The 236,238-nt window shown below is 52.5% G+C and overlaps 56 protein-coding genes across 56 annotated transcripts; 22 read left to right on the plus strand and 34 right to left on the minus strand.

Annotated features, from left to right (window-relative positions):
- Positions 1-2,235: 2,235 nt before the first annotated feature.
- MYCGRDRAFT_109711 (uncharacterized protein) lies at positions 2,236-6,569 on the plus strand (the record flags this gene model as incomplete). The annotated part of the gene is made up of 8 exons (XM_003851295.1): positions 2,236-2,305; positions 2,366-2,551; positions 2,706-2,876; positions 3,214-3,761; positions 3,821-3,941; positions 4,574-4,741; positions 4,799-4,875; positions 4,941-6,569. 8 exons carry the CDS (start codon positions 2,236-2,238, stop codon positions 6,567-6,569), a joined length of 2,970 nt encoding a protein of 989 aa, XP_003851343.1.
- Positions 6,570-7,353: 784 nt separating this feature from the next.
- MYCGRDRAFT_93641 (uncharacterized protein) lies at positions 7,354-8,946 on the minus strand (the record flags this gene model as incomplete). Its single annotated transcript, XM_003851939.1, has 4 exons — positions 7,354-7,824; positions 7,875-8,132; positions 8,187-8,552; positions 8,602-8,946. The coding sequence occupies 4 exons, from the start codon at positions 8,944-8,946 to the stop codon at positions 7,354-7,356; spliced, it is 1,440 nt and encodes a 479-aa protein (XP_003851987.1).
- A 5,365-nt stretch (positions 8,947-14,311) lies between these two features.
- Positions 14,312-15,823, minus strand: MYCGRDRAFT_72728 (amino oxidase; the record flags this gene model as incomplete). Its single annotated transcript, XM_003851938.1, has 2 exons — positions 14,312-15,553; positions 15,620-15,823. 2 exons carry the CDS (start codon positions 15,821-15,823, stop codon positions 14,312-14,314), a joined length of 1,446 nt encoding a protein of 481 aa, XP_003851986.1.
- A 650-nt stretch (positions 15,824-16,473) lies between these two features.
- Positions 16,474-17,681, minus strand: MYCGRDRAFT_72733 (uncharacterized protein; the record flags this gene model as incomplete). The annotated part of the gene is made up of 3 exons (XM_003851937.1): positions 16,474-17,159; positions 17,214-17,437; positions 17,498-17,681. The coding sequence occupies 3 exons, from the start codon at positions 17,611-17,613 to the stop codon at positions 16,474-16,476; spliced, it is 1,026 nt and encodes a 341-aa protein (XP_003851985.1).
- Positions 17,682-19,342: 1,661 nt separating this feature from the next.
- On the minus strand, positions 19,343-21,559 carry MYCGRDRAFT_104715 (uncharacterized protein; the record flags this gene model as incomplete). The annotated part of the gene is made up of 5 exons (XM_003851936.1): positions 19,343-19,740; positions 19,800-20,839; positions 20,895-20,906; positions 21,037-21,049; positions 21,109-21,559. The coding sequence occupies 5 exons, from the start codon at positions 21,529-21,531 to the stop codon at positions 19,366-19,368; spliced, it is 1,863 nt and encodes a 620-aa protein (XP_003851984.1).
- Positions 21,560-23,203: 1,644 nt separating this feature from the next.
- MYCGRDRAFT_109714 (uncharacterized protein) lies at positions 23,204-25,463 on the minus strand (the record flags this gene model as incomplete). Its single annotated transcript, XM_003851935.1, has 3 exons — positions 23,204-23,963; positions 24,014-24,487; positions 24,547-25,463. The coding sequence occupies 3 exons, from the start codon at positions 25,461-25,463 to the stop codon at positions 23,204-23,206; spliced, it is 2,151 nt and encodes a 716-aa protein (XP_003851983.1).
- Positions 25,464-27,719: 2,256 nt separating this feature from the next.
- MgGUS2 (putative beta-glucuronidase glycoside hydrolase family 2) lies at positions 27,720-30,173 on the minus strand (the record flags this gene model as incomplete). The annotated part of the gene is made up of 2 exons (XM_003851934.1): positions 27,720-28,123; positions 28,280-30,173. The coding sequence occupies 2 exons, from the start codon at positions 30,171-30,173 to the stop codon at positions 27,720-27,722; spliced, it is 2,298 nt and encodes a 765-aa protein (XP_003851982.1).
- Positions 30,174-32,746: 2,573 nt separating this feature from the next.
- Positions 32,747-33,714, minus strand: MYCGRDRAFT_93647 (uncharacterized protein; the record flags this gene model as incomplete). The annotated part of the gene is made up of 3 exons (XM_003851933.1): positions 32,747-32,965; positions 33,218-33,341; positions 33,401-33,714. 3 exons carry the CDS (start codon positions 33,712-33,714, stop codon positions 32,747-32,749), a joined length of 657 nt encoding a protein of 218 aa, XP_003851981.1.
- A 1,358-nt stretch (positions 33,715-35,072) lies between these two features.
- On the minus strand, positions 35,073-36,756 carry CPA (CPA zinc carboxipeptidase A; the record flags this gene model as incomplete). The annotated part of the gene is made up of 4 exons (XM_003851932.1): positions 35,073-35,741; positions 35,837-36,081; positions 36,137-36,589; positions 36,640-36,756. The coding sequence occupies 4 exons, from the start codon at positions 36,727-36,729 to the stop codon at positions 35,249-35,251; spliced, it is 1,281 nt and encodes a 426-aa protein (XP_003851980.1).
- An 827-nt stretch (positions 36,757-37,583) lies between these two features.
- On the minus strand, positions 37,584-38,496 carry MYCGRDRAFT_109716 (uncharacterized protein; the record flags this gene model as incomplete). Its single annotated transcript, XM_003851931.1, has 2 exons — positions 37,584-37,711; positions 37,765-38,496. 2 exons carry the CDS (start codon positions 38,426-38,428, stop codon positions 37,584-37,586), a joined length of 792 nt encoding a protein of 263 aa, XP_003851979.1.
- Positions 38,497-38,741: 245 nt separating this feature from the next.
- Positions 38,742-41,425, minus strand: MYCGRDRAFT_59611 (uncharacterized protein; the record flags this gene model as incomplete). The annotated part of the gene is made up of 1 exon (XM_003851930.1): positions 38,742-41,425. The coding sequence occupies one exon, from the start codon at positions 41,365-41,367 to the stop codon at positions 38,959-38,961; it is 2,409 nt and encodes an 802-aa protein (XP_003851978.1).
- A 2,602-nt stretch (positions 41,426-44,027) lies between these two features.
- On the plus strand, positions 44,028-49,844 carry MYCGRDRAFT_86354 (SWI/SNF chromatin remodeling complex protein; the record flags this gene model as incomplete). The annotated part of the gene is made up of 4 exons (XM_003851296.1): positions 44,028-45,735; positions 45,915-46,398; positions 47,966-47,968; positions 49,784-49,844. The coding sequence occupies 4 exons, from the start codon at positions 44,028-44,030 to the stop codon at positions 49,842-49,844; spliced, it is 2,256 nt and encodes a 751-aa protein (XP_003851344.1).
- Positions 49,845-51,257: 1,413 nt separating this feature from the next.
- Positions 51,258-53,031, minus strand: MYCGRDRAFT_104721 (peptidase M24; the record flags this gene model as incomplete). The annotated part of the gene is made up of 5 exons (XM_003851929.1): positions 51,258-51,728; positions 51,781-52,698; positions 52,753-52,811; positions 52,866-52,890; positions 52,953-53,031. The coding sequence occupies 5 exons, from the start codon at positions 52,978-52,980 to the stop codon at positions 51,487-51,489; spliced, it is 1,272 nt and encodes a 423-aa protein (XP_003851977.1).
- A 1,292-nt stretch (positions 53,032-54,323) lies between these two features.
- On the plus strand, positions 54,324-57,427 carry MYCGRDRAFT_109721 (trehalose-phosphatase; the record flags this gene model as incomplete). Its single annotated transcript, XM_003851297.1, has 4 exons — positions 54,324-54,707; positions 54,762-56,982; positions 57,049-57,210; positions 57,375-57,427. 4 exons carry the CDS (start codon positions 54,324-54,326, stop codon positions 57,425-57,427), a joined length of 2,820 nt encoding a protein of 939 aa, XP_003851345.1.
- A 1,279-nt stretch (positions 57,428-58,706) lies between these two features.
- MYCGRDRAFT_104723 (uncharacterized protein) lies at positions 58,707-59,353 on the plus strand (the record flags this gene model as incomplete). Its single annotated transcript, XM_003851298.1, has 1 exon — positions 58,707-59,353. The coding sequence occupies one exon, from the start codon at positions 58,808-58,810 to the stop codon at positions 58,991-58,993; it is 186 nt and encodes a 61-aa protein (XP_003851346.1).
- Positions 59,354-63,488: 4,135 nt separating this feature from the next.
- Positions 63,489-64,192, plus strand: MYCGRDRAFT_104725 (uncharacterized protein; the record flags this gene model as incomplete). Its single annotated transcript, XM_003851299.1, has 3 exons — positions 63,489-63,629; positions 63,682-63,750; positions 63,814-64,192. Coding segments are annotated over 3 exons (333 nt in total), but the record flags the coding sequence as incomplete, so codon positions are not given.
- A 1,446-nt stretch (positions 64,193-65,638) lies between these two features.
- MYCGRDRAFT_72759 (uncharacterized protein) lies at positions 65,639-66,350 on the minus strand (the record flags this gene model as incomplete). The annotated part of the gene is made up of 2 exons (XM_003851928.1): positions 65,639-66,015; positions 66,085-66,350. Coding segments are annotated over 2 exons (513 nt in total), but the record flags the coding sequence as incomplete, so codon positions are not given.
- Positions 66,351-70,404: 4,054 nt separating this feature from the next.
- MYCGRDRAFT_43578 (uncharacterized protein) lies at positions 70,405-70,983 on the plus strand (the record flags this gene model as incomplete). The annotated part of the gene is made up of 1 exon (XM_003851300.1): positions 70,405-70,983. The coding sequence occupies one exon, from the start codon at positions 70,405-70,407 to the stop codon at positions 70,981-70,983; it is 579 nt and encodes a 192-aa protein (XP_003851348.1).
- Positions 70,984-71,384: 401 nt separating this feature from the next.
- On the minus strand, positions 71,385-72,474 carry MYCGRDRAFT_93658 (uncharacterized protein; the record flags this gene model as incomplete). The annotated part of the gene is made up of 2 exons (XM_003851927.1): positions 71,385-71,495; positions 71,587-72,474. 2 exons carry the CDS (start codon positions 72,472-72,474, stop codon positions 71,385-71,387), a joined length of 999 nt encoding a protein of 332 aa, XP_003851975.1.
- Positions 72,475-73,816: 1,342 nt separating this feature from the next.
- MYCGRDRAFT_44453 (uncharacterized protein) lies at positions 73,817-75,252 on the minus strand (the record flags this gene model as incomplete). The annotated part of the gene is made up of 4 exons (XM_003851926.1): positions 73,817-74,235; positions 74,294-74,696; positions 74,752-74,847; positions 74,899-75,252. Coding segments are annotated over 4 exons (1,272 nt in total), but the record flags the coding sequence as incomplete, so codon positions are not given.
- A 1,756-nt stretch (positions 75,253-77,008) lies between these two features.
- Positions 77,009-78,019, plus strand: MYCGRDRAFT_44262 (uncharacterized protein; the record flags this gene model as incomplete). Its single annotated transcript, XM_003851301.1, has 2 exons — positions 77,009-77,615; positions 77,670-78,019. 2 exons carry the CDS (start codon positions 77,009-77,011, stop codon positions 78,017-78,019), a joined length of 957 nt encoding a protein of 318 aa, XP_003851349.1.
- Positions 78,020-78,214: 195 nt separating this feature from the next.
- MYCGRDRAFT_43113 (uncharacterized protein) lies at positions 78,215-79,621 on the minus strand (the record flags this gene model as incomplete). The annotated part of the gene is made up of 2 exons (XM_003851925.1): positions 78,215-79,256; positions 79,314-79,621. The coding sequence occupies 2 exons, from the start codon at positions 79,619-79,621 to the stop codon at positions 78,215-78,217; spliced, it is 1,350 nt and encodes a 449-aa protein (XP_003851973.1).
- Positions 79,622-80,004: 383 nt separating this feature from the next.
- MYCGRDRAFT_109725 (uncharacterized protein) lies at positions 80,005-80,791 on the minus strand (the record flags this gene model as incomplete). The annotated part of the gene is made up of 2 exons (XM_003851924.1): positions 80,005-80,641; positions 80,702-80,791. 2 exons carry the CDS (start codon positions 80,746-80,748, stop codon positions 80,005-80,007), a joined length of 684 nt encoding a protein of 227 aa, XP_003851972.1.
- A 1,143-nt stretch (positions 80,792-81,934) lies between these two features.
- MYCGRDRAFT_93663 (uncharacterized protein) lies at positions 81,935-83,341 on the plus strand (the record flags this gene model as incomplete). The annotated part of the gene is made up of 4 exons (XM_003851302.1): positions 81,935-81,940; positions 82,226-82,292; positions 82,528-83,060; positions 83,228-83,341. 4 exons carry the CDS (start codon positions 81,935-81,937, stop codon positions 83,339-83,341), a joined length of 720 nt encoding a protein of 239 aa, XP_003851350.1.
- A 1,878-nt stretch (positions 83,342-85,219) lies between these two features.
- On the plus strand, positions 85,220-87,143 carry MYCGRDRAFT_86361 (uncharacterized protein; the record flags this gene model as incomplete). The annotated part of the gene is made up of 3 exons (XM_003851303.1): positions 85,220-85,479; positions 85,575-86,879; positions 87,014-87,143. The coding sequence occupies 3 exons, from the start codon at positions 85,220-85,222 to the stop codon at positions 87,141-87,143; spliced, it is 1,695 nt and encodes a 564-aa protein (XP_003851351.1).
- Positions 87,144-88,410: 1,267 nt separating this feature from the next.
- MYCGRDRAFT_29667 (uncharacterized protein) lies at positions 88,411-88,566 on the plus strand (the record flags this gene model as incomplete). The annotated part of the gene is made up of 1 exon (XM_003851304.1): positions 88,411-88,566. A coding segment is annotated over one exon (156 nt), but the record flags the coding sequence as incomplete, so codon positions are not given.
- Positions 88,567-92,052: 3,486 nt separating this feature from the next.
- On the plus strand, positions 92,053-92,861 carry MYCGRDRAFT_43786 (uncharacterized protein; the record flags this gene model as incomplete). The annotated part of the gene is made up of 2 exons (XM_003851305.1): positions 92,053-92,520; positions 92,565-92,861. Coding segments are annotated over 2 exons (765 nt in total), but the record flags the coding sequence as incomplete, so codon positions are not given.
- A 300-nt stretch (positions 92,862-93,161) lies between these two features.
- MYCGRDRAFT_44154 (uncharacterized protein) lies at positions 93,162-93,947 on the minus strand (the record flags this gene model as incomplete). Its single annotated transcript, XM_003851923.1, has 1 exon — positions 93,162-93,947. The coding sequence occupies one exon, from the start codon at positions 93,945-93,947 to the stop codon at positions 93,162-93,164; it is 786 nt and encodes a 261-aa protein (XP_003851971.1).
- A 1,051-nt stretch (positions 93,948-94,998) lies between these two features.
- Positions 94,999-97,375, plus strand: MYCGRDRAFT_86363 (uncharacterized protein; the record flags this gene model as incomplete). The annotated part of the gene is made up of 7 exons (XM_003851306.1): positions 94,999-95,310; positions 95,376-95,735; positions 95,801-96,338; positions 96,393-96,495; positions 96,649-96,739; positions 96,794-96,974; positions 97,041-97,375. The coding sequence occupies 7 exons, from the start codon at positions 94,999-95,001 to the stop codon at positions 97,373-97,375; spliced, it is 1,920 nt and encodes a 639-aa protein (XP_003851354.1).
- A 65-nt stretch (positions 97,376-97,440) lies between these two features.
- On the minus strand, positions 97,441-98,719 carry MYCGRDRAFT_43729 (uncharacterized protein; the record flags this gene model as incomplete). The annotated part of the gene is made up of 3 exons (XM_003851922.1): positions 97,441-98,319; positions 98,381-98,548; positions 98,609-98,719. The coding sequence occupies 3 exons, from the start codon at positions 98,717-98,719 to the stop codon at positions 97,441-97,443; spliced, it is 1,158 nt and encodes a 385-aa protein (XP_003851970.1).
- A 689-nt stretch (positions 98,720-99,408) lies between these two features.
- On the plus strand, positions 99,409-100,470 carry MYCGRDRAFT_43805 (uncharacterized protein; the record flags this gene model as incomplete). The annotated part of the gene is made up of 2 exons (XM_003851307.1): positions 99,409-100,179; positions 100,234-100,470. Coding segments are annotated over 2 exons (1,008 nt in total), but the record flags the coding sequence as incomplete, so codon positions are not given.
- A 95-nt stretch (positions 100,471-100,565) lies between these two features.
- On the minus strand, positions 100,566-102,461 carry MYCGRDRAFT_11027 (uncharacterized protein; the record flags this gene model as incomplete). Its single annotated transcript, XM_003851921.1, has 1 exon — positions 100,566-102,461. A coding segment is annotated over one exon (1,896 nt), but the record flags the coding sequence as incomplete, so codon positions are not given.
- Positions 102,462-103,548: 1,087 nt separating this feature from the next.
- Positions 103,549-105,200, plus strand: MYCGRDRAFT_219780 (putative major facilitator superfamily transporter; the record flags this gene model as incomplete). Its single annotated transcript, XM_003851308.1, has 4 exons — positions 103,549-104,044; positions 104,106-104,188; positions 104,236-104,889; positions 104,949-105,200. 4 exons carry the CDS (start codon positions 103,549-103,551, stop codon positions 105,198-105,200), a joined length of 1,485 nt encoding a protein of 494 aa, XP_003851356.1.
- A 206-nt stretch (positions 105,201-105,406) lies between these two features.
- On the minus strand, positions 105,407-117,809 carry MYCGRDRAFT_72768 (uncharacterized protein; the record flags this gene model as incomplete). The annotated part of the gene is made up of 1 exon (XM_003851920.1): positions 105,407-117,809. The coding sequence occupies one exon, from the start codon at positions 117,807-117,809 to the stop codon at positions 105,507-105,509; it is 12,303 nt and encodes a 4,100-aa protein (XP_003851968.1).
- A 1,290-nt stretch (positions 117,810-119,099) lies between these two features.
- Positions 119,100-119,952, minus strand: MYCGRDRAFT_43304 (uncharacterized protein; the record flags this gene model as incomplete). Its single annotated transcript, XM_003851919.1, has 2 exons — positions 119,100-119,602; positions 119,673-119,952. 2 exons carry the CDS (start codon positions 119,950-119,952, stop codon positions 119,100-119,102), a joined length of 783 nt encoding a protein of 260 aa, XP_003851967.1.
- A 677-nt stretch (positions 119,953-120,629) lies between these two features.
- On the plus strand, positions 120,630-122,081 carry MYCGRDRAFT_12048 (uncharacterized protein; the record flags this gene model as incomplete). The annotated part of the gene is made up of 2 exons (XM_003851309.1): positions 120,630-120,722; positions 120,798-122,081. Coding segments are annotated over 2 exons (1,377 nt in total), but the record flags the coding sequence as incomplete, so codon positions are not given.
- A 782-nt stretch (positions 122,082-122,863) lies between these two features.
- Positions 122,864-123,338, plus strand: MYCGRDRAFT_43977 (uncharacterized protein; the record flags this gene model as incomplete). The annotated part of the gene is made up of 2 exons (XM_003851310.1): positions 122,864-123,030; positions 123,092-123,338. 2 exons carry the CDS (start codon positions 122,864-122,866, stop codon positions 123,336-123,338), a joined length of 414 nt encoding a protein of 137 aa, XP_003851358.1.
- Positions 123,339-126,883: 3,545 nt separating this feature from the next.
- Positions 126,884-128,500, minus strand: MYCGRDRAFT_12465 (uncharacterized protein; the record flags this gene model as incomplete). Its single annotated transcript, XM_003851918.1, has 1 exon — positions 126,884-128,500. A coding segment is annotated over one exon (1,617 nt), but the record flags the coding sequence as incomplete, so codon positions are not given.
- Positions 128,501-128,843: 343 nt separating this feature from the next.
- Positions 128,844-131,671, minus strand: MYCGRDRAFT_72776 (uncharacterized protein; the record flags this gene model as incomplete). Its single annotated transcript, XM_003851917.1, has 1 exon — positions 128,844-131,671. One exon carries the CDS (start codon positions 131,652-131,654, stop codon positions 128,844-128,846), a length of 2,811 nt encoding a protein of 936 aa, XP_003851965.1.
- A 478-nt stretch (positions 131,672-132,149) lies between these two features.
- On the minus strand, positions 132,150-134,777 carry MYCGRDRAFT_86368 (uncharacterized protein; the record flags this gene model as incomplete). Its single annotated transcript, XM_003851916.1, has 3 exons — positions 132,150-132,731; positions 132,784-134,430; positions 134,487-134,777. 3 exons carry the CDS (start codon positions 134,775-134,777, stop codon positions 132,150-132,152), a joined length of 2,520 nt encoding a protein of 839 aa, XP_003851964.1.
- A 1,963-nt stretch (positions 134,778-136,740) lies between these two features.
- Positions 136,741-138,969, minus strand: MYCGRDRAFT_93675 (uncharacterized protein; the record flags this gene model as incomplete). Its single annotated transcript, XM_003851915.1, has 3 exons — positions 136,741-137,024; positions 137,503-138,510; positions 138,633-138,969. 3 exons carry the CDS (start codon positions 138,967-138,969, stop codon positions 136,741-136,743), a joined length of 1,629 nt encoding a protein of 542 aa, XP_003851963.1.
- Positions 138,970-144,588: 5,619 nt separating this feature from the next.
- MYCGRDRAFT_43323 (uncharacterized protein) lies at positions 144,589-144,927 on the plus strand (the record flags this gene model as incomplete). Its single annotated transcript, XM_003851311.1, has 1 exon — positions 144,589-144,927. A coding segment is annotated over one exon (339 nt), but the record flags the coding sequence as incomplete, so codon positions are not given.
- A 2,300-nt stretch (positions 144,928-147,227) lies between these two features.
- Positions 147,228-148,464, minus strand: MYCGRDRAFT_104730 (uncharacterized protein; the record flags this gene model as incomplete). The annotated part of the gene is made up of 2 exons (XM_003851914.1): positions 147,228-147,923; positions 148,014-148,464. The coding sequence occupies 2 exons, from the start codon at positions 148,352-148,354 to the stop codon at positions 147,644-147,646; spliced, it is 621 nt and encodes a 206-aa protein (XP_003851962.1).
- Positions 148,465-152,801: 4,337 nt separating this feature from the next.
- MYCGRDRAFT_109731 (uncharacterized protein) lies at positions 152,802-154,904 on the plus strand (the record flags this gene model as incomplete). Its single annotated transcript, XM_003851312.1, has 4 exons — positions 152,802-152,838; positions 152,890-153,131; positions 153,307-154,350; positions 154,433-154,904. 4 exons carry the CDS (start codon positions 152,802-152,804, stop codon positions 154,784-154,786), a joined length of 1,677 nt encoding a protein of 558 aa, XP_003851360.1.
- A 7-nt stretch (positions 154,905-154,911) lies between these two features.
- MYCGRDRAFT_93679 (uncharacterized protein) lies at positions 154,912-155,388 on the minus strand (the record flags this gene model as incomplete). Its single annotated transcript, XM_003851913.1, has 1 exon — positions 154,912-155,388. One exon carries the CDS (start codon positions 155,386-155,388, stop codon positions 154,912-154,914), a length of 477 nt encoding a protein of 158 aa, XP_003851961.1.
- Positions 155,389-155,620: 232 nt separating this feature from the next.
- On the plus strand, positions 155,621-157,734 carry MYCGRDRAFT_43643 (uncharacterized protein; the record flags this gene model as incomplete). Its single annotated transcript, XM_003851313.1, has 2 exons — positions 155,621-157,288; positions 157,348-157,734. 2 exons carry the CDS (start codon positions 155,621-155,623, stop codon positions 157,732-157,734), a joined length of 2,055 nt encoding a protein of 684 aa, XP_003851361.1.
- A 609-nt stretch (positions 157,735-158,343) lies between these two features.
- MYCGRDRAFT_100409 (uncharacterized protein) lies at positions 158,344-159,823 on the plus strand (the record flags this gene model as incomplete). Its single annotated transcript, XM_003851314.1, has 4 exons — positions 158,344-158,462; positions 158,515-158,602; positions 158,696-159,157; positions 159,212-159,823. 4 exons carry the CDS (start codon positions 158,350-158,352, stop codon positions 159,821-159,823), a joined length of 1,275 nt encoding a protein of 424 aa, XP_003851362.1.
- Positions 159,824-160,033: 210 nt separating this feature from the next.
- Positions 160,034-160,742, minus strand: MYCGRDRAFT_44318 (uncharacterized protein; the record flags this gene model as incomplete). The annotated part of the gene is made up of 2 exons (XM_003851912.1): positions 160,034-160,586; positions 160,642-160,742. The coding sequence occupies 2 exons, from the start codon at positions 160,740-160,742 to the stop codon at positions 160,034-160,036; spliced, it is 654 nt and encodes a 217-aa protein (XP_003851960.1).
- A 1,633-nt stretch (positions 160,743-162,375) lies between these two features.
- MYCGRDRAFT_109733 (uncharacterized protein) lies at positions 162,376-166,471 on the minus strand (the record flags this gene model as incomplete). The annotated part of the gene is made up of 2 exons (XM_003851911.1): positions 162,376-163,277; positions 163,327-166,471. 2 exons carry the CDS (start codon positions 166,469-166,471, stop codon positions 162,376-162,378), a joined length of 4,047 nt encoding a protein of 1,348 aa, XP_003851959.1.
- A 2,141-nt stretch (positions 166,472-168,612) lies between these two features.
- Positions 168,613-170,018, plus strand: MYCGRDRAFT_72790 (uncharacterized protein; the record flags this gene model as incomplete). The annotated part of the gene is made up of 2 exons (XM_003851315.1): positions 168,613-169,213; positions 169,330-170,018. 2 exons carry the CDS (start codon positions 168,730-168,732, stop codon positions 170,016-170,018), a joined length of 1,173 nt encoding a protein of 390 aa, XP_003851363.1.
- Positions 170,019-170,183: 165 nt separating this feature from the next.
- On the minus strand, positions 170,184-172,004 carry MYCGRDRAFT_109735 (uncharacterized protein; the record flags this gene model as incomplete). The annotated part of the gene is made up of 2 exons (XM_003851910.1): positions 170,184-171,356; positions 171,729-172,004. 2 exons carry the CDS (start codon positions 172,002-172,004, stop codon positions 170,184-170,186), a joined length of 1,449 nt encoding a protein of 482 aa, XP_003851958.1.
- Positions 172,005-172,429: 425 nt separating this feature from the next.
- MYCGRDRAFT_72796 (uncharacterized protein) lies at positions 172,430-174,675 on the plus strand (the record flags this gene model as incomplete). Its single annotated transcript, XM_003851316.1, has 3 exons — positions 172,430-172,527; positions 172,928-174,342; positions 174,391-174,675. The coding sequence occupies 3 exons, from the start codon at positions 172,503-172,505 to the stop codon at positions 174,673-174,675; spliced, it is 1,725 nt and encodes a 574-aa protein (XP_003851364.1).
- A 374-nt stretch (positions 174,676-175,049) lies between these two features.
- On the minus strand, positions 175,050-177,860 carry MYCGRDRAFT_72798 (uncharacterized protein; the record flags this gene model as incomplete). Its single annotated transcript, XM_003851909.1, has 1 exon — positions 175,050-177,860. One exon carries the CDS (start codon positions 177,858-177,860, stop codon positions 175,050-175,052), a length of 2,811 nt encoding a protein of 936 aa, XP_003851957.1.
- A 1,028-nt stretch (positions 177,861-178,888) lies between these two features.
- On the minus strand, positions 178,889-179,687 carry MYCGRDRAFT_17624 (uncharacterized protein; the record flags this gene model as incomplete). The annotated part of the gene is made up of 2 exons (XM_003851908.2): positions 178,889-179,305; positions 179,358-179,687. Coding segments are annotated over 2 exons (747 nt in total), but the record flags the coding sequence as incomplete, so codon positions are not given.
- A 489-nt stretch (positions 179,688-180,176) lies between these two features.
- On the minus strand, positions 180,177-181,517 carry MYCGRDRAFT_43124 (uncharacterized protein; the record flags this gene model as incomplete). The annotated part of the gene is made up of 2 exons (XM_003851907.1): positions 180,177-180,392; positions 180,549-181,517. The coding sequence occupies 2 exons, from the start codon at positions 181,515-181,517 to the stop codon at positions 180,177-180,179; spliced, it is 1,185 nt and encodes a 394-aa protein (XP_003851955.1).
- A 246-nt stretch (positions 181,518-181,763) lies between these two features.
- MYCGRDRAFT_104735 (uncharacterized protein) lies at positions 181,764-183,386 on the minus strand (the record flags this gene model as incomplete). Its single annotated transcript, XM_003851906.1, has 5 exons — positions 181,764-182,100; positions 182,154-182,494; positions 182,610-182,938; positions 183,008-183,204; positions 183,244-183,386. 5 exons carry the CDS (start codon positions 183,246-183,248, stop codon positions 181,914-181,916), a joined length of 1,059 nt encoding a protein of 352 aa, XP_003851954.1.
- Positions 183,387-236,238: the final 52,852 nt, after the last annotated feature.

Consider the following 236,238-nt stretch of genomic DNA (forward strand, 5'->3'; position numbering starts at 1 on the left):
GTCCTCTGCATCCATCTCACTTGCGGGTAGAGCTAGGGACATTGCCTTGCGTGCTTTTACTAGACCCCAAAAAAATCAGATCGTTGATAGCCGAGAGATCCTTTTCATTGCCGTGCAGTATCGGTGTGGTTGCTCGTAGTCTCGCCATGGTTTGAGACTGGGTGTTTTTGGACTGAAAGTCTTGCGCCGAAGCTTGGGCGAGGTGAATGCTTCGCATGCTGGAGCTTTGTCTTTACCAAGAATAGCAGTGAAAATGTGCGAAGGTCCATGTATCGCGCGACTGTTGCGTGCGGCCACAGAATGGACAAGCAGTGCAGCCAAAGGCAGAATCCGACCAGCCAAGACTGAGATTTATAATGAACCAAATTTGCTGAGCTGCAGCCAATCAGCTATTAGAAGCCAAGCTTCTGAATACTCTCAATAGCTCAGGTATGCAGCCACGTCGCTTGCTTCGCACAATTCCACTCTAACACCAATTTCCAGCTGGAAGAGCGCCAGACTGTAATGGAACAACCCCCAATTGTCATCTGGATGTCCGCGGTTCGATGTAAGTTGTACACATATGATTCCTGCTTTGAGGGGAGTACTAACCAGTCTATCAGCCCGCGTTGGGAGACATCTCTTTTTGGCCATTTCGGCCTACTTCTTTTGCTTCAACTTCTTGCTCGCTTTTACCGGAATTTTACACCGCATGATGGAATCACGCGCTAGCCAAATTTGGACGCGCTAATGCTCCCGCGAGCCTGTCAACTTCAGCACAGCACAGTGACGACGAACAATGACTTGTTCATCCAAACTTGCATCACAAGTGTATACAGAGAAGGCGCCGCATCGCCGGAGACCCTGCAATGTGACAGACTGCTCGTTGGGCTGATGTCATTTGCCGGAGTGTGCTGTTGCACGACACAATCAGTTGCTAGAGCTCTTTGCAGAGGCTGGCGGTCAATGAGATCTGTACGACCCCCACGGGAACACACCACGTTGTCCGCATGTTTCGACTTGTGCTTTGGAGCGGTCAGAACGTGGCAGATACGGCTGCGAGCGTACCCCGGGGCTCCGCTCAAATCGTACCACGTAACTTGGACTCCGTTGGCCTGCAGGGAGCACCAAAAGTGGATGGTCGCTGCTCTGGTTCCGCATGGAAACAGACCTCCTTGGATGAGACCTCTCGATACTCCAAGCCACTGGAGCTCGACACATGAGATGTCGATTGAGTGAGACCACGGAGGTACAAGCACACTATACACGTCAGATCTGCGTGTCTGGCTGCAAGACTCCAGCCGATGTCACACGACTTGGAAGCTCGGTAGCCTTTCACGTCTTGTCTCAATTTGACAAAAATATCGCAGCGATGAACCAAGGGCTCCGGAATAAAGCGACAGAGCGAGCTTCCGGCGTATTGGAGGCATTAGCTGGACGTGGTACCTCCGTATGAGCACGAAATGCGTCAAATGACCCGACTGGTCGGCTTCGTTACACGAATCAGGTTGGTGTGCAATTGATCTGTCCTCGAGCACAGACACCGACATACGCCCGACGCTCGTGGTCCGCAGAGGAGTGCCTGCAGGATACGGCACAAGATCCGAAATGGTGTGTCGCACACAGTCCACTCTTTCGGCGAGTAACTCTCGGTGGCGGCTTTCATATAAATCCACCTCTTGTCTCGCCAGATGAGCTACTGCGACCTTCCGCGCGACTTCCGGTCTTTCCACTTTCTTGGCCAGACTCTGTGCGAGGCATTTGATCTTTCGCTGCAGGACAATGGGTCAATGCCAGTGCCCGTCTCGTATATTCGTCGCAATGCTGGGTCAATGCTGGATCTTGCACCAGAAGGAAGCAGCTGCTTTTCAATATTTCGATGCAGGACTGTGGACTCATGCCGCCGTCCGTCTCGTCGACCGTCCGAACACGATCAATGTGGCTCCAATGAAAGGCGCTGCGCTTCCCGAAGCAGACCGCAGGCTCTCCTTACGATGCTCGAGACCCACCATTGATGGGATGAGGACAATGAATGTGTTCCCATTCGATGAAATGCGCATGTTAGACGTGAAGGAAGGCGGTGAGGTCGGAGTACTCTTCCACAGCCCTGTCTTGCATATCGGTGGATGGACTTTCCTCCTATACCTGTCTGGACTCTCCACTCGACACTCGCTCGTCGAAATTTCTTCTCGAGCACACTGAACATTGCACACTTCTTTCTTCCCTACTTCATCTCCTACATCCGCGTTACCAACCATGGGGCCAAAGAGGCGCAGCATCGGCCAACCGGCTAGTCTGGGCGAGAGATTGAACAGATGGTCAGAGAGTATGAATACACGCTCCTCAGCTGGAGTTGAAATGTGATTGCTAACTTCAATAGACCCAGATCAGGACCCAGAACTGTCCGCCGCCGCCAAGGACGCATTCGAGAAGTCCCGGGACTCATACAAATTCGACTTCGCCGCTCCCGGAACTCAGAAACGCCGCCAGCAAAACTTGGAAGAATTCACCGCGTACATCGTTGGGATGGCGAAGATGGCTGGCCAGGAGATAAGCGATGAGAAGCTCTGGGGTGAGTCTATCTGTGGTCGTGTACTTCCTCCACCTCCAAGCTCTCGACAGAAGCTGCCCACAGCGGCCAACGTCGTGGAAAGACAGCAAGCACAACGGGAGGCCCTGGTTGATTACCTTGTGGTTGCAATCGCTGACACCTTTATCTTCATCAGGCAGTGATGTGGTCGAGGCCAACCTTCGCGCGTATATCCGAATGTGCGCCAAAGAGATTGCCCCTCGCTCTTACAAGTCCGCCTCCATCAAGTTCAGCACTCTCATCCAGCGTCGACAGTCCATGATTTTTTGGATCAACAAGAAGTGCGCCGACGACGTTTCGCGCAAAGGTGAGTTGATTACACCATCCACCTCCGTTTCGCAACCATCTCGCACGATCACTCTGCATCCAAGCCGCTTCGCGCGAACATCGTCCTACATCGTGCTGCTACCTTTCGAGATTGCCTTCTTCGAAGGGGCTTGTGGTCGTGAGGAGTCATATCACCTGACTGGAGTTCACCTCCATCTCTGCCTTCGCGGCTCTGCCTCTTTCTATACCGTTCCTCCATCTCAGACAACCACTCTCCCTCCATGCCGCTGTCCTCCAAGTCAACATTCCACGTAACTTCGATTCCATCGAGATCGCCTTCGTCTTCTGTGCTCGAGGCGTGAGCTAACATCACGCAGACCTCTGGAACGCATCGCAAGAGGCTCTCCACCACGCCTATCGGGCCGAAAACATGGCCATGGTGACGGAAGAGAAGATCTACCTCACCAAGCTCGACATGATCAATCTCCTCGAGCATGACCAGTACACATCGTACAACGCGGAGAATGCGCAACAACAGCATATCGCGTGGCTACTCGCCTACGTCTGTGGCGTTCGTCCGGGCACGATCGGAGCGGCCAAATTCTACGGCAACCAGTGCCTTACGTGGGGTGATGTTCATGTGAAGCGAGTTGGTCCTAACAACTTCTCAGCGAAGGTCTTGTTCAAGTACTTGAAGGGCTATCGCAACGAGAACCTCAAGCCTCTCCGCTTCACCTGTGCTGGTCCTCGATTCGCTGAGGATGTCGCGTACTCTCTTGGCCACCGCTTGTTGGCACTGGCGTTGCGACGCGGTCTTCTTCAAGACTACAACACGGTGGAAGAACTTTGCAACGATGACAAAGTCAACATCACTTTCAAGCCCGAAGCTCGCGACTTGCCGATCGTGTTTGCAAGCTCGCCCAAGGTAAGTTCGTCACCCTTGCTGCATCCACATCGAAAGCTAACGATAGCGGCGTGAAACAGGGCCTCGAGCTGCAAAAGCGTCCAGCAGCGTCCAATGCTATCTCCAATTACATGCAGCGCGCTTGCCTCTCGTTCGGACTCCCTGCTGGTATTACGCTGTATGCCTGGCGTCGCTCTGCAGGTGAGTCTTCTCCACTTCCCGTTCACTCAAACTTCCTTTCCACCGCTTCCTACAAAACTGCACCATTCCCTTCCACCACAGACCTTCAGAAACACCGTCGACGTGCGAGTGCACATCGCACCCCATCTCTGCCGCTGCATGAAAAACCACGCTGTTCCATCCCACCACAGACCTTCAGAAACACAGTCGACGTGCGAGAGCACATCGCACCCCATCTCTGCCGCTGCATGAAAAACCACGCTGTTCCATCCCACCACAGACCTTCAGAAACACAGTCGACGTGCGAGAGCACATCGCACCCCATCTCTGCCGCTGCATGCACAACCACGCTGTTCCATCCCACTACAGACCTTCACAAACACCGTCGACGTGCGAGAGCACATCGCATCCCATCCCCACCGCTGCATGCCAAACCATACCATTGCCTCGCACCACAGACTCTCGAAGTCAATGGCGTCATGCGAGACCTTTTTCCATGATCTGCTTCTGTCCGTTGATGCAGCGCGCTTCTCACCTTTCTTTCATCGTCTGGCTCAAGATCTCCTCGGCGATTCTCATTTCTATCTATCCCTGCCGCCTCACATTCGCATTGACGCTTTCACAAGCTTTCGAGATGTACTGATACCGAATAGGAACGAATTTCAAAGACGCCATCAATGCCGACGCAGCGAGAGGCCTTCTAGGCCATGAAATGCAATCTCGCACGTTCGAGACATCGTACGATCAAGCCTCTGTTGCTGTCGACGTGACCAGCATTGCAATGGGCAGGGATCGAGCAACGGTCGAGGAACTGATCGACAGTACGTTCGCTGCGCATTGAACGTGGATCTGTATCGCCCTTGACTGACGAATTCCAGGTGTTTGCATCAATCGTATCGAGCGTGCCACGAGAAACAAGGATGTGTGGATCAAGCGGTACATTCAAGATGACGAGGTGAGTTTTCTTCGACGAACGCTTCCGTTCCTTTCACGCTTGAACGTTCCACTGACTTGTTCCAGGCATATCAGCAAGCCAGCAAAGACGAACAACGCGCAAGCCTTGCCGCCGCAGGATCTCCGGACAATGAGACTCTGCAAGAAACCGCCAATACCGCTGCCCGCAATCTTCACAACATCCGTCGGAGCCTGCGAATTCAGGGCGCACTTGCCTTTCAGAAGGTTGAGCTCGACACGGTCGCCAAGAACTTGACATTCGAAGAGATCGAGCGCCGTACTCGGGATGCGAAGGAGCCTGGCCGTCTGCAAAAATTGCTCACCGAGGTCGCCGACGAAGCCCGAGCGAACGCGGCTATTCGAGGTGAGGCGCTTCGCACGGCTGCTGCCGCAGCTCGCAAGGAGAACTCGAATACGGACGCCGAAGTCTTGCAGGACGATTACGAGGTGTCCGATCTGGCAGATATCCGAGCCAATGCCCGAGCCGCTGCCGAAGGAGAGCTTCTCGACGAAGAAGACGCCAGCTCGATCGAAGTGCCAGGATTCCAGTCCAGGCCAGCGGAGGATTCCGAGGAGAAGGCACCTGATCATGAAGTAGTAGCTATCTCGGCTGCCGGTAAGGCACTTCTGGATCTCATGTGCAACCAGGAGGATCTCTTCACTGGTACCATGACCTGTCGTTTGTGCGAGGCCGACGAGACCGTTCCTGAATTGGAGTCGATGGATGATGATGATGATGATGATGATGGCGCAGGCGGTGATGGTGATGTCGGCGACGGCGATGGCGATGGCGCCGATGCCAACGAGTCTCAAGCAGCTACTGGAGCATCGACAGCCACAACGGCCAAGTCCAAGGGCAAAGGCAAGGGAAAGGCCAAGGCCGAGGAACCCAAGAAGGCCAAGAAGGTGTCTCCTGCAAACTACAAGGGAAAATTGTGGAAGGCCGGGAAGCTGAAACAGCACCTTGGCCAGGAATTCCACACTCCGAGGAACAAGTTCCTGCGCATGTACAGGGACTCCAACACCAAGTGCCCGTTCGAAGAGAGTTGCGAGTATGTCGGCACGGGATCGGCTCTCTTGAAGCATGCCCACGAGAAGGTCACGCAGTCGGACGAGCATCTCCTCGGCGCCGCTCGCGCTGGTCTCTTCAGCCGCGAATTCGATCCGAAGCTCGAGCGCACCAGTGCCGTCAAGACAACCAAGAAGAAGGACACTGGAGACATCGGATACGTCGCACCCGTCGACCCGGAATCTGTGCCAGACAGCGATCTCATCCATCCGCGAAACCTGACAGCTACGGGCGATCTGGAAGTCACCGAAACCTCGAAAGACAAGTCCAAGGCGATCCTCCGTCTGCCAACCAACGACAAATTGACCCACACTGCTCTGTGGAAGCAACACGAAGAAGGCATCCATGGCGCTGTTGCAGACATTCTCCAGCAACAGAGAGCTTTCATCGCCGGCGCCGCCGATGCGGCTCTACGCCAGCACAATGTGATGCCCGACGAGACAGGTGGTACTTCTGGGAAGGCATACGTGAGCAAGTCGAGGCTCAGAACGATTGCGGTCCTGCGTCAGCGCCTCGAGGATCTCAACTTCCAGTGGGCTGACAGCATCGACGACGCTGTCAACGCGGCTGATGATGCGGTGGACGATGAGAATGAGACTGGTGGGGCTGAGGTTGGAGCGGAGTGAGGGGTTGATGTGGTGCCGGACAAGAACTGGTCTTGGAGACGAGTGGGCATGGGTGCGCTGACGGCTGTTTAACGATTTCGTTTGTGTTTCATTGGACTGGATAGACTCTTACACACATCTCGAATGAAATTTTGACGACACTTGATAGGGCAATGCCGCCAATCGAAGTCATGTCGTGGCTCAAGTAGTACATCCATCCCTCCGCTCAAAGTGCAACACTCCAAACCCGACTAATCAGGCCCACCTCGTGCGGTGCATATCACACGACGGCGTAGAGACACATTGCCGACAGGACCGTGAGAGCAACGATGTCAATGTACATCACACGACAGCGTAGAGACACATTGCCGACAGGACCATGAGAGCAACGATCCTAATGCACGTCTCCCCAATACTCCTCGCAACTTTCACCGTACAGGTATCGCTCGGTTGGCTTGGGTGGTGCAGTTACGGCGGAAGCACGGAGGTATATAGCTCCATCAAGAACATCGTTGATCTCTGGCCCGCCTTTCGCGCGGAGCTCCATGGTGAAGAGAAGGTGCATCGGATACAAAGATCTCTTGCATTGCAGGACGAACTTTCAAAACATGAACGTGCACCAGATTGGGGAACACCTCTTTAGTATTCATGATGCGATATTCTACATGCCAGATGTTGCTACCCGTCTGCCATTTCCGCCATTTCCAGCTCCATTTTCAGTAAACATGATCTCATGAGTGCTACTCCCGTCAACGACATCTTCCGTCCATATCAAGCCCCGCCGTGTGAAGCATGGCAAAAGGCCTCACTCAGACGTCTTCTGCCTGCTGGTGTCGTGCTCCTCCTCCTCGTCCTCGTCATCACTGACGACACGGCGGCGCTTGCTACGACGCGAACCCTCGTTGAGAGAAGATGGAACGGCAGGGGCGGACTGGTTGCCACCGCGAGCTCCACCACGCCCACCACGGCTGCCACGCCCACCACGACTGCCACGCCCACCACGGCTGCCACGCCCGCCACGGCTACCAGGCCCACCACGACCACGACCACGACCAAGCCCGCCGCGAGAGCCAGAGCCAACACTAGCCGGAGCGACGGCGGCATCGATGCTACCCTCCAAGGACACGTCGTCATCAAGACTCTGAGTCGTGGAGGCAACACTGCCAGCGACAGAACCACGAGCGTTGGCACGCTCGACCACAGCTTGCTGCTTGCAAAGAGTCACGAAGAGGCGAGGGAACTGATCCTCGGTGAACTGTTGGATCTCGGTATCGAACTGTTTCTTTTGTCAGCAAAGACCTCCAACGTAAAGGAACATATACGAACCTGCTTAGCTTGACCCTCGTCGTTGTGGTACGACTTCGACCCATCCCAGCTCAGCACGAAGTCGATGAAGACTTGAGCCTCGTCGACAATGTTGGCGGTAGTACGCTTGCGGAGCTTGTTGCCAGCATTCTCGAATGCATCGAGAAGAGGTAAGTACACACTCTGAGCGCCCGAATCGGCTGCAAGATCGGTGATGGCTTCGCTCTGATCGCCCAGCAAGGTGTTGCCGGTGACGTTCTTGGCTTTCTTGACCTCAACCTACCGTGGATGTCAGCGAATGAGTCAAATACATCGGCGCACAAACGAACTTACCTTCATGGTCTCAAAGACGACGTCCGCGAGGATGCCATACTGCGCCTGCTGGCAGTTGCTGACTTCGTTGGGCAGGACACCGGCGGATGGCCACATATCCCAGTCACGGGTGAGGCGGAATGTCTTCGGCACCGTCCAAGCGGATGGGATGGGATGAATGTCGGTGTTGTCAGTGTTCGGCTCGAGATCGGGCTGGTCGTCGATGTCCATCAGAGAGTCGCCATCGTCCCCAGCAGGAGAGCCAGTCCCAGCAGGAGAGCCGATCGGAGTCGAGGCTTGCGAGCCAGCGTCAGAATCATCCTGGTTGGCGGGATGCTTCTTGTTGAAGGTCGCGTGAGCCTTGGCAGCCTTCTTGTTTGAGAGATACTGAAGTACGGTAAGCATTTCGCTAGGCTCGAGGGGTAAAGCGACTTACCATCAATCGCGTGAAGGCCGTGTCAGCCACACAATCGGCTTGTTGGTCAGCTGCGTGAACGACGACGCCAGAAGTCTCCGCATCCTCCTTGTCGGGCCAGAAGGCGGCCTGCGAGATGCGATAACCAGCCTCACACTCCTCCGGCTTCGGCACATTGAACTGCTGCCACTTGTTCGCGAACTCATCCCACAAATCAGAGGTCATGAGGGCGACGTAGAGGTTCTTCACCTCGATGCCGTAGAAGTTGCCTTTCATCGAGTTGTTGGGATCGGCTTTCTCCTTGCAGACCGGGAAAGGCTTGTCGGGGTTGTGCTTCGAGAGGGCTCGAAGAGCGTTGTTGGCCATGGTGGTAGTATCACCGCTGGTGATCTTGAACGACGACATGATTGGAGTAGCTCTCGAGTGCAGGTAGGCAAGACGATGGGATGGTACGATTTTGACGAGCGTGGTGGGAACGTGTGGTAGTGAGAGCGATTGTTTGAAATCTGGAAGGATCTCGAGTGCAGGTAGGCAAGACGATGGGATGGTACGATTTTGATGAGCGTGGTGGGAACGTATGGTAGTGAGAGCGATTTTTTTTTGGAATCTGGAAGGTATTGGGGATTGGAGAATTGGGGGAAGAGCTTGGGAAAAGATTCAGAGAAGGTCAGATGGGAGCAAGAGGAGCCCACAGAAGCACGACCTCCTGATGTTTTCAACGGACATCAGCCTGCAGCTGTCAGTAGCCAATGCATCGCGATGTGGATTCCACAAACAGACGGTAAGCCAGTCGAAAGGCACATTGGAGGCCACATCATCCATTGCCCTGGTCTTGCAGGAAGCCGACATGCACATTGAGGCCAAACGACGAGAACAGTGCAGCGGGCAGCCCTGGTAAACGGAATGCGATTGATGTGAGCAATGTACCACGGCACCCTGCTCTTTCAAATATCCGTCGGGCAGAGCCGAACGAGCGATTGCACAGGACCGATTTGAGTGTCCATCCCAGAGGAGGACAAGGCACAAGCCCTGACTGAGATGAATTCTGCCAATGACAGAGTATGAAGGCTACGACCATGTAGACAGGCACAAGAAGTATGGCGCAAAGCATGGCCTGGTGACCCAATCTTTCCACAACTGCAGCACAGCTTGACTCAACGATAGCGTCCCGTTCCCGGCGTACGACCGAGATGAGAAGGAGGTGGAGTGCACGCTGATGACGGGACATCGAACCATGCAGCATCGGGCTGAAGGTGAGAAGCCGTTGATCGCGTTTGTCGACTGCCAAACGAATCGATTGAGAGACGACCAATCTCTACGTAATTCGATGGTACGCAATTGTCCGCTAGGAAGCAATCGCCATCTCGATGCGAACAATATGGCCGTACTCCAGCTGAGATCAAGGGCCACGATGTTGCTGCTTGTTCGAGACGAAGGCCGTTTCTACTGAGCGTTTGGCGATCGAAAGTTCTGGGTCACGTGTGCCAACGCAACGTCAGATCTGCACGGCGGTTGTGACACCTGACAAGCACACTGCCGGGAATGGCGTTTGCAGAAGCAGGCCGCGCGAACTTGCACAATCGCTGACAAAACCAATGGTCCGATGCATCCAAACGATGTGCTTGACTGAGCAAGAAGCTGTTCTTGCTTGCAAGGTCGCATCAAGTGCCACGTCGTGCTGCCTGAAGATCGCCGAGGAGAACGTCAGCCATGAAGGGACATTGCTGGGATTGCCGCTTAGCCTGCTTTCGTCGTTTGCAACGGACGGGCCGCCACCGAAGCGAGAGTCAGCCTCAAAAGAACGGCAGTATCGCACTGCCGGGATGCGGGTGACACCGGAGATGAATCCGTGACTCAATTTCTGATACGTCGATAGCATAGGCAGGGTAGCAATGCGAGCGTTTCCAGGGCAGAATCACAGCATATGCCGATGTTTCCGGAGATCCGAGCTTCGTGATATGAGCGAATGTTCATCAATGTGCGCAAGCGCAACGCACTCCTGATGCATTGCTTATCCGTAGTCTTCGCCGGGCATTCGCTTTGGCCTGAATCCGCATTCGGAGGTAGTGCACTTCCACAGCATTAGAGATTTGTTGCAACCATGTGGTATCTTGCTCTTTGATCGTGAAACAGTGCCCCGTCTAGCGCTGCTTGCCGTTCTGTAGTGCACTTTCGCGGTCCATCCCACTCTCCTCGTCAGGAGCTCGGAGCACTGGGATCCAGAAGCAGGAAGGATGCCATCGCGAACGTGATACAGTCAGATAAGAGGGTTCGCAGTGACTCGGTCGTGGGTGGGCGGCCGTCGGTATCTCCACCAACGAGCTCTGCTACTCCTGCGGCCGAACGTCGAAGTCATGTCTCTCCAGAGTCCTCGCCAGCTCCCGCCTCCTTCTCTCAAGCATCCAAGGTCTGTCTCGTCGTAATGTTCGCCCGCCAGCAGTGCTTCACCTCTTGGTCAGATCCTTGCTTCTGCGTAGTCTCCACCACCCAGCACTGAAAAGACCAGCCAATTGGGGACGGCGGCCGCTACAACGGCAGGAAGCACTCTCAGCAATGTGCCAAATCTCGCCCTCACCCAGCACGTTGTTCCCGTCGGTGGGTGACAGCGGGAAGCGTTCTCTGCAATGCGCCAAATCTTGCCCTCACCCTCACCCAGCACCTCGTCCTCCGTGGCGACAACAACGGGAAGCACCCTCTGCAATGTGCCAGATCTCGCCTCCGCCCTCACCCAGCACGTCGTCCTGCGCGGTGACCACGGCGACGTCAGGAAGCTCCATCGACAACATGCTACATCTCATCGTGTCCAGAAGCGCGGTAGCAATGAGTCACTTTTCGTCCGTGTGAAGCCCGAAAAATCTCCTGTGCAATCTGCCATGTCTCACTCTCGCCCAGCCAGTGAAGACCGGCGCCAGCAGGTGTGCCATATCTCGTCTTCACCGAGAGCATTGTTTCCAATGGTGGGGGCGTCGGCATCGGCAATGGTAGCCAGCACCGGAAGACGGCAGGTTATGTCTCCTTCTACCACCTAGATGTCGAGGATGTGCCATGCATCGCCCTCGGCCACAGCAGGTTTTGCGACGGCGAGACCTCCTTCTCTGATAGGCCATGTCTCGTTGCTACACAGCCAGCCAGCCAGACTAGATGAGCTTGCCGGGCAACATGCATATAGCCTGAATAGACCGGCATGCCAAGTGACATGTACGGCCATTTAAGCTGGCATGTCAGCGTACCTGTACGCCTGTGTGAGCTGGCGTGCCGACGAACTGTCCACGTGAACAAGCTGGCATACCACCGTAGCTGTCCGTCCAGATAAGCGGGCATGTCAATTGACCTGTACGCCCGAAAGGGCTGGCATGATGCCAACATAGCTGTCCGCGGAAATAAGCTGGCAGACCGACGTCCATGTATCCGTACGTGTACGGCTGGCAGCGCAAGTGACTCGATTTCCGCTCTCCGGAATGGCAACAAGGAAGACACTACCAGTTATCGGAGTGGCGGCTCAGTCGCTGGACCGTTCCGAGAGAGCGTGGGTATAGTCGTCCGGTATGCCTAGATCTCCCCCTCAATCGGAGCATGGTTCGTCGGCGGTGATGGTTGCAAAGGAATCGCCAGCAAGCTGACATATCTCACCCAGGACATCTTCTGCGGCGTCCGTATCTCGCCTCCATCCAGCCAGGAGGAGCCGTCGGCGTTGTGTGGTATCTTGTCCTCAGGGGGAGCATCATCTCCACTCCAGCGGCGGCGGGCAACACGCCTTGTCTCACCCTCACCCAGCACCGCCAGCGACACGCTGTATCTCGTCTTCACCCGGCACGTCTTGCGATGTGCCATATCTCGTCTTCACCCGGCACGTCTTGCAATGTGCCATATCTCCCCTGCACCCGGCACGTCTTGCAATGTGCCATATCTCCCCTTCACCCGGCACTTGCAGCGACACGGTGTATCTCACCCTCACCCAGTATTTCCAGCGACACGACGCACGTCGCCCTCACCCAGCACCTCCCACATGCCATATCTCCCCTTCACCCAGCACCTCTTGCAATGTGCCATATCTCGCCTTCACCCAGCAGACACCGTCTCTTTCTGCGACATCCCGCCTTGGTCCAACTAATCGAGGTGCATTTGACAACGCGCTGTGGGAGTGGCGGAGAGTGAGCTCGGGTCACAGCATTCTTCGGAGGTGGCTGTCGGCGTTCTTTCGATCTGGAAGTCGGTCGAGGCATGACTGCGAAGTCGGTCGAGGCATGATTTTGAAGCCAGCGCGTTCGGATGCATGACTTTGAAGCCAGCGCGTTCGCATGTGCGCATTCGCATGTCGCTTCTCGTCTCGTCGTTGTTGCCATGATTGTGTTCGTATGCAGAAGGGCGTCGCATTCGTGGGGATCCGGTCACGCATTACGGGGAGGCACCTTGCCGTCGGGAAAACTGCTGGTCATTGCTTTTGCTTTGCACTCACCAAATTCGACGCGTTGCGCGACACGCGACGAGGACTTTGCCCACGCATCTCTCGGTGGACCATCACCAACATGATGAGCGATTGCCTTGACATATACCAGACATACATCCCATGTCGAGTGTACTGCAAGTCAAAGGATCCAGATGTTAGTGAAGGAATTCGCCTGGCAGCGGGCCTTTTGCCTCCGGCGGCCACTGCGTGGAGCTTTTCTTTTGCGCCTGCGGCGGGCTTTGTATGAGTGTGAAAGTGAACATATCGCCTGGCAGCGGGCCTTTAATGCCTCCGGCGGCCACTGCGTGGTGCTTTTTTGTTGCGCCTGCGGCGGGCGTAGAGTGTTAAGAGTGTTTTGGTGTGCTGACGCTAAGAAATCCACTAATCCGAAAACGGGATCTGCACCAATCTCTACCCCTCTATGCGAACCATTCTTGTGAAATGGTCCGACGTAGTACGAACTTTCCGGGTGTTGCATTCGACGCGGCGTCGACTGATAGTATGTTGCATGACTGTTTGGCATCCAAATAACGTCAGAAAACCGACAAAGCCCGGCTGCGCCGTGCTTTGCCGGTTTCCTGGCTGAATGTCCGCGGTTCGATCCCGCGTTGGGAGACTCTTTTTGCCCTCGTGGAGCATCTTTTGGCTTCTTAGGATCATGTTTTGTGCCCTCTGAATCCAATTTTATGGTCCTGGATCGATTTTGGGCGGACCCCTTTCGAAGGGCGATGACGATGTTGAAACGGATTTTCGCGCCGTGTCTCCCGGACAGCACGAAGGCCTGACCTCGATCCCCCTTTTGTACGTGGTCGCATTCGAGTTCAACGACAATAGTACAAGTTGTGATTAAAAACCCGCAATTCGTCAGCAACTTCCTATTTAGGGAATTTCCCGCCGAGCCCCACTTCAAGGAATAAGTTTGCCGTCTCAGACTTACGCACTCGTGACAGTGTCTGCGCAGAGATATCTGACGAGGCGCACAAACGTGAGACCACGTTTGCTGCAACATATGTTATCGTTGCACATCGCAGTACAAACTGTGTAAAATGTCTTTCGTTGCCATCCAGATCCAACTCGATGGCGGATCAATCAAAACTCTGCTTCTGCGTCGATATCACTGATTGTGCTGAAATATTTGACCGCATTCAAATTGAAACGCTTCGACCTAGTCTACAGAGTACAAACGGAAAACCTATAATACATGCGTGAAATACCCGCCTCTCCTTGAGACATAACATGCCCCCGCAAGAACAGACGGAGTTCCTGACACTTCGCCTTCTTTTCTCAAGACCCTGCCTCAAGATCAGCCACCAAGCGAGGCAAAAGCCACTGATCATTGAACCCCCACAACGTCGTCGAATACTGTCCTCCCCAAGCACGACCCGTGAACCAGGTACTCCTCCCACCCTGAAGCGCCGTCAGATTTCCATAGAATCCGTCTCGGACCTTATCCTCGGGAACGTGAAAGGACGTCGTTCGGTGGGCGGAAAAGGCTTTGATATCCAAATGGTCCACAGGTCCATCTCCACGCACATCCTCGGTGATTTCCTCATACGTGTCAACAATAAGCTGTCTGGCCAAGTCCTCGGTGTACGTCTCCGTTCCGGTAGCCAAGACCCGAAAATTGTTGTCCCCAGAATATTGGAACCGGACCACGAACGGCGGCGTGGGAAATACGGTGTAGTTCTCCGGCACGGCTCCGGAAGCAATGTTGACGAGGGATCCGTTGACGGGGAGCGCAGGACCGGAGACGATACCGCAGTATATATTGTCAGGAGCCCATGTGCTGAAGATTTCTTCTTCGTTGGGAGAGAGATCGAGGAGTGGGAGGTTGTCGTCGGTGAGTGCGATGGAGACCAGAAGTTTCCGTGCGCGGATCAATGTTTGTTCGCCGTGTGCGTCGGAAACCAAGACTTGGACTCCATCGTCTGATCGACGAGTCGAGATGATTGTCGCGTCGTACAAGACGTCGGAGGACAAGAGAGCGCCGATGCGGTCGTACAGTTCCTGATTACTCCCGCTTTCTGGAACCCAGCTCGCGAGTTCTCCCAAGAAAGCTCTGGTCAGAACGGCGGGCAACTCCTGTAGGATGTCCAGCAGTGGAGCTGTGCTTATATCGCCCAATCCCCAGCCGGTACCTTCGAAAATGAGCGGCAATGCAGCTTCCAGCTTGTAGGTCTCCGCTATGGTCTTGAAGGGAAGCAAAAGCTCCGCGGGGATATCAGGAGGCGAGGGAAAGTTCACAAAGGAGGGAAATGTGATGTTCTCGTACTTTTCCGCGAGGGTGAGGTAGCTTTTCAGTGCTGCTACGAAGGCAGGCGGCTGGGGATCATGGTACAGTGGGAGGGGATCGCCAGTGAGGAAGTCGATGTAGGTTGTGTTGATAGGGTGATACATTGTCTTGACCAGAGTGATGTTGAATCGTGCAAAGAAACCTTTGGCGCCGCCATATTCCGTGTAGGACTCGACGCCGTAATCAAAGGGTTTGCCAGAGATGGAGTCGATGTATGTCTCGACGTGACCGCCCTGTGCGGATCTGGCATTAGCATGTTGTTGTTGAGAGACCAATGCAACTATGGGAGAGAGACATACCAAGTTACACTGCTTCTCGATCACAACAACAGTTTTGTTGTAATCCTCCCGAAGCCGCACAGCAGCTTGAGCGCCCGATCCGCCTCCTCCGAATATGACTACATCTTTGTCGATGACGTGAGAACAGTTCTCGGTCCATCCATTGTCGGCGGATACCGCAGTAACGAGGCTCGATAGAAGAATGGAGAAGATGGCGCCGACCATTGCAAGGCTCCGTTTGATGTCCATCGCGTGCATGCAGTGCGCGCAATTGTCATTGGGATGCAGATGTCAGCGGAGTGGCACGAGAAGGTAGATGTTGTGATGAGGTCGACGGTCGCTTATCACATCATTAGCAGGCCCTTGGATCCTCGCACGGATTTTCGGTGTTTGCGCAACCGTCCCATCCCCTGTAAACCAAAGTTACCAAACACGAGGCTTCCCCGGGAACAAGGGTTGACGACAAGTGCCTTCCAGTGGGATTATTAGAAGCCATGCTTCTGAGCATCGATTAATTGCTGCAATTTCCGGCGCGAGTATCGCTCGCACCGGGTAGAAGCAGAGCAAGGAAACCGTTTCTTCCCTGTACGATATTCATTTGCTCGTCACTGCCCGCCGCCTCATCCGACGACATTCGAGCATCACCGGGACGAAAGCTCGGAGTTTCTGGCTTCATTTTGCGACAGCCTCAACCCGACCGATATTTCGCTTCGATTACCCTGTACCAGATGCCGATGATGCCAATCTTACCTCGTTGAATGAGACTGAACCAGAGGAAGGAGAGCTCAGTCGAAATCCAAGAGGATGAGTGCCTAAAGAAGATAAGTCCTTGACCAAATTTTCGACACTACCGCGTGATATTGAGCCTCCGACGTTCAACCACTGACGCCCTCGGTATCGCTGATCTTGTAGATATACTTGACCGCACTGGCAGTACCATCCTTGAGCCGCTCCAGCCCAGTCTGCACGCCTCCCAGGCCGCCGGGAATCACTTCCTGAGGCTGAGCCTTGAACCACCCCTCTTGCAGTCCGCGCGTGATCAGCCTGGAGTACACATACGCCAGATCCTTCTGCTGGTCGTGAGATTGTCCAACATTCGTCTGGCTCTGCTGTACACTCTTAGGAATGTCCGAATAATCCGCACCTGGCAGAACCAGTGTGATCTTGCCATTCGGCTCCAACACCTTGCAGATGTTTTGGAAACTGCCCTTTTCGCTGACGGCGTCGTAAGCGTAGTTCAGCTTGCTTCCTTTGAGTGCCGATTTTATGCCTTCCACCACGGCCTCGTCTCCTTTTCGATAGTCGATGATCGTGTCTCCCTTTGAACGATCGATGAGCTTCTCGACGTGATCCTGCGCTCGGCCGGAAATGCAGATCAGTGGGTGGATGTTGGCCTTTGCGGCGAATTGGAGGACGTAACTCCCGACAGCGCTGCTGGCTCCGTAGACGACCAGTGGGATAGGCTCAGTTGCAGGTGTGAAGACGTTTGGTAGGGCGAGTCTGTCGCTGGCGAAGAGGCCAATCGCAGCGGTAAGGGCAGCCAGCGGGATAGCCGCTCCCTCTGTTCAATGGTATCAGAGTTGTGTCCTAGATCATGCTTGCATCTTTGACATACCCTCGAAGCTGGTCTTCTCTGGGAGGAAGAAGGTGGTATGGTCCCAGGCCACGCTGTACTCCGCCCAGCCTCCACCAGGCTGGAGCATCTGATGGAATGCAGCCACTCTATCGCCCTTTTTGAACTCCGTGACCTCGGATCCCACCTCATGCACGACTCCGGCAATGTCGTCGCCCTGGTTGACGTTCTGCATCTGCGGCATCCATTCGGCGATCTTCCAGTCTCTGTGATGGTGGCATAACGATCAGCCCGCTGTAGACGCATGCCATATCTCATCATCTTACTTTGGATTGCATCCTGCAAAGACGGTCTTGATGATGACCTGGCGAGGCTCTGGTTTGGGAATGTCGCTGTCCCGGATGGTGACCTTTGGGCCAACAGATACGACTGCTTCCTTCATGGTGATTGATGCTGCGTCTCGCGCGCTGTCTTGTGTCGACTTCCTTTTGCGTTAGTGGTGTAAGAATGGTATACTCAGGAGGGATGTGGAGCAAGAAATGTGTGAGAGAAGAGAAAGATACTTGGCCAGTCTGTCTTGCTGGAAAGTCGACACACTTCTGCCGACTCGACCTTGGAATGACATGGAAAGGACGATGATGCCATTGCCGAATGGAGGTGGAGCTCAGAGCTCGATGGATTAGTAAAGGTCGTGGTGCGGGAGAAGAGCGTGCTGCGGGAGAGCAGAGGCCGAGAGCTTTCACACCGCGTGAAGGACGTCAGCCGAAGATTCGCCGGCTGCTATACAGGCGTTGCAGCGCCTGATGACGGTTCCTGACATCTGATGCTTGACGTACTGCGCTGTACGCTTTGAACCCTGCAGTCAGAAATACCGATACGATCCATCAAGGCCAACGACCGCGCCGGACACATTCTCTCCCATGTCGCCGGCCAGGAACAGAGTCACATTTGCAATGTCGTATAGCCGTGGTTCCGGACTTGCGACTGCTTGTTGCGCGGCTCTTACACTGTGTCAGTCGCCGGACTGATCAGAAGAACATAGACGTACCTCTCGGTCTTCATCAACGCCGTCATATGCGTCTTCGCCTCCTCGTACGCTCCCGTCGAATCGGCGTCTCCAGTAACTTACCAATGTCAGCAGAGGAAAAGCACAACCACCTGCTGGCATCTCACTCACATCCAGGCAGCACAACAGTACTCCTCACTCCCGACTCCCCGTACTGAGCAGCCAGCTTCTTGGCCATGTCCATCTACCCAACGTCAGCAATCAGATCGACTCCTCTCAACCCGGGGAACCTCAGATACCACAAGCTCCACTCTTCTTCCCTCCTCCAACCCATCCACATCCTCAAACACATTCACAACCGCTCCCCTCCCTTCCCTACCCATAACCTCCGCCAACTGTCCCGCAAACCTCTCCAACCCTGCCACCTCCCTCCCCTCCTCGACGATATTCACCAGCCCATCAACCCTCTCCGCCCCAAATTTCTCCTCCACCGCCCGCAGTACCCTCTCCGCAGACTCGGCATCATCAACATCACAACTCTCACATTGAAAATGCGTTCCCAACCCTGCGTTGAGAGACGGATCGCAGGGACGGGTGTCGACCCCGAGCACGAGCGCGTTGGCTTTGAGGAGGGATTTGCAGATGATTGTCCCAAGCGGACTAAACGCAGAGGTCACGACGCAGACCCGGTATTGCAGATTGAGCGGATTGGTGCGGTTGATGATGGACATTTTTGGAGGACTGGTGAGGACGGGTGGTTGGGCTTTGATTTTTTTGGGTGTACTGCGGTTTTCAAGGATGGGGAAGGTAGGTTATGTTGGAGGTGGGAGGGGTCGAGGAGGATGAGTGCCTCACTTCCACTCGTGCGAGAAAGTTTAAGTGCTTGGGGTTTGTTGCCGACCCCTGCTGGTGACGGCGATGCGTTCTTGTTCACAATCGAGTGCAGCAGTATGCCGGTAAACAGTATGTGTTGTCGTGAATGGTAGGAGTTGCAGATGATTGAAGTATGTCCGAACGTACAGTGCAGTGCCACTTAGCCGCAATGAATTGACCGCCTCACTTCGTCAGTACGCGAGGAAACCTCACCGACATGTCGAGCAGCCATCAAGCCCAACAAAGGACCACAATCGAGCAGAGAAGAACTTCATCTTTCGATCACTATACACCCCCTTCCCTCTCCCCACACCCTCAAGGCCTACTCTCCTCCTCATCAACCTGTCTCGGCGACCGACCCTTATATTTCGTCGGCTCAATCATATTCAGCTCATCCTCTCTCGCATCCAGCGAGCGCCACGTCAGCCAGAATCCAGCACCACCAACAAAAGCCAAGATGGCCACGACAGCGTAATTCCACACAAGCAAAGGGTCCGTCGCGAGGGGTACGAGGGCTTGTCCGAGAGCGGCGGAGAATGCGTTTTGCAGCAGGTTCACGCCCATGACGAGACCTTTCATGTTGTCGGGGGCTTTGCTGAAGGCGTATTCGAGGCCGGTGATGGAGGCGAAGATTTCGCTGAAGGCGATAAGGCAGTAGGGGACGGCTTGGACCCAGACGTTGATTGGCGACTAAGTATGAAGTTAGCAAGTATCTCAGCCATATTTGGAATGAGAAATATTTCACTTACCTCACAACCCAGTCCTGTCGATACATCACGGGCATCACAGGCCGATGTGCGGTAAATATACAATTGAATGATGCAGGAGCTGATCATCGAGGCCGATGCAATGAAGAAACCCCAGGTGATGCGCTTGATGGGAGTAAAGTTGAAACCAGTCTTGCGGATCGCCGGGTAAATGAGGAAGTCCATGATAGGGATGAATAGGATCAAAGTCAACGGATTCAAGTTGTTGATCAAATCGTTGGGAACACCGTTCAATGCCATCGTGGCGGATTGCGAGGTCAAGTTGTTGACCATTTGGTTGTAGGCGAGCCAGTACAGCGGTAACCAGGTGAAGACCTTGCAGGCGTTGAAACCACGAGCGACCTGGTCGACGTAGTTGTCGTCAAACGAGCTCATCCATGCTGGTGCGTTGTTGCCGAGGGTGCTGGGCTTGACACGATGCCAGAAATCCTCGCGCTGGAAGTTGCGGTAGGTGGCGACTGGGTTGAGAGTCCAGCAGCCCTTGCTCGCGAGGGAGAGCAATTTCATCGAGTTGGAGAGCACACTTCCTGTAGGTGGAGCCATCACGTAGTGCTTCTTGCAGAGGATCAAGACCACCGGCGCGACGAAGAAGAGGAAAGTCGGCAGAGAATATGCGAGCCAGAAGCCAACGTCGCGCTCAGCGTAGACCATTCCGATGCCTCCAGCGAGGGATCCGACGTTGATCATGAGGTAGAAGTACAGGAATACGCGGGAGTAGGTGACTTGAGGATCACGAATCACACGCTCTCCGGATTTCAAGGTGATAACCTTGGGACGGTTGTCTTTAATCTGCTCGGCGAGAAGAGGCGCGATGTTGGATTTGAAACCTCCGGTACCGAGCCCCATGATGACCAGACCGACGGCGAAGCAGCCGAGAGCACCCTGCGGGTTGTCCATGACGGTGGGGATGGAAGAGACGATGAGAACAGTGTGCCCGACGAGCGCTGCGGCGATGGAGTATTGGATTGTCATGAATCGTCCCAGATAAGTGTCGGCAATGTAACCGCCCAGAAGTGGCATCACTGAAATTCGGGTCAGATATCGATAAAGATATTGGGAGCACTCATCACAACTTACGGTAAGCCCAGACTAAAACAGAAGGACGGAAGGTCAGCGAAGTTTCGGGTCCAAAGGGCTGAGAGGCGGACTAAGACCTGCTAGCATGGACCGAGAAAGAGTCTCGGACCGCTGCAGGCCTTTGACCCTTCGCTTTACTTACATTGGTTGAATGTCTGTTGGGATTCATGGTCAGATATCAATAACGATATTGCGAGCACCCATCACAACTTACAGTAAGCCCAGTCGAAGCCTGCTGTCCCTGCCCAAGACCACCCGGCTGCTTGCAAGACGCCTCATCCCATCCGGGTGCGCTGAAGCAGTTCTGGTTCGGCTGAATCTGGCCGGTGCGGGATCCGAACGGTCGAGGTTGCTGGATAAAGTTGACAAACAGCGCGGTGGTACCGTAGTAGGAGAAACGCTCGCAGAACTCGACAAAGGTAATGGTGTACGATTGCCATGGAATCTTGCCGGAGACACGGCGGAGGGTCTTCATCTCCTCCATGGTCGGCTCGACCTCATCGTCCTGACCGGCGTTGGACGAGGTGGACAATTCTTTCGAATCGCCAAAACCCGTCTTCTCGTCGATGGGATGCGAGATGCTGGCATTGCGAGCCTCCGCCATGGCGTAGAGGTCATCAGCGATGGGAGCACTCATGGTGGGCGGGGAGGATGGAGGAAATGGGGAAAGGTTGGGACGGGAAGGAGGGCAGAGGTGGGCATGGGGAGATGCAGGCGGTTATATAGCCATACCAGACCTCTCCCATGAGGGCTATCGACTCAACCCTCCCCACAATGCACATCCCTTGTCTCCAGCAATCTCACGTGGCAACGATAGTATAGCGTGACTTGGCAGTCCCGAACAAGACGCGACTTATCAAAGAAAAAGCCTCGGAAGTCCGATAATTGGTCGCTCGGAGGTCCGCCATTGGTCGCGTGCGAGGGCTTCAATCGCAGGTATCGAAGGAGCGTGTAGTATCTGCTGTGCGGGTGTCACGGTAGCATGCTGTCCGCCGCGGCGACGAGCGGTTCGACGGCGTGGCCAAGGCGGCGCTGTGGCCACGAAGGGAAGGTCGGCGTCTATCAAGAGTGATGCCCAGACAATGGTCGTGTCTTGACTGCTGATAGTGCGGCCAGGCCAAGACTTGCTCAGCCCTTGGCTGCCACTATGGCGGGTGTTGAACCCTTCCTTGGATTCTCCTTGTCGTGGCCGCGGCAGCGCTTCGCCACGGTCTTTGCTGCTGCCACCACTGCCGCTGCATCGCATGGCGCCGGGTCAGCAAGTCAGCTCCTGCCTGATTGGGAAGTGATGCTCTAGAAGGTGTATCGAAGGATTGTTCCCCAGAGAGATTGGGGGCGTGGAATGGAAAGTGAAAAGACAACGCCCAGGTCTTGGCAGATTTGAAGGCAATCGGCCGAAGACCCCAGCTTGGGTTGGTCAGACTATCACGAACGAGTGGCACAGTCTGTTTTGTGGGTTGACGATATCAACCGATAGCACACACGACTGTCATAGATCGCACAGCAACGCTATCAGATACCCTTTGGTGCGCAGAATTTGTCGTGCATGCCCTGTTGGTGAGATGCCGCAATCACCTCATCAACCTCGTAGAACTAGTCTATCCTGGCAGTGCTGGCAAACTTTATGCTCAGTCGGCTAGGAAGTCAATGCCATCGACGGGCTGCGTGCGAAGGACATACACACCGCTGCGTGAATGCCGCATGCTGCTTCAAGCACAGATTTCAGTAGGTACGATCGTCAAGCGATACCATCTGCTTTGCAGTGCACAGCGCCCACGTGGAGTCCACCTTCAAGCTCCGACAAGAACGCCTTGGCCGTCTACAGCGTTCTGCGATAAGCCTGGCATTCGAAAGCTTCCATATTCACCAGGAATATCCTCGTAGAGATGCTGCTTCGCCCGTGTGCGAGTCGTCTCCGTCGTCGCTGAGCGTCAGAATGCAGAGTGCTAATAGCCGAAACCCGGATTGGATGCAGCTGATCATCGCATGGGCTACGTTTGCAGAATGCGAACCAGCTGAGATCGTAAGGAGGAGGCCAAACTTGAAAGTTTCCCTTTGCCTGGTAGGGCGGTGGTTCCGGTAAAAAGCCGAGGATTCCTGTTTTAAGGTACGGTCGGCGGAGGTGTTATTAACTGCCCAGGTGTATGTGCTTATTATTGTGTGAGTGCGACGCAGAAACAGGCGACCGTAGGTAGGGAGCAGTGGACCCACCGTGCGAACTTGCAATGGGATCATCCTCATCTCATTATACTACAAGTCTCTGTTCGCCCACGGGTCGTTCATAACTGTACACATTCCACCACACTCCCTCAATCCCGATTAATCACCCTCAAACTCCTCCTCGGATGCACCATAACCCCGACAAAACTCGGCTCCCGTCCCGCCAGCAGATCCTCCTCCCCATCACTAACATTACTATTCCTCCTCAAACTCGAATATCCACCCGCCACATTTCCCACCCCACCACCACCACCACCCCCACTCTCACTCCTCCGATGCGACGAACTCGCCCCGCCCTCACTCGTCCTCGTCAACCACGGCGTCACACCGCCTTCACCCCTCGTCGCATAACTCGAGTCACTAGGCGTCATCTTCCCACTCGGTGTCGAACCTGGGTTCGTCGTCGAAGAGGAAAGCAACCCCGCGATACCGGGGACTTTTTCCCCCCGGGCTTGCGCCTGCGACATTTCCACGTGCCGTTTGTAGAGCTGGAGTTGTTTGCGGTAGACGTAGGTGCAGAAGGCGAGGTAGCAGGCGATGAGGAAGAGGGCGCCCGCGAGGCAGCCGGCGACGATGGCGGCGATGTTGGGTCCTGAGGAGGAAGAGGAGGAAGAGTTGTTGTTGTTGCCGCCGGTGGTTTGGGTGGTGTTGGAGATGTCGTAGGTGATGGGTTTGCCGGTCGCGAGGGGGCCGGCGGTGGCGGTGTTGATGGGGGTGGTGAGGGTGGCTGAGCCGGAGGGGTTGCCGCCGACGACGTCGATGACGGCTTGCGGGACGAGGTAGCCGAAGCTGCCTTGGAGACCTCCGGGGGAGGAGGAGGTGTACTTTTGGCCGGCTTGCTGCGCGAGGCTGATGGTCGTGTTAGCGGAGTACGGATTTGTTGAATGGAATGTACTCACGGATTCTGTCCATTGCTGTCGGTCACCGCCGCGGCACGGGAGTTGGATGAGCTCTCGCCTCGGGACAGCGATGTAAATTGATTGACCCATTGTAGATTGCTCATGTCAAAGACGTAGACTCCCGGACTCTCGCAGGTGAGTGTTTGATCTCCGGTGTAGCCTCCCACCATGACCATCTGCGCATCCCACACGTTGCAAGTGTGTCCAGATCGACCAGGTGGAACGGACTGACCGCCTTGGTCGACTTTGATCCAGGTGAAGGAAGGTAATGTCAAAATCCACATGTCGTCGTACTGGGTTTGATTGCCGTATGGAATGAGGTTCTGTCCGCCGAACATGTAGATGTTGTAGGATGAACCATCCTGTGCGGCTGCGATGGTGGCGCAAGGATTGACGCGGATGTTGGGAGTTTCGCCGGAGGTGGCTTGTATGTACCAGGTCGAGTTGGCGATGTCGTACACGTTGATATTGTTCCTGGGAGTGGATTAGTAAGGATGAGGTGACGATGTCTTCCTCGGAGCAGTCCAACTCACATTTGGGTAAAGCTCTCATTGGTACCTCCAGCCATCGCAAGGAGGATACCCTCGGCGCCGAATCCAGGGACATAGACCAGCAGTCCGTCCGCACGTTCGGTGAAGCCAGGCAGAGATTGCACACCACCTTCCGTGACATTCCTCCATTCTCCACCTGCCGGAGCAGCCTCACCACTGTTGAGTGCAGTGATTTGGTTGTTGGAATATCCGGGAAATGTGTACTCCAACAATGACTGCAAATACACTCTAGCAACGCTCTGTGACCATCCTTGAGTAGTGTACCCATCGAGATGTCCTCCGAAATAGAACGCTCGTCCGATCGATGGCACGCTCACGCCTGCGCCCTCTGCAGCTCGCTGGACAGGCTCATCATCAGAAGGCGCGCTGACTCCGGTGGCAGTATTTGGGTCACTGTGCTCGATCCAGGATCCTTCAGAAATATCATACTCCCACAACGAAAAAGGTGTCGGAGAGACAGCAGGCTTCCATGAGAATTGTCCGCCGTATAAGAAGAGAGAGTCGTATGAATTCCACAATGATCCCAATGAGACATTCGGTGGTCCGGAAGGTTGTGGTAGGCCATCAAGCGCCGGCGTCGCGATTTGCCAAGTCTTGGTGAGATCGAGCGAGAGAAAGTTGTTATTCCACGTATTCTCGGTCTGGCTCGACTCGGTCGTGGCTTGTCCTCCATAAAGATATAGAGTGCCATTCACCACGGCAGACATCTGCGCCCATCGTTGACACACGGCGGTGGGACTGTCTGCTCTGCGATCTAAGATAACCGCATGAGGATCTGCAGGAATCGCTCCGCCGCTGACGGGTTGCAGCGGCATCGAGGCATGTCCAAAGAATGATGTGGTGTGGAGGAATGGGAGAACGGCCAGCAAGAGGAAAATCATGCCACCGAAGCGATACATCATGGATCGATAGCCCACGGGGAGTGGTGATTGAGAGTGAAGTCGAGGAGGGTGATGGGGAGATGGGGCGGAGAATTGTTGATGGAGGTGGGCGCGTGGCTTGGGAGGGTCGCCACTCGGATCTGCAGGAGCATCGTCTGGTTCTAGCCGTTCAACCAGTCGAACGTCGTCTTTGCTGCGGAAGCGGACGGCGAGGGTGGGTCGTGGAGGTCGTAAGGGTCGTGAATATTGTCGAGGCCGTGATGTCGATGTCGATGCACATGATGATGAGGATGAAGAAGACGAAATGGATGAATTGGAATTCTGGTGGTACGATGCATCCCAAAGCGAATCGGCCAGCGGCGGTGTTGGGTGGTGCATGAATCTAAAAGCGGCGTCTGACGCGGTGGGGGTTGATTGCGGAGAACCAATACGAGGGCTGCCTGAGGTTTGGCTGTACGCGAGAAGTCAATTCCGACGACAGGAGAGATGTAGAGAGATGTAGAGTATGTAGAGATGTATACCGCGGATGAATGAATGAATGGACAAGCGAAACGAGTCGAGGAGATTTGGCTGGCTGGCCTGTCGGTGGATGGACGCTGCTCCCTCCTGCTATCGCATCGTCCTATCGCGCCGATAGGATGGGACAGATCTCGAGCTCAGAGCAGGATTAAGGATGTCGGTCGGTCGCACGTCAAGGCTGCAGGTACTGTGCGGAGAGAGAGGACAAGGACAGGATAGGATAGGACAGGACAGGATAGGACAGGACAGGATAGGACAGGACAGGACAGGACAGGACAGGACAGGACAGGACAGGACAGGACAGGATGACTGCGTTGATGTGCCACGAAGAGAGGGATTCGATATACCTGATCTCGCATCCCTCTCCCACGTGTTTGGGGCCATGCCATCAAACGAGTGGCTTTTCCTCGTCTCTGCGGGAGTCGAATGTCCATCTTTTGCCCACTTCATCGCTACCCATGACTTCACACGTGCGGCCGCTAGAACTAGGCTTTCTGTGGGGCTGGTCGAATCGAGTCTAGCGTCAGAATCACACGTGAACCCAATCGCGGAGAACTCTCCGATTGCTCTCATCGTCGTCACCTCGCTCGCTCGCTCTTCTCGTCCCGCAAACATTCTTCTCGAATGCAGACTCGCCTCGGATAATCTCGATGCCACCGCGACTTCACCTCGATCGAATGCACACTGACGGGTCTCCCACGATGGCGGTCGACGGAAGAGCGAGTGGAAAAGACAATGCGCGCGGACAGAGAAAGAGCAGCAACACGAGCTGGAGGGGAAGAGAACCACCCCGCTGAGTCTGCTCAGAGACGTCTCGGAAAATCAGCGTCTACAAGTCAGGACCTGCCGTTGGCGTCCAAGAAGGGAGCCCAGCTTGCACCACCAATGTCTTGCTCCTCAGGGCTTTGCGCTCGTCTTCCATAACCCCCGATTGTCCGTGTCCATGGTATGTTCCATCATTTGGAGGGGTTGTACAGTCCATGCGGCGGTTATGTCGCGCTCGAGAGCCCTCACAAGCGGTCATCAGTCCTCCGTTGCATACGCCTCTTTCTCGTGACTGTCATGACGCCGCGCGCGGTCGGTGAGGTATCCTAATCATCGTGGGTGTGTTCATCCTTTTTGGACCGCAAACGCAATTGTGACTCTTCAGCGAGAGGCTCAGCGATTTGGTCGACCCGCAACGCAACGCAACGCACCTGTGATTCGGTTACAACGACCTCTGCCTGCCCGGTCATGGGTGAAGGCGGGAAGTCTGGGAAAATGGCGTATGCGTTGCAAAGGCGTCAATGGTGCGGCTGACTTTCAGCTGCTGCTGGGGAGGATTCACGGCGTCTGTATTTGCCTTCCTTCTCACGCTTCGAATACGCTTATGGTGGCTCCACCGTCGGAACGCTGTATTCGAGTCGCCTCAATGAAAGCTTCCTACTCTCAGCCATCCGGCACATCCATCGTTGGTTCGGTCTATTCCTCCATCGTCTGCACCTGTGTGAGGCCGCATGCACGACATGATCTGCTTACTCCATTCTGACGCTAAAGATGATGAAGATACAAAGAAGAAGGGTCAATATCTACAACTACCGTACGACGGCTGAAGGTGGGTAACGCCATGTCGACACGCCTGACTACTGTTGCATCCTCCCAGATCGTCCCGTCCCGAAGCCAAACCGACAGGCTCTCGCGCCGAGTGTGAGATTTCTAGGACTCCGGGCCATGCGCCTCATTCGATTCTGTCTTGGTCCGTCCACCAAAAAGTTCTCATTCGCGAATTTGCTCCAACACCACAGATCCCCCGCCATGACGATCGCTGTTGGCCAGCACGGTGACTTTGCCCGGCTCCGTGCCGGCACGAACAATGGCCAGCGCCTGCCCATGCCACGTCGTGTGGACATCGTCATCATACCTTTCGTAGGTCTTTCTCGCACCGCTTCCAAAGCCCTCGAGCCGGGCTGGTCCGGTCACTGACAGTGTGACGAGGTCGTCATCCAACATCTCCACCGTGCCGTCCTCGTCGCACAATAACACACGGATGAAAGCGAGATCCATGCCATTGGCGCGTATGGTCTTGTTCTCCAGCACGAGTTTCAACCTCGCTTCCTTGGCCGAACGGAGAGCCGTTTGAGATGTTTGGCGGCCTTGACGATACCCAATCGCGACGATTTCTCCCGGATAGTATGTCGTGTTGAAGCGCGCCAGGTTACCATATCGCCGACCGGGCGGGCGCAGCATGTAGATGGAAAACACGGCCGTCCCCGCTAATGTAGACAGAGCATACGCCCAGGAGGGCACCAACATCGCGGACACGACCCCCATCACACCAATCGCAACCGTGGACGGCGACAGTCGCGACGGATACCTGCCGACCTGCTTCTTGCCCAGCGACGTGCCGTTCAGCAGCACCTCCACCTCCTCGTCGTCCGACACGACATAAATCTCGGCACGTTTGCCCGCGCAGCCCTTCCACGACCAGCTGTGCTCGGCGTCGGTCTTTCTCCACGGCGATCGGAAAGTCTTCTTGTCGACGAGATGGGGCGGGCGAACGGTAATCGCCGGACCGGAAAGTAAATGCCACGCCGCCTGGGCCAGATACGCCGTGTGGCCGGGAACACCGATGAGGTCGACGGCGCCACATCCCGCGGAGATTTGCGGATACGGCTTCTGAAAGCTGCCTTTGCTGGTGTCGTAGATCCAGTCGGCCATGCCGCTCTCGCCGAGATAGTCCCATCCCGTCCACATGAAGTCGCCGATGAGGCTGGGAAGGGACTCGACTTGCGACCAATTCCAGGAGATGTCGTCCGGTAGCGTCTCCGTGCCGAGGAGGATGCGATCGGGATGGAGGCGCACATCGGTGGGGAATCTCACCTCGCCGTAGTTGTAGCCACTCACGTCGACGAGGTGGAAGAGATCCTTGGTGACGAGGTCGGCGCGGGGGAGGCGAGGCAGGTTTTTGACGATGAAGTGGATGAAGGCGAAGAGAGCGTTGATGGAAGTACTGTCCAAGTTCCAGGCCTCGCCGCTAGGGGGTTGAACGTTGACATCTCCCGTTCTCTTCGAGGGCCAGCCTATAGCCGCGAGCATGAGATTGATAGCCGCGGTGACTGGCCTAGTCGAGTCCGACAGACGCACGCGCTCGACCAGACGTCTCGCAGTCTCCAGTCCGTACACGGATTTCGGCTCCATCAACTCGTTCCCGATCGAGTACATGATGACAGAAGGATGGTTACGGGCCTTGCGCACCATAGCGTCGATCTCGACCTCCCATCGATCTGCGAATGAAGGGGCATCATCGTGGGTGGACTTGCGACTGTACCAGTAGTCATGATACTCATCCACGACGTACAGACCATGCACATCGCACGCGTGTAAGAGCGCCTCGGGAGCGGGGTTGTGAGAGCTGCGAATGGCATTGTAGCCGTTGGCCTTGAGGATCTTGACGCGCCAGAGCTCATAGTCCGGGAGCGTCACGCCGCCGAGAATGCCGCTATCGTGGTGTATACAAGCGCCGCGGAGGAGAGTCCGCCCGCCGTTCACTAGTAAGCCGCTCTGCGCGTTCCATTGTAGTGTGCGAAGTCCGACCAGTACGCTGTGGGATTCATCTCCGACTTTGACAAGCAGTGTGTACAGATGAGGGTTGTCGTCAGACCATAGGACTGGCCGAGCAACATCCAGCGGCGTAGAGACTTGCAACCCCTCCGTCCGAAGCTCCGCGCTTGCGACTTCATGTTCCCCGTCGAGCAAACTGAACGACACATCGACGACTTCCCCGGCAGGATTGTCAATCTCCGCAGTGGCCATGGCACGCACCGAAGGCTCGATCGCTATAGTCTGGAAGAAGACACCGCCCGGGCGCAGGGAGATGGTATTCCGGGCCACGATCCACACTGGCTTCAAGACTCCCGACCCGATGTACCAACGCGCGGACGGCAGTTCTTCATTCTGCACATGCAGTTCGATAGTGACCTCTTGATCTCCCCGCAGGAACTGATCGATCTGGATTTCAAAATCCGTCAGACCCCAGGAATTGCCGCCCGCGGGCTGACCATTCACGAACACCTGACAATGTCGATACACGCCTTCAAAGTAGAGGAAAATCCTCTTACCACTCCATGAAGGTGGTCGACGCCAAGTCTTGCGGTACAGGTAGCTGCCACCCAAGAAGTAGGCCTGTGCAGGACCAGAGGGCGCGTCGGCGCTACGTCCAGTCTGGATCATGGCGTCCCGCGGTAGGAAGACTGGAGTGAAGGACTGCCCGTCGACGACGGACCGCACGTGCCAACCATCGTTGAACGGGAGCGTGGTGTCGGAAATGATCATCTTGACTGGCAGAGGGTCATGTTATTGTCCGAGGTTGGACGATAATGCATGCGATCGAGAATGTGTGTCAGTTCGGAGATCAAGGGAGCTGTAAGTCGTGTGTGTGAAGATCCGGATGACTCCGGCTTGTATACCTCGATCGACACACAGCGTGAGGTAGTCAGGGATCATTCGAGTTGCCGGCCGATCCGTCATAGGGATGATGTGTGCTAGGATGATGAGCGCGGGCATCCATGTTGAACCTCATTCCACAGCTTCGTCGCAAGCATGGCGACCACGCCTTTGACATTTCCTGTCCGGACTTGTTGGGTCTCCCACTAGTATTGATGATCAACATCACGTACTCTGGGGTCTGGATTGTGTGGAACGAGAGCTTTCGTCAGAGCGATAGACCCTGGGCAACGCCACCTTGCATCCTGCACTATCAATCGTGGACCTGTGCTTTGGGCTTCATGCTTTCCAGCTACGAAACCGCGAGGCACCAAATATCTGCGAAGCTCACAATCTTTGCCAAGGCCGAACTGAAAAATAGCATTACAGATCTCTCTTGGCTGACAATGAGCTTCTGAAGCCTGAGAAGGAATGAAATAAAATGAAATCAACGCGATGAGGACGCATCGTACACAGCCCTCTTCCCCTTCCTCCATTCTCCACCTTCATCACCACCACCACCTTCTCCTCGTTCTCCTCGGACCTGGTGCATCACAACAATTTTCTCCACGTCCTTCTCCTCGTCTCCAGACGTCAACTTCGAGTGGAGGTCCAGGTAGGTGTCCTTGTTGTTGCCTGGAGCGTTCGACGTTTAACACGACCACCTCCATGGGGTTATGCACTATCACAAATGTCAGGTTTGAGCGTCGAGAATCGCGAGGTGGTGTGTGGATGTGGGTGTGTCAAGACAGAGTGCGAGAGAGAGTGTGTGTGTGAGAGAGAGAGAGAGAGTGTGTGTGTGTGTGTGAGTGAGAGAGAGAGAGTGAGAGAGAGGGAGAGAGAGAAAGCGAGAGGGAGAGAGAGAGGCAAAGCCAAAACCCAGCGAAAAGACGTACAAGACAACACGCCGGCGTGTTTAGGCCGGCGGCACATTCCTCAGTGCATGGGTTCTTTTTTGGTGCCGCAGCAACGCCGAGAGCGAGCAGGAGGGTCGAGGTGAGCAGGAAGATGTTCATCGTGGATCGTGGCTCGTGGCTGGCTCCAGAGTTTGTTTTGGAAAGGAGAAGGGTGAGTTCTCGTTGGTCCGTCGTTTGATGATTGACGATGTCTCGCTGGCTTTTGGAATGGTTGACGACTCGAAGCTGTCAGTGAATTGGCTGAGGGTTGAAAGAAAGATCAGGTCTAGAGGAGGGGGAAAGCGGCATCTTATGGACAACAATGCTCTGACTCCTGGGACTACGAAAGGATGGACCCGCGCCGCCATACCATTTGGGACCATTCCTTTTGCGGCCGCGAATCGCTAGGGAGTTGTCTTGGTAATTTGCTATGACTGGGGTCGGAAGACGTGGACTAAGTCCCGGCTCATGCCACATGGCAGCAGGCCCTTGTTCTGCGAACTCTCCCCCATGTTGATCTTCGTATGCACGAGACAGGTTGAACAAGGGCTGTCGACGAAGCGAGATGAGTTGTTCACACCAATGCCACCCATCGTCGAACTGAAACATGTTGCTGGCACGATCGCGCTGCGGACATTGGTGGAAGATTTTCCAAGCGCCATTCGTATTGCACGAGACAGGTTTGTAGCTGAGTGACATGGGAGGACATTATCGACGTCCAGGAGGGATGAGACTATGGAGTCTTCGGTGGTGGTTCGATGAAGCAGCTCGTCGGTCGATACTGCTGCGAGGCAGGATGAGTCCAAAGGGAAACGGATTTATGACGACTTGTCCGTTACCTTTTAAGCGTCAGAGGACACTCGATATGGACGAGTTTGGACAGCGCGAGTTTGCTTCTGGTGGTGATCACGACAAGAGCAGATCCTGGCTGCCCTTGGTGACGGACGACTGCCACGTGTGCGCTATTTCTAGGTTGAGCGCATTGTTTCAATTTCCCATCCCTGTTGCCATATGCTAATAGCCGGACTAGTCTGATATCTTGACCAGGACATTAGCTGGATTGCAAGCATACCTTCGAACGTGGTCTGGTCGATCTCCCATCCCCACCGGGTGTTGATGATCGCTCCGCACAGACGCTGGCACGAAAGCGGTCGTCGAAAAGATCCTGGTCAATGCCACGTTATCTCCTGGATTGTCTCGCACCCAGAAAGCCATTGGACGAGGAGGGGCGCTTTCCTAGAATCTTCATTGATCAATTTGGAGCTCCATCTTGGGCCCGAATCCTGGTTTGCTGGAAATACATGCAGCAGCAGCATCACCACGTTCGAAGAATTGCTGCATCCTCCATGTCACGAGCTAGAAACCTCCACCCGACAAGACACAACATCTTTGCGATCTCTCCCGAAAACTGCATCAACACGTCTTCTACGACGACTTGAATTGTAGCTTCGGGTCTGGTCCACGGACTCGGCCGCAGTACCATGATTCCGCGCTTATCACGAAAGTCTCCTCCTTGACGGCACACTGATCCAAGCCCATGGTCTCCAAGACCTCTCGCTTGCTCACTCCACCGAAGAGGAAATATTGTGGAAGTCCGTGCATCGTGAACGGTCGGATTTTCTGCGCCTGCTCGTCACCAATCGTCTGCAGCCAATTTAATAACACAGTACCGAAAGTCTCCTTCAGTCGCCGCCTGATTTCGTGGTCCACTTCAGCTGTCTGTTGGTGGCGCCCCAAGTAGCCGCGTCTCATCGACCTCTCCAGGGGCAGGAAAAAGACTCGAGTGCTCAGAAAGAGAGGTAAAACCTCACTCCGCAGCTTCCGATTGACATGCATTAAACTGCAGGATGGAGCGAATTCCATGGTTCCGTTGTTACAAGGCGGAAGGACGCTCACTTCGTTGTTTCGCGTGAGGTCGTCTTCGTGGATCCCAAGGACATCCTCATAAATCACATTGCGGAGCTCCGGGCTCAGCTTGAAGAAGTCAAAACGCCTCCGCGATGCCTCGATGGCTTCCTGTCTACGATGCACTTGTCAGCCATTTTTCTCTGCGATTGGACTTTCCAGACCATGACTTACGCCTGTGCAACACCTTCTGTGATTTCTGCAGCGGCTCGATCAAACATGGCTTGGATACTGTCCCTATTCATCCAGCCGAACTCTTCAGTCTGCATGAAGTACTTCGTCATTGTTTCGCGCATGAACTCGGCCACACTTTCGACCAGATTTTGTCGATGCTCGACATCGGTGATGGCGACATCAGATTCGTCGTCGCCGTCTTGATCGCCATCTTCGTCGTCGCTGTCTTGATCACCATCTTCGTCGTCGCTGTCTTGATCACCATCTTCGTCGTCGCTGTCTTGATCGCTATCTTCGTCGTCGCTCTTGGCCATGGTATCTGACTGCGACTCGGAATCGGCATCGCCACTTTCTTCATCGACAAGCGCTTCCACGGCGGGGTATGTCTCGAGCAAATCCATGGTAGTGGTAGACATAGCTGTCGACGATCGGAGGTGAGGCCGGAAGACTCTCCAGGAGATGTTCGGCCTTCATTATATAGGCACAGCGATGGAGCCCCTTGCTTCAGAATTAGGCCATACAGCTCACCGGTCGACCCGACGAATCACAAGCGTTACTTCGGGCAATTGAGCTCCCAGCTGCGACATGAAAGGCCATGTGTTCGACGGTGGGAAGGCCTCGGATTCGGTTGCAGCGGTTCTTGCCTTCTGCTTGTGTTCGGCCCGGCGTTTCGCATGCTCAATTCTGCGATTCATCAGATGGCCGAGAATCCGGATCTCGTGATGATTACGCAAGCGAATGTTACACAGCCCGGTTGGTCGAGCCCCTTGCATAGCGATCAAGGCGCATCTGTCGATTGGCTATCAACGAGCTCCTTCTGTGGGACTTCAGCAAAGAGCTGCCGCCCGATCCTTCCCTTCTGGCTGTCTTCGAACAACCCTTCGAACGTAGTGCAACGGCCACTCTCCAAATGTCGCATCTCCGGGAATATTCGCCAGACGAGCAGGATCCAGATCTGGCCTTCGATTTCGGCTATGTCTGGGTCGATATCGATACGCCTTGGGACGAAGACACCGTCACGTATGAGATGTGCCCGCATCAAGCCAGCCACGAAGTCGGAAAGACTGTCCAAACAATGCTCATACAGCAGTATCGATACATGGACTCCCAGTCGTTGCGAAGCATCGTCGATGCCACAGTGGCTACTCTGCGCGATAGCATCATCGCAAAGTAAGTCGAAGAGCTCGTTGATGTATTTCGGTATTGTCCCTACAAGTGCTAACGTTGAATAGTCAACCAGCAAGACTAGCTCGTCGAAAACGGACGGCATTCTTGAACCTGCCCGTCGTCGACATTAGGGTCATGATCTACGAATTCGCTCTTGCAAGACCACTACAGCACGACAACGATCGTGGAGATTACGCCGATCCTCCGCCGGCTCTGCTGAAAGTCTCTCGTACAGTTCGTGCAGAAACGATGCCGATTTTCGGCCAGTTGAACTCCTTCATCGCATCGACCTCGAGTGCGTCGAGTGTTATAGCAGCAAGACGCTGGCTGGACCACCTGGGCAAACAATCAGGAGGCCGTCTCAAGAATTTCGCTGTCGTTGTCACCGGTGAACGGATCAACCGGCCCCCATACGGTCACATCAGCATTATGAGAAATATGGCGCGTTTGACAAGTCTGGCAGAAGAGTGGGAACGTCATCATCGGGATGAGGTTAAGAAAGAAGTTTTAGAGACACTTGGGTTGCTTGATTTCGGCATTCCTCTTGATGTCTTCCAACTCCACTTCGATCCGGGATATCGTGCTGGTCCAGATTGGCCAATGTGGGAGCTTATGGGAAGGGGCTAGAACTGAGTTCAAGCACTTCCCCAGGACCTATATTCATATAGCGCCCGTATCTCATCAGAGCCCCTTGAGAAGAACCTTCACACCCGCCAGCACTTCCTGCCCAGTCGGCACAATCTGATCCGGCGGCAGCACAAATCCATTCTGGCCCTTGTCTCTCAGCTCGATAGCATACGCATACTTCGCCTTCGCAATATCAGTCGCAAAGTCCGCACTGCTGCCCGTGGTCGGATAGAGTGTTGCTCCTGATGGCCCAACAGTGTACTCCGTTCCGTAGACCGCTTTGATAGCCGCTCCTGCCTTCTGAGCCAGACTGACTTGACTCGCTGAGTTGGCTGGGACACTGGCGGTGTAGCCATATGGCGAGAGGAGGTAGTTGCCGTAGGAGTGGAAGTCGAGGTAGAGAGCGATGGGCTGTTTCGCTGAGACGCCGGTCATTTGCGAGACCAAGGCTTTGTTCTCGGGAGAGTCGCCAGCGGCCTTGCCCTTGTATGTCTGAGCGCAGGGGTTGGTGGAGGCGCCGTTTGGATCGCCGGTCCACTGGTAGGGCCTACACAAGGGTCAGCACATATCAGAGACAGTTCAGGTAGACAGAGGCCTGGCATCTTCGAGAAGTTTTCGGCAGATCACGCTTCCAGGACTTACCAGTTGCGATTAACATCCGTGCCGTAGCAGGTGGGGAGATTGAGGACCTTGGTCGGAGAGCGGTTCTTCCGCCACAGACGATCATTGGTTTGAGTGTAGACAAAGCCGTCAGGGTTGACGACCGGCATGATGTAGAAATCGTATTTGTCGAGGATGGAAACATATTCGGCGTCGCCGGTCTTGTAGCCGTTGATGATAGTGTAGGCGAGGTATTCCACGGTCATGGTGGTGATCCACTCGCGGGCCTGGAATCAACATGTCAGTCATGTTAATCCTCTCATACCCAACGACCAAACTTACATGAACGGTGCCGTGCCAGATGATGGCCTGCTTGGGCGTGGAGCTGGCCTTGCCAAAGAGCTTCAATCCAAAGATATCGCGGCCCTCGTAGGACTTGCCAGCCACGAACGCCTGCGAGTTCGATGCGAACGCAGCATTCAGGTCCTTCCAGTACTGAACGTGCTGGGCGTAAGAGTGGTAGCTGTTGAACCACGAAGTGGCCGGGAGCGATCCAGACTGTCTTCGGGAGACGGACTCGTAGTCGCCAAAGTCCTTCTCGACGGCGATATCTAGACCGAGATTCTCGTGCATGACGCTGTAGTTGAGGCCGAGTGCCTCGAAGGCTGCGACATCACTGCCAGGAACGGAGATGTCGAGGTGTTTTGAATTCTCAAAGTTCCATTGCTCAAAGGGCAGAGCGGACAAGGCCGTCAGGACTGCATCCGCGTCGCCGTCAGTGTCGATGTGGTAGACCTGGAGGGCATCAGTGCGCTGTCAACTTTGTGAATGAATAGTCTTCTCACCTTGTAGCCATCGTAAGTAACGGCCTGCTCTCTGGGCAGCACGGATGCAAGCGCCAGAGCTACAAAAGGAAGAAGACGGAAGGTGAACATGTTGCTATCGCCTGCTGAGGTGCGGTGTGATCGAGGGGAACACAGACCACGCCAACTCGAGGACCTCGCGAGGCATCTTGTACTCTATGCCACCTGCTGTGCAACCGCGGCATATCGCTCGTGATGCAGCAGCCGTACACATTAGCGTCGCACATCCCGGCTGCCACCTCCCTCTTTACGAAGATCTGCCGCCGGCGAGGTACTACCTCCTTGATCAAGTCTAGGGAGACGAATAGGCGAAGCGAAGCATGCATCGCCAAGCCATCGAGAGTGCAATGTACAGTAGATGGTACTGCGAACCCATCCAATCGATCGTCTCAATTTGATTGAGTTGCTGCCTCTCTCATTCGGGTGTCCCTCGATCAGCGGACCTGAGGTGTCTTGGCTGCACTATAGGGAGCAGAGGTGTGATAGATCTGCAGCTGGGCGCCCAGGAATCTTACCGCTTTAGGAAGGTGCCGGTGAGCCAAGCTTCAACTCCGCAACCAGTGGGAGTTTTGCTACCGTTGAAGGTGCCTCCCGAAGATCGAGTTGCCACTGCATGGTATTTCGTGTGCAGTATTGTTCTCATCGATGGTGTATGGCCTGCTGACAGTCGACGAACATCAGTGTATTGAGGCGGAATCGCTGCTTGTGTAGCTGCATGCACATTCGAGATAACAGGTATCAATGCCTTCGTATAGAAGTCGTTCAGCAGTAGCGCCGTGCTTCGGTAATCAGCATTAGAGGCGTCTAGAATTGTCGCTGAACATAGCAAACGCTTGATGCTTTCGTCCGGAATGCATCCATATTAGCAGCTTGTCGACACCTCATCTTCGACGTGGCGTTTTGCGTTAATCGCCTTCTTCACTCCCTCACAACTTCGACTTCTCCCCGCCCGCAAGCTCAGGATCCAATTCACTCGTGCACAAGATACAAGTATCAAGCAGCGCAGGCAACCTCGACTCATGGTTGACCTTCTGGTAATCCTCACTCGCCAGCACTATCACACCCAAGTCAGCAAAAGGACCGCAACTTCAGGAGACATATACTCACTATCAGTAAAGTGCTCAATGCTCGGATAATGCGCCAAAGCAACCTCATCCCACCCATACTTATCCTCATCCCGCGTTCCCTGATCCACCACCACCTTCCCCACAATCTTCGCATTCCCACCCCGCTTCTTACCAATCGACTCCCCAAAAGCCTTGCCATACCGCAAATAGCTGTCATGCGCTTCCTTGCCCGGGTGGAAAGATAGCAGATTCAGCATACTCACGGCTCCCTTTCCGAGCGAAAAGTCTTTACTCCACTCCAGCAACTCATCGTTCAACTCCAGTCCTTGAGTCGACTTGGTCATGCGCGGGTTCTTCAGCGATCCCGTTAGAGCTGGGACATCGCCCTGCTGCGGCTTGAGGAGTCTCTCGTTGCGGTCCTGGAAGCCATTGACTATGCTAGACGGTACGCCGGCTGTGATGCTCCAGTGGCGAGTGATGTAGTCCTCGGACAGGCAGGATTTCGGCAAGGGCGAAGAGGCCGGGAGGATGATCAGGAGGTCCCATTTTGCGTTGGGGAGGTGTGTCGAGAGCTTCTCGGGGCGGATGATCCAGCGGATGACGCGGGAGGTGACGAGTGGTTTGACAGAGGAGAGGTTTTTGAGATAGGCTGGAATGGAGGTTTTGGGTGTGAGGGCGACGAGGTGGACGGTGGCGAGAGGCATATTGAAGGACTTGAAATGATAGACGGGATTTGGAGACGTTTGTCTTTCTTCGTGTTGTCGCAAGCGGAGATGGAGTACTGTAGTCCTCGACCAAGGAATATCTTTGTGACGGAAAGGTGATGGAGGAGGGTGATGTCGTCGATCGCCTCGGCAATTCCTCAGCTCCACAGATCCGGCTAAGAGGTTGTAAGTGATGCTTCCACATACCATGCCAAACACAACGACATGAGTGCAATGAAGGCTGTGGGTTGTAAGACTATCCCCAATAATGTGCAGGTATGCGGGGACGGTGGCAGTAGTGCGCGGCAGTGTCGTTGCGATATCGTTTCATTCTCTCCCTTCGATCTACATACTGGGGTCCTAGCCACTATTTGGAGCGTCTCGTAGCAACCGCATGCTTCCTTCCCATCGTCTCTCGCACCATGAGCTCAGTGCGAAATTGATCAATAGCTCCATAGAGCATCCTTGGGGTATCCTCAACGCCACAAACCAGACCACCCTCCCGACAGCCGGAACCACGAACGCCCATCCTAGTAAGGCGAGTTGACGATCTCGTTCCTCAAGTAACTGCCCCTCCCTTTCTTCGCTGGCGTGACCGGCGGCAGCATGATACTGTCTCGCGTCGGTCTCTGCAGCGTCCTCCTCGCAACCATATCAACTTCATTTGGAAGCGCGACCACGATGTTGCGATCACTGCCGAATTTGAAGTTGTCCGCTTTGACTTCCTCCGAATACCTCCGGATGGAATATGGATCCTTCCTCCCAGCAAGCACCTTCTTCATCGACCAGGTCACGACAAAGGGACCAGTGGCACTAATGATGGTCGTTTCCTCCTGATCCGGTCCGGTGTTGAAGTGTGCAACTTGGAATGAGAGCGGCACCTTTGTTTCATGCTGGAATTGTGCGACGTGAGAAGGTGTAAGTGCGAGACGGCGAGGCTGAGGTTTGTTGTCCTTGGCGAATGCCTTTTCGAAGCCGAGCTTGCCGGCGTTCTTGCCCTCGGATTGAAGAGCGTCGATGAGGAGGAGGTAGGTCTTGCACGTGGCTAGCACCCAGCGACCATCGGCGGAAGTGTCCAGTCCAAGGATAGGATCGCCGAGAGCGGGAAGAGCGGTCTTTGCATTGATGCCGAGACGGTCGAAAAGACGAATGTCACCTTTGTTCGAGGCAACGGCGATGAAGCCCTTCTCGGTAGTCGACACGGCGGAGAAGTCGTTCTTGCTGACGTACTGCTTGAGTTCGCTGTCTACGAGTTTGTTGCCACTCAGCCGTGGGTCGACACGGTAAAGAGCGTTCTTGGAGAGACCGAGGAATGTCTGCTCGCCGGTCGTTTGAGCGAATTTGTTCTCGGGTGCGAAAATGTTGATGGGAATGTCGTCGTGGACCTTCCACTCATCAACCACCTTTCCAACTTCGAGATCCATACGATAGACGCTGGTGGGGTCGTTGGGATTTTGAAGGACCATGTTGCGATCTTGCGAGTGGAGCATGACTTTCGAAGGCGCAAACTGTTTGCCCTTCAGGTTGGCGACCTTGTTGATGCTGGTGCTGAACTCGAGACCATTGTCTGCAGTGTGCTTGAAAACGCCGATCTTGTCACCGCGAACAACGAACGATCGGTCCACGCTTGCACCGACGGCAAGTTGGCTGTTGACGTTGCCGTCCGCGTCACGGTGCACCACCTCATCTTCATCCTCATCGGAGTCATAATCGGGTGTTGCGGTGCGCTCGCGAGCTTCTTCGAAATCATCGTCTGAGTACTCATCCTCTTCCGCAGCCTCACGTTCGCGCTCATCATCCTTGTCATCCTCCAACACGAGATCGTTGAATGCGTTCAGCACGTACTCCTGGTCCGTCGACTTACCCCACTTCGTTTCATTCTTGTGTTCCCACAGTGCCTGCATCAATCCGTTCTGGAAGCGGTCGATCGTTTCGCGATCCTCAAACTTGAGCAGCCATGAGTACGCCGAGCCATCTTCAGTGTAGTGGTTGAAGATGAAGCTCAGGTATTCAAAGTTGAACACTGGGTTGATGTCGTCCACTACCTCCTGCCCAAGCCACTGCTTCTTGTCACCGGCAATCTGCAACCAGTACTTCCAGTTCCCAACCTCCGTGACGATCGCCTGCACACTTGCATCTTGAAGAATGAATGTGCCTGACTGGAAGTCGAATAGATGTAGCTCTGCCTCTTCTGCCACCAAGGTCTCTGTGCTTTGTGGTGCCTTGCGGTATGTCGGTGCCTTGGTCGGCGTCTTTTCCACCTTCACCTCCTCTTTCCTGCTCGTTTCACGTGGCATGATTGGGCTCTCTTCTCTGAGATCGTTCAGGGATTGCGCGATGGGAGAGATCGCAGGTGAGCGGTTCTGCGGGCTTGCGACCGGGCTTGCGAGTGGTATTCCTAGCTCGTCCTCGAAGACAAATTCGCGCAGCTGTCCCTCCGTCGCCTCTTCGTGACCACGACGATACTTTCTCTCAAACTGGCACTGCGTTGCGATCAACTCGAACGTGCTCGCAGCCTCAGGACGAGTCGATGCGTCGCAGACAAATTCCAGCAAGTCGCCTTCGTCGCCTGAAAGATCGCGCCAGGCAAGGACCAGTTCGCCGTCTTCTTTCAGCTCAATGCGCAAGTGAAGTTCCTCGTCCAGAAGAAAAGTCTTCTCGTCCTTGTCACCAACAGCGTCCCCCGCGTTATCCTCTGCGCCTTCTTCTTCGAGTAGTTCCGCTTCTCCTTCTTCGTAGGCGCGTTGGATGACGAGTTGATATTGATAGTCCTGATTCGTGCGGCGGATGAAGGCGGCAGCGTCGGTGAAGATGAGCTCGCTGTAGCCCTTTGGCGATCGTGGGCGCACGATAAACAGCTGTCCGTGGGGTAATTCGGCGATGTTTTGCTTTTCGGAGTTGCCCCAAAGGTAGGAGGAGAGCGATTTCAAGGCGAACATCGCTTCGTTTATTGTAAGTATTGGTGGCGCATCACGAGGACAGGAGTGTCGAAGGGAGAGAGGTGTGGCGTGGGAGACAAAGGTGGTTGTCAGGAAGCAAGATTGTTTGGTGTTCCAGTTGGTTGGAACCTGAAATGACGCGCTATCTCCATGAGCTACGGGAAGCTCCCGCCTCTAGCGAGAACTTACTTGCGCTGTCACATGTCACATGGAAGACGACAGGGCAAAGATTAAATCAAAGAGAGAGGCAGAAGCTCGTTACAATGGACAAAGCAGCGAGTCTCAAGCCGGTGCTCAGCCTGGAGTCGTAATGCCTCTATTCTGCTCTCTTTGAATCTAAGGTAGAATTCGAGTACTCATTCCGTCCTGTATCCAGTTCAATCTACTCGACCAAATTTGAATAGCATGACAGCTCCTCACGTCGTCACTTCTTCCCCACGCCCGCACCACCTTTACTACTCCCTACCGCACTCCCTCCTTTCTCCGCCTCAGCCAAAGCAGCGTGCATTCTCTGTCTCTGCGCACGGCTGCCTCCGAGTTTCGGTCCACTGAGAATCTGCGCCGCGGCAGTTTTGCCCGCAGTAGTATTCGTGGCTGGTGGAGCAGGCTTCCTTCTCCGATTCTGCTGGTCCTCGAGATCGGCCAGGAAGGCTTTCTTGAAGGCCTGTGCTGCAGCTTCATCGGGGTCTTCGTCTTCGCCATCATCGTCTTCTCCGGCATTTGCAGCAGCGTTGCTGGAGGAGGGCGGACCTGAAGGTCTTGATGCAGTAGGTACTTTGGAGTACAGGGCCACTTCTCCGGGCGACTCGTGCAAGATCTGATCGATGAGAGCTTCGCGCGCGGTGGCGAGAGGATCCTTTTGAGGCGGAGGCCGTCGTCGCCGAGTAGGCTTTGCGCGAGATTGAGAGGGCTCAACTCTATTGCGGACAGCTGTCCCCGAAGCGGGCATGTCTGCAGAGTCAAGCTCGGGATGATGAGACTCGTGTGACTCGTTCCCGTCTCTGGTCACCACTTGAGGATCACCTGGATTTGCAAACTCTGTGCCACCCGCTCGTAGTTTAGCCAGTTTGGAGTCTACATATGCCGTCCTACACTGTTAGCTTTGCTCGTGAATGCAATTCGCATTTCGGTCGTACGTACAAATGCTTGTCCTCTACTACAACCGCCGTCCCAGTAGGTTTGATGAACCGATCGATAGCCGACACATCCTCATGCAGGTCAGGCTGGAAAGGTACGATGGAAGTCTCAACATTGGTCGACTCAGCAGTCGCATCTCGTGGACCATTCGCAGAAAAGCTAATGCCTTGCTTCTTGGCAGCTGACTTTTTCACCACCGTCGTGCGCGCTTGCGCGGCTTCTGATGCTGTCGCTATGAGTTCGTCCAGAGTGTTGGCGGCTGACAAGGATTTCTCGATATCGTTGTCATCTTCGTCGTGGTTACGCTTCCGGTAGATCTTTCTTCGCTTGTTGGCACGGAAGAGAGCTTCGGGCGCGGGGGTAGCGTTATCATCGGACATGACAGAATCAATACAGCAAGTTGGAAGCGTTGTTGCTGAGGCGAGCGCAATGTCGTATTTGGTGGTTGTTGTTGAAGCGAGGTCGATGGGAACCTGGACGTGCCCTAGATCGAGATCCATATTCTGCCTCAGGCATGAGTAGATCGATATTGCTGCCTCAGGCACTCAAAACTTGTCGCTGCTCCTTTCCAGTCCGCATTTTCACATCGACGGTCGCCATTCCTACCTTACGTTCTTCTGTCCAGCATTGTAGAGCATCAGACTGTGCTTCAATTTGGCATGTACACTGATACAGTACATGGAACGTTGGCTGGCATTCCGGCCGGGAAATGCCGTTTGCTATTTGATAGGTCGTACCTCGCTTACATTGAGTGCCGCCCGATCTGTAGATGCTCGTTCTGGAACGCCTTTGGAGTCTTATAGGGTTCCAGGCTTCTACAGGTGTTGTGCAGTGTCGCGGCGAAGACATTGCATGTTCATGGACTCTGATGGAGATTCGTCTAGCCAATGGCGTGAAGCAGCCGGACGCGGGATCTCGGGAATCTCGGCGGCTGAGCTGGAGTGCCCTGGACTGGGGGCTGGCTGTTCTTGTTTCTGGCAGTTCGCTCTCCTACGCGTGATGTGATGCTGTCGGGTGCTGACCAACTCGTTGCAAGTCGCGCCTCGAGCTCGCATTTTCATTGAGAGAGGACCAGCAAAAGGTACGAGACCTCATCGCCTCGGATCCCCTTTCCGCCCCTCCGTGTCACCGCCGCCTGTCCTCCCACCACCCCCTACTCCCCTTCCCATCTTTCCCACTTCACCTCGATTCGCTCCCGCGGGCCTGCGCATCGCATCGCATCGCGACCCATCACCTCTTTCCCTCGCCATGGCCCTGTACGACCGACTCTGCCGTCTTACTAACTCTACGCAGTCCGCGGGCTGCCCTCTATATGCTGCCGCCATCCGCCCTCGACTCTCCGCTCCGCCCCACCCACCATCATGTCCAACCACCCCACGCCGACTACTTCACAACCTCCGCAATGGCCGAACATGAATACCTCCGGCGCGGTTCAAACTCCCGATAGCGACTTTGCGCCGAATCTCGATCCTTCCTCCACCTCAGACGCGATCCGCGAAGGAAAGCAAAAAGCCAAGGAAACCATGGCCATGGCGAGCGCATCTCCAGCACCACAATCCAATACTCCCAATGGCCCCACTCAAACCAATGGCGCGCCGTCGCAACAACTCAGCCGCAAACGATCACGAGATGGTACCCAACTCCCAGTCAGTCAACCTGGGAGCGACACTGCGGATGGCCCACTGCCGGCGCGCGACGAAGTTCTCCTCGATCGCTACATCCAACGCGACCTGCGGCACGGTGCGGCGAGGAACGACCAAGCCGAACGATCGCGCGACCTGCTCAAAGCGAAGGAGATGGAGAAGGATTTCTACACTCACGAAGTCGCGTTGCGTCGGAGACAGGATCCCGCTTCGATTCACGGGTATGGATTTGCGGGATACGGCAATGGGACGACCAATGCGAAGAGCCAGATCGTGTATAGTTCGAATCGTGGGCCGCCGAAGGGCAGACGGTGTAGGCAGCTGCATGTCAATCGAAAGGACACCGCGGCGCAGGCTGATTTGCACGAGGAGTTGGTGCCTGTGAGGTTGGATATTGAGCTGGATAAGCTGAGGTTGAGGGACACATTTACTTGGAATCTGCACGAGAAGACGATAAGTCCGGAAATGTTCTTGGACTACCTGATGGAGGATTTGAAGATTCCCGGCGAGGCCATGCCGGAGGTCTCGCGGCAGATCAGAGCGGAATTCCAGGACCAGGTGATCAATTACTATCCCCATATCATTGTCGAAGATGGACCTCTGGAGCCCGGGAGACCATACAACGATCACAAGGACGACGAAATGCGGATTCAAATCAAGCTTAATATCACGATTGGGAGAATCACGTTGGTCGATCAGTTTGAATGGGATATCAATAACCCGTTGAATGTACCGGAAGAGTTTGCGCGGCAGATGGCTTGGGAGAACGCGCTTAGTGGGGAATTCACAACAGCCATTGCGCATTCGATCCGGGAGCAGAGTCAGCTGTACACCAAGAGCCTGTTCCTCACCAACCATTGTTTCGATGGACGGCCAGCAGAGGATCCAGAACTACGAGACAGTTTTCTCCCAGCACCTCTCCCGAGTGCGTTCCGAGCACACGCTGCGCAGAAGGATTTTACGCCGTACATGTACGAGATGAGCGAAGCCGAACTGGAGCGAACGGAGACATCCATGATGCGCGAGCACCGTGCGCAAAAACGGCAATTGAACCGGCGAGGAGGTCCGGCACTGCCAGACTTGAAGGACAGGCAACGAACAGTCCGATCACTACTCATTCACTCAGTCATTCCGGGTGCAGTGGACACGTTCGAGACGACCGGCATTCCCAAAACCAGACGAGCAGGTGGACGAGGCGGTCGTCGCGGTGGCGCACGCACAGATGTGGACGCAGACTCAGACGAGCTCGATAGTGAAGACTCTGCGCCAGAGTCGCCCGCTCCATCGTCCATGATGGCTGCTAACCCCGGCACTGCTCGAACAAGAGGAATGCGTGGAGCAGCCGCTCAAGCGCAAGCGAATATGCGAGCTGGATATGGCCGATCTCAGACTCCCGATTCTCAACTCCTCGCTACACCCCACGACACAGCGCAGCGATCTTCGGCAAGACGTAGCATGCTCCGCGAAGAAAGCGTAGCCGATGAAGGGGAACAATTAATCGTCCGACTGCGAATTGGCAAGGCGAAACTGAAAGCGTTCTGGGACGACTACCGAGCGAAGAAGCGCGCGAGCGAGTATCCGCTATCAGGTTACGCATCCGCACCTCCACCTCCCGCTGCTCTCGCCGCCCCCACGCCCCTGAAAGGAGGCAACGGCACGCCAACCGCAACGCCGAGGACGATACCCAACGCCAAATCCACACCACAACCGAACGGCAACCACTCCCGCGGCGCATCCTCCTCCCGCGGCCAACAACAACAACAACAGCCGCCGCAGCAGAAAGAAGTAACCTACGACTCCAAAGGCGCAGTAGAAATGGCCCGCTGGCCAGCCCCAGACGAAGCACCCGTAAGTCCTCTCACTCCCTCATGCCCCATCCCCTCCCAACTAACACAAACTCACAGCCTCCACCACCCCCCTGGCTCACCTCAGCCATAACCTCCCTCCGCCAACGCTACCCCTCCGACAATTTCCACCCCTTAATGAAAGCCTACGCCCTGCACACCACGGCCTCGGGCGCCGAAGAACTCAAACCATGCGGAAACTTCTCCCCCGACCTCGTTCGACCGGGAGATCTCCCTCCGCAGGGCATGACGTGTAAGTGGTTGCCGAGGATTCGGTGTGTGGATTGTCCGGGGAAATTGTATACGGCTGTGGAGGGTAGGGTGGCGGGGGATTTCGAGGTGCATTTGAAGAATCGGAAGCATTTGGCTATGGTTGCCAAGAGGGTGGAGGAGGAAGAAGGGGGGAGGTGAGTGGTGGAGGGTTGGAGGATGAGTTGGATGTTGGATGGTCAGAAGGGAATTGTTGATAGGATGAAGAAATGACAAAGTTTTGATGCAGAATTGTCGTCTTCTCCGTTTCCTTGCTAATGGGAGAGACTGCATGCTCCTCGTGAGAGAGAACATGGATCAAGCGTGAAAGGAGAGCCGTCATTGCCCATCCCATTGTGAACGGTATTCTGCTTTGCCTGGCTATCGCATACCATCGATGATTCTACTTTCGCCCTTCTATTCCAACCTTCCCGCCGTGCAATATCCGTGTACGGAATTGATGCTCATGGAGCTCTCTCAAGCATAGTCTAGAGCGTGACATCGTACCTCGTGCTCGTACACCCTCGGAGCTTGATGTGCAGACCCGTGTTGTTCTCCAAGACCGTGCGGAGTCTCTCTGCGAAGACGACATGCATGCATGCTCTCTGTGGACTGATGCATCCCTGAGCGGCTCGCGTAGCGCCCTGCCATTCCTCTCGTATGCAATTCTTTCACCCTTCGGTCGACTCATCGCACTGGCCCGGCATGTAGCCTCGCGAGCTTGCCGCTTCTCCTCTGATTTCAGCTCATCGCATTCTCTGGATGCTGTGGCTGGACTCGACTTTGATCTCAACTTATTCTCAACTCATCCAGCAGGTCTCAAGTCGCCTCACTCTTCACCACGGCAGGCCCATTGCCTTCCAACCGCCGCCGGATCAACTCCTGCAGCGCGAGCAACTCTTTCCGCAACTCTTCACTGATCACTTCGCCCGCCGCAACACCCGTCTGTTGCTCACTGACAGGCGGCGAAGGTGGAACAGCACTGGACGAAGACTTTGGCTTACCAGCGGGATCCGGAGTGGCAGAGGTGGTAATGGTCTTGGCCGACATCATCTGCTGGACGACGTCGGGTGGTGCTTCGGCCTTCGGAGGGAGAGCGTTAATGCCTGTGGAACGTTGGGTGATGAGCGAAATGTCACTTACAATCAGAGTCCCGACAAGATTCTCCACTTGATCAGCGCCGAGATCAAGATCCTTGTTCGTGTTGGCGAATTGCGTGAGTTGTAGGGCGATCTGCTGCTCGTTGAATGGACGACTGGAGAAATTCGCTTCCTTGAGAGCGGATCGATGTGTGTTTGCCAAGAAGCGAGGATTTCGTAGACGCGCACGTCGGTGTGCGTGGTCGTCCCGTAGCTGCTGGACGCGGGTGCTGTATAGACATGTCAGATTTGTTGATACAGGAGATGAAACCGATGACGACTGACCTCTTCACCTTGTCGATGAAGTCGAGTTTGATGCCCTGGGCTGGCAACTTGTACACAGTCCCGCCATCGTCGAGCTCGTAAAACTCCGAGTCCGAGTCGTCGCTGCTGTCATCCACAACCTCAATTATACCGTTGTTGCGACTTCCTCGCGTGAGAGCGGTCTGGACGATTTTCGGAACTTTTGGTTTGCGGAGGTGGATGGTGCGACGGTTGAGCAAGCCGGTCTCGATTTTGCGCAATTCTTGATCGGCGTGCAGAGGACACATCCAGTCGTGAACTTTCTTGCCATTCTGATTCACAGCAGGTGGGTTTGCGAGTGGCGGATCGAGGCAGTCGAGGTGCCAGTGTTGGCCGCAGTGGTCGCAGGTCACGAGTGGGCGCTTGGGACCCTGCGCAGGGTGAGAGGTGAGTCCGCAGCAAAAGCAGTGGACGTAGCCTTTGCTGTCTCGAAGTTTGACGTAGTCGGGCTGCTCTTCAGAGTATCCTGGACGATTTCTACATGCGACGTTAGCAGGCGGCGCGATGACGTGGCGAGGGTTAGGATGGTGATACATACCTCGTGGGCTTGCCATTCAACTGCTCGACAAACGCGCCATTCTTGTCGGTGCTGACTCCGTCGAAGAATTCTCTCAGGTCTACCGGAAGCTTGAAGGTGGCAGGATTCTGCTTCCTCAGCCCGTGGAGCAATGGAGCGAAGATGCCGCGTGCGGTCGGACCTTTTTCCGGTGATAGAAGCGCAGCAGGACGGTTGGCCACGCAAATGTAGCAAAACCAAGGCTCGTCGAGTTCCTTTGCATTGTCGTTGATGGGTGGATCCAAACAGGTGAAGTGAAACGACCGATCGCATCCGTCACAGCAGAGCAGATAGCCACTGCCTTGACACGCCGAGCAGAAGTCATTGTTCTCGGAACGCTGTTCGATTTGGGTTAGAGAGTGCGCGTATTTCGACGATGGCATAGAAATGTAAAAAGGTGATGCTCGTCGAGGGGAGGGGAGATGCATGGGTGTGGATGGGTGATCTGCGTGAGGCAGAAGTTTGTTGTGGGAGAGAAGCGGGAGGATGGAGTGAGGATTAGCGCGCTCGCGTTGTCTTACCTCTTCATTGTCATCATCCCCGATCGGGCTTGCCCTTCCTGCGCCACCAGCACCTGACAAGCCTGCATATCCTGCCAGCTGTTTCTTCTCCGGTCTGTGAAAAGTCAGCCTGTGATCTGTATGTGCAGCACGTCGGTGTGATGATTTTGCAATAGTGTGCGCCCATGGCGAAGTGCTGGCAGAGTGCCCATCTCCCACAATGTGAAGACTCGGAATGCTGGAGATTTCTGTGCAAAGACGTGGCCTCGCCGTGCGATGCGCGCACAGAGAGTGAATGAAGAGAGGATGCGATGTACTCACGATTGCTTCGTCTTCGCCCTTTTGCCGCCCAACTTCGGCGCCATCGTTCTCGCTGCTCTAGGCGTACCCTGTCTGCTCGTTGCCGGACTTGAAAGCGGTGACTCTCCTTCTATGGAGACGGCTCTGCTTCCTCTCACGCTAGAGCCTCTCGTACCGTTGACTTGCAGATTCAGCGGAGAGGGCGCAGCGGCACTCTGGCGCAACTGCGAAGCACGAGATCCGCGCGCGGACAGGTGCGGGCGCACGCTGCTTTCTTGAAAGTCATATTCACGGGCAACGGACTCGCCGAGCTTTTGCTTCTTCTTCGCAAGCTCGCGGTCACGCTCTTGCTCGAGTTCGGCTTCGACCGAGGAGCGCTTGGCGGCGCCGCTGCCAGGGACAGCAAGGGAACCTCTTTCAGCGGCTTGATCTTTGCTGCCTTTGGGACCGTTGAGTCGAGTTGGTGGAGGTGCTGGAGCGACAGGACCATTGTTGAGCTCGTCCGGCCCGTCAAGGTCCATGTCATCGGCACGAGCGTCGCCCTCGTTGGACGTCAGGTCGGTGAGGGATGAGTCGCTGCCGGCACTACCGGCGCGCTTCCGCGGCGAGACGGACATGACGCCCTTGCCTTGCCGTCGGCGGTGTTGATGTTTCGCAGGTGATTTGAGCTTGAGAGAGACTTTGGGCTTGATAATATCGGCGGCCTCGGTCGAGGGGATGGGAGGAGATGACTCGGTCGGCGCAGATGCCAATATAGGTGGTGGTGGTGGAGGAGGTTGTTGAGAAGGAGTCGGTTTTGCTGGTGAAGAAGTGTTGATAACCTGAGGCTTCTCCTGTGTTCCGTTGGATTTTGAAGAAGAAGAAGCCGGTTGCTGCCGCAGGCTGTTCTTGGCGTCTTTCAGCTTCTTTTTCGCGGCACGGACGTATTCCTGGAAACTCTCGTTTTGCGCAGGAGTGGCGTGTTGTGTCAAGATAGCCTCGAGCAGTGTGTGAAGTCTGTCGTCGGTCTTGCTCTGTTCGTAGATCTCATTGACCGCTGCTGCCAGATCCGGTTTGCCGACTTCGATGGCACGTGCCTTGGCTGCCTCTACTATACGTTTCAGCTTCTTTCCGTCGTACTCGTACTGCTGGCCTGTTGATGAATGCGAAGACTTTGGCCGCTTGGGTATTGGTGTAGGAGGCGCTGGTGTAGGTGTAGGTGCAGTGACCACAGTAAGTGCAGGTGCTGGTGTAGCAGATGAAGCCGGTTCACTCTTCCTCTTCACATTTCGACTGCGCGTTGTTCGCTCCCGTGTTTGCCCGTTGGTATTCCCCTTTGGCGCGTAATCATCGTCCTTCTCATCATCTATGACCACGGGCGGTTGAGTAGGCAGTTCAGGCTGAGGCGTAGTCTCCTGTGGTGTCTCCAGTCGCGGCGCAGGAGAACCCTCCGGCGTCTCCTGAGCATCTGCACCACCCGCGACGGCAGAGCTGCGCCCTAGCACTGACTTGCGATTCCCTTCTGGTCTTACTCTTGCTTTGACCTTTGCCGACGGCAGTTCGCCCAGTGATTGCATGCCATCCAACACTCCATAAGGTACGCCTCCATGATCCTGATAGCTGGGCTTCGGCACCGCCAGCGATGGCTCCACCCAGCGATCCATAAACGTCTTCTCTTTCGTCTTGTCTTTGACTGTATTTCTGCTCTGACTTCGCGATGTGGGCTCGGTCGGTTGAGCAGTGCTGCGGCGTTCGGGGTCTCTGCGGTCTGCGGCAGAGGGCATGGCTTTCGTAGGGAAACTTCGCATCCGCCACTGCGCAGCGTGTTAGCTTTCATGGTTGCTGGTATATGGACGTGTAATGTTGTGCGATACCAAGGGCGCTGCTATTGTTTATTCCGGAAATGCGCGATGGACGCGTCGAAGTGCGAACGAAAGGGAGGATTTGGAGGTGGTCTGTAGGTTATTGTGAGAGGTTCAACGCCGGAGAAAAGAAGCCGCCGAAGTCAAGACGCAGGAGAACCACTCTGTAGACAGAACATTACTATTGTCGCCCAATACACATCTTTCATTGACTGTGCTTCTATTGTCGACGATTTGTTCCTCAAAGATGACTTCACTTGCATTCGCCATGATCGTCCCTTCCGAGATATGTCTCAGAGTGCTAATGCGAAAATGGGATGGGATCGGGAAAGGGGATCAAACATCACGGCGAGAGCGCGATGAATTTCACGATTTCGGCATGGGAGCAGAGCTATGTCGATTTGCTTTGTATTTTGTAGAAGGAGATCCATAGCTCTTCAGGTCCATTTCGGATTCCTTGCGTGCCTGGGTCCCGGCGCGAAGTCGCCACTTGGAGATTCCACTTCGAGTCGTCCGACGAGCTTCGCAGGAGCCACAACGGAGGCTTTTGTTCCGCGGTGTTCATGCTCTCACACCATAGTCAAGTGTGAACTGGCATTCCGATGACCTACTCCTCATCGCTGCTCTCCTCCTCCTCATCCGACTCTTCTTCCTCCTTGGCAGCAGCGGCCTTCTTGGCAGGCTTCTTCTTCTTCTTGTTCGCCTTCTTTGGCTTCGCGCTCGACTTGGAAAGTGGGAGCTCAAGGATCTTGAGGACCTCCTCGTCGGTGATCTTCTTGTCAGACTTCCACTGGGCAATGTCCGGCACTGGAGGTGCGGCCAACTTCTGGACGCCATTCTTGGTGACAGCTGTGGATCATTAGTATTGATACGCTTTTCAAGTCTCAGCATTCTCACTCACCGACTGTCGTGAAGAGACGGCTGACGGGCTCGCCGTCAGTCGCGCCAATCACCTCGTACTGACGAATGACACCACCACGCACGCATTCGACAACACCAACCTTGCCTGAACGCTCATCGTCCAATTGCCTCAAGCTGAAAGGGAATGTTCCAAACTTTTGCTTGACTTCGGAAAGTGTCGCTCTCGAAGAAGGGCGCTTTAAGCCGTAAGTAGTGGTAGTCCTGCGGTGCAGAGTCGGTCTGTTCGGGAAAGTCTTGACCTTGCCAGTTCCAGTGCTCACACCAATCTCCACACCCCAAGCCTCACCAACCTCTGGCAGACCCTCGCCCTTGGTGCCCTCGCCTGGCGCGGTGATGATTCTCTTCTTGCCCTCAATCTCATTGCGCTCGAATACCCAGGATGTAGTGTTCTCGACCAGATTGCAATCGTAGCTCTTCACCACCTTCTCCAGCAGCTGCGTGATCTTCGACTGGCTGTATGGCTTGACGGCCTGTGCCTTCTTCTTCTCTTCCTCAGTGCCAGCAGCCAACAGACCCGGTGGCAGCAATGTACGGAGCATGACCTCGTTGGCCCAGTACGTAGCAAGGAGCAAATCGGCAGTCCTCCCAGAGATGGTCTTGTCAGAGGCATTCTTCTCGGGAACAATGACGGTGTCGCAGACGATTGAACCGAATCCATCGATCTGAGCGCCGAGTTGAATCTTGACCGCTTCTCCAGCCTTGATTGTTGTCTCCGCTTCTTCGGCATCGGTGGTGAGAGGAGTGTATGGCGTCACGTATGTGCTTGGCGAGACTGTGCACGGGTGCGAGATGCCTTTTGCGATCTTCTTTCCCTTGTAGACCTTTGACACCTCTTCATCCAGGAGTTTGTCGCCGCGTTGGCAGATGTCGACGATCTTGGCTCCATCGGTGCACCATCCTGAATGGTGTCAATAGCTGTGGTCAGAGTCGGTGAGAGATTGGCTGGGCTGACCTGAGACTGTCTCGAGGACCTTTTGCGAGATCGTAGCGGCGGTCTTGTACTTGGTCAGGCTAGATGTTTGTCAGCTCCAAGTCAGGGCACGGATAAAGAGCGTATGTGCTCACGTGTCAGGGTTGGCAAGACTGTAGTCTGTTGACGTGGTTAGCTGCGGAAATCCAAGGTTGCTTGAGAGGCTGGCGCGGGAGACGTACCAACGGGAGCTTCTTGAGTGGCAGCCATGGTGGGAGATATGGTCTGCGCTGGGATCTGGGATCGGTTTCGTGGATGTTGTATTGCAAGTTGGAGTCGAAGTCTGCAAACGAGGGAAGGTTGGTGGGTTGAAAATCATGCTCCACTGTGCGGCCGCCCCTCCATCCAAGGTGGGGGAGACTGACGACTGTGCCAGCGCTTGGAGAGATGCAGACGACTAGGTTTATACTGGCGATGAACGTGGATGATAATGCAGACTCGAGTGGCACCGCTATTTGATTACATTCTGCAAATCAAGAGTCCGGACTGCTGCAGTTCTGACATCGCTGTGAGCACGAAAGACTCGAATCTGATCGAGTTGGGCTTTCTCGTGAGCCAGCTTCAACTGACCGCAAGTTCACAAAGACCGATATTTTCACGAGACGTGGGATGAAGTGGGACCTCTTCGGGCTGTTCTCACATGCCCAATCGACGCAGTCCACGTCGGACTGACTTGAATGCGCACTTCCTTGAGCTCTCGTGCTCATCATTGAGAAGCACCGAACGTAGCGCCGACTGGAGTTGGCATCAAAGACAGACTCTCCCTCCGGGTTGTCGTAATGCTTCGGAGTGCGGCTGTGAAGTCGCGCATCGATGCAAGTCAAGGAGATTCCATGCCAATCCAATGCGTGGAACATGCTTCGCGAGCCTTCGATGCTCATGTGGACTCGAGCAGGGCCCACGATAAGTGCTGCACGAATGGCGCGGCGCTGTCAATGCCCTTTAATGTGTCCGTCGTCCATCGTCCGTTCAGATCTGTAATCACCATCTACCGGAGTCCTCGGTCGTCGCTTTCCTCATTCGTATTGAGTGTGTCGATAGGAAGTGGCGAGGCTGTCATGAGAGGTGAACTCCGGCCGCTTCCGGTGACGCCAGAGCCCCCCTAGAATTTCGAATTGATTCCTCCAAAAGCTTTGGACCAGGCCAGGCTTCCCTGGACCACGAGACGCAAACGCAAAGAAGTTCACCGACCTCCAGTCTTCCCTTCGTTTCCGCACCAGATTGCCCTATCAACCCTATATCGCTCCAGAGCGCGCGCTTCCTGCGTCCGACAACAAATACTCGCTTCATTCGCCTAGGATCATTCTCGAGGCGCACCAAACTTCCGCCAGCCTGCGCTCCTGTGCGCCCCGTCGATCACCAATTCTCGCCTCAACGGATGACACAGGCACTGGGCGCAAGTGACACGACAGTAAGTGCGAATGTTGCCCGAGTCTGGCTTCTCTTACCTCGAGCGAGACCTCCATTGGCCAATACCACAATGCTTGGTGAACACGAAACTAATACTCAATCGCAGTTGTATCTCAAGTCTTGCCTGCTCGCCAAGATCGGCGATGGCGAGCAATGAGCGACCACCCCTGAGCCGGGTGGACTCGGACCTTCCAGTGAGGAACACCTCGAACTTTGGCGTGCCCGTCACTCCAAGTATCAGCAACGAAGACAAGCGGCACTCATTCTCGGCGGACAACCCACCAACACATGTCCTCGAATCGATCGGTGCGCAAGGAGCTCCCGAATACTCCAACGGCAATGGAGCATCCGAGTCTGCAAACGGAGAGGCGCTGCTACGAAGGTTGAGTCTCCATCCCAAGCCGAACCTCGACACAGCACCATGGGACCCTCGCGCCGCGCATCCGGAGCTCAACCTGAGCGGGAATGTCATAAGCGCTACTTTCTGTGTCCCTTACAAGATCGGCTACACGACTACTGGCGAATGGGTGGGTTACATGTGAAGCTGCCAATCAAGTTTTGACATACTGACACAACACCAGGAACTCAGCGACCGTAGAGGGACTTCTGCGCTCTTTGATTCCTTTGCATATCTCTCTGACGAGAAGTCGCCCTGGAAGCATACCCTCGTCGGATGGACTGGCGAGATTGATCGAGTTGTCCGCCGAAAAGACCGTTCTGCAAACGCCAACGGCGTCACTTCGATGGACTCCATCCCGCTGAACAAGGCTTCTGCGCCGATCCCTGTGCACCGCGGGGAGAAGCCTGCTCAACCGACCGAGCTCGCAGAACTTCACATCCCATACGCGGATCGTCTAAAACTGGAGAGAGAACTTCAACACGACCATGGCGGACGTGTGTCGCCTGTCTGGCTTCACGACGAAATTGACGAAAACGAGGTTGCTACTTTCCGGGACCAATCGAGATGGCGGCGCTATGGAGAGCACGAGCTGTTCACACTCTTCCACTACAAGCAAAACGAGCCTAGTGATGGCCGCGCGCTACGCAAGCAATGGGCGGACTACTACTGCATGAACAAAGCCTTTGCCGATGCCATAATCAACGTCTACACTCCTGGAGATGTGGTTCTCATCCATGATTATCAACTTCTCCTCCTTCCTAGCCTCTTGCGCCAGCGGATACCCAGCATATATGTCGGATTTTTCCTCCATGTGCCGTTTCCGAGTAGCGAATACTACCGTTGCCTCACGCGGCGCAAGGAGGTCCTCGAGGGTGTACTTGGCGCGAACATGATCGGATTCCAGGCATACAGCTACGCCCGACACTTTTCATCCTGCTCAACTCGCATCCTTGGATTCGACTCTTCCTCCGCTGGTGTAGACGCGTACGGCGCCCACGTCCCGGTCGATGTCTTCCCCATCGGCATCAACGCAGAGTCGACGATCAAGGCGGCTTTCGAAGCGCCTGAAGTGGAGGACAAGATTGCGGCACTGCGCGAGCTCTACGCTGATAAGAAGATCATCGTCGGCCGTGATCGCCTCGACACCGTCCGCGGCGTCGCACAAAAACTGCAAGCGTTCGAGATTTTCCTCGAGCGCCACCCCGAGTGGCACGACAAGGTCGTCCTCATTCAGGTCACGAGCCCCACTAGCATTGAGGAGCGCGACCAGAAAGGCGACAAGACTGCAAACAAGATCTCGGAGCTCGTGGCTAGGATCAACGGCTCCTTTGGCTCTCTCAGCTTCACACCCGTCCAACATTATCCGCAATACCTATCTCAAGAAGAGTACTTTGCCCTCCTCCGGATCGCCGATCTTGGACTTATCACAAGCGTCCGGGACGGCATGAACACCACCGCATTGGAGTATGTCATCTGCCAACGCGACAACCACGGCCCTCTGATAATCTCCGAATTCTCCGGCACGGCAGGCAGTCTCGGTAATGCTATCCATATCAACCCGTGGGACCTGGGCGGCACCGCCGACGAAATCAACACAGCCCTCACAATGAGCGCCGCTGACAAGGCGTCCGCCCACGAGCTTCTCTACGAACACGTCACCACCAACACCGTCCAGCACTGGACGGAGAACTACATCCGACGACTCCTCACGAATCTCTCCTCCTACGATCAAACCATCGCCACTCCAGCTCTCGACCGCGCCAAGCTTCTCGCACAGTACCGCAACTCATCCCGCCGCCTCTTCATGTTCGATTACGACGGCACTCTGACACCCATTGTCAAAGATCCTCAAGCCGCCATTCCCTCCGACCGCGTCATCCGCACGCTCAAAACCCTTGCCTCGGACCCCAACAATGCGGTCTGGATTATTTCTGGCCGCGATCAAGCCTTCCTGGACGAGTGGATGGGCCACATCTCTGAACTAGGGCTCTCCGCCGAGCACGGCTCTTTCATGCGGATGCCTCACTCGACCGAGTGGGAGAATCTGACCGCAACGTTCGACATGTCGTGGCAGGCGGAGGTATTGAACATTTTCAACCACTACACCGAACGCACTCAGGGCTCGTTCGTCGAGCGCAAGAAGATTGCTTTGACTTGGCATTACCGTAGGGCGGACCCGGACTATGGCGTCTTCATGGCGAGGGAGTGCCACAAGCACTTGGATGCTACGGTGGCGAAGAAGTACGACGTGGAGGTCATGACTGGCAAGGCCAACCTCGAGGTTCGACCACGGTTCGTCAACAAGGGTGAGATTGCAAAGAGATTGGTGCATGAGTATGGTGAAGGCCCAGGCAAGGCGCCGGACTTTGTGCTCTGCTTGGGAGACGACTTCACGGATGAAGGTAAGACCGGCCATCCTGCCGCCCGCTTTGCCACGTGCAATTTATGCTGACGATCGCGACAAACAGACATGTTCCGCACCCTTCGCCAATCTCGCCTGCCAGAGGAACATCGCTTCGCCGTGACGGTCGGCGCTAAGACGAAGCAGACCCTGGCGACGTGGCACTTGTTGGAGCCTCCGGATGTGATTTCGGCGATTGCGCTGTTGAATGGGAGTACGGATGGTGGTAGTAAGTTATGATCCTTTCTCTTCCTTTTCCTCTCTCCCGCGCTGTGTTTGTGGCGGCGGCGGCGGCGGCGGCGGTGGTAATGGTGGCGGCGATGCTGTGCAAGATGGCCTGGGGTTGACGAGAGGAATGAGACTCCGGTGCTGACCTGGTATGTGTGCTTGTAGATGCCGGCGCTGTAGCGGTTGTGGAGGGAAGTGTACCTGATGCGCGGACTTGAGCTTCGACTCTCTGCTCAACCTCCCAGCTCTGCTCTCCGATGGCAGAGAAGAGAGAGGACTTCACACCGACTTGACAATGTGTCGCATAAACTCGGCCATCGACTATCCTCCGTGAAGACCGCGTTTCACCATGCTATGTCTCGGTCAAGGCACTCGCGACTTCCCTAGACTCCGGAGAACGGACCACAAGGACGCGGGAGTGTGGTGATGGCGAGTGGATCTTCGTGATCATCATGGAGGGAGTCATTACGGCATAGAGTAGGAGAGCGTAGAGCATACAATATGAAGGCATGCTTGTCAGTAAGCACCAGCTCGCACCGCGCACTATGAGTAGAACTAGTGTTTTGGGGATGAGAATGAAATACTGATGACTTAGCAATCTCGGGCCTCGATCTGTGTGCTCATTCTCTTGCGGTCGAGCTCTATACACCAGACTGTGTTGGAACGGACGTCAGTCACGCCATACCCCAACATGCTCACTGCACAGGTGCTCAGTCTCAACAAGCCCGCCATGTACAGACCCTATCCTGCATACAGGAATTGGTGTCCGCTCCCTGCTGTCCTTCCGAGCCAATCGGCTTGGACCAATGGTCGATATCTGCCTAAGAAGGCAGTGACAAGGTCTCCGGAAGCCAGCGCCAATTCTCGCATGCAGAATAGGGTCTGTACACCGCCGTCGATCTTCTGTCGATGTGTGGACGGTTTACTTCGTGCGGGAGTAGCGCTTCCCGTGGAAAACTCAATCGGTTCTCTTTGAAGGCAGGAAACGACATTTCCTCGAGATCAGCCTGGCTCTGGAATGCTTCGTAGGGCGGTGCTTCTTGCTTCTGATGAGTCTACGGTCCTGAGCCACGCCGTTTCAGCGCTCCCGCATATGAAGCTGCGCTCGCAAGTCTTCCTGTCTTCGCGATCAGTACGACCCCTCACTCGAGGCCCGAAAGCTGCCCTGTCACTTGCATCATCACAACAGGATGCTTTGACAGCTGTCAGCTCGATCAACAGACCATATCGACCAGGGATCCGTCCCACACCATATGAGCTGGTATATCCGAAGCACAATCCGCATTGTTGAGCCTGGTCGATGTTCCGCCGGCGTGTCTTGTGTGGATGCTGCTCGTTTCTAATCAAGGAACATGGGACAATGAACATCATCCCTACCTCGACAGCTCTCATTCCCTTCTTCAGAATGCTTCACTGTCCGAGGCTTCGCAAGCTGGACGAGGGTGGAGTACTGAGCAGGAAGCGATGATGGCGGAGTGGATGTAGAGTCATCAACGACAAATGGAGCTTGTGTCCTGCTTGCATCGCCGGTACAATCTGTATCGACATCCTCGCGGATCAGCTGCAGCGGACGTCTCATCCCGTCATCCTCAACATGGATGTTGAGAAGGGGAGGTCTTTCATCTCATGGCTCCGCTCCGCTCCAGCAGTACTTCGGAGGACTTGGCCGCATCACTCGCTCCGTGCAGATGTGCAGTAAAGGCAGCCGCGATACATCTGCCACTCACTGCATCGTTATGTTAGAGCATCCCGGTAGCAGACAACACTGCGACTATCCTCATTGAAAGCCGCCAGAGATCCCACGGAAAGTGCTGGGCATCGGAAGGTCGGATACCTCGTATCGTTCATGAAGCTGCGACCATGCTGCAGAAGCTACCGTGGCATGGCTGGAAAGTCGAGACATCAAGGTTGCAGTCGCGGACAGTGTCGCGGTAGGAGGTACGACGTCGATGGACACCATCGGCATGTCTAGAGCCGTGCGTGGTATGTGAGCGGTACAGCGTGTTAGCACATCGGAGTGGTCGGCCGTTTTGCAGGCTCAGGGAGATTCCGAGACGCAATTGGCTAGCATCCTAGTAAGTTGGCCGTTAACCTACAAGTAAGGTCGAACGGTGACCACTCCGATGTGCCAATACGCTGTAGAGGACGGGACGCTCCTCGACTAAGACAAACCACATGGAGTTGGAGCTCATCAAGTCGAGCAAGGATTTAGAAATAAAAGGACCCATGGCAGATCCTTGACATCACGCTACATTTCGAAACAGCAATTTTCTATCAATAGCGCAGCGCCACGACTACGAGGTCCACCAGCAAGCCTCTCGACATGACGTCAAAAGAAGAATACGAGCGTTTCATGGGAGCACGCCGTGTTGGCGGCCGCTGCCATCCGACAAAAGACTCATGGATTCCTGCGGTTGAGAATCTGGCATGCGACTTGCAGGTCTATATCCAAGGAAAGCAGACCCATCGAGGCCCTCGCATATCCCGGACCTGGCAAAGAGCGGTGGCTACTCCGATGCGTAAACCCCGCTGTAAACAGTCTCACGAGCCATCTCGCACAGTCCTGGGGCTGACTGGGCATATCCACTCTCGTGTTCAATCGTGTGCTATAGATACATTTGCAAGGGGAGGACGTCCGGACCGACCGTGTGAACCATGCCGCCCATCATCGTCACCCATCATCACGTCTCCCATCATCACGTCTCCGCAGAGAGCCGTACGAGCAAACACACAGCAACAGTTGCTATAATTGAATCTCTAAGTCATATTAAATATCTCCTCGACTGCCACTGCGATCCGTATCATCTCAACTCACTCCGCCTTCAAACGCTCAGCACAACACCCTCTGCCTCAACAACAACAAGCCAAACACACCCGCACACACCACGAAACACCAACCAAAACCATCAACATGCAATCCTTCATCATTCCATCTGCTCTCGCCCTCTTGGCCGGCTCCGCCATCGCCGCTCCACACTCGTCCGGACCGGGCCACGCCAACGTCTACAAGATCCACAACTTCTCCGAGACCAAGTCGCCCAGCAACGACATCACCTCCGTGTTCTTCGACATCACCTACTACAACCCGGCCAACGGCGCCGAGGGCTCCACCACCCACTGCGTCCCATGGGACTACCGCACCAACTCGGCTTCTTCGAACTGGGAAGACGGACAAGTCTACAAGTGCGCCGAGACCTCGTTCTTCAGCTTCAGCTACTCCGAGGAGGACGGACCCCTCAAGGGAAGGCTCACCGTGTGGCAAGACCAGACTGCGACGGACGCTCCTCAGTCGGGCTTCGTCCAGATCCCGACTCCCAAATGCTACACCGCCGACAAGGACCAGATCTGCAGCTCGCCTGACGTCCAGGTTACCTTGACCGACGTCAGCCAGTGAGCCGAAGCACAAATTGACAGCTTTTCCGGCACCCATTTCTTGGGAGCAACTCGGGCATTCTCGAACATGGTGGAGGAAGAAGCCTAGAATGCGGGGATGGATGGAAGTTTCCTAATCGGACTTGACGACTTTGAACCATGTAGATGGTCGTTGAGGTCGAGACAATGAATGACTTTCATCCGCTTCCGTCTCCAATGTTTGACTCTCACGGTGCTGATTGCCTGATGTTCCCCGCTCCGGCTACAAAGCCGGTAGTTCTGACGCACAAGTGTGGGACGTTGTAGCGAAATGCACGGTATGAGCCTCAGTAGTAGTCATCGGGACATTGGTTCCATGCGCCCATGGCTGGGAAGGCCGTGATAGGGGTACCTCGTACCTCGCGTCGTGCGTCTGGCTGCAAACTCGACCCCATATGGAACAGACGGTATGGACGGATACCTCTACATTCCAAGGCTCATGTATTGAAAGGATCCCTCCAACGGATGTAAGCTACAGTGTCACAGTTCAGCGCCCTTCTTTAATACGTAGCGCAGCCCCGTGCTTTATCTTAGTAGCCTACATTCTTTTCTACGAGTAATATTACTAGCTTCTTTAAGTAGAGCGATAGTAATAGTATTGTTTAGGGTTGTAAATAAGCCTAACACCGGCGATACAACGGCAATTGGGGACAGTAATAATCTGTAAACAGTGATATTGCCACCTTCTTACGACGCTAACACTATACAGAGCTTTCACTGTACCAGTTCTCGCGTTTGGTCCAGGGCAGGCCCTGTCGATGGTCAAGGCTGTCCTCGTGGCCCGAATGTGGGTCTTACGATGATGGGGCTCCGCAAGTATCGCGACTTCGCCCTCAGAGCTCAAAGCCTGGAGTTGGGTAACGTGGAAGCAAAGCTCAGATGCGGAGATTGGCGGAAGACTTTCAGCATCGTCGCCGGACGCACGGGAATGGATCGCCAGCTGTTCCATTCCAGGCTGGAAGTTGACAACTTGGGTGATCATCACTGCAGTAGGTCTTCCAATAAAATGGAGGTGCATCGCAAGGCCAGCAATCGTGGCTGTGTCCGCTAAATTCCGTCGCCCCGGTATGTGGATGCGGAGGTGTTCAAGCTCGAGCCAATGCGGTGTCTCGAGCAAATGCCGAAATGTACGGTACTCAAAGTCTCAGGAAGGGTGAGCGGACAAGGATCAGCTCAACGAGCGTCGAAAGACTTTGACGTTCCAGACAGTCTGCAAGGTGGCTCTTGCGCGTCACTGTCCGTGACGGGGCCCTGGAGAATCCGCGCTTTTCCGCCGCAGCGCTGCAAGACGAGTGTGGGATCTGTTCCTTGGCCTGGAACCGGCTTTGAAACACCGCCAACATGCTCAGCTTCCAGGTACAGTAACATTACTCGATCGATACAGCAAGAAGAAAGTTACTTCGATGGCGCGGGTTCAAAAGACATGGTCTCCACGATCGCGACGTGGAAACTTGCGGAAGTTGTCAGGGAGCAGCCCGTGCTTCTGAGGCAGTGTTAATTGCTGCCCGAAGAAAAAAATCGATAAAGTTTTCGAATAGTGCTTAACGTATACACCGCCTTGCTGCCTTCTTTAGACAAAATCGACAGTCTCTCGAACTTGTATTGGTTCGGCATTGTCGAAATTATGCTCAAGGGGCGGGAACTGGTTGCCAGGTTGTATGCACTGTTCATGTACAGCACGCGAATGCATCGGAGTGCTAGGCGTCCGGACCCAGACCTGAGTCCAAACTCCAAAGGCCTGTCTGCAAGGGCATCATATTGATGGAGGCCGGTAGCTGTTCTCGTCTTGTGGTAGCGGACGGCGCTCCGCCGCGCTCAAGTCTGAGACGCCGTACGAGGTATGCACGGAACAGTCTGTACAAAGATCAGGGCCCGAGCTTGTCGTCGTAAGACTTGGAACTCATGCAGCACCGCCTGGTTTCGATCAAGTTGGCGATCGTCTTGCAGTCATAAATGCGGAAGAACCGGAGCATGCTCAAGGACCCCCACGAAGGTTTCCACAACCTGGGGATTGAACAGGAACTAGTGCTCACGCCCATAACTCAATCGACGACCTTTTCGCGCAAGAATCGCCGATTCCAGGGCATTCATACTGATTTGGAGCTGTCGGTAGTGTCTTCAGGGGATGGTTCGTCCTTGGGCCCGGATCTCAACTCCTCCGAAAGTCCGAGCCAGCGTCAGCTGCCTCAAGAGGGCATCGATAGAGTTGTCCACAGAAACTGATGTTCCTATGTGCAGAAGGCAGCCTGTTCTGATGCTTAACTTCTGTCCAGCAATTGCGAACCGCATCAACGGTAAGCGCTATTCTGCTCGGAAGAACATGCTGCAGCAAAGGCTTTCTCCGAGTGGATGAAATCACTCCTTCGTCGAAGTCCAAGAGTGGAGCTGCTGCGGACATCGGGCGGAAGAGTTCCAGCATCGTCTCTGTACGCGGGGTTACAGCGTGTGGACGCATCGAAGTGGACGCCCCCTTGTCCCCTCCAGGTCTCAGGGCCGGATTGGTCTGATGATCATCATTCACGGTGAATGCCCATGCAGCTTACAAGGGGGTGTCCACTCCGATGTGCCAACCCGCTGTATGTGTGATCAGCTCGGGGAAATTACTACCTCGTATTGCATCGAGGATTCCCAATCGTGTTGTACCGCAAGGGCGGCGATCCGCAGCACCGCAAGGGTAGCAATGCGCAGCATCGTGGCTCGTCAGCACGTTTTGCCGTCGGGATCAATTTTCTCCCAGTGTCCGGAAGCGGAGATGTTCGCGCCGTCTGTGCTCTCGGGCAGTATACAAAAGGCAGGCTGAGATCCTTCGGGTTCGTCTGATCGCGGTAGTACACCGACAACCTTCTCGCTCAGCATTCTCTTCAGTGCTATACCAATAAGCACCTCGCTCAACATTCCATTACGGTATCACGCCGAAGCCTTCTCGACACACCGCCACCATGCGCTCCATCAGCTTGCTGCTTTGGGCTCTCGCCGCTTCTTCTGTCACAGCCAGGCTTGGATGGGGAGGTTCGGATCAACCTGGAACTGTCATTGTCTTCGCCACTAACTCGCTGGCCAGGAGAATGCCAAACCCAGGACGACTGCTGCAAATGCGATCCGGGAAGCAAGTGCTTGCTCAGCTGCATCGGTAAGTTCGCACATGCCACAAAGTGTCTCCGATGATGCAGTTCCTAACGAATTCTTGCTTCAGCGGTCCACAAACACCCTTCAACAACTGGCAAGCGCTGCCTTCCTGGGAGCGAGATTGATTGCGAAGGCGCACCCTCAGACTGCCACTGCTTCTAGCAGGCCAGAAGCATTTGAGAGGTGGTAATCGGAGTCCTGGATGTCTTGTGGGAGTGTCGACAGACTTCCGTTACCACACAGTGCGTCATCTGGAGAGAAAATTGGGTTGTTCGGGTGATGACAACGCTTTTGATCGGGATTGAGGAGGTCGGATGGCACGAAGGGAAAGCTGTCACGTTGGGGGGGATTCCGTCTGAGGGGTCCGTGTTCAGGGAGCATCAAGGAGGACCGATCATTCCATTCGTCGAAAGAGTTCCTCACTCGAATCGTATTGTGCTTTTCCTCCCTCCCTCTAATGCAAGTCTTTTCGTTTCCCCCCAAAAATCGTAAAGTATGAACCACCGCTTTTTTGTCCGCAGCACACGCTCAAGTCGATATCAATGCCATTTCGTCACATCTCACCTAATCTAACCACATCACTTCGCCGCTCCACCCCGTCCACCACCTATAGGGCCGAAACTTCGTCCGTCACCGTCCGCTTTCCTGCTCGCTTTTCGGTCGCCACTCTTCGCTTCCTTACCCTCGCCAGAGGACGCACCACCTTCAAAATCCATGTCGAAGATCTCCCCGTCCTTTTCTTCGTCGATGCGTGGGCGGCTGACGCTCGCGGTACTGGGGATGCGGTCGATCGGTTTTCTTGATGCTCCTCCTCCGCTTGCACTCCCGCCCGACGCGAGACCAGACCCAGCAGCACCGGTCGCCGCAGCAGAATTGGTCGTACCATTCGATAACTTCGTCGCCCGCAGTCCTTGGGTCAGCATACTCATGCCACCCTTCCCATCTCTCCCCAGTGGCGGCGACCCGAGTCCTTCGATGAAGCCTCCCTCGCCCGCGCTCAATGGAGTGCCCAGCGGAGAACTCAATCCTCCCGCCCAGTCGGTGGGAAACGTCGAGTCGCGAAGCGGTGAGCCTACATGGCCTAGTCCGTTTAGTGCGCTGCCTGCTTGCGTTCTTGCAAACACGCCACTGTAGCGCGATGGCGAGGAGGAAGTGAGACCAGGTGATGGGAGTTTCGAGTCCTGCTGCGCGGATGGAGTGGAGGTAGAATTGGAGAACGTTCGTCTCGCGGGATTGAGGAAGGAAGATGGAACGGGACTAGATGGGTTGGCGTTCGGACGGGACTCCCGTCGTGAACGCGGTCCTTCGGGGATGAGGTCGTGGAGGGAAGAGGGAAGGAGGTCTTCTTCTCGGTCGGTATCGGCGGGATCGTAGTCGGATGTGTTGTCGTCTTCGTTGTCGTCAGAGGCGTAGGGGTAGGTGAAAGGGTTGGAAGTTGGTGCTGAGGAGAGCGGGTTGGAGATGTAGCGTGCGCCGAGGGAGGCGGAGAGAAGCTGGCGAGGTTGAGTTTGTGAGATTTGACGGAACCGAGCGGAGTGAAGAGGACGCTTCTCGAACGATATGGGTGTCTCGTCGGCAGGGTTGGACGTTGGTGGTGAGGTGGACATGGCGAGGAGGTTATCCAGGTTGCGATCGCCAAAGGCGGAGGAGTGGAGGTCGCGGAGGGTCGAGTTGGCTTGAGGCGTCTGTCGAGGGAGTGAAGATGGTGGTGAGTCGAATTTGGAGGGCACAGATGCAGCAAAGGGACCGTTGCGTGCGGCCCAGGAGATGCCATTTGAGTCGAAGGAGTTGGGTAGGGGCGCATCAAGAACGGAGAGACCTTTGTAGGGAGGCGAGGCGGCTAGACGGTGATCGTTGAGGTTGGGGGAGCCGAACTTGGGCGAGGCGGAGGTGTAGGTCATATCGATTTGAGGATTGGCGTCTTGCTGGCGGGAGGAGTAGGCGTAGTTGTCGTACTGTTCGCCGTTGGGTCGCTGTTCGAGGCCTTGTGCTTGCATCGAGAGCAGACCAGGAGGTGGCGGCTGAGCGAACGATGTCTGTGCTTGCGGCATGTAAGGTTGTTGGTGCTGTGGATATGGCCGATTCACAATCTGTCCTTCCGGTGTGATGTGTAGCAAGGCGCATTTCCGGCCGAATTTGCACCCTCCTTTGGCAAAGTATTTGCACGGTGTTGGTCTGGTGGTGGACTCGACGTCGTGGGAGAAGGGACACATACTGCCCGCCTGGCACTGCCCTTGGAGGAAGAACTTGCATGGAACATGCTGGGTATCTGTTGAGAAGGGTCAGCTTCTCGAGTCTTGTCTCCAATTTTGTCCATCATTGCACTGATCATGCTCACTCTTGTTCTTCGGCGGACTGGCTGGTCCTCGCATGTTCCCACCCATGATGCCTCCGTTTCCCCCACCAAAGTGACGTTGTTGCGCATGTCCATTTCCCACGGGCATTGGCATCGCGCCATTGCGATCCGCCTGCATTCTCGAGGCACGTGCGGTGGAGTTCGGCGGAGGACTGGCGATCGAGTCGATGGAGTAGCGGTTTCGTGGCTGAGGGCGGTGGTGAGAGGAAGGCCCTTTGCCGTGGGTGGTGTGAGGAGAGGGTGGAGGTTGTTCCGTGAAGTGGCTCATGGTGAAGGAGGAAGTGTGGTATAGGCGGTATCACATGAAAGCATGTGGGGTGGCGGGGTCCAGTATGCGATAGTTCTAGTGCTGATTTGGCGGTCGCAGCGCTTTTGATGGTGTTTTCGACGTCGCTCGAAGTGCTCGAGCCTGGAGACGGAGGAAAGGAGGATATGAGCGCACACGTGCCAACTTGGAGGTGACAAGGACGTCAAGTGTCGAGTGAATGTCGCCAGAGGTGAAAGGTGTTGGTCGGAAGAACGGCAGAACTCCGGGACGTGGGGACTGCAGATGAGTTGAGCCGCTGTATGCGCGCGGACGATGTACCTCCTTGATCCTCGTGACAAGCGACGATGTTGCCAGTGATGTGAAAGAGCTGGAAGAGTGAGAGGGCTGAAGATGGAAAGTAGATGGGCCTGGATGCAACGGACGATACCTGGCGAGGGCAACCTCTGACCGTGCTATTCAGCTCACCTTGTCCGTCTCGTGATGAGCTTTCGACATCATCTGAAAGTGTGTCTCAGGCACCTCGTGCAGGTCATCAAGGCCGATCGCTCCCGACGAAGGGAACTGCAGAGCATTGAGCAAGAGCTATGAGGTGCATGTGATGGGCGATAGCAGGTTGGATGAATGAAGTTCAATGCAAGAGACGGATTGCTCAGGTGGCACAAGCAGATGGCTTCCCGCGTTCGAGGGACACTCATGGCAAACACTGCCATCTCGGGAATGATGGCACTTGGACGTCGACTCGGGACGGGAGGGAGGGTATGCCACGAATGAACATGTTGGTCACACATCATACCCATGCAAATTTCTGGGCCATTACAGTGTTCGCACGAACCCCTTGACCTTTCGTTTCACTGCAGATGGTCAATCTTGGTCATGATCTCAGGCGTGACAATTCTTCGATTTGAATCAGATTGCTGACCATGGCTCGTACGTCTCCACCATCAGCATCGTCTCTGTGGGGAGATGAAGGGACGAGGCGAGAGCTACGCAAGACAAAATGACATTCTCGAGTGTTTGCCCTCCAGTACGTCCAATACCGTCAAATCGTCAACTTTGGCAGAACATACATCCGTAAGTACGCGCAATGAATACTGTAAGATTGTGCTTGTGCGCGCTGATCTCGCAGGCCACCCTCATGCCGCCAACCTTCTCGTGCTGTGCCTCCGTTTGTGTGACCTTGAATGTCTTTCTACGCCGCACAGGAGCGACCCCGACGATGAACGAACCAGTAAGCTGTAGGTCTTGTCGGAGGGAGATGAGGTGTGGGTGAGTACTTGGTAAGTCAAGGTCTTGTTCATTCCTCGTCCGTCGAGCTCATATCGTGTTTCTGTTCCTGCCTGATACGGCAAAAGAGAATGGACCTAGCGCTTAGCCGCATCGCATCCCTGCTTCTTGCACTGTTTGGAAGCAACGCCGCTCGAAGTCGCGACTTGAAGATTTATCAATTTCCGTTCCTTCTTCCCCTTCTGCCACCTCCAACCCACCACACTCGTTACTTCACCACCGACACTCGTTCAACACTTCGCCCACCTCAGTCTCTCACTCCTTTACCCTACGCAAGAAAGCTACGCTTCGCCACGATGAAGCTCAACCTGGTCGCCGTCACCGCCACCGCGCTCACCTACGTTTCTGCATCCAACTGGAACGCGACAGCAAACGCCACCACGACGACCGGGTAAGTACTTCACCATCTTCCAGCACCTCCGCCTGCACCTGCACCTTCATGTATCTCCTCACCCGCCTGTCGCCTTCCTGCATCTGGACCTTCACCTCCGTCAATGGCCCGACAACGCAAAACAGACGGCAAGATGCCACGACGCAGTCTCATCACCTTGGATCCTGATCCTTCATCGTCCACTATACGAGCATCCACACACCAGCATCCTCCACAGCATACACGCGCGCAACTCTGGCAGCTCAGACAAGCATTTAAATCGCATCTACTTTCCGACATCCGCCCTGAAATGGCCAAACCCAAGAAGAGCGGGAGCACATCTACAAACACCATTACCGCGTCCGAGCTGAGGCAGCGAGTCGAACGTCAACAATCCAAGATCGGCACCAACACGGGACATCGCACTGGCCAACAACACGAACGGATCGACTCGGCCTTGCAACTTCACGATGGTCAAACAAGACCTCAAGCACCGCCCGAGATCGAAAGAATTTCCTGGGAGGAGTGGAAAGAAATCCTGTCCGAATCTTTCAAATATGCGGTCGGCCCTTCCACCATATCGGCATATCATGGAATACCATCGTGGAGGACCATAGTCGCGGATCCGGTCTTGCCCTTGGAGCAGATCCCTCTGCATACTGAGCGAGCTCACAAATGGAACTGGAACAACTTCTCCATGGCTGCCATCGCTTTTCTACTCATCTTCGGCTCGCTTTATTCACTGTGCGATTACTTACTTCTCCAAACCAGGGTATCTGCACAATGCACTCCTACTACCGTCTACCTGCCCACTACGATGACAGTCACCACAACCGAGCTCGTCCCATACAGCTCCAATGATGTCTCGCCGGCGGGAGTCAACACTCAGTCTTCAGCTCCGCCTGCCGTGGCCTCGACCACGTCTCCGTTCCAGTTTGCAACTCCGGCTTCACCTTTCAGTGGCACCTACGTGTTCTCTGTCATCGGGTCGAGCACGATGTGGAAGGACGGCATCTCCCCCACCTCTGGAGCTCAACTGACCATCGCCACCTCAACTGTTACTATCATGCCGACCAACTCCTTGGCGACAGATCTTACCACCCACACCTACATCACGACCACCAGAACGTCTACGATCAGCGCATACACCACCATCACTCTGCCGACCACCACGGTCACGCAGTTCAGCGTGTACAGCACCGCTTTGACAACGACCTCCACGAGCACCCGCTACGTCACGTACACAATGTCGGCGGTCACTCCCAAGCCGTCGTCCTTTGGTGGCGTGGGTAGTGGCGGCTGGAATGCATCTTCTGCACAAGCAATGTCTGCAGAATCCTCCGAAGTACAACCTCCAGTTGCCACGACCATCACAGAGACTCACTACTACGGCGCGGACGATGCGACGACCTCCACAAGCATGAATCTGATCACGACAACCATTGGAGCGACGCTTACGACGACCTTGACTCCTCCTGCTACGGTTGTGACTCTTCCCGGTAGCGGTGGAGTCAACTCTTCGACGACTTTCTTGGCAGCGCCGGTCACTGTCACATACACCGTGCAAGGCGATACACCAGTACTCAGCACGAGCGTGAGCTTCTCGCAGTATCAGACTGCAATTTCAGCTGCGGCGGCGGCACCTCCAAGCTACGCCAACGCTACAATGTCGGCAGGTAATTCCTCTATGCTCGCTTCGCCTGGGCCCTCATCTACGACATCGATGACTGTCTCTGCGACTTTCATGCCACCATCGATGGCATCTCTGGTCACTACGCCATCGACTCTCACGTTCGCCAACTCTTCGACGCCGACTGCAAACCAGCCAGGTGCTAGCATTACTGCCGGTGTTGCCACAATGTCCATGAATGGCAGTACCGCGATCTCAGCTGCCGGCGCCGGCACATCATTTGCCTACTCGCCGTCTTCTGTCCCGCCAGCTTCAAGTATCGCGGGCGTCAATGCTACTGCAGCATCGAGCATTTCTTTTCCGCCGATCGGCGGTCCTTCAATGTCTGTTTCCGTCACAGGAGCGCCATCGAGCTCAGCACTTTCCGCATCGGCTGGGCCTGCCAACGTTTCGAACTCATCCTTGTCAAAACAAACGACTTCGACTGCAACTCTGACTACATCGACTTCGCCCTTGGGGCAGACACCATCTGCACTGGCTTCTCCGCCGGCTTCAAACTCGATCTCGAACGCCGCTGGCAACTTCAGCACCTCCACATCTTCCTTCAGCAATCCGTTCCCACCGACATCCGCCACCGCTATCCCCTCTGCTGGATGTGGCGAGCAAGGCAACTTCACTCTCAACTTTGACGACCTGCCGACATTCCGTCCGAGCCGTATCAAGCGTGCCATGGCTCTCATCGCCCGTCAAATGAACTCTACCAATGGCAGTTCGGGCGGCAACGACATCACTCAACAACCTCCCCTCAACCTCCGCCCTTACCACCACCTGGCCTTTTCCAACGGATTCGTCTACGCGCCGGACACCGTTGAACCCTTCAGCCCGGTCTCCTCACCCAACGTCGCCTGTTTTCTCTCAGGCGTTCGCACCGGTAGTCCCTCCCAACAGCCGGACACTGGTGAGATTGGCGATGGACCCGCTCCAGACAGCGATTCCGCCTTCTGGTTCAATCTCTACAGCATGTACCTCGGCTGCGACTCTCCTGGCCCGGATCCTTGCATTTTTGAAGTCACCGGTCTTCAGTGGGATGCCAAGGCTGCCAATGAGACGACCAAATTCGCGCAGAACTTCACGATCCCGGCTTGTCCTGGCTTCAAAGATTGCAAGCTCAATCAGGTTGTGCTGAATGAGACGGGAATGGGACTGAGCGGATTGGAGATTCAGGCTGTGAGTGCTGGAAAGCCGAGGATGTGGTTCATGGATGATGTGCAGATGGCATGGAACGATACCAGCTGCGAGGCGGGATTGAAGAGGCAGAGGAGCAGGTGATGGAAGGGCGGAGTGAAAAAAGTGCTTGTGTTTTCGGAGTTTTGGGTGGAGTTCAGCGCTAGGCGCCTGGTTGACGTCCGATTTTGCAGTGCATGATGGGCACAGACGGACGGGGAAGCGGTCCACGATGGAGCGGAAAGGATGGGCTTCCTGTCGACGATATTGTCTTTCTGATTTTAGCGAAGAGCATACCCTTTATTTGCAAGGCATGGATATGAGACACGAGTATGAGATACGAGCATGAAAAGAAGGGATCGCACATGTGCATCGGAGTCAACAGGATAATGGAATGATGGGTTCCGCCAGTCCTGCTCTGACACATCAACTTCATTTCATCAGGTATATCGCTCAAAAGTTCTCAGAAATCGCTCATGTCTCGGTCCTCCCCAAGGCAACAAACATCACGGCTCACCCGGCCCACTGATCTTGATTTGAGGCGTCGGCGCGGGAGGACTGGCGGTGGAGTTATCTCTCGCCCTCCGCCATTTGAGGACAGGAATGCGTTTGTCGCCCTGCATCGAGGAATCTCAGTCAGCTTTTCATACTCCCTCTCCGCCATGCCTCTTCTCCGGTTCCAGACGGGAGGAAGAGGAATACACGAACCTTAATCTCCGTCGGCCCCTCACTCCCCAAAACCAACACCTCCCCTTCCTCCTCGAACCGATGCGTCCGGACCTGTACATCGCCCACCCACCCGGGCAAACTACAACACTGGAATGTATGCCTCAACACCTCCCTCTGCTTCCCATCTTCATCGACATCCCCCTCTGCGGGAGAAAGGGAGATGTAGTACGGTCCACAATACCCAAAACACCGCTTCCCCGCTTCCGCCCACTGCGCCTCATCATTTCCTCCGCTACCGCGTTGGAAGGGTTTTTGTCCCGGGATGAGCATCGTCGCGGACATGTAGCCGTCGGGGGTGTAGAGGATGAAACCCGTGACGGAGCGGGTCATGGGGAAAGTGGGGCGTTGGAGAGGGGAAGAAGGGGTGGGGTAGGCGATGTAGGATTCTAGGGTCCAGGTTCCGATGAGGAGGGAGCGGAGGGTTGGGGCGGAAGGTGACTGGCGTTGGGAGGAGGTTGGAGGGGGGGTTAGAGGTGGGGAGAGGGGGGGTGGGGAGAAGGGTTGGTAGGGGGATTTGGAGGGTGGAGGTGTGAGGGTTGTGACGCGGAGGGGGGTAGGTGGGGTGTAGATGGACTGGACGGCGAGTGGACTTTCCACTCCGTTGTTGTGTGCTGGGGTTCCGAGATTGTTGTAGCTCGCTGCTCTTCGGAATGGTTCTGGTCGGATTGGAAGGGGAGGGGATCGTGATCGGAAGCTCAATTTCTGCGGGGAGACGATGACTTGCGAGTCGGAGGGGATGTCGACGTGGCCGGTCATGATTTCTGAGGCTCGTTCTCGAGACTTGGAGCGGGCTTTGCGGTTGTGGAGGCGTTTCGGGACTTGGAGGTATTGGTCGCTCTGGCGGGTCGTCATGGTGGCGGTCGGCATTGTGGTGGAGGGATGGCGTTGGATTGCGGAGGTATGGTTGTTGCTTGGAGGTATGCTATCGATGCTTAAAGGCGGAGGATGTATTCATGACTCGGAGCTGGATCGTGGGTCAAGATTAGGCGCCTGCGGACTGGAAGTGCCGCGAGCAGGCTCTTTCAAAGGGAAGTGGAGGATAGAAAGTGGATAAGGCTTCAAGGTATGAAAGTGGATTGCAGCATATGAGAAGCCGCAGTCGTGATGTATGACCGGGAGATCAGGACAAAATGAAGGACGAGGAAGCATTGTGAGCCAAAGGTCGCGTATCTCCGTTCTTCTCGTCATCGTCATCATCGTGACTCCCTTGCATGGAATGACCTATCTCAGCCTCGTGAGTTCCCGAACGTCGTTTCGACTTCCGGTGTGTAGATGTGAGATCATCGAAAAGTCGATGTCGTGAGGTTGGCTGTCGTGAGTTACCCGATCACGCTAGCGATGGATTGAGTTCTCTAGCCGATATGTGCAGGGGTGGGAGTGAATAAATAGATCTCGCCAAGGTTCGGAGTCCGATGCGTATTGATTTCCTGCAGATACAGCCGACGATCATTCTCCTCGACTGCCTTTGTTCGTCGTGGTGGTTGAGCCAGAGACCTATGGGATTGCAGAATTTTCAACTTGTCGGAGAAGGGTATGCTGAGTAGTAGCAAAGATATCAGCGGAAAAGAGTTTGCTGTCGAATATCGCTTGACCTTTCAGCAAATCTGGCTTCTTCCGAGGATGTCCAACAGCCCGGATGCACAGGCTGACCATGCTACTCAGCTGAATGCTCCTTGATAACTCGCCCAGTCGATGAATAAGAGTAGGCCCCCATTTCAACTTGATGTGAGGGCCGACCGATCTCGTCATCACCGGAGAAGAGAACGTCTCCAACGAGAATGGAGCGAGGTACGTGCACCTCCATGATTCGCTCATTTGACGCTGTCTCATCGGCTCGGGGAAAGATGGGGAAAGTCCGAACTGCTTCTGAGGATCTGGCCCTGCATTCAAGGCGGTCCTTCAGCGGCGCTGACACAACTCTGGAGCTTCTTGTGGTGAGAACGTTCGGATGGTGATCAGCAAAGTGAGAGGAGATAGGTTCACATCTGAAATCGTTAGCTTGATTGATCGTGATCGCTGAAAAGTTGATTCTTGACTGTAACGTGTCCTGATGCTGTAGTACTGCTACCATTTTGTCCGTAAATCTCTGTCGCATAGGAATCTCGCAAGGAGAAACAAAGCACCGCCCGCAGCGTTTGTGAGGCCCTGAGAGATTGATTGCGAGTGAGCAGGATGTCCTTCGTATTTGCAGTTGACGCTCACTTACACCAAAGAGAATCAAGCTCCTGTATCCATCTACCGCGTCTCTATCCACGAGACTGCCAGCAATCGGAGTGCCAATCAAAGTAGCCACACCCGCAAGCGTGAACAACGCACCAATCCTTGCGCCGATTTTGTCGTCTGGCGAGATCTGAGCGACGACCGCCGGCATGACGCTGATGAAGATGCCGGACGAAAAGCCATAGAGGCAGACGAAAGCAATGATCGTCGCGACATTATTAGCTGGCAACCACATGGCCAAGCTGAATACTCCTGAGACGAAGGCCATCGGATAGAGAAGGTTTAGTCTGCCGATTCTGTCCGCAACGAAGCCGCCCATGATGCGGCCGAAAAAGCTGAGGCCGTTGATCAGAGGTAGAAGGTAGCTGTGGATGGATGAATCGGGATATTGAAGTAGGGTGTAGCTTTCTGCACACGTCGCTGTCAGCGATATTGCGGTGTGGAAAGTCTCCAATTCCCCACTTACCAACGTAGTAGTATGGAACATACAGTCCCAAGCTCGCAGTGAAGCAACCAATGGCCAAAACAAGGTACCTAGGATCTTTGTACCCTGCGAAGTCGAAGAGCGTTCCCAAGCGTAGAGGCTTTCGAACAACATCAGCACTTCCGGAAGGAGGTACCTTGGTCCGAGACAACAGCATAGCGCCCATAAAACAGCAGAAGAAAATTAGCGTTGCGAGTCTGATTGTCCAGGCGAAACCGATTCTGGGGACCATGCGAGCGAACATGATGGGCAGACAGACGCCACCGATGCTCGAGCCGCCTGCCGCGAGGCCCATTGCCATTGCACGGTGTTTCTTGAAGTGCTGGCCTATTACGGCCAATGCTGGCTGCACACCGAACGATACGGACAAACCGAAGAGGATGCCCTGGAGAGTGTCAGAGAGTAGTTCGACAGAACTTTCAGAGGAAGTGCATATTCACCTGCGAGAGGAACTGCTGGTAGATCTGGCCGCGCTGCGAGAATGAAAGTCCGAGCATGGAACCACAACAGCCTACAAGTCCGATCGGATACAGCCACTGTCCTAGAATCAGCAGCCATCGGTCATGGAATCAGCATATCGGACGTACCTTCAATCCCCATCGATCAAACGCCGCACCGACGACCGGTCCCACGAAGTACATCAGCGAGATCTGCAGCGTCCCGATGAAAGCAATGGTCGAAGACGAGTAGTTGGCCAGATAGTCGGTCTGATAGTAGTCTTGAAAGTACCCATAGCTATTCATAAAGCCAAAGGACGCGAAGTAGACCAGTCCTGAGCCGATGACTGTGAGTATAGCAGCGAGGCCTCCCTCCTTCTCGGCGGAAGTGTCTTTTTCGCCATCGTGGGTGACTGTTGAGATCTCCGAAAGTGGGCTCTTGTCCGTGCCTCGCTCGACGGCGATGCGCTCGGCGGAAGTTTCGATGGATGGGTCCTCTTTCATGATGGCATCGCGAGAGCTTGATTGAGTGTGGACGTCGAGATGTTCGAGTCGCCGGAGATTTTCAGAGCTGCCAGATTAGGAGGTAGATCTCTTGGAAGTCGCGATCAGTGTGCCGAACCGAAGAACGCCCGCGATGCGTTAGTCGACAACTTCCAACATCTTTCACTCTCGACGCAGATACATCATATCGAAACCTCTTATTATCGGGATGCTTCCATTATGCTTCGCTTCGAACCTCGTAGCGCCGGCATTTCTCGGTGTACGCTTGTTCTGACGGAGCTTCAAATGGCCTACCCCGCCAAATTCCTAGTTTTGCGAATTCGCAGAATTAAACACTCTGTAGACTATCGCCTTTTCGTATAGCGCGGCGCCCGACTGCCGGTCGTAGGCTCCCTAGGTCGCCGCGAGCTTTTATACAGTTTAGCCTACCTTCTAAACTTAGTTGTAATTATAATAGAAATACATTAATTACCTCGTAAAGTTGTTGTAGCTTGCGTTCCTCTATCGTAAAAGTTAGAAACTTAAACTTCGAACTTTAAATTCTAAACGAGGTTGTAAGGATCGCAACAACGAGGATAGTACTATAAAGAAGTAACTTTTATCTTAGTTTTTAAAGATACGATATATGTAAATAGCTTTGTGTTATATATTATAGGCAGAAGAAACATACGAGGCTCTATTCTACGTGTTATAGACGTCGGTCTCGCTGCCGTTTCCAAAAATCCAGGAATTTGGCGGGTGGGCCATTTGAACCTCCGTAGTTCTGTGCGGGCCTTCGCTGGCGGTTGAACAAGCTTTTCCAACCTCACACCTCACATGCCGCCATCAAGCCTCGACACGCGATGTGGCATGAACTACCGACACGCGACGATATGGCCTCGACTGCTGGACCTGGAAGAGTCTTGCAATGACAGGCTTGCATCGTCTTCAATGCCCGGACAGCCTCGCGGATGTGTCTTTTGCCAGCGATTGACATTTCTTCATGGGCCATGCCTGCGAGAGATGCGCTTATCGGCGATTCTGCGTAGACCTCCCTCGTTGGCCAGCGTGGCATTGGAGGGAAATCCCGGGATCTGGGTCGGAACATGGCATGGATTGTTGACATGTGGGATCTGCTCGTCCAATGGAAAACACAATGCATCGATAGCTCGCCCCACGACAGAAGCTATCCATTGCGCGTGCGGCGTACCACGTCCTCCGGCGGGGATAGCTCTTGGACCCTTCTCTGCTTGATATGCCACCCATCTCTTTCATGTTTCTCTTCTCTCTTCTTCTTTCTCTTCCTCTCACCTACCAAAGATCGAAAGACTCATTCAAATCCACAAGTACCTCAATGATCCATATATATATCGATGAACGCACAAGCTGACCAAATGCACAGGACAACATACCGAAAGGTATCTCCATCTCGCCACGATGCTGAGCTCACGATCCATTGAACTGGAATTGTCCAGTGGTCAAGGTATTTCGATACACACATTGGAAGCAATGAGCCGGTGTTCGACTCGTGATGTGTGACTGTGACTTCCACCCTGGACGATGATGAATGTTGCGGTCCATCCTTCCCGATGAGATACCTCTCTCCACATCACCGTCCTGGAGAAGTCGCAGCACCACCACGAGTCGTTCTGAGATTATACGGCAGAACTTGATCTTGGTTAATACCAGCGAAAGAATCATGCTCAACATCCCCAATCTCTCACGAGGCAAATACTGATCAACCTTAGTTCACCAACGACAACAACCATAAGCAACCATGTCTCCACCAGCTGCCATGTTCCAGGAGCCCGCCTCCATCCCAGTGATGCCCACCAAAGGCACCAAGCCGACAGCCACCATCGAACAGATGGCCAACAACTGGTCCTCGTTCAAGTTCGCTCCCATCCGCGAGTCTCAGGTGTCCCGGGCCATGACTCGCCGCTACTTCAGCGACCTGGACACCTACGCCGAGTCCGACATTGTCATCGTCGGTGCTGGAAGCTGCGGTCTCTCCGCCGCCTACTGTCTCGCCAAAGCCCGACCAGACCTCAAGATCGCCATCATCGAAGCCGGCGTGGCTCCGGGCGGAGGTGCCTGGTTGGGAGGCCAGCTGTTCAGCGCCATGGTCATGAGGAAGCCTGCCGATGCTTTCTTGCGAGAGATCGGTGTACCGTACGAGGACGAAGGTCCCGACTCGAACTTTGTGGTCGTCAAGCACGCTGCTCTGTTCACCAGCACTGTGCTATCCAAAGTGCTGCAATTCGACAACGTCAAGCTCTTCAACGCCACCACGGTCGAGGACCTCATCACCCGTGCCGATGACCAGGGAAAGCTTCGCATCGCTGGCGTGGTCACCAACTGGACTCTCGTCAGCATGCACCACGGTAAGACCCATCCACCACTCTCATCCTCCACCACCAGACTAACCTCCCCTCAAGACGACCAATCCTGCATGGACCCCAACACCATCAACGCCCCCATCATCATCTCCACCACGGGCCACGACGGTCCTTTCGGCGCCTTCTGCGCCAAACGCCTCGTCGCCACCGGCATGCTGTCCCAACTCGGCGGCATGCGCGGCTTGGACATGAACACCGCCGAAGACGCCATTGTCAAGAACACCCGTGAGGTCGCTCCGGGTCTCATCATTGGCGGCATGGAGTTGAGCGAGGTCGATGGCGCGAACCGTATGGGCCCGACGTTTGGCGCTATGGCGTTGAGTGGTGTCAAGGCTGCGGAGGAGTGCTTGAAGGTGTACGAGGAGAGGAAGAAGCAGAATGCTTTTTAAGCGTGTATGCTGATTTTTCTCGAATTGATGAAGGGTTCTCCTCTGTGTGAGGACGCCGGCTTTTCTTGAGTACACGAAGGAGAAAGGCCTGGGTTGATGTCTGTCGCTATCGACTCTTCCGTAGCATAGCTACCAAAATTGAACATCGTACACGTCTATTGTGATGGAAGACTCTTCACACTAGTTTACACTCCCTCATAACTCCACATCCCAAACACAAAGCAACCGATCGTAAAAACTCGTACTCACAATCTTCCTCCTCCTTCTGCCCTTCCCATCCCCTACGCCTACAACAGGTTGCACATCACTTCCATAATTCATACTCTGATGCTCTTCGAACCTCGCCAGCACTTCGAATTCCCAATCTCCCTCCTCACCAACACCAACACCACCCTGCCGAGGTCGATGTAAACGCACAATCCGCGTGCCGGCGTGCATGCAACTCGCTAGTATCACCACGTCCTCCCCTTCGCCATCCTTCGTGGTAGAGGAGGAGAGGAAACTCAGCCGCCAGACCCCACCGCCTAAGTCCATTTCCGCGAGCACCTGCACACGACCGGTTTGTCCAGGAACAGGAAGGGAGAGGAGGCGGATGTGGTCGTCGTAGGAGCCTGTGAGTACCAACTCTCGACGTTGAGAAGCCGTGGGCGAGAAGGATGCAGGAAGTGGGAGGATGGATGTCACGCCTGCCTGGTGGGACTTTCGATCTTGAATGCGAGTGTGGAGATTGATGGCTTCGAGTACGGGCTCGTGGGAAAGTGGGAGGGAGGAAACGAGGAGGAGGCCGTCGTCGCCGCCTGTGTAGACTGATGAGGAGTTGTCGCTTGCAGGTGTGGGTGAGAAGGAGAGGAACCAGGTTTCGAGGGAGTGGGAGGGTAGAGTTGCGATGTGGTGGATTGTGAGTTCGTTCCGGGGGGCTGGGCTGCTGGTATAAGAGGTGGAGTAGACTTTTGCATTTCCGTCGTTGAATGTTGCGCCGAAAATGTCGGGTCGGGTTGGATGCCAGGCGAAGTAGAGACATAGCTCGGCGGTGCTGTCTGTCAGTTGATGTGTTGAGATGGGTTGTAATTCGGCTGGAGCTTCGGAGGAGGAGGATGCTAGAGTGTGGAAGTGGACGGAGCCGGTTGATGTGGCGGTCGCGAGAAGTGGTGGGCTTGAGACGGTGGAGGAGGACAGAGATGGTCGCCATTGGATGTCTAGTACGGCGGAGGATATGGGTAAGGTTTGGAGGAGTGTTCTGGAGTGTATGGGTCAGATCGGCATTGCAGGCAATGGACGGAAGGGACAAATCTACACTTGACTGGTCTCGGGATCGAGATCGAACAGGATCAGACTTCCCGATCTCTTCTGAGGCTGGGGATCTTTTCTTTGGACCTCGTCGTCCTCATCCCTCTCTTCTTCATCATCAGCATCGTTGGAGCTTTGGCCTGCATCATTTTCCGGATCCACTTTCGATTCAGAAGGCAGCGTTTCCTGCTCCTCTCGCGGATGTAAGTAGTACGTTCCCACTACGAACAGTCTTGGGTGAGTAGGAACAAAAGCGATGCAACTTGGCGGGAGATCGAGGATACGAGAGGTGATGGACTTTATCGCTTCAGCCATAGTCCTTTTCAAGTCTCTTCAGGAATTTTGAGTAGAGTTTTCCCTGGTCGCTCATCCAACCTGTGATTTTGGCGATTCCACACTGGAGTTGAGCGTCTCTGGGTTCAGGTTCGCTTGAGCTGAAAATCGAACGTCGTGTTCTGACAGACGAGATGTTGTTCGCGAGTGGAAGGTACGGCTTGTAAATTTCTGCGCTAGTGACGGAAGAAACGCTTTGACTGCCGCAAGTGAATGTCGATGTAATGGTGGTCTTGAGTATTTGATAAGAATGTGTTATGGGTCATGAAAATATTGATGGTAGAAGCAATGCTCATAATTCGAAGACTGTTTCTTCACTGCGAGCTCCCGGGTTCACCGTGAACTTCATCCTCCACTATGCCGCTTCAGCACGCATTCCCTCCCGATGCCACGCCTTCATTGCTACCTCCATCTCCCTTGATCTCCTTGAACACCTGCAAGAACGCCGCCGGCTCCTCCGCGCCCTGCAGCTCATACTTCCCATTGATCGTGAAATTCGGCACGCCTGATATGAACTTTCTCCTCGCATCCTGGACCTCTTTATCCACCTCCGGTCCACCCTTTCCACTCTCCATCCACTCCCTCACCTCCTTCTCTTCCAACCCAGCCTTCACTCCCCGCTGAATCAACACCTCCTGCGTTGTGATATCCTCATTCTCCTCAAAATATGAATTGAACAGCTGCTCCACCACTCTCGTCTGCATTTCCGGACCTTTCGTCTTGCCCAACTGTATCAATCGATGTGAGTCTCGTGTGTTGCCCGTGTTCCCGCCATACGCGAAGTTGATCCCAACGTCGGCTCCGAGCTTCGAGAGGTGGCCCTGCATCATCTTGGTGCGCGCCGCACCAAACTTGGATTCGTAGTAGGCTTGCTTGTCGACGCTGGCGGGCGCATCGGGGTTGAGGTAGAAGGGGAGCCAGGTCGTGGAGAAGGTGTCGGATGGGTTGGAGGAGAGGTGTTGGCGCATGGCAACTTCGAAGCGGTTCTTGCCGACGTAGCACCTGTTGATATGTCAGATGCGATCCAGGATTGATTGTCATGCTGAAATGAGCTGTACATACCATGGGCATACAGTGTCGGACACGATCTCGACGTTGAAGTGTGTCATTTTGCGGAGAGTTGCACGAAACGCCAGATTGGATGAATGGAAGACAGTGAAAAGTGTGAGAGGAAGGAGTAGGAAAAGATCGAGTAGTGTACTTATCCTGTCTCTGTATATAATATGGCTGCTGATGCGATCGCCTCCCACCTTCGTCTTCGCGGAACGAAAGATGGATTAATAAGCCCGTCGGTTGTTGTGTCCACTCGTTGCCGTGGGTGCCGAGAATTGGTCATGGAGGCGACGATGAAGCCTCCGGTCTCTGCGACGCCTTGGACGCCGTGCTCGCATGTCCAGTCCGCGATGATGTTGTTGGCAATCGAATCCGACCGACAGATGCATGCTGCGTCGTTGAGAGTTGGTAGGTGAGAACCTGGAAGGAATCCAATTCATGCCTGAGGCACGTCGCCAAAAGTTCCGTCTCGACTTCAGTCGCTCAACAGAAGCAATCGGTACCTATGTACCTTCCCATCAGCATGGTCGTCGGCCGACTCCCACTCGCAGGCTGAGCACCACCGCAGGCCCCATAAACAGTCCGCGCCATAGCCAGCAATGCGTCCGACGCTGTCCTCTCACGATATGCGGTCCTGCCCAGCCGACGAAGGCTCAGGTGGAGTGGATGGACCGTTTACGAACAGCCATACTGACCACGCCGGCTGAAGCACGTCACTCAGAGCCTTTCGATGCGCGTCCTCCAGCCGCATACAGTGTGTGGAATTCAAAGCCTGCTGCAAATCTGCCAACAGTCGGAGTCTCGTCTCTTGCTGTATGTCGACCGCATTAGGGTAGTGCACCAGATGTACACGAGTCAACAACCACACCGCAGGAAGACCAAACTTTGATCATTTGGCCAGACCCTACCTCCTCGGCGACCCCGAAGCGACGTTCTCCAGAAGCTGCCGCGGGCTGCAGTGGCTGCAGTCGTTTTTCTCGAAGCCTTTTCGAAAGATGCTCAGCTGATACCAGTCACACCACTTCCTCCGCTGTAGGATACCTTCCGCTCATTCCCTGCATAACGGCGGTGGCGACGTGTTCAGTCGCTATTCAAGCCTGCAGTGAATCTTGTCCAAAGCTTGGACGGTGGTCAGATCACAAACGCGTGAATCGATCCAGATCGCATGAGGCTGAGATTTCCCGCTTCCCGCGCCTCTCTACACCTGTCTCCTGCCTGGCTGCACCCTGACCTCAACTCTAGATGTGGGTAAGATCTCGCTTTTCGACGATACAGCATGGGTGGCCTCACCTTTTGGCCCGCGACCTTGGAGACTCGAGTGTCGGAGGACTCTCGATATGGCCCAAGCTAGAAGGTATACAACCCAGATAACTCTAGACCACGCGAGGCTTGAAGTATCTTCTCCAGGTGGTGCCACCTCCACTCTCCGGCCATTACGGTCCGCTCCCCGTGCACGAGAACAGGCCACTGCGCTCAAGAACAGTCCTAGGCACGTGGTCGACCTGACAGCTCGACCCGTGTCGCTATCTCCAGCGTCCACTCGGCGGCCCCGGTACGAGAGTTTTCTGGCTATGCAGTGGCTACGACCGTGCCGCTCGAAGTAAGTTCGCTCTGATGGGCTGACCGACAGCACGCCGCACGGTTTGGATGGCTTGTACACCTCAGTTTCCTACTGCACCACGCAAGACAGATGGCACAAAAGGGAAGGCGCCGCCCGTGCGAGTCTCTCCTCTTCTCATTCGTTTCTCGCATCTTCCGGCTACAGCTGAGTCCTTTCATCATGTCACAAGCAACCATGCGCTCAGTCGTCTGTCTTGTACTACTTCTTTTCACAGCTCAGACCTTCGCCTACTCCACCTCACCATGCTCAACGGGTGTCAACAAATTCCTCGTGCCAGCCCTAGCCAACGATCCCTACGTACAAATGTTCTGCAAGTCGCTGCCGCCCCGCGCGAGGTACCGTCCTTCCGACTGCCCAAACAGCTTGAAGAATCTCGAGTACGCGAAGATTCAAACCTTTTGCGAATGTCTCAAGCAGCGATGCGCCAAGCCTGCATGTCCGTATGGGACGAGCTCTTGTGCAAAGACATGCGGAGGGTTTTGCGCGAACTTCAACACAGATTGCCGGAATTGTGGTGGATGCAATCAGAAGTGCGCGACTGGGAAGAGATGCGTCCGAGGCTCTTGCGTATCACCTCAGCCTGCTAGTACGACGAAGTCGACGACAACTGCATCTTCTAGAACGACGGCTTCGACGACGACGAAGTCGACCACCACGGCTTCGACTCCATCGACGACTCCTTCTAGCACTACACCAGCAATCACAAACCCTCCCACCACAATGCCCTCCACTACAACAACAGCCCAAGTCTGTAAAACTTTGCGCGAGACTTGTGCATCCGACAACGATTGCTGCAGTTTATTCAACTGTCGGCCTGATGAAAAAATCTGCTTCTCCTGCGCAGGCCCAGGGCAGAGGTGCGGAGCGGACGATAGCTGTTGCAACAGGGATTGTGTTTCGCTGGGACCTTCTAGCAGGACATGTCGTATGTCGACGCCTTCAACGACCGCTTCTACGACTACACCGTCCACAACTCCGTCCACGGCCACATCGACGGCGACGACGACGACCTCCAGCTCAGCTCCTGAGCCCGCTCAAACGATCTGTACGTCCGCAAACACTCATGACTTTTTATCGGCTCACCTCATTCCCAACCATTGTTCGACTCCAGGTACTAGCAATAAAAACAATCGAGCCATCATAATCAAAGACTACAAGATCGGAAGCACCAGGAGTAGCGACTTCTTCATCAACAACATATCTAGTGCGGCCCAGTGCGCCGAATACGCCGACCTAAGTGACGGCCCTGGTGCTGTCTTCGACTACGATGCTTCGTCAAGATACTGCAGGGTTTACAGCAGTTCTCAAGCTAGCGACACCAATCAGATACCAGGCACAGGATACTTCTACGGAAAGATAGGGTCCTCATGCACGCCGACAACAGATTGCAGAGTCCAATGCGAGCAAGGCGAATCATGTTCTGGGAATGCATGCACCTGTCCCACCCAGCCGGACAAAGTCTACAATACCCTCAACGACTGCGGTTCGTGCGGCAACAAGTGCACCGATGGACAGACATGCTCGAACAGCGTCTGCATTACTCCGGCACCCGCCTGCTCTGCTAACCAGCTACAATGCGGAAATACTTGCGTAAGTCATCCTCATGCCATGCTACTTAAACTTCTTCTAACGGTTAGTGCAGTGCGGCCGGGGAGAAGCCTGCGACGGAGGATCATGCAGCTGCCCCTCTGTAGCGAATAACCCAATAATCCCCGACTACTCCGACGACGACACGAACTGCGGTTTTTGCGGGAACCAGGTGTGTTTACTCTTGTTATACCTTTCCTCGATCTTTCCTTCTGTAGAGTTCTGACTCCTGCTACAGTGTCCCGATCAACAGAATTGCTTCAGGGGTTCCTGTGCACAATGCAATCCGCGTGGTCGTGGCTGCTACAACGACCCAGGATCTTGCTGTCCCGGATCGTACTGCGAAACCATGTTCTACTCTTGCCAATACATACAGTAGGCTTATCAGAATTGGATCAATTCCGTGCACACCAGCACTCCGTAGCTGTCCCTTTGAGGACCTTACTGCACTACTGTATACCTCAAATGGTTCTGAAGAATCGTGCCAGCGAGCTTCTCTGAGGGTCATGAAAACAGCCAAGATCATGGAAGAAGTCTTCAGCATACCAAAAAACGATTGCAGTCGAGGCACCATCCAACGATACGGTAACAAAGAGAGCCGGCGTCGAGTTCATCCTCCATCGTCCAGCAGTGCGCTGGAAATCCAGTGTACCAATTCACAGACTTGCCCGGGATCAGCCTGCCGCCAAAAATGACTACAAAGCTGTACCAATGCCCTCATGGTCCCTTATATTGGCCAAAGCGCGTCTCGTACGGGTTCTAATGCTCTTATCGAGGCCATCGCAGCACTCAGCTCATCGCCACATTCCAAAATTACTGGGTCACAAAAAGTATAGTATGTCGCTTGTATTTTGATAGGGGAGAGGTTGTATTGGTTCTAGTCGCCGGCTCAAAGGAGCAATCGCAAACCTTATCCCCGCCTTCCACACCGGCTCCCCAGTGGTCTGTGCTCACAATGATGGAAGTGAACTCGGTTGACCTCAGATGTTAGCCGAGCAGGGAGGAGGACATCTTGTCTCCTTCCTGTACGCTTGGTATAGAAACATCATCTTCAATCTCGACTTGAGAGTTGCCCATGGACTCACGTGCACCGACTTGAGAAGGTCCCGCAGCAGTACTCAAGAGCAGTCGATCCAACAAGACTGTCGACAGTTTACGCACTGCCGACAGGAGACCCAATTCAATCCGACATACAAGCTCCAGGACACCACCACTATCAAATACAAAGGACGAATTCAACGGAACAATACCATTCGTCTCCACGACCTGATCTGCCGCATACAACGCACCCAAAATCCTCCTTCAGACCCCCTTCAACAATGGCCCACTACCACTCCCCCCAACTCACCCGCCCTCAATCCTTCAACTTCGCCACCGACGTCGTCGACTACTGGGCCGCCCACCCCCCTCCCGGCAACATCGCCATGCACTGGATTTCCCAAGACCGCCTATCCGAACGAAAACTCTCCTTCTCGCACTTCTCCCGGCAATCGCATCGCCTCGCCATCCTATTCCGAGAGAAATTGGGTGTGCAAAAGGGGGAGAAGATGTTGGTTATTATGCCGAGGGTGGCGGAGTGGTGAGTTACATCTTTTCCTGCCATCTTTGTTGGAACGAAGGGAGAGACTGAAGGGAGGTCCATTGACTGATGTGTATGCTGATGATTCTTTCTAGGTGGGAAATCGCCACCGCCTGCATCCGGTCCGGAATCGTCCTCTGTCCCGCCACGACGCTGCTCGTCGCCTCCGACATCCAATATCGCATCAACCGATCCCACGCCTCCGTTTTCCTCGGCGACAGCGTCGCGGTAGCGAAACTCCTCCGCGTCAGGGAAAAGTGCCCGTCGATTAGACATATCTTCCAACTCGACGGCGTTGCACCACCCGGCGTGACGCTGCTCAGCGAAGCCCTCAAGTCAATACCACCAGATGCGATTTACAAGGGACCGAAACCGGACGTCAAAGACCCCGCCATGATCTACTTCACCAGCGGAACTACCGGTCCCCCGAAAATGGTACAGCACAATCAGGTTTCGTACCCCCTCGCGCAAACCATCACGGGGAAGTACTTCCACCGTTTGCAACCGGGAGATGTGAATTGGGTGTTGACCGAACAAGGCTGGGCAAAAGCCGGCTGGGCTTTTTTCGGCAGCTGGAATTGCGGCGCCGCGTTATTCATCCACGACGATCGACTCCCCTTCAATCCTCAGACGACCCTGGAGATTTTACATTCGTACCCGATCACGACGTTTTGTGCCCCGCCGACGGTGTACCGTCAACTCGTGCTAGATGCGAGTCGGAAGTACTTCAGCGCCCACTTGCCGAAGGCATTGAAGCATTGTACGGGAGCGGGGGAGCCGTTAAATCCCGAGGTAATTCGGTTGTGGTTGGAGATGTCGGGCTTGCAGATTTGTGATGGCTTCGGACAGACGGAGACGGTACTCGTGTGTGGGAATTTCGAGGGGAGTGAGATTCGAGCTGGGTCGATGGGGAAGCCGAGTCCAGGGGTGCCGTTGTTTGTGATTGATGAGAGGGGGAACGAGACGAGGGATGGGGAGGAAGGGGATATTGCGTTGGAGGTGGATTTGACGGAAAGAGGAGATTTCTTTGGGGTGTTTGATGGGTATCTGGAAGACGGGAGGTTGGATCGGAAGTTGAGGGAGGGGAAGGAGGAGGGGATGGCGTGGTATTGTACTGGGGATCGGGCGAGGAGGGATGAGGATGGGTATTTGTGGTTTGTGGGCAGGAACGACGATGTGATCAATTCGTCGGGGTATCGGATTGGACCGTTTGAGGTGGAGTCTACGTTGAAGCAACACCCCGCAGTGGTGGAGAGTGCGGTGATCTCCTCACCGGATGAGAGTAGGGGTGAGGTGGTCAAGGCGTTTGTGGTGCTGACTGCGGAGGCGGAGGGGAAGGATGAAGATGCGTTGAGAAAGGAACTGCAGGACTTCTGCAAGGAGCATGCCGCGCCGTACAAGTAAGGAAGATCGAAGGGCAGAACGCCTGCAAGCTGTCCGAGATTTGTCTCTCGGGCTATGCCAGCAGCTTCTCGGTCTGCTCTGCCCTCTACCCGTCGGAATTATTGCTGACATCTTCTACCCTTCTGTTTAGGTATCCGAGGAAGGTCCAGTTTGTCAAGCCGGATTTCTTGCCCAAGACGATTAGTGGGAAGATTCAGAGGAAGAAGTTGAAGGCGATGGAGTGGGAGGAGGGAGAGGGTGGGGTGAAGGCGAAGTTGTGAGAGGAGGAGAGGGAGGGTTGAAGGCGAAGTTGTGAGAGGAGGAGAGGGAGGGTTGAAGGCGAAATTGTGAGAGGAGGAGAGGGAGGGTTGAAGGCGAAATTGTGAGAGATTTGCTTGACAATGTGCGAATGATGTTCGAATCGGCTGCGTGGCCAGCTGCTTTCAAGACCAAGCATCGTACTCTTCGAGTCGTCTCAGCTGAACAGGGTTTGCCGTTCTTGGCCGCTGCGATTGAGGACGGTTGCCGATGCAAGTGTTGCAGCTTCTGAAGCTTTGAACGCGTTTCCGAAGCCGACATCGAGATCAGTCGGTATGCTTAGAGAGCAATCATCGTCAAGTAAAAGACATGGTCGATCATGGAGTTCCGAGACAGAATTGTCGTCGCCGTCTCATCGTCTCGCAAGCCCAAGCTCCTTCGGCACCTGATCTCGAACGCGTCGCACATGTTCGTGAGACCAGCTCAGCATCGATCGCTTGTCGAAGACGTGGAAGCCCCGGCAGAAGCGCGGCAGTGGATAAGGTAGAGTTTCCGATGCCACATGGCCATTATTCCCGGCATGCACCCGACGCGACAAGCTCCCGAGGTCCACCCTCCAAGCTCTCTCCTTTTTGCTGTGCCTCGAAACATTCACACGCTGTTTCTCCGTGATGAGCATATAGATAAAGAACCAACATACACCACCAGTATATATCGACTGACTCTTCCGCGAGTAATACCCGCCGATAATCGCCATCTTCAGCCGATCAGCGTTAATCTCCAGGGAACGGAAACCTTGAACGGTCTAGAAGGAGAAGGGCAATTTAAACGGCCACCAGACTCCAATCCTCTTCCTCAACGGCCAAAACGTTCGCCATTCTTCTCCGCGATTCAGTCTTACTACCCGATTTGACTTGACCTTGTCCATTCCTGCCCAACAATACATCTTCCTCTCCGAGTCTTCAAATCTCAGATCTTCAACATTCCTCCTCGACCTCCCGTCCCTGAATCCAACCTCTCACTCGTACCACTTGCCAGGATCTTCTGCACTCGACGGGGTTATCATCACCACGTCCCTGGTCCTCCACAAACTCCCGACGAGCGATCTAAATATCGCGAAGTCTCCTATCCCGCCAAATCTCACCCTCCACGAACACACACTTCCAACACACTGAACGCGCGACTCTTCTCTACGCTCTCTACCACCAGCCATTGACCTGCAATCCAAACCACCGAACCAAACCCACCCGACCAACTCCACACACCCACCCAAACCCTCTCAAACCCACCATGCAACTCCTCACCACCCTTCGCGCCAAAATCGACATCTACAAACTCGAACAACGCTACACTCGCCGCGAAAAACGCACCACCTTTTGCTCCAACGCGCAATACGTCGACGGGGAATACATCTACGCCAACAACACGGGGGGCTCGAGCAGTAGTAGGAACACCGTCACGGGAGGATCACAGTCGAGCAGCACGAGGCCGCAGTTGAGCAGCACCAAGAGCTCGACGAGTTTTGGGAGTGCGGCGACGGGGGCTTCGAGTGGGATTAAGAATTTGGGGAAGAGGGCGAGTCGGATTTTCTCGTAGGGGAGAGGGTGGGACATGGACAAGGGAAGATTTAGTGAGAGAGAGGGCCTGACGCGACGCAGTGGAGTGGCTGAGATGCTTCTGGCGGATTTGATGGGTATTGACAGCGATGATGGTTCGAGGACGTGAGATTTGGTCGCGTAGAGGGAAGGAATTGATATTTCGAAACTCGAGGCAGACTTTGTGCCTGCTGGTTTTTTCCATGCGTTTAGATGAGGGATAAGAAGATCGACCTCTCATGACTGTGCGCTTCGTCGTACATATGGGAAAGACGAAGTCATGCAGTATGAACTGGTGGAGGAAGACGTATGTTTAAGAGATGGGCATGATGCCTAATTATATTCGTTTGCTCCGGAAGGAGATATTTCGTTCTAGCTGCTATACATCATATGCGTATACTGAACAACGCATGGCTGCTATTGTAAATAAATAAATTCTTGCCAAAGCCATTGAAGCCATTGAAGCTCCAGTCGCTCGCGTGTCTCACACCAAGCTCCATGGAACTCTGACGCGCTAGTTCTAGCAAGCTCTCCACATTTCGAGGCTTCGACTTCACTTGGAGACAATGTTTTATTCCTCCTCGCTCTCCACAACGACAATCACCCTCCCAACCCTCTATGCAATGCCCGCGACTCGTCTCACGAGCTGCATGTCGCGCCCAGAATGCCTACAACCCGACCCTCGCTCTCCGCTCCGCCTTCAGCACATCTCTCCGACAACGCCAATCCGAAGTCGACGATGCGCTGAGTTCAGCCGTCAATGAGGCTCTTGGGGTGATTTCGCCACCAAGGATTGTCAGAATACCACTCGGCGGAAGGCCAAGTGCCAATAAATGGAAAGCGAAACGGAAGTCAGACAAGACCGCCAGACGGGAAGAGGAGGAGAAGAAGAAGAACAGCGCCAACGTGGTCCATGAAGCCACGCAGCAAGATGAGCAGGTACCCTTTGTAGAGAAAGTGGTCGACCAGTCGGAGGACCAATTTGGCTATTCCTCTCTCAGATGGAGAAAGGCAATTATAGCGATTCGAGATAAACTCAAGGCACCTGGTCCCCGGACGGAAGAATGGCAAGCCGAACTCAAGCACATGTGCGACTACAAACCAAGCACCATTCAACCCATGTCACCGGCGGGGTTGAATCCAGCCTATCCCTGGGTAGCAAAGCTGTATAAATCAACGGAGAGCATGACCGGCACGGAATACCTGAGCGAAGAAATCCGCCTGTTTGCTGAATGGATCCAATCCACGCCCGCCGAGCTCGCCGCTCGTGAAGCCGCAACCTCTGAAGTCATCGACACAATCAAACAACACCTCGAAATGTATTCCAAGCCCAACGACCTCTCCCTCGAACTCTTCGGCTCTTCAGCCTCGGGCCTCGCCCTTCCCACCTCCGACATCGATCTCCGCATCCATAATCCCACCACTCCCAACATGGCACCACGCTTTCTCGCGTCCACTCTCCGCCGCTTGAAACGCCATCTGCTCGAAGACCACCGCTACGACGACATTCAGTCCCATGGCGAAGCCTACCCCATGCTCGAATTCCGTCACATCGCCACAGGAATCCACATCCAACTCGTCGCCGGTAACGACGCCCAACCCCAAGTCAACGTCGTACAGCGGCTCACCGAGGAAACCCCCAACTTGAAACCCCTCTTCCACCTCCTCCGCGTCACCCTTGACATGCGCGGCTTAGTCGAAGTCTTCTACGGCGGCATCGGATCCTACGGTCTCCTCGTCGCGCTGGCCGCCGCTCTCCACCGCCACCCCACAATCCGCCACGCCTCCTTGGGCGAACAATTCCTCTACCTCCTTCAATTCTACGGCGTCGACCTCGACACCTCCCGTACCGCTCTCACCCTCTCCTCGACCACCTTTCCATCAGGACGAAGTAAATTCTTCCTCAAACATGACAACGAACCAGCCGAACTCCGCTTCTTCTCCCGCCTCGCCCATTCCCGCAACGACCTCCTCCGCGCCGGGCAATGGAAAATGTGCCATCGCAGCCCCGCCATGCCCTGGCTTCTCTGCCTCCAAGATCCCGCGGACCCATCCAACGATCTGGGAAGGAAGAGTTTCGCCATAAAACATGTGAAACACACATTGTACACGCTAAAGTTGCACGTGCGGTACCTCGTTCGCGTTCGGGATGAGGGAGGGAACGTGGGAGGAGGAAGGAAGCTGGTCATGTTGAGGAAAGTGGTGGGGAATTGTGAGGGGGTTTATCGATGGAAGAGGGAGAGGTTGGAGGGAGTGGGGAGGGAGGTGTTGGCGGGGAAAAAAATGGGAGAAGTTGTGGAGGGGATGAGGGGGAGGGGGGTGTTGGGGTTGGGGATGAGGAGGAAGGTTGTGGTGGGGGAGGGAGAAGGGGTGGCGGTGAAGGTGGCGGTGAAGTTGGAGGAGGCGGAAGGGGAGGAGAGAAGGGAGGGACAACGGGAGCCGGCGGATAGGGTGAGGGTGAAGAGGAGGCGCAAGGCTGGGCCGATGATTAGAATGGTTGGATCGGGCAATGGGAGGTTGAGTGTTGATCGAAGGGCGGGATTGTTGGAGGGGGATGGTAGGGGAGAGGTGTTGGAGGATTTCGAGAGGAGGATGCTGGAGGCGAGAGACGAGGAAGTGGTGAGCGTGAAGACGACGGAGGTGGAGGGGGAGGAGGAGGAACAGGTGTTGGAGGAGCAGTGGACGGAGGTCATGGGGCGATGAATAAGAGGGGGCCATATGAGACGCGGTGGTTTGGCTGGGAACGAAGATCATGAGAGGGCATTTTGCATACGATACCAAATTTGAAGCATCAATCAGCGAGCAAGGCGCTGGACTTTCCTTTCCTTTCACTTTCACCGAGTCCTTGCACTTACTCATGTCTGCGCGTCACGACATAGCAGGCAGACATTATGCCGCGAGACGAAAACCCCGAGAACTAAAGCCCACTATATATATCCCCTCATCGTTCAATCCATATCCCTCCACTCCTCTACTACACATCTCCACACCTCCCCTCCACTCAGAACCGCACATCCATAACCTAGACAGACACACTCTGTCTTCCGACTCAGCTTAGACTCTGTACGGTGTTTGCTCCTCGAGAAATTGAAACCGTGTCTCTTCCACCCATCTATGCCATGCCGTCCTTGGATTACAGACATCTCTACATGTCCGTTTCTCTCCTGTGTAGACTGTCCACGCCTTCAAGCTATTTGTCATACACCAAGGTCGACGAACATGAAATAATCGACACTCTCCATACGACCCGACAAAGATGGCAAGCGACGGGAGGAGCAGCAGCAGCATCGCTCGGCTCGCGGCGGTCATTTAAATCAACACTGGCGTAGTCGACTAATACCTGGAAGCTCACCACCTCCCATCGCCCTTCTTCGCCGCCAACGCTCCTGTAATGGAGGAGAACTCACTCCCGCCGCACGTCGCCGCCTCGCGTCTCGCAGTAATTGACGCCACGCTGGAGCTCCGCGATCTTTCGCTCGGCCCAAAGGAAGTGTTGATAGACATGGTGTGCAGCAAAAGAAAGTCGACGCGGAGGCCATCCATCGCCTTGATGTCGCGCAGCATGTTCCGGTGGGAAAATGGGAGGGGCATTGCATACGCTGAGCTTGCCCGGCAGCTGGGAGTGAGCGACCGCGCCGTTACTCAATTGCTCCGAGCTGCTATTGCACATCGAGTGTTCTTGGAGTCCCGTCCAGGATACGTCGCACACTCGGCCGCCTCGCAGATGCTCGCAAAGGACTGGATGGGTGCCGTAGTGCTCGACATTTCGCCATTTTTTGAACTGCATCTCGCGCGCACTGCAGACGTGTCCCGCCGACAGTGGCGCAAGTGTCTTTCTGCGGGAGGGAGCACGGCGGGAAGCTGGAAACCTTTTACAACACCATCGACCGGGAGCCGGAGCGTGCACGGCGATTCGCGGCCGTCATGAGCCACTTCCAGCAAGGCGACGGCTATTATGTGCACCACGTCGTCGAAGGCTATGACTGGGCGGCGCTGAGTCGCGGCGCGGTGGTGGTGGACGTCGGCGGTAGTCACGGCGACACGTCGGTCGCGATCGCAGAACGCTGGCCGCATCTGCAATTCGTGGTTCAAGACTTGACCATGCTGGCCTTGTTCAACGCGGGCGATCGCGAGGCCGAAGATTGAAAATCCGTTGTGCAAGGGGCCGACAGCCGTTTCCAGTTTCAGGGCGTTAAAAGGATCCGGGGCAGCACGCTCAGTGTTATGGAGTTGGTCTGGAGCGGTGGCAACGACTGACGATGATGTGTTGTAGCCGTTATTTGTCTTTCTAGATATCTTTGCTAAGGCATCGGTGGCTTTCCCTCACTCCGACTCCACGGAAATGACGATGTGCTTGAGTATGCGAAGAGAATGAGAGAAGGAGGCTTAGAGCATGGGTCAATCCAAGAAAGGCTGGCATGATCTCGAGGGGTCATGCATAGCTTCTCATTCTTCGGTCTTGCAATCCCACGCCGCTCGAAACCCGGCGTCCCAGTCAACGAACTTGCCACTGAGCTCACGCGATGCACTGAGCCCCATTTCTGCAATCACCCGCCCTGGCACGTCTGGCGCCAGTAATCGGCCGGTTTCTGCCAGATCGATGAAGCGCATCGCATCTTGCACTCTCATGGCTCCGCCGTGGGCGTGCACCTCACGCATTTGTCTTTGCAGCTCCGTGTCCACCTCTCCCGGCCGGACCGCCACCGTCACCACCTCCTCTTCCTCCTCGCCGAGCATCATGACCAGATTGTTCACAGCCGCCTTCGTCGCCCCGTACGCCCCCAATGACCCGTATGGCTTGGTCGAGGTCGATGACGAAACCCACACAATCCGTCCACGGCGCTTCCGCAACGCCGGCAATGCCGCTTGGATGATCTGGAGACCACTGAAGAAGTTGGTGTCGAATGCGGTCTTCCATTCGCTCACGGAACCGTCACTGACGGGCTTTACAGGGCCGAGAGTGGCATGATTCAAGATGAGGGAATCGACGCTATGGAATTTGTCGAGGGCCATCTCCACTGCTTGCGTTCCCATATTGCGGTCCGTCATGTCTCCCACCAGAAATGCCACCCGCTCCGGATATCGTGCCTGTAGATCGAGCAGCGGCGCCTCGGTTCGAGCCACGAGCACCAGTCGATGTCCCGCACGACGGGAGAGCAAATGGTTCGCCACGCTGTACCCGATGCCCCGGGAAGCGCCCGTCACGATGAGAACATGCGATGCAGCATGCATCGCGGTCTGGACAGTAGATGGCGTGGCTTTGCGGAGATTTCGTCGTGGATGTCGTCAAAGTCGCGGAACTGCGCACATCATCAACACATCATGATTGTGCTTTCTCATCCGATATAGAGTACCCTGATCCTCTGGAGAGGAAGCGAGACCGAGCAATTTACTCTTACAAGCCACGACCTGCGAATGGCCATTCCGCCATACTCAGCCTACAGGGGACCCCAAATTTGACGGTAAGGGTTATCCCTGTACCTCATATGCGGCCTCGGTGCTCAAAGCAAGAATCGATGTCCACCCCTTGACGACCGATGCCGGCAAGGTCCGAGCCCATGCCTTGAGTTCATTGCCGGCTTGCAAGCAGATATGGACCGACAACGATGTCTTATATTGGCTCGATAAGCGTCGCACGCTGCCGGTAACAAACTCCGAGAGGACCTGGCACGATGGGAGGACCTGTCGAAACTTGCATGTGTCAACTAGCTCGGCCAGGATCTTCCTTTGTCGTTCTTGAACACCATCGGGTAGTCCTTTACCGAGGGAAATCGTGAACTTGAACTCCACTTGTCTATTGCTGTACAGGAAGGGATCAACGACGTCGAATGCACCGGACCATTTGTATCGAGATTCCGAGCAGATCCATCAAGCAACATTCATACTCATGGAATATTCGGCCATCAACGAATGGGGATCGCGTATCCTGCGTACCATAAGCGCGAGGCTCCAACAAACCGAGGCAGCCTTGATCAAGAATGCTTCGCAGCTCAGGCACTGCACCATCATCGAGTTCCTCGACCAGTTGCGTATCAACATCGAGCAGCATGGGAGGTCGACGGAAGCGCAAGCTCTTGGGCATGTGATTGTCCTGTGCAACACGGAGAAGGATCTAGGAGGGCTGGGAATTCATCATCAATCATGGCCTGCGGTCAATGATGCTACACTAGAGGAACTCGACTTTTTGGTCAATGCGTGGCTTCTTGCGGCAAAGACTCGCAAGCTTCACTACGATCAGCAACATGAAGATGGGGGAGCACCGATCAAGCGAGAGACGGATGCGATGACGCTCGCCCAAAAGATTCTGGCCCATCACGCGCACAGCGTTCCCCGGGCGAGTGGCGTTCGACCGGGCGACTTCTTGCGGGTCTCGGTGGATTGGATCATTGCGAGCGAACTCTCGTGGCAAGGCATGAGCAATAGTATCCAGAGTCTCGATGCTCCCTTCCAACCCTGGAGGAACGATCGCTTCTGGCTTTCGGGTGACCACACCGTCGATCCGCGCAATTACCAGGAGCCAACACCACAGAAGCTGCTGGAAGGGATCAGGAAGGCGAAGTATGAATACAAGATGACCGAGAATCAAGGCGCCAATGTGAGTTTCACGACCTCCTCAGTCCTGCAAGATTAGCGGTGACACCAGCTGATGCAGGATCTTAGCACACAATTATGCATACCGAGTTCTGTCGCGAACGAGCGCAACCGGGCATGCTCGTGCTGGGTTCCGACTCGCACACATGCTCTGCCGGCTGCGTAAGCTCGCTCGCCATTGGTCTGGGAGCAGCAGATGTATCAGCAGCCCTTGGGACCGGTGAGACTTGGATCAAGGTTCCGGAATCCATTCGGATCAATTTCGTTGGTAAGCCTCAGTGGTATATTGGTGGCAAGGATGTAATTCTTTACGTCTTGCAACAGTTGCGAAGAAACACTTTTGCTGCGGAACGGGTGGTGGAATTCGGCGGCGCAGGAAGCGAGTGGTTGTCGTTCGATGCTCGCTTTGGAATTTGCAACATGTGCACAGTAAGGCAAACAATGCAGACGTTGGGGAAGTCGGCAGACCTTGATGCTAACGATGTATTCGATAGGAGCTCGGAGCCATTACTGGAATCTTCACTCCCGATGGCATTACGAAACGATTTGTGGAAGGACGTCGGGGCAGGATGTACAGATCTGAGTGCACGTATTTTGCTCCCGACGAGCATGCAGAATATATTTCGACATTTGATATCGACCTTGGCTCCGTGGAACCGTTCATTGCCATCTATCCATCCCCAGACAATGTCCACCCCATCACCGAGCATCTGGACATGCTATTTGATGGCTGCTTCATCGGGGCCTGCACTACCACCGAAGAAGATCTCGTCCTTGCCGCGCTGATTCTTCAAGTCGGCCTCGATCGAGGCCTGACACTTGCTCCGGGGAAACGCATAGTTGTGCCTGGCAGCCGCCCTATCCTCCACAACCTCGAGCACCTTGGGCTATTGGAAATCTACTCAAAGTGTGGCTATACAGTGACCGCACCGGGCTGCAGTCTTTGCCTGGGTATCGGCGCCGATGTAGCAGAAGCAGGATCGAAGTGGTTGTCTTCCCAAAACCGCAACTTCAAGAATCGCATGGGCAAAGGTATGGCAGCTTGCTCACGCGAATGAAGGACCGGTGATGCTTACTTTGTTGCAGGCGCCATCGGTCACATCTGTTCTGCTGCAACGGTCGCCTCGTCTTCCTTCTCTATGAGCTTGACGGACCCACGCGATCTCCTGCGAGACGTGTCTCAACCTTTGTTCCAAAGTCATCTCCTCCACTGCCAGCGGGCGAGAACAAAACGTTCCCCTGCTAAAGATATGGACATACATGCTATGAGCGCCCCAGCCGAGACACAGCCATGCTATAGTAACCCAAAGCTGCACTTCATTGCTGATTATATTCCGCGCAGTGCGCCTGAGGAGCAGCATACAGGTGGACGTCTAACCGATACCATCCTTGGTCGGATATATCGATTGGGAGACTTCGTTGACACGGATGCGGTGCGTAGATTTTGTGGCCGAAACATATTAGTCCCCATGAACTAATCGCCACAGATCATACCCGGACCCGCTTGTTCTACGTGCATTACTGACGATGACCTCGCGGCACATTGTTTCGAGCTCGTGGATCCGCTGTTTCGCGATGCTGTCCGCACTAGTGATCAGAAAATTGTCGTGGCTGGCAAGGCGTTTGGGTGTGGCTCCTCGCGGGAGGAGGCCGTTCGCGCGTTGAAAGGTACGTACGACTGACCAGTCCGACCCTGTTGCGATATTCGTCTAGACTAACACAATCTGCTCTCAGGTCTGGGCGTTACATGTGTGATCGCGGAATCCTTTTCATTTATCTTTGGCCGCAACATGGCGACACTGGGTCTCTTGGGAATCGCGCTGCAAGATGCGGACTTCTTCGAGAAAGCGAAGCATCAGGGCTCAATCCGAATCAGCATTTCCGAGAGGCGCATCGATTTGGACAATGACAGCTTCGAGTTCAAGCTCGATGCTATGGAAGTTCGTCTGCTACAGGAGGGTGGCCTGGTTACGTCCTGGAAGAAGCACGGTACGAAAGTTTTTGCAAAGCTATGCCAGGAAAGGTCGGAGAGGTCGGAAATGGAGGTGCTTCGGGGATTGGAGTGGTGAAGAACTCGACGAAGAGCGTAGAGCACTAGCATCTGATACCATAACACTGGTCCAGCTAAGAACTCTCAAGTCGTTGACCACACCTCCCTTAGCGCCGCGGCAACAGCGTCGCCCATTCGACTTGTCGACGTAGTGCCGCCGAGATCGGCAGTCAAGATGCGACGATCGAGCACACTCCCGACAGCAGTCTCGATGTCGTCGGCTACGCGAGGCAAAGCGAGCGAGTATCGACACATCATAGCCACGCTGAGAATCATACCCAGAGGGTTGACAATGCCCTTGCCCGCTAAGTCTGGCGCCGATCCGTGGATAGGCTCGTACAAGCCACGCACTGGCGTATGGTCGCCTCGTGGAATATCGCATAGACTGGCGCTGGGAAGTAAGCCAATGCTGCCGGGTACGGCGCTGGCTACGTCGCTCAGGATATCGCCAAACATGTTGCTCGTCACAACCACTCCATTCAGACGGCGCGGAGTCATGGCCAGTACCATGGCTGCGCTATCGACGAGCATGTGCTGCACGGGCACCGCCGGGAACTCGCGCGCCAATACGTCCGAAGCGACGGAGCGCCAGAAACGACCACAGCAAGCAAGCGCATTAGCCTTGTCGACGCTGGTGACTTGCAAGGCCGGGGAGTGAGTCGAGGCCATCGTGCCTGCCATTCGGACCACACGCTCAATCTCGGCGCGAGTGTACTCGTCCACATCGGACGCACGCAGCCCGTTGTTGTCGAAGGCTTCCTCCTTGCGGCCAAAGTACATACCACCGGTCAGCTCGCGCACCACCACCACATCAGTCCCCGTGCACACATCGGTCTTGAGCGATGAGCACTCTGCGAGCACAGGCGAGGTCAGCCGGATGGGTCGGACATTCGCAAAGGCTTGCATGCTCCTCCGCAGCCTCCCAAGGCCCATCTCCACGGGCACAGGATGGTCCATCCATTTCTGGAGACACCTTCTGTTAGTCCTTTGCGGAGCAAGAAGAAGTGGTGCTCGGCTGACTCACCGGGCCACCCACGGCGCCGAGCAGCACCGCCGAAGCCTCCGCCGCCTGGGTCAAGACTTGTGCGCTAACATTCTCGCCGACCGCGTCGAATGAAGCTCCACCGATTAGCTCATGCTCGAGCTCGAAGTGCACAGTATTGGAGCAATACTCCTGTACCACCGTCAGGATCTGACGAATGCAGCGTGGTCAGCAGTGCGCAGAGTAGCAATCATCATCTCTATCCATTACTTTGAGTCCTTCAGCCATGACTTCGGGCCCACTGTAATCGCCTTCGAGCACGAGGATGCGATGCGTGCGAGGCTTCAGCACCCCTTCTGTCGATTCTTTGATGTGGTGCATGGTCGAGAGCTCTGAGATGTCGGGAAATGTCGACTGGTGCTGCTCGCAATGATGCCTTCGAGAGAACTGTGGTCTCAGTAGTATGCTCGACGATTTCGCCGAAGGACCCCTCCGTTCAGGCCTCGATCGATGCACTTCCTTGCGACGAGGCTCTCAACCTTATACCAGGATCAGACGGTCACTGCTCCCCTGCCTTGTCCCGCTGTAGTCCCGAGCCAGGTCAACGTGCGTCGTGTGGCTACTCGAGCATGGATCATGGATGTAACTTGGTAACAGGTGGGTTCGCCAGAGCATGAAAGACGAGCTTACTCAGGTCACATATTGTTGAAGCAGGGGATATCGCCGTTAGTGATTACATTGCTCCGGCAATCTTCCGGCACTGCCTCTTCGTATGGTTCAGTCTGTGGGAAGACGAAAACCAACGTCGCCGACGACTGCATACACTCCACAAACACACAGCAACACAGCTCTCCACCACCTCAGCAATCATCTGCAACGACGAAGAGTTGTCCATATGCCACTCAAGCCTCCTTCAGACCCTGTCGGTAAGAGCATGGACGCTGTATCTTGCGGCATGAGTATCTCACATTGCATTAGATTGGCAACGCCTCGAGTTCGACTCAATCGAAGGTACTTTTACAATTGCTGTTCGCCGCAAAAAGATCTGAGAGCGACTGACGTGCCTACCAGTCAACGGCCATGTTCAATCGATCTGGACCTCCGAAACATCATGTTGGAGTGTCCCAACGTTCGTACAAGACCCATTGCTATGCATACATGGCCTTTCGTCCGGCCTCAACTATGGCCAGCAAGTGTTCGAAGGCCTAAAAGCCTTCCGCCACTCGAACGACGACGTGCATGTCTTCCGCCCCCAGGCTCACGCGGCACGATTTGCCCAGTCGGCATCGCTCGCGGCGATCCCCCCCGTCCCACACGAGCTGTTCATGAGGGCAATCTCCATGGCGATCGAGCTGAACTCGGAATACGTGCCTCCTTCCAGCATGCGCCAGGCAGCTCTGTACATTCGACCCCTGGCGCTCGCATCGAGCCCCGCACTCAACCTTCGCAGGGCGACGCAATTCCATTTCGCCGTCTATGTGATTCCCGTAGCCGCGGCGCAAAAGGCAAGGCTCGAAGGAGCGAGAGCGCTGGTGGTGGAAGATTTCGATCGTGCAGCGCCACAGGGTACGGGAAGAGCCAAGATCGGAGGCAATTATGCGCCAATGACGGTTGTGATGGAACGGGCGAGGGAGCAGCAATATGACCTGACCTTACACCTGGACAGCGCCACGCATACCATGATTGAAGAGTTTTCTGTTTCGGGGTTTGTGGGAGTGCGCAGAGACGGGCCGGTTACCACTTTGTTGGTGGCCGATGGTCCAACGGTGCTGAAAAGTATTACAGCGGACAGTCTCTGTCAGCTTGCTTCTAGTTTCGGCTGGGAAGTAGACCGACGCCAGGTAAGCAACACGATCTAGCAGAGATGAAGCCATTCGCTGATAGTGCCGAAACAGATCCAGTTTGATGAAGTTCGTGGCTTCCACGAGGCGTTCGCCGTGGGCACGGCCTTTGTGCTCACACCAATTCAATCCATCACACGTCGATCCACGTCGGAGACGATTCGTTTTCCCGGGCGCTATCAGGACGCAGAGTCGTCGTACCATCGCCTTTGCGAGGCGTTCAAAGGCATACAGACTGGCGAGCGGCCCGATACATGGACGTGGATGGAGAAAGTACCGATCGTAGTGTAATCTCACCTCCGATACTTGAACATTATACGTATGCTTGATTGTTGCACGTGCAGCCATTACCTCACTCTCTACCGCCGTGCTGTCTCACACTTGATCGCCATGTAAGAAAGGCGTGGCTCGACCAAAATATCGCGCATCGAGATGTCCATCCCGTCGTGTCGCAGAGCTTGGAGCAGTTCTACCGCCTTGAGCGAGTTCCCTCCGAGACCGAAAAAGGTATCATCGGCGTGGATGGTTGCTTCGGGAAGCACGAGCAGGCGCGACCACAGCTGCTGTAGATATCTCTCAGTTGAAGTCTGCACGGGCATCTTGCCCGTGCTGGCCATGGAAAGCGTCTGAAGCTGGTGCCGATCAAGCGTGCCGCCCAACTCTTGGAGCTGCTTTCTCGCCGTCTTCCCCGAAATCGTCATGGGCAGAGCGTACATGGGAAAGTAATACTCGGGCACCATGTACGCGGGAAGTGTACGTGTAAGATGAGCACGCACATCCCGGAACAATGCTGCCGTGCGCTGTAGCGTGTTCTCGCTCGGCAATGACTTGGAATCCTCGGGCCCGTCCATGTACGCATGTCCCACGCCCACGAACATCATCAGCACCAACTGATCTGCCGTCTCGCCCTTTGGCGTGACTACTTCGACGCACATGGCACAAGTCGCAGGCAAAATCTGGCGTGCTAGGTACTCGACCTCGCCCAATTCGAGCCGCTGGCCATGCAACTTAACATAGCCCTCTCTCCGGGACACGAACTCATAGCATCCATTCAAGGTGTACCTGACGAAGTCGCCGGTGCGATAGAACCTGGAAGCGCCGTGTGCCTGGACGGGATACTTGGCTCTCCATGCATACTGCTGACGGAAAGCTTCCTCTGTTCGCTTCGTGTCTTTCACATAGCCCTGGGCTGTTTGAGGACCCTCCGTGATCAACTCCCCCAAGCAACCCAGCGGCACGAGCTGATCCGGGTTATCGGGCTTGACGACCCACGCGGAGCTGCCCTCGAATAGCCTGCCGATGCTGGCACCGTTGTGGTCTCCTCTCATCGGGCCATCCATAGCGATGATGTGCGCCTGTTCCGCTGAGCCATACACGGTGTAGAATTTGACGTACGGCGCCCAGCGCTCCAGCAAATCCGGCGTCACCGCTTCGCCTCCGGTAGTTAGTGTTTGCAGACCAGGCAGCGAATTTGGACTTTGGAGTCGAGCAAAGGAGGGCGTCATAAAAGCAGTGTCAACGCCATGCTCGGCGATGAACATGTCCAAGTGCGTCAACTGTGTCTGTTCGGATGGAATGCACAAACATCCTCCTGCAACGAATGTCGTCCAGGTCTCTATCATTGCTGCACCAAAGATGAAATTACCGAACTGGAGCATGCGGCTGTATGTTCCCATCTTCGTCTTCGCGATGAATCCCCGAGCAGTAGCTATGATGGCTCGATGATCCGTCATGGCCCCTTTGGGCTGACCTGTACTACCGGAAGTGAAAAGCACATACGCCACGTCGTCAGCAGAAGTCAATGACGGTTGCGACTCCTGTCTGAGGGCGACACCAGGGGCGTGGCAGGGGGCGTAGATGACCGTTTGCGACACTGAGGTTTGAAGGGCATGCTTGAGGTTGCTGGAACTGATCGCCACGGTAGCATTGACTTGATTGCAGATCAGCTCGAGGCGCTGCGTCGGGTACTGCGGACTCAGCGGAACGAACGCTGCTCCAGCCACCAGTACCGCCAGCATAGCCACCGGTGCCCAAACAGTTTTCTCGAGTAATATGGGCACATAGTCTCGTGGCTTCACCCCGACAGCCATCAGCTGCGCCGCGAGACGTTCTGCGTGAAAGTAGAGTTCCGCATACAAGAGACGGCCATCGTGAGCGCTCACGGCTTGAGCGTTCGGCCGAGTCGTCGCCTGCCATTTGATCAAATGTACCAGGCTCGTCTCACAGTCGACAGAGGAGCCCGAATTCCACGTGAGGAGTGTCTGCCTATCGGAATCGCTCACCAGATCCAGGCTTTCGATGGCAATATCACTCGTGGTGCCCAGGCATTGTGCAATGTGACACAGCTGGCGGAGGAGGCGGTCTGTGGCATACTTCGGGAGTATTTCTGGATCGAAAGAGGCCTCGATTCGAATACGGTCGACGTTCCATGTCGCCCAGAGGACCAAGGCGCAGCGAGACCATTTCAGCAGGAGCGCCGCATCGACAGAAGACTTTTGGTCCGAGGTGAGGCCCGGTCCAGCGAAAAAGACGCTGGCCGGGCACGACGAGCACTCCCGAGCACCGCTACTGATCGCTGCTCCGTCTTCATCATTAAAGACCCTACACAGGCTTCGCGATGATGCAGAGCCGCCGAGGGAACAAGGCACCACACGGACATCGAATTGTATGTCGTCGGTTCGTCTTTCCTGCATGTGTCCCATCGCCACTGTCACACCGTCGCTACCGACATATAGGCCAGTGAGAAGGGCCCATGCCGCTCGAGTGGCAGCGGCGATGTCGAGTCGTTGGTGGTCGACATCTGCGCTGTTGCATAGTGGTGCTTCATGGACAGTGACCGCGGTGCGATGGCATGATTGAACATGTGTTGGGATGGCAGGGAAGCTGTTCGCGAGTCCCTGGCGTTCGTCGTCCATATTGGTCATCGGCAAACTTGCTCGCAAGTAGTGAAGCTGGTTGTCTTTCTTTCTGCCCTTTCCAGCTCGAGCTCATTGATACCATGCAGGGGGTCCATGATGAACCGGGTTGAGGGGGCCGGGGCAGGATTGACCCTTGTGCAGTCTCCGCTTTGGCGTCCAGGGACCTTGAAGGGAAGCTCATCAGAATGCCGATGCTTGGAAAAAGGGCCGCGATGTCCGGCCCCATGAAGCCCAAGAGAAATCGTCGATGTTTGCCGCGAAAGGATGTCGACAGAGTCGTCGACAGTGTTCCGGCTTTCATAACACTCTTGACCCCGAATGACAGTCGTTGACTCGCTGTACGCACACATTTGCTCAATTTCATGATCGATCAGAGGATCAGCCACTGACCAGTCTCTCGCGTCCGTGTGCTCCTGTCGTTACTTCACGCTCGTTTTTTCCATCTGAAAACATGCCAAAGCCGGAAAGGGAAGATCATAGCAGCGACCACAAGCAGGATGCAAAGAACTCCTCTCCAGCACCCTGCAGCACCGCCATCGCTGCAGTTGACGAGCATTCCGCGACCGACTTGCTCAACCCTCGCCACTGGCCCCTCTGGAAGAAATGGACAATTATTTTCTGCGTGTCATTGCTGAACTTTGTCGATGCCATTGGCAGCTCTGCGTCAGCAACGGCGGTGCCGGCGCTCCTTGCCGATTTCGGCCATGAGAATGTCGGGAGAGTTGCAGTCATTCTGGTTGTGTCGGTGTATGTCCTTGGAGTGGCCGTCGGTCCGGTCATCGTCGCTCCACTCTCGGAGAAATACGGCCGACTTTGGCTATACAACGGATGCAGCGTTCTGTTCGTGGTTTTCAACATTGGATGCGCGCGGAGCACGAGTATCGGCGCATTGATTGCGCTTCGAGCTCTTTGTGGTGTCGTCAGCGCAGTGCCACCCACGTTAGGGGGTTCGTACACTTTTGGCCGCAATTCGTGTCCCCCCTCGCTGACGCATTGTGGTGGTGGTAGCGGGCAGCATCGCGGACTTGATGGACGTAAAGGATCGCACGATGGCAATAGCAGTGTGGGCGCTCGGCGCCATCATCGGGCGAGTTTTGATCAACAAATGATGCAGGCTTTGCGTACAGCTGACGGCAAGACCTCTAGGCCAACCATAGGTCCTGTGGCAGGTGCCTTCATCGCGGAGGCCGCAGGATGGAGATGGATCTTCTGGGCTCTTGTGATCGTTGGAGGAGCGGCTGCGCTTTCAAGCCTGCTCTTCATGCGGGAAACTCACCACCCCACGATCCTACGGAAAGCGGCCAAGATTCCTCGGAACGTGTATGACACGGACCAAGCCGAATCACAGCTCCCGTCTGATGGAGAAAACATCTCAGCAGCCCTGTTGCTGCGGCCGTTGGTCTTGCTGTTCACCAACTCTTCTATCTTGGCTCTCTCTGCTTATTCTGCCCTCGCAGTCGCTTATCTCTACATATTTTTGACTACGCTTGCCGAGACGTACACGACCATATACGGATTCTCCGTCGGCGTGGCTGGCTTGGTGTACCTCAGCATGGGATTGGGCGCGATTGTTGGTCAGCTTGTGTACTCTGCATTGACCGACCGAACGGTTCGTCTCCACACTGCTCGTGGAGACTACAAACCCGAGCATCGACTTTTGTGGGCGCCGATAGGATCAATCGTCATGCCCTTGGCGTTGCTGTGGTTCGGATGGTCGGTTGAGGAGCGCGCGCACTGGATGGTTTCCGTGGTGGCCTTGTTCCCGTTGGGCTTTGGTCTAGTCATGGAGATGGTACGTTGGACCCCATCGAGCGAGGTCCGTTGCGACATTCCGTCTAATCGAACTGCTAGGTGGCACCGCTTGCGTATCTGATTGACGCGTTCCCGGATTGTGCAGCTTCCGCTGTAGCAGCAACGGTCATCTCGCGGGCAGTCTCTGGAGCGTTCATGCCTCTCATCAGCGTACCATTGTATGACGCTTTGGGACAGGGCTGGGGAAATTCGCTCTTGGCACTCGTTGCGTTTCTCCTCGTACCTGTACTACTGCTGATCTCCGGACACATCCATAGGCTGTCCCGGCACGTGTTGCATCACAGGACATGACTCTGGGATACTCATTCGCCGTGTTGCGAGGGTATGCGCGGGATCAATGATGAAGTCAGTATCTCTCGGATCAAGCCAGAGATTGAGGAATTGTTCAGATAGTACTATACGCAGTAGTCTTCAGACTTCCCCTCGCACGTGACGAAGCGAGAAAAAAAAAAACTCTCGAAATGATCTAAACATCGTCTTTTACGACCCCGAAAGTCGCCGCTCCCAGATGACACGAATCCCGGTCGAAATGCGACCTGAATACTCCTCCCTTGTACGCGCAGTCACCACGCTCCTAGCGCCTGCTTTCCATCTCGACTACCCGAGTCTTGCGACAAGCTCGTGAAGCAGAACGTCCGGCTCAGTGGCCATGATTTCAATCGTCGCCACCACGGCGTCCACAAGAAGCCGGGCAGTTTCCGAGGTGATTGCCCCAGGGAGATGTTCCAAGGAGAGTCGCACATCGCCCTGGTCATTATCCTCGACTCGGCCGACGAGGGTTACATTCGCGAGATCGGGAGAGGGAACGTGACTTGTCACCGAGCAAGGTCTACCGGCGAAGCTGATCTGCGACAACGAAGCAAAGGGGCTCAAGTAACCTCGAGCGATGTCGGCGGAATCTTCTCCAGCGTCTGTTGCGCGAGACGGCTCATCGACTGCTTGCAAGCGTCGGTAGTCCTGCCATGCAACGATCGAACCCCATCGGAATCGTCTCCTAGCGCCGGCGGATGGTTTTGGCAGTTCCGGCCAGACTCCCGAAGGTGCGAATTCGGTCGCAATCTCGTCCAGGTCCGTCTGCTCATGCGCAGCAGATTGTGCATTTTGGGTTGCGAGTGCAGACACTAAGTCCCGTAACAAGGCATGTCTGCCAGTCTGCAATCTGTTGGCAGGTTCGACTGGGTCGTTGTACAAAGGGACCTTGACCCGAACCGGGATAATATTCATCAAAGGTCCGACAATGGATTCTCCGTTTGCGACATTTCCTGGAAGAGCTCGCCGTCCATTGACAACAAGACCGAAGAGGACGTCGTCAGAGCGCCCGACGAACGCGGTGGCGACTGCCCATGCCGCAGTAAGAACGTCTTCTGCGGAGACGACAATGCCTGTGCCGACATCTGCATATGACTTCTGTGCAGGCTCGCTAATGCGGTTCCACGTAGCAAGCGAGACAGTTTTCTCAACTTTGGAGCAGGATCGAGGCTGTGTGCCGTCGAGAAGCTCGCACTCGAAATTCTGGTAGGAAGCTTGGAGATAGTTCTCGGTGAAGGGAGGAACAGCGGAAGCTCCGGCCAGCAATCGTGCCCAGTGCATGCGAACTTTTGAAGTTGAAGTGTGGGATCTGCCATATATGACTTCAGAGAACTGAGAAGCCGGCATTCTCAGTGCTGTGGTATTCACCTGGGACCTGGCCGCCAGTTCATCTTCGGCGACTTGATATAGAGCAGCGAGATCTCTCACGATCACCGGCAGGCTGAAGCCATCAAATTGGGCGTGGCTGAGGTTCAGTATCAGCAAGCTGTGTTCCTTTGCGGCCTCGCTATCCCTCGAGAGCAAGACGAAGCGCAGCTTCTGTTCCGACGACGTGTGCAGCGACGTCCTCGCCATTTCGATTAGCCTTGCGGCAGCGCTATCAAGGGCTTCACATTCGCCAAAGTGAATATTTGTGTAGATCTGCGACCGGACGGACCGGAGGACAACCTGAATGTAGCCGTGGTCATCATCGAGGCAGAAGACGGTGCGCAAGATTGAGTGGCGGGTTACAAGACCAAAGACAGCCTGTTCCAGCGCAGCAGCGTGAATGTCCCGCAGCCCGAAATCCAGCCGCAAATGATGCTGCAAGCCGCCGTCCATTTGAAGAAATTCCACCTGCATGTACGTGCACGGCAAGACATCTTCTATTTCTTGACGGTCGCACCCAACCCCGGGCATCACTTTTGCTGTGAGGAACGCCTCCAACTGCTTGCTTTGGGTTTCGCCGTGGAAGAGGAGCGAGAACGGTGCATCTGTCTCGTCACGCACCGAGCTTCTTGATATCGCTGCGATGGCGGCAAAGTCCTGCAATCGAGGATGGCGCAACAAATCAGGAACGGAGACCAGAAAACCACGAGCACGGCATTTGGAGATCAGAGATACACACGACACCGAATTTCCCCCCAGGAGCGAAAACGAATCCGCGCGCGTTATCTGGTGGAAGTCTTGTCCTAGCACCTCTGCCCACAGGCTTGCGACGACTATCTCAGTCTCGGTCTGCAGCTTTGAAGTCTCGTTGCTTTCGTCTTTACCTGGCGCATCGCTGGACACGTTAACATCTTCGGAGTCTGCTCGGTCCTTCCATCCAACGTGGATCAGGCCGTGGCCGTGCTCATAGCGGACATATTCCCCATTACTCCATAACGTTGTTGTAGGGCGCTTGTCCAGCCACTGGACATCGGACGCCACAGCTACCTCGAACGAGGGACGGTCTTGGTGGAGGTCATCCTTGTGCTCAAGCACCAGCTCACCCACAGCGCCAGCTGGTGCCAGCCTTGTTTGGTCGTGTGGGAGAACCAGCCATTTTCCCCGTCCCAGGTGCCCATAATCAGCAATGTTGATCAGCTGTCGATCCGCATCACTGATAGTGCCTAGTTGAGAAAGTCTCTGGGTATCATCGCTAGCAGAAGTGGCAAGTCGGGTGACGAGCGAGCTGAACTGATGCAAGACTCTCTCGAGGGTGCAATCGCTGATGACTCTGCTGTCGAAGGATGCTGTTACGGTGTAGTCAGGCTTTTGTCGCTCAATGGTAGCCTCCACGACCAGCGCAAACGATCTCAGCTTAAAGTCTGAGTCGGCTGTCCATGCATGAAGTTCATTTGTGCCATTTGCATTGTCGGCAGGCGTCCACGCCTGGCCAATGTGGATGTTGAAAAGGGTTTGAAACCGACAGGCGTTTGCACAAGCGCTGGATAGACCTTGGATCTTGTGCAATCCCAGCTGTTCGTGGGGTGAGATCGAGGAAATCCGATGCTGGACCTGCTGCAAATACTCTGGAACAGACAAAGATCCAGTGGCACGAATAGACAATGGCACGGTCGCAATCGTAGGACCCGGCATGCGCTCAATACCGACGAGGTCGGCATCACGACCTGAGCGTACATCTCCGAAGACGACGTCTTCGTGGCCGGTGTACCAGCTTACTGCGAGGGCCCAAGCTGCGCGGAGTATGCTCGCCCTGGTCACATGGGCTGGTACTACCGGAAAGGTACATTGGATCACCGTCGTGCGATTCTCGATGACCTCTGAAACCGATGATGGCAAAGACGGGAAGACGGGTGCGTGGAAATCGTCCAAGGTGCTGCGCCAAAATTGCTCCGAGGCAGTAGAGCCATTGCTGGCAAGATGTTTGATGAACAAACGATAGTCGGCAAGGCCGTGAGTGTGAGCTCCCTGGTAGAGGCTGCTCAGGGTGTCCACCAGAAGCTGCAGAGTGACGGCATCGTACAGGGCATGATGGATCTGCAGGATGAAACGTGCTGGTGAATCTTCACGAGCCTCCACCAAAGAGCCGGTGCACGACGCCAGCTCTTGCCTCTCAGCAGGGCCTGTTTCTTCGGCATGTTCGGACCGGAGGACGACTTGCAGAAATCCAGCACTCCAGTGGTTCAGTATGCGAGTGCGTAAGATTGGCATCATGCCAAGCAGATCCTGCCATGCCGTCCGAAACCGAGTCAAGTCATGACCTGGACCAAACTCAAGGACGTAGCGGAGCACGTATGCGCCCGTAGATTGAGCAGACACTGCCAGCATGCCCGTCTGCAATGCAGTGCATGGAAAAACATCTTCGACGGATTCAGGTGATGTACCGCACAGACCTGCGACTTCGCCGCGTAGCTGCTCCACCTCGACTTCGCTGGGAAGCAAGGAGAATGGCAGGATCTTGTCGGCCTCCGACCTGATCGGGGGGCTCGGGGCTGCACTACATTCGAGCCACTTGGAGAGATCTCCAAGCGCCGGTTTGCGATAGATATCGGTCACAGCCAGCTCAATTCCAGTCCGACGAAGACCGGCGACCAGCTCGAGCGCAGAGATGGAATCGCCGCCGATGGCAAAGAAGTTGCTTTCCATATCAATGGCATCTCCTTCCAAGTTCAACGCCTGGGCCCACGACCGATGAAGCGCCTTCTCGAGAGATGTTGTGGGCATGCGCTTGATTGCCGTGCGTCGGCGATCAAGCTCGTGATCATGAAACGCCTTGATCCATCTCTGGAGCGTGTCCTCGTCCGTTTTGCCCGACGTCGTCAGAGGAATTTCACCAATAGAGATCCACGTTTTCGGCAGCATGTACGCTGGAAGTCGGTCTTTGAGACGAATTTCCGCAGCCGGCGAAAGAGCATGCGCTGTGAGGTGAGGAGAGACTTCCCCACTGGATAGTGGGTGGCCCATGCGCACGAAGGCGACCATCTTCTGCAGGCCATCTCGTTGCATTACAACAACGGTCGAAGCTACGTCATCCAGACACTCGACTATGTTGTGTTCGACGTCGGCCAGCTCGACTCGCTGCCCTCGGATCTTGACCTGCTTGTCGCGGCGACCAAGGTAGTGCAACTGGCCTTGCTCGTCCAAACGTACCAGATCGCCTGTGCGGTAGACTTTTGCATGCTTACCCGGACGAAGACCGCGGACCCCTTCCACCAGCCACTCCGGGTCTTCTTTAAAGCTTGCCGCTGTCTGGTCCGCGTCCAAGTAGCCCCTTGCCAAGGTCGGTGATTCGATAACCAATTCGCCGACCGTCCCAATCGGCGCCAGGACACAGGAATCTTCGGGATCGCACACCCACAGAGATGTCCCTGGAATGCGGCCAAGGCAACCGGATATCAATTCGGGATGTGCCTTTGAAGCACAGGCCAGGGCACTGATCACTGATGCCTCCGTTGGGCCATACGCGTTCCAGAGACTGGGCACATGGCTCCATGCCCGGAAGTCTTGCTTCGAAGGCGCTGCGCCGCCGACTAGCAAGACTTGCAAGGTTGATAGTGCCTGCGGTGAGTAGGCACGAATGAGGCCGGGAGTGAGGCAGGCGGCGTTAGGGTGGAACTGGGCGCAGAAGGCTGGGAGCGAGTGCATCCGCTGCTCCTCGGACGGGACGAGCAGGGTACCGCCGACGAGTAGCGACGTGCTGATCTCCCATGTAAATGCATCGAAGGCGTGTGAAGTGAACTGGAGCATGCGTGTGTGCTGCCCCAGCCCAAGCATGTGCGCGATCTGCGGGAAAGAGGCAGCAGGGGCGCGATGTTCCAGTACTACGCCTTTCGGACGACCGCTAGTGCCCGAGGTGAAGAGCACCCAACATGGGGCGGCAGGCGCTACATTCGATAGCATCGCAGCAGCAGTATCATCGTCATCGCCGCCGGCATCTTCACCCTCCAAATGGTGGAACAAGTCGTCGCACAGCTCGATGAGTTGCGTGTCGAGCCTCGACGCCCAGCGGTATGCCAGACTCGCCGATACGATGGCGATGCGTCCAGCAGCAGAAGCATCTGGAAGTGACGAGAGGCACTGCTCCGTGCGGGCGAAAGGGTGTGCGGGTTCCAGCGGCACGATCGCTGCACCGGTACAAAGGACTGCCAGAAACGCCACGACTGACCATCGCGATTTCTCGACGTACCATGGCACGAATTGGCACGTTCTACCAACTCCATGGTAACGACGCAAACGGCGAGCCAGCGCAAGCGAAAGGCCGGCAAGTTGCGAGTAGGTTAGATCTCCATCCCAGGCCTGCACGGCTAGTGCGTGCGGCCGGGACTGCGCATTTTGCAGGATTCTCTCGTGTAAAAGAAGCTCTGAAGCTCCCGGCGTTGAGGAACTACTCGTCGACCACGCCCAGATCTGCTCAATTTCCTCGGACGGGAGGGTAGAAGCCCTTGCAAGAGCAGCATTGCGCGGCAAAGAAGCAAGTTGGACTAGAGCCGAGGCCAAGTGGCGTAGCAGACGGCAGACATATGCCTCACCTACGATACGTGGGTCGAACCCGGCGTGTAGTCGAACCCCCATTTGACCATCGTCCGCCTGCTCGCCGGGCGTGATCTCAATACATAAGGCGTAGTCAACCAGGCGATACCGAGGCGCTTCACGAAACAATTGTTCTACTGGAGAGTCGCTCTTAGGCCGCGGCGATGGCTGGATAGCGATGAGTGTCTTCACCGCCGCACACGCAGCAGCGCAATCATTGTCGATGCCAGCAATTCGTCGGAGGCCCAAATGCTCGTGGGCAATGCTGCTGAGCGCGGTCTTCTGGATGTCCTCCAAGAAACCCCCTACAGTCGTGCCAGCCTCTACACGCGCGCGGAAAGGAAGCGTGGTTAGCATGGGTCCAATGATGGTCTCTGCTTGCGGCAAGTCGACAGTACGACCGGAGCGTACCTCAGCGAAGACAACATCGCGAGACATGGCATGGCGACTCTGCACCAGAGCCCAAGCGGCGCGAGCGATACTAGCAAAGGTAGCATCTTCAGCGACGGGAATGGAGCAGCAGTGCTCTATGCTGGTATCCGCGACTATCCCATCAACAGCCGCAGCTTGCAGGGGAGGAAATGTCGAAGTCTGGATGCCCGCGAGATTTTCGCGCCAGTACTGCACCGCCTGATCGTCGCTCCAGTGCTTGTGGAACCAGCGAACAAAAGGGCGAAACGTATCAGAAGGAGCAGGAGCTGAAGATACGCCGTCGTAAAGGCGTCGCACCTTGTCTAGAATAAGCTCGAGCGTCCAGCCATCGGCGACGGCGTGATGCACCGTCCATACCAGCTTCCGGCAGTCTTCCTTCACTGCTCGATCTGGGTGACTGCTGGTGCTGCGAATCATGTCGAATGTACTCAGTCGTTCGCCCAGACCCATCCGTGTAGGACTGCGTTCGTCATTATGTTCTTGCCAGCACATCTCTTCGTGCACCACAACTTGCAGAAATCCAGCCGTTTGATGATGAACGATCCGCGTTCGCAGTACATCCGTGGTACGCACTACCTCCGCCCAGGCCCGCTTGATACGTGCCATGTCGAATTCGCGGGGAACGTCAAAAGTGTGCTGTAACAAGTATGCCCGGTCGGCCACGCCTTGCATGCTCAATGACAACAGTCCGATTTGCAATGGGACACACGGATATGCATCTTGCACCGTCTCGACCGGGATGCCGCATTCCGAAGCCACGTCGGCACGCAGCTGCTGAGTATCGATAGTGGTCTTTGTTGTCAGAAGGCTGAACGGTGCATATGATTCCTGGTGCATTCCGTTGACGTCGCTATGTCCTTTTACCACTCGTGTTCCTTGACGTGCTTGCGCTTCCAGGCACCGAAACCGGAGCACTGTAGCCACCGTCAGACTGAATCCTAGCCTCCGACAAGCGCTGACCACCTTCAAAGCGTCAATGGAACTGCCGCCAAGCTGCACGAAGTCGTCGTCGAGCCCAATTTGGCGGCTCGCGACACGCGCGCCCAACGCCTCTTTCCAGGCCTGCGCCAGCACTCGTTCTTCCCATGTGGTTGCAGAGCGCTGTTCGGCGACGGAGGCTTGCATCGTATCTCGCCACTGCGTCTCGATCAATTCCCGCGCCGTTTTCCGCAGCTGACTTCGGTTCGTCTTGCCCGACAACGAGCACGGCATGACCGGTATACAGATGACATACGAGGGTACCATGTGTCGGGGTAGTGTGTTCTCAAGCTGCGGGATGAGGGCATGCGAAGCGCACAGGACGGGAATATCGACGTCGCCGTTCTCCCGCAGAAAGACGACCAGCAGCTGCTGGGCTTGTTCGCCCACCTCGACCACTTCTGCGACCGCTTCAGGCGTTCCATCCAAGCGCATCGCGTGATGTTCAATGTCACCCAACTCTACGCGCTGCCCTCGGATCTTGACTTGACTGTCTTTGCGCCCGCAATACGACAACGTCCCATCAGGCTTTACGCGAACGAGGTCACCAGTGCGATACATACGCATCGGCTTTCCAATTGTTCCTCGCTGTGGCCCTCGTGCAAGCCAGGGTAGATCCTGGATAAAAGCGGCTGCCGTCTTCTCGGGGTCTCGCAGATATCCACTTCCTACTGTTGCGCCTCCAACGACAAGTTCGCCCACTCCTCCTACGGGCGATAGTTGGCCGGGCATTTCGGGGTTGACAACCCAATTCTCTACACCAGACAAGGAGCCAATGCACTCTGGATCACTGTCGCCCGGTCGGATGCGACGTACTGCACACATGTTGGAACATTCAGCCGGTCCATATGCGTTGAACAAGCGCGGAACGTCTTGCCAGCGGTCCAGATCATTCTGCACCAGCGCTTCGCCCGTGAGGATGAGGGTGTCGAGACAAGACACTTCCTTGGGCTCAACCTGACGGGCAATCGACGGCGTCAAGATGGCGGTATTGACGTGCATTTTCTGAAGAGCGAGAGGAAGGTCGGTCGTTGACTGCTGTGAATCGGGGGCTGGTATGCAGATGCAGCCTCCGTGCATCAGCGTACCAATGATCTCCAGAACGCAGGCGTCGAAAGCAAGCGACGAGAACTGAAGCATGCGGCTATGTCGTCCCAGCTCAAATGTCTCGCCGAGCTTGCGGAAGCTCGTGTGCGCAGCAGAGTGCGAGATAACCACGCCTTTGGGGGTGCCCGTGGAACCAGATGTGAATATAACCCATGCCGCAGAATCTGGCTCGACGGCTTCCGGAATGGCAACATCTGTTATCTCCACCTCGGAATCTGGCTGCAAAATTATTTGTGCTGTCTTGCCGAACGACACATCTCGGCTGTTCATCGATGGAGACGTAACGTACACTGGGTATTCGAGTTTGAGAAGTAATTGCTGGACTCGTGCATCCGGCAAGTCCGGAGAAATGGGCGCAAAGCTTGCGCCTGTGCGAAGCACTGCAATCATTGACACTACGACTGAGCTGGAAGGAGGCAGGAACAGCGGTATTTGATGTCCTGGCCCCACGCCTAACACAATGAGTCGCTGCGCCAGGCGGCCAGATTCCGTCCACAGCTGGGTGTAGTTGAGAACACGGTCGTGTGCTTGTACTGCTGGCGCCATGGGTCGCGTGTGCTCCTGCATGGCGATGTCACGGTGTGGAAGTGCTTCTGTCACGGGTCGCAGTGGCTCATCCTGCAGGGCCAATATCTCCTTGATGTCGGTCATGGTCAAGATTTCTATGCTGCCCACTGTGGCATCCGGCGAAGCAGCATCCAATTGCCAGGTTACGTGAGCGAGCTGGGAGACACATCGCTTCACGATACGGTTCTCGATTACACGAGAATCATAATAGGCGACGCAGCGGATCTCTCCCTGAGGTTTGAGAAAGACTTCCAGCGTGAGCGCGGAAACGTCGTACCGGAAATTGCCAGCCCCCGTCACCCACTCACCCACCTCTCCCATCTCGTGGCCACCGTACTCTTCGGGCTGCACCACCAGAAAGGTCTGGATCGCGCGGATCTTTCTCGTTTCCGAGCTGTAGCCAGAAATCTGCTCAATACCAGTCTGTTCGAAGGGGATGCGTCCTATGGCAGCATCTTGCACTGCTTGTAGAAATTCAGACACTGGTTGATCGAGACGAAATCGCACTCGCTGAGGAGCGGTGGCGATGGTGGGCCCCATGATTTGAGAAATACCGACAACAGGCGCACTCCGGCCCGACGTGGTAACGCCAAAGAGTACATCCTGAGAGCCAGAGTAATGGCCTGCGACAAGGGCCCAGGCGGCGGCAAGGCGGTTGGCTCTCGTGATCCCAGAAGCACTGCGTTCGAGCATGGACCATTGGTATTCCGAGCAAGAATCCTCACGCACTTTACTGATCGATGTGGGCACTGGCGGGAAGAGTGTGGTGGAATCCGAGTCATGCATGACCTCTTCCCAGTATGATCGCCTGGATGGCTCATCTCTGCCGTACTTGCACCATTTGACGAATGGCGCGAATGTGGATGGGATCAACTGTTCCCCACGGAAAGCTTGCAACAAACGTTCCCAAAGTAGAGGCATGGACCAGGCATCGTAGAGAGCATGATGCATGGTGCACACAAAGTATCGAGGCGTGTCTGGATCCGCATGAACAACGGCACATCGCATGAGCGGCTGATCCGTGCTCAATGCCGTCTCGCGATCTCTTTGCAAGAAGGATTCTAGATCTGCAGACGACAAGTGCGTCCAGTGTATGGGCTCGCCAGACACCACGTTCATCAGACCGTATTTTGGATGCTGGGTGATTCTGGTCGTCAAAATTGCAGTGTGTCGAACCACTTCCTCCCACGCTTCTATGAACCGGGTCAAGTTCACCTCATTCTGCAGCCGGAGTACCCTCTGGATCGTGTAGGCTCCGACATATTGAGCAGATAGCGACAGAAGGACCTCTTGTAGAGGCGTACATGGGTAGGCGTCCCGTACAGAGGTGTGCTCTTGAAGTCCACAGGAAATTGCAAGGTCATGGCGCAGCTCTGGGACGTCGATGTCCTGTGCTGGTAACAGGGAGAAGGGCTCGATTGGGGCTCCTTCCTCGGCGTTCGAGGCAATCGTCGATGCTGCTGCGAGATCCTCCAAGGTAGCGGACTGGAAAACTTGTTCCATCGTCAGCTGCAGCCCCAGCCTCAGCCGTGCGTCTCGAACGAGCGCGACCGCTTTGACCGAATCACCTCCCAACTTCAAAAAGTTGTCGTCGAGTCCGATTCTATCCATGGGGATTTGCAAAATCCGAGCCCATATTGCTGCCAGGCTTCGCGACTCTGGTGTTGTTGGTAGTCGTATGCCCGTACTGCGGGAGATGACTTGATCCCGAAGTGTGGGCAAAGAATCTTTCGCCAACGCACGAATCCGTCTCCGGTCAGCCTTGTCGGATGTCGTGGATGGAATCGCAGCGATGCGGAGAAAGATGGTGGGCACAGCGTATGCGGGTACCTGTTCTGCCAATTGTGCTTGGATTGCAGCCGCTTCAGCTGGCGACATGACTGTCAGAACTGGGCCATCCGGAACTTTCCCATAATATTTGGAGTGAAAGCAAAGCACCGCGACCAATATGGTAGAGCTCATGTCGGCAACATCCACGACAATGGCCTCCGCTCCAGTGGGCAGACAGTCACGCAGATGCGATTCCACATCTCCGAGGCCCAGCCTTTGGCCTCTGATCTTGACTTGAAGATCATCGGCCTTGCGGCCCACATACAGCAAGTTGCCGAATGGATCATACCTCACCAAGTCACCGGTCTTGTAGATTCTGCCTCGCCGCCCTGGAAAGTTGTCCTTGCAGCCCGCGGTCAACCACACTGGATCGGCGAGAAAAGCCGCCTGTGTGCTGAGATTGTCGCCCCAGTACCCACGTCCTACACTCCATCCCTCGACGACCAGCTCGCCCACTGCTCCCATGGGCATGATCCTCTCATGATCTTCGGGGTCCACAACCCAGAGCGGCACACCACGAAGACGTCCTATTGCAGGCGCGGTCTCGTTCTCCCCGATGCGGTGCAGAGCGCAGCATACCGAGCATTCCGTCGGCCCAAAGCCATTGAAGAGATTCGGAACCGATCTCCACCGCTTCACATCTGCTGGCAGAACAGCCTCCCCTCCAAGCACAAGTGTTCTCAAGCAAGACACATCGTCGGGCGTGAACAATCGCGCGACCGTCGGCGTCAAGGCCGCATGATTGACCTGCTTGGCCACAATGTATTCGGGTAGATTCGTCTTTCGATCCGCCTCGGACGGCACTAGCACAGCGCCTCCTAGGATCAAAGTGCCCCAAATCTCCGCAACAGAGATATCGAAAGTCGGGGTGGCGAACTGTAAAATCCGAGTATGTTCGCCAGCACCTAGCTGCGCTCCATTGGCTTGTAGCGATATTATGATGCTGCGGTGCTCGATCACAACTCCCTTCGGTTCGCCCGTGCTACCGGAGGTGAAGAGAACATATGCGGCTGCGCTAGAATCCACTGATGGCAGGGTCACAGATCGCACCTCGAACTGTACCAGCTCCAGGCAGTCTGGCAATCGCAAGATGGTGATGCCGGGCGGAGCTTCTTCAGTCTCCGCCGGGGTGTAAACGAAGTCTTTGCATGTCAGCACAATGCGGCTTTGTGTAAGCTGCATGACGCGGTTGCGTCGCGCAATTGGCCAGTCGGGATCGAATGGGACGAAGGCACAGCCAGCTTTCATTACCGCCAGCATGCCAACAATCAGCCACATGGAGCGGCGCAGATAGAGTGCGATGGAGGATCCGTGCTGCGCGCCGGACGCTAGGATGAGGTCCGCCAAACGCGTTGAAAGTTGGTCAAGTCTCTCGTACGAGAGGACGCCATCCCAGGCGTCAATCGCAGTGGCCGTTGGCCTCAGGTGTGCTTGCGTGCTGAAGAGCTCGTGGAGAGTGGTTTGCGGCGGCTTTGCAACGCTTTGGTTCATGGTCCAAATTTCCAGCAGGTCCTGTGGGGATGGAGCTCGTATCACATCCACGACTCGGCAATCTTTGCTGACTTCGCCCAGTTGACGTGTGAGATGGACTAGGAGGCCCAGGTATCGCCGCACCCAGACACCCGTGTGAAGCACGCCATCCTGATCATCACGGTAGCAAACCTGATAGCTGATACCGGAAGGCGTCGCGCAAAACAACACCGTCAAAGTATTATCAGCCATTTGACCTCCAGCACGCCATCCGTCATCCGTCGCCGTCTCAACCCGCAGATCGAGGCACAGATGGAATGGACGCCCGGAAGAAGGAGGAATTGCAGGTGCTGCCGCACCTGCACCATCTCCCACAGCTGCTCGGACGCCACATTCCGACAAGAGATGCCGTGCCCTGTTCATAAACTCCTCTGCGGTCTCGGACAATTCGACCCGGATTTCAAAGGGAATGGCCTTGCCTTCACGTGAGCGGGACGGCACCACGAAGAACTCCACATCCGCAGTGCCCGCGTAAGAACGAATCAGCATGGCGCAGCTCGACGCAGCCAAAACCGCCAGGTCAGTCGTCGTCCAAGCCGCGGTTTCGAAGTGCACATCTCCCCGCTGGACGTGTCCCTGGTGTTCGCCGTGCTCCATATCTGGCGTATCGTTTGTGCCGTCATTGCGGTGGGCCGGTCCAGATTGAATCGTCTTGTCGTATGTCATGTTTTCGTTGGTCTACCCGTACAGACCGTGACTCTTGACGTAGCAGTGTGGCACGCTGCTGCATGAAAATATGTCTTCTGCGCCGATACAGCCCCCCCCGTTGACCACAGTGTCCTTGGTTTACGGTTCCGGACGTATCTCGTCATACCCTCCCGTGATAACTGCGTTATAGGCAAGGGGGCCTGGCAGATGTGGAAGACATTGTAAGCGTCAATTCCAGTCTGCCGATCATGTAAACGAGTCCCATCCGCAGGAGTCAGGGGCCTCATGCGAACGGCTTTCTTTCAATGCCGGACTGGGGTCAAAGGCCTGTGCGCAAAGACAAGGACCGGCCGCAGCTCACCGTCGTCGCAAGGGGATACGATATACCGGGGGGATTCCATTGGTTCACTTCTTTGCGATTAGACCATGCACATTGGACAAGGTATGCAGTCGAATGGTGGTATCATTCGGATGCGTGTACCGGGTTGTGCAGAACTCAAAGCTTGGCGCGAAATAGTTCTACTCTATCGGTGCCTTATTTGATTTCATTCCTTACGATCAGATTCCAGGATCTATCCAAACGGACGGCACTTGGCTTCGTTCGTCCGCTGCCGCCGCGGACCTGGGTGAATGCCGACCCGTTGCATAGAGGTGCAGCTGATCAAGCGAATCACAGCCAGGCGTCGAATGGATGCGTAGCTCATTTCCGCTGGACGGTTCCGAGAAGTGGTATTTGTTCCCTATATGTTACAGGGAACAAATGCCCTCGGTAAAGCGTGTACAAGCAATTTTCATCTGCTCGGATAATGCTTGTGCCTAGAGCGTGGGAAACAGTCAGTCAAAGGCGCTGGCGGGGAACAAGAACAAATGACCGCTTTCATCTCTTACATGTTCGAGATGGAATATCGAGAAGTGTGTTCCGGAGATCTGGATCGCAGACATGGTAAGATATTGCTGGTACTGTTCCCAGCCGAGAAGCTGACTCTGCGCTGCGGTCACAGAGCGAGGTTCGTCCTTGGCGCAAAGCAGTACTGTTGGAATTGGACCGCTTGTCATCAGACCATTGCCGGTGGTGGTGTTCCACGCCGGGAATTGCCAGCTTCGGCCGAGTTCTTCAGCTCGACGCATTGACGACGCCGCCAGCTTCCGCGAGTCGTGCGTGGCGAGGACTTGTGGGGGTGTTCCCGGCTTCGTATCGGAGAGACGAGGAGGAGTGACGGAGCTCGTCGGACAGACCGTATCGATGAGAACGATGCCGGCGACCGCGAAGCCTGTCGTTGGATCGGCGATTATCAGGCTGGAGATCTCCAGGCTCAGCAGACCGCCGAATGACCACCCTGTCCGATGAGAAAGTCAGAAATTGACTCATAAAGGCTTGTAATGGCATCGCTGTTGGACCAAACTCACCCCCTAGGAGGACAGGACCGGGTTTGACAGCTGTCTTCATGCAGTCGTAGTAGAGCCGTGCCATTTGGTGGATGCCCCCTTCCCAGCCATTTCCGCAAGCCGCCCGAGGGTCCTGGAAACCAAAAACATCTCTCTCGAGCGGATCGAGGAGGTAATAATTGAAAATGGTGCCGCTTCCGTCGTGGGAAAGCAACAGGGGTGGATTGCGACGCAGCGCACTGCGGGGAGCGGCTTGGATCAGGACGAGAACTCGGTCCGCTTCGCTGTCGCCCAGAGACATGGTGTGAGAATACGACAATGTGCTGATGGGATGAGGTACTCCGTAAAGGCAACTTCCACGAGCGGCATCTGCCACTTATCGTGCAACCAGGTGAGTCGTGAGTCGTGACCGACTGGCCGCACGTGTAGGTACCCACTTAAACCATGTCACTTTCAAGGTACCCACGGTGTACGGCTCTTGAGCATGCCAAAAGGCTTGCAAGTGCTGAAAGGTCGTCCGGACGGCCCCTCCAAACCTGGTAACTCCCTTGTTTTCACGACGCACGGGCAAGACCAACCCCATGGCAGCACCCTTGCAATAGCGGCTGAGAGCGGTTAATCTCCACCGGCGCTGCTACTTGACTGTAGTCACCATCGGCGCTGCCTACTTGACCTCGTATTACAGCCAGGTCAATGCTGACTGCCAGGCTCGAGTCGAACCACTGGGATGTAAATCCTCGTTCGACAATCACCCATGAGGCCGGCAGCCATTAAGCCGGCAGCAGAGGCAGCGCAGGGAGCAGACAGAAATCCAGAGGTGGATGAAATGGGACAGAGCTACCTCCCCTAGCTCGAGGCGAAAGTCGAGCAATTCTCTGCTCACATCATCGAACGAGAAGCATGACGACGTACCAATGTTGCTGCGGACTTTCAGCGGAAGAGAAATATGGAGGGCGCGACGTTGGCTTCTCCTACCCCGAGCGGAAATGGCCGAACCGAACGATTGATGAAGCACCGGTTCTGTTGTCGTGCGATCTGCGCGATGGCAACCAATCGCTCGGCAGTCCCATGGTACGTGAGATGGCAAAGAATCCCCCGAGCCGTGAGGCATTGCAGCAGCTCACTAATGACGGCCCATGACACCAGACGTTTGATCAGAAGATGGAAATGTTCCTCCTCCTCGTGGCGCTGGGGTTCAAGGAAATCGAAGTCGGCTTCCCCTGCGCCAACACGACCGAATTCGACTTTGTGCGGTATTTGGTCGACACGCCTGGTCTGATTCCCGACGACGTCTGGATCCAGGTCCTTTCGCCGTGTCGCGAAGACGCCATTCGGACGACGATCGACAGCGTCCGCGGCGCCCGGCAGGTCCTGATCTTCACCTATCTGCCCAGTAGTGACCTCGCCCGGCAGACCGTCCTCGGCCTGACCGAAGCGCAATGGATCGATCAGGCCGTGCGAGGCGCCCGCTGGATTCGCTCCCTCACCGAAGACGACGTCGAAGGCAAGGGCAAGAGCAAGACGCGCTGGCGGTTCGGCTTTGGCTTCGAGGATTTTGCTAGCGCGCGGGCCGAGGCGGTCATTGCCTGTGCCGATGCCATTTCGGCAGCGTGGCAGCCGAGCCGTGAAGAGTGGATCTACCTGGGCGTGGCGTCGAGCGTGGAGGTGTCGCAGCCGAATGTGTTTGCGGACCAAGTCGAGCACTTCTCCAACTCCATCGCACGCCGCGACTGCATCCGTCTCGCGGTCCACGCACACAATGACCGCGGCACAGCGGTGGCGAGCGCGGAGCTGGCGTGTCTAGCAGGCGCCCAGCGTGTCGAGGGCTGTCTGTTTGGCAACGGCGAGCGTGCCGGCAACTTGGACCTGGTCACGTTCGCGCTGAACCTCCTGGCGCGCGGAATCGATCCGACGCTGGATTTGCGCCGTCTCGACGACGTGCGAGGCCACTGCGAACGCCTGACCGGCATCCCCGTACATCTGCGAGCGCCGTACGCGGGCGACTACTCTTTCCGCGCCTTCAGTGGTGGTCATCAGGACGCCATCAGCAAAGGCATGCATCGCCGCGCTGCCGGCGCTTCGTCCGTCAACGGTGGCAGCAGCCCCGTCTGGCCGCAGTGGCGCATCCCATACCTGCCAATCGACCCAGCCGACGTAGGCCGCTCCATCTACTCGGTCATGGGCATCACAAGCCAGAGCGGAAAGGCGGGAGTGGCCATGGCAGTCCGCACCGGTCTCGAGCTCGACGTCCCCGTCGAACTCGCGCGGGCATTCAGCCGAAGCGTGAAGCAGCGCTCGCTCGACGTGGCAGCAGAACTGTCGGTCGAGGAGACATGTGCCTGCTTCCTCTCCACGTTTCGTGTCAGGGAAGCCGTCAAGCTGGCCGCCGAGCAGTTTAATGAACACACAGACAACGCAACAACGGTAGCGGTCACAGCGGCGTATGACGCTCGCACTCACGGCACCTTCGTGTCGTCGCACCCGGTATACAACACTTCTGGCGTGTGGACCCGATGGTCGGATTATCTCTCCACGTCCACGTCCAAAACGGCGGAGCCGCTAGTTGCCTCGTACATTCGGCTCCAGGTTGAACTGCATCTGGACGTGTGGGGTGTTGGCATTGGGCAGGATGAAGAGCACGCGCGGATGTGTGCTGCCTATTCTGCGGTCCTCGCCCGGGATGGGCCGTTAAAATGACACGTAGGTATAGCTCGGATAGCATTGTTAGAAGCAAAGGTCAGGATGGAGCGAGTAGTGTGCGGCCAGTGTTTATTCAATCGTTCCGCCGAGATATTCCAAGCAGCAAATTTACAACCGTTGTAGGCAGTAGTCTCGACTCGAATTGTGATCCATGGTATGTTCTCTCTACACATGCGGCCATGATCCAGTTCTCTCCGGACTGATTTGACTTTGCGCCTCTACTGGCCGTGACGGTGGCGAGACTTGCGTATACAGACAGCGGCAAGTATGTCACCGACTTTGCCGAGCTCACCGTGGGCGCCATGCCTGGAAGCTAGGATTGCGCTTCGACTAGGGCAGGGGTTTCCTGTTGCTTCGAGTTGGGGAGGCTGACGCCATGTGTCCTCTCAGAGCAGACCCGCGATAGAAGACAGTTGTTACTGCGATCTGACCCGATGCTCAAAAAGCTTCACTTTGCCTCTGGCCCAACCCGCACACGAGTTTGCCACCAAAAGGAACAACATTCTTTCACCATGCCAGTTGCTTCCCGACTACTTTGGACCCTACCGGCCACAAGGCCAAGGCGTCTGCCCGCTACTGCATCAAGATATGCTGAGGCACTGCGACGGCACAATCACGAGTGGTTGGTCATTCTACCTGATCAGGAAGGAGCTTTACAGCGTCGGGTTCAGCATCGATCGTAAGCTACCGCGCAAGCTCTTGGTGTGGAGTGGATTGCTAATACATAGCGATCTACTCAGTACACATCTCGCAGAGCTGTCCAAATATCCCTCGGACTTCATACTTGTCGGAGGCCCTTACCTAGGCGGGCCTGTACAAGACGACGCGCCAATGGACATGCTCGGTTCCGTGATACTAGTCCGGGCATCGACCCGGGAAGAGGCTCTCGGAGAGCTACGCAAGGACATATTCGCAAGGAAAGCGGTCTGGGATTTCGATCAAGCCCTCGTCTTGCCTTTTAAGAGCACTATTAGAAAAGGCATGTGAGCTCTGGCTTTATGGGTTAGCCTCCGGACGTGTGCTAAGAAAATGTATATATTAGACTGCCGATGGCCCTTTGGTACGTCTTCTTAAAGCTCCCGGAGGCTGTATGGTCTTCGCTAGCTTTGTGTAGCTTGACGCCTGTGGTCATTGGTATGCTATTCGGTTTGCAGTTTTACTTGTCATTCTGCCTGAGCACCTTCTCGAGATATCGCCTGTAGCCACGGCGTATCGTTAGAGGGGATAAGGTTTGCGATTGCTCCTTTGAGCCGGTCCACTACAAACCTCTCTACAAAATACACCGACTTACTGAACCTCATTCTGGAACAGGCGATTCGGCGTGCAATGAAGCGATGACTGCTACGATGGCCGCGATGAACAAGCAGGTTTGCTGCGCAGCTAGAGACACGAAGCCTGGCGATGGGCGCCACTCACCGGCAAGTATGTCCTCGAAAAATGGAACCTGAAGGTCCCGAATCGATGGCGGCGCATTCAAAAAAGCGTACAGTCAAGTCCCTTCACACTACGCGCTGGACAGCGACCAGCCTACAGCCAGCGAGGCGCAGCATTCGAACACCGAAGCAGTCCACGCCCTTCGGTACAGGTGACATGGCACTGCATTGAAAGAATGAGCGGACAGCGATGAGCTTGATGAGCGGATCTGCTGAGTAGCTAACTTCAAGACTACGCGTCCTGGTCATAACGGTCATGCAATCGTCGACCCGCAGAATTTGCCCACTTTCAGGAATATTCTTCAGTCCTTCCAACCAGCAAAACCATGCTACAGAACCATGCCACGAGCATCTCAGCTTTTGACCCAGCTAATCTTCTGCCCTGTAGCCCGGTCGATTGCGCGATCCTACGATAAAAGCAGGGAAGAAATCGTGGCGAAATGCATACTAGACTGCGACAAGGCGGAGAGAGATAAGGCCACTCGAACGGTAGGTACAGAGGATGATGCCCAAGCATGAACCAGTGTCCGCTCCCAGCGACATTTTTCGGTTCAATCGTTCTTCGACAAAATGCCGATACCTGCCCAAGAAATGAGGCGACATGATCATCGGAACAGCGCTGCTTGCTGTACGCACGAGTATGGCTGTAGCTGGCACATGGGTGTTGCAAGACCGCATACATGATCAAGCCATATCTGCTCTCGATGCCTCTTCCTCTTTGGCACACAGGGTCTCGCAGGAAGTCGATTTACAGCTTCCGTCAAGCCAACATCACATCCTACGCCTGGATCCAAGCATTTCACAAGCTCAACTCAACTCAACATCAACGACCAAGCCGACATGAAGTACTCCACATCTCTCCTCGCCGTCCTTGCGACTCTTCTCCAGCAAAGTCACGCCAACAACGAAGGCAACCCTAGCCGCTCCTGGGTTTCAAAGTTGAAACTGCCATTCGTGAATTCGTTCCGGCTAATACTCATCAGTGCACAAAGCATGAAGTCCGCAATTAGCCTGGTCCCTCTTTGGCAAAAGGACTCTCTGCTCATCACTGAACTCGACCTTGCCTCCCAGCATGTCCCGCTCGTCCCTTCGCCCAGCAGACTCCGCTCGTCTCCTGCCTCACACCCCCTCATGTCGAGCTCTGGTCATTCCTTGTGCCGCCGATAGGTTGTGGACTGATTGGTGGTAAGACGAGTCTGGTAGGCCGAGTCTTTCTCGCGGACAGATCATGCGCGTGGAGGGCGACACCTTTGCGGAGAGCAGGATGAGCGAGTGCGGGTGTGAGACCCGCGATTCCCTTGCGAAATCTGGTAGGCATGTCCACCCACCAGTTATACCCTTGGCCGTTCACCTTCTCATGCTTCAGCGACCTCACCTGGTTATGCAGTATCTCCGTGCGGCTCGTCCCTACAAGTGCTGCCAACGCACCAACCAAATCTTCGAGAAACTGGACATTTGTCGCAATGCCCTCGGTCAACTTGTCGCTCGCTTTGGTAATTTGTTCGTCGAGGACTTCGATATCATGTGGTCGTTGTCGGAAAAGACGAAGCCCTGCTCTCATTTCGTCGATGTGAAGTTGAAGAGCAGTTTCCACGTCGCGGGATACGAACTTGCTGAAGCGGGAGAGAGCTCGATCAGTTCTCCACGGAGGGGGAGACATGTCGCCGGGCAGAACCTCGTTGAAGCTCGCATACGCATCAGAAATGTCCACCAAGTTCTGCCATTGTGGTGAATCGGGAAAAGTACTGGACATCCGATGAACGACTCTGCGCATATTGTGGCAGTACTTGGCAGCGGCATATATGTGCATCCAAGAGCTCAGGATGACGCCTGGGCGTAGTGCGGCCTCGTCCGGGTCGAAGGCATTTTGATTCACGACTGTCGATCTTGCTCCGTCGACCGAGATTTCTCGCAGCATTTGCAACATCGATAGTGGTCGAATGCATGTCCTGAGAAGGTTGAGATTGCCGACCACCGGATGCAGCTTCCAGGTATTCTTTTCGCTCAGCGACAGGTCCAAGCGTACCGTTCGCAGATCATTGCTTCCGCTCAAGAATGAGCTTAGTGAGAAGAGGAGATGATTGAGAAGGACAAGCTGCTCCTCGGCGGGAACTCTCGTGGTGGAATGTAAATGTACGGTTCTGGCGTAGCCTGGCCATCCGCAGCGAACAGTGTTGACGGCAAAAACGATTCGAAGAGTCCGGACTTTGCGAATAAAGACCGGCCAACTGGGCTTGAAAAGCGCCGAAGGCCTCAAGGGAGCGAAACATTCTTGTCTATGCCCATGGGTGAAGATACCCTGGTTCCCGACAGTGATTTTGAACGTGTTCCGACGCCAGAGGACGTCTGATGCTTCGCGATGTATCTCCTTGTTGACTGACAAAATGCCGAGATTGGACGCAGCTGGGCTTGAAAAGCGCCGAAGGCCTCAAGGGAGCGAAACATTCTTGTCTATGCCCATGGGTGAAGATACCCTGGTTCCCGACAGTGATTTTGAACGTGTTCCGACGCCAGAGGACGTCTGATGCTTCGCGATGTATCTCCTTGTTGACTGACAAAATGCCGAGATTGGACGCAGCAGTGTCGAGATCTCCGAGAAGCTCTTCGTAGATCAAGTCTTTCACTTCGACCGCGAGACCGATGAAGCTCGGCAGGTATGGGCTTTGATCTGCCAGCTTGAGCGCTCGTACGTGGTGGCGCATCTCGAGTTTTTCTGTCTTTCTCAACTTCTGATGGGGTAGCTCAACGAATATCTTGCCCTGTGACACAAACTTTTTCAGCTCGTTTAGCTTGCAATCCTCGTAGTTCACCATCGTAGCGAGGATGACCCAGACCGAAGAGATGGGGTGAGGGGGAATTTCGAGAAGAGGTGGCTGAGCTTCCCTTAAGAGCGACAACAAGGCTGTTTGCTTCGACCACGCAGCAGCGACAGACAACGCTCGAAGGTAGGAGACTTCCCTCGTGGTCTTAGACATTGGTTGCTGGCGCTCGAAACTTCGATGTCCGTGTTCTGAGAGCCTTCTCGAGCCGTCGCAGTCATCCTTTGTTCGCGACCGAAACTTCCACCTCCACCTTGTGTCCGATCCCATCTCTGCCACCGATCCAGCGTTTTCTCTTGCCGACCTTTTCGATTGCTTTCGCTTCCACGCCAAACACTTCATCGTCGACATCAGATGAGACAACGGCCCGCAGCACAAGCAAAGGCTTGCCTTTGTCATCATTGTCCCACTTGGTGCTCAATTTCAGTCGTTCAGCACCGGCGACAACGCCAGCAGGATAGACACTAGCAATCAAGCCAGCCACTGCGCCGATGTAGTTGATCCACCATAGCGTCCAAGGGGATTCCACAAGCTGCTCGAGGCTAGGCTTGAATTGCTCGTCGGTCGGTGGCACACTGCCGCCCCATCTGGCACATAGCAGAAGTGCGATAAGTGTGCGTGACTCGTGAAGTATGCCGTGAACTCCAGCGAGAACGCCAGAAGTAGTGCAACGAAGAGCGGCGCTAGCTTGAAGGTCCTTTGAGTGGCTGGAGTGATAGTAGATCAGGTTTGCGAACGCTTCCAGCCGATCCGGCGCAAAAGCCTTCGCAGCATCACGATCGAGGTCTTTCGGGAGTGCCGCCTGCAGGAGAGCCACCACTGGAAGAGGACTGGTCGCCTTCGCAACAGACTCGGTAGCGACCACGAGTGGGAATTGTGCTTTGACATCTGACGATAGTGAGGAAAAGAGGAAGCCTTCGCGGACGCCTCCTTGGCAGAAACGAACTTCTTTGATATGTGGCAGAGCCTCCGCGAGAACATTAACCAAGAACGCTACGGCAGGCACTTGACCTGCTCGGCGTTCGGAGATGCGGAAGAGCTCGTCTTGGCCTTCACCGTGCTCGAGAGATGCGGCGGCCGCTGCTTTGACCTGATCAGTGCTCAGAAACTCGTTGCGACTGGCTTTGAAGCCGTTGATGACCGGAATTGGGTACGGGCTGACGCGATGCTGGCTCATCAGTACGTAACCCCAGCCCCTAAAGCCACCTCCGGAAAGGTACAGAGTGAAGCCGCCATTTGCTTTCGCAGCATCATCCAGATATTTGGGGACCATGAGGCTTGCGTATGCATTCTGGACGGCAGTCCGAATCTCGTCCTTGAGCTGCGCGGTGGTGCCACTGCGTTCGGCATCGGCCAGCCGTCTCGACATGGCCGCGGCACCGTAAGGCATGCTGACCGCTCCAGATCCCGGCATTCGCACTTCGCCCCCGTCTCGATTCTTGACGAGCCAGCTCAGCTGAGTGCTACCGCCTCCAAGATCCATCACCAATCCACTGACTTCAGGAAGTGAGCTAGCAACACCCATGGCACCGACTCTGCCTTCTTCTTCCTTCGGTAGCATAGTGACATCCCAGCCTACCTTTGCTTTGATTCGTCCGCGGAACTCCTCGGAATTGACTGCTGTTCTGGTGGCTTCGGTCGCCAGCACTGTGATGTTGTTTTGAGGTACTCCGAAATCCTCGCATGTTCGCTTGAATTGCTTGTACGACGATACGACGGCTGCCATCGTCTTCTCGTCTATCGGTATTCTCCTGCCATCTGCAGAGTATTGTGCATCATAGAGTGAGATCCCCACGCGATGTTGATACAGCGTTGGCATGATCCTTTGCGTTGGAGGTTGCAGACTTGAGATTGAGAAGCGTATGCCATTGCTTCCCATGTCCACAATCGCCCGAAGGAACTCGGGTCGATAATGTGGCATTTCGACGGACATATTGAATGCCCTCTGGACTGGCAAAAAGATGTTGGAATTGATGTTGCGGGTTTGTGCTGAAACTTGGAGAGGAGGGAACTTTCAACAGGGTTTAGCGTCGACGCATGCGTGAGTTTTGGTGGCCCACGACGTCACGCTGGTGGATGTGCGTGAGTTTTGGTGGTTCACGCACTTTACGCATCCCAGGCATCAGGTTTAGCGTCCACGCATGTCACGCAGCTCCATTGAAGGATGTTCGTACATAGATGTGTCGTCGTGGTGTCACTGCTGTATGCAGAGACGACCACTATCTTATCTACTTCACTGCTCACTCCAAGCCTCTAGCCACAATCTTCAACACTTCCTCAATCCCCTTCCCGGCATTCTCAGGCGCCTTCCTCACACCCTGCCAGTACTCTCCATGCTTCGGCTCATTCTGCACACACTTTTCCACCACCTCCGCCCTCTTCTCATCCGTCCCGTGCTGCAGCAAGAACTTGTACCACCAAGCCCACGTATCGCCGTAGTCCGGATCCAGCAGCACAGCTTTTTGGAACCAACTGTCCGCTTTGTCGAGTTTGCGCTCGCTCCAGAAGATGCGCGCAGCGGTGATGAAGAGGATGGGGTCGTTTTCTGCTTTCTGAATTGCTTCGAGAATGCGAGGTTTGCGCTGCGTGCGGGCTTCCAGATTCCAAATACGTTCGCTCCATATGAGACCAGATTTCGGACATTCTTGGAGCGCTTGGGCGAGTTTTTGGTTGGCGGCGGGGACGTTCTTGGCGCGAAGTTCGAGGCGAATGGTCTCGGTCCAGAGCTGAGGGTTCTTTGGAACGGCCAGGCGGGCTCGATCGAGAATTGAGCGGGCCTTGACGGTCACGCCCATCTTCTCCTCCAGACGGCTGGCAAGGAGCCACAGAGGCACGCTCTTAGGACAATTGCGTGTACCAGCGCTGTATGCCTCGCGAGCTTGGGGAAGCATGTTCTTCGACTCGTAGATCTGGCCCTTCATCATCCACAGCTTATCAGCCTTGGGGAATATGCCCAGACCTTCATTTGCAAGCTCCAACGCACGATCTTTGTCGTTGATCTGGCGCTCGAAAGCCACACTGCGAATAAAGACTCGATCTGTGCGAGCTTCTTCGCGGGCCTGTGCCAGCAGGCGTCGTGCCTGATCTGACTGGCCATTGTCAGCTTCCAGCTTGACGGCGGCAAGGTAGATGTCTTCGTTGTCGGGGTTCTTCGAGAAGGCTTCTCCGAGCACACGTCGAGCGCCCTCCACGTCTCCAGCCAACCACTTTTCTCTCGCGAACTGCATCCACAATTCGCTGGAATTGGGAATCGAATTGACTGCACTCTCGAGAATCTTCCATAGATTCTCTTTACTTCCATGGCTCCTCTCCAAGTCTGCGGCCGAAAGCCAAACACTCTTTCTGTGGTAAAACTCCTTCATCGCAACGGCGTAGATGGCCCTCGCCGTCTCGTACTGTCCACGGTTGACAGAGGACTTGGCATCGTCTAACCACAGCTTCTTGCGGTCGTCATCTTTGTCAAGTCCCCACCCGATGGTCTCCTGGATGATAGCCCGGCAGGTGACGAGCGCACCTTCATCCTCACACAGCTCAGCCTGCGCGATCCACTCTTCGCGCTTCAACATAGCTGATTCGCGCGCAAGAGCTTTCACAGCACGATTCATGACCTTGAACACCATCGCTTCGTTGCCAGTCTGCTCTTGGAGACGTGCAGCAGCCACCCAGATTTCGAAGCTCGAGGGAATAGCTTTACGAGCTTTATTGAGTACAACTTGAGCTTGTTCGGGTGTCTCCAGTCGTGCCAAGGCCAGCCATAGCTCTACCGATAGAGGAATGATTTCAGTCGCTTTTGCAAGTAGAAGCTTCGCATCGGATGGATCGTCCTCTAAGTTCACAGCTTCTCTCCAAATCGCGACGGACTGTGGGATGTGATCCAAAGCTTTCCGTAGTACACGCTTCTTGGATGTGGGAATGGTCTCCAGCTTTGATGCCTCAATCCACAAATTCACGGAACGGTTGTTGTGCTCAATCGCCTTTGCGGCAATGATCTTCGCATTCGAGTTGTCGTTCAATCGCATGCTTTCCAGCCAAACGTCTTCGCTCTTCGGGCACATTTCGCAGCCTCGCCGGATAACATTTCTAGCAGCCACAATCTTTCCAGCATATTCTTCCAGCCGTGCCGCGGCAATCCAACCTGGTCCATGGCGAGGATTCGTCTTGATCACAGATTCCAACAGCACTCGCGCACGCTTGATGTCTCCCACTTGGATCTCGCCAGCCTTCTGCTCAGACTTGGTCAGACTTGTGAGGTAGCCTTTGGGATCGATGGCCGTGCTTGTACCGCTGGTCTCCGTGCCGCCCTGCGACTGAGCAGCCTGATCCAATCGCACCTTCAACACTTTGTCTCTCGCAGCGCCGACTGCCGCGAAGTTGGTCATGGTTCCGTCCGCCTGCTGCTCGTTTGAACCGCCAGGCGCATCAGTCGCCATGCCATCGTCCTGAATCTCTGTCCCGAGCTGCGTACTGTCTCTTGCACCTGCCAAAACGCTGTCCGGTACTGCATAGAACCTCTGACGCATGTTCTGCTTATTCCTTCGATTCTTTCCCGTCAGATCACCCACTTCTGGTATGCTTGCCCAGTCCTCATCGGTAATTGTGCCCAAAGCTCTTTTCAAATCCGCAAACTGCTGTTGAATCTTCGGATTCTTCCTCTCAAACTCCTCCCTTTCTTGCCGCTCTCGCTCTTCTCTTGAGATCTTCCTTCGCTTGCTCATCCGCTCGTCCACATCCTGGTATATGCGATCCGCCTCATCATCGTCTCGATCGTAGTTTCCTGTTGCGAATAGGCCTTCCTCGTTTTCGGCGTCGCGGAACTGCTCTTCAACCTCCGCGTCATCGCCGTCCTTCTTCTTGACTCCGTATGCTGTGGGTGGGGCATTTCCTAGAGCAGCTGCTCGTTTCGCGAGCGCTTCCTTGATCTGCTCTTCGCTGGGACCTTCTCTGGCAGGTCCGAGATCCGATCGTGTCGTGAAGCCTGTCGCGCCACGTCCGAGACCGGCAACATAATTCTCAGGCGCCTGCTGCGAGAGAAAGTCCTTGCGACCGGACATCGTGGCGGAGTTGGAAGATGATGTACGGAAAATGAAGCTTCAAGAAGTCACTGCACGAGACAAAAGTGAGAGAGCCCTCGCTAGCGCCGGATTTTAGCTTTCGCTGTTCTGCCCTGCCATTACACCGCGCCATAGGTTCAGGTAGTGAGCAATATGGGAATCAGCAATGTGTTCTACAATACGAGGGCACGAGCATCGAAATTGTGGTTAAAACGATGGAGGCGACATACGAATCACGATCGAGCTGATCACTGAACAAAAAGGCGATGGCTTCACATGCAACAGCAGCAGAATATCGAGTCTCCAATATCCAACGTCTTAAACGCTACGTTTTTTATCTATGCTGCAAACAAGCACAATCCACTGCCATCTTGGCTGGCTTGTGAATTGGTACACCTTCCACTGACGGCAGGACAAGCGGCCACCCCACACTGCCCTCCCCTTCCCGACTCCTCGACTACACAATCGTCACGTCGTCTCCGACTATTGCCCAGCTCAAGCAACAACCTTCTCCCTCAGCATACCAATAAACATCGCTCCACTGACTCCCTGGTCCGCTCGGTCCTCAACAAGCATCGTCTGTGCCCACAATCTCAAACTTGGCTCTCCATCCTCGCGGATGAGGTAGAGCGGTGGAACGACAATGCTTCCACATCCCTTTCCACGGTGATCCCTGGACTTCTCGACAACAGCACGCACACGCTCGTTCATTTCCGACTCCAGCACTGGTAGCGAAGTCTTTCCTTGTTTGAGCTGATTCTTGTCCTCGGTGCCAAACACATCGTTGATCAAAGCCGGGACGGCATCGCGGCCGAGCCAAAGGAATTGCGTTTGGCCGTCATCGATGAGGTATAGACCGAATGGAACAATGTTGCCGGAGGTCAGGTTGAGTGGTGGTGGCATGGTGATCGCGCCGGTCTCCGGGTTGGGAAGACCGGCATCGTCAGGCATATCGTGCAGCGAGTAGAGGCGAGGGTAAATGTATTGGATGAGGAGCGGAAGAGGGAGGGTCGATAGGAGGCAGAGCGCGGCTGATCGCAAGTCGGTGGGGATTTGAGCGGATTTTCGCAGGCCAAGCTATGATTTGATCAGTACGTAGAACGAGAGACAGAAGTGTGACTTCACTTACATTCTTCATGAGACCCAAGAAGAGCATTGGCAGAGCTCGGAGGTTAGCTGGGAATTGGAGACCGCCTCCGCCCATATTTCCACCGCCGAGCTCCTTCTTGTAGGTCTGCAAGAGCTCAATCATCTTGGCTTGAAGAGCGTCCCGCGCAGCATCCAATCCACTGCTCAGCGCCCTTTCAACAGCCTTGTGAGAGAAGTAGGCAGTGATGGCCTGCTGATCGGCGGAAGCGTAGACGTCGGCCATGTTCTGGGTGACTGGAATGCTCAGAGTCATGACACGGATTCTGCGCTCGCCATTGCAGGTCGTGTGCAGAACACCGACTTGCAAGCAAGCAAATGCTTTTGTGATGCTCTCATCGATGGCAATCTCGACCACGTACGCCTGATCTCTGGGCATAGCAGGGAACGCGCACAAGTCGCTGGATCTGTTGAAGAAATTGCCGTAGAATGCGCTTGGTCGGAGGCCAGTTGTTGTACGCACTCGCAACACCGCCTCTAGTCCGATCTCGGAAGATAAATAATCGCTGAACTCAGTGGCGAATTTGATGGCATCCTCTGTCCTTGCGGCGTTCCAGGCAGGGTAGAAATATGTCTGACCACCAGTATATCTCGGCAAATTGCTCAAGCTAGCCACATCCTGATACTGTGCGCTGAACAAGAACATGTCGATCGAGACCTGCGTCTTACTACATTCGACAGCAAAGCTCTTGTAGAAGGCGTTGGCCGTTTGAAGAAGAGGGTTCTCCTTGGACGTGCCGAGCAGCTTCTTGTCCTCGCGCATTTCAAGCTTGCCGTAGCCGATGTTCGGTAGAGTAGCAGAAAGGACAACGACTTTGCCACCAACGTGGCTAATCAGCTTGTGACCAGCACGCAAAGCTGAGCCCATGGCAGAGCTGGGGTTTTGTGTGTTGGCGAACATGCTTTGAAGCTTGGTGAGGAAGCCTTCGATGTTGGCTCGGCATTCCGACAGGTTCACCAGGAGATCTTCTGGGGTTGGCAAAAACGGCTCGTCCAGATCGCTCACCACCAGCATCTTAGCCTCATTATTCTCACCACCATCGCGCGGGATGCTGAAGTAGTGCAGCGAGCTGTCCACCGCCATGAAGCCAAGTCGTGTCCGTCTGTCGGTATTTGGTATCCGGTCCAAGCTCTCCAAAATGCATCGAGCCGCAGTCGCCAAAAGTCCGCTGGTAACGCCGGCAAAGCTGACATCGAACAAAAAGAGGTAGATCAATGGCTGAGGCGCCCGGACCATGTATTCCTGGGGTGCAACAAATTCACTGACCGCGTAATTCAACTCAGGTCGCTGCCATCTGTCCACCGATGTTTGCTTCACGCTGTCCCAATCAAAGCTTTGCGGCACATCGTTCGTCAAGTTGCACATATTACACCGCCATCTGTGCGAGTGGTCCAAAAAGCTTGCAAAAGGGTTCATGTATGTCCGACATCTTCTGCAACGAGCAATGACCTGATCATGCTGGACCGGCACATCGTCCTCTGCATCGTGGAGTGCGGCGTAAGGCTGGATGATCAAAGCGAAGGGGAGCTTGCTCTTCTTGAGGAGGGAGTTGGTTGCGGGCATGGCATTGAGCGTCGATCGTACATATTTCGGCGGGCAGTTGGCGAATGGTGATGGCGTGACGGAGGACTACACCTGCTCGTTAGTTGATACTCCTTTACGCTTCTACAACCTCGGCGACTCACATTCGGGGGAAGAATAATTGGCGGCGGCGGCTGGTCCAAATCGCTGACATGGAATGGCTGGCCCTGCATGCTGACATCCACAGGCTGAAGAGAGTTGAGCTTCATCTGCACGCCTTGCTGTTGTGGCTGTGGTGGCTGCATTGGTTGTTGTCCACCCATGTTCATTTGGCCAAACTGCTGTGACAATCCTTGTGCACCAACGGGAGCGCCAGGTGCTGGGTAGCCGGCAGCAGGAGCCTCGTAGCCTCCTTGAGCTCCATATTGAGGTTGCTGATATCCGCCTTGGGCCATTGGGCTTTGCGCAGCTGGGTCTCCATATCCAGGCTGTTGTGGCATACCATAACCTGGCTGCTGAGCGACGGGCTGGGCCTGATAGCCATATGCAGGCGCAGCTGCTGGTTGTCCTCCATACCCTGCGGCTGCTGGTGGTCCTCCCTGTTGAGAGTTGGCTCCAGCACCGAACTCGTATGCTTGTCCTGCGTAACGATTCTTTTTCTTTGAGGGAGCTGCGGGAGCGGGCGCTGATGTGCCATCCTGCTCAGGCATTCCCTCGTTGTAGGGGTTGGCCATCGCGTGTCGTGTCGAGGTCAGCTTTCGCTATCGTTGTGTCCAAGGTGTGACCTTCGCGGAGGTGTTTGTGAGGGGTGTTGAGATTGGCGAGCGGCGAATTGCCCGGACACGGCTTGACGAATGGTAATTTCAGTTCCAGGCAACCAGTATAGGAGGTGGTGATGTTGCTGTAACGTGGCCGTTGCTGATGCGCGTACCGGAAGATGGAGGTGTTCTTGGTTCGGAAGTGGGCTTGGAAATGCGCGAGCTTCACATGCGGAATGCGGCCGGCAGCAAGCGGACAAGCAAGCAAGTCGCTGAACAGCAATGCTTTCTACACGAAAAGTAGTTTCGAACAACGACGTTTATCCTGCCAGCACTGACTTCAAATACATCACTGGCATATTCAAGACAAAGTAATCACCTCCTGACCTCGAGTCAACAGAGATGCCAAGTGGAAGGGCAAGTTTGCAACGTCGTTCACAATCGCTATTGATGCCTGAGGCAGCATCTGCTACAGCTGCTTGTTGGCCGTCGTTGGTTGGACAGCACCGTGCTGAACGTCGGTCCCATCGAACCATGCATGAACCAGAGCCTTGATACGCATTCGGTATCTCATGCGCTGTTCAAGCATTTTGCTGTCCCTCCTCGAACTCGTGTTCCACCTGTTACCCACTGTCCCGATCGCCGTCTTCGCCCCTCTTTCATCACCTGCAGAGTTCTCAAGCACTGTGGCAAGTCCTTCAATCAAGTTTGATGTGGTAGAGGACCTCGAGAAAACGCTTGACCGCCGCCAAATCCTTATCAGAGTCAACCCAGATGGCCCCGATGATAGCTTCTACCAAAGTCCCCAACATCTTTGAACTTGGATCTCTGCTGACAATGAAGGGTACCAAGAGGTCGCGTAATCCATGCCGCCGAGCCGCTTCAGCTAACGCTGCATTCGTCCCGCGGTCCTGGCCGAAGATGTGCGTCTCGTCTGTGATGGAGGTCAGCACGCGGAACAGAGCAGATGATCTTACATGAGAGCATTTGAAAGAGGAAGGACTCTGTCCGTGTGGTGAGAGAGGGGCCTTACACAAAGTCTCGTTCACCCCAAATCGGCTATCCAGGAGCGCGGTCTTCAGCACCGTGTCGCCGAGGATTGCGAGGCGCCAATTTCCACTCTTTATCAACTTGTCCGAGATGATTACCGCCGTCTTGAATGGATACAATGCCTCTCGGATCAACTCTGCCTTTTTGAAGGAGTAGCGTGTAACTTCCTCGACCAGAGCCTTCGAGCGCAGGAACTTCGCGTCATCCATCACAAGAACAGGATACATCTTCGGCTCGGCCGCTCGTTTGGGCTCGGGTATCCGCGTGCGCTCCGGCAAGCGCTCTCGCTTTCGTACGCGCTTCCGGCTGGACCGACTGAACGAGATCGACGTGTTGCTGATGTCCGCATCCTCATCAGAGTCCTCGATCACGATGATCTCTCGTGGCAGATTCAAAGCGGCCAGGATGCCAGCCTCCGCGTCCTCAGAGTCATCGTCAAGATCGATCGGGTGCTCAAGACATGACCCCGCCACCGAGTCCCGACGCGCAGTGACACGTCCGGAATTTGGCGGCGGGCGCATGTGATGCTGACCATCGAGACTATCACTGGATGCCGAGCGCTTACGCTTCAAGCTCTGACCCAAGAGGTCGAGCTCCTGTTCGAGCGTGCTCATTGTGCTGAGTCGACCAAGGGAGGCGGTCTGTACGTAGCGTGCGCGAGGAGTTTGGGCTTGAGCCGCGGTTGCTGAGCGAAATGCGAGGGTGAAGCGCAAAGGGTGGCAAGTCGATAATCCAGTGTGGAGTCTGCAGCGATCTCTGGGAGTAATATAACGTGAGCAGTGGCGACGTTGAGGATGTGAGGTGATTTGCTTGAGTTTCTACCGTGAGCACCAGAATGCTGTTTGGCGAAGGTGAACTTGCGGGTTGTTGTCGTGTCGACTTGTGGCCTCCGAGCTGCGCGACTTGAGTGTCTTGAGTATCGTAAGGCTGTACTGAAAGGTCTCGAAAGAATGTTTCGGAGCAGTCTCACGATCCTCAAGAACCTCAAGACACGTCGTTCTTGAAAGTGCGTTGAGAAAAGTGAAGTTGATGTTTCGGCGGAAATTGTTGTCAGGTGTCAAGTGCGAAGTGCGAAGACTTGCAGCGCGACGCCCGCCTCAAACTCCGTTGCCATTCACTCGCGCTCTAGGCAACCACCTCGCACTATTATGCCATATCGGGGACATTGCACGGCACGAGACTATAGGCTGCTGTCAGTGTCAAACATCAACCATGACAGTATTTTTTCTGCTACTCACTGCATTGTTCTTTAGCCCCGACGTGATGCAACACCGATCACAAATCACCGGGCAAGATCGAACCACCAGAATGGGGAACGCTACGTCGTACACAAGACACTCTTACGCACTTCCACCATCGAAGCTCACTATACCTTCCGCCACACCCTCCGGACTTGGCTTCTCTGCGCACACATCGGGCTCAAACTCAAACTGCTCCATCAGGAAATCCCTCGTCGTAGGCCCGATCGTAGCAATCCGCGTCGTCATGGGCCCAGAAACGATCTCTTTCCTCCCTGCACTGTATTTCGCCGTCTTCTCATCCAGCCAGCCCAACGCACTGAGCATGGCCTCGCACCCTTGCGGACTGAAGACGACAACCCACTGCTCCTTCACTTTGGCCGCCTTGGCCTCCCTTAGCAACATGGTGAAGTCCTCCTCAAATGAAGTCATCTCTCCTGTCTCATACACAACCACCTCCGTGACAGGTATCCGTTCTGATGGGACGAGCTCCTCTGACTGCAGCGACTTTGGAATGATGTCTCTGCGTTGCTCGCCGACCAGGAATAGAAGTGGAAGCTTTCGGCCGTCCAGGTGAGTGACTTCTTTGGACAATGTTTTATGCCAGCCGAGAATGAACTGAGCCAACGCATCGCCATTACCAGTCTGCTCGCCAATGATGGGACATGGCAGATCAAGCGCCTTGACCCCTTTCGCGGTGGCTGATCCGACCACATAAATCGGCATGTCCTTGTCGAAGAGCGTTTGCTTCCTCGCTGGATTCAGCTTGGCTACTACACTTGTGAACGCATCCACTGCACGTTGCGAGGTGAAGATCATGCCGCCGTATCTCTTTGCTGGGTTGTTGCATGCCTTTTGTCGAGCTGTGGCGGGGCTACCACCCGCGAATGCGTATCGTTCAGCTGCGAGCCTCAGATTCCGCAGAGCATCGTCCCGAAACATGTGATCCAGGACTGGGACGAATACGGGCTTGAAGTGGCCATTTTGTAAGGTAGTGAAGTGCTCCTCGTATGCATCGTTGGGTGAAGATATGGTCTTTAGCAGGTAGACTGGCGTCTGTCCCACCGTGAGGTCTTTGAGTCGAGCTGTGACGTCTTCCATGGTCGTAGACACATCTGAAGAATCCGATCGAAGGTAATAAGCTGGCGGAAGGAGATGGATTGCAAGAGGTTCTCACCTCCGAGTTCGAGAGAGGTCGGAGCCCGCTGCACTTTGACCCCGGCACTTCCGAAAGTCTAAAAGTTTAAATGCTCACTCAACTCACGATCCGCGTCGAGAAGCACGGATCTTTGACCACGGGCTCTGTTAGATTTTGTCATGCTCGACATGGAGTCATGCCCTTCGATCTTCAGTTCCCCATCCTGTCGCATTTCTTCTGTTCTGTCGCAATGAGTACTGGACTCCCGCCACAGCCGCTGGACGCCTCCCCCGAACAGCGTATCCGCGCGCAGGACGATGACAAGGCGAAGACGCTGCCAAAGGGCGTCGTTCTTGGGCCCGATGGCAAGCCGTGCGTAGAGGGATAGACTGTCTGATTTGCAGTAGTTGACCGTCAGAACCAGTTGCCGCACATGTACATCCTCGGCGTCGTGGAAGACCATGATGAAATCCGCCACCACGGGATCTTCAGCAAAGGCTCCGGTCACAGCACCACCTGCAGAGTGCCCACCAGATGTAGAAGAGCTCGGTCGATCAACGTGGACGCTATTGCATACCCTCACAGCGAATTATCCGGAACGCCCATCCTTTGCACAGCAATCAGAGACCAAGCAGTTCATTGGACTTTTCGGCAAGCTATACCCATGTTGGGTTTGCGCCGATGACTTTCGTGCGTGGATGAAGGATGGAAACGAGCCGAGACTGAGTAATAGAGACGACTTTGGACGATGGATGTGTGAAGCTCATAACGCGGTCAACGAGAAGCTGGGAAAGAGCAAGTTCGACTGCAATAAGTGGGAGGAGCGATGGCGAACAGGCTGGAAGGACGGCAGGTGTGATTAGGGCATTGAAAACATTTAGGAAAGACTTCGGCATGCAAGACGTTGTCAAGCGGAGCTGTGATATGGGCGAATTCCTTTTTACAAAGACAGAACGGAAACGAAACAGACGTTGCCAGTTGTCGAATGGACCGAACTTGGGATGTCCGCATGGGCACGTGTATTCCATCAGGGCTGGATCTGCAAAGAGTTGAGTGGAGTGGATCGAAGGAGGTGTCACATTCCAATCGCGTTCTCCAGACTCTATATGCAAGGAGTCTTCACCGCGCCCCTGACAACAGTGCTTGAGTGGCGAAATCCACGCGCGACTTCACAGTTTCGTCGCAGCCTCTACGGCGTGATTAACGAAGGATACACGCGGAGGCTCAGGATTCGAAGGACCGCAGAAACATGATGTACTTCACCGATGGAAGGTTATGTTCTTGCAAAGCGTTGCGAAGTATGTCCCGCGATGTCGCGTTGTTGGGCCACGCAATCTCTCCAGAAATGTTAGGAATGTGAGCTCATTGCATCTTGGGATATAGGCCGTCCACTCCTGATCCGCCTTCTTCACGACTCCCATCGTGCCGACTCAGCAATCATGAAGTTGTTATTTCTGGCCCTTGTTGCTTCGTCTCTGGCTCAGCGATCCACTGGTGAGTACTGTTTTCCCTCGCCTTACACGGCACTGCTAACATACTCTTCTAGTGGTCCAGGTCGTCACAGTCGTTGTCAGCAAGTGTTGCGATACCACGGTTGGAGAACCTTCGAGTAAGCCTTCGACGCACTGCAAAGGACATGGCCAACACATGAGCTGCAGAAGCTAATGCATCGCAGCGATATTCCCAATCAACAGTCCTACTCCTGCGCCTTCAAACTATGTCACAAGCTATCGGCCGTATACCCGTGCATCCATCATCACAGACACAATCACAGTGACGACGATATCCCCAAGTGGCACTGTCAGCGGCACGGTCATTCTCGAATCACCGCCGAGCTACGTCACGAGCTATGAGGAATACACAGGCACTGCGGTCTTGACCGCGTCGGCTACCACTCGAACGGTCATACCGCCGAGTGGAACGGTCAGCGGCACAATCATCGTTGGAACTCCGAGGGAACGATATGTCACCACCACTCGAGCATATACAGGAACTTCTCCCATCACAGCACCCACGCCGGTGACAACCATACCGCCGAACGGCAACATTCCCGGCACTGTAATCGTCGAAGACAATGTCTACTATGTCACAAGCTACACAGGCTACTCTGGATCGTCAGTCTTGACTGCGCCAATCACGTTGACCACAATTCCCCCAAGCGATACCGTCAGCGGAACGGTCATCATTGCAACACCAGTTAGCAACTTCGTATCGACTCCGGCACCGACGGCGTCTTACTTCGTGACCAGCTACGAGGAATACTCTGGCACCGAGGCAGTTACTGGCGATGTCACGCGAACGACCGTCCCCGCGAGTGGGACAACTCCAGGCACCGGTAAGATCATTGAGTTTCTCCTATCTTGCAATCGCTGATGAATTATCATAGTCATCATCGCCACCTTGCCCAATCGCTACGTCACCAGAACGGATCGCTACACGGGCGCCAGCGTTATCACTATGCGAGTAACTGTGACCACCATTCCTCCTCGAGGCACTAATCCGGGTACATACGTCGTTGAGATTCCCGACTCGACGTCCTTTGCGGAACCGCCTGGTTATTCCACCACCACCGTTCTGTACACCGGAGCGGCTACCATCACTGGTCCTGTGACTACCACCGTCCGCACTGCGAGCGGTACCTCTTTCGGGTATGTTGAGATTCAGACGCCTGGAACTTTTGTCACAACGACGATACTGTACACACGAAGCTCCACAATTACAGGTCCAATCACTACGACTGTCTCTCCAAGTGGTACCGTTCCTGGCACTGTCATAGTCGAGACGCCAGCATCCATCACGCCGAATACAAACTATGTGACGCGGACGACGTTGTACACTGGAGCGGAAACAATTACCGGCCCTCGGACTACGACCATCACACAGCCAAGCGGCACAAACGCAGGCACCATTGAGATTCAGACTCTAGCATCCGTGACGCCAAACTCAGGCTATGCTACTTCGACAAGCTACGCTTCCACCGCATTTCCTGGAACCAGCACGTATTCGAGCGTGCCGCCGAGTGGTACTGTTCCTGGCACGATCTACATCATCCTGCCAGCGACGTACACAACAACCACACGATACATCACAAATCCGGGCCCGAGCGAGACTGCGGCCACCACTTATACCTCTGTGTTTTTCACGGGCGGAACTGTGCCCGGTACGGTGAATGTTGACATTCCTGGCTCCTACGTCACGGCGACAAGCTACTACGATAATTCAGTGGCTTCCACGACCACTATTGCACAATATACTGGCGGCACTGCTCCGGGAACCGTGGTGGTGAACAACGTATGCTCGCGAGTCCAATTTAGAAAAAGGAGATCAGCTGACTTGATTACAGCCTCGATTCTACTCAACGGCCACTAGCTACTGGTCTCAGCCTGTTGCATCGACAACGACCGTTCGGACGTTCGGCGGGGGCAGTTCGACAGGCTACGTCGTTGTGAATCAACCAATCTTGTAAGTCCTCCAAAGGGAACCTCCACTCTCGAACTCAAACTCCCCACTCCATGCGACTGAGGTACAAGTCATGGAGTGCAATCTGAGCGGTACGACGGAGGCATATCCTCTGCCCTACTGCGACGTTCGAAACAATATATCCAAGGGTGAAGGATCTGCACGAGCTTGTTTGCAGGGCGATTCCAAACCTCAGTCTGCGATCGTACCTATGTCTCTGATCTGAGCTACCGCTAACTCTTCTACCCTTTGCAAATAGGTACACCACACAGACTACCTATTACAGTTCGGCTGTGCCATCCACGACGACATTGGCGACATTTTCAGGCGGCACATCGCCGGGCTTGGTTCAGGTCTATGAGCCCATCGGTTACGAGACAAGGACATCTTATTACTCTGGCACCGTTACATCCACAACCACGGTCAACACGTTCACAGGCGGCACTTCTTCGGGCCTCGTGGTGATTGACCAGCCGATTCTCTATATTACTCGTATGTCGAATCCGACCGTGATTCGAAATGTCCCAAGGCTTGCGCTGACGATCCACATAGAAACATCCTACGTTACCTCAATCACCGCAGCGACTACTACAACGGTCAACTCGTATTCGGGAGGGACTTCCGCTGGCCTTCTGGTGATCAATCAGCCAGTCCTCTTTACTACCACAACCACGCCAACTACGACGACCACAACTACTCCTACCACGGTATGCTGTCAAGACTCTACGCTAAGCGACGCTTGCTGACCGAATGATCATCACTACAGACTACTACTACCACGCCATTCCCTACTACCACTACAACGGTACGAAGCGCTTCGTTTTGTCTCGAGGGATGTACACTGATTACTATAGACTACAACACCGTTCCCCACCACAACTACCCGCACGACAACTACTTCTACTACCACAACCACGCCAACCACGACTACCACTTCTACGACAACTACTTCGACAACTACTTCGACAACTACTTCGACAACTACTTCGACAACTACTTCGACAACTACTTCGACAACCACGAGTTCGTCAATCACACCCCTTTACGAGACAAGGACGTCGTACATTTCTACGTCTGGAACTTCCACGACGACAGTGAACTCGTATCTGGGCGGCACTTCTTCTGGTCTCGTCATTGTCAATGCGCCCATCCTGTACGCAACACGAACAAGTGAGTGAACAAAACGGCAGGAAGCCTTCGAACCTCTTGCCATCAGCTCCCTTGGCAACTCGATGCCTAATGTGTCCAAACTTGCCTGAAATTTCGCTAATAACTCTTCTCTTCGCATTTAGGCTCCGTTACCAGAACAGGAACCACAACCACAACCGTTCAGACGTACGGCGGTGGCACTTCTGCAGGCCTCGTCGTGGTCAACGTTCCGCTCCCGATCCAGACTCTCCCTTGCTCCCTGGGCGGGTACTTTGTGCAGGGCAGAACATTCTCTGCATTCGACCTCTCCAGTGGAGTCTACACCGCCCTCGGAACGATCGACGCTGGCGGCAACAACGTCAATGCGATTGGCTTCAACGCGCTGGACGGTTTCGTGTATGGAGTTTCTCGCGGAGCCAATCCCAACGCAGTCTATCGCATTGGGACCGGCGGTCAGTCCGAAGTGCTCCTCACTTTGCCGGCTGGACAGGACTACTACATGGGAGACATTGACGAGAGTGGACAGTACTGGATTGGTGGTGGGCCTCCCTCCACTGGTGGGGGTTCCATCTACACAGTGGTCGATCTCAATCCGACTTCTGCGACTTATGGGTACGTCCAACGCCGGATCAAGTAGCATGGACTTCCGCTGACACACAATAGACAAGTCGTTCGCCAAGGTCAAGCCCTCAACACGATCCCCAACATGACCACAACTATTCAAGACTGGGCGTTCGTCTCTGGTAGACCGGGCCTTCTCTACGCTCTCTACGTCATCCCGGACCGCGACAATCCATCTACAGTCATGCAACGCTTCAACACAACGAGGAACCCGCCCGCATGGCAAGCCATCGCAAGTTGGGGCTCGCTCGTGAACCCTCGAAATGCCGTCTTCGGTGCCCTTTACTCCGCCCGCGATGGTTACCTCTATGGTACCGAAGCCACGACTGGACGATCCTGGAGACTCGGTCTCGACGCTCCTTACAACTCCACCCTGATATCCACCGGTCCGACCTTTGACTCGGCCCTCTCTGATGGCGCTCGCTGCAAGAGCAATACCGAACCGATCCTGGCTCCGCTACCCTGCAGTCGTCTCGGCTACCTGGTACAACGCGATCAGATCTACACCGTCGACCTTCGAACCTCCGAGACCCTCAACTACACGAGGCTCAACACCACGGTCAACGCATTGGCGTACAATCCCCTCGACTTCTACCTCTACGGCTTCAGCACGGTCGGCAGGATCGTCCGTATCACCGAGTCGGGCGCCACTCAATATATCCAGGGCGGTGTCAGATCATTCTGGCTCATCGGCGACATCGACACCGACGGCCAGTATTGGAACCAGCAGATCAACGCGGACAATACTTTCCCAATCCCACAATGGCAGCAGGTCAATCTCAATCCCAACATTCCAGCGACCTATGGACAGCGCGTGGCCACGGGCGTTAGCTACGGCTGCATCTACCGCTTCGCCGACTGGTCGTTCGTTCCGGGAGGTGGTCGAAACCTCTACGCCATCGGTATGGATCAAGAAGACGACGTGAGTCCGTACATTGTGTCGTGGTCGATGGATACGCACAATTGTACCACGGTGGGTAGGGTGCAGGGCTTGACGCTTCCCAACCAGAGCAACTTTGGTGCAACTTACGCTTCGGCCGCGGGCGACTTGTATGGAACGGAGGACCTCAGTGGGAGGATCTACAGGTTCAACATTCGGAGCCCGAACAATTGGACCTTGATGGCGACTGGGCCGGCTAATACCAACAACGATGGCGCGAGGTGCATTTTGAACACGGAGCCGGTGTATTGAGGTGGGTGAGGGGGAGGACGGGTGGTGTGGAAGAGAGTATGTGAGGAGGGGTAATATTCTACGAGCATTGGATTAATGATCGGTATGCAGTTACGAGTTGATTTTGCATTCATGGAGCTCAGCAGAATACATGACATACAAGGCCTTCGACCCGCTCTCTTCGCCATCTTCCACGAGGGGATGAAATGTGAGGTCCATCCGTCTTCTCCGAGTAGTCGATTTGCACATGTGTTCGTGTTCGTACAGACCTGACATCATCTTCTTACCGTCCACCGCTCGTAGCATAGACCAGAGCATTCACCGGATCGACAGCTGCACCTGATTTCTCCTTGCCGGTCCTTTGCCCAGTGCACCATCACCCTTATTCTGGACCATCGATCAAGCCCATCGACCACACTCATTCCAATCAATGACAGCTCCGATACTACCGATACTGCCTCCAAGAAGGGCGAGGGCCTAGTCAGCGCTCGCTGTCCACTCAGTCGGCGCCAAAATCGTGGCACCTTGGATCTCGCTTCCATCACAACTGCCCGATTCGATCCCGAAACGAGCGGTATGTATGCGGCGAACCTGGAGAGACTCACGCCGATGCTTGATTTTGAAAGTCCCTCACGAAGTCCGGTATCGCGACTGCATGTTTCGCAATGGCACGCACCAGAAGACGAGCAACCAGTGGATCCGACTCGGCCAATGCGAAAGGCGGTAGTCCCATGTCTATCGGCAAAAGTTGTATGGCAAGGCCTGCAATTCTCACGCTCTCAATGCTGTTCGGCTGCGATTGCGACGAGCATTCCCCGCTCCTTCCTCCTTCCGCTCGTTGCGAAAGCCGTAGGTAACCTGCCGTCGTTCTTTTAGAAGTAGTCATTCACTCTCGATCGAGAAATTTGCGGTGGAGCAGCATTGGGCGAGCTTCTGCAGGGTGGTCGCAGTCGTGCAGCCGGCAGACGAGAGTAACGTCGGAGAAGAGTATCGACAGCGGAGGCAGCGTGGCGAATACGTCCCGAGCGGCGCTCTGTAGCACTCCCCGTGCATGTGATGGAGGACAGCTCTGCGAATGCCACGGCTCAAGAACCGCAATGTTTCATTAGATCCCGCTGTCCGATCCGTCAGCGCTGCAAACGCTGGAATATTGCAACTCCAGCTGTCCGTCCTGTCGCCTCAGCTGTGCTGTGCTATTCGATGACAGATCACACGACCAACCCCTCGAGTCGGAGGCAAAGTCGACCTCTACACAGCAAAGGAGACCGACTCGAGAGATACACTCCACAACCCTTGTCGTGTCTCCGCAGCGAGCATTCTGGCATCTCCCAAATCGACATCGACGAACCGTCATGGAGAGGCACTCTCACTCTCGACAGCTCGAGAAAGGCGTGGACATGATAGTCGGCGGTGATGATCAAGTGAGATGGATCAGAAGGTGAAGTGGCCCGCAAGTGAAGAAGCAGGCATCCGTCCCATGCTCCTCCTTCCCTTGTCCTGGACCTGGGACCTCAGCACATCCAACCTCACCTCTTGATTGATCACGTCTTTCATTACTGAAGATACCTCCATTCTAGCGTTATTGCCATGCCGTGTATTGAACGAAAGTCTTCTGTTCAGAGCGGCTGCAGATGCAGAGGTGGGTAGCAAATGCGAGGAACGTACCCGTTTTCGTGAAACCTCAGGCACACATCTCCGACACTCGAAGCGACCTACTTTTGATGGATGGTACTGAACGATTGCGAAGATCGATGCACATCATCATCTCCTCTCGCGGCGAGCCAAAATCAATGTCCCTCGTCCACTTTCAAAGCAAAAGCGAAGCGCTGTGAGAGAGCCGACCACCACCCAACGAAGCTCACCCAGGCTCCGCCCTCCACCCTCCATGCTCCATCCTCCATCCTCCCCAATCCACATAACCAAACCCAAGAAGCACAAGAGCAGCGGCAGCCGTTGATTCGACAACGCCAACTCACCGTCCGCGATCGAGTGATGAACAGTCCAACAGTCATGCTGAAACGCGCTGGTCGGTTAGCGGCAGGTTTTTTTGCTTTCAAACTCTAATGGTTGACTCGAATCTAATGGTTGAATGGACTTTTTTAAGTTTTGCACCGGTGGGATGATCGTTATTTTGGGTGGAGATTGCGGTTTGGGGGAAGGAGAGTCGAGGGAAGGAGGAGATGGGAGATAGGAGATGGGAGGAAATGGTGGGAGAATTTTTCCTGATTTGCAGAGGTCGTTGGTCGCTCTCATCATTGCGGAGACGCGGATTCTACACAACAGTCAAGACGGTCATGAGGATGGGAGAGAAAGACAGTAAGTTTTTTCAAAATGTTTTTTTGCATAATCGTCGGTGGCACCGTAAATGCTCCTGTGAGTAATAGTATAAATCCGCTTTCTGTATTCACACCATCCCCTTCTGTTTCAATTCCATTCCCTGTTCTTGTTCAAAAAAATGTGCTGTAATTAATTCTTGGACAAAAAAGTAGCGCAGAGGATGAGAGAAAAGAACGTGCGACCGCCCTGTATTCCGACTCGTACGAGACCAACCTCCACAGACGGAGGTTACTCGCCTCGCCATTCCCCAGTGCCGCCGTCATGGTATTTGTAGGAAAAATATGCCAGCCGTGAAAGTAAAAAATTGTCGTTTTCGCTCTTGGATGAACGCCAGTCCTGTGGTTTTCTGCTATCAAATCATGTGCATGATTGATGAATGAAAATGTGTGGAAAGGTGCGTTTAAAGGGCGGCAACGAGGCCGAAGACGGCGAGGAGACCGGCAGCGCCGACGGAGACGGCGGAGGCAGCACCAGTGTAGGCAACCGGGGTGGTGGCAGCTGGGCCGGCGGGCTTGGTGCCGTTGACGGGCGCAGCTGGGCTGGCTGGAGAAGCCGGGGCCGGAGCATCGGGCTTGCCTGGGTAGGCAGGCGCAGCGGGCGAAGCTGGGGCAGCTGGGTGGGTCTCACCGGCGGCTGGGGGAGCGGCTGGGCCAGCTGGGTGGGTCTCGACGGCAGGCGCACTGTGAAGAGAAGTCAGTAAAGATGAGCATTGAGATGGCGTGGTAGCAAAACACGATGTCATGTACCACGCGGATTTGGTGACCACTGACGTGTAGACTGGCTTGGTGACGGTGCAAGGGCAGTTGGTAATGGTGAGGGTGGTGGCCTCGGTCACGGTGTAGACCTGGCTGGCGTAGGTGAGGGTGGTTGGGCCAGGGCAGTAGGTCTCGTACGAGGAGACGACCTCAGTCGTGTAGACCGGGGCGGAAGAGACGTAAGCCGGGGCGGAAGAGACGTAAGCCGGGGCGGAAGAGGCGTGGGTCGGGGCAGCGGACTCAGTGGCGTTGTACACTGGGGCGGCGCTGTAGACCGGAGGGGCCTCGTAGGCTGGGGGAGCGTAGGCGGCGAAAGCGGTGGCGGCAAGGCCGGCGGCGACGATAGCGTACTGCATTTTGAAGGTGGTTGGGTTGGTTGGGGGTGGTGGTTGGTAGGATTAAAGTGTTGTAGTGGGTGAAGCGATCGTGTGGTTGAACGAGTGAATGCGGTGAAGACCGGTGTGTGTATTTAACGATTGCTGTGGAGGAAAGGAAAGAGAGAGACAGAGGTCGGAGGCTGGAGGTCTTTATGGGAAGATGGCGAGAGTGTGAGACCTGCTGAAATCGATAGGACGGAGCGGTTGGACTCATTCTGAATTTCTGGAGCGCAGTGGGGCTAGTCTCGATGTGTTGACGGCCGGTCGACTCGCGGCGGGTACCTTGCGTTGGCGTCGAATCTTAGAGTTGCCGCCGTTTGATCCACACGACCGACTCGGGCTGAGATGTGCTGGGAGGATTTTTCCCTCTTGGCTGTTGTTGTGTGTTGTGCGTGTGGGTGGCCCGCCCGGAAAGGGGCATTTCATGGACACCTCACATTTCACGGCGTCGCAAGTGGTTCTGATTGGCCGTTGACGAGACTCCGCCTGGATCAATCACATCCCACTCAATCTCCTTTTGCGCTGTGCCATCGAATCCTCCTCTTGGTCGTCTTGGTGTGACTCTGTGGTGCGTGATCCTTGCAAGTACTTGCAGGCTTCAATCTTCCCATTCAGCGGGAGGTATACCGACTGAGAACTCCTCTCCACGCGTCATCTCCTTCTAGTTCTTCCTCTCCAAGACAATGCTGTCCGCGCCAGTCGTCGCCACCGAGTCACCGACGTTGCGATGGAGAGCAACCGTGCCCAGTCGGTAGTGACCGTATTGTGCGCAGCGTAGGATTCGGTGCAAATCTCCTTTTCTGCAGCCGCGTGGCTATTGGCTCCAAGTCGGCAGTAGTGTTGACTCAAGCCTTGAGCGGCGTCGCCATGGCTTCAAAGTCTGCAGCCCAAACCAGACAAACAAGACTTTCTCCCTCGACAGCAACGTCTCGTCGATCTGACCGTGCTCAATTTTGCGTGACGGAGTGGAAGAGCGGGGCGCAATATTTCCACAAGAGGAAGGCAGATGGGGCGGCAGACGAAATGAGAGTGGAGCTTGGTGGCGTAGGTTGTTCTTCACATCGAGAGTGGACGCCTGAGAGTGGAGTGGATAACTTGGAAGTCTGCAAGTCAACGGGCTGACGGGTGAAACGGTGAAACGGGCAGCCCGCACACGTGAGCTTTGGCCTAAGGTAGAACTATTGGTGTTTCGATAGCCGATCCGCCCTGCTATCAGCCGCCAAACTGCCCTTTCATCTCTCTCTCTCTCAACAACGTCGCTGTGATGCGATCATGGATCATGATGCCCCTCAACGCGTCGCGAACTATTGATTGACTTTGATTGTCTCGTATCCAATAATTGCGATGCCCTCAAGCGATCCTTTGAAGTTTCAGCTCACCTCGGTCAATTGCCGCGCTGTCCCTACGAGCCCATGTGACACACCAATGCAGGTACCGCTCCCGCTCCCTCCCACTGCAGGTACAGCTCCACCACCCCTTCTGCGCCTCTCCAAATCCGCACCCACTTCTCCAGTCTCCACCACCATCCGGCCAGACTGCCTCGATCAGGACCTGTCATCTCGCTCCTTCCTGTCCATCGCGTGCAGATTATATTGCGACTATTGACTATCGACTATCGAACTCCTCCACACTTCACCCCTGTCTCATCACCTTTACTATCTCTCAAATCGTGCAACCTCCGATGACTCTCCTATCTCTGCCTCCCATCGTTCAATCCTACCGACCGACCACGGAGCATCGCCGCCGCGCAAGCGATCGTGCAACCTCTCGATTCGATTCGACTTTTCCACACTTTCTCTCCTTCGAATCGCTCAATGATCCCACGAATAGAACAACCTCCACTAGAACTAGTCCCAACCGGCGAACCAGACAGCCGAGACTCCACGCGCAACGGTCGACCACAGAAAATCTTGCCCTTTCGCAAATTCCCGTTGCGACCGGTACCAAGTTCCGCGGCGTTGTCATATCCCTTACTCATCACTCTCCCAGCCTCCTCTGAATCCTGTCTGCTCTCGTACTGCAGAGTTTTTTCCCTTTTTTTTCCTTGGTCCATCACCTGGGCGACATGGCCGATTCACCCACACCGACCACGGATATGCCACTTCGCATGATTATCATCACCAAACAAATAACAACTCCACCTGCACGCACATCATTGTCTCTCTCGTATCTCCTATTCGATCTGCTTCTTCAGCGCAATTTCTCCTGATTGCTTCCACCAAGTTGAACATCCGTTCTTTGCGACGATGATTCATCGGGAGTACCCTCTCCGACATGTCTCATCCGCGTGCCCAATGCCGCCCCGACTACTCTCTCTTGGAAGTTGGTCGTCTCTCTCGGCACGCTTCTTTTCTTCTCAACACTCTTCTCCCCTCTTTGGCTTTTCCGCTACCCGAGACCTCCAGAACCTGCTCGTCGAGCCGGTCTCATTCTGGTATACTATTCTTATCTCTGTGTGCGCGGTTTTGCCGGTGTGTCGTGAGTGGCTGTTGGTGTTGTCGATGATGTGTTTTGTCGGTGATGTTGCCGATGCGACGCTGGTGGGGTGTGGTGCTCGGAGCAGAGATGCGACGCTGGGTATCGCTCTCGGCGGTCGCCACGCCGGCGCAGATTGATCTCATCACAGGCAGGCGACCGATGTGTGAGCTGGTGCAGGGCGCTTTTGCTGCCGTGAGCCTGGCCTTCACGAACTTGGGATCACGACTGGCACGCGACCAGTAGGGTCAAGTTCTGCTCGGCTGGCCTGGGACTGCTTTCGAGATGCACGCACTGATCGCGGCTGCGCGTAGGAACCTCTACCACGATAGAGCAGCGCGGCGCTGTGCAGATGGGCCGATGGTAGTAGGCCCTGCGCTCTACTCGACTGTGCATCTCCGACTTCCACCTACGCTGGGAGTAAAGGTATCGAGAGGCAATAGACGAGTAGACGACATCTTACCCGTCTTCTTTCCTGCTTCGCCATTCATCTGTTGCTACGACGCGGCAAGCAAACGCACAGCAGACCTTCATTAATGATCGTTGTCGCACTACCAGTACCGGTAAGGAAGTGTCGTACCTCTTCGTCTGCTGCTGTCTTTTACATCATCAATCCCATCCATGATCACAGCCATCGTCTACCACATCTCCGTGAAGCTAGCGAAACTCTGCGAAACGACCTACCTTGGACATCAACAACCCAGATAGCACCCCATACTCTACACTCCATATCCTTCCGCCCTCTCCATCTTCCGCAACAATCCCGTACGGTACGGTTCGGTCGTCGCAAGTGCCGGGATCTTCGCCTGCAGCACATGCGCAATGGAGCCTCGTGGTGGGTGGAGCGCGGGGTCACGGGGAGGGGAGAGGTGCTTCCTAGGGCTTGCGTGATGGCGACATGAGAGGTTTAGTTTGACTTCATGTCGAGTTGTGTGTGGTCTTGGGGTATGTGATGAGTATAAGGCGGTTCTGATGAGTTCAATGGATTTAGCTGTGCGGTGATTTGTTGTTTTGTGAGAAAGTGAGGCCTTGATTGTGAACGAGTGGATATTCTGTTCGAGAAGAGGCGCACAGTCGAAAGAACCAGATCACTCCGCCGGTCACTTCACTGGTGCAAAGCTGCATCTTTGGCCTGCTCGCAAAGTACATCGTCTTTGCATGAAGTTGCCAGGCGTCATAGCGAGCGCTGTATCACTAGATCGGAGTATGGCAACTGGCAAGCTTGCGATGAATGCACGTTTCTCGCAAGTGTAGTCTACCTTACACACACACACCACAAAGTCGACCTCGAGCAAACAGGAATGCACACTCGATTCCGTTCGTACACGAACATGCAGGAACAAAGCGCTGGAATAGTATGCCGCTTTCTACCGTTGATACCGACGGTCTCAAATACTCTCGATGAAGACAGAGTCACTGGCATCACCTTCTTGAACAGTAGCAGTCGACAACCCAAACCCTAACCCTAAGACAATCATGTACCATCTGCATCTTTTGTCGCACATCGTTTTGTGCGGTGCTTCACGAGGACAGCAGAGATGTTCCAGATGGCCATCAGTATACCTACCATTCGGCTCGTAAACGCATGACGGGAGCTGAAGTTGCATGGGCAGGAACTCAAGTCCCATCGTCCTTGCCCAAGATATGTTGGCCTTAGGCAGCTCAAAGTGGGACGGACCCCTTTGCCCGGTCTCTCGCGTCCTTCACCTCCGCATCACCTTTGACATCCCCCCGCACGATGTCGAGCAAAGCTCCGACCAAGCTGCAGCTGGCAGCAGACATCCTCGGGCAAGTCGCATGAGGCTGGCCTGACGAGAAGATGCGTGTGAGTCGCTTGGGTTGAGTATCTCTCTGGTTTTCCTATCTCCTTCTGGCTCTACTCACATCCTCCTATCTGCTGCCTTTCCCTTGATTCTCACGACAGCATACCCAAGGGTGGACAACAGCCACAATGCCCGTCTTCCCCAGTCGCCAACAGGACATCCTGCGTACGTCCGGTCCATTTCCTCTCAACAACACGTCCCACTGATATCCACCAGTCCCCCGCGACATCACAACCTGGCAATGGCTCTTCGAAAACCCCACCTACTCTCCCCTCCTCCGCTTTCCCGAATCTCAACTCGGCGGCTTCACCGATGCGCAGACGAAAGAGACGTTGAACTGGAGAGAGGTCAAAGAGACGGCGACGTGGCTTTCGACGGCGTTGGTGAAGAAGTATGGGTTGAAAGAGGGGGAGACGGTGAGCTTGTTTAGTGCGAATACGATTTGGTATCCTGTCGCGGTGAGTCCACTTGATCCACCAGCTGGTGGAAAGGGAGCCGGTCGTTAGTTGAAGACATAATGTGGGTGGACGAGAGCTATGGAATGGCATAAACAGCCTGCAACGGACGGCGCCCACAACGTCCTCAGACCTTGACATCGTGCTTGAAGAAGAAGTGCTGACCTCAGTCTGCCAGATGCACGCCACCCTCCGTGTCGGCGGCCGCGTGTCCGGTGCCTCCCCAGCCTACAACGTCGAGGAAATGACCTACGCCCTGCAAAAAGCCGACGCGAAATTCCTCATGACCCACAAGGATAGCATGGAAGTAGCCATCGAGTCCGCCAAAGCCGCCAAAATCCCCAAGGAGAACATCTTCCTCCTCGAAGGTGAGATGGACGGTTTCAAGAACATCAAGACCCTCATAGAGGAGGGAAAGCAAGCAGGCGAGCCGGTCCCAGTGTGGTCGATACCGTCAGGCAAAACGAATTTCGACATTTGCGGCTTCTTGTCCTTTTCCTCCGGAACCACCGGCCTCCCAAAGGCTGTAATGATCGCACACCAGAACGTAATCGCGCAGTGTCTGCAAATCATGCAAATCACACCCTCGGACCACAAACGTGTGTTGGCCGTACTGCCCTCCTTCCACATCACGGGTCTAGTCCACGTCCTGCATCTCCCACTCTTGATCAACGCCTCCGTCTACTTCCTCCCAGCCTTCACGATGAAAGCCATGCTCGACACAGTGACGGAATACAAGATCCCTGAACTGCTCCTCGTTCCGCCGATCCTCATCCGCATGGTCCGCGATCCCATCGTCGACGAATACGACCTTTCCTTCTTGCGGCGATTCTCCTCCGGCGCGGCACCCCTGAGTGAGGAGATCATTCAACTGCTCAAGAAGAAGTTCCCGCAAACCGGTTTCAAGCAGGGATATGGTATGACTGAGTCTTGTAGCTGTATCACCGCCCATCCGCCTTGGCTGTATGACTTCAAGTACGCGCATAGCGTGGGAACAGTCTGCGCATCGACGACCGTCAAGATTGTTAAGGAGGATGGGACGGAAGCGGACGTTGGGGAGCCGGGAGAGATATGCGCAAAGGGCCCGCAGATCGTTATGGGGTATTTGAATAACGAACAGGCGACCCGAGATACCTTTGACGAGCAAGGCTTCCTGCACACCGGCGACCAGGGCAGCATCGACGAGAATGGCATTATCACCATTCTCGATCGCATCAAAGAGGTAAGAGTAAAGTGCAGCCTGCGAATTCTCCTCTTGGCTTTGTCTGCTGGACTGAACAACCGCTGACCATTGCTTTCGGCAGCTCATCAAAGTGAAAGGTATCGGTGTCGCGCCGGCAGAGCTGGAAGATTGCCTCCTCGGCCACGACAAAGTCGAAGACGTCGCGGTGCTCGGGATCCAGGACGAGTGGGCGGGCGAAGTGCCAAAGGCCTATATCGTGTTGAAGCCTGGCAATGAAGCGAACCAGGACGTGGGCAGGGAGCTATTGAAGTATGTGCGGGACCGCAAGGTGCGGTACAAGGCGGTCAAGGAAGTGGAATTTATCGAGGAGATTCCCAAGAGTGGCTCCGGGAAGATTTTGAGGAGAATTTTGAGGGATCAGGCGAAGAAGGGTGCCACCGGTGTTGTGGTGAGGCAAGAGAGGCCGAAGATCTAGAGTCTTGAGGTCGATGTATGAAGTTCTTACCATTGGACAAGAGACTTGTACCAGCATCTCGCCCTGTTGTATCTCGTTCCACACCAGATGAAGAGAACCTCTGTGATACCTTGTTCTCAACCTCCTCATCCAATCCTCTTCTTTTTCGGCCTCCTCCTAACCCAGACTTCCTCCCCTCTCACCTCAACATCCCACACTCCCAATTTATACCCGCCCCGATCACTCTCCCCCGTGAACAGATCAAACGTCCACCCATGCTTCGGACACGCGATTCCCGCCGACAGCACGATTCCAAAGTCTTCAATGTCATAGATACTGCCATCGGACAGAGGGTACGACTGATGAGGACAGGAATGGTCGATCGCGTGGATCTTGGAGCGGTACCGGAAGATGAGGAGTTGTGGTTCGGGGGCGATTGTGAGGGAGGCGGCTGAGGGTGTCAGGGCAGCGGGTGGAGAGGCTGCGAGAGAGAGGATGAGGCAGGGTGGTGGGCTGGAGGAGTCGGCGGAGGTGAATTTGGTGTCGGAGGTGGGGGTGTTGGAGGTGGAGAGGTCGGGGATTGAGGAGGAGGGGCCGGCGTAGAGCCAGTTGGAGGAATTCATGGAGAGGAGGTGGACGAGATCAGAGCATGGTGAAGGTTGTGAAGATGTGGGAGTCGCGTCTGCTTCTCGGCCTCGGCGAAACGTTCACGCGTTTGGCGGATTCAGCTTCTCATGCCACATCGGCGCCGACCTCTTTGCCTCTCTCTCTTCTCTTCAACTTCGACCATGCCAATCATCAGACTGCTACAGGTCCAGATCGACATGCGATTTGCGAAGCGATCAGCTGCTCACGATGCCGCCTTTGAGGACGGACCGTGATAAGCCCAGGCAAGATCCGGTCTCGTGTCAAGTCTGCCGCCAAAAGAAGCTCAAGTGCGATAGAAAGCTGCCATGCTCGAATTGTCGCAGCCGAAAAGTGACATGCGAGTACCAGAATCGTGAAGGCGATCGGCAGGTGACTGTAGACAACGGTGAGGATGACGGCAGAGATGACCTTCGAGCAGAGAACCGGGCCATGAGAGCCAGGCTCGACAGACTTGAGCAGGTCGTCTTTCAAACATCAGCTCAAACTATTACACCCCTGCTCAATGGCACACCTACCGCCACGCTGCGCGCTGTCACCACACCCGCTGAGCATCGTTCAAGGACGGACGCTACTCGAGCTGATGAAGATTCGCACCTCCTGGAGAGCGTTGGAGCTCATGGCGACGTCGTACTACCTCCATACGCTGCTCGTATCGCGATCCACTTGCAGGACCTGCAGCAGTCGTTGACGCCTCATTTGTGGTCGGAAGTCCGCAACATCAGCATCCCCACCGCCGAGGTCGCATATGTGTTCCTCGATGCATATGCAATTCACCTCGACTCCCTGCAGCATCTCCTCCACATTGAAAGCACGCGCCGGTTGTTTGCTCGCACTTATGACCGGATACGGAGAGGCCAAGAAGTCGACGCAGGAGCGCTATGTCTCATCCTGGCCATCTGTGCCTCTGTCGCCTACTATTACACTGAAGGCTCCTCGAGCGGCAACGAAATCTTCGACAGCGTCGATACGGCGTACAGTTTAGCGGTACACTGGGCTAAGCAGGGCTTGTACGCAATGGAGCAGATACAGATCGCCACCACAAGCGAGCCGACATTGGAAGCCGTCCAAAGTTTGGTCATGCTGGCGTTCGTGTTCTATCATATGGAAGGCTTCACATATCGAGTGAGATGCATGCATCCCCAAGCTCTCCACATGGCTCGATCCCTGGGGATGAACACGATGGATCATGGTGGAGGTCAACCCCAGCCATACGATCAAGACGATGTCATCGACCGCGAGGTTCGTCGAAAGGTATGGTGGCACTTGACGAGCACCGATTGGATCCTGGCGTTCATGGGTGGCTCTCAAGGAGACCCAAGCTATTCAACACGGCCGGAGAACATGAAGGTCAACCTTCCGCGGAACCTCAATCAGCAGGACCTCGAGTCGCAAGATGGTCATTTCACTCGACCCGCGGAGGAGCCCACAGGCATGGCATACTACCTGCAGCGTATCAAGCTCGCAGCCATTTGCCGTGAGGTATTCGAGACGCTGTGGCAACCTATGCGGTTTGGGGATCCGGCCGATTTTGACTACAACATTGTCAGTGTCCTCGATGCGATGTTTGAGAACCAATTGAGCGACCTGCCTCGGTTTATGCGGTTGGACATTCCTGATGCGCAACTGCGAGCCGAGTATGGTGTGCTGTTCACCCCGGCTCTCGACCTTCAACGATTGATTATTCATCTCATGAATCACAGCAGACGCTGCCGCATACACATGCCGTTCCTGATTCGAGCGAAAAACGATCCACGATTTCAGTCATCACGGCGGAAAGGATTGCAGTCTGCCCGAGCGGTGGTGGAGATCCGACGACTGGCCATGTCTGATAAAGAGTCTGGCGTCGCACCCTTGAAGCTGGGCGGCGTACTTCAGGTGAGTAACATCAACAAGACTTGATCATTCCCCGTGCGCTGACTTGACTCTGATAAAAGCACATCTTCTATGCGACCATCGCGCTCGTCATGGATCTCTGCGTCAACCGCGACGACGAAGGCGCAAGCCTAGCCGAAGTCCGAGAGGTCCTCCGCATTGTTGCAAACACCAGGACGTCTTCTCCGATGGCTAGACGTTTCCACGAATCTCTTACCGAGACTTTACGGAAGCACAATGTCGTGCTGCCGGATGTCGCCGCGCCCACGAATAGTGCTTCCGTGAATGGCACAGCGACTCTGCCGCTCGACTATGCTGCCGATGTAGCACCGTCGATCGATCTTGGGGGTGACGAGTTGTGGGAGCAATTTCTCAATACCACGGCACCAGCTTGGAGTGCTCAGGACTGGGATTCGTTGCTCTTCGACATCGATATGCAGTCTATGTGAGTCACATTGAAGGTAGAAGTTACCTCCGCTCTCTTGCTCCAATTACACACACCAAGCCATTGAAGAGGGAGTCGTGCAGTGCACTTTGCGTGGGACCACGGAAGCAGCTACACCTCATGCACTATCTTCGCAGGAAGAATTTGTGCTCGACCCGGGCCTTGGTTAATGGCATGCTTTCGAGTCGACCAGTTGACTTGACTGCACGGCTACGGAGTCGTCTACAGGACTTCTCTGCACGGCTATCGAGCCGTCAATGTGATTTAGCTGTACCGCTGTGAGACCGCCCAAGCGCGTCATCTCTGTGGCTCTCAAGCTGTCCGTCCATCTAGCTATACGGTCTTTGAGTTGATCAGATATGCTACCTCCGACGCCATCTAATGGTCGACATTCTTGAGAACCAGCCGGTCGGGCACTCCACGGAAGGATTCCAAACTTTATCTTTCTACCATTTTCCATACCACACGATTTCCAACTCCGCGCTCTCTCCGGAACGTCTGTCCGGAGGTACGAACGGACGTTCCGTGACATGTGCAGCAAACGGCGATTCCGCGCTGGATACTTAAGAGAGCGTTCCTGCATTACCTTTCCATGTTTTCAACAACCAACATGGCGCAAATGAGCACACCAAACGCCATACGTTCGAGCGAGATGTCTGACCAGTCCGTCACCGAGAAAGGTACCGAAGCACAAGCCGTCGACGAAACGCAGGAGAAATCATCCGAATTGACGTGAGAGCCTCACTGCCTTGGTTGACTCCAAAGTGCTGACGTAGGTTCATAGCTGGCGATCAGGCCTTGCATTGGCTGGCAGCGCATTGGCGTACTTCTGCACAGTGGGCTTCATGAATGCGTACGGTGTCTTTCAACAGGTAAGTCATATGTCCATGATCTTGACTGTCCTCAGGCAGGCTCGACCCTCGCACTTGCCTCCTGGACTGCGATGACCCGCTAAAACACCTCAGTACTACACCGCCCACTACCTTCCCACCTACTCCAACTTCCAAATCTCCTGGATTGGCTCTTTCGCCAACTTCACTCTCTTCGCCGTTGCTCCCTTGGGCGGAATGCTTGCCGACCGCTACGGGCCCACCATTCCCATCCTGATCGGCTCCATCCTACAAGTCGTCGCCATCTTCATGGTGTCGCTCTGTCGCGAGTACTACCAATTCTTCCTCGCGCAGGCTCTCCTCCTTGGTATTGGCATGTCCCTCGTCGCCATCGCGACATCCACTATCGTACCCATGCACTTCAAGAAAACAAGAGGCACGGCTCAAGGCATTTCGATCGGCGGATCCAGTCTCGGCGGTATTATCTGGCCTCTCGCGCTGGACCAGATGTTGAACAAAGATGGAATTTCCTTCGGCTGGACAATGCGGATCATCGGTTTCATCATGATTCCCCTGCTTGCTCTGGTCCTCGTCTTCGTGCGCCCGCCGCCAAAGACCAAGCCTGCGCGCGTCGACACTATCCACGAACAGCAAGACGAGTCCTTGAAGCCCAAGAAGGACTTCTCCGCTCTCCGCCAACCCGCCTTCATATTTTTGTGCGCTGGTCTCGCGCTGGCCTACTTTGGGTTCTTCGCGCCAATCTTCTACATCTCCGTCTACGCCACTCATCTCGGCTTCAGTGAGAACCTCGCCTTTCATCTCGTGTCCATCCTCAACGCAGCCTCTCTCGTCGGACGTATCCTACCAGGTATCCTCGCCGACCACTACCTGGGGCACTTCAATACTCTCACCATCTCCATGGTCTTGTCAGGAGTTGTGGTCTTCTGTTGGACTCAGGCGACTTCCGTGGCGGGACTCATAGTCTGGACAATGGCATATGGATTCGCATCTGGTGCCATTTTAAGCTTGCAGCTAGCTTGTGCGACGGGATTGGTGCCGGACAGCATTAGAGGTGCGGCTATCGGAGCAGCGATGGGCAGTGTGAGTTTGACCGGCTTGTTCGGCGCGCCTATTGCGGGAAAGCTGGTGGAGATGGGCTATGGTAGCCTGTCCGGATTTGCGGGCGCCATGCTGATGGGCGGAGTCGGGATGGTGGGCTTGTCGAGGTTTGCGAAGAACAGGGAGCTTTGGGTCAAGGCGTAAAGAGGGCCACGACGTTGATGATGACCGACGAGGGCGACTCCACTCCAATCTGAGAAACACACACCGTGGCGCGACACACAGTCATAGACAGACGAGCAGCACTTCCAGCAGAAGGACGGTAAAGACTGAGCAAGAGCAGCACAGATGCTCACAGCTCGAGCATACAGCCAAACGATAGCACAACGCAAAGACCCATTCCCTTCACTCCCCTTACTTCATCGGCTCCAGCTCCTTCACCTTCTTCACCACCTTCGCCGGACTTCCCATCGCCACACTCCACGACGGAATACTCTTACTCACAACCGAGCTCGCAGCAATCGTACACCCCTCCCCGATCGTCACGCCCGGCAAAATAACCACATGCCCACCAATCCAGCAATCAGAACCAATAACCACCGGAGCCGTACACTCAATATCCTGCCGTCGAGACTCCACCTCCGTCTCATGCGTCGCCGCGAAGATCGACACATTCGGTCCAATCATCACCCTATCGCCGATAGTAACGAGCCCACAGTCGAGAATCGTGAAGTTGAATCCTGCGTAGAATCTCGAGCCGATGGTCGTGTTGCAGCCGTAGTCGAGGTAGAACGGCGGCTCGATGTAGGCGTCTGGACCGAGGGAGCCGATGATCTGCTTCATGGAGTCGTAGCGTGCGGCGGATAGTTCGTCCATATTGGAGCCGGGAAAGGAGGTATTGTATTCGTGACACCATTTTCGGGCGAGGAAACGGGCGGCGGAGAGGGTTGGGGTGAAGGAGTCGTAGCTGATTGTGGATGAGCTGGGAGTGCTTTCTGGTGATGTTGTTGGAGGAGGCTTACAGCATGCCGCTGATCATTCGTTCGTATTGGTCGCACCAGGGGACATTGCTGAGCTTTCTGGCGGCTGCTAGCTGAGTTTCGTCTTTCTCTTGCTTTGCCATTGCTGAATTGAGGGTCGTATCTTGCTTATTGGATGATTGTAACCGAATGACTCTATGTTGACATATGGAAAGGTTGTTCTGGAGATGAAGCTGGAACGACAAGCCACCGCAACACGCTCAATGCTCTTGTCCAGTCTTGCACGAGAGTAAGATGAGATAGACAAATGCCACAGCTTTTCCGATGATGTTTCGCACAGTTGATGGAAATGCAGAAAGTTGAGTCTGATTGATGTCGGTCAATAGCGGCATGTCTCGATTGAGACATGCCGATTTGAGCCTGAGGCAGGTTCGCACGAGATAACAAGGCACGACTTCTTATAATTATACAGACGATGGGTATTCGAATGCATCCAGCCGAGTGAACCTGCATCGTAAGGACCGGACGATGGGATTTTGTCCTCCAGTTGAGAACGGTGAGCATGTCTTCAGGCTCACAAACGGCGAGTCCGGTCATCTGCTACGAGCTTCCATGTTACCGAGATCTGCACCGTCTAGGAGCCCGACATCACAACGAGCTTGTTGTAAAGCGGACATCAATCTGATCACATAACCTTCCATGTATCAACGACAATGACGAATCATGGCCTGACAGTAGACGACGCCGACCGGCTCTTGGACAAGATCATTGACATCCCTGAGCAGAATCTTGCTTTCGAGCGTTTACGACCAATAACCGACTTCCGAAAAGACGACAGCGAGGCGAGAATATTGTATATATGCCGACGAGTTCAGCCGACGAACGAGGGAGCAAATGATGATAAGAAGAGTCCTGGGAAAGACGAGCTCTTCGTTCTAAAGTGCAAGATCCAGTACGTTGGCACGTCCATCTAGACATGTTGTATACGTCTCACTAACATCCGATCCTACCAGAGCACCTTCCGTCCTGGCCGGCGGCCTCACAGCACCCATTGAAGGACCAAGCGAGTACACGAAAGACGAACTCGAAGCACTGAAAGTCTTCCGCGAGACCAACTCTCCAGGCTTACCGCATCTTGTCGCTACAAAGACAGTTGTGCAAGATGAGCGTGGTCCCATGCCGGGTGGGTATCTGGCCTACGTGGTCATGACTCTAATGCCCGGAAAGGATGTGTTTGACTTGAAGTTTTGGAGCATGTCCGATACGGAGAAGGAGAAGATTCGGGACGAGTTTGTCGTGGCGTTGAAGTATGCTTTCGAGCCTGTCCGATGAGTACATGCTAACGTCATTCTAGGCGAGTGTGGAGGTTGGGTTTCGAACCGTATGATTGTGCTTTGAGGAATATCTTGTGGGATGCGGAGACAGGAACGTTGTACGAGTGGAATGTCTTCTATTTGCAATGTATCGATACGCTGACACTTACTGCTTAGATCACTGGTCGACTTTGAGCATTGGCGGCCGACGACAAAGGATCCGATCAACATGACTGAACGCGAGGAAATGCAAAGATGGGGATTGCTCCATCGACCGCCACCGAGAGAGCATTGGCAGGAATGGGTTTACAACGGCACGTTCTAATGACTGTTGAAGTACGGCAAGAGATACCTGACCGCTGTGCATCCGAGATCCAGTTTCAATTCTGAGCGTATTCTCGATTGGGTATCTATTTAATTCCATTCCGTGTCTCCGAGCGATAACGCCCGATACACATCCACTTCAGAACCCCTTGAAGGGATCAGTACCCATCTCGTCGAACACAAAGCCCGCTCTTCTTTTCTCCACCGTGCTTTGACTCAAATTCCGACTGTGTCTAGTCGTTCTCGGCCCACTGCCCAATGCACCGGGCAAGTTCGGCACATACCTCACACCGTCCCTGACATTTGGATCCACGAACGCCTCCATGCGAACCGTACCGACTGCCTCGAAAAAGTTTGGCTGGTCAGGGCTTGCTGTCGAGGAGTCTCGTCTTGAACCCGCTTTGGAGGAGAAGCTAGGACGGAACGTGGAGCCGCCGCCATTGACGGAGGCGGTGGACGATGGGACAATGGAGGATGTGAAGCTGCGAAGATTGCTGCTGAGCGAAGCCGGGTCGCGGGGGTGTAATGGGTTGGTTTGCGAGCGTTTGCGCTGGTGTCGAGAGGTGGTGATGTAGAGGCGCGGAACGGCGGGAAAGTCGGCACTGCTTTCGCGGGAGGCGTCCATGGAGTTTGTGGAGTCCGGATTGGCGGCCATGTTACTTGGGTGGTGTGGGAGATGATTTAGATCAGGTCTTTTCCCTTTGGCAAGGCGGATTGAGTCGCGGAGAGGTGTGCGGCCAAAGGAGGGAGAGCGGAAGCGATTGACTGAGACACCATCGATGGAGTTGTTGTTGGCTGGGATAGGTGGTGGTGGAGATTTGAACGGTAGGCGGGGAATGCGTGGGTTGCCTTGAGATTGAGAACGAGCGAGGAAGGTGAGTGCTGTCATCCATAGGCTGTGCCGCTCTTCCGTGGTGGCGGTGAACTTGAGCGCTCGCTCCGGGGTGAGGATGAGGATGGAACGGTGGAATGCGGTGGGAAGCTCGGCGACCTTTGGAAGAGAGCTCGTATCGGGCACATCTAACACAGATTGGATGGGGACTGGAATTGGTCAGTGTGGATCAATCCAAGAATTCAGAACGATACTCACGCTTCCGGCCCTTCTTGCCTAGCAATGCCGGACCACTCGCAGGCTGTTTTCCATCCCACATGATTGTCCTCTCATAGGGCGACAACCACACCCAGCGCTTGTGCCTGGTTCCATGCCCAGTGCCATTCATGAACCCATTCTGCTCCGCCGCAGCAGCAAGTCCTGCAGTATCATCGCCAAGCATGATCGACTTCCGCTTTCGAACGTACTTCCACATCCATTCGCCCACCATGGTTCCCGCAATAGCATCCACCAGGTTGTTCTCCTCGGACAGTCTCGGTGCCGTGCTCGTTGAGTTGCTCATCACGGATCCTGTGTCGGGCAACATCGAATTGTGCAGCGGTTTTGGAAGTTCGGGAATAGGGAAATTTGTGTGGTTGGCCGCAAAGTCCCTCGCTTTGGATGGGCTGTCGATGAGCAATGAGTTGATTGGCGTGAGCTCTGGGGACCGCATCCTCCTCCGCGCAGCCTTTTTAGGAGACGAATGAGCGCTCTTGCTCGTCCTGTGCCTGATCACGGCCGCTGACTGGACTTTGCGAAGACTATGCTGTCGACTGTGGTGGGCTGAGCGATACTTTCTCGTTCCGCGGTCTTCGTAATAGCCATAAGATGAAAGTGGGCTCTCGGAACCTTCGCTCTTTGTGTTTCCAATCACTCGAGAGCTTGATCTCGTTGGAATAGGGAAAGGAGGCAGAGGAAGCCCAGTAGGGGCGCTCTTGCTGCTCATCGCAAGACTACCGGCGCTGGTGGTCCTCGCATGGGAGCTCTCTGGCTGTCCATCGTCTTTGGCTGGCAGAGACTGAAGAGTGTGCCTCGCTGCCCGGATGGCTGCTCTGCCGCCGGAAACTGAGGCAGCTGGAGCCCCACCCGCTGATTTTGGCCGTCGCTCAGGCGAAATCTCCTTGTCTTCCGGTACAGCTTTGGGCGGCCCAGAAAGAGCGAATCGTCCTTGAGGTGGCCGGCTTACATGGGCTCCTGCTTCGTCCTCATCGTCGCCCTCGTCCGAGGGAGATCCGTCCGCACCGAGGGAGGCATCTGGCTTATGATCCTGGTTGACTCCGTACTGCGAGGATCGATGCAGCGGGCCATTAGTGGAGGGCTCATTCGTTGCCGGCGATAGCACAGGTCTTGGCAGAGAGAGAGCCTTGAGAGGCTGGCCACGCTGAGCTTTGCCACCTCTGTGCCGCGTCATCGCGATTTCTGGTTCAAAGGGACCTTGAAGAACTGCCGAAGGCTTGGGAAGCACTTGGGCCGAGCCGTAGTTGAGGGCCTTTTCGCGAAGAGAGGTCTCGAGCGCTGATGGAACATTCATCGGATGAGACAGTAGCAGGTGCGGAGCGAGTTTCACAGGACGGCTGTCAACCCTGATTTCCTCCGTTTGCATGCACACATCCTTGTACGACACAGCAAGGTTGGCCTGTGAGGACGCATTCCTCGTCCCCGGTGGTAAAACGTGCGGCCTGGGAGATGACGGCCGCGAAGTGGGAGGGTGGATCGAAATGGAGGGCACGAACATGCTCGGAGACAGGTTCTGCACGTTACTCCAGCGTTTCTCCGGTTGCACGACGTCCGTTTGCGTGGAGGTCGTGCGATATACGGGTGCGACTCTGGTGGTGGAATTCTCTGGCGTCCATTCTCCATCGTTCATGACTGGCGTTTCCGGCGGACTTATCGGTGATGCAGCTACCCGTGTTTGCAGAGTGGAATCGAAGCTGTCCGATGGCCGCACATGTCCGATCAGGGAAAATTGTTCGGGCAGCCGTTTGTCGGACTCGACGATTGGAGAACCTGCTCGAGCAGGAGATGGCGGTGGCGATGGTTGAAAGCCACTGTCCACATAAGCAAATCTTGGTGTGGGCGATGATTGGCATCCCGTATCCTTGTACACCGCGGCGGGCAGTTTTGCGGGTGGTGTGACTGAACGGTCTTCAGGCTGGTACCCGCTGTCAACGTACACCAGTGGCACCATGAGTGGCCGAACAGATGCTGCTGAGGAGATCAGATCTTGCAGCTCATCAGTGTCTGTGCCCTGCGAAATCTGCACCACGCGAAATGGCGCGGACGTCGCATTCCCGTTCCTCAGACTGTCTCGCCATCCATTTGAAAATCTCAGCTTCGAGCTCTGCTCTCTGGACATGGTTCGTCGATGAGTTGCGGCGGACTGCTTGGTGCCAACAGCGTGAATCGATTCTTCCTCCCCATGTTCGGACCCTTCCATATCGAATTCGTCCTCCTCATCGATATCCAGCTCGTCGGCAAGAGACACGCCATTCATATCGACGTTCGACATGGTGCCCATAGATGAAACGGAAACATGCTTCCTGGCGCTCCGTCTGCGCTTTGTCGGAGATGCTGTACGTATACTCGTGGTATCACTGCCAATCCCATCTCCAATACCGCTGTCTTTGAAGGTGCTTCCGTCAGGGAAGAATCCATCCAGTTGCAGTGGCTGAGTTGTGGACTGTATAGTCGCCATTTCGTCCAAGACGGCACGAAGTCGACTCTCGGTCACATGAACCCGTCGTTCTAGCTGACGCCGTTCATTGTCCCAGGATTCCTTCTCGCTCTCCCATATCGAATGGGCGCGAATGGCATCATTGTCTTGTAGCCGCGTCTTCTTCTGTGTGACTTCGAACTTACTCCGAAGTTCATGGAAAGCCGATTTGGCCGTGTCTCTCTCTTTGACCAATCCCTCCACGGCATCGATTGTTCCCTGTTCTAATTGTTGGACCTGCTGCTTCGCTTTGCGAACCTCTTTCGTTGTCTCGGACAACTTGCCGGCTAACTCATCGTTCTCCTCTTTCGACTGTAAAAGGCTAGTCTCCAGATTCTCCACCAAATTGTTCTTCGAGTCGATCTCTCTTCGCAGGTTCAGAATTTCCGAAACCAAAGATGCGTGAAGGGTAGGGGTGAATCGTCGTGGGTCCATACTCGAATATCGTGAGTCGCGTGCTGGCTTTTCGGAAAGATCGATAGAGTCTGTTGAAGGGTGAGGCGGAGGAGTTGTGGATCGATCTTGTCCAGACATAGTTCGGGATGTCCGCTTGGAGCGAACGAAGGCGGATGTCTCAAAGGGAGTGTCGGCCGGCGACGGTAGTCCTTTGGGACCAACATAGGTCGAAAAGTCGCTGAAATAATCCGCCATACTTTCTATAGCAATGCCTTCTGCAATCTATACCACTCGGGAGAGGAGGATCTGACAAGATATCAGCTTGCGGACTCAACGGATGGATGCTGGGCTAAGACAAGCTGCCTTTGCCTGAGTTGCGAAGTACCAGTAGTCGACGACCAGCATCATGAAGTCGGGTAGCAATGTCCCTTCACCCTGTGAGTATGGCTGCCGGTTGAGTGTGGGTAGTAAAGACCGTGGTTGATCGTCAGGTCTAGTTGCTCGTGAAGCATCCGATGTGTCCTAAATCCAGCGATTGATGCAGTGTGAGCCGTTCCTGATAGCAATGGAATGTCAGCGCGAAGGAGTAAGAATTAGAAGAGCAAGCAAAGGCGACCCTGTTGAAGCGTGATGCACGAACTAGCGGAGCAGACGTACCAGGAGGGCGCTGCCTACCGAATCGTGCCCCGTGCAGATGATGGCATTAGACTAGCAAAGTATGATAAGTCATAAGAATGGGCATATAATAAGCATACGACAGCCCGCCTTCAGAAGCAAGATGTAGTATAGGCCAGAAAGATGCTGTTTGAGGACTGCGAAGAGTAAGACGACTCCCTTTGCCAGACCTGGTCGGACAGGTGCAGCAGCTTGCAGGAGGGGGCGGCAAGACAACGTTGTCCGTCAGTCTGCACTCTGACAGGGCACCCATGCCATAAGCTTGACGATCTGTGATTATGCAAGTTTCTGCTGGGGTTTCTCGTGCTCGTGCTCCGTTCCTGAGTTGTTCCGAAATGATTGATTGGTGCGAGTGAGCAATCGGCAGACGAACCGTAGTGGAGGAGGTGATAGGATGCGATCATTGCACTCCCGTGCCATCAGCTCTCTCTTGCACATGTTCGCATGCTCTGCTCTTTCAACCTTCACGTTCGGGTCCCGGCGGCCGTAGAAAATGTCCGATGCGTCCATCGTTTCAGCACGGTACCGCGCAGGTGGCACAGCATTATTAGGTTTGACCAGTGCAACATGCCGAAAGTTGATGGGATCCCCCTGGCGCGTGGTGGGCGAGGATTGATTGGAGTGCATCGCCCCCTGAGCAAAAGGTTGGCGGCATGATGTTGCAGGTGGGCCGATGCGCCACGAACGCTCGCGTGGCCTAGCGTCCGATAGCGCGGAATCTGTAGACGGCGGCGTCGAGTCCGTGGAGCTGAAGCTGAAGCTATTTTCTCCTCTTCATCAAAGATCAAAGGATCTCCTCGTTCCCGGACTGGGAACGCAGCCCGACAACAATCAGACTGTGGCCCAGTCTGCTCAAGACTTCTTGCAGACACCGCGCATCATTCGATCGTGGATCGCGGTCGCCGGTATAGTTCTATACGTGACCAAGCCTGAAACATCTATCAAGTCCTTGAGATTCCGTGTGGTATGCAGCTACGAGTCCGACGCACGGCACGATGCATTGGCGATTCATGATCGAACTTGTCGACTGGAAGCGAGATGCTCGTCTCTATAGCCTGAGGTCTTAAGGCATCTAGAGACAATACTCAAATAGACGCCGCTCGCATTCGGGCTTTGGAGTGTTCGACTACGCACTATAAGATTGGCAGCACCGGCAGCGAGCGCATACAGCATGAAGCGGGAGAGAACGAATGCCTCTTTCCATGCTGTTGATCACGGCTTCGGTATGGCAGGCGATCGCTAGGCCTCTACTCTCCCAGACTCCCAGCAGACATGCCATCGAGCTCATCGTTCCGTGCAGGAGCGCTCAGCGAACTTCAAAAAGCCGGCATACAACCGGTTTATTTCGAAGGTCTTTCTTACTAGTTGTCCTATAGATTTCGAATTCGTGCTTCAAAGTCAATCCTACACTTGATTAGCTTACGCTGCTAATAGCAAGATCGCCGCCTGTCGAGAATATAAATAGCAGAGAGACCTTCAAAGTGAGCTGACACGACTCGTCTCCACGAACGCCGACGTTTTGAATCACAAAACGTGACGTTGACATAATTGACATTCAAAAAGGACCACCGGTGATTCAATTGCCAGCTCAGAGTGGGAGGCTGCCAAATTCAGGGATCTTGAAGCGAGAAAAATCCTAATGCACGACATTGGGCCGCGCGAGTCATCTCGAACCTTGACACAAAACAACCACATTCATCAAATCTACCTCTACCGCAGAAATACGCCGCCCGCAACATCTGACTCGCGCCGCTATCGCCGGGTCCAGACTGACAAGCAGATCTGAGTGTACGAGGAACACCAGACTGTCTCCGCGCGGGACGATTCTTGCCATCACCATGTCGCAACCCAGCACAGGCGACGTCGCGGCTCAGAATGCGGACCAGTTCGTGGAAGCTGTTTCAGCTGCGATGCCTCCGAGCAAGGAACGCCATCAACGCGTCTCGGCAGATGAGCTCCTGCAAGAGCTGAATCGCGTCCCCTTATTCATGACCTCGCTCGACGAGACCGACGGCGAAGGCGGAGAGAACATGCTTCTGGAAGCGATCAAAGCCATTGCTTTCGAAGGCACTCCTCTCGAGGTCGCAACAAACTTTCGGGAACAAGGGAATGAAGCGGCACGCACGAAGCTATGGAAAGATGCGAGGGAATTCTACACAAAAGCCATCCAGGCCGTGCGAGGTCAGGTCAAGACCACATCTGCTGAGGGTGAAGCACAGCCCAGAGTGGAAGAGATAGAAGACCCAGCAGAAGAGGCCAAAAAGATGCACGCCCTCGAAGAAGCCTGTCTTACCAACCGTGCTCTATGCAACCTCGAGATGAGTACTTCCACCCAAACCCATCGAAAAGACCAGATCTACACACACATCTCAATCTCAAACTAATCATCTACCTCTTCCCTCTAGAAAACTACGGCGCCACCAATCGCGACGCCGCAGCTGCCCTCCGCCTCAACCCCAAAAATATCAAAGCATGGTACCGCGCCGCCTCCGCCTGCTTCGCCCTCGACAAACTCCCCGAAGCCCTCGACGCATGTACATCCGGCCTTTCGTTCGATCCCGCAAACGCTTCTCTCCTCGCACTGAACAAGAAAATCGAACACCGAACATCCCACCTCGCATCCCTCGAATCCGCCCGTCTCGCCCGCGAACAAGCTGCTCGAACCAAAGAATCCATCCTCCGAACCGCTCTGACCGCGAGAGGCATCCCTCCCATTCGCAAGACCGACTCCCCTCCTGAGATGGAAGACGCCGAAATCTCCCTCGTTGACCCAGCGGATCCGTCCTCACGCCTGCAATTTCCTGTCCTGTTTCTCTACCCGCTGCATGCGCAGACCGACTTTGTAAAAGCTGTCAATGAGCTGGAAACGCTGGGGCATCATCTCGAGTACTTACTCCCGGTGCCGTGGGACGAGAAGGGAGAGTATGCGACCAAGGAAGAGGTGGAGTGTTATATGGAGACAAAAGAGGGCGGGTTGATCAAGGCGGGAAAGAAGCTGGAGATTGTGAAACTGCTAGGGAGTGGGAAGGTGGAGGTTGTGGATGGATTGGTACGAGTCTTTGTGGTCCCGAGTAAGAGGGCGAAAGCGTGGATTGAGGAGTTCAAAAAGAGGAGAGGCAAGAATTAGGGTACATGGCAGACTGGAAGAGCAAGCAGCGCGTCGATAGCCTTGGCCGATTCATTGTACATATACACAATCTGGAATGGGCTCGAACACAGCTCGTCGAGTTCGACCTGGCGAAGCTCTGCCACTCCCTCACGCTTCCCTCAAAGGACACACGCCAGATTCCAACTATGCCCCCCACTCCTGATCCGCCGGGTACAGAATGCCCGCTCCCCTCCTCATGCTCTCCGTGACTTTTATAATCGCCCTCGAAAGCTCCTCCAACCTCTGCCGTGCCTGCTCATCGCCCTCCAATATAATCCTCCCAAACTCCCTCACCTCCTCTTCCATATTGACATCCGGCTTCGTAACCTTCAAACACTTCCCCTCATCCGCCAACTCCTTCTCCTCCTTGCTCTTCGCATCCACAAACACAATACTGCTAATATCCGTCGTCCCATTGACTCTCAACGTCCCCTTCTCTCCATAAATCTCCACCACCGAAGAGGTACTATACGCTTTACTCACATTCAACGCCACGCCAAAGTTGTCGTACTGCAGCGTCCCAACTCCCGCGGCATCAACCCCCGTCGCGCATATCGTCGGCGTATAGCTCTGCGACTTGGGCGTGCCGAAGAGTGCCACGGCGAAGCAGACGGGATACACGCCTACGTCGACCAGCGCGCCGCCTCCGAAGTCGAGGGAGAAGATATTCGGCGTCTCGCCGTTGAGGACGTTGGTGTAGCGGGACGAGTACGAAGCGTAGGGTAGACTCGCGCCGTAGATGGGACCGAGGACTTTGTCTTCGTTGACGAGTTTGTGGAGGTGGAGGAAGTTGTGTTCGCGGATATGTCGGAAGGCTTCGATGAGGACGACGTTGTTCTCTTTGGAGAGTCGGAAGAGCTCGTCGAGTTGCTTGCTTGTGCAGGTCGCGGGTTTTTCGAGGATGACGTGTTTTCCTGCTGAGAGGCATTGGCGAGCTTGGGTGAAGTGGAGACTGTTGGGGGAGGCGATGTAGACGGCGCGGAGGATCGGGTCGGCGAGGAGGGAGTCGAGGGAGGTGTGGGTGGTTTTGCAGTTGTGTTGGGCGGCGAAGGTGGAGGCGGTGGATTGGGAGCGCGAGTAGACTGAGTGGAGTGTCCAGGATTCGGGGACTTGGTTGCAGGCGTGGATCCATGAGGTCGTGATCCAGTTTGTGCCTATTGTGGCGTATGGAATCGGGGCGTTGCTGGAAGACATGGTGAGGGTCGTTGTTGTGAGTGTGAAGAGAGGGCTGTTGTTCTTGAGCAGGAAAGAGATGTGACTTTTCGGTGGGGTGGTTGAGGCTGTGGTGGGGCTGCTGCTTGGAGGAGATGGAGGAACCTGGAATAGCTGTAGCAACAGCAGACACCACTTCAACGATGATTGATAGTGCGCTATTGCTCAACAACGACAGCAATAGAATTGAGCGCGTAGTATGGAGAAAGAATCTACTTACGCCAGTGGCTCGTCTCAAGGTCTTACCAAATGTTTTACAGGACACACAACCCGTGAAATAGGCGACATCTCGAGCCAGAACCGCAGGTCTCATCGCCTTCGGGCGACCAGTTTGAGCATCTCAGCTGGATGAAAGCCTGTCGACGGCATTCGCACTCTCCATGTCGTTGCTATTCGCCGCCACATGCGTAGCACAGAGACCGTTGACACTGTTGAATGAACACGAGAGAAAGCTCCCAGTCTCCCGTCTCATCCTACAGTGTCGACGATCGTGCTCTTGCCAATGCCTGCTCTGATGCTCTCATGCTCTGATGCTATTCGCTTGGGACTTCCTGTGATCACTGCTTCTTCTCTTGCTCGGGAGCAAAGGTCTCCAGCACACGAAAGGTGCTCGTCGTCCGCTGAAGCTTTGGCCTTCAAGGCGTGTGAGGTATCCATGCGCTTTTCGTTGCCATCGCGTGACAGTTTGGAGGAGGACACAATTGATTGTAGACAAACAATCATAGATGGATGTTGTGTTCCTTTGCTGGCCATCATCAACAACGATCAGCTGCAACCATATTCTCGTGCCGGCTGACCTCACTGACGTCGCCGGGAATCCTTGAAGAGAGCGAAGAGAGACGAGGTGCGTCGCTTGAGGAAAGAACTTGACGTCGAATGATCGCGCGAGAGGTCAGCTTGGCAGCGGGATGCATCAGAGACGAGCTCGCGTGTTTCAAGCTGCACGACGCCGGCACTGACACATCATCCTCGAGCAATGAGAGAGCTTGCTGCGCCATGGCCTGCAGGCATTCGAGGTTTTACTGCCAACCCACAATCCCGCCGCGGGTAGCTGCACTCCCATGGTGCCTCATTTTATCTTGGAACATGCAACGTCTGTTCTTCTCCACTCGCAACCAGACATCCTGTCCTTGAGATCACCAATGTGGTATGCTGGATGTCCGATCGACTCCCTCGGCTTCGTCTCCCTCTACTGCTCTCTCACTGCCGTCAGTGATTCGCGGCAGTGGACGGCGGTGAAGTGAGGAAGACATGTTCATGCCGAGTGCCTTTGCTGGTGAGTGCCCTTGCTTGCTTCCCTCTCCGCTTGGGGTGTGGTTCCGGAGAGAGCCTCCACGTGGGCATTTGTGGGGAGATCACGTCGAGGAACAGCCATATTCGAGAAAGAGGCAATGGCGACCTCACGTCCACCTGAAATTTCTCCACATCAGGCAGACGTGATGGCTTCGCGGTTGAGAGAACAAAAACTCTGGGTGGCATATTCACCTTCACATTCACACTCACGCTCATTCACACTTCCACCATTCCTCAACTCGCTCACCCAATGCCCAAACTACCTTTCACCTCGGTCTTCGAGACCAGCCGGCCGTTGAAGAAGAAACGCAAGCAGGGCAAGATGACGAGCAGAACAGACCGCATGGACGTGTATGCTGACCCTTCATCTCCCACGCCAACAGGTACCAGCATTCACAACATCGACCCGGAGTCTGAGCGAGATCCTCCGAAAGATGCTACTCCCGTGACTTTTCCTACTCGACCGGTACCACCGACCAGACCGTGGAGCGATGCTCTGCCTCCGCCGAACCTTCGAGGACTCTACTCCCGGATCATGAAGTTGTCCGACATCTGCGATGACCACCTGGAAGCTCTGAACATCCAGGTCTTGCCTGACTGCAGTCCCGAGGACCTCATCCCAAAAGTTCCGGATGGGAAATCGTACTTCCCTGCTCTCTCGTCCGACTCCACTCCCATCATCAACGGAGGCACATCCTACGCAGACGCCACGAAAGCCGATCCAGCCACGGCTAAGAAGCGGGCTGAGTTCGAAGAACGCCTGGCTGAGCTTCGGATAGATAATGACACAGCTTTCCGAATCATCACCCGATCGACCAAACCTGGAGTTAACAAGCCGAAACTGGCCTACCTGAGGAAGTTCTGGGAGGGCTTGGAGAGCATGTCTGAGTATTGGGATACCAGTCTGGATCAAATTTACGAAGGAGTGCCGTCATCAGCGGCTGGAGGAAGCGATGGAAAGCGTCAGCGGTTGGACTCTGTGCACGGCGAGGAGAACGGCAAAGAAAACGGCAAAGAGAACGACAGCTTCGAAGCGACCAACCAGACGCCGAGTCTCGACATCACTCCTCCTCCAGAAGCATGTCCCACACCAACCCAGCCCACGACCAACACTTGTCTTCTCTACAAAGGTCGTCGCATCTCCACAGGCCGCGACATGCCTGATTCTTTCCGATCCGACACGCTCAAGACCTTTCTTGAAGCTGTCACTTGGCCCTTCAATTGCAACGTGACTGCACCGCGACGACTACCAATCCTACAAATGAATCATCTCAATGTGCCCGTCCGGCAGACCGCAGCTGTGTACCGCGTTCCCACCGAGCGACGAAAAGCAAGGGCGGGATTCATTGAAGGTCCGATCATGGGACTGCAACCTCGACCAGAGACGGAATTCGACGCCGTCGGGATGGAGGATCGTCAGAGGAACGGGAAAGCGCGACTGGATGCCATGAGGGAAGTTGGCGGTCTGCTGCAGCTGGCTCAGGAGAGGAGCAGGAAGGGCAAGATGGAGAAGAAGCCAGGAGAGGGACACTGGTGGACGGAGAAGCCGAGATGGGGTGGAGGTAAAGGTGGTGAGGTAGAGGCAGAGGGCTTGAACGCTGAGAGTAAAGATGTGTTGATGGTGGATGGAGATGGTATCGCTGCTCCACCGCCACCGCCGATCGCGAAGCTGCCGCCGAGTCGGAGGAGGAAGACGCCTGCTATGCTCTGGTCGGAGTTGAAGTGCGGCAGCTCACTCTGGGATGCGAAGACGGAGTACGAGGCGATTGGCAAAGATCCTGACTCCGAGTGGGATGAGGTACGCATTCCAAATTCACCCTTCTGGACGATGCTAACTCGAAACCAGATCTTCCAAGTCTCCTCCCTAAACCACCACGTCTCCATTCTCAAACTCACAGTCCACAACGCATACACCGAATACATCACCACCGGCCAGATGCCCATGTCGCCACCACAATCCGCGACCGACGAGAACGGCGAAGAGCGTCAGTGGCACACGCCGAAACTACAGCGTACGAGATGGTACGATTTGTTCAATGTCGATGACCGAGTCGAGGCTTTCCGAGCTCTTTGGGGCGTGATGGAGTGGTTGACGAGGTATCCACAAGGCTCGAATGCGTCTCCTTCTTAGGCGGGAAGAGGCAAGTTCGAGAGGGAGAATTCGTGGGAATTGTGAGATGGGTCGGCTGCTCCAATTGTGGTCGGTAGATGCACATGCTGATCGGGGTGTCGGAAGAGGCGATTGGGAGGATCGCGCGCCCAGCTGCCAGCGAGCAGATGCGACAAGGCGAACTTCACTGTCAGAAGGACGATGCTTCACACCGGTGAATCGACTGTCGGAATTACAGCAACACCAGATATAGTACAGGTCGTCGCATGTTCATTTACGTCCTAGCAAACTTGCCATATCTCTGCACATCGCTCATCAGCCCGACTCCAGAACGCCATGTCTCACATTCCACTGCCCCACGGACAGTAGTCATTCTAGCTATGAATGCTCATCTCTCACAAAGCCAGCACTCCCTTCAGCCATTGACTTCCGACCAACCCCTCCTCCCCTTGAACCAGCTCCCTCATCCTCACAACCTGCTCGTCCTTCCCCAAACCTTCCTTCTCAACCTCCTCCTTCCACCTCTTCAACACAGCCTTGAGCAATCGACTCCCCTCCTCCACATCCTCCTTCTTCATCCCTCCCTCAGCCGCACCACCACCCGCAGTAGCGGCATTATTGCCGGAGAAGTCCTCCAACTCATCCGCCTTCCGCTTCGCCATATCGATGACTTTACGCGGGAACCGCACCAGCTCCGCGACGTGAATACCGAAAGACTGATCACTGATGCCAGGCACGACTTTGTAAAGCAGTGTGACTTCGCCGCCTCTGCCGGCTCCAGTGCCACCCATCGCCACATCGCCATTGCTCTCAGCGGGACTGTCGCCAATATGAGCCACGACGTGCAGGTTCTGGACTTGCGGGTACTCGTCTTTAAGCGCTGTGAGTTCGTGGAAGTGCGTGGCGAACATGGTGAAGGATCCGATTTCCTTGATGATGTGTTCGGAGATGGCCCACGCGAGACCGAAACCATCGTACGTGCTTGTTCCTCGTCCGAGTTCATCGATGATGACGAGTGACTCCCTCGTTGCCGTTTTGAGGATGTTGGCGGTTTCCAGCATCTCCGCCATGAACGTACTGACACCCTTTAGCTGGGAGTCGCTTGCTCCCACTCGGGCGAGGATGCAGTCGAACAGTGTGAGTTCTGCACCTTCTGCGCACGGCACGAAGCAGCCCACTTGTGCCATCAGTGCGATGACGCCGATCTGTCGAATGTAGGTGGACTTGCCGCCCATGTTTGGACCCGTGATGAGGAGGAAGGAGGAGTCCTCGCGGGTCATGGAGACATCGTTCGGGATAAACGAGACGTCGTCTTGCATTTCGAGGCAGGGATGACGGGCTTCTTTGAGTACCGTGGATCCGGTGCCACGAGGGTGGATCTTCGGGCGGGTGTATGCAATAGGAGCATGCACGGAGACGTGAGCGAAAGAGACACAGACGTCGAGGTGAGCGAGAACGGCGGCGAGCTTTTCGATCACTGGGCAGTAGGATGCAGCAACGTTGACGACCTCGGCGACGAGACCGGTCTGTGTGCGGGTGTAGTTCTCGTTGAGTTGTTCAAATTCGCGGCGGAGGTCGGAGAGTGTGGAGGTGGTGAAATAGGTGCCGTTCTTCTGTGTGGCGAGTTCAGTGTATGACTTCTTGTTGCGGATGACGCTGGCTTCGTTGCGGGTGAGGCGCAGACACCAGCCGTGGATGCGGTGGTTCTCGAGGAGGAGCTTCTTCTCAGTATCGAGGGAGAGGTCGTCCCCAACGCGGGAGTGTTCTTTGTTGATGTTGTACTGGACCGAGTCGAGTTTGCGGCGGATGATGCGGAGTGTGTCGTCGAACTCAGGCTTGATGATGTATTCGTGGTTGTCAATGGCGTCGAGGTCGACCGTGGACTCGACCATTTCTACCAACTTATCGAAGCTGCCGGAGTAGTCGCGGAGCTTGTCCGCATATTCGGAGTCGAGGGCGGGTTTGCACGATTCGTCCGCGGCATTCTCGAAAGCCTCGATAAAACCTGGGAGGCGAATGGCTACTTGGTAGGTTCTAACCACATCTTGCAGATCCGCCTTCTTGCGTTGAAACTTCTTCGCCAGTCGGTATAGGTCCGGGATGGAACGCATGTGTGTCTCTTGGAGCGTTTGTCGCAGCTGTGTGTCGTTGACGAAGGCCTCCACTAGTGTCTGACGCTTCTCAATATCCTCAAGACTCATCAATGGTTGCTTCAGCCATTGTGCTAGCAGGCGACTTCCGACTGGCGTCTTGCAATGGTTCAGCAGACCATACAAGTTCATTGTCTTTGAGCCGTCTCTCGGCCCGGGCATGAGATTGAGAGCCTTGAGAGCCGAGGAGTCCAGCTTCATGTACTGGGTGAGATCGTGTTGATACAGCTTGTACTCGCCAAAGTTGCTGGGATCAGACATGATGCCGAGATATTTGATGAGTGCGGCAGCAGAGCTCATGGCGACTTTGAGATCCATCTGAGGTAAAGTGCCGCTCGATGTTTCACTCCGAAGCAATCTCGTCAGGTCTTGCTCGATGTCGCGGTTGGCAAAGTCTCCAGAAGGTCGCTCCGATACCGCACAATTGCAGTTGTCCGCGATTGTGCGAAGCTTGCTCAGCTCGGCATCCTTCTTCGTGGAGTCGATTTGGATCAAACACTCCTTGACACCGAGTTGAATGATGAGCGACTCGAAATTTGAGTAGACATCGTTGTCCACAAACTCGCTCACTCCTAGCTCTCTCACGCTGGCATCCGCAAAGCACACTCCGACATTCCTGCCCTCATTTGCCTTGGAAGAGACCTTCACCGCGAGGATAATCGGTGCCGATTCCACATGTCCTCCGAGATCCTCTTCGATGTCCTGAAGATTTCCTGGAGAGGCCTGCTTCGCCACTTTCCACGCATTTCGGCCAGAAGTCTGTAACACCTCTACCCGCTTGCCTAATCGGAAGATTGCATCTCGAAGAAATGTGCGATAGACAGTGACGGTCATCGTCACGGATGGCAGACCAGGATTTCGGCCTAATGTCTTCAGGACGGAGGTCGTCTTGTACTGCACTCGAGCAATGAAGTCGGCATCGTCGCCGTGAGCGGAGAGGAAATCGCCGCGGTCAAAGATTCGGATCGTGTCGGTGGGCTTGTCGGCTTCCAATTGATGGAAGGCCTTGACGAAGCCTGTCTCATCGTCGACTTTGAGCTCCGGTCGGGATCCCATTATGAGTGTGTTGTGATGGAGTTGTGTCGTTTTGAAAAAGGCAAGATTTATCGAAGAACACAGGAAGACGCGTCAACGCGTTGAGTGATTTGATTATGTAAGCGCCAGTTAACAGTCGATCCATGCTGTCTCGAATTCTTGCAAACTCCAGAAATACCGACACGTCTTTTAATACTGTACGAAACAAGACTACACAAAGCCATATTTGAGCACACAGCGAAATCTAGTGAATCTCTGACAGTGAAAATCGCAGGAAACGCTTCATTCATGTTCAAATCGGCCTCTTAGCTTCGCAACCCAACCTTAGCACAAAAACACGACCCATTCCTCTCCTCCCTCGCATTCGTAGTCCTCAACTCTCACAACTCCGCCACCTCTCAATCCTCTCTCACGTTCCTCGCCCTCAATGACTCCGCAGCACCGCTGTCTCCCCAAAACCTAACACCCGGTGCGATACTTCATCCCTGCCGGCAACTCAGGCATCCTCTCGGGTCCTGCCCATTCTCCGGTGCTTGGCAGAAAGTTCCTTTTGTGCTCGTGTGACAGTAGCCATTCTTAGAGGACTGAGAGGTCGGTCAGTGGACGCATCTCGCGAAGCTCGAAGGACTGGATCTAACAGATAGTCTGGAAGGGTAGCAGCAGTCGCAGACTTGCATGCCCTTGCAATCGTACTCGTTCGCTGTAGCCAGCGGAATCAGAAGCGTCGTGAGGAGTAGGAGCGCGGTAGCGGCGGCGGGGAGTTGAGAGCGCATTGTGGCGAGAAGGTCGGACTCCGCGTCGTTCCGATGGTTGTGGTGGGTGCTGTTGTACAGTGTGTTGTTTGCGGTAGGTAGGTCAAACGTGTTGTCGTTTTGTCGAGAGAAGAATCGAAGAGAACGGAACGGAAGTAGGAGGATATATGCGTTGGCGTCAGCACAAGGTGAGGCTGTGCTGGGATACCATGTGGATATGACGCGTGCCATACAAGGGCACGACCCAAGAACGCTCAGCGCTTCGTTCATGTGGAGGTATGTATCTCCACGACAATTCTACAAGTCCACCTTCTGCCCGGCCCTCTTCTCCTGCCCCAGATAAGTCTCCACCATAGCCGCAATCAAAGCCTCACAAACCTCCCTCCCCTTCTCAATCATGCTCCCATCACTCTCCGCCGGAACGTGCAGGAACAATACCGGTCTCGATTTCTGGTCTCCGCCTTCCATCACCCCACTCCGTCGTCCAAAGTATGCCAAACTGTTGAAGTATGTGTAGTCGCACAGATACCGGCCTGCGTCCTCCGATGGGCGGATGTCGGCGTTGAAGGCCGGCGATGTCTCGGGCAGAGAGGCGATGTTCTCCGCCCAGTTTTGAAGGAGGTGCATGTAGTCGAGAGAGGTGGTCATGGTGGATGGACAGTCTGGAAAGATAGTGGGACCCTGGTCTATGGGAGGTGTGATGCCGTCGAGGTCCTGTGGTTTGGATCGTCAGCGAGTTGTCATTGGTGGCGATGTTTCAAGAGACCACAAAACTCACCTTGTTCTTTTGGTACCCATCCCGATGACCATATCGCTCAGCGCAGTAGAACTTCCTCCCCGACGCCATTCCAATATGTAGCACCAGATCGACGGTTCCGGCATACCCGTCATGAAGCTTTGGAACGAGCTGGAGGACTTCATCGTAGCAAACACGGATGGCCGAGCTGTACGGGATGATGCGGATTTTCGTTTGTGAGAATCTGGAGGATGGACGCAGACTTTCTGGTAGAGACTTGGTGATCTCGAATGATGGATTGACCGGGAACTTGTCCTGGAATGGTCCGAAGCCAGTGACCAGGACGGTGACGGTTCGTTGTGAGTCTTCATGTCCGTTGTGGCCATTGGTCCCGTTGGGAGTTTCTATCGCGGGTGCCATCTGAAGACGATAAATAGATCCACTGACTTGAGTCCAGATACCACAACTGTATAATTCAACAGAGCTGTATTAGCCGATCGAATGATGCTCCTAGTCGCCGGATGTGTTCGCTTTGTGCAATTGAGCCGCCAAGGTTGGTCTTTCTACAGCTCTCGGGTATCCTTCCGGTCAGTGCATGTCGTGACTGAGCCCCTTCGCCTTCAGCAGCAGCTAAGATTCGAATATGGTGTGATCTATGTATCAGATCTGACCAGTTTGTGCTGGGATGTGAAGTTCCTTTGGCCGGAGCCGGGGCCGAGGTACACCCCACCAAAGAATGGGCGGAGAAATGCAAGTCAATGCATCGATGCCTCAGTCGGAGCATGACCGCCAGCGAGCATAATCGTGTCGATGAAATTGAGAGAGCGATGTCCAAAATGGAAGACCACTTTAACTCTCGACACGAATTTCAGCCGCCTTCCTCAGACGGTTCATGATCGCCGCTGCAGTGTCGCCTTCATTATCGTCGATACCTTCCACGAAAATCGCATCGACATCCTGCCTATCGAGATCGCGCAGCGCAGAGAACAGTCCTCTCGCAATGTCGCCCGTGTTGCGACCTAGACTGATGTCCAGGAGTTCAACTGTGGCTCCTTCGGGACTCAACTGGTACCGCTCGATGGATGTCTTGGCTCGTTCCGTGGCTTGCTCGTCTAGTAACATGCCTGCGAAGCCTGGAACGGTTTGTGCTCGGCTCTTGTCGCGGACACCATTCGAAGAGGTTCGCTGTGCGCTGAGAGTCGGTGTCGTCTTATCAAAGACCCAAGACTCCGTCCTCACGATCCCAAGCCGGCCATGTGCCCCCACCCGCTCCACAAGCTCCTCATAAGATGGCGGACTCCTCCCCGCTTCGTACAGAATGACTACCGCTTTTGGGGAGTAATGCCGATACTTCATGCCCGGTGCTCGAGGTTGACTTTTCGCTTCCGCCTTGTTCTTGTATGCGATCTGCGTGTCTTCCCAGCCAGGACACGTTCGGATCTGGTCCAGACTCAGACCCCCCGGTCGAAGTATAACGGGCGGAGATGACAGACCGTCCACGACTGTGCTTTCAACTCCAACATCACAAGGCCCTCCATCGATGATGGTCTCGATTCTGCCGTCAAGATCGTAAGCAACATGTTCTGCTGCCGTGGGAGATGGCTTAGTCGATGCGTTTGCCGAAGGTGCAGCGACTGGCACGCCAGCCATTTGTATCAGGGCGAGAGCTAGTACATGTCTAGGCATTCGTGCGCCGAAGGTCGACAGTCCAGCTGTGACTTCCGGTGCGAGTGGGGAGTTCTCTGGATTCGGCAGGATAATGGTCAATGGTCCAGGCCAGAATCGAGATATAAGGGGTCTGTAGATCGCTGGAATGGGATCTTCTGTTGTGTCATGAAGGCCATTCGCTTGATGTGATGTCTTGCTCCCTCGTAGTAATGATCGCAACTGCTTGAGAGATGCGAAATGGACGATGAGCGGATTGTCGGACGGTCTCTGCTTAGCCTTGTAGATGCCTTGAACGGCAGCACTCCTCGTTGCGTCGGCTCCGAGTCCGTATACTGTCTCCGTAGGGAATGCCACGGGAATGTCCGAGTTTTTCAATTGCTCCGCGGCTTCCTGCAAGTGCTGTGCATCGACTGTTGTTGTATCGAGCTCGAGGTCTAGTCCATCGAGAATGTCGTTAGGATTCGGCGTTGCTTTGATCACACCAATCTTCCTGGCGTCGACGGCCAGTATCTTGGTCTCCATGGTGTCGAACGGGCGGATGGATCGTAGCTGTTTCACTTAGGCATGCTTCGTTGTTCTTGCCTGGCGATCCGAATGTCCATCAGCGGAACATCATTCGAAGGTGTATTTCTTCGGCGATGTCTAATGTGTTCAGAACGGCCCATACAATTTTCGCAGACCCAAATTTATATTTTAAGGTTTGGACGGTTACATCTGTCACGTGCGACGATTGAGAGGCATTGAGCAGCGCAGTTGGTACAATTTGATGAAGCAGAGAACGTCCAATTCATAACATCAAGCTAACAGAGAACAGGGGTATCACTCAAAACGACCGCCGCATATCAATCCTCATTTCCAATCATCCCATTACCAATTTGTGGTTTGTGTCCTCCCTATCGTTTCATCACTGCCCACTCTTCACATGTTCTCCACGACCCTCGAGTTTACGGCGTCCTGGAAGCCCTGCGTGTTGCCGTGGAAGTCGTGGGGGCTCTGAGTTGTGAGCGCTCCTCCGTTTGAGGAGTTGGTGCCGTAGTCGGCGTAAGCAGACGGGCCCTCTCCGTGTCGCTCTGCAACGGCCATTTGCGACTGGACCGTTTGGTTTCTGTCAAGCAATTGTCAGTGTCCATTCAAGATTTGGGTGTACTGTCAACATACTGCGCGGGCAAGAACACGACCTTGCTGTTCGCGGTCTTCGCCATTGCCTGCATAGCCTCCAGGTATCGAATCTGCATAGCAGCAGGGCTGGACAGGATGTCGGCCGCTTGACGCATGAGCTTGGCGGATTCAACTTCTGCTCTTGCGGAGATGACCTTGGCCTCTCCCGTCCGCTTGCTTTGTGCCGCCATAGACAGGCTTTCCTGCAATTCCTGGCTGAAGATGATGTCCTTCACGAGCATGCTCTCCACGGCAGCTCCCCAACCTGTAGCCGTCTCATCAATGATATCCCGAATCGACTGTGCAATCTCTTCTCGGCGCTCGATTACGTCCTGTAGGACCTGCAAAGCAAAGCGTATAAGGTCAGCGGATATCGTAGATAGGGTGGATGGGACGAAGGCTCAGCGTCCGAGACAGTCTCGGACATTCCAGGCCTTCTGCACCTCAGTTGCTTACTCGGGCGCCAATTACATGGCGAAGGGTCGTCTGCGTACGCTCAACCAAGGCGGTGCGAAGGTCGGAGATTCCAAAGGCGGCCTTATGTGGGGATGTGATGTGGTAGTAGATGACGGAGGTGAGCGTAAGGTTGACATTGTCCTTCGTCATGCATACTTGACGCGGCACCTCGACAATCTGAATCTTGACGTCCACTTGGATGAGGTTCTCGGAGAGCGGGTTGATCTTGACAAGGCCAGGATCGACTGCGCGTGCGAAACGACCGAATTTGGTGACGAGACCGACGTTACCCTGTGCCACGGGCTTGTAGGGGTTTGGACAGATGATGCCTAGAGGATGTGGTCAGTATGAACGAGAAAGGCCGCCGGCGACCAATGTGCTGAGGGGAATCTGCTTACAGCAAGGAATGGCTCCCAAATTTCCGATCAGAGATCCCAGTCCGTTGATCATGGAACCGTACCATCCATGCTGCGAGTCGTCTTCGGTGTCTGGCTTGATGACTTGCGCATAGCTGGGCTGGAGGTCCTCGCGGCGGGGTGGCTCGACGTGGATGATCGGCTCGGGAGCTGTGCGCGGTGTGGAACCGTTGCCGTTGCTGAGAGGCGCCTTGCTGCCGGTGTCGTACTCGGAAGTGCTCATGGTGGCGGTGAGATGTTTCGTGTGGTCAATGGTTGCAAGGCGAGGTGGATGGAGGTGTTGTTTGTTTGCTTGGCGGGGAGCTCAGCAATGCAGTGGCGGCGGATGGATACCAGAATGTGAGAGTGAAAGATGATAGAGATATCAGTTTCTGAGCAAAACTTACAAATGGGTTCGGTGTGCTCTATATATGCAGCACGTCACCACAGCGGAGATGTGTCCATCAACCGCAAAGAAGCAGTCACGCTCGCCTTCCTTCTGCTCCTCCTCCTCCCCAAGCCAATACAAGGGACAAGGGACTCGGCGAAGGATTGATTCGCGCAGCAGGCGCAGCTTCTGCCGCTAGTCCCCTTGTAGCGTGTGTGTGGTGTCGACTGCTAAGCATCGCGGAAGGAACGGCCTCTAGCGGGGTGGCTCTAACCACAAAGGAGAATCCTTGACAACCCCACCTTCGGATCGCGGGTGAGCCGCTCTTCTCCCAAGGCCTCGTCTTTTCTTGCGCCGCAAGATATGTGCGTTGGTTCCACTCCTTGGCCAGCATACAATGACTTCATGCCCGGGAAAGCATGCCGGGCGACATATTGGCGACGACCACAGAGCATTGTGAAGGAGACAATACGGTTACTACACTTTGCTCCCACACGATGACATGAACGATGACATGAACGATGAAGTGCATCAATTCTTCCAGCGGACCAATACCAAAAGTCCCGCAACACGAAAGGGGACTACCCTGAACGGCACAGTTCTCTTCAGAAATGTGCCGTCAATCGCAAGGCCCCCAAGCTGCGAACATCCCTGCAGCAAAGTCATACCCAGTAGTACACAACAACGATGCCACTCGATACCACTCGGCGTACCACCACCCCGCCACGGCTCTCGGCTCTTAGCGCCCAGCGGCAAAAGACCCATCCCTTCCAGAAGGATTCGAGAGATCTGGTCATCTGCATCGCTCTCCGGTGGCGTTGATGTGGTGTGGTGTGGTGTGGTATGCGGCCTCTGTGGCATGGCGCAGCAGTGTGGGGGATGTGCAACAGCCAACTCCCGCGGTGGAGTCCGCTGTTCGCGCCAATGGCCCTCGAGTGCAGGTTCCGACTGAACAGCCAACGGCCTTCAAAGTCTCTCCGATCTCGCCGAAGTCTCTTGGTGTTCCAATTCACAGCGCATGTACAAGCGGTGGAGGTCTCCAATATGGGTAAGTCTGACGCTCACAGCCATTGAAGCACAGCTTCCTGAGTCACACAACTCTCCTCCTCCGCATTATTACCCGCTGGAGTGCGTCCGAATAGTATACCTCGAACTCCTTGACCAGACCGCTCTCCTCGTCAACATCTGTGCGCTTAAATGCGCTACAGTAAAGTGCTGCTCCCAATTATTGCCCCTCCTTAAGAGTCGACGCATTGTCACGTTACCACGCCAAGGAGGGTCCGTGCATGCTCTTACACTCACTCGAGAGGCTGCCCTTGCAACCTCTTAGTTTAGTTACCTTAATAACATGATTCTATTTAAACGTCTCGTTTTATTACAAATAGTAGCTAAGATACTACCGACTAGGTAATTCTTTATTAAATTACTACTACCTTAATCTCTACATTAAGTCGCCTACTCGCCGAGTTAGTACCGCCGCTATTTACGCCCTCCGACAGCAATATATATATTTCCGCCTATCTACCCTTTTACTAGCGACTACGGCGACGAATTAACAAAGACTCCGCTAATCCGACTACGCGTCTACCTTATACCTTCGGATCCTAGCTCTACCTTTAAAAGCGAGAGCTCCGACATTAATATACCTATAGGGTACCTATAACGCGAAGGATACGCTAACACCTACCGTAACTAAGAGCGAGAGTTATACCCCTATGCTAGTTATACTAAGGGACGCGGAAATTACGCTAACACCTACCGTAACTAAGAGCGAGAGTTATACCCCTATACTAGTTATACTAAGGGACGCGGAAATTACGCCGCCTTATACCGTAATAATAACTAAGAATATAACGCCCGCGAGGATCGGTACGGTATACGCGGAAACTAGTACACCTCTTACTATAGCTAAGGTTAAGAGCGTAAAACCTATAGTAATCGTTATAAGGGACGCGGAAACCGCTATAACTCTTACCGTAACTAGCTAGAAGACCGCTTAGCCCGCGACCGTAGTATAGGTAGACGTATAGATAAGCTACTCGACGGATTAGACTACATTATTCGCGGAGCAAGCCGTTTATTAGGCAATACTTAGCCGCGCTCGAACCCTAACCGGTTTAGAGTTCCGTAGGACATCGGTCTATTCTATCCCGACTATATTAATAAAGAGGATCCTAATAGCGAGGAGCCTATCTTAGTTATAGCTAATAGGAATACGCTATATTGCTTACTTCGTCCCTTTATCGAAGCAATCGATACCGTACGAGCTATATATAAAGATAACTAATAGCTCCGTAACAACCTCTATAAATGCCTAAGAGGAGTAGCTTAACAATAGTTTATAAGCTTACTAACCCTTAAAGCCCGAGAGTAGCTACGCGACGGTAAAGGCCTATAGTATTAGATCGACTAGCTCTAGAACGATTTTAAGCCTAACGTACCTACCGCTTAACGCTAACTCGAGAAACTTCGATACGGCTTTAAGGAGCTATATAACAACATATTAGCCTAGCGTTACGTACTTAACTACGTTAACGTCGCTGCCGACGCCGGTTTCGATAGCGATTATACCCGCCTAGCAAAATGCTACGACAAGATTAATAGGTATATACGCGCTACGATAAATCTACCTTACCCTTATATATTACGCGACGAGTTTATTCGCGAGATAATAAATAGGAAGCCTAACTAGTACGACCTCTTTCCTCCGGGAGACTGCCCTCTAGAAGACTTCCTAGCTAAGTAGAAAGGTAAGAAGAACGCTAAGTAGCGATCTTCTAGTAGACGTAACCGTAAGCGCGACACGACGGACCGTAACGGCAACGGTAGCAACTATATAGACTATTAAAGCTTAAAATATAGTAGTAACAAAAATAGTAATAACAATTCGTAGCGCGAAAACGCTAACGACTCGAGGAAGCTACTATATCCTATTTAAGCAAACTCCGTAGGCCGAAACGAGTCCGATTCTCGTCCTAAGCGCGACTTTAAGAACCGTAACGACAACGGGTACTAAAAGAAGAATAATAACAACCGTGCTCCCGGTACATTTTAGGGCGTATATAACGTAGACGCGGAGTCCCCCGAAGATAACTCTTCTAAGGGCGAGTCTAGCGAGTAAGATAGTAACGGATACGAAGAAGCGACCATAAATATAGGATTTGTAGATACGATGCCTAAGCCGATAGCTATTAATAACAACACTTACCGCTATATCGTTCCCCTACTATCTAGTATCTAGCCCGTAATAAGTCCGCCTAAGAATTAAACCTCCGTCGGTAGCGAACCTTAAAAGCCTTTATAATATAAGACATATAAAGAAAGCTTCCCTTCGAGGAACAAGCTATTTAAGCATTTTAAGGACTATAAGTCTAAGCCCGTACGAGCGAAAGGAGTAGCTAAACTAAACACTACTCCGAACCTAAGCAAAGTAGACGCGAAACCTCTAGCGACGAAACCGACCGCCCTAAAGGCGAAGCGGCGAACCGCTTCCCCGCGTCTACTAACCGCGCTACCGCGTCTACTAAAGGCTAACGAAATCTAAGCCTCCGTAGCCGACAAGCTTAAAGCTACTTATAAGATAATTAAAAAGCTTATAGGAGCGGCTACGCTAGTCGAAGTAGACGCCGTAGGAGTCGTGCACTTAATAGTATCCGCTTTAGAATCCTAACTAGGATTCGCCTATAGACAGTATATATTTGTTACTTTGCTCGTTTAAACATCCCCGTCCGACGAAGCGACCTCTATCTACCTCGATAGTAGATGCGGAACTACCTATGTCGAGAAGGCTTAGTTTCTCGAATATTACGACAAATCTCTTCTACGTAAGAGCCCGACATTAATTAAGTTCTAGGGATTTAATAGCGTTACTAAGAACGATAAGTTCGCTTTTATTCCCCTATATTTCCCGGTTACGGATAAGTACGGAGCGAAGAGCCTCGTACTCGTTAAAGTAGAAGTCTAAGTTTTAGACGTATGCCTATAGAAGGCCCTTATAGGGACTAACATCCTCGCCCGCGAAGACATCGTCGTCGCTATACGAGAGAGTAAGGCTTACTTCCGCTCTTACGGCGGACGATACGCTCGCTATAACGTTAAGCCTAAGGGAAACCTCGTAGGCTAGATACGCCTAGTTTTCTACTCCGAGCAAGTCGAAATCCTACCTTACTACGTAATGTACGTTCCTATTAAGATGAAAGTCGACCTGCCGCTAGATTAGGACTTCGAATTCGAGCTAACGCTATCTACGACTTTAGAGAGGAACAGAGGGAGCATCTACGCATACGTAGTAGACGCTACCTTCGAAACGGTTTAGGTTCGCAATAATTCTAATAAGCTACTAGTAGTACTACGAAAGACACGCCTTAGAACAATCCGTAAATCTCGCATTAAGGGATGCTATATACTAGAAGCAAACGATAATAGCCTTATAGCGCTTATACCCTAATTAGTAGATGTAGACTTCGAAGAAGTTACTAACTTAGGAGTATACATTTACGGCACTCCGGAAGAGCGTAAACATTTTAACGAGCTTCTAGCTTAATACCCTAAGATCTTCGGCGATTAAGGAACGACCGTTAACATCCCTTCCGACCGCTATATAACTATACTACTAGTCGACAGATAGGAGAAAGAGCTCCTTACTACTAAGCTATACAACTATTTAGACAAGGACAAAGCGGTTATTAACGAGCTTTTCTTACGCCTCTACGAGCATACGAAGATATTATAGAATAGGAAAGCTATACCCTTCGGCTTACTAGTCTTCGTCGTATAGCGTACGCTCTACGACACCGATAGTATACTATATCGAAAAGCGCGCGTAGTAGTCGACGTCCGTAGCCTAAACAAGATCGTTTAGAAAGACTTATACCCCGTCCCTCTTTAAGTAGACCTAATTAATAAGCTTCGCGGCCGCCGCTATATTATAGTAGTAGACGCCGTCTCCTTCTTCTACTAATAGTAGGTAGCTAAAGTAGATCGCGAGAAGTTTATAGTTAACACTTTCCGAGGCTAAGAGCACTTTAATGTAGTAGTAATAGGCTACTATAACAGCGTTTAATACGTTTAGAGAGAGCTAGACTATATATTACGCGACTTTAAGGACTACGTATAGGCCTATATCGACGATGTCGTTATTACATTAGCTACATTTAAGGAACATATAGAGCACCTAAATAACGTAATCGGCCGCTTTAACAAAATAAACATTAAATTAAATCCTAAGAAGAGCTTTATTAGATATCCGAGTACCTTACTTCTCGGATAGAGAGTAGACGCCCTCGGCTACGTAACCGACGACGAGCGGATTACCGCTATGCGAAATCTCGCGTTTCCTATAAACGGAACTAAGCTAATTAACTACCTCGGTCTAATAGGGTAGGTACGCTCGAAGATTCCGTACTACTTATAAATCTCGTTACCTCTTTAAGACGAAAAGCTCCGACTACTTAAGGGCGGTCCGGACAAAGGTAAAGTATATAAACCCTTCGTCTCGAAGGCTAAGATTATTAAGACTCCCGCAATGCGCGAAGCCTAGGAAGCGATATAGAGTTAATTTAAGGACTCCTCGACCTAGTAGCTCTACTACTACGACCTAGTACGAACGCTATTGTTAGGGAACGACTAGGGTGTCGCTGCTCCCGGCCTAAATCGGGCCTATTCTAGGCCCGATATAGACCCGATATAGACCCGAGGATACCCTAAGCGAGGCTTAGTACATATATTCCCTTTTGTTCCCTTTCGCCTCCCTTCGTTATACTCGGTAGGTAATATAGACATTCGTATATAGACTGCTTATACGTGTTAGTTACTACCTAGTTATACTACCCTTATAGTATATTACCTTAAAACCTACTAAGGGATTAGCCGCGCTAAGCACTAGAGTAGGTACTATAGACCCCCGATTTAGCGCCGAATTAGAACTAAGAAATGCCTCCTAAGATATAGCCGGACGGCCGAGGCCCGAGCAACGCCCTATCGTTATCGAGACTTAGCGACCTACCGAACGAAGAGGATAAGCGAGACGATATAGGAGGCCGATATATAGGAACACCCGATGTAGATCCGGAACAGACCCTAACGGACATAGGAACAGACCCGAATACGGACCTAGACTATCTATAGGTCCCTTAGTATGTTAGAGACTATATCTAGGAACTAAGGTAGGTTTAGATCACGCCTATAACGGCGAAGCAACGAGCGGCGTACATTAAGGCTCGCTAAGATACCGCCGCTATATACGACATAGAGCTAGACTTTATTAAGAAAAGGAAGAGAGCTCCCTCTAGCCTATAATTAGCGGAGAGCGGAATTAGGTCTAAATTAGACCCGATTTAGAGCCTTCTTAAGTCCGGACTAGGATGTACGCTAGAGACCTCCTCCCTAGAAGCTCTTCGTATATAGGTTAGTAACTACGAGAACCGTTTCTATTTCTATAACGTTCCTTATAATATAACTACTAACAACCGGTCTCGCCGCACTACCTAGGCTATTAAACGAGTTAAGCCAAAGGACCTCCGCGCTACTATCGTACGGTACTAGGTAGACTACCCCGACGACTACGCCTTAGATACTATTTTCGAATAGAGCGACCTTAAGGAGGTGCTCCGCGACTAGATTACCCCGAAGGCGACCCGTATAGCGGAGCTCGCGACCTAGTATTAGTACTACAAACAGCTTAACAACTAGTCTATAGGCAACTTCTATATATATATATAAGGGCTCGAGGCTCGCATAGACGTAGTACTAATAATAAACGATAAAGAAAGGTAGAACCGGAAGAGTTTCTACTACTCTAAGCTGTCGGAGGACCTTTAGAAAGAGATTAATAAGAACGAGAAGCTCGCTAGTGCGTATAATGTAGTAGAACTTATAGACATCGTAGCGATCTACGAGAACGTCTATTTTCTAAAAGGACGCCCTAGGGCTCGCGATGCTAAACCGAGGAAGGACCCGGAACAACCCCCTCCCGGCCCTACTACGGCTACGAATCCGTCCTAGACCCCGAAGGGTCGGGGCGGAGGTCGACTAGGCTAGAGGGGTAGCCGCGGAAACTTCGCCTACTATATAAACAATATACCTACTTCCGGCGTTAATCGTATACTAGCGGGGCAGGTCGGGGAGGTAAAAGAGTAGCCCTAGTTAAAGTTGTCGTCGCATAACTTAGCTCCCTTAAGCTAGGGCCGAAAATAAGAGGGAAGGAAAGGAGACTAGCTATTAACGTCTAGATCCGCGACGGCGACGGTAGGCTCTAGACGCTAACGGCGTTAGTCGACTATAGCGCTTAGATTAACCTTATCTCCTAATATAAGGTCTAATTACTTTAGCTCCCGAGCAATAGGGTACCGGCACTAAAGGTTAAGTTCTTAAACGACTATTAGATAACGGTCTATAAGGGCTACGACCTAATAGTGCTAGTAAAGGACTCGAAAGGGGCCGAAAGAGGTATAAACTAGACCTTCTAGGCAGCTACCTTTACCGGATACGATATAGTACTTAGATAGGACTAGATCCTCGTATCTAACCCTCTTATCTATTTCCGGTCGGGGAGATTCGTATAGGCTATAGCCGACGACGATAGCGACAACGCGGAAGAAGAGGACGAGAGCTAGCCCCGAAGAGACTATCCTACTAGTATAGTACTATATACTATCTTTAGCGGAGAGGCCGTATTCGAATAGGAAGGACAATTCCTAGTCGGATCGGCGGTATAGGAGGATAAGGAGGACGCCGACATTATCCCGAGTACATCGATAAGGCCTTAAAGAAGGGCTAGATTAGGCCTAGTAAGAGCCTATGCGGGGCGCCTATCCTGTTCGTCCCTAAAAAGGATAGCGAGATAAGGCTATATATTAACTATAGGGGATTAAACCGAGTTACTATTAAGAACCGATACCCTCTCCCCCTTATTAGCGAGATGCTAGATCGCCTAAGTTAGGCCCGAATCTTCTCTAAATTAGACCTAAGGGACGCCTACTATAGGATAAGGATTAAGGAGGGAGACGAGTAGAAGACGGCGTTTAAAACAAGGTACGGCTTGTTCGAGTACCTAGTTATGCTATTTAGGCTAGCTAATGCGCTAGCGACGTTCTAAGCGTATATTAACAAGGCCCTTATAGGGCTTATCGACACTATCTACGTAGTATACCTAGATAATATACTTATCTACTCGAAGAACGAGGAGGAACACCGCCGCTACGTTAAATAAGTCCTTAAGCGACTAGAGGAGTAGAAGCTATATACTAAACCCGCGAAGTGCGAGTTCTATACGGATCGCGTCGAGTTCTTAGGGTTTGTTATTATACTAGGGGGTGTAGTTATAGACTAAAGAAGAATCGAGGCTATCTATAAATAGCCTATACCGAAGTCCTATAGGGACGTATAGGTGTTCTTAGGGTTCGTAAACTTCTATAGGAGGTTTATATATAGGTACTCGAAGATCGCGAGGCCCCTAAATAACATACTGTCCGGTAGCTAGGTCGTAGATAAGGGGAAACGAGGGAAGAAGTAAGTAGTCCGTAGACCCTTCGAGTAGAATAAGACCTCTAATAGAGCGTTTTTAGACCTAAAACAGGCCTTTACGGACGTACCCCTACTTTAGCACTTCGATCTATCCCTCCCGATTATAGTTATTATAGATATATTAGATGCCGCCTACTCCGGCATCCTCCTATAGCTAAAAGAGGACGCCGATAGTAACCGCTACTAGCACCCCGTAGCTTATTATTCTAAGAGCTAGGTAGGACCGGAGATCCGGTACTATATACTAGATAAGGAATTAATAGCGATATCGGAGTGTTTTAAGACATAGCGGCATTACTTAGAGGGCGCTACCTATCTAATATAGGTAATAACCGACTACTATAACCTACGCTACTTTATAACAACGAAGACACTTAATAGGTGTTAGGCTCGCATCGCCGAGACCCTCGCCGCGTACGACTTCGTTATTAAATATAAGCTAGGGAAATTAAATCCTACGGATAGCTTATTACGCTGCCCTAATTACTTTATAGGCTTTAAGGAAGGCGTAAAGGAAGACGAGCTATAAGGGGCCCTCCCTATCCTTTAATAGTCGCTAAGAACGCTGTTCCCGGACGGCTCTACTTTAGACCCGCATAAGGCTAGCAATAGCCCTATAGTTATATCGGTGTAGGAGCCTATAGAAAAAATAGGTAGCCCGGAGGGCTACGCGCCTAACGCGTTAGAGGAAATACGATTCTCGATACGCGAATAGAGTATATACGTAGTTTATAGCATCGAGGACGACACCTCGACGGTGCGATAGAAAAGTCTACGTTCCTAACGCGGTATCGCTAAGAAGGGAAATCCTTAGAAGGAATTATAACGACCCTACCGTAGGCTACTATAGCCGCTAACGTACGTAAGAGATTATCGCCTCTAAATACTATTAGAAGGGGCTTACGAACGATGTTAATAACTACGTCGGAACCTACGATGTATACTAGCGGACTAAGACAAAATACTATAAGCTATATAGACGGCTATAACCCCTCTCCGTTCCTAATAGACTGTAGTAGTTACTATTAATAGACTTTGTCGTTAGCTTACTACCGTCTAAGGGATTTAACGGTAAGGTATATAACGCTATATTAGTTATCGTCGACTAGTTTACTAAGTATGTCCGGTACTTCCCCCTAAACGATACGATCGACGCTAGCGCCCTAGGAGACCTTATCTACAACCGAATCGTATATAAGATAGGCCCCCCGGACGACATCGTATCGGATCGAGGATTAATCTTTATAAGTACGTACTAGAGCGCTCTGTTCTACTACCTCTCTATTAAGAAACGGCTTAGTACGGCCTTCTACCCGTAGACGGACGGCTAGACTAAGCGTACGAACTAGTAGCTCGAGGCTTACCTCCGTATCTACTATAACTAGGACTAAGACGACTAGGCTATCCTTCTCCCTATAGCGGCTTATGCCTATAACACTAAGGTCTATTCTAGGTCTAGATTTAGCCTAATAAAGCTCGCTTATAGGTCTAATTTAGGCGCTATTAATAGCGTGTTATAAAAGGATTTCCCTACAAAGGGACTAACGTCTAAAGTAAGGTCGCTAGCTAACGCCGCGCGCGAATACCTCGCGAACAGAGCGATAGAGTTTACTAAAGCAAAAGAACACCTAGAGCATATAGCGACCCTTTAGAAGAAGTACTACGATAAGACAACGGTAGAGAAGTTCTACAACGTCGGTAATAGGGTGCTACTATTAAGGAAGAACATCGAGACTAGGCGACCCTATCGGAAACTAGATAATAAGTTCCTTAGGCCCTTCCGTATTACGGAACGGATTAGGACGTAAGCCTACCGCCTCGACCTTCCGCTATCGATAAAGCGGTTCTACCCCGTCTTCTACGTATCCCTACTAGAGCTATATCGGGCCCGGGAGGGATACTAACCGCCCCCGGTATAGTCCCTCGAGCCTAACGACAATAAGGAAGACGACTAGGAGGTAGAAGGGATCCTAGCTATAAGGGGCGATACGCGGGAAACGAGGGAATACCTAGTACGATAGTTAGGGTACTCCCTAGAATATAATAAGTAGATATCGGCGGGAAATATAGAAGGAGCGAGTAAACTTATTAAAGAGTTTAAAATTAAGTAAGCCCGGCTATAGGCCGAAGGTAGGCCTAAAACAGGCCCGAATACTACTATAGGTAGGTATCCTACACGACTAAAGAAGAAAAGAACTCGTAGATAAGGTCGTACGCTTTTACCTTACCCTCTACGCTAGAAACTAAAAGGCTCTATAGCCTAAAACAAAGAACCGGACTAAGGAGTCTAATAGGCTAGGCCCCGCTATAGTCTTTAATGCTATGCCGACGTTATCTATTATACCCTAACGCCCTCTAAAAGAGCCCCGCCTTATACCTATTCTACACCGATAGCCCCTTAAAAGGCCGAATAGCCGTAGTATACGAGGCGGAGTATACGAGGGCTTATGTCCGCGATAATAAGACGCTCGAAGGGCCTATCCGTAACGATGTTAAACGGCTACTACGACGACACCCCTATACTAGCTATAAACCGCGTCTCCTTACTAATTATATCGGCGCGACGAGACCGACGGTAGGCTATCTACTACTCCTCCGTAGGCTTAGAAGTTAAGTCCTTATACTTACGCGCGGGGGGGGGAGCCCTAGTAAAGAACGTAAGAATACGCGCGTAAGTAGGAGTATTTACACCGGCGACGAAGACCTCCTTAATTAGGGACGTAATCTAAGGGTACAGCTTCGCGGCGTAGTTACGAACCGCGTTAGTCCGGCGTAGGAGGCGCTTCGCGGCGTCGGTCTTTACTATAGGGTCGTTAGTAGTATCGTCGATAGTAATACCGGGGTTCCGCTAAAGGTAATCCTCTATAGTATATTATAGATAATCGAGAATGTTTACGGCGCGGGAAGCCTCCTCCGGTACGGGGTAGTAGCAATCGGTCTACTTATTAGTAATGTACTACGAGTACTTACCGCTCGGATCGTCCCTTATATTATAGTAGGCGGTAACGGGGAGCTATTAAGGCGCGAGGTTGTATTAGCCGATAGGCTAGAGGCGACGGACGTAGTTAACGTAGGGCAATATACGAGCCGGGGGGCGAGGCTATAGGTAAGGAGGAAGGTAAGGAACGCGAGTAAGCGGAAGGTCGCTTACGGCTATCTCCTTACGAGAATAGAGACCCGTAGGAATCTTCGCCTTCGGAGAAACGGTAATAGGAGGCCCTGTCTATATTAGCTTAGTCGTAGGCTAGAATTAGACTAGACATATACCTAAACGCTAGGTAGGGGAGCTGTTAGAATTCGACCGAGGTACATTCCCCGGAGCCTAAGGGGATGTCGGTAGACTATTACCGGCCTCCTAGCTAGTGCGCCGATTATAGCTACGATTGCGCTAATCGAGGCGCTAGCCCTCGGGGCTATTAATAGCGGGAAAGCTACTCGGAGGACGGCTACTACTACTACTACTACTACTACTACTACTACCGCCGGGATAGTTATATACGAAACCCTACTAGCTTATAATAGTAGAAACTCGGCGAGGCGCGGCGGAGTGCCGGGGAAAGGGCGGTAACGGAAAGAAGCTATTACTAAACACTCTCCGCGGAAAGTCTTCTTAGATAGACACGAGGGGGAAGGCTAGAGCTAGCTTAATAATGTCGACGGTAGCGTTAACGAGGAAGCGAAGGAGGTTAATAAAGAAGGAAGGAAGGAATAAGTAGAACGGCGTAGTTTTATGCGTAAGAATATATAGACTACGCCTATAATTAAGGACTCGAATTTACTAACATGTTACGAGCATAAGGAGTTACGGGAAGAATTTACGGACAATTACGAGCCTTAGGTATTAGGTAGGTAGCTACGAGACCGGATTTAGGGCTGTTTATACTATATAATAGTAGTTAAGAGGCAATGCTATAGCGTAGGCACCTAGGGAGGACCTAACGATTAGACTCCTCGGTCCGGGTCTTAGATATAATAGCCGGTAGGCCTAAGCTACGCCGGATATAGGCTAGGGACAGTATTTAGACTGTCGAACCCCTCTTTAGTCCCCTTATAAGGACCGGAAACTATAGCGACGACGAAACCGGACCTCTACCCCCCCCTTTCTCTACCTATATATATAACGGGATTACTACTACCTCCGTTCCGATAGCCTAGTAGTTGTCGCGTCGATTTAATAGTTTCTCCTTCCGTCGGTTTCCTCTTATAGCCCCGTCGGTTCGAGTCCCCTATCGATAGTACGTCTTCGACTAACTTATAGCTCCTCTTTTTATACCGATTTCCGTTTTAGGAAGGCGCTAGTAGCTACATTTATATACTAACGCGCGGTCGCTTACTCTATCTAATTACGCGCTTTTATACGTAAACTAACTTCGTCGCGCCTAGTTAGCTAGAGTAGCGCTTAAACGGACTAACCTACCGGAGATTATATACAAAACACCGCGGTTCGATTCCTTCCCCGTTAGTCGGTTTCGAGATGTTATTAAGTTTCTTTTTGCTACTTATTTTGCTTTTGCGACCTAAGGATAGGCCGCTAGGGGAGGGGGGGATACTATTAGGGAACGACTAGGGTGTCGCTGCTCCGGGCCTAAATCGGGCCTATTCTAGGCCCGATATAGACCCGATGTAGACCCGAGGATACCCTAAGCGAGGCTTAGTATACATATTCCCTTTTGTTCCCTTTCGCCTCCCTTCGTTATACTCGGTAGGCAATATAGACATTCGTATATAGACTACTTATACGTATTAGTTACTACCTAGTTATACTACCCTTATAGCTATATATTAACGTCGACACGTTAGGCACCCGTATAGGCGCTATAGCATACTACGTAGTCGGAGATCCGAAGCTACCGATAGAAAAACTATAACTAGTAGAAGCGCGAGACGACCTGCTTAATAGATTCGTAGACCCTACCCGATAGCTTACGAGAGCTAGCCGCTTCCCTAACAAAGATGTCTAACCGATTCTGTACCTAAGTAAGCAGCTAACCGTAGTAGAGCGTAGATACTAGCCTACCGAGATAGAGATATAGGGACTCGTATAGACGCTAAAAAAGATTAAGTATATAGTTAATATAGCGCCTATAGTTATTACTTTTACTAATTATTCCGCGGTAGTAGCGATGTCTCGAAAGTCGCTTATTACTATAACGTCCTTACCTAATAGGTCTAATATCCGTTTAATTACTGCCGCTTAGTATCTGTTATAGTTCTTAAATCTCGAAGTCGTCTATCGTCCTAGCCGCATTTATAAGGTACTAGATTAGCTAAGTCGCCTACTTAACAAATTAGATACGCCGCTATCTTAAGATCTAAATAATAACGGACTTAATAAACTAGCCGTTCCGATGCATTATACACTGCTCGTAGAAATGAACGACGACTTTCGTAGTCGACTAGTAGACGGGTACGAGGCCGACTCGTCCTAGCGTAAGATGCGCGACCTCTATATAAAAGAGGACGCGAAGGAATAGTAACTCGCCGAGGATACGAGGAACGATCTAGTCTAGCTAGTCTAAATAGGTACGCGGTTACGACGAGACTACCCCGACCGCGCATTTAAACGCTACGTTGCCGCCGGAGTTAAACCTAACTAGAAAGACGGTACTATTAAACACGACGGCTTCCGCTTCTACATTAAGGACAGTCTTCTATACTGCCGAGAGATAGGAGGTAGACGAGACCGACTTTATATCCCCCCGTCGTTAATGTACGAAGTATTTAAGATGTCTTATAACACTAGATTCTACCCCGGCTACTAGCGTATACTCGAGAAAGTACGTACATTAGTCTATGTTCGAAACCTAGCTACGCACCTTAAGGAGTACATAGAACACTGCCTCCTATATAGAATAAACGAGACGAAGCGTTACGCTAAGCACGGCGCCTTAAGACCTGTCGGCACCCTAGCGATTCCTATAACCCTCGTCGTAGTAGACTTTATTACCTACCTCCTACCGATAGCCGACGGTTTCGACACGCTTATAACTATAACCTATAAGACTTCTAAGAGAGTTCTCCTTATCGTAGGAAAAGCTACTTAGTAAGCCTAGGAGTAGGCGTACGTTTAGCTAACAGCTATTTAGGAGCGGGATTAGTCCCTCCCTACCGGATAGATATCTAACATAGACAAATAGTTTATGTCTAATTTCTTTAAGCGAGTCTTCGAGCTACTCGGCACCCGCCTTTTTACCTCGACCGCATATTATCCCTAGACGGACGGCTAGTCCGAGCGAACTAACTAGACCGTTAATATTATAATAAGGCATTTTATAATAATGCACTTAGATAACTAGTAGACTAACGCACTTCCCTTACTCTAATTATACCTTAATAGTTTAAAGAACGCTACGACAGGATATTCCCCTTACTAGATCCTATACGGATTCGATTATAGAGTAGACGCTATAGACGCGCTACGCAACGTAGAGCAATTAGACTATTAAGCTCTTCGTTAAGAATTCCGCGACAACGCTATAGACTCTATAATCTTCGTAGTAGGTGTAATAAAAGCCCGTTACGATTCTAAGCACAAGCTAGTACGATTTAAGGTCGGCGACAACGTTATAATACGCCTCTATAAGGGCTATAGATTAAATACTAGCGCTCCGAAGAAGTTTTCTCCGTAGTAATTAAACCCGGTTAAGGTCGTCCGCGTCGTAAACGAGCTAGTATACGAGCTCGATATCCCTCTAGGATAGAACATCTACCCTATCGTATTAGTTGCCTTCCTCGAGCTAGCACCTAAAGGAGTAGACGCGTATAAGCGCCCTAAGATCGAGATTTATTCCTTAATAGAGCCTAATAAGGCTCCCGACCCCTTCGTCGCTATTAACGAGATCCTTATAAAGCGTACGAACCCGGCTTCTAGCCGTACGTAGTACCTCGTTAAGTAGGTAAACTAAGGACTAACAATAAACAGATAGCTAGACGAAGATTAGCTCGATAAAGCGAAAGAACTAGTCGACGAGTTTAATAAGAGAGAAGCGCAACGACCTGCGCACTAATCTACGGTAAAACCCTATACCGAGCTAGTTATCCTAGTCTAGCATACCCTAACCGGCCTTAAAATTAGGATAGCTAAGGCGTCTACTAAGCCGGCAACCGGCGTAGCTAAGTACGAAAGCATTATTATAACTAGGCCGCCTAAAGAATCGATAATCTAGGAGCGGACAACCGCGTCTACCTTAACTACCCTAGTAGCAAAACCGAACGTAACCCTTATCGTCCTTTAGGAGGACTCCTCGCCCGACATCGAACTAGCGCTACTCGCGTCTACTAAAGCTAGCGGAGACGTAGAGACTTATACCCGAGACACAATCTCCGGGACCTTAGCTCTCGTAGCTTAAGCCCTACATAATCCCGCGCCTACTTCTAATCCTCGTAGACGCCTATTGTTTGTTTGTTTGTTTGTTCCATTTACGTCCTGTAGGAGTCTATGACTATGTAGGACGGCTGTCTCGCGACAGCAGTCTATCTATGTACAATCGTTGTTCTCTCGTATCTCTTGACCTTAGGGAAAGACCCGTGCCTAGGATAGTAGCCAGCTAGTATCGAAGGACTTTAAAGAAAGACAAATAAGGAAAAGTAAAAGGAGTGTAGGCTAGACGGTCTCGTCTTCGCCTCTTGCTAGGTGCCAGGACCTAGAAGCAATCTTTGTGTCCGAGAGAAAGGTAGTGAGGTGTTTCCGGAGTTCCTTATCTTCTACTATTTCTAGTAGAGATTGTGCTTGTCGTAGCGGTAGTGGCCTAAATACATTGTAGATAGGGCAGCTACATACGAGGTGTTCTGCTGTTTCTCGTCGTCCGTAAGGGCAGTCTGGCGTCGTTACGTGTCCAAAGCGATAGAGATAGGACTTTAGGTATCCGTGTCCTAATAGGATAGTATAGAAGGCACTAGTTAAAGCGCGTCTTCCTCCTATTCTGTGTTTTCCTGGCGAGCTCTATGGAAATCGACTAAGGTAGCTATTTGTATTCCTAGGTACCTTATTAATCTCCCGTTGTCTTGCTATTTCGTATCGGGTTTTCCAGACGCTAAAGAGATCGTCTTTTGCGTAGTTAGCCCTCTCGTGTTCTACGAAATGCTTGTATTGTCGGAGTCGATAACAGAGTAGTTGTATCTGTGTTCTCTGTCGTTTTTGCGGGAGTATCTCTCTCGAGTCCTCGTGTCGGACTTCTCGCGTATCCGAAGGCGCGCTTTGGATAGCGAGTCTTACAGGGTGGTTTTCGGGTAGCTTTGCTGCGCGTAGAGAGTATAAAATTGACTGCCTCTCTAGGCGTAGATCCGGGGGGAAGAGATTTAACTCTACTTCGGACGGGACGTTTGGGGCGGTACGGAAAACGCCTAGGATCTTTCTACAAGCTTTACTTTGTAGAGATACTAGAGGTTTTATGCTCTTTTTCGACCGCCACCAAACCGGGGCCCCGTAGTCTGCTATTGTAGTAACGCAGGCTAGGTAGATCTTTCTTAACGATATAGAAGATAGACCGCGTTCGGTATTTGCTAGTCTTTCTAATCGATAGAATGCTGCTTGTGCTTGTGCCGATCTTATTGCAATGTGCTCCTTAAAGGTAAGACCGGCGTCTAGCCAAATCCCAAGCTACCTTATCGCTTTCTTTGCCGGGCGAACGATATCGCCGTTTGGAAGAATTACCGGGCAATCGGACCCTTTCCCTTTCGAGAAGTGTACTAGGTCTGTCTTTGCTAGGTCGAAAGCAATCGAGTTCTTCTTTCCTAGGTCTATTAGCCTTCTTGCCTTACGTTCTAGTACCTTAGAGTTCTTCTTAAGGGACGTAGACGAGGTAGATAGTCTAATGTCGTCGACGTAGGAACTAGGAGTAACTCCTTGTAGCGAGAAGAATATGTCGCGCGTATAGATAAGAAAGAGGATAGGAGACATCGGGCTGCTCGTAGACGCCTATCGAAAGTAGCTAAGTCCGCAAAGCTCTAATCTAGGATAGAGTAGATTTAAGCCCGCATTCGAGAGCTTTAAGCTTCCGGGACAAAAGAATCTAAGACTAGTAAGTCTACGCTTCTACTACCGACAGCGGAGGCTACAAAAGTTAAGAAGAATAGTAAGGAAGCCTAAACCGTAGATAAATCCGCGCCCCTAATACTATCGAAGACTTCGAAGGGTAAAGGTAGGAAGGTAGACACCTAATAAGTTAACTAGTCCGCGCCCCTAATACTATCGAAAACTTCGAAAGGTAAGGGCACTAAGGCAGACACCTAAGTAGTTAACTAGTCTGCGCTACCCTTACTATCGAAGCCTACTAAAGCTAAGGGAAAGAAACTACGCTCCTAAGGGCTAAAAGTTTCCGCGCCTCTTCTAACACTAAAGATTATACTATCTACGAGCATAAAAACTCGCTCCTAGATAGTCGCTTAATCCGCACCCCCTTCGAATACTAAATCTAAGGAAAAGAATATAGTTACCTAGGAAGCCGAAGGCTCCGCGTCCCTCTAAGGGCGCGTAAGTTCTTAACTTCCCTCTTAATTCGAGAATTATTATATTTTTTTATATATACCGTACGGGCCGCTAATTGCTAATTGTTTAGCGCTCGGACTATACGTACTTATTAAGTATCGATTTTAACACTACGTAGTTTCGTAACAATACCGATCTTAACTAGTATCTACCTTTTTATTTCTAGTTAGCAACATATTAGCCTTACCTAATTTAGCTATACGAGTAGCGTTACCTAAGATTATTATCGATGTATACTTCCTCGTATAAACTTTACTACGCTATAGGAGGTAATAAGCGCCTAGCTATAGAGGCTTTAGGTAAGTAGCCGTCGAACCGTAAGAAGTCTAAAGCCGAGACCGACGACGACGACGACGAATCGTAAGGTAAAGCCCCTAAGAAGCGAGCGCCGCGTAAACGCGCTCCTAAGAAGGCGAAGAAGGAAGATGTAGACGACGAAGATGTTAAAAAGAGCGTCTACCTAAAAGTTAAGACTATAAGCTCGGATAAGGACACAACTATCTATATACTCTACGACTAGGAGCGCCTAAAGCGCGCCGAAGAGAAAGACGCAGATCGGTAGCTTAGAAACATCGATAATCTTACTATTAATTAGCGTAAGGAAGTCCGACGCGCCCCCTCGCGCAAAATCGCATCGGCGAGAGATAAGACCTTAATTATACGAGGTTGTATCGCTAAAGGCAGACCGCCGTTAGACCTCCCTAAGCCTTTTAAGCTCTCGGAAGAGGGCGCCTACTCCGACTACGTAGAACTTCTTCCCGACTCTATTTAGCTAATAGCTAAAATAGTAACCTAGAAAGAGCTTATCGTAGACTAGAACAAACACTATTAATCTACATTAAGAGGAGAGATAATACGCGAAGCGGAACTCGCCCTTCTATATGTTAAGCACTTACGCAGATTCCTATATAAGTACGTAGCTAACCTACTAATAATTAAACCGTCTAGCACCTTATAGTAGGTAGAATCGACTACTACTAACCTAAGGCACTAAGAGGTAAGTGCATAAGTGCCTTAAGGGCGCGGTATCGAGCGTAGAATTATATTAAGAAATAAGTAGTAGCTATAAAGTGCATTAAGTGCTACCGACGACCGGTAATGTTGTTGTTAGATCCTTAAAAAAAGGAAGAATCCGACTACTATACATCGCTAAGACCTAAAACTACGCTATACCGTAAACTATATTTAGTACTATTTGCCCTACAACATTTTCCTCCCCTACTTATTATATGTCTATGCTATAGACACAACAAGCACTACTTAATAGCAACTAAGTTCCTTAATGTCGTCGTTACGAAGATCTAGCTTATTAAGCTAGTTCTTAGCGAGCTAGTCCTCTTCCTTACTACCGAACTATAGGTATTGCTAGTAAACCTGCTCTATAGTCGGTACGTATCCGTCGGCAACGCGACCGGAGGTGCTAAAAATAGGCAGATCCTTAGTATTAGTCTTAGCCGAGGGGTTGCGAGCCTTACTCTCCTCGACTATATTACCCTTAGTATTAATAGTTACCTTTAAACCCTTACTATTATTACGGTCGTTAATTTCCTAGGCTATTTCCTTAACCTATAGCTTACTCTTGTTCTTAGCTAGTGCGGCTATGCGCTCGGTACGCTCCGCATCGCTCGCGCTTACCTTCTCGTACTTACTACCGCCGAAGTAGCTGTTATTAAATCTAAAGGCTTCTTACTCTTACGGACGGACGTAGTCGGCTATAGTAAGGAAGACGCGAGCGACTAATGTAGCGCGAGTCTTAGTAACGTACTCCTTACGGTAGAATTTAGACTTAGAGAAGAGGGCATCTTAGTTAGCCTTAATACCGGCATCGAGGTAGGTAGTAGCACCGAGAACAGCGTTAAACAGAGCACTCTACGTACGGATAACTACCGAGGTAGGGAAGGGCGTAGTCGGTATACCGTAGTTATTAGGCTTACTAGACGGAGTCTTAAATCTAGGCATACGTACGGAGTAGGAGTAGGCAAGCTCGGCGACGGTACTAGCTAAGGCATTCTCGATAGCACTACCGGGCTTACCGGCGACAAACTATAATAGAGCAGTTATACGTAGCTTAGTTGCTAGTCCGGTAGATCTATACGGAAGTAGGGGATAAGAGATACGAGCAACACCTACCTTAACTAGCTAAAGGTGCTAGTTAGTCTTAAATTCCCGAAGATCCTCCGTAGTAATTATCTTATCGGTAATCGTTAGAACTATCGTATTACGTAGACTAAGCTTAAAGCGAGCATCCTTCGTAGTAGCCTCCTTGTCTATACCCTTAGCGACTTTAGAGTCGATAAGTACCTACGTACGCTCCTCTATATTAGCATACTACTTCTTCTAGTGTAGGTGCATACCGGGGATAATTAGGGTACAGTTCTCCTTATCTTTATCGGTAAGGGAAACTAAACCTTAAATTATTATTACTATTAACTTATTACCCTCGAGCATGTCGATAGGGTTATAATCTATATACTTAAAAGTAGTAAACGCCCCCGGAAGCGTAAGCTTAGCGTAGTACGGGTATAAGTAGAGGTTTATTACCTTATCTAGTCGAAGAAGGTAGTATAATGCGTAGTACATTAGGTCTTAGCGTATACTCTACTACATTAGCGAGTAGAAGTAGTTGCGTAACTAGCTAATGTCGTTAGTGCCGGGAGGTGTAAGGAAATAATAGTAGTACATCTTAAACTCGCTCTTAAAGATATATAGAAGGTCGAAGTTCTTCTACTAGCCGAAGATGTTAACAGCGATCGTACCGTCTAGCTAGAACTAATCGTAGACTCCGGGTAGTATAGCTTTAGCGGCTATAGAGAAATCGTCGTTTATTATATAAACCTCGAATACTAATTTGTTAGGGATCTTACGGTATAAGAGGTAGGCATCGCGGGGGTAAGGCGACCGAGCAAACTTCTTAACATTAGCGTAGGCATTATTAGTCGATAAGAAGGCCGTAATGCGATCGCCGGTGTTGTTCGCGTATACGATAATGCGCTACATAGTAGTATCGTAGCTAAGTGCGTTAATATAGTATCTAGCCTTACCGAGGAGCTAGTGTTAATGCGCGAAGTAGATGTAGTAACCGTCGCTTAGGTAGGTAGCCGCAAGAGCTATAACCGCATTAACTTTAGCACGAGCAGCTGTAGTAATCGTAGCCTTATCCTTAAGGCAAGTAAGCTTCTTAATCTTCTCGATAACCGCCTTTAAGGTAGCTTTCCGAACAGTGCTATCTAGAAGATTAGTAGTTACGGATGCCTTCGGACGGAAGTATATATAGTTATCCTTAATTCCGGCCTTCGTAACCGTAGTCTTAATGCCGCGGCTACGACGACCTAGCTTATCCTTAAAGTCGTCGTTGCTAGCATTATCCGTATTATCCTCCTTAGCATTATTACCGCGAGTCGCTATAAGAGTAGTAGTAGCCGCACGGGCGCCTATACGTAGTCGTATACTCGGCCGAGCACTCGCCGCCTCCTTACTAAGAGGACGCACTTCTTAGTTCTCGATGTCTTAAAGCGCCTCGGCTAAGAGCTCGTCTTCCTTAGCTTATCGTACCGCGCTAGCATCGAACTTATTCGTAAATTTGGCGCTAGAGCGCGTACGGCCGCGGTTAGGTAATAAAGTGCGAGTGGGCTTAGGGCTATTAACCGGGCTCTTAGGGTAGTCGATAGTAAGGGCGGTAGTAGAGTGGAATCTAATAAGCGTACCCTACGCGTCGATGCGGTAGCGAGAGTAGAAGAGCGGGTTCGCCTTTATCTTATTACTACGGCTATTAATAGCCTTCTCTAGCTCTTCTAACTCCGAGCGCGTAATTGCGCGCATAGTAGTGTCCGGGTCGTTCTTAACATTTTAAACTACTAGCTTAACATCGCTAATAGTAATTTCGGTCGTATAGGTAGTACGGGTTTTACTAATGTTAGTAATTATAGCGCGAGTAAGCGCATTAATTGTTTGCTCTACCTTCTTCGAGGAGTTAATAAGTACGCTTATATACTTATTAAAGTCGTTAGAGCGCACTTTGTTAATTATAAAGTACGGATATACGACTATACTCGGGGCATCCTCGATTTAAAGGTTTGTAGTTAATGCGCGGCGATACTAGTCGTTGCGCTTTGCCGAGTCGCGAGAAATCTAAAGATTAGTAGAGTAGTTCTTAACTTCTCTATCGAGCAGATTAAAGCGATTAACCTTAACTAGGTAGTAGACCGCTAGTTCTTTATCGAACAGTAAGCGTATACTGTTAGTAGTTAACTTCACCGCTACGCCGAAAGCCTTAAGCTTCTTAGCTATATCTACGTAGAACTAAAGTGCTTCGTCCTTATCGAAGTTTGCTACGTAGGCGCGGATTTTATTAATGCTACTAAAAGTGTTGCCGTTATATTAGATAGGGGTAAGTAGCGCGCCTTATAGTACAAGCGTAAGCGCTTATAAAGTCGAGTCGGCTATCTAGGCCGGTTGTAAAGGGGGTAGTAAACGAGGATGTTAATAAGGAGGTTATAGTCGTAAAAAGTAACTCGAGAAAATGTATAAGAACTACCGGTAGGAGAAAATAAGGCTAGCCGGCTACTCCCGATTAAGGCGGAAAGTAGTAGTTAACATATACCTACTATAAGTATCGATGTTAAGTGCGAGTAGTTGCGCTTTAGGGCGCATATTAAAGAGCGTAGTTAGTTTAATAGTTCGCTATTTCTAGATAGTCGAGCTAGTGCTAGTTGCTACCTTAATGCGGCTATTTTCCCTCGATTACCCTCGGGGGTAGCCCGGGGCAATACTAGGACGGGGTAGCGGGGACGGCGGTAGTAGCCGCGATATAACAATACTAGTCGCAGCGACAGTTGTTAGTGAATTCTAGATGTTTATAAACCTTCTATTAGAGATAAATTGTTTCTAATTGTTAGAAACTGCTTATAATTATTCCGGAAGCGTAGCTAAGCCCCTAAAAAGCTTTACTACTTACTGTTCTTTCTCCTCTTCTTCCTTACTACGCCTTATAATTAATAGTAGTGTTCTAGTAGCGAAAATGTTATAGATGTCGTTTAAGCCGGCATTTATTATAGTCGGGTAAGGGTAGTAGTATAGGCGCCCCTTAAACTTTATTTCCTATTTAGCGGTGCCGGCAGTAGATAATTAGCGGCGGGGACGGCGATGTTGTAGGCGAAAAGAGCTTACTTCACTACTTTAGGCAACCTATGTTAGTGTACTTAGTATAAATATAAATAACGAGGTCGAGCAAATAACGCCGCGTACTCTTCCCCCCCCCCCTAAAGGCTATTATACGAAGCGCTCGTACTACGACACGTCTAGTAAGGCTAGGTTAGGTAGTCGTACCTACGGGGACAGTAGTAGACTGTCGTCTTCGTCGCTTAGATTGTGCCCTTCTTTAAGCTCGTCCTCTAGAGGTATAGTAGATCCGACTTCCGGTAGCAATACGCGTATAGAATCCTACTTAGGCATAGGGCGGAGCATTCGGCGTAGAAAGGTCGTAGTAAGAACGGCGCTAGTAAATTCCTTAATCTTGTACGTCGACGTAGCTTCTAGGTATAAGTATATACGATATAGTCCCTTCTATCGGAACGATAGCTTTTCCGTAGTTAACTTTCTTTCTCCGCGGCGTATAAGAACAGTAGTGCTAAGAGGGATTAGTATATCGTCGGTGTTATAGGTATTATCCTAGTATTCCTTAGTAAGCTCTCGAAGCCGTAGGCTACGAAGGCGGGCTTCCTTAATATCTGTTTCCCTTATAAGGATCTGCTCGGTACGTAGGGCGATAAGATCTTCTTCTATACGAATGTTGTTCTAAGCCGTAGTATTCTAAGTCTAAAACTTAAGCTCTACCGGAAGGATAACATTAAAGGAATACTAGAGTTTAGAAGGTATATAGCCGGTAGTTCTTCGAATAGTAGATCGATTAGCCTATAGCGCGGTATAGAAATACCGGCGCTATCCTTTTATAGTTCTGTTCGTATACTTAGCGAGAATATCGAGTATGTTTAGGTGCCCTCGCTCTACTATTCTATTTCCTTAAGGGTAATAGGGCGACACGCGACTAAGTCGTACGTCTATTTATACGAGTAGAGTAAGCACCTTACCGAAGTTCTTACGGCTACTATTAAGCCGGATTAATTTTATAATACTATACCTACAAAAGAGCATCTCGTATATAAAGCTAGCAATTATAGTAGAGCTAACACCGTTCGTACTAACAAGCTTACTTTTGTTTATAATGCGCGCCTCCGGGAAGCTACTAACTAGCTCCCTTACTATAATAATGCTTATAGTTAAGTCGATATTTATAGTATTAATCGCCTAGATCGTGCTAGGCTCCGGATTAGGTACATATAGTAGAGCATTCGCGTAGTTACCCGTACTACGTAGGTTGTACTACGGGCACCCTTTAACATATCGTAATACGTCCTTATATATGCCCTTCTAGAAGTACCTACTAGAGAGCTTATAGAACAATGCTTCGCGACCGCGGTAACCGGCATCCGGGAAATTATAGTAGTACAAAAGCATAGTCTTGCGCTTATCCTTATTATCGATTACTCGAGCTAGTAGCGTATTAATACGCTTTTAGCGATATAGAATCCTGTCGCGAATAAGATACCGCCTTAACTTCTTCTTAAGGGTATAGAACTCCGCTAGATCTACCGAGGGCGGTCGTAAAAGTATAGCTAGGTAGTACGTAATCTTCTAGTAGAATTCGGATAGCTCGCCTTCTATAATGTCCTTAATGTTAATATTGCCGGCATGTACCTATACCTAAAAGAAGTTACGGTTAATTATATTATCCGGGTCTATGTTATGTTCCTTATCCGCGGTATTAGACGGAGTCTAAGGTTTCCGTAAAAGGCTATTAGCGGCGCTATGCTTTCGGCTAGGCATATGCTTAACCGTAAAGTCGAAGAGCCGAATCTAAGCAATCTATCGAGCCGTAACTAAGGTCGGAAGATCGTTCGCCGGCATATTAAGTTAGTAAACTAGCGTATTCGTATCTACTTCTAGTACGAAGTAAACACCGAACATATATGCTTTAAGCTTCTTAAGAGCGCAGAGTATACTACGACACTCTCGTTTGCTAGCATCGTATTTAGCCTCTTCCTTAGTCTATAAACTACTTTTAAATCGAACCGGATGCTTATAGCGGTCGTTGCCCTTTACTACCTATATTAGCACTACTCCCTAGCTAAGACTAGATGTATCTACTACTACGATTATAGCCCCTCCGTTAACGTAATCGATCGTAATAAGGGCCGGTGCCGTAATAAGCGCCTCCTTAAGCTAATCTATTATATACTACTCGAGCGGCGTCTAGGCGAAGATACTACCTAGCTTAGCTACTACGTAGATAGGGCGAGATAGAATAGCGAAGTCCGGAATCTAGATTCGGAAATATACTATAACTCTAATAAATAAGCGGGCTTCGGCAGCATCTATAGGTAGTCCCTACTCGGTAATCTTAATAACCTTAGCGGTGTCCGGGTAGCGACTAGCCAAGTCGTAGACGTAGCTAACAATGTTTATACTAGTCGAGAACTAGAATGTCTTGCTTAGATTAATAGTTAGCCCTACTCTTTCTATATCCGTAAGAACCCCGTTAAGGTTCTAAATATACTCGAGTACGAATCGACGAATACTAGGTTTAGCCTCTTTATTGTTATACCGAGACCGAGGGCCTTTAACACTAATATTATCTAGATACGGTCGAGCCGCGTAGAACATATAATCCTTAAGAACTCGGCATATAATTCGCTAAAACTATGCTACCGAGTTCGTAGCTCCTATTAGAATGCTAGTCTAGCGGAAGTAGCCGATCGGCGTATCGAATCTAGTTAAATCTCGGTCTCGTTCGTCTAGTAGGATTTAGTCGTAGCTAGAGAAAAGGTTAATTAGTATTATAACTTAAAGGCCCGCAAAGTCTATAGAAAATCTATTAGTGTCCGGGGGCATATATACGTCTTTAAGAGTAACTCGGTTAATTTCTATTGCCGCATTAATAAGCCGGTACTACTTTTGTCCTTTCTCGTTAAGATCCTTCTTACTAACTAAGAACTAAGGATTCTTATATGCTCTATAGTAGGGTTCGAGGGTTCCGCGATCTAGTTGCTTCTTAATTATCTTAGATGCTATATCTCGAAGGCTATAAGTAATATAGAAGTCCTTTAATTGCTAGGGAATATAAGGTATAGTTCGTATTCGTTATAGCGGTACGACTAAGGGTTTAAGGCGGCCGTATTTAGAGAAATCGAAGGAAAGTGCAGCCTCCCTATTATATAGGCATTCTATAAAAAGCTTACGCTCTTTATTAAACAGATCCATCCTAATATTTAGTGTCTTAATTCTCTCCGGTATTAATCTCGTTCCCCTCTTAAGCTCGGAGAACTTCTAAATTAGGTATTTGTTGTCCTACTAGCGATCCGACCGCGGTAAAGATGCTTCGAACTTAAGGCTAGCTTCTTTCTAATTCCTAACCTTATTAGTAACGCTCTTTATGTTATAAACTAACGCTTTAACTGGCTTAACCTTATCCGCTTTCCTCTTATATAGGGTATAGTAGTCGACGGAAAATTCGGAAAACTATAAATTCCTCCCCCCGCATAGCGATCTCTTTCTTTCTTCGTAGTAGCGGAGGTAGTAAGCGGTAGCCGCGAGCTCGAGTAGCTTATTATATTTATTATCGATACTATTAAGTTCGAATAGAAAGGAGCTAGGGCTTAGTATCGACGTAAGGTAAGGTTAAACATCGCGATATTAGCTAGTTTCGGGGATAAGTAAATTTGCTAAGTTTTCCTCCGAAGTTTCCCTAGCCTAACCCTAGGGGTAACCTAGGGCGCTAAGATTTTCGGGAGCGGCCGAACTTTCGGGACAGCCCGCTTTATTTCGACCTCGTCTATTAAATACGGATTCTCGACTCGAAGTCCTTTTTATACTTAACTCTTCTAGAAACACGTACTAGATCGCTCGAAGTAGGACCTCTAATAGACTACTAAGTAGCGAGGAGGTAGTTAGCGGCTTAACTCGGCTTTTCCCGAAGTGCTAGTAGGTATAAGGACTCGGTGCGTTAGACTGTATAGTTAAACTCTAATAAAATTAATCGTACAACCGCTTATAGCCGCAATCGTGCCCTACTAAGATCTATTATCGTAGTTAGTTAAAGTTAGGCGGACCCGACGATACTACGGTCGCCTAAGAAGAGTCGGTGTATCCGAGTCTATAACTAAGAAGGGAACGTAAACCGTAATACCGTAAACCAACACCCGTACACTAGTAGATAGGCTAAGGAAAGGTAGAATACTAGAAGCCGTCTTTATTAAGACTTTAATTCCTGTACCGATCGGGACGCCGGTACAGCGAGCTACCGCGGTAGACATAATATAAGACTCGGAGCCCTTATTAATTACTACGGTAGGCTCTCTATAATTAAAGTCGCCGATTATAGCTAAGACTCTTAGCGACGGTATAGTTATATAATCGTAGTCGTTAAATGTAAACCGGGCTTTAGCTAGATCCTTATATAGGTCGGAAAGAGGTATTATACCTTCTTCTATAAGGTCGGCTCGAAACGCTATTGTTATAAATTGCGGTATACTAGAGCGGACTTCTACGGTAAAGCTACCCCTTAGTATCTCTTCGACCTTATTATCCCTTTAAACGGAGTTTAGTTTTACTACGTTATCGGATAGTAGTAGACCTACCGGCCCGCCTCTTAGCTTGTCTATAAATACCGGAGTGTTTTATATACGACCGAAGAGCTTCTACGATATTAACTTAGAGAGGCTAAGAAGCTCGCTAAATAGAAGGGATACTAGGGCCTTCTATATCCGCTTAACTAGCACTTCGTTACTATCTAACCTGTCGCGGATATAGTTGTCTACTCGCTAAGTTTTAGGAGGGGTCCTTCTCTTCTTAGCTAGCTCCTTTAGAGGGTTTACTAGCCTAACTTCGGCATCCGAGTCTACGTCTTCTATATAGTCTTTAGTAGCTAGTTAGCGCTAAGAATCTCGCTCGATAGATTCTACCGGCGGTTCTAAGAAGCGAACGGATAATAGCGAGTTCGTTCCTTAGATCGTTTAGCTATTAGTAGGTAGTGTAGACTAAGAACGAACTACATCTGCGGTATAAGACTTTAGGGTCTTAATCTTAGCCGTAGACTAGTCTACGATAACTCGCTCTTTTAGTACGCGGTAGTTTTTATTATGTAGTTTTAAGATACTACCGACTGCTAGATTCGCCTTCTTAGGAACTGCCACGGCATTTACTAGAACCTCGGTATTATAAACCGGTACTAGAACAAGGCACCTATCTTCTTTAATATAGAGGATGTTATTAAAGTAGGAGCTCGAAGTCTGTCCTTAGCGGCTACTAACCGGGGTTGCATTAGAGCTAGTCGTAGGCGCGGGCACTAGGGGTGCTAAAGAAACCGCATCCGGATCTAGCTTAGAAGGGCGACTGTACTTAAGTGTTCTAATAGGCTTCTAGCCGAGTTTACGAGCACTAGTAATCGGACCGCTAATCTAGCTTATATTACGAGAGCTCTAAGATCTCTCTACGGTAGGGAAGTTAAAGGATGCTAGCTAAGGAATCCTTATATTATATACGTCTTCTAGCTTCGGTAGCATTAGCTAGAGTCTCGGCTGCTAATTAATCCCTCGGAACTATAGTAGTCTCTTATTCGGATTACCGGGTTTTCTAGTATACTAATAGTAGGCGGTATCTTAGTACGCCTAACCCTAGTTAAGAAGGAAGTTTATAAAATAGTAGTTACGGGCTACATAACTAGGTATTCTATAGTTAAGGTAGCGACCTTAGCGTATAAGCTCGTTACGGTTAGTTCCGGCTCTGCTACTTCTATACCTACTCGCGCTAGTACTTCCTATACTGTTGCGACGGGGTGCCGGAGGGCTAAGCTAAGGGGGTAGTAAACCGGCGTTCGCATATATATAACTCTAGAAACTAAGGTCTTCTATAGGGGCGCGGTAAGCAGGTGCGTTAATCGGAGGATTTACGGGCACTTAAGGTTGCTATATAGACTAAGTCTAAGATCGAAAGATCTTAAGATCCCGTATACGTCGATTAAGCTTATTAATCGCGGCACTCGGTTTATACTCTTGTTGCCGCTATAGACTAAATAGGGAATGCGAGCTACGCTCTACTATAGGTACCTATAAGGACACCCTTACGATAACGCCTCCTACCTGTCCTAACCTAGACTATCCTAGTACTATAGATTACCGGTGCTATCTTATCTAGCCTAGACTAGGACATCCTATAGAGGGACGAACCTTATAGGCGTACGACGGCCCCCGAGCGGACGTTAGACTACGACCGGTGCCTAGTCTAGGCGGAGGGACGCATTTAGTAATACGAAGGGCGGGCATATAGCCTCGGGGGACGCTCTCGTCTATTCCCTTCCTTATTAAATCGACTCGTTATATTCTACAACTATTTGTTTTCGGTGTAAGCCTACATTCCCTCTTAAGGTACTTCTAATATTCGATTCGATTAAAAACAACCGTACAACTATACCGAAAACTACCGACATAGCTCTAAAGGTTACCCGTCGTTAGGACGATTCCCTTCCTAATACCTCCGCCCGATAGTAGGCGAGCGCTTCCTCTACGGAACTATCGGCTACGCCCGCTAGTTAGCTATAGGACGTTAACCTTCTTAACTAGCCTAGCTCGGGAGAGACCTTAGAAGAAAAGGCTACCCGGGAGTACGATAACGAAGTCGCCTACGCTACCTTCGAGTTCTTAACCCTTTAGTAGAAGATTAAGGAACTCCGTACCGAACTAGACTATCCTACGCTAGAAGGGAACCTAAGGACGGCTACCCTCCGCTATCTTTTCTCCGAACCTAACTAGTATACTAAGACGAGGAATAACCTCCCTAAGTTAAAGGAGCTACTAGTCTTTAAGGGCAAGTCGCGTACGAGCTACGACGACTAGGTCCGAGCCCTCGAAAGAGCCTTTAGACGATACGAAGGATTCGCCGAACGCGAAGACCGTAAGGTTAACTTTACTACCGACTATATAGGAAAGCTCTAGTAAGACTACTAGGAACGCTACGTCGACGGCCTTAACGACTATTCTAAGCTAACCTAGTCTATAATAAAGGAGGTTATGCTTAACTCGATAGGTATAGAGACCGAACAGCGCGAGAAGGCCTACGAGAAGCTAAAAAAGATTACCTTAGGTAACTATACGCCGGAAGAACTCCTCGAGGAGCTAAAGACACTCTAGAAGGAGCTCGATAAAAGGGACGATAGTAAGAAGATCCTTAGGTTCTATAGCGCCCTTCTATAGACCCTTCGTAACCGCTTCTCGAACTACCCTACGGCCCTACTAAACCTAGTAGACGCCGAGGAGAGGGCTAAAAAGGCCTACCGCGCTAACGAGGGCTCTAAATAAGAGGCTCGTAAGAGGTAGGCTACTAAAAGGGCCGCTAAGTAGGCGAAGAAGCGCCCTAGCGACAGCTCTACTACTCCGGACGGTAAGAAGGCAAAGACTAGTAATAGCGAATAGGACCCGAAGGCCCCCTCTAAGGCTACGTACTACGGATACTAGTAGGTCGGGCATATCCGCCGCGACTATACTAACTAGCACCTATAGAAGGATTCGGGGAAAGAGACGCCCCTTAAGTAGACGCTATTACTTAAGTAGGCTAAGTCCTCTATAATAAGGATTAGTAGCGCTCGGCTAAGCTAGGAAAGCGCCGCGCCTAGTAAGGGCGCCTAATTAGCGTCGAGTTAACGCTAAACAGCCTAGGGGAGTCTAGAAAGGTCCGGGGCCTAATTAATAGCAGCGCCTAGGACAGCTTCTACGATTCTATACTAGTAAAGGAAATAGGGTAGACAGTTTCCGAGCTATCTACCTAGATAAAGTACCTAACTCTAAATAGCTAGAGCTTATAGGTCTTTAGAGAAACGAGAAACTCCTATAAGGCTATAGACACCTCTAGCAAGGCGTAGGGGTACGTAGATACGTTTAAGGTAGGACGCATCTACAGTTTCGAAGTCGTGCTTAGTATGCCCTAGCTCGAGAAGTACAACCTAGGTATTAACTTCGCTCTAAAGAAGGTCTTCTAGAGGTAGAAACCTCGAAAGCGGCAAGCGATAGCGGTAGTATCCCCGGACAGGTTCTACCGGGAGTATCTTAGTAAAGTCGAGGCAGCTCTTTACGTTATATCGATCTAAGAGGTCGAGGATAGACTCGAACTAGACTAGAATAGCGTCCTAACGGCGTACTCTAACTTCTCCGACGTCTTTTCGGAGGAGTTAACTAGCGAGTTAGCACTGTATAGACCGTACGATCTTAGGATCGACCTAGTAGAGGGAGCAAAGGTTCTATTTAGCCCTATATACGCTCTGTCGGAGGTAGAGATAGATACGATACGTAAGCAGCTCCCTAAATATCTAAAGAGTAGCTTTATTCGCCGCTCGACATCCTCGGCGGGCGCGCTAATCCTCTTCGTAAGGAAAAAGGATAATACACTCCGCCTCTATGTCGACTACCGCGGCCTAAATACGGTTACGGTAAAGAATAGGGGGGGTCTTCCCCTAATTTCCGAGTTAATAGACTAGCTAGCTAGCGCTAGGTACTTTACGAAGATAGACCTCCGCTACGCGTACTACCGTGTCCGTATCCGGGAAGGCGACGAGTAGAAGACAGCCTTCCGGACTAGATACGGCTATTTCGAATATACCGTAATGCCCTTTAGGCTCTATAATGCCCCTGCGGTGTTCTAAAACTTTATTAACAGCGTATTAGTAGGGCTAATCGACGTATTCTACGTCGTTTACCTCGACGACATCCTTATATACTCTAAAACGGTAGAGGAGCACGAGGGCTATGTCCGGAAGGTACTAGAGCGCCTCCGGAAATATAAGTTGTACGCTAACTTGTCTAAGTACGATTTCTATAAGGACCGCGTCGACTACCTTAGGTACGTTATTATACGTAACGGGCTAGAGATCGACCTAGAACGGGTTAGATCGGTCTAGGAGTAGCTACTTCCCTAGTTAATATATAACATTAGGGTCTTTATCGGCTTCGCGAACTACTATAGGCGTTTTATTAAGGGTTTCTTACGCCTCGCTACGGCACTTAACTACTATACGGAGGGGAAAAAGGTAGTAAACTAACGCAAAAAGGAACGAGCATACTTAGAGCTTAACGAGCAAGCTATACTTTCCTTTAACGAATTGCGGAAAAGGTTCTCGGAAGCTCCTATCCTACGCTATTTTAACCTAGAACTACCCTATAGGGTAGAAACCGACGCCTTAGGCGAAGTAATCTCGGGCATCCTAAGCTAACTATACGAAGACTACGGCAAAACGTAGTAGTTTCCTATATTATACTTCTTACAAAAGATAATCGCGGTAGAACGGAACTACGTTACGGAAGACGCTAAGCTATTAGTAGTCGTAGACTCCTTTAAGCACTTTAGATAATACCTAGAGGGGGCTCGATACTAGGTCGAACTACTAACGGATTATATAAACCTATAAACTCTTATAACGACTAAGACCTTATCTAGGCGGTAGGTTAGATAGGCCGAGTAGTTGTCGCAGATCGACTTTAGGACTATTTATAGGCCCGGTAAGGCTAATAGGGCGGCGGATATACTAAGTAGAAGGCCCGACCTAACGGATAAGGACTACTCTAGACGGTAGGCTATAGACGAAGAGTCGTCTATAAGCTTGCGGCTCTTCTAGACGGCATTCTAACCGCATCTGGACTATAATAGACTATTAAGGCACGTAGGGGCAGTAAAGGACGCCCTAGACCTAAAAACGCGCCTAAAACGCGCCCTCTTAAAAGATCCAACCTTTAATAGGATTAACGAGGAGAAGGACTAAGCGGAACCTACTTTCTAGGCAGATTAATAGACTATCGAGGATAGAGTCGCGTATATAGACGGTAAGGCCTACATACCTAAAGGAAGCATAAGACTCTAACTACTTTAGGAATACTACGACGACCCTATAGTAGGGCACTTCGGCTTCTCTCGAACGCTCGAACTTCTATAAAGGAGTTTCTACTAGCCTAAAATAAGGAAATACGTTAAGGACTATATACGAACGTATTAAGCGTATAGCAAATTAAAGCTACGGCGGCACAAACCTTACGGATTACTATACGTAGAGCTACTATCGCTTACACTATAGGAGGATGTAACGCTAGACTTTATAACGGACCTACTACCTAGTATACTTCTAGGCTAGGCTTACGACTTAATCCTAGTAATCGTAGACAGATACACTAAAATAGTCTATTATGCGCTATATAAGAAGACGATTACCGTAGTAGAGCTCGTAGAGGTATTTATAAGGGAAGTCGTACGACTCTATAGCGCACTAGCTACGATTACGTCGGATTAAGGGCCTATCCTAACCTTAAAATTCTAGAGCACGTTCTGTTTCTGCCTTAGTATACGCCGAAAACTAAGCACAGCGTTCTACCCTTAAATAGACAGGCAAACAGAGCGCTAAAACTAGACGCTAGAGTAGTATCTTCGCATATACTACAACTATAAATAGGACAACTAGGCCTCCCTACTTTCTACCGCGGAATTCTCGTACAATAATAGCGTACACTCTATAATAGGGGTTACGCTATTCTAGGCGTATACGACACGGGACCCTCGGCGATGCTACTAGCCTAGACTACGCTAGAATAGACGAGAAGCCCCGCTCGCCGCATAACTTACGGACCGCGTTATCTCTAACTAGAAGAAACTACGAGTTAGACTAGCTAAAACAAAGAAGCAAATAGCTAAGTAGGCGAACAAGTATAGGAAGGACATCTCCTTTAACGTCGGAGACGAAGTCTACCTTAATATACGCAACATTAGGTTATTAAGACCTTCGGCGAAGCTCGATTACAAATACATTAGACCTTATAAGGTAAAAGCGGTTATTAACCGCGTCGTATATACACTCGATCTACTAGACTTACTAAAGATCTACCTAACCTTCTATGTTTCTCTACTAGAACTATCTATCCCGGACTAGTTTAGTCGCAAACAGGATAGGATAATGCGATACGACGTAGGAGAGGACAACGAATACGAAGTCGAGGCTATTCTAGCCGAACGTATAGACGAACTAAACAATCGGGAGTACCTTATTAAGTAGAAAGATTACGACTAGTCCGAGAACTCCTAGGAAGTAGTAGTTAATATTAGCCCGGTAGCAATACGGGCCTACCGGCGCAGAATAGGCTAGAAAGGACTAACTACGCGCGGTAAATTCTAGAAAAAACGCTAACCCCCTTAGTTAATTTTTAATCCTTTTTTTTTCCTTTATAATATTAGACTTTAACATTTTTAATAATTCTAGGGATTTTATTTAGGCGTTAAGGTTTTCTATTCTAGACTATTCTAGCCTACGTTAAGCTATTCTACGCTATTATAACTTAAAAGGGCCCTATTACTCTACGTAATAGCGTTATCTATTCGTGAGCAATAGACGCCTACGAATAGCATTCGACGGACAGATACAGGAATTCTAGGACGTAGAGATCGGCGTTCCGTAAGGCAGCCCGATGTCTCCTATCCTCTTTCTTATCTATACGCGCGATATATTCTTCTTGCTATAAGGAGTTACTCCTAGTTCCTACGTCGACGACATTAGACTATCTACCTCGTCTATGTCCCTTAAGAAGAACTCTAAGGTACTAGAACGTAAGGCAAGAAGGCTAATAGACCTAGGAAAGAAGAACTCGATTACTTTCGACCTAGTAAAGATAGACCTAGTACACTTCTTAAAAGGGAAAGGGTCCGATTGCCCGGTAATTCTTCTAAATAGCGATATTATTCGCCTAGCAAAGAAAGCGATAAGGTAGCTTAGGATTTAGCTAGACGCCGGTCTTACCTTTAAGGAGCATATTATAATAAGATCGGCATAAGCATAAGCAGCATTCTATTAATTAGAAAGATTAGTAAATACTAAACGCAGTCTATCTTCTATATCGTTAAGAAAGATCTACCTAGCCTACGTTACTATAATAGTAGACTACGGGGCCCTAGTTTAGTAGCGGTCGAAAAAGAGTATAAAACCTCTAGTATCTTTATAAAGTAAAGCTTATAGAAAGATCCTAGGCGTTTTCCGTACTGCCCTAAACGTCCCGTCCGAAGTAGAGTTAAATCTCTTCCCCCCGGATCTACGCTTAGAGAGATAGTTAATTTTATACTCTCTACGCGTAGTAAAGCTACCCGAAAACTACCTTATAAGACTCGCTATCTAAAGCGCGCCTTCGGATACGCGAGAAGTCCGATACGAGGACTCGAGAGAGATACTTCCGTAAAAACGATAGAGAACATAGATACAACTACTCTATTATCGACTTCGATAATATAAGCATTTTGTAGAATACGAGAGGGCTAACTACGCAAAAGACGATCTCTTTAGCGTTTAGAAAACCTAATACGAAATAGTAAGACAACGGGAGATTAATAAGGTACCTAGGAATATAAATAGCTACCTTAGTCGATTTCTATAGAGCTCGCTAGGAAAATATAGAATAGGAGGAAGACGCGCTTTAACTAGTACCTTCTATACTATCCTATTAGGATACGGATACCTAAAGTCCTATCTCTATCGCTTTAGATACGTAACGACGCTAGACTGCCCTTATAGACGACGAGAAATAGTAGAATACCTTATATATAACTGCCCTATCTATAATGTATTTAGGCTACTACTGCTATAATAAGGATAATCTCTACTAGAAATAGTAGAAGATAAGGAACTCCGGAAACACCTTACTACCTTTCTCTTAGATATAAAGATTGCTTCTAGGTCCTAGCACCTAGTAAGAGGCGAAGACGAGACCGTCTAGCCTATACTCCTTTTACTTTTCCTTATTTGTCTTTCTTTAAAGTCCTTCGATATTAGCTTGCTACTATCCTAGGCACGGGTCTTTCCCTAAGGTTAAGAGATACGAGAGAACAACGATTGTACATAGATAGACTGCTGTCGCGAGACAGCCGTCCTACATAGTTATAGACTCCTATAGGACGTAAATAGAACAAACAAACAAACAAACAATAATAGCGTTATCTATTATACCCTACATACTACTAGAGCTAACTTTATCGCTATCCTCGTCCGAAGCGTCCTCTCTACGCTCCTAAGCGGCCGTAGTACATACTAAAGCCTTTAACGCCTCCCTATTAGTCTTTCCCGTACCCCTAGCGTACGTATTAAACCTCTCTAGGGCCTTGCTATTGCGATGTAAGGTAGTCTTATACTTATTAAGCTTATCTATTAACGACTGGACCGTAATAGCGCCCTTTAGATTAATTAGGCGGCTTCTCTTAGACCTCGGGGTCCCGGTAGCAGCCTGCTCCTATATCCTAGCGTTAGTATAGTCTAAAATGCGCTAGAACGGTACACTTACGGCCTTCTCTATATAAGTAGCAGCCGACCTGTCCCGCTTCTTAACCTTTTAACCTGTCGTGTCCTACTCGCGGGTACCCTAGCGTAAAGTAAGACCCTCCGGGCCGCGAACGCTGTTTCTAAGCTCCCTAAGGCGCTAACTATTAGTATACTAGTCTAAAATAAGCTAGAACGGTATATACAACTTAATCGAACTAGCAAACAGGAGCACCTTGCTCCTTAACTTCTTCCTATTATCCGCGTTCGCTACCGGATTAGCGTACTCTACTTAAATCTAGGCATTAATAGTGTCCTACTCGTCCTTACGGGCCGGAGGGAGCTATTTAGGGTTAGCCTAGATCCAAAACACTCTAGAATAGTCTAGAAATATCCTACCTAGAAGCAATCGGCGTTTCTGTCGTCTAGACAGCCGGCGCATTTAGTAGTAATGCCCTTAATAGGCTTCTCTACCGCTAACTAGCACAGTTTAGTTAAGTCTTTGTTCTACTTAACGTCTTTAATATAATTAAAGTACGGATTGTAGTTAAAAGTCCCGTTGCGGACCTTTCTAGCGTAATCGTTACGTACGAGGGCCGCGGCAGCGGAAGACATAGTATATCTACGCTAATGTTAGCCTTACTAGACCTAAACTAGACTATACTAGCACTACCCTAGATTACTTACTTTTAGTAGTTAGTAAAGAAAGGAGAAAGTTTAGAAGAAGAATTAAATTAATATAGCGACGCTATAGACCCGCAAATCCTTCTAGATTAGGACATCTAGCAGCTAACAGCTTATAAATTTTCTACCGCAACTAAGGTTAGTTGTTTGTTTGTTTGTTTGTTTGTTTGTTCCATTTACGTCCTGTAGGAGTCTATAACTATGTAGGACGGCTGTCTCGCGATATTAGTCTATCTATGTACAATCGTTGTTCTCTCGTATCTCTTAACCTTAGGGAAAGACCCGTGCCTAGGATAGTAGCTAGCTAGTATCGAAGGACTTTAAAGAAAGACAAATAAGGAAAAGTAAAAGGAGTGTAGGCTAGACGGTCTCGTCTTCGCCTCTTGCTAGGTGCTAGGACCTAGAAGTAATCTTTATATCCGAGAGAAAGGTAGTAAGGTATTTCCGGAGTTCCTTATCTTCTACTATTTCTAGTAGAGATTATACTTGTCGTAGCGGTAATAGCCTAAATACATTGTAGATAGGGCAGCTATATACGAGGTGTTCTACTGTTTCTCGTCGTCTATAAGGGCAGTCTAGCGTCGTTACGTGTCTAAAGCAATAGAGATAGGACTTTAGGTATCCGTGTCCTAATAGGATAGTATAGAAGGCACTAGTTAAAGCGCGTCTTCCTCCTATTCTATATTTTCCTAGCGAGCTCTATAGAAATCGACTAAGGTAGCTATTTGTATTCCTAGGTACCTTATTAATCTCCTGTTATCTTGCTATTTCGTATCGGGTTTTCTAGACGCTAAAGAGATCGTCTTTTGCGTAGTTAGCCCTCTTATGTTCTATAAAATGCTTGTATTGTCGGAGTCGATAATAGAGTAGTTATATCTATGTTCTCTGTCGTTTTTGCGGAAGTATCTCTCTCGAGTCCTCGTGTCGGACTTCTCGCGTATCCGAAGGCGCGCTTTAGATAGCGAGTCTTACAGGGTAGTTTTTAGGTAGCTTTGCTACGCGTAGAGAGTATAAAATTAACTGTCTCTCTAGGCGTAGATCCGGGGGGAAGAGATTTAACTTTACTTCGGACAGGACGTTTAGGGCAGTACGGAAAACGCCTAGGATCTTTCTATAAGCTTTACTTTATAAAGATACTAGAGGTTTTATGCTCTTTTTTAACTATTACTAAACCAGGGCCCTATAGTCTGCTATTATAGTAACGTAGGCTAGGTAGATCTTTCTTAACGATATAGAAGATAGACCGCGTTCGGTATTTGCTAATCTTTTTAATTAATAGAATACTGCTTATGCTTATGCCGATCTTATTATAATATACTCCTTAAAGGTAAGACCGGCGTCTAGCTAAATCCTAAGCTATCTTATCGCTTTCTTTGCTAGGCGAACAATATCGCTATTTAGAAGAATTACTAGGCAATCGGACCCTTTCCCTTTCGAGAAGTATACTAGGTCTGTCTTTGCTAGGTCGAAAGTAATCGAGTTCTTCTTTCCTAGGTCTATTAGCCTTCTTGCCTTACGTTCTAGTACCTTAGAGTTCTTCTTAAGGGACGTAGACGAGGTAGATAGTCTAATATCGTCGACGTAGGAACTAGGAGTAACTCCTTATAGCGAGAAGAATATATCACGCGTATAGATTAGATAGAGGATAGGAGATATTAGGCTACCTTACGGAACGCCGATCTCTACGTCCTAGAATTCCTGTATCTGTCCGTCGAATACTATTCGTAGGCGTCTATTGCTTATAAACAACTGAACCTAATGTATAAGGCTGTGCGGAAGCCTTAACTAGATTATTATTCTTAATAGTCGGTTCTTTGCAACGTAGTCGTATGCTCCTCTTACGTTAAGGAAGATAACCGAAGTCTTCTTTTTCTTTCTTCGATTCTCCTCGATTTTATTTATTAAGAGAAGTACCGTATCGATAGCCGATTTCTTCTTTCGCCCTCCTAACTACGAGTCATGTAGAAGGGGCTTCGTCTCTGCGATAATCCCTAGGCGTTTTACGAGTATTCTCTCGCTAATCTTGCTAAGGTAGTTTAGGAGAGAGATAACTTAGTAGGCCTTAGGGACCGAATAGTCTAGTTTTCCCGGCTTTGCTAGAACTACGCCTGTCGCAACTTTCCAGCATTAGGGGTAGTATCCTTCGTCGAGTAGCCTACTATATATACGTAGAAAGGTAATAGGAATAGCGCCGTACACTTTACTAATAATAGCTTGCGTAATATCGTCTAGGCCCGGCGTTTTTCCTTTTACTATCTTCGTACTATAGGCGGCAGCGAGTTCCTCTTCGGTTAGCGTAGTCCAGCCCTAATCCCCGGCTATATACACTTCCTAACGGCTAGGTAGAGGTTCCTCGGTAGGAGGGCGCGGAAATAAGGCTTCGGAGAAGGCCTTATATTTCCCCTCGAAAGAATCTTCGTTGTTTATCGTAGGTATCTATCTTCGGCTGCTATTCCTAGTATAGGACATAGCTTTAAAGATAGATTTCGAGTCTTCTTTTTTAAGGAAAGCGTTCTAGTAGTTCTTCTTAGCTGTTTTAATAGCTTAGAAGTACTCGTTTCTCGCTTTCGTATACGCCTCTTTCTCGTCTAGCGTCGGCGTACGTCCGTAGGTAAAGGTCTGTCTATATGTTCTAGACATTGTACAGCGTAGCGTACGTAGCTCTCTATTCTACTAAGGTTTTGCGTAGGCGTATACTACTTTCTCTAGGATTGCTCCCTACATCGATTCGGTAATACATAAGGTAAAGGAGTCTACGATATCGTTAAGGGAGTTCGTATAGTTAATAGACGTCGCCTTGCTTATTAGGAGATCTGTAAACAGTTCCTAATCCGCGGAAGCTATATCTAGAACTACTTTCTTCTATTAGGCTCGATCTTGCGCGCTAATAAGGTCTATAGATATAGCCTTATAGTCTAAGCCTATCGGAATCGTTCTCTAGTCGATTTCTTTCGTAGATAAGGATCCTCTTGTAAACGTAAGGTCTAGGACCGACTCTGCGTCTAGGTGCGGCCTATAGAAGGTCCCGACACCTATCGTATTATATAGAGTAAAGCCCTAGTCTTCTATCTACTCTATAAATTCGCAGGCGCTAGTAGTGTCCTTTCCCCTCGGATCCTAGGACGGGTGTCTAAGGTTAAAGTCTCCTACTAGTAGAGTGTTTGGAAGGAACGTATTGCATAGAGAGTAGAGGCTTCTCTCTATTGTTCGTCGGTTCTGCGGGTTCTTAGTATCCTAAAGGTCCTTCTCGTTATAGAGATTAACTATCTAGATCTTGTTGCCCTTCTTGTCTAAAATAACAAAGGAAAGTATGTCGCTATCGTCTAATAAAATAGGAGAGATATTAACGTTAAGTCTTATGCTAATATATAGTATTGTTCTTAGCCGGATCGTCGAATCCGTAGTCGTTAGGAATAGCTAGTTGTACTCCCGGTGTGCGATAGATCTTGTCTCTTTATAGCCTATTATCGGGTCTTCTATAGTCTACAGTTCCTAGACTAGTAGAAGGTCGGCTTTCTGCTTAACCGCAACGTCTAAGGTAGACTCTATAGCCTCGATAGATTAGTTAAGATTAACGTAGAAAATCCGTAGAGAGTATTCTAATATATAGAACGTTCTAGGGGCCTCCCTTTCTGTTATATACAATCCTTCGCCTTTTCGACTCTTAGGCTGTCCGCGCCTATATATAGACAGTTTTAAATAGCCCTTTTTGCCTCCTCCTCGGTAGTAAAACCTACTAGAACTGTCGCCCTAGTAAGAGTCCTTCTTCTCTCTTCGTTTGTTAGCCAAATCGGGGTGCCTGCGAGTTTAAGACCTCTATTAAAGGTCTCGATTTCTCGTTAAATGTCCTATAGGCCCGTTAGCGTATTAAAGTTCGCGGTCGAGACGCTGTAGACTACGACCTTATGCTAGAGAGAGTCCTCTATTACCTATGCCTCGCCTACGATATCGGTAACCTTAGTAAGGCTATTAATCGTTTATTAGCGGGCTTTCTCTGTTACAAAGTTTAGGATAATATTACCCCGAACTAATTTCTTTATCGCAAGGATAGCTAGCTCTTAGTCTTCGCCTTTAAGAGCGTCGTTAATTTTGTCTCGGGTTGCGATCTAGTCGAGTTCCTTCTCTTTATCCTTTAGTACAAGGATAAGAGGCATCGGTTCTGCTTGTTCTTTCGGCTTGCTAGCCCTCCGGGAGACGGTCGTCTACTATTGTTGTTATTGTTGTTATGTTGTCTTTATTGTCGAGGAGGTAGAGGTAGAGGTAGCGGATCCGCTATCTCCCTTAATAACGTCTACGAAAGTAGGCTTCTTCGCCTATGCTGCTAGTTTCTTTATTATCGTTTCTAGGTTCGAGACTTGCTTTGTAAGAATTTAGGACGTTGTCCTAAAGTCTGTACGCTTAGTAAAGTGCCGAAAGACTTCGAGAAGGTCGAGAACCTAGGTTTGTTCTTCTAGAAACCCGCCTAGATCCCCCGCCGCTTCGACTAGTAGCTGTCGGGCTTGTAGGATCTTCTCGTTCGCGGGCGTACGAGAGAGTGTTTGTTTCTTTCCAAGAGAAGGGCTACGAGTCGGGGAGCTACTAAATTCGAAGGGGTTTTGCCTTTTCCTAGGTAGGAAAGGAATGCCGGTTCTTTTTAGTAGTTCCTTCGGCGACGGTAGGGTTTTAAGAGACTTAAACGTAACTTCCTCGTCCCCTCTAGCCGTAGCTTTTAGAGTCTAAGGGGCTGAGCTTGCGTCTGTTATTTCCGTCTTAGTAGACATTGTCTTGTTGTTGTTATTATTTAAAAAGAGGCTTAGCAGTCTTACGCCGAGAGGGCTGCTTGTTCGTCTCTATTTCTAATCGCGTTCGGGTCCTAGCCTACTTGCGACACTAGGGCACTCTTCTCCCTACTATACAAAGTAGGAGAAGGTATACTTTAAAGAGGAGAGAAGAGATATATAAATATACCTCTGCTTCTAGGAAGTACTCTAGCCTGCAGCAACGTGCGTCTTTATAGCAGGCTTTAGAGGCGTTCTACGGGTAGCCGTAGCAGGTTCGGGATAACCTTTGTCTCTAAGGAAAGGTAGGCCTATACTCTATATAGAGTATCTAGCTATATAGCTAGTACTACTACTCTAATCCCTAGAGGTGCAAATTCGTCCTTACTAAACTACACTGCTCCTTTAGCTTCCTCTCTTAGCGGCGTAGGACAATAGGTAACTCTAGTATAGAGAGAACTAAGTGTATATATATGTTTGTATATCCTAGGAACACTACTCTTGTTTAGCCTTTGGCTCTTTTAAAATTCGACTAAATTAGGCGTTTGATAGCTAGAATAAAAGCTCTCGTCGAGGACTTTTAAACGGGCTACACGGCGTCCGAATCGGCGGCGTATTAGTTGTGTTGTAGTAGGTTAAAGTGTTGTAGTACAGGTTGTCAACCTTCCTTGTGCAATGCCCTAAATAGGGAATATTTCGAGTATAGGGGAGGTAAGGTTGGAATAAGGTTTCGGAGGTAGGGGCCAAATCCCGGAGTTTAGGGTCCAACTTTCAAAATTTGCACCCTAAAGGGGGCAACAAGGTGAATCTTTGAACTCTAGTAGCGGCGTAGGTTTTGAGGGCAGCGGGGTGAATGCGGGTTCGTTAGAACGGCCTTGATAAGGGCTTTCGAATGGTGCGTATTTGGTGATAATCGGGTCAATATTGGGTGTGCAATGGAAGTGCGGATGTCGATGTGAACTAAGGTTAGTTATAGAGAGGGGAGGGGGGCAATATAAGGACACCCTTACGATAACGCCTCCTACCTATCCTAACCTAGACTATCCTAGCACTATAGATTACCGGTGCTATCTTATCTAGCCTAGACTAGGACATCCTATAGAGGGACGAACCTTACGGGCGTACGACGGCCCCCGAGCGGACGTTAGACTACGACCGGTGCCTAGTCTAGGCGGAGGGACGCATTTAGCAATACGAAGGGCGGGCATATAGCCTTAGGGGACGCTCTCGTCTATTCCCTTCCTTATTAAATCGACTCGTTATATTCTATAACTATTTGTTTTCGGTGTAAGCCTACATTCCCTCTTAAGGTACTTCTAATAGTACCGGCTTCTACATTTCTTATGCCCTAATAAGACTAGCCGCAACGCTATTTTCTACATCGCCGCTAAGTTCCTTAAATCTAGCTTTACCCTTAATCTTAGTAAAAACCGCCTTATAGATAGTGCTAAAGTTAGTATACGTAGTAGGATTACGGAGGTTAATACCGAGGCGACTATTTTTGTTTTGTTTTGTTTGTTTGTTCCATTTACGTCCTATAGGAGTCTATGACTATGTAGGACGGCTGTCTCGCGACAGTAGTCTATCTATGTACAATCGTTGTTCTCTCGTATCTCTTAACCTTAGGGAAAGACCCGTGCCTAGGATAGTAGCAAGCTAGTATCGAAGGACTTTAAAGAAAGACAAATAAGGAAAAGTAAAAGGAGTGTAGGCTAGACGGTCTCGTCTTCGCCTCTTACTAGGTGCTAGGACCTAGAAGCAATCTTTGTATCCGAGAGAAAGGTAGTAAGGTGTTTCCGGAGTTCCTTATCTTCTACTATTTCTAGTAGAGATTATACTTGTCGTAGTAGTAGTAGCCTAAATACATCGTAGATAGGGCAGCTATATATAAGGTGTTCTACTGTTTCTCGTTGTCCGCAAGGGCAGTCTAGCGTCGTTACGTGTCCAAAGCGATAGAGATAGGACTTTAGGTATCCGTATCCTAATAGGATAGTATAGAAGGCACTAGTTAAAGCGCGTCTTCCTCCTATTCTATGTTTTCCTAGCGAGCTCTATAGAAATCGACTAAGGTAGCTATTTGTATTCCTAGGTACTGTGAGGGGGGAACTTCCAAAGGTTCCGATCTCCCGCGGATAGTAGCAGTGCGGACGTATGGAGTAGCATAGGGGGCAAAAAGGGCGGTAAACTGTACAATTAGAGTAAAAGGTAGGGGGGCAAAAGAGGTAGTATTAAGTGCTCTGTACTGTTGGGCTTCGTGTGCGTGTCGAAGGTTCTTCCGGAGGTGCTAGTAGTCGGTGTCCTGTTCCTCCGTAGGTCGATGTCTTAATAATCCTTCGACCTGCATACGAAGCTAAAGCTAGATACAGACCACACGTAACAGTGCGATATTCCCTACTACATCTGTCCCCCTCCTGTAGTATCTAACCTAGACACTGCAAGAACCTAAACTATACTATTGTGCACGCTTAAAGCGTAAAAACCCTCCAGATCTAGTACTAGCGTCGTCCTTTTTAACTTGTTGCTAACGTAGACTGTCCCTATCCTCGGGTTTTGTACCTACTACGTATGTCTATCGCATGCATTATAGCTAAAACAAAAGAAACAAAACAAAAGAGATAACAAAAAGAAAAAAGAACCTTAAAACAATCGCTAGTGCAGAAAACAGCTGCTCCTTATGTCCTGTTCGTACTAAATGTTTCCTAGACCCGATGCGGATTTTGGGTCTAGCAAAGGCTATAAACCTATCGCTAAGTACTATCCTCCTACTGCATGTCGCGTCTAGGTACGCGCTTGCTATCCTTGCTAATAAGTAAGTTAGGGACTTCCTAGGGTACTACGATATCTACTTCTCCCTACCTAAGCAGCTTACGTTCCCTATCGTCTGCATCGTTAGGCGCGACTTTAGCTAGTAGAGGCTAGTGTTTCTAGAAGTCGGTCGGATGCTTGTCCTTAGCGTTATAGTACGATCGGTTACCGAACGTGTTCCGCTCCGCGTACTTAATGTCCTTATAATTTGCCTTTACTCGAGCTACAGTCGCATCTTGCTACTTCTTAATCTATGCCCTTAGATCGACAACATTAAGGCGTATAAGCTTCTCTAATTCGACGACGACTCTAGGGCTCTCCTACTTCTTGTAAGCAACAAGTGTAGTAGCGATATAGTTGTTAGGTATTAACGATACAGACGTAGGGAAGGCGTAAGGAATCTTGCTATACTTGTTAATAAGCCCGGAGGGTGTCTTCTTAGGGGCGGTCAGGTCTATATAAGCTTTGCGCAGCATCTCCTAGTTACTAGCTTCGGCACATTCGAGAGAACTATCTGTATGCATAGCTACGAACTAGGGAAGAATCGTTCGACGTTCGGTCTCCGCCTTAGTATTAATACTATGTAGCAGATGCGGAACCGTAATGCGAATATTAAATGCCTTGCAAGGAACGTGTTCCTACTTAAGCTTATAGCGATCTAGGAAGTGTTGCGGCAGCACTGTATTATCGATCTTCTGTACTGCTCCGTCTGCGTAGTTGTTAGCCTTTATCTACTAGTACTATTCCTAAAAGATCTCCTTCTCGTGCATCCTCTTAACGAGCACCGTATAGTCCTTCTTGCCCTCGTCTGTTAAGGAGACCGTACCTTAAATCTGGTTAATACCGCGATTCTCCTCGACTATGCGGCTGACCGTAAGGTCGATGTGCTTAAAGGTAGTGTTGTCGCCCTTCTTAGTGCTTTTAGCGTAGTATAGGTACGATACTAGCTAGTGCTTATAGTTACCTCGCAGAAGAACATATAGCAGCTAGTATAAAATGTCCTAGCGGATAAGCTGCTAGATCTAAGAGTAGCATATCGTACAAAGCTATCCGTAGTTAGGCTAGCTATTAATTTCGCGCTAATGCCACAAGTATATATCTATCTCCTTATTAATAATCTTGCAAAGGGCCTTGTCCTGTCCGATCTACGCGAAGAGGGGAATGTTAAGCGTACTATTTCTCTTAAACTCGTTCTCCTAACCGGCCGTTAAGTACATCGCTTAGCGAGCCTTATTAAAGAAGCCGTTAAAGTTGAGCTAGCCGAGTTCTCTACGCGGGACGTTATTATCGAAGCAGTACGGCCTAAGGAAGTCCGATAGTCGAGACGGACGAGCATAGCTTAGGATTTAGCTAGACGCCGGTCTTACCTTTAAGGAGCACATTGCAATAAGATCGGCACAAGCACAAGCAGCATTCTATCGATTAGAAAGACTAGCAAATACCGAACGCGGTCTATCTTCTATATCGTTAAGAAAGATCTACCTAGCCTGCGTTACTACAATAGCAGACTACGGGGCCCCGGTTTGGTAGCGGTCGAAAAAGAGCATAAAACCTTTAGTATCTCTACAAAGTAAAGCTTGTAGGAAGATCCTAGGCGTTTTCCGTACCGCCCCAAACGTCCTGTCCGAAGTAGAGTCAAATCTCTTCCCCCCGGATCTACGCCTAGAGAGACAGTCAATTTTATACTCTCTACGCGTAGCAAAGCTACCCGAAAACCACCCCGTAAGACTCGCTATCTAAAGCGCGCCTTCGGATACGCGAGAAGTCCGACACGAGGACTCGAGAGAGATACTTCCGCAAAAACGACAGAGAACACAGATACAACTACTCTATTATCGACTCCGACAATACAAGCATTTCGTAGAATACGAGAGGGCTAACTACGCAAAAGACGATCTCTTTAGCGTCTAGAAAACCCGATACGAAATAGCAAGATAACAGGAGATTAATAAGGTACCTAGGAATACAAATAGCTACCTTAGTCGATTTCTATAGAGCTCGCTAGGAAAATATAGAATAGGAGGAAGACGCGCTTTAACTAGTGCCTTCTATACTATCCTATTAGGACACGGATACCTAAAGTCCTATCTCTATTGCTTTAGACACGTAACGACGCTAGACTGCCCTTATAGACGACGAGAAACAGCAGAACACCTCGTATATAGCTGCCCTATCTACGATGTATTTAGGCTACTACCGCTACGACAAGCATAATCTCTACTAGAAATAGTAGAAGATAAGGAACTCCGGAAACACCTTACTACCTTTCTCTCGGATACAAAGATTGCTTCTAGGTCCTAGCACCTAGCAAGAGGCGAAGACGAGACCGTCTAGCCTACACTCCTTTTACTTTTCCTTATTTGTCTTTCTTTAAAGTCCTTCGATACTAGCTGGCTACTATCCTAGGCACGGGTCTTTCCCTAAGGTTAAGAGATACGAGAGAATAACGATTGTACATAGATAGACTGCTGTCGCGAGACAGCCGTCCTACATAGTCATAGACTCCTACAGGACGTAAATGGAACAAACAAACAAACAAACAATAAACTACATCTTGTACGTCTCGGAATCTGTCTTTAGCTAGCTAAGCTTATACGTATCGTACTTAAGGGTAGTAAGTTTAAAGAGCGTGTTGTTCTTCGCTATTATATTCCCGGTCTTTACCTTAATTCCGAAGTATCGAAGCAAGTCCCTCGCATAATTGTAGCATAGGAACATACACTTATCCTTTAGCTTCGTACTATCCGGATATAGTAGCTGTAGGCATCGAAATAGCTAGTTCGGGGTAGCAAGACGTTGCGAAAGCAGAAGCCTCCTTAGGCTATTAATTATAGCGATAATTTAAGGTAAGGCGTTCTTGCAATTACAGGTCGTGTTCGTAGGTTCCGTAATAGGCATACCGAGAGCGATCTATGTTTTAGTTACTACCTAACTTACCGAGCGAGCCCTTCCCGTAGTACGAACAATAGGAGACGCGTAGATACTCCCTCCGAGACTAGGGCTAGAAATAGATCTGCCGGAGTATAGTGTTTAGGGGCGGCCGGAGCTACTCTCGGAAGGGGTACCGCGTATAGGAAGACTGCCGAGATTAGCTAGCTTTTCCTTAGTTTTGGACCGCGTGCTTATAGCGGGAGGTGCTTCGATCTACTTCTAAGTATTAGATCTAGACGCAATTTCCTTCTCCTTTCCCTTAGGCTTATAGGGTACTATCTACCTACGACTATCTATATGCCGGTTATACGTGTTACGCACGATGTTAATCTGCTCCTATATAGGGCGATCGATTCCTCCTAGTTTAGCAACTGTAAAGAAGTCCTTAGTAGTGTACTTAGTCCCTCTCGGATCCGAATAACCCTATCCTACGCCCTAACTATACTAACGAATGTATTCTCGTAAAACAAGCATAGCTACTATCGTACCCTTATCGGACTACGTCTTGTACTTCGAAGCCAGCTTTCGAATCTCTTTTGCTATGTTCTCGGATTTGTACACGTATTGCCTTAGTTCCGGGTTTGCATCTATTACATCCTGTCCCTATTCTTTTATAAGGGCGTCGTAAATGCCCTTCTTACGGTTGCGGGTCCTCCTGCTATCTGTAGCTGCTGCTACTAGCCTCGAATAAGCAGCTGCAATACTGTCCTATCTAGTAATCCTCCCGGTTCCTAAGGTAATAGGGACCCGGTTTATCCGCACGAAATCCTATATGCCTGCTGCAAACTCTGCTGCTTTTTTTAATCCTAATTCTAAGGTATTAACGATGTCTAACACTACTCGCTCGCGGTCCGCGTCTGGCATGCTCTTAAGGAGACTCTCGAGTTTTCCTAGCTCTCTAGTATTCTACGCAGTCGAGAAGGCTATACGCATTTCTTTATTGTTTGTTAAGGGTGCGCTCCGGAGGCGAGCTAGGATGTTGTCTATGTCGGTAGTAGTATGCGCAGCTGCGCTCGTTATTAAGGTATGTTATGTGCGCTCGGTGCGCTCGTATTGTTTCGAAGCTGTTTTTGCGCTAATGCGCTCGGGTAGTATGTATGTTGTTTTGCGCTAATGCGCTCGGTTAGTATATGTGTTATTTTGCGCTAATGCGCTCGGTTAGTAAGTATGTCGAGGGGGGGGGCTCGTAGAGGGTGTTTAATTAGGTCGAAGGTCTGCGAGGACGCAGATAAGGTTCGTCTAGGAGGAAAAGGAGTCGTTAGGGGAGGTATAAGGAGATAGGAAAGAAAGAAGATGTAGTAGATGTTATAGGGAAGTCGGAGGTATAGAGAAGATTAAGGCTTTTAAGTAGGGCGAGCAGGTAGAAAGCGGGTCCCTTGCTTGTTCGTAAATTGTGTGTATGCTTATGCTCGTAATTATTAGAAGAGCTCGTAATTGTTAGGAAAGGCCTATAATTGTTATATCGGTAATTGTTATATTAGTAATTGTTAGTTTGTAAATTGTGTGCGTACTTGTGTTCGTAATTGTTAGAAGAGCTCGTAATTGTTAGGAAAGGCCTATAATTGTTGTGTCGGTAATTGTTGCGCACGTAGGTGCTCGCATTAGCAGTCTCGTAATTGTAGCAGAATGTGCATAATTGTCCAGGAAAAGGCAGCCTAGCCCCTAAATGTCCGAAAGGGCGACTAAGCTTCGTAAATTATAACTCCCTCCCCTTTAGGGTAGAGAACGTGTGTTTAGTACGCTCTAAACAATAGTAGATTAGTCGTAGCTAGCAGAGACACCTAGGTAATGTCCTATCCTTCGCAAATGTTTACCAGACCCCTTTTTCTAAATAGTCTAGCAAACAACTAGGCCTATCCGGCAGTACTAGCGGCGAGGACGGAGATAAGGTCGTGCCGGGGGAGTCTTGTTGTAGGCGAAAAGAGCTCCCTTTAACACAAAGAAATGTGTGTATCTCTTTAGGTAATAATAATATTTGCCTAAGAGAGCGAGTAGAGCCTTTGCTAGACTAACGGTCTAGAAAACAACTATAGTAAGCCGAGAGCATACGTCGCTATGTTTGCTAGACCCTTAGTCTAGGAAATATTTTAATGCGAATTATAGCCGCACTTAGATTCTTAGGTACTATAATTGTTCTTCCGGGGACAGCAAGGATTCCCTTACCCCTTACACGATGTTCGGAGGTCTAGGAGCCGGTTCTCTATACTATTCGGCGGCAGGGTCGTCGCCCTAAGGTAATGCCGGCTCTTTATCCTTACTCTTAATACTTGCAAGCTATTTAGGGTTTAAGTCCCTATGTGTTAGCTTTTCGAGCTTATTAATATACTTAAGGTAGTCTGCAGGGACTACCCGAAGTATGTCCCTAGACTATGTACCTTAGAGCTCTACCTTATCTAGCTCTATAATCTTATAGGTGCCGGTGTCTAGGCTTATACTTGTTACTCGGTAGGGTCCCTTCTATCGAAAGGATAGCTTCTCGTAGGTAGACTTTCGCTCGCCTCTTTTTAACAGTACGAGCTGCCCCTTCTTAAGCGGCTTGTTGTCGACATTATAGTTTATATCCTAGTACTCCTTCTAGGCATCTCGTAGCCTGCGCTACAGGGCGGTAACTTCTCTAACATCCTTCTTAGAGCAGAAGATCTGCCTTACTTAAGCGGCTAGCAAGTCTTTAGTTGTACGAACTATCTTCTAGTTAATCGTTTTCTAAGTGTCGTACCGCAGCTTAATAGGTAGGACGACATTAAATATATAAAAAAGACTTGCCGGCGTACATCCCGTAGACCTGCGAATAGTAGTGCGGTCTGCCTATAGTACTACGTAGAAAAAGGATCTCCAGCCCTTTAGCTTGCCCTACGTATACTTTAAGAGGACGTCTAGGATGTTAGGATGTCTACGCTCGACTAGACTGTTCGCTTTAGGGTAGTAGGCAGACATACGACTAAGGTTTGTATCTATTTAAGCTAGCAGTACCGGCACATCGCCGTAGTTCTTAGGCCCTCTATTAAAGAAGATCCGGTTACAGGCTCTAGTGCGTAAGAAGACGTCCTTAAAAAGAAACTTCGCGACCTACTTTAAGCTCACACCTTAATTCTGCCCCTTGTTTACGATCCTTCCTTCCGGCTATCTAGAGAGAGACTCCCTAGCTATAATAATGCTTCCGGAGCTATCGACATAAACAACGTCTATATACTACGACTCGCTAACATAGCTGTTATATCTTAGGTGCAGTTCTGACACACTCGCTAGTCCGGACGATCGAAGAAGACACTTAGGGCACTTTCCGACGAAATCTCGGACCTGCTTATATAGTCCCTGCTAGTAATACCGACAAGCGATCTTTATGTAGGTCCCTTTACGCCCTCTATAGCCGGAGGTAGGGTCCCTATAGAGGGTATAGATAATTAACTTCTGCTTAGACTCCTTGTCGATAACTCTGCACAGCGGCTTATTAATTCTTTTCTAGTACTATAGGCGGCGCTCCCTAACTAAGTAGCGAGATGCCCGTTTCTTAAAGGCATACTAGCTATTCCTGTTTACTCCTACTAGTCGTCGAAGGGTTAGGAGGTAGTATGTTATATCGCGGTAGAAGTCTAAGAGGAAGCCGTTAATGCTATTCCGAACAAGTTCCTCTTCTAGATTAGGGGTAATCTCTTCGGCCTCGATACGATTCGCGTACACTGCATATAGCGTGCTATTAATTATTTCTTTATAGTCCTGCTTATGCTCCTCGTCGATATTATCGGACTAAGTACGCAGTCGTCGAGATAGCGCATCTACAGTACTATATAGTCGGCCGGGAATATGCTTTACATCGAAATTAAATAGTCGTATCTATAAAAGCCACCTTGTTATTACTACGTTAGGCAAGTCGGTCGGTAGTCGGTTTAACTAATAGACTAGAGTATTCGCATCTAGCTTAAGTAGGAAGTAAACACCGTAGAGATAGTGCTTTAGTTTCTTTAATGCCTTTAAAACACTAAGATACTTAAGTTTCCTAGCGTCGAACTTTCGCTCGTTCGGCTTCTAGATACTACTTTTATACTAAGATAGGTATCTTGTCTTGTAGTTGTCGACATCTCGTTGCATAAGGACTGCTCCGAACCTATCCCTAGATACATTAACAGCAAAGATAATCTGTCCTCCCGAAACGTAGTCTATAGTCTTAAGAGCCGGTATAGTAACGAGAGCCTTCTTTAATTTCTCTATCGATGCGTTATACTCGGCGGTCTAATACTAGCATACATTAGGCTTTAGTAGATTGTATAGCGGAGCTAACACCTATGTATACTTCTTAATCTAGATGCGGAAGTATACGACTACGCCTAGGAATACTCGAACCTCCTTAGGGTTGTCTAGAGCAGGCCACTCGGTAATCTTAACGACTCGTGCTTTATTAGGGTAACGGCTATGCATATTACAAACATACCCGACAATTAGTACCCCTATCGAGAACTATCGCGACTTAAGAGCTAATATAGTAAGTCCGGCTCTCTTAATATCGGCAAGGACTACGTTAAGGTTCGTAATATGTTTAGCAACCTAACGTCGGATGCCGGGCTTAGTTTCCTCGTTATCGTACGTAGTGCGTAGACCTTTAACTCTAATATCGTCTAGAAAGGGGCGAGCTCGGTAATTTATATGCTCCTAAAGGATAGTAGTTATAATCCTTTAGAACTAAGCGACCGAATTCGTTCCGCCTATAGGAATCCCTGTATGCCTAAACAGCCTAAGCGGTATGTAAAAGGAGGTAAGGTCCCGATAGTATTCGGCTAGGGGTATTTGGTCGTATCTAGAGAAGAGGTCTATAAGCGAGGTAGTAGTGCACCCTGCGAAGTCTGCGGAAAAGGAGTCTGCGTCCGGTAGCATATTAGCATCTCTTAGCGTAATACAGTTTACTTCTGTAGCTAAGTTAATAAGTCGGTACTTCTTCTCCTCCTTCTGTTCCTAGACACGCTCCCCTTCTAGTATAGAGTCCTTAGCTTTTAGTAGCTTTAGGTTGTCTGGCTTCTTTTGCATAATAAACTAGGGGTTCCGGTATGTACTATAGGATAGCTCGATTACTCTATTACGGGCTCGCTTACTAACTATCTGTATTACTACCTTCTCGAGGGCTGCGGGGATAGGGAAGTTCTTATACTACTAGGCCTTATACGGAATCGTGCGGATCTCTACTAGTAGGGAAACATCCTCGTTAAGGCGACCGATATATAAGAAATCCTAAGCAAGAGACTTCTCTCGTCGAAAGAGATAGGCATAAAAAAGCTTAAGTTCCTTCGGCTTTAG

This window comes from Zymoseptoria tritici, chromosome 6 (assembly GCF_000219625.1).
Source record: "Zymoseptoria tritici IPO323 chromosome 6, whole genome shotgun sequence".
In the NCBI taxonomy this organism is placed as follows: Eukaryota; Fungi; Ascomycota; class Dothideomycetes; order Mycosphaerellales; family Mycosphaerellaceae; genus Zymoseptoria; species Zymoseptoria tritici.